This window comes from Trichoderma aggressivum (genome assembly GCF_033847375.1).
Source record: "Trichoderma aggressivum f. europaeum strain CBS 100526 chromosome Unknown scaffold_039, whole genome shotgun sequence".
Classification (NCBI taxonomy): domain Eukaryota; kingdom Fungi; phylum Ascomycota; class Sordariomycetes; order Hypocreales; family Hypocreaceae; genus Trichoderma; species Trichoderma aggressivum.
Window position 1 is genome coordinate 1 of NW_026946405.1, and position 272,031 is coordinate 272,031.

At 49.8% G+C, this 272,031-nt stretch overlaps 82 protein-coding genes across 82 annotated transcripts; 46 read left to right on the plus strand and 36 right to left on the minus strand.

Moving 5' to 3' along the window:
- Positions 1 to 6,009: 6,009 nt before the first annotated feature.
- Positions 6,010 to 7,638, plus strand: Triagg1_8155 (uncharacterized protein; the record flags this gene model as incomplete). Its single annotated transcript, XM_062902970.1, has 1 exon — positions 6,010 to 7,638. The coding sequence occupies one exon, from the start codon at positions 6,010 to 6,012 to the stop codon at positions 7,636 to 7,638; it is 1,629 nt and encodes a 542-aa protein (XP_062752784.1).
- A 192-nt stretch (positions 7,639 to 7,830) lies between these two features.
- On the minus strand, positions 7,831 to 9,406 carry Triagg1_8156 (uncharacterized protein; the record flags this gene model as incomplete). Its single annotated transcript, XM_062902971.1, has 3 exons — positions 7,831 to 8,470; positions 8,537 to 9,000; positions 9,059 to 9,406. 3 exons carry the CDS (start codon positions 9,404 to 9,406, stop codon positions 7,831 to 7,833), a joined length of 1,452 nt encoding a protein of 483 aa, XP_062752785.1.
- Positions 9,407 to 10,194: 788 nt separating this feature from the next.
- Triagg1_8157 (uncharacterized protein) lies at positions 10,195 to 13,826 on the plus strand (the record flags this gene model as incomplete). Its single annotated transcript, XM_062902972.1, has 6 exons — positions 10,195 to 10,377; positions 10,452 to 10,671; positions 10,752 to 10,927; positions 10,982 to 11,413; positions 11,473 to 13,544; positions 13,619 to 13,826. The coding sequence occupies 6 exons, from the start codon at positions 10,195 to 10,197 to the stop codon at positions 13,824 to 13,826; spliced, it is 3,291 nt and encodes a 1,096-aa protein (XP_062752786.1).
- An 838-nt stretch (positions 13,827 to 14,664) lies between these two features.
- Triagg1_8158 (uncharacterized protein) lies at positions 14,665 to 15,482 on the plus strand (the record flags this gene model as incomplete). The annotated part of the gene is made up of 2 exons (XM_062902974.1): positions 14,665 to 14,955; positions 15,006 to 15,482. The coding sequence occupies 2 exons, from the start codon at positions 14,665 to 14,667 to the stop codon at positions 15,480 to 15,482; spliced, it is 768 nt and encodes a 255-aa protein (XP_062752787.1).
- Positions 15,483 to 15,980: 498 nt separating this feature from the next.
- Positions 15,981 to 16,443, plus strand: Triagg1_8159 (uncharacterized protein; the record flags this gene model as incomplete). The annotated part of the gene is made up of 3 exons (XM_062902975.1): positions 15,981 to 16,030; positions 16,081 to 16,260; positions 16,326 to 16,443. The coding sequence occupies 3 exons, from the start codon at positions 15,981 to 15,983 to the stop codon at positions 16,441 to 16,443; spliced, it is 348 nt and encodes a 115-aa protein (XP_062752788.1).
- A 1,477-nt stretch (positions 16,444 to 17,920) lies between these two features.
- On the plus strand, positions 17,921 to 19,674 carry Triagg1_8160 (uncharacterized protein; the record flags this gene model as incomplete). Its single annotated transcript, XM_062902976.1, has 3 exons — positions 17,921 to 18,033; positions 18,091 to 19,489; positions 19,549 to 19,674. The coding sequence occupies 3 exons, from the start codon at positions 17,921 to 17,923 to the stop codon at positions 19,672 to 19,674; spliced, it is 1,638 nt and encodes a 545-aa protein (XP_062752789.1).
- A 198-nt stretch (positions 19,675 to 19,872) lies between these two features.
- Positions 19,873 to 21,342, minus strand: Triagg1_8161 (uncharacterized protein; the record flags this gene model as incomplete). The annotated part of the gene is made up of 4 exons (XM_062902977.1): positions 19,873 to 20,257; positions 20,310 to 20,534; positions 20,595 to 20,763; positions 20,829 to 21,342. 4 exons carry the CDS (start codon positions 21,340 to 21,342, stop codon positions 19,873 to 19,875), a joined length of 1,293 nt encoding a protein of 430 aa, XP_062752790.1.
- A 630-nt stretch (positions 21,343 to 21,972) lies between these two features.
- On the minus strand, positions 21,973 to 23,427 carry Triagg1_8162 (uncharacterized protein; the record flags this gene model as incomplete). The annotated part of the gene is made up of 4 exons (XM_062902978.1): positions 21,973 to 22,269; positions 22,330 to 22,722; positions 22,791 to 23,129; positions 23,197 to 23,427. 4 exons carry the CDS (start codon positions 23,425 to 23,427, stop codon positions 21,973 to 21,975), a joined length of 1,260 nt encoding a protein of 419 aa, XP_062752791.1.
- A 1,049-nt stretch (positions 23,428 to 24,476) lies between these two features.
- On the plus strand, positions 24,477 to 25,784 carry Triagg1_8163 (uncharacterized protein; the record flags this gene model as incomplete). Its single annotated transcript, XM_062902979.1, has 1 exon — positions 24,477 to 25,784. One exon carries the CDS (start codon positions 24,477 to 24,479, stop codon positions 25,782 to 25,784), a length of 1,308 nt encoding a protein of 435 aa, XP_062752792.1.
- Positions 25,785 to 26,411: 627 nt separating this feature from the next.
- Positions 26,412 to 29,560, minus strand: Triagg1_8164 (uncharacterized protein; the record flags this gene model as incomplete). The annotated part of the gene is made up of 2 exons (XM_062902980.1): positions 26,412 to 26,738; positions 26,906 to 29,560. 2 exons carry the CDS (start codon positions 29,558 to 29,560, stop codon positions 26,412 to 26,414), a joined length of 2,982 nt encoding a protein of 993 aa, XP_062752793.1.
- A 2,037-nt stretch (positions 29,561 to 31,597) lies between these two features.
- Triagg1_8165 (CAZyme family GT25) lies at positions 31,598 to 32,859 on the plus strand (the record flags this gene model as incomplete). The annotated part of the gene is made up of 2 exons (XM_062902981.1): positions 31,598 to 32,076; positions 32,136 to 32,859. The coding sequence occupies 2 exons, from the start codon at positions 31,598 to 31,600 to the stop codon at positions 32,857 to 32,859; spliced, it is 1,203 nt and encodes a 400-aa protein (XP_062752794.1).
- A 342-nt stretch (positions 32,860 to 33,201) lies between these two features.
- On the minus strand, positions 33,202 to 36,205 carry Triagg1_8166 (uncharacterized protein; the record flags this gene model as incomplete). The annotated part of the gene is made up of 5 exons (XM_062902982.1): positions 33,202 to 34,104; positions 34,278 to 34,801; positions 34,936 to 35,818; positions 35,877 to 35,979; positions 36,039 to 36,205. The coding sequence occupies 5 exons, from the start codon at positions 36,203 to 36,205 to the stop codon at positions 33,202 to 33,204; spliced, it is 2,580 nt and encodes an 859-aa protein (XP_062752795.1).
- A 2,003-nt stretch (positions 36,206 to 38,208) lies between these two features.
- On the plus strand, positions 38,209 to 44,130 carry Triagg1_8167 (CAZyme family GT48; the record flags this gene model as incomplete). The annotated part of the gene is made up of 3 exons (XM_062902983.1): positions 38,209 to 38,384; positions 38,443 to 43,734; positions 43,794 to 44,130. 3 exons carry the CDS (start codon positions 38,209 to 38,211, stop codon positions 44,128 to 44,130), a joined length of 5,805 nt encoding a protein of 1,934 aa, XP_062752796.1.
- A 363-nt stretch (positions 44,131 to 44,493) lies between these two features.
- Positions 44,494 to 49,109, minus strand: Triagg1_8168 (CAZyme family GT24; the record flags this gene model as incomplete). The annotated part of the gene is made up of 4 exons (XM_062902985.1): positions 44,494 to 47,640; positions 47,691 to 48,516; positions 48,566 to 48,910; positions 48,976 to 49,109. 4 exons carry the CDS (start codon positions 49,107 to 49,109, stop codon positions 44,494 to 44,496), a joined length of 4,452 nt encoding a protein of 1,483 aa, XP_062752797.1.
- A 987-nt stretch (positions 49,110 to 50,096) lies between these two features.
- On the plus strand, positions 50,097 to 54,177 carry Triagg1_8169 (uncharacterized protein; the record flags this gene model as incomplete). Its single annotated transcript, XM_062902986.1, has 7 exons — positions 50,097 to 50,126; positions 50,179 to 50,228; positions 50,288 to 50,607; positions 50,665 to 52,563; positions 52,617 to 53,737; positions 53,815 to 53,991; positions 54,088 to 54,177. 7 exons carry the CDS (start codon positions 50,097 to 50,099, stop codon positions 54,175 to 54,177), a joined length of 3,687 nt encoding a protein of 1,228 aa, XP_062752798.1.
- Positions 54,178 to 54,349: 172 nt separating this feature from the next.
- On the minus strand, positions 54,350 to 55,233 carry Triagg1_8170 (uncharacterized protein; the record flags this gene model as incomplete). The annotated part of the gene is made up of 2 exons (XM_062902987.1): positions 54,350 to 54,628; positions 54,694 to 55,233. The coding sequence occupies 2 exons, from the start codon at positions 55,231 to 55,233 to the stop codon at positions 54,350 to 54,352; spliced, it is 819 nt and encodes a 272-aa protein (XP_062752799.1).
- Positions 55,234 to 55,760: 527 nt separating this feature from the next.
- Positions 55,761 to 57,689, minus strand: Triagg1_8171 (uncharacterized protein; the record flags this gene model as incomplete). Its single annotated transcript, XM_062902988.1, has 4 exons — positions 55,761 to 56,255; positions 56,313 to 56,773; positions 57,359 to 57,535; positions 57,680 to 57,689. 4 exons carry the CDS (start codon positions 57,687 to 57,689, stop codon positions 55,761 to 55,763), a joined length of 1,143 nt encoding a protein of 380 aa, XP_062752800.1.
- A 271-nt stretch (positions 57,690 to 57,960) lies between these two features.
- On the plus strand, positions 57,961 to 61,679 carry Triagg1_8172 (uncharacterized protein; the record flags this gene model as incomplete). Its single annotated transcript, XM_062902989.1, has 5 exons — positions 57,961 to 58,037; positions 58,093 to 60,507; positions 60,592 to 60,705; positions 60,753 to 60,948; positions 61,005 to 61,679. 5 exons carry the CDS (start codon positions 57,961 to 57,963, stop codon positions 61,677 to 61,679), a joined length of 3,477 nt encoding a protein of 1,158 aa, XP_062752801.1.
- An 814-nt stretch (positions 61,680 to 62,493) lies between these two features.
- Positions 62,494 to 64,468, minus strand: Triagg1_8173 (uncharacterized protein; the record flags this gene model as incomplete). The annotated part of the gene is made up of 2 exons (XM_062902990.1): positions 62,494 to 63,489; positions 63,554 to 64,468. 2 exons carry the CDS (start codon positions 64,466 to 64,468, stop codon positions 62,494 to 62,496), a joined length of 1,911 nt encoding a protein of 636 aa, XP_062752802.1.
- Positions 64,469 to 66,032: 1,564 nt separating this feature from the next.
- On the minus strand, positions 66,033 to 68,906 carry Triagg1_8174 (uncharacterized protein; the record flags this gene model as incomplete). Its single annotated transcript, XM_062902991.1, has 3 exons — positions 66,033 to 66,722; positions 66,775 to 68,596; positions 68,821 to 68,906. 3 exons carry the CDS (start codon positions 68,904 to 68,906, stop codon positions 66,033 to 66,035), a joined length of 2,598 nt encoding a protein of 865 aa, XP_062752803.1.
- Positions 68,907 to 70,401: 1,495 nt separating this feature from the next.
- Triagg1_8175 (uncharacterized protein) lies at positions 70,402 to 71,736 on the plus strand (the record flags this gene model as incomplete). Its single annotated transcript, XM_062902992.1, has 1 exon — positions 70,402 to 71,736. One exon carries the CDS (start codon positions 70,402 to 70,404, stop codon positions 71,734 to 71,736), a length of 1,335 nt encoding a protein of 444 aa, XP_062752804.1.
- Positions 71,737 to 72,115: 379 nt separating this feature from the next.
- Positions 72,116 to 72,547, minus strand: Triagg1_8176 (uncharacterized protein; the record flags this gene model as incomplete). The annotated part of the gene is made up of 1 exon (XM_062902993.1): positions 72,116 to 72,547. The coding sequence occupies one exon, from the start codon at positions 72,545 to 72,547 to the stop codon at positions 72,116 to 72,118; it is 432 nt and encodes a 143-aa protein (XP_062752805.1).
- Positions 72,548 to 73,475: 928 nt separating this feature from the next.
- Positions 73,476 to 75,242, plus strand: Triagg1_8177 (uncharacterized protein; the record flags this gene model as incomplete). Its single annotated transcript, XM_062902994.1, has 2 exons — positions 73,476 to 74,159; positions 74,232 to 75,242. 2 exons carry the CDS (start codon positions 73,476 to 73,478, stop codon positions 75,240 to 75,242), a joined length of 1,695 nt encoding a protein of 564 aa, XP_062752806.1.
- Positions 75,243 to 80,111: 4,869 nt separating this feature from the next.
- On the plus strand, positions 80,112 to 80,497 carry Triagg1_8178 (uncharacterized protein; the record flags this gene model as incomplete). Its single annotated transcript, XM_062902996.1, has 2 exons — positions 80,112 to 80,283; positions 80,337 to 80,497. 2 exons carry the CDS (start codon positions 80,112 to 80,114, stop codon positions 80,495 to 80,497), a joined length of 333 nt encoding a protein of 110 aa, XP_062752807.1.
- Positions 80,498 to 81,199: 702 nt separating this feature from the next.
- Triagg1_8179 (transcriptional regulator family: C2H2 zinc finger) lies at positions 81,200 to 83,381 on the plus strand (the record flags this gene model as incomplete). The annotated part of the gene is made up of 2 exons (XM_062902997.1): positions 81,200 to 81,693; positions 81,773 to 83,381. The coding sequence occupies 2 exons, from the start codon at positions 81,200 to 81,202 to the stop codon at positions 83,379 to 83,381; spliced, it is 2,103 nt and encodes a 700-aa protein (XP_062752808.1).
- A 1,354-nt stretch (positions 83,382 to 84,735) lies between these two features.
- Positions 84,736 to 85,692, minus strand: Triagg1_8180 (uncharacterized protein; the record flags this gene model as incomplete). The annotated part of the gene is made up of 1 exon (XM_062902998.1): positions 84,736 to 85,692. One exon carries the CDS (start codon positions 85,690 to 85,692, stop codon positions 84,736 to 84,738), a length of 957 nt encoding a protein of 318 aa, XP_062752809.1.
- Positions 85,693 to 86,386: 694 nt separating this feature from the next.
- Positions 86,387 to 87,869, plus strand: Triagg1_8181 (uncharacterized protein; the record flags this gene model as incomplete). The annotated part of the gene is made up of 3 exons (XM_062902999.1): positions 86,387 to 86,417; positions 86,496 to 86,654; positions 86,716 to 87,869. 3 exons carry the CDS (start codon positions 86,387 to 86,389, stop codon positions 87,867 to 87,869), a joined length of 1,344 nt encoding a protein of 447 aa, XP_062752810.1.
- A 1,265-nt stretch (positions 87,870 to 89,134) lies between these two features.
- Triagg1_8182 (uncharacterized protein) lies at positions 89,135 to 89,876 on the plus strand (the record flags this gene model as incomplete). Its single annotated transcript, XM_062903000.1, has 4 exons — positions 89,135 to 89,196; positions 89,277 to 89,285; positions 89,460 to 89,578; positions 89,647 to 89,876. 4 exons carry the CDS (start codon positions 89,135 to 89,137, stop codon positions 89,874 to 89,876), a joined length of 420 nt encoding a protein of 139 aa, XP_062752811.1.
- A 525-nt stretch (positions 89,877 to 90,401) lies between these two features.
- On the plus strand, positions 90,402 to 90,928 carry Triagg1_8183 (uncharacterized protein; the record flags this gene model as incomplete). The annotated part of the gene is made up of 2 exons (XM_062903001.1): positions 90,402 to 90,481; positions 90,550 to 90,928. 2 exons carry the CDS (start codon positions 90,402 to 90,404, stop codon positions 90,926 to 90,928), a joined length of 459 nt encoding a protein of 152 aa, XP_062752812.1.
- A 1,095-nt stretch (positions 90,929 to 92,023) lies between these two features.
- Positions 92,024 to 92,822, plus strand: Triagg1_8184 (uncharacterized protein; the record flags this gene model as incomplete). Its single annotated transcript, XM_062903002.1, has 3 exons — positions 92,024 to 92,155; positions 92,228 to 92,706; positions 92,774 to 92,822. 3 exons carry the CDS (start codon positions 92,024 to 92,026, stop codon positions 92,820 to 92,822), a joined length of 660 nt encoding a protein of 219 aa, XP_062752813.1.
- Positions 92,823 to 94,130: 1,308 nt separating this feature from the next.
- Triagg1_8185 (transcriptional regulator family: Fungal Specific TF) lies at positions 94,131 to 95,909 on the plus strand (the record flags this gene model as incomplete). Its single annotated transcript, XM_062903003.1, has 1 exon — positions 94,131 to 95,909. One exon carries the CDS (start codon positions 94,131 to 94,133, stop codon positions 95,907 to 95,909), a length of 1,779 nt encoding a protein of 592 aa, XP_062752814.1.
- A 359-nt stretch (positions 95,910 to 96,268) lies between these two features.
- Triagg1_8186 (uncharacterized protein) lies at positions 96,269 to 96,685 on the minus strand (the record flags this gene model as incomplete). Its single annotated transcript, XM_062903004.1, has 1 exon — positions 96,269 to 96,685. The coding sequence occupies one exon, from the start codon at positions 96,683 to 96,685 to the stop codon at positions 96,269 to 96,271; it is 417 nt and encodes a 138-aa protein (XP_062752815.1).
- An 81-nt stretch (positions 96,686 to 96,766) lies between these two features.
- Positions 96,767 to 97,862, minus strand: Triagg1_8187 (uncharacterized protein; the record flags this gene model as incomplete). The annotated part of the gene is made up of 3 exons (XM_062903005.1): positions 96,767 to 97,174; positions 97,233 to 97,559; positions 97,845 to 97,862. 3 exons carry the CDS (start codon positions 97,860 to 97,862, stop codon positions 96,767 to 96,769), a joined length of 753 nt encoding a protein of 250 aa, XP_062752816.1.
- Positions 97,863 to 98,746: 884 nt separating this feature from the next.
- On the minus strand, positions 98,747 to 100,592 carry Triagg1_8188 (uncharacterized protein; the record flags this gene model as incomplete). The annotated part of the gene is made up of 4 exons (XM_062903007.1): positions 98,747 to 100,133; positions 100,228 to 100,307; positions 100,408 to 100,439; positions 100,511 to 100,592. The coding sequence occupies 4 exons, from the start codon at positions 100,590 to 100,592 to the stop codon at positions 98,747 to 98,749; spliced, it is 1,581 nt and encodes a 526-aa protein (XP_062752817.1).
- Positions 100,593 to 102,503: 1,911 nt separating this feature from the next.
- Triagg1_8189 (uncharacterized protein) lies at positions 102,504 to 103,634 on the plus strand (the record flags this gene model as incomplete). Its single annotated transcript, XM_062903008.1, has 5 exons — positions 102,504 to 102,658; positions 102,717 to 102,781; positions 103,045 to 103,214; positions 103,273 to 103,379; positions 103,448 to 103,634. 5 exons carry the CDS (start codon positions 102,504 to 102,506, stop codon positions 103,632 to 103,634), a joined length of 684 nt encoding a protein of 227 aa, XP_062752818.1.
- A 601-nt stretch (positions 103,635 to 104,235) lies between these two features.
- Positions 104,236 to 105,568, minus strand: Triagg1_8190 (uncharacterized protein; the record flags this gene model as incomplete). Its single annotated transcript, XM_062903009.1, has 2 exons — positions 104,236 to 105,220; positions 105,285 to 105,568. The coding sequence occupies 2 exons, from the start codon at positions 105,566 to 105,568 to the stop codon at positions 104,236 to 104,238; spliced, it is 1,269 nt and encodes a 422-aa protein (XP_062752819.1).
- An 833-nt stretch (positions 105,569 to 106,401) lies between these two features.
- Triagg1_8191 (uncharacterized protein) lies at positions 106,402 to 108,669 on the minus strand (the record flags this gene model as incomplete). Its single annotated transcript, XM_062903010.1, has 4 exons — positions 106,402 to 107,415; positions 107,479 to 108,020; positions 108,082 to 108,382; positions 108,475 to 108,669. 4 exons carry the CDS (start codon positions 108,667 to 108,669, stop codon positions 106,402 to 106,404), a joined length of 2,052 nt encoding a protein of 683 aa, XP_062752820.1.
- Positions 108,670 to 109,810: 1,141 nt separating this feature from the next.
- Triagg1_8192 (uncharacterized protein) lies at positions 109,811 to 111,026 on the plus strand (the record flags this gene model as incomplete). The annotated part of the gene is made up of 3 exons (XM_062903011.1): positions 109,811 to 109,876; positions 110,019 to 110,272; positions 110,333 to 111,026. 3 exons carry the CDS (start codon positions 109,811 to 109,813, stop codon positions 111,024 to 111,026), a joined length of 1,014 nt encoding a protein of 337 aa, XP_062752821.1.
- A 4,954-nt stretch (positions 111,027 to 115,980) lies between these two features.
- Triagg1_8193 (uncharacterized protein) lies at positions 115,981 to 117,360 on the plus strand (the record flags this gene model as incomplete). The annotated part of the gene is made up of 1 exon (XM_062903012.1): positions 115,981 to 117,360. The coding sequence occupies one exon, from the start codon at positions 115,981 to 115,983 to the stop codon at positions 117,358 to 117,360; it is 1,380 nt and encodes a 459-aa protein (XP_062752822.1).
- A 1,505-nt stretch (positions 117,361 to 118,865) lies between these two features.
- Positions 118,866 to 121,239, minus strand: Triagg1_8194 (uncharacterized protein; the record flags this gene model as incomplete). Its single annotated transcript, XM_062903013.1, has 4 exons — positions 118,866 to 119,922; positions 120,062 to 120,306; positions 120,639 to 121,096; positions 121,200 to 121,239. The coding sequence occupies 4 exons, from the start codon at positions 121,237 to 121,239 to the stop codon at positions 118,866 to 118,868; spliced, it is 1,800 nt and encodes a 599-aa protein (XP_062752823.1).
- Positions 121,240 to 126,956: 5,717 nt separating this feature from the next.
- Positions 126,957 to 129,157, plus strand: Triagg1_8195 (uncharacterized protein; the record flags this gene model as incomplete). The annotated part of the gene is made up of 4 exons (XM_062903014.1): positions 126,957 to 128,487; positions 128,537 to 128,825; positions 128,898 to 129,040; positions 129,096 to 129,157. The coding sequence occupies 4 exons, from the start codon at positions 126,957 to 126,959 to the stop codon at positions 129,155 to 129,157; spliced, it is 2,025 nt and encodes a 674-aa protein (XP_062752824.1).
- Positions 129,158 to 129,575: 418 nt separating this feature from the next.
- On the minus strand, positions 129,576 to 131,291 carry Triagg1_8196 (uncharacterized protein; the record flags this gene model as incomplete). Its single annotated transcript, XM_062903015.1, has 5 exons — positions 129,576 to 130,048; positions 130,114 to 130,528; positions 130,582 to 130,621; positions 130,681 to 131,147; positions 131,223 to 131,291. The coding sequence occupies 5 exons, from the start codon at positions 131,289 to 131,291 to the stop codon at positions 129,576 to 129,578; spliced, it is 1,464 nt and encodes a 487-aa protein (XP_062752825.1).
- A 2,094-nt stretch (positions 131,292 to 133,385) lies between these two features.
- Positions 133,386 to 134,369, minus strand: Triagg1_8197 (uncharacterized protein; the record flags this gene model as incomplete). The annotated part of the gene is made up of 2 exons (XM_062903016.1): positions 133,386 to 133,978; positions 134,120 to 134,369. The coding sequence occupies 2 exons, from the start codon at positions 134,367 to 134,369 to the stop codon at positions 133,386 to 133,388; spliced, it is 843 nt and encodes a 280-aa protein (XP_062752826.1).
- A 387-nt stretch (positions 134,370 to 134,756) lies between these two features.
- On the plus strand, positions 134,757 to 136,860 carry Triagg1_8198 (uncharacterized protein; the record flags this gene model as incomplete). The annotated part of the gene is made up of 4 exons (XM_062903019.1): positions 134,757 to 135,075; positions 135,340 to 135,719; positions 135,808 to 136,147; positions 136,214 to 136,860. 4 exons carry the CDS (start codon positions 134,757 to 134,759, stop codon positions 136,858 to 136,860), a joined length of 1,686 nt encoding a protein of 561 aa, XP_062752827.1.
- A 6,633-nt stretch (positions 136,861 to 143,493) lies between these two features.
- On the plus strand, positions 143,494 to 145,690 carry Triagg1_8199 (uncharacterized protein; the record flags this gene model as incomplete). Its single annotated transcript, XM_062903020.1, has 3 exons — positions 143,494 to 143,839; positions 143,931 to 144,820; positions 144,884 to 145,690. 3 exons carry the CDS (start codon positions 143,494 to 143,496, stop codon positions 145,688 to 145,690), a joined length of 2,043 nt encoding a protein of 680 aa, XP_062752828.1.
- A 2,543-nt stretch (positions 145,691 to 148,233) lies between these two features.
- On the plus strand, positions 148,234 to 158,935 carry Triagg1_8200 (uncharacterized protein; the record flags this gene model as incomplete). Its single annotated transcript, XM_062903021.1, has 6 exons — positions 148,234 to 148,650; positions 149,126 to 149,478; positions 149,538 to 155,440; positions 155,497 to 157,326; positions 157,442 to 158,199; positions 158,273 to 158,935. The coding sequence occupies 6 exons, from the start codon at positions 148,234 to 148,236 to the stop codon at positions 158,933 to 158,935; spliced, it is 9,924 nt and encodes a 3,307-aa protein (XP_062752829.1).
- A 3,351-nt stretch (positions 158,936 to 162,286) lies between these two features.
- On the plus strand, positions 162,287 to 164,636 carry Triagg1_8201 (uncharacterized protein; the record flags this gene model as incomplete). The annotated part of the gene is made up of 6 exons (XM_062903022.1): positions 162,287 to 162,340; positions 162,402 to 162,709; positions 162,777 to 163,105; positions 163,154 to 163,210; positions 163,393 to 163,673; positions 164,088 to 164,636. The coding sequence occupies 6 exons, from the start codon at positions 162,287 to 162,289 to the stop codon at positions 164,634 to 164,636; spliced, it is 1,578 nt and encodes a 525-aa protein (XP_062752830.1).
- A 966-nt stretch (positions 164,637 to 165,602) lies between these two features.
- On the plus strand, positions 165,603 to 166,848 carry Triagg1_8202 (uncharacterized protein; the record flags this gene model as incomplete). The annotated part of the gene is made up of 3 exons (XM_062903023.1): positions 165,603 to 165,768; positions 165,847 to 166,393; positions 166,443 to 166,848. 3 exons carry the CDS (start codon positions 165,603 to 165,605, stop codon positions 166,846 to 166,848), a joined length of 1,119 nt encoding a protein of 372 aa, XP_062752831.1.
- A 1,415-nt stretch (positions 166,849 to 168,263) lies between these two features.
- On the minus strand, positions 168,264 to 169,664 carry Triagg1_8203 (uncharacterized protein; the record flags this gene model as incomplete). Its single annotated transcript, XM_062903024.1, has 7 exons — positions 168,264 to 168,522; positions 168,587 to 168,682; positions 168,744 to 169,120; positions 169,187 to 169,254; positions 169,313 to 169,349; positions 169,405 to 169,424; positions 169,475 to 169,664. 7 exons carry the CDS (start codon positions 169,662 to 169,664, stop codon positions 168,264 to 168,266), a joined length of 1,047 nt encoding a protein of 348 aa, XP_062752832.1.
- A 782-nt stretch (positions 169,665 to 170,446) lies between these two features.
- On the plus strand, positions 170,447 to 172,137 carry Triagg1_8204 (uncharacterized protein; the record flags this gene model as incomplete). Its single annotated transcript, XM_062903025.1, has 3 exons — positions 170,447 to 170,518; positions 170,569 to 171,678; positions 171,781 to 172,137. 3 exons carry the CDS (start codon positions 170,447 to 170,449, stop codon positions 172,135 to 172,137), a joined length of 1,539 nt encoding a protein of 512 aa, XP_062752833.1.
- A 1,113-nt stretch (positions 172,138 to 173,250) lies between these two features.
- On the minus strand, positions 173,251 to 175,263 carry Triagg1_8205 (uncharacterized protein; the record flags this gene model as incomplete). Its single annotated transcript, XM_062903026.1, has 9 exons — positions 173,251 to 173,416; positions 173,536 to 173,651; positions 173,708 to 173,792; positions 173,849 to 174,189; positions 174,247 to 174,322; positions 174,373 to 174,438; positions 174,495 to 174,783; positions 174,836 to 174,919; positions 175,035 to 175,263. The coding sequence occupies 9 exons, from the start codon at positions 175,261 to 175,263 to the stop codon at positions 173,251 to 173,253; spliced, it is 1,452 nt and encodes a 483-aa protein (XP_062752834.1).
- A 900-nt stretch (positions 175,264 to 176,163) lies between these two features.
- Triagg1_8206 (uncharacterized protein) lies at positions 176,164 to 177,253 on the plus strand (the record flags this gene model as incomplete). The annotated part of the gene is made up of 3 exons (XM_062903027.1): positions 176,164 to 176,440; positions 176,499 to 176,784; positions 176,848 to 177,253. 3 exons carry the CDS (start codon positions 176,164 to 176,166, stop codon positions 177,251 to 177,253), a joined length of 969 nt encoding a protein of 322 aa, XP_062752835.1.
- A 766-nt stretch (positions 177,254 to 178,019) lies between these two features.
- On the plus strand, positions 178,020 to 178,991 carry Triagg1_8207 (uncharacterized protein; the record flags this gene model as incomplete). Its single annotated transcript, XM_062903028.1, has 1 exon — positions 178,020 to 178,991. The coding sequence occupies one exon, from the start codon at positions 178,020 to 178,022 to the stop codon at positions 178,989 to 178,991; it is 972 nt and encodes a 323-aa protein (XP_062752836.1).
- A 234-nt stretch (positions 178,992 to 179,225) lies between these two features.
- Positions 179,226 to 181,313, minus strand: Triagg1_8208 (uncharacterized protein; the record flags this gene model as incomplete). Its single annotated transcript, XM_062903030.1, has 3 exons — positions 179,226 to 180,321; positions 180,387 to 181,144; positions 181,203 to 181,313. The coding sequence occupies 3 exons, from the start codon at positions 181,311 to 181,313 to the stop codon at positions 179,226 to 179,228; spliced, it is 1,965 nt and encodes a 654-aa protein (XP_062752837.1).
- Positions 181,314 to 182,182: 869 nt separating this feature from the next.
- Triagg1_8209 (uncharacterized protein) lies at positions 182,183 to 184,222 on the plus strand (the record flags this gene model as incomplete). The annotated part of the gene is made up of 1 exon (XM_062903031.1): positions 182,183 to 184,222. One exon carries the CDS (start codon positions 182,183 to 182,185, stop codon positions 184,220 to 184,222), a length of 2,040 nt encoding a protein of 679 aa, XP_062752838.1.
- Positions 184,223 to 185,042: 820 nt separating this feature from the next.
- Triagg1_8210 (uncharacterized protein) lies at positions 185,043 to 186,275 on the minus strand (the record flags this gene model as incomplete). The annotated part of the gene is made up of 1 exon (XM_062903032.1): positions 185,043 to 186,275. The coding sequence occupies one exon, from the start codon at positions 186,273 to 186,275 to the stop codon at positions 185,043 to 185,045; it is 1,233 nt and encodes a 410-aa protein (XP_062752839.1).
- Positions 186,276 to 186,391: 116 nt separating this feature from the next.
- Triagg1_8211 (uncharacterized protein) lies at positions 186,392 to 186,661 on the minus strand (the record flags this gene model as incomplete). The annotated part of the gene is made up of 1 exon (XM_062903033.1): positions 186,392 to 186,661. One exon carries the CDS (start codon positions 186,659 to 186,661, stop codon positions 186,392 to 186,394), a length of 270 nt encoding a protein of 89 aa, XP_062752840.1.
- Positions 186,662 to 189,001: 2,340 nt separating this feature from the next.
- On the plus strand, positions 189,002 to 190,888 carry Triagg1_8212 (uncharacterized protein; the record flags this gene model as incomplete). The annotated part of the gene is made up of 1 exon (XM_062903034.1): positions 189,002 to 190,888. One exon carries the CDS (start codon positions 189,002 to 189,004, stop codon positions 190,886 to 190,888), a length of 1,887 nt encoding a protein of 628 aa, XP_062752841.1.
- Positions 190,889 to 191,502: 614 nt separating this feature from the next.
- On the minus strand, positions 191,503 to 192,280 carry Triagg1_8213 (uncharacterized protein; the record flags this gene model as incomplete). The annotated part of the gene is made up of 2 exons (XM_062903035.1): positions 191,503 to 192,035; positions 192,142 to 192,280. The coding sequence occupies 2 exons, from the start codon at positions 192,278 to 192,280 to the stop codon at positions 191,503 to 191,505; spliced, it is 672 nt and encodes a 223-aa protein (XP_062752842.1).
- Positions 192,281 to 193,875: 1,595 nt separating this feature from the next.
- Positions 193,876 to 194,691, plus strand: Triagg1_8214 (uncharacterized protein; the record flags this gene model as incomplete). The annotated part of the gene is made up of 1 exon (XM_062903036.1): positions 193,876 to 194,691. The coding sequence occupies one exon, from the start codon at positions 193,876 to 193,878 to the stop codon at positions 194,689 to 194,691; it is 816 nt and encodes a 271-aa protein (XP_062752843.1).
- A 162-nt stretch (positions 194,692 to 194,853) lies between these two features.
- On the minus strand, positions 194,854 to 196,126 carry Triagg1_8215 (uncharacterized protein; the record flags this gene model as incomplete). Its single annotated transcript, XM_062903037.1, has 2 exons — positions 194,854 to 195,485; positions 195,544 to 196,126. 2 exons carry the CDS (start codon positions 196,124 to 196,126, stop codon positions 194,854 to 194,856), a joined length of 1,215 nt encoding a protein of 404 aa, XP_062752844.1.
- A 421-nt stretch (positions 196,127 to 196,547) lies between these two features.
- Positions 196,548 to 199,127, minus strand: Triagg1_8216 (uncharacterized protein; the record flags this gene model as incomplete). The annotated part of the gene is made up of 1 exon (XM_062903038.1): positions 196,548 to 199,127. The coding sequence occupies one exon, from the start codon at positions 199,125 to 199,127 to the stop codon at positions 196,548 to 196,550; it is 2,580 nt and encodes an 859-aa protein (XP_062752845.1).
- A 455-nt stretch (positions 199,128 to 199,582) lies between these two features.
- On the plus strand, positions 199,583 to 199,909 carry Triagg1_8217 (uncharacterized protein; the record flags this gene model as incomplete). Its single annotated transcript, XM_062903039.1, has 2 exons — positions 199,583 to 199,614; positions 199,678 to 199,909. The coding sequence occupies 2 exons, from the start codon at positions 199,583 to 199,585 to the stop codon at positions 199,907 to 199,909; spliced, it is 264 nt and encodes an 87-aa protein (XP_062752846.1).
- A 528-nt stretch (positions 199,910 to 200,437) lies between these two features.
- On the minus strand, positions 200,438 to 202,271 carry Triagg1_8218 (uncharacterized protein; the record flags this gene model as incomplete). The annotated part of the gene is made up of 2 exons (XM_062903041.1): positions 200,438 to 200,984; positions 201,040 to 202,271. The coding sequence occupies 2 exons, from the start codon at positions 202,269 to 202,271 to the stop codon at positions 200,438 to 200,440; spliced, it is 1,779 nt and encodes a 592-aa protein (XP_062752847.1).
- Positions 202,272 to 203,687: 1,416 nt separating this feature from the next.
- Triagg1_8219 (uncharacterized protein) lies at positions 203,688 to 205,310 on the plus strand (the record flags this gene model as incomplete). Its single annotated transcript, XM_062903042.1, has 1 exon — positions 203,688 to 205,310. The coding sequence occupies one exon, from the start codon at positions 203,688 to 203,690 to the stop codon at positions 205,308 to 205,310; it is 1,623 nt and encodes a 540-aa protein (XP_062752848.1).
- An 8,339-nt stretch (positions 205,311 to 213,649) lies between these two features.
- On the minus strand, positions 213,650 to 215,729 carry Triagg1_8220 (transcriptional regulator family: Forkhead; the record flags this gene model as incomplete). The annotated part of the gene is made up of 2 exons (XM_062903043.1): positions 213,650 to 214,387; positions 214,671 to 215,729. 2 exons carry the CDS (start codon positions 215,727 to 215,729, stop codon positions 213,650 to 213,652), a joined length of 1,797 nt encoding a protein of 598 aa, XP_062752849.1.
- Positions 215,730 to 218,634: 2,905 nt separating this feature from the next.
- Positions 218,635 to 220,092, minus strand: Triagg1_8221 (uncharacterized protein; the record flags this gene model as incomplete). The annotated part of the gene is made up of 1 exon (XM_062903044.1): positions 218,635 to 220,092. One exon carries the CDS (start codon positions 220,090 to 220,092, stop codon positions 218,635 to 218,637), a length of 1,458 nt encoding a protein of 485 aa, XP_062752850.1.
- A 771-nt stretch (positions 220,093 to 220,863) lies between these two features.
- Triagg1_8222 (transcriptional regulator family: Fungal Specific TF) lies at positions 220,864 to 223,809 on the minus strand (the record flags this gene model as incomplete). Its single annotated transcript, XM_062903045.1, has 3 exons — positions 220,864 to 222,573; positions 222,646 to 223,017; positions 223,120 to 223,809. 3 exons carry the CDS (start codon positions 223,807 to 223,809, stop codon positions 220,864 to 220,866), a joined length of 2,772 nt encoding a protein of 923 aa, XP_062752851.1.
- A 2,921-nt stretch (positions 223,810 to 226,730) lies between these two features.
- Positions 226,731 to 227,048, plus strand: Triagg1_8223 (uncharacterized protein; the record flags this gene model as incomplete). Its single annotated transcript, XM_062903046.1, has 2 exons — positions 226,731 to 226,759; positions 226,811 to 227,048. The coding sequence occupies 2 exons, from the start codon at positions 226,731 to 226,733 to the stop codon at positions 227,046 to 227,048; spliced, it is 267 nt and encodes an 88-aa protein (XP_062752852.1).
- Positions 227,049 to 227,712: 664 nt separating this feature from the next.
- On the plus strand, positions 227,713 to 228,744 carry Triagg1_8224 (uncharacterized protein; the record flags this gene model as incomplete). The annotated part of the gene is made up of 4 exons (XM_062903047.1): positions 227,713 to 227,726; positions 228,142 to 228,436; positions 228,568 to 228,645; positions 228,712 to 228,744. 4 exons carry the CDS (start codon positions 227,713 to 227,715, stop codon positions 228,742 to 228,744), a joined length of 420 nt encoding a protein of 139 aa, XP_062752853.1.
- A 1,808-nt stretch (positions 228,745 to 230,552) lies between these two features.
- Positions 230,553 to 234,325, minus strand: Triagg1_8225 (uncharacterized protein; the record flags this gene model as incomplete). The annotated part of the gene is made up of 2 exons (XM_062903048.1): positions 230,553 to 230,788; positions 230,872 to 234,325. 2 exons carry the CDS (start codon positions 234,323 to 234,325, stop codon positions 230,553 to 230,555), a joined length of 3,690 nt encoding a protein of 1,229 aa, XP_062752854.1.
- Positions 234,326 to 236,696: 2,371 nt separating this feature from the next.
- On the plus strand, positions 236,697 to 238,267 carry Triagg1_8226 (uncharacterized protein; the record flags this gene model as incomplete). The annotated part of the gene is made up of 2 exons (XM_062903049.1): positions 236,697 to 237,249; positions 237,321 to 238,267. The coding sequence occupies 2 exons, from the start codon at positions 236,697 to 236,699 to the stop codon at positions 238,265 to 238,267; spliced, it is 1,500 nt and encodes a 499-aa protein (XP_062752855.1).
- A 254-nt stretch (positions 238,268 to 238,521) lies between these two features.
- Positions 238,522 to 240,554, minus strand: Triagg1_8227 (uncharacterized protein; the record flags this gene model as incomplete). Its single annotated transcript, XM_062903050.1, has 4 exons — positions 238,522 to 239,284; positions 239,357 to 239,600; positions 239,654 to 239,918; positions 240,081 to 240,554. 4 exons carry the CDS (start codon positions 240,552 to 240,554, stop codon positions 238,522 to 238,524), a joined length of 1,746 nt encoding a protein of 581 aa, XP_062752856.1.
- Positions 240,555 to 242,146: 1,592 nt separating this feature from the next.
- Triagg1_8228 (uncharacterized protein) lies at positions 242,147 to 243,115 on the plus strand (the record flags this gene model as incomplete). Its single annotated transcript, XM_062903052.1, has 1 exon — positions 242,147 to 243,115. One exon carries the CDS (start codon positions 242,147 to 242,149, stop codon positions 243,113 to 243,115), a length of 969 nt encoding a protein of 322 aa, XP_062752857.1.
- A 5,030-nt stretch (positions 243,116 to 248,145) lies between these two features.
- Triagg1_8229 (uncharacterized protein) lies at positions 248,146 to 249,279 on the plus strand (the record flags this gene model as incomplete). Its single annotated transcript, XM_062903053.1, has 1 exon — positions 248,146 to 249,279. One exon carries the CDS (start codon positions 248,146 to 248,148, stop codon positions 249,277 to 249,279), a length of 1,134 nt encoding a protein of 377 aa, XP_062752858.1.
- A 2,939-nt stretch (positions 249,280 to 252,218) lies between these two features.
- Triagg1_8230 (uncharacterized protein) lies at positions 252,219 to 254,049 on the plus strand (the record flags this gene model as incomplete). Its single annotated transcript, XM_062903054.1, has 3 exons — positions 252,219 to 252,335; positions 252,797 to 252,887; positions 252,938 to 254,049. The coding sequence occupies 3 exons, from the start codon at positions 252,219 to 252,221 to the stop codon at positions 254,047 to 254,049; spliced, it is 1,320 nt and encodes a 439-aa protein (XP_062752859.1).
- A 3,040-nt stretch (positions 254,050 to 257,089) lies between these two features.
- On the plus strand, positions 257,090 to 258,716 carry Triagg1_8231 (uncharacterized protein; the record flags this gene model as incomplete). Its single annotated transcript, XM_062903055.1, has 2 exons — positions 257,090 to 257,204; positions 257,671 to 258,716. 2 exons carry the CDS (start codon positions 257,090 to 257,092, stop codon positions 258,714 to 258,716), a joined length of 1,161 nt encoding a protein of 386 aa, XP_062752860.1.
- Positions 258,717 to 260,866: 2,150 nt separating this feature from the next.
- Positions 260,867 to 262,186, plus strand: Triagg1_8232 (uncharacterized protein; the record flags this gene model as incomplete). Its single annotated transcript, XM_062903056.1, has 1 exon — positions 260,867 to 262,186. The coding sequence occupies one exon, from the start codon at positions 260,867 to 260,869 to the stop codon at positions 262,184 to 262,186; it is 1,320 nt and encodes a 439-aa protein (XP_062752861.1).
- A 1,017-nt stretch (positions 262,187 to 263,203) lies between these two features.
- Triagg1_8233 (transcriptional regulator family: Fungal Specific TF) lies at positions 263,204 to 265,458 on the plus strand (the record flags this gene model as incomplete). Its single annotated transcript, XM_062903057.1, has 4 exons — positions 263,204 to 264,189; positions 264,254 to 264,555; positions 264,622 to 264,830; positions 264,889 to 265,458. 4 exons carry the CDS (start codon positions 263,204 to 263,206, stop codon positions 265,456 to 265,458), a joined length of 2,067 nt encoding a protein of 688 aa, XP_062752862.1.
- A 981-nt stretch (positions 265,459 to 266,439) lies between these two features.
- On the plus strand, positions 266,440 to 267,225 carry Triagg1_8234 (uncharacterized protein; the record flags this gene model as incomplete). Its single annotated transcript, XM_062903058.1, has 2 exons — positions 266,440 to 266,972; positions 267,036 to 267,225. 2 exons carry the CDS (start codon positions 266,440 to 266,442, stop codon positions 267,223 to 267,225), a joined length of 723 nt encoding a protein of 240 aa, XP_062752863.1.
- Positions 267,226 to 267,316: 91 nt separating this feature from the next.
- Positions 267,317 to 268,447, minus strand: Triagg1_8235 (uncharacterized protein; the record flags this gene model as incomplete). The annotated part of the gene is made up of 1 exon (XM_062903059.1): positions 267,317 to 268,447. One exon carries the CDS (start codon positions 268,445 to 268,447, stop codon positions 267,317 to 267,319), a length of 1,131 nt encoding a protein of 376 aa, XP_062752864.1.
- A 585-nt stretch (positions 268,448 to 269,032) lies between these two features.
- Positions 269,033 to 271,594, minus strand: Triagg1_8236 (CAZyme family GH2; the record flags this gene model as incomplete). Its single annotated transcript, XM_062903060.1, has 1 exon — positions 269,033 to 271,594. One exon carries the CDS (start codon positions 271,592 to 271,594, stop codon positions 269,033 to 269,035), a length of 2,562 nt encoding a protein of 853 aa, XP_062752865.1.
- Positions 271,595 to 272,031: the final 437 nt, after the last annotated feature.

Consider the following 272,031-nt stretch of genomic DNA (forward strand, 5'->3'; position numbering starts at 1 on the left):
TATTATATATTTTAAGTTAAAGTTAAGTTATAATTATTACTTAGAAACTTATATAATAATTATTATTTTTAGTTAATAAACTAAGTTTATTAATATTTTAATTTAAGTATAATAAAAAAAAGTAATTAAAGTATATAATTTTATTAAATAGTTTTTTAATTTTAAAAATATTATATATATAATTTATTTTTAAAAATTATTATTACTTTTTATAATTTAATAAAATAATTAACTTATTTAATTTAATTAAATTATTAAACTATAAGTTATAAATTTAAAGTTAATTATATTATACTTAAACTTTATTATTTAAGTTTATATATATATATATATATATATTTAAGTTTAGTTTTAAACTTTAATTAATAATTATATTTTATAACTTAAATTTTTAAAATTTAACTTAATTAATTATAATTAATTAAATTAAGTTATAAATTAATTTTAGATTTTAAATTAAAAACTAAGATATAATTTTCCTTTAACTTAACTATTATAGCTTTACTAAACCTTTTAATAATAAATATAATTTTTTTATATTAATTATAATAACTTTAGTAAAAATATTTAAAAAGAAATTATATTAAACTTAATATTATTAAAATATAAAATAATAATAAAAAGAAATTATATTAATTTTTATAAAATTTTTTTTTAAAAAAAAGTAAAAATATTAAAAAATAATTATAATAAATTAATTTATTTATAAAAGTAAAAACTTAAGTATTTATATTTTAGTAATAATTAAATTATAAAAAAAAATTAATTAAGTATACTTATATATAATATTATAATAATAATAATAATATAAAATAAATTTATAATATTTAAGTTAAACTTAAATTATATAATTATATAAGTATTATTAATATTATAAAGCTTAATAAAAGAAAATTTAATATTATAAATATACTTTTTAAACTTAAGTAAAAAAAAATATAAAATTTTTTATATATAAAAATTTAAAATTATAAAAATATTTTTATTATAATTAATAATATCCAAAGGCTAGGGCATAGCCTTCCTTTGACCTAGCTGTTATAGCTTTACTAAACCTCTTAATAATAAATATAACCTCCATAATTAATAATATACTTAAAATAATATAAAAAATTTATATTATATAGAAATTTATAAAAATTAATTATAATTATTATATAAAAAATATTAAAAAACTAATAAAAGTAAAATATAATTTATAATTAAGTTTATATTAATAATATTTAATAAACTTATTTAGTAAATTTATTAATTATAAAAAATAAAAAAATAATAAAAATATACTTAAAAAATTTATATAAGTAATTAAAAATAATAAATATTTACTTTTTTATTAAGTTTATTAATATATATAATAAAATTATAAATATATTTATAATAAAGTATTTCATAATTATAATAAATTAATAAAAATATAATAATATTTATAATATATACTTTTATTTAAAAAATTATAATTTTTCCTAAAGGGCTAAATATAAAAAATATAATTATTTTAATAATATAATTATAATTATAATTATAATTTTTTATAAAGGAATATTAATTTAATAATAATATATTTAAAATATAAAGATATAATTAAGTAATATTATAAAAAACTTTAAAAATTTATAAATATATAATTAACTTAAGGGTAAAAATATTTATAAAAAAATAGCCTTAAGGCTAAATAAATTATTAATAAAATTAATTTACTTTAAGTTTTTTTTTAATATAATATATTTATTTTATATAAATTAAAATATTATAATAATTTTATAAATATATAATTAAAAAGTAAAATAAAATAAAAGTATATTTAATAAAGGAAATTAAATAAATAGCTTAATTATAAAATATTAAAATAATATTATAAAAAAAATAAAGTTAATTATAAAAGTTATATTTATTATTAAAAAGTTTAGTAAAATTATAATAATTAAGTTAAAGAAAAATTATACTTTAGCCTTTAGTTTAAAATCTAAAATTAATTTATAACTTAACTTAATTAATTATAATTAACTAAGTTAAACTTTAAAAATTTAAGTTATAAAGTATAATTATTATTATATTAAAGTTTAAGACTAAACTTATATATATATATAAAAAAGCCTAAATACTAAAATTTAAGTATAATATAATTAACTTTTAATAAAATAATATATTATAAAAGTAATAAACTTTTATAATAATTAAAAATAAATTAATAATTAACTAAAGTTTATTATAAATAATTATAATAATTAAAAGTAATAAGGAATTAATAATAATTATTACTAAAATAATAATTATTATTATAAAAACTTATAATTTTAATATTATTAATATTATAAAAAAAGTTTATTAAAGCTTAAAAAATAAAAAATAAAAAGTAATTTAAATTAATTATAAAAAAGAAAATATAAATTACTTAAGCTATTACTAGCTAATAATTACTAAATAAAAGTTTAATAATAATTATTTTAATTTTAGTTTTTAAGTAATTTATATTTTTTACTTAAGAGAATTAAAAAATATATTAATAAAAAAATTAATATAAAAAAAGTAAAATACTTATTAATAATAATTATATAAATAAGTAAAGAATTATTAATAATTTACTTATATATATAATTAAAGTATTATTAATAAAAAATATTATTTATAAATTAAATATATTATTATTATAAATTTAAAAAAACTTATTTAATTATTTTAAAAAATATTTATTTTTATTTAAATTTTAAATATATAAATAATTATAATATAAAAAAAATAATAAAGTAATAAATAATAAAAATAAAAATTATTATTTTTAAATTTAAGCTTTAAGTTAATTATTTTTATAAATTTATATTCTTTTTTATTACTTTATTTATTATAACTTTATTATAAAAACTATAAGTGATTTTAATAATAAAAAAAATATTAAAAGTTTTTAATTATATTTAATTATAAAACTAAACTTAATATTTCCTTAAATAAAAAAAAGCTTAAAATAATAATATATTTATAATAAAAATAAAATAAGTTTAAAACTTAAATTATATTATAATTTTATTAACTAAAGGCTAAGGCATAGCCTTTCTTAAACTTAGTTATTATAGCTTTACTAAATTTTTTAATAATAAATATAACTTTTAGAATTTTATTAAAGTAAATATTATTAAAATAAAATTTTTAATATATAATTTAAAAAAATTATTATTAAAATTATTAAAATAATACTTTAGAAAAAAAAGTAATATATTAAAAGTTAATTAATAAACTTAATATTTATATTATATACTTATATTAATTATATATTTAAGTCTTAATATTTATATTATAAATATATATTAATTATATATAAAGTATAAACTAAGGGCTATATAGCCCTTAATATAACTATAGTATTATATAATAACTTAGAATTTTATAAAATTATAAAAAATTAAAAATAATTATAATTACTTTTATATATATTTAATATAAAGTTTTATAAATTTACTTTTATATTTTCTTACTTTTTTTAACTAATTTAACTTTTAATAAACTTAAAATTTATATTATATTTAAATTTTATTATTTAAGCTTTTTTTATATTTTAAATTTAATTTTAAATATTAATTAAGAATTACATTTATAAAGGTTATATTTATTATTAAAAAGTTTAGTAAAGTTATAATAATTAAATTAAAGGAAAACTATATTTTAGCCTTTAGTTTAAAATTTAAAATTAATTTATAACTTAACTTTATTAACTATAGTTAACTAAGTTAAATTTTAAACATTTAGGTTATAAAGTATAACTAATTAAGGTTTAAGACTAAACTTAAATATATATATATATATATATAAAAGCCTAAATAATAAAATTTAAATATAATATAAGCTTTAAGTTTATAATTTATAATTTAATAACTTAACTAAATTAAATAAAATTATTTTATTAAGTTATAAAAAGTAATAATAATTTTACTTAAAAATAAATTATATATATAATATAAAAAACTATTTAATAAAATAATATACTTTATATAAAAGTAATAAACCTTTATAATAACTAAAAATAAGTTAATAATTTACTAAAATTTAATATATAAATAACTATAATAACTAAAGGTAATAAAAAACTAATAGTAATTATTACTAAAATAATAATTACTATTATAAAAACTTATAATTTTAATATTATTAATATTATAAAGAAAGTTTACTAAAGCCTAAAGAATAAATAAAGTAAAAAAAGGTAACTTAAATAAATTATAAAAAAAATATAAATTAGCTAAGCTATTAGCTAATAGTTACTAAATAAAGGTTTAATAATTATTATTTTAATTTTAGCTCTTAGGTAATTTATTTTTTATATTTAAGAGAGAAAAATTATATTTATAACTTAAATTTTTAAATTTTAACTTTATTAATTATAATTAATTAAGTTAAATAATAAATTAATTTTAAATTTTAAATTAAAAACTAAACTATGTTTTTTTTAACTTAATTTTTATAAATTTACTAAATATTATAATAATAAATATAATTTTTATATAATAATTTTATAATTATTTATAATATTATTAAAATTTAAGTTATAAAATAAATTTAATTTAATATTATTTTTATTAATATTTTTATTATAATAAAATTATAAATAATATATAATTTTATTATAAAAATTATATTTATTATTAAAAAATTTAATAAAATTATAATAATTAAATTAAATAAAAACTATACTTTAATTTTTAATAATATTATTATTATAGGAAAATAATAATAAAATATATAAAAAGTTTTTAAATATAAATTAGTAATAAAATTTAATATTAAGTACTTTTTGAATTTTTAATTATTAATTACATAATTTACTTTTTTAAATTATTTATTATAAAAAAATAAATATTAAATATAAAATTCCTATAATTAATTAAAATTTAAAATAATTAAAAATATTTTTTATAAAATATTTTTTATATATAAATACCTTAATAAACTTATAAGTATTAACTAAATAAAATAAAAAGTAAAACTATGAATTTTAATATATTAAATTTAAATAAAACGCAAAAAAAAACCCCCCGCGGGACTCGAACCCGCAATCTCAAGATTCCATTCAGTAGAAGTCTTGCGCCTTAGCCATTAGGCCAGGGGGGCTTCCCAAGCTGTTGCTTTTCTTAATGTGACAGAACGGCCGCTCACTTTACTTATAAGCGCATGCATTTCTCTTTATAAGACTTTTTTTTCAACATTAGTATAAATTTAAGTTCTAAAGTTAATGTAAATTAACTTCCTTAACTTTTGTTTAAATTAATAACTTTTTTTAAATTTTATTTATTATTAATAATATATTTTCTTTATAATTAAAAATTTAATATTATATTATATTTTCTTTATTATATTTTATTATAAATATAATAAAAATAATATTTAATATTAAATATTATTTTTATATATTATTAAAATAATATTATTTAATAGCTTTAAAAATATATATTTATAAATATTATCTTTAACCTTTTATTTATATCATTTTCTCTATTAAATAATTAAAATTGTTTCGAAATTATATAAACTATCCATAGTTCATACATCAATCATGTAGTCGCATCCTGCTTTTCGACTGCTTCAATGGCTTCACCAAATAGTGCCAATCTGCATCATGGCCTATCGTGGGCCTTGTCAAGTACGTCTAGTGGGAAAGGAGCTGATCTTATGGTGCTAAAGGCCGCATCTGTACTTTCCACTTCTTATTCTGATAACGACTTTCGCGATGCCATTCTCTTGGCCGATCAACGATTCGTGGGAAGCAGTGGTAAAACTAGGCGCCTACTTCGTCTGGATCTTCTAGGAGAAGCAATTAACTGCAATGGCGAAATTGTTAAAGAAATGGGCGTTGTTGCAGAGGTACGTTAGACCCTAGCCATCCCTAACAGGATACCCTGGTAGTAACATAAATAGCGATTGAAACTCGTTCGAGGAGTAGTGGATAAATTGAACTCTGGGATCGAGGATATAAAATGTCAAATCGATTTGGCTCATGATCGAACCGCCCCGGCACTGCAAGGAATGTCGTCCCTTTTCGAGCAGCGCATGGAAATTGAGAGGAAGCAAGAGACTCTTAGTGCCGTTGAAAGTTATTTCGTCATGACAGACGACGAGATTGACTCTCTTACTTCAACTATCAAACCAGTTGACGCTGCATTTTTCACCAATCTACAAAAGGCGAAGAATATTACTCTTGGTTGTGACATACTACTTGGATTTGAAAACCAAACCCTCGGCTTGGAGTTGATCGACCGGACGTCTGTGCATGTAAATATGGCTTTTCAAAAGCTTTACAAATGGGTTCAACAAGAATTCAGGACACTGAATTTAGAAAATCCCAATGTGAATCCTTGCATGCGACAAGCGTTAAGAGTCCTGGCAGAAAGGCCTTCTCTGTTCCAGAATTGCCTGGACTTCTTTGCAGCATCCAGAGAACGATTTTTATCAGAAGCTTTTCACTGCGCCCTTACAGGCATTACACCACAAGGGACCGAAGATGCAACTATCAGGCCTATTGATCTAACAGCACATGATCCTCTCCGCTATGTCGGCGATATGTTTGCTTGGGTTCACTCTGCCACGGTGGGCGAGAGAGAAGCCCTTGAGACTCTTTTTGCTGTCGACAAGGATGATGTATTCAAAACGTCCACGACAAGTCTAAATGCAAAACTCTGGGCTCTACCCTCAATTGAGGCTTCGCAAGGTACCGATTTCAAGGTTCTTGAAGCTCTCAGTCACCTAATGGATCGTAATTTCTCGCCTGTTGTTCGAATACTACGCCAACGGGTCGAGCAGGCAGTACAATCCAACGAGGATGTCATTCCTGCCTACAAGATCTCTACGCTTCTCAATTTCTACAGAGCTACCTTCGAAAAGCTTCTGGGGTCAGGATCGGGCTTAGAAGATTGTACAGGAGGTCTTGAGAAAGAAGCCAAGAGACAGTTCCGATCCCTCGTCAGAGATAATATTCTCTCCATCCAAGGAGAATTCCAACAAGTCCCTTCGGACCTGGAACCACCACGATTTCTTCAGGATGCCTTTAAGCAGCTTGGTACCATTCTGCAGACTTACGAATCATCCTTATCTGCATCTGCAGATTCCGGCAGCGAGGCACAGAGTATATTGTCACAGGCTTTTGATCCATTTATGTCTGGGTGCGAAGAGATAGCAAAGCCTATGACGTATCCTGAGGGTGGAATATTCCTTGTCAATTGCAAACTTGCGGCGGCGTTTTGTCTTGACAGCTTTGAAAGTACAATTTCCCGAGCGAGTCAGATTCGAGACGATATTTCAAGGGACGTCCTGAACTTGGTTGATAACCAACATATTACTTTTCGCCAGAAATCGGGATTGGATACCCTGCTGAACCACTTAGATAACGGCAAACTTGCTGAGATAGATCAAGCTTCCGTTATTCAAGCAAGCCAGGAGCTCGACGACTTTCTTCCTTCCGCATTGATGGACGCAATGGACAGGCTGAAGGGACTACAAGATTCAGAAATCGCTCGTGATATTGTAGAACAGGCAGCTGAAAAATTCTGTACTGATTTCGAGAGATTGGAAGAGGCCATTGAAAGCCAGAGTGGTGATAAGGACGTGGGCTTAAGGTTCTCAAGGACATCGGCTGACATCCGCGTGCTCCTCTCCTGATACCGAAAGGATGGTGAACTCAAACCAATATACTTACTACTATCATATATTAATTACTCTCAAAGTTCATGGTTCACTCTTCATGAATTACATCGTATTTAGCATTATCAAGGAGTATGAACATTTGTGTAACGCCTGGGTCAAGAATATCCTCAATAATTTCCACGAATTGAACTTGAATGTCACTATACTTTACCTCCTTGTTTCCACGCTGGACCGCAAAGACTCTACGCTGGGCCGTACGGAGCTACTCGAGCTGCGTCGGCGGCGTACTCTCTGTTCCCATGGCTCAGAGGGATTCAATCCCGTAGATTTGGCAAATATGTTGAGAATATCTGTTAGCGAGACAACCCCGATTAGTTTGCCTGACAAAAGAGCCCCAGTCAACGTAGCTGCCGGAACTGTGACTGCAGGCACAGCAGATGATATCGTTGCTGGAACCGTCCCTGCTGATATAGAAGTCTGTGATGTGGTCATTGGTGTCGTAGGTGTCGACAGAGGTGACGATTGTGGTCCTGCATCCACAATCCACATTCGGTGCGATTTTGTGGCCACCAGCTTGGCTACGGTATGTGCCAATGTTGAGTGAGGGTTTACGTAGAAAACGGGATAGACATCCTGTCCCCTTTCCACCCCCCTTTCGTTTAGAATGACGGAAATGAAGTGCATACAAGAATTACCAAGCAAATATGCACTCGAGGAGCTTGTCAAATGCCGCACATCCTTTGTTGAAATGTTGCCCACCACATTTTGTCCGTTGTCTACAATAGCTACGCTTGAGAGGCCCTCATCGTACATGAGTGATAAGGCCTCCGTAAGAGGAGCGTCGGCACTAAGGGCTTGTTAGTTTGAATTCCTGAGTGCGGAATGCAATACTACCAGCATTGACTGTACTCACTGAACTGAAATTATCGGCCGCACTCCAATTCCTAACTCCTGTAGCGTGACTGGATTGAGTCGGTCGATGGTGGGAAAATTGATCCCTTCGTTCCAGAAGAACTCCACCATCCGAAGTTGGCTTATAATCCCAATAACATTCCCACCTGGCTCAGTAACTAAGATTCTGTGTATTCCGCTCCCAAGCGTTTCTATACCTTGAGCTAGATTCACATCTGAGTTCAATTTGACGATGGCTTCCCTGGAGCACAAGGTCTGGATCTCGCGAAGTGATATACGAGCACCTCCTTGAGCCTTGGTCATGATGTCGTGAAATAGTGTGGCTTGATCGCTCTCAGGCCGAGAAACACCCACAACGGTGAGGAGGTAGGCATTCAGGTCATTATAATCAAAGCAGAATGTCGGTGATGTAGCAGAAGCTTCGTCTCTGACGAGAACCACGCCGGTTGAGCTCTGGAGGAGCATCTGGTAATGGCGTAAGTATGGACAGAACAACTGTGCGAATTCAATGGGTCGCATTTACCAATGTGGCTTCCTCCACGCTACCTCCGATTTCAATCCAGCTTACACCCTCAGCTGAAATCAGCTCTCCTAGGGTGATGTCTTTCCATTCCCGCCCAACAAACTTGGGGTCTTGGTGTTTGTTCGTGGAAGGTTGGTGAATGAGAAGGTCTTGAATTGCAGCTTGGGTCAGAGAGGGGTGTCGATGGCGGGGCGAAGGTGGAGGGTTGCGGAATCCTTCAGTAAAACTTTGTCGATGGGAAGCCTTGCTGGTGCTGGTGCTCGAGCTCGAAGGCGACCCGCGTGGCGACGGCGAGGCCTTTGCCTCAGGTAACTTGGAGGGAGTATCTGAATCGGTATTGAAAGACATATTGAATCCTGCTGTTGTTGCGTCCCTATCCGTTACATATTAACAAGATTGCACGGGAAGAATAGCAAGTGGGTGAAAATTGATTGAAGAGCGTATGGCGTATGCATAAGTGAAGCAACTTTGCAGGTGATGATCCCGAGAGGATGTATGTACCAGTCCGTGCTCCTCTCACCTCACTACGGCCAACCTTAGCAGTACCTGTGGTGGTACTCAGCACGTCGCAATACTGTAAGAGGCTTCCTCGGTTCGATCAGTAGCTCCATTGCTCCATTGTTTTTTTTACGATCTTAGGTAGGTACCTTTTAGGTAGGTTGCTCAATTTCGGGTATCTTCACACGACTCAAAGCACCTTGGAATCTATGCCACGAGATACATGCCAAGGAAATGTTTGGCCTAATGAGAGGTAACGCTGAAGCTATTAGAAATCATGAATTTATAACGCGTTTCAAGGCTGTTGATTGATTTTTCTCGAGAATCTTTATGTGAGCTTGTACTTATCGGCTTGAAGTACCTCCCAGATACTCGGCATACCTTTCTAACTGATTAGATAGGCACTATCGCAGTTTAATTTTTTCAGCACACGCCCAAGACATACCACACACCCTTCCCCTCCCCCACCTTGCTCTGTTACGCCCACCACAGAACTTCGATTTCTGTATTGCCTACTTTTCTTTTTTGTCCAGCCGCTAACTGAGCCGCGATAAAGAGTCTTTACTTCTTGACCTGATTATTCAAACAACTTCGCAGGCATAGCTGCGCGGCGTTTTCGTCCGTTAGCCGTCGCAATCATGTCTCTTCTATCCCCAGACATACACGCAGAGCTCACGCAGCTTTTGCAAGCACTTCAGGCCTCCGACAATGGCATCCGATCTCAAGCTGAGGAGCATCTCCAAAACAGTTGGACAAACTCGCGTCCAGAAGTCCTTTTAATGGGACTTGCAGAGCAGATACAAGCTGGTGGAGATAATGCGGTATGCCTCACTCCCACGAGTTTATGACTTCAGAATGGCTGGTTTCTGGGCTGCTCCCTAACGGATTTATCTAGATTCGATCGTTCGCTGCCGTCATATTCAGACGGATTTCTTCAAAAACTCGGAAAACCGACACTGGGAATAATGTCGATATGTTTTATTCGCTAGTCAAGGATCAAGCCATCGTCATTCGCCAGAAACTACTCGAGACCCTAGGCTCTGAGACCGATCGAGCAGTTCGAAACAAAATTAGCGACGCCGTCGCTGAGGTCGCGCGGCAATATACAGACAATAGTCAGCCTCCACAGCCAGCACTGCATCTCATCCGATCCTTGGCACGCTTCTCACTTGGTACTAACTCATATTCTTCTTAGATGATTCTTGGCCAGAACTTCTGGGAGCGCTCTTTCAGTTAAGCCAGGCAATAGAAGCTGAAAAGCGCGAGACCGCATACAGAGTTTTTGCTACGACTCCTGGAATCATCGAAAAGCAACACGAGGAAGCCGTTCTGCAGGCCTTCCAAAGAGGATTCAAAGATGACGCAGTCCAGGTACAGTGATTCGTTCATATGAGGCAGGCGGCTTCTGACCACTGTTTTACTTAGGTCCGATTGGCCGCTATGGACGCTTTTGCATCCTTCTTCAGGACGATTAGCAAGAAAGGCCAATCCAAGTACTATGCTCTCATTCCCGATGTGCTCAATATCCTCCCTCCTATCAAAGACAGCCAAGACTCGGATGACTTGAGCAAAGCTCTCGTGGCCCTTATTGACCTGGCGGAGACGGCACCGAAAATGTTCAAACCTCTCTTTCACAACTTGGTCCAGTTCAGCATCTCGGTAGTCCAAGATAAAGAACTGGATACTATTTGCCGACAAAACGCATTGGAATTAATGGCTACCTTCGCTGATTATGCTCCATCGATGTGCCGAAAGGATGCGTCTTACACAACCGATATGATCACTCAGTGTCTGAGTTTGATGACTGATCTTGGCGAAGATGATGACGATGCTACTGAATGGCTGACGTCTGATGATGTGAGTAATCTATAGAGACGATTCAACCATAGAGGTAATTTACTAACTGTATTTCATAGCTTGAGGCAGACGAGAGCGATCAGAACCATGTTGCTGGAGAGCAAACTATGGATCGCCTCGCTAATAAGCTGGGGGGCCAGACAATCCTTGCTCCCACCTTCAACTGGCTTCCGCGAATGATGACGTCCATGGCTTGGAGAGATCGACATGCTGCACTCATGGCGATTTCTGCCATTTCGGAGGGCTGCCGGGATCTCATGATCGGAGAGCTTAGCCAAGTTCTTGACTTGGTAATCCCAGCTCTCCAAGATCCACATCCTCGTGTGCGATGGGCTGGCTGCAACGCTTTAGGGCAAATGAGTACTGATTTTGCGCCTAAAATGCAAACCGATTTCTATGACCGGATTTTAAAAGCCATTATTCCTGTTCTTAACTCGCCAGAGGCTCGTGTAAAATCTCATGCAGCTGCAGCCCTGGTAAACTTTTGTGAGGAAGCGGAAAAGAGTATACTGGAACCCTACCTGGATGAGCTCTTATCGCACTTGTTTCAATTGCTCCAAAGCGACAAACGATTTGTTCAGGAGCAGGCATTATCCACAATCGCAACTATAGCCGACGCGGCCGAAGCGGCATTTGCAAAATACTACGATACCCTGATGCCTCTTCTCGTCAATGTTCTTCAGACTCAGAGTGAGAAGGAGTATAGGCTACTACGGGCCAAGGCAATGGAATGTGCAACTCTTATTGCCCTTGCTGTTGGAAAAGAGCGGCTAGGCCAGGATGCCATGACTCTTGTGAATCTCCTAGCTCACATCCAGACAAATATCACGGACGCAGATGATCCTCAGGCTCAATATCTTATGCATTGCTGGGGTCGTATGTGCCGTGTTCTTGGTACTGATTTCATTCCTTTCCTTGAGAATGTTATGCCACCACTTCTTGAGCTTGCCATGGCTAAGCCGGATATCCAGCTGTTGGACGATGATGAGCAAGCAGAGCAAATGCAAGGCGAAGAGGGCTGGGAGTTTGTACCACTCAAGGGGAAAATGATTGGCATTCGCACTAGTACCATGGACGATAAGAACATGGCTATTGAGCTTTTGGTTGTCTATGCCCAGGTACTCGAAGGTGCCTTTGCACCATTTGTTGCAAATATCATGGAGAAGATCGCCCTGCCCGGCCTTTCGTTCTTCTTTCACGACCCTGTCCGTTATATCTCGGCCAAGCTCGTTCCGCAACTGCTCAGCTCATATAAAAAGGCCTACGGTTGCCCTTCAAACGAGCTGACTGGCCTGTGGAATGCGACCGTGGATAAGCTATTGGAGGTACTCACGGCTGAACCAGGAATTGATACGCTTGCGGAAATGTATCAGTGTTTCTACGAGTCTGTGCAAGTCTTAGGCAAAGAGTGCCTTACGACAGACCACATGAACCGATTTATCGACTCCTCGCTCTCTGCACTAGAGGACTATAAAGACCGGGTGGCAGAGCGTGCTGATGCTAAGGAGGGAGCCACTGCTGATGACGTGGAGGACGAAGCAGAGGAGACCCTAATAGCGATCGAAGATGACCAAACGCTTCTCTCTGATATGAACAAGGCGTTTCACTCTATCTTCAAGAACCACGGCGTTTCATTTCTGCCCGCCTGGGAGCGCCTCATGTCTACTTACGAAGGATTCCTGTCGTCACCTGATCCAACGCAGCGACAATGGGGTCTCTGCATCATGGACGATGTTTTGGAGTACTGTGGCCCGCAAAGTATTCGGTATGCGACGTATATTCAGCAGCCCCTTATTGATGGCTGCCAGGATGCCTCTGCAGCGATCCGTCAAGCAGCTGCGTACGGTATTGGAGTTGCAGCGCATAGAGGTGGTGCTGCGTGGTCCCCCTTCCTGGGCGGATCGGTGCCGTTCCTGTTCCAAGTAACCCAAGTTCCCGACGCTCGGAACGAAGACAATGTTTATGCCACAGAAAATGCCTCAGCTGCCATTGCCAAGATTCTCCATTACAACTCCGGCAACGTTGATGATGTCAACACAATAATCACGCGGTGGATCGACACATTACCAGTAACTAACGATGAAGAAGCGGCACCATATGCTTATGCATATCTAGCAGAGCTGATTGATCGGTGAGTCGCATAGTATTTACCCAATGGCTTGAGAATGGTGGAAACAAGAGCGTGTGGCTAATTCAAATTCGCAGTCAATACCCATCCGTAATGAACCAGGCTGGCAAGGTTTTTGTATTCATTGCACAGGCTCTGGAAGCCGAAACACTTCAGGGGCAAACGGCTAGCCGTGTAGCAGCCGCGACAAAAATTCTTCTAACTGCTGCAAATGTAGACCCAATGCCACTGCTTCAGCAATTCTCTCCAGAGTCACAGCGAACTATCATGGGATATTTCAGCTAGGAGTGTTCTGGTCGCTCAAGAGTCAAGGTTCATTGCAGATTCGCGCCAGTTAAAAACTAGCGAGCAAATATAAAAACAATACAGCTATTCCTAAGGTACTGATGGCGCGCTTGGGAAGTTGGAAACACTAAGCAGAAATTTGCCAAGATATATAGTACGGGTAGAGTAAATAATATGAGAGGAGGACTGAAAGTGTCTTAATAAAGAGGAAATTAAAAATTGGTATACCTGATGACGGAAGCACTGGTATTTTATACAAACGAGACCAATCATTTAGACACCGAGAGCGTGAATTGTCAAGCAGGCATTTCAACAGCTACCTAGGAATAATCCTTGATTCAATCGGTCTTAGTAAACTTTTAATAGCAATGTACGCATAATTGGTTTTCAGTAAGATTAGTAAGAATAAACTGAAAGTCAATATTTCGTCTAAGTTGATAAATTAGTACTACCAGGTACTAGTGGATCAATCCCGATAACTTTTAATACGTTATTATAGAGCCTTATTTATTTAACCCTTTTAATCTCACTATTAGGTACTCGGTATTGCTTATCTGATAACTCCCCAACTGATTGTACTTGGACGACTTTGGCACAAATCTACTAGTATCACCAAGTCTTTTCTAGTCAACTTGCTCACAATTTTCCATCGCAGTTCGTTCTAAGTGCCAATTATCCCAGCCTTCTTTTTCCCCTCTTTTTTCCTTCTTTTTTTAGACTGTTTCTGGCCTTCATATATCCTGGCAATGTCGTCCCCCGATCCTCGCGCTGGCATGAAACGGCCTAGTAATTATCATTCCTTCCACTGCTTGTCACCTTCGTGAGCGAGTGGCTAATCATGGAATTTTCTTCTTCTGCAGGAACGCAGTCTCTGCCACCACCATCTCTACCCCAACTGGTCGCTGAGCAGAAGACTCCCATCCCGCTCACTGACAAAGATTCCCAGCGACTGATTGTCGTACTCTCGAATGCCAGCTTGGAGACATACAAGGCAGTTCAGGGAGGCGTGAACCGCGCCGGCCTCCATCGAGAGGAGAAGTATTCGCTTCTCAACAGCGATGAGCATATAGGTGTTATGCGGAAGATGAACCGCGACATAAGCGATGCACGACCAGACATCGCGCATCAGGTTGCGTATTCGGACCCATAGACGTGGAAGCATGATACTAATGATGGTAGTGCCTACTGACTCTCTTGGATTCACCAATCAACAAAGCCGGCCGACTTCAAATTTACATCCATACAGCTAAAGGTGTGCTCATTGAGGTATCCCCCTCTGTCCGTATCCCCCGGACGTTTAAGCGATTTGCAGGCCTCATGGTGCAGCTCTTGCACCGGCTTTCAATTCGCTCCACGACTTCCAACGAGAAGCTTTTACGTGTGATTCAGAATCCGATTACGGATCACTTGCCATCAAATTGTCGGAAAGTAACGCTTAGTTTTGATGCTCCAGTAGTTCGCGTACGTGAGTACATGGAGTCTCTAAATCCCAAGGAGAGCATTTGCGTTTTCGTCGGAGCTATGGCGAAGGGAGCCGATACTTTTGCCGACTCAATAGTCGACGAGAAGATTTCTATCAGCAATTTCTCGCTGTCAGCAAGTGTAGCGTGCAGCAAGTTCTGCCATGCGGCTGAGGATGCATGGGATATCCTATAAATTTGACCAAGGGGAGTAGATTAGCTTGCTGATCGAATACAACTTGGGCTTGACGTTGATACAACATCCCGTTTTGCCTAGCAGCTCAAAGTCAAACATGGGATCCCATTTTGGCGCCATGACTTGTTTTTACAACCAAAACATTATGGCGCTAAGAGGCAACGAAGACACTTGAGGCTTTGGCTATTAGTAATTTACGGTTTACGGTTTAGTTTCATTTTATTTATAACATTCTGTCCATGAGACGACAGAATAAATAAAAATAACATGAATTAACAAAAATAAGAATCCATGGCTGCTATTATCGGTGATATATAACTTTGATCGCCGTCTTAATTATTATTATAATAAATACGAAGTGTACACGGGTTCAGTGAAAAATCCCGAACGCTACATCCTTATCGCATGTACCGATAAGTGACGCTGCTTTGGGAAAAAAAAAATTCTAGTCGCTGCTGGCGCAACTTGAACTTCAGTTTGGCACACAGCTCAATCACAATGGGGGTTGGAAACAAGCGCACGCTCACAAAAACGAGGCGCAAGACGCGGTATGGGGATTCTACGATGATGCTGGTTTTCTGAAGCTGACTTTGAATAGCGACGTGGATCAGATTATATCTGACCTTCGATCTCAGAAGCACCTTGCGCAATACAAAGACACTAAATTAACACAAGATCTGCCGGGACTTGGGAAAAATTACTGCGTGACATGTTCCAGGTGGTTCGACACTGCCTCAACCCTAACTACTCACGAGCGAGGGAAGCCACACAAGCGAAGGTCCGTCTGTTTGCACGTGGATGATTTCTAGTGGCTCTTGTTAAGGTAACTGACGGGTCGGCTAGGCTAAGACAACTGCGAGAAGAATCTACAGTCGAGTCGAAATCTGGACAATCACACACGAATAAGATGGACATGGAGCAGGAGCCTGTAACTGAGGGCGGCGTTGAGATGGTTCTATAACTTGACGTCGAACCTTTGCCACTAAGACGGCTATTGATGCCATGGTATACGGAACAAGACGCTATGAAACAGCACGAAATTTAATCAAAGACCTCCTCTACTTTAGAGTCCGTCCCCGCGGCCGCGCAAGACCACTAGGCCGGCTTGATGAGCGACTATTTAGTCTGCCTCTTGTTGAGCTGCCCCGTGCAGATGGTAGACGCGACTGGTGTTGTCCAGGTGCCTTTTGCTTCGGATTAGGCCTTGTCGATTGTGGGGGGCTTTCCACAAAGGATATATCCGTCGTCCTTCCACCGCCGTTAGCAGACCGATGCAATTTGCTCGAGTGTTAGGCCCTTGAGAACAATGCTTACATATAAGTTGCCTCTGCGTCGTGTGCTGGTCGTAATTCAGTGCTGGGTTGACGGTCTCGACGGAATGATTGGAGTATGGGGGTCTAGATACGAGAGAAAAGGTGAATTAGATAGGTGTGTTACATGGAACGGGATAGACATTCGGGAGCAGTAGTACTTCTGGGAAGTCAACGCAAAAAGCGTTCATATTTAGGCCGTAAAGAAAACTCGCGAACGATTCGCCAAACCTAGCCAAACTCTCGTCTATAAGTTGAAAATGCATCATGTTGGCCTCCAGATCGGCCATGGCATCAGACAGCTCCGCAAACGCTGGCTCTAATCTCTTGAGAGGAAACGCGCCATCTCCATCGCCTGAAGGTTGCAGAGATCCACGGAAAGACGACTGAGAAGGTGGGCGAAGCGGTGTGGTCGGTCGAGATGTCCATGATCGCGAATTTGGAGGTTTGGCGCTGCTCGGATATGCGTCTGGGGCGGCTGGTGGCACCATCTTGATCATCAATTATCTGCGTAAACAGTCGATACAAAAAGTTCTAAATTATTCAGACGCGAGGTTTAGGTGACGTAGGGAGCTAGCAGGTGAAACCCCCACTAAGCCAAACAAAACCTCAGCCAGGTCTTTGGAATTTCTGCGAGGCAGGGCACATTCACGGCGAGATTAAAAAAAAAAAAAAAAAAAGGTACAAGCAGGTACCTCCTGAATCTTGTTATCAACTTAAGATACCAGGTAACCTGCCTGATTCTTCAAGTACCTTCTGCTGTCACAACTGTATTTTTATCCGATATCATTGGGGACTATGAAAATTAAATGCTGGATGGCTGGCCTGCTTAGATTTGCTTAGCTTGGTCGTTAATCTCCCGTAAAAATTGAATTCTTTCATCGATAAATATTACGATTATGTAATTTTTCAACCATATGAGTCAATCCCGAAGTATTATTCCTACCTCCTAAGCCAACTGCCTGATACTTTCACCATATGTAGATATATAATAAATGGGTTCCCGCCCGCCTTAGACGCTCCAAGAAATTTCTATCCTTCCTACTGAGATTGAAGTAAATAATACATTTATTCACACGTACCACGACATTTTCTGTACCATTCACTATCCTGATACTGTGAATCATCATGGGGGCTGAACAGTCCTCAAATTCGGAATCACGCCGAGCCGACATTGGGACCAGCCAAAGAACATGCTACTATGAACTCTTGGAAGTTGAAAGGACTGCGACTGACATTGAGTAAACCATTCTGACTGATCATCTCTCGACTTTCACACACTAATCAAACTTATATAGAATTAAGAAGGCATATCGCAAAAAGGCTTTGGAGTTGCATCCAGATCGCAACTTCAACAATGTTGAAGCGGCCACGGAAAAGTTTGCAGAAGTTCAGGCTGCATATGACATTTTGTCTGACCCCCAGGAAAGAGCCTGGTATGACTCTCACCGCGAGAGCATTCTGAGTGGGCAACATGACTCCAACGATGCATCTGCGCCTCCAACTTTTCATAATGTTCATCTTACTACTGCAGACGATATTATGCGTCTCATATCACGATTCAATTCCACCATTCCATATACTGATGATGTTAACGGCTTTTACTCGATCACAAGAGAAACATTCGAGCATCTCGCTCAAGAGGAGGAGGCTGCTGCTGACTACGAGGGTGTTGAGTGTCCTGAGTATCCGACGTTTGGCTCATCCAACAGTGATTACGATCCTACTGTGAAATCCTTCTATGCCATCTGGGCTGGGTTCGCTACCAAGAAATCATTCATGTGGCAAGACAAGTATCGCCTCTCAGACGCCCCAGATCGCAGGACCAGGCGTTGGATGGAGAAAGAAAACAAAAAGCTACGAGACGATGCTATTCGAGAATTTACCGATGCTGTTCGGTTCCTAGTCTCCTTTGTCAGGAAGCGGGATCCTCGCTATATTCCAAACACTCAAAGTGAAGCAGATCGTCACAAGTCTCTCCGGACCGCTGCTGCTGCGCAAGCTGCTCGGTCTCGTGCAGCAAATAAGGAAACCTACTCCTCATTTGACGTGCCAGACTGGGTTCACTCCAGAGAGGATGAAAATGAGCGCCACCAACCTTCCGAGTCTGAAGAGTCCGAGATTGAAACGGAGATTATGGAATGTGTGGCGTGTAACAAAAGATTCAAGAGCGAAAAGCAGTTTGAATCCCATGAGCGCAGCAAGAAGCATATCAAGGCTGTTCAAGATCTACGTCGACAGATGAAACGAGAAACAGCAAACTTGGATTTGGACGCAACATCGGTCGATGCACCCGAAGCATCTTTGAATGGAGATGAGGAGCTACGAACTGCAAGAGTGAATGAACAGGACTATGAAGCGAATGAGGACGATGTAGTGAATGCTGAGCCTTTGCATGAGAGTCAGCATGACGCAGCCACTGGAAATGGAGCATCACCAGATCAGAATACACCAGAAGCGGACCAGGGCGAAAGCCACGGTGAAGAAGAAGAACTTGATCAGTCATTCCACAGGCTGAATGTCCAGTCGACCAGTGACCAACCGGCTCATGACAATCACGACGAGGGGGTGCATGACAATTCATCCAAACCACCGCAGAAAGTCTCCGCTGATGATACGAAGCCGAAAATCAAAATTGGAAAAGCAAAACTCAAACGCCAGAAAAAAGCCGCTGCTGCTGCGGCAACCGAAAACGAGGTATTTATCATGTCATATTCATTGGCAAATCCCAAGGCGTGCTAACCAACTTGACACAGCATCGATGCAATATCTGCACAGCTGAGTTTGACTCTAAAACGAAGCTATTTAAACATATCCGTGATTTGGGCCATGCTGCCTCCACTGTCAAGCCTGGCGGTGCCGGAAATGGTAAAAAGGTATAAAGACTCGATTGTCTAAAAGGTCGTATTCGCGAGATTAGGGAGAACTTCTGTTTCACGTTGCCGGCCGGTATGCCAGCACACGACGTTTAGGGGTAGAGAGCGTCATGACAGCAGATTCCGGTTGCTGTAGAAAGTCTCAAAGACATGAATCCGTCTTCGATGGAAGCGTCTTGTTAGGAAGGCTCTCGAAGATACCTCTCATGTTGTCGTCACATCGTCATCGTCGTCATCACTCAGTACCTCGACTTCATCCACCGCACCATCCCTACCTTCGCTGCTGTATAGCGTAGGCTCATGGTCTGTCACGTGGATGATGGATTTGCCCTGGACGTTTTCTACACGTTGTCTCCAATCGGACCAGTCACTCTCGGTACGAATAAGGAAGCCTATCAGCATACTCGGGTCCATCTCTTTGACATCGAGTCGGCGGAGTCTGGAGGTATGGCACGAGTCGATATCTTCATCCGTGTACTTGGTCACATCGGCGTGGTAGGGGATCGCTTTTCTGGTGTGATGGGGGTCGAGATAAAACAGGGAGCTACCTTGACTGCCAACGAAGTAATGAGACGAGGAAGGGCGGCCACTGAAGGAATGGATTAGCCGCAGCAGTTTTCTTTATCAATAGTGCAACCTACCCAGCAATGCCAACTGACTGCGGCATCTGGAGCGCAGCGATTAGAGGCTCCCAATATATCGGCGTGATTTTGTCAATACCGAGACGCGTGCGTATGAGGATCAAGGTTGGGTGGAAATCCAGCCCTTCAGGCTTCGCAATCTTCATGAAACCATCTTCGTGAACGTCTTGTCCGTCGTTCGGCGAGTATACCTTCAGAAGAAGCCCTGAAGAGCTTGTGAGGGCCCTGTGTCTCACGTGTCAGCCATGTAATCTATTGAAAGCTTTCCGAGCTAAGTTGGCATACTGAATGCACTGAGCAGTAGCAGATGGGCCAAACCACTCGCCGGGGAATTTCCCACAGGCAGTAGCTCCATGGCGTACGAAGTTGTGGATTGAATACGGCGCCCTTGGGTCGTCGGCAAACATGCTGATGAGCTGTCGCTCCTCTTGTTGACTCTTGCCGCGTCGCCAGTCTTGAGGGGTTCCGGTTAGGCCTCTCAAACATGATGCCAGTCTAGAGGGGAGGGGAGAAACACACCTCTTCCTAACTGCAGAATACCAATAGTTGTAGCAAGAAGGCTCTGGCCAGAACGAATCATACAGCCCCAGCCACTGTCGGAAGAGAAGCCCGTGGGGTCTGAGAGCGTGCTCTTGATCCTTACGGCAAACGAAAGCGCAGAGGTCGACCTGGGGTCAACGGACTTGGCTATAGGATCAAACCCCGATCTGTACGTCATCCAGAACTTTGAGGCCATGTCTTCCAAGAACCCCGGAGGCCATCCGTTTTCCAGCGGCAGCTCCTCGCCCGCCGGTGGTGTTTCTGGCGCATCTGCAGACGGTTTTGATATGGACGGAGGACTTTGAGTCGAAGATGAGACGGGCACGGCTTCTGATGCGCCGGCCTCTGCTGCGTCGTGGCCAACAGACTTGGTCGCCTTATTTACGGTTCTGGAGCTCGCACGCTTGGGGTCGTCTAGCTTGTAAGAGCGGCCCAGACACCAAACAGGTTCGTCGCTGTTCACGTCGTTGGATGGCTCGGGGTCCCAGAACATTTGCACGATTCGCCGATGATATCGCCCAAGGTCAACGCTTATATTAGATTCCATAGCTAATGGTGAGATTGGTTAAATGGGAGGCGACGTTTGATAGGTAATGTTGTCACTGCACGCATGTGCCCGCGGTTGGCCAACTACCTATGTCATAGGACCGCCCTTCTGCCTAAACTACGGGACCGGAAAGTCGAATGGCCAAATTTGGGTATTTTTAGTACAACTGGATGCTCCACATGGAAATGCCAGACTGGATCACTTATAATGAAAAGATACTCCGTACACTAGATTAAAAACGTCGAATTACATTGATAAAAAGTATAATGTTTGATAATATCAATATATATGACAAATTAATTTTCTAATATATTTTCCGTAAGAAAAAGCAACCAATATATAACATAACTCTTGTATATACTTGAACTACAGAGGTTTTTTTTCTTATATAAAAATTAATTTCCTTTAAAAAAAAGTTATTAACAGTATTAAGCTTATACTTTATTTAAAAAGCAAGCTATATAATTGTACATTCTATAGCAACAAAATAACACCGAGGACAATCAACCTTAGATATCAGAGGAAAAGTAAAGTCACCTAACCACATGTGATGTATAACTGTGCCTGTGAAAGCTCCTATAGTAGCATTTTTCTGGGATCCTCGATGTACTCTTTGATCTTGACCAGGAACTGAACAGCTTCCCTTCCGTCAAGAAGACGGTGGTCATACGTCAGGGCCAAGTACATCATCGGCCGAACTTCCACCTTTCCATTAACCACCACGGCGCGATCCTTGATGGCGTGGAGACCCAGTACAGCGCTTTGAGGGAGGTTGATAATCGGGGTGCCCATAAGAGATCCAAACACGCCGCCGTTGCTGATGGTGAAAGTTCCACCGGCCATATCCTCAATCGTGAGCTTGCCATCGCGAGCCTGGACAGTAGTTAGTAATAACACCCAGGTATAATACGATGTGAGGATACTGCTACCAACCTTCTTGCCCATATCGGCAATAGCCTTTTCAATGCTGATCATGTCCAATGACTCAACGTTTCGCACAACAGGGGTAACCAGACCCTTCTCCGTAGCAACGGCAACGCTGATGTCGACGTAGTCGCGGTAGACAATGGTGTCGCCACCATTGGGGCCTTCGATGGACGCATTGACGGCGGGGATGTCTCGCATCGCCAGTACGGCAGCGCGGGAGAAGGCGCTCATGAAGCCCAGCTTGACGCCAGTCTTCTTAAGCATCTCATCCTTGTAGAGTTTTCGGAACTCCATAATGTTGGACATGTCGACTTCGTTGAATGTCGTCAGTGATGCTGCGGTATTCTGAGACTGCTTGAGACGCTCGGCGATACGGAGTCGCATACGGTTCATTTTGACCTGAGTTACATCGAGTTAGACGGGCCAGAGTGTATGGCTAAAATACGATTCAAGGGGGGGAAGCTTACCCGACGCTCCTCACGGTTTCCAGCTGCCGGCTCAGACCTTGACGCCGCAGCAGGTTCGGGCTGGCTCTTCTTCTCGGGCTGCTCCTTGGGTTGAGGCGGGGGAGCTGGCTTCTCGCTCTTGGTGGGCTCAGGCTGTGACTTGGGCTGCTCTGGCTCGGCGGCTGGTTTTGACTCTGAAGGAGAGGGGGCCGATTCCTCCTTGGGCTTCTCTGATTCTGCTGGCTTCTCGCCACCGGTCTCAAGGCGAACCAAGTCCTGGCCAACCGTCACGGTGTCTTCTTCGCTGACGAAGAATTCTTTGATAATGCCGGCTTCTGTCGCATTGACAGCCACATCGATCTATAGAAATACGGAATGAGTAAACGCTCTTACTTCTTTTTTGCCTGAGGAGTAACCAGAAACGTACCTTGTCAGTTTCAATGGTGGCAATCTCCTCGTCTTGCTCGACGTAGTCGCCAATCGATTTGGAGAATTGCTTGAGAGTGCCTTCGGATATGGACTCAGCCATGGGCGGCACCTGAATAACCTTGTCTGCGTAATAGCGTACAAGGCTGGGAAGCCCTTGGCGGAACACAGAAGGGCGCAAATGGCGCATGGGCGCCATGCGAGAGGCAACGGCTATGCTTCGAGACAGCATGGTGGGCGAGTTGGTGCGCAGAACGAGTGATGTTCAGGGCAAGGAGAGGGATTGAGATCGAGATCGAGCTGCGGAATAAAAAACCTTGGACGTATCCTCGGCAGATGTAATTGCGGAATGAGCAGATCGGAAAAACAAGGGCTCTACCTTTTGCTTGGTCGCAGCTTCTGCCAGTTGATACAGACAGGGACGGCTTTATACCAGGTAATAGGCGACTAGAAAAGTGGGACTAATGGCTTCTTCAGTTACCTTAGGTAGAGAGTCTAATGAGTAAGGTATTAGGGGAAGATTATAGCAATAAAACAGGGTTTGATTTAATTTTTCTTTCTTGTTTTTTTTTTCAACGGTCCAGTCTAAAAGCGCGCTGCCAATGACCGTGTGTTTTTGCCTGCATTTGCGGCAATTCCCAATGCGACGCCATGGCCGGGCGCGCGGCAGAGGCAGAGCATCTCAGGTGAATCGAACCCCGCCGCACTAGGGGTGTCAAAGTGTTTACAGGCAAGGTACGAGTAGACTACGGACTTGCCCGTACGAGTGCACAAGCTGAGCCTGACCCATGCAGCTGATCAGCCAGGCCATGCCAAAACGATGACCCGTGCAACGGAAGCTCGGGTGTGTGCCGTATCAAGAAATACGAGTGCATGTACATACATCACGGGAGTGCTGATCAATGTATGTGCATGTTGATTGATTTATTGATTTATTGATTTATTGCATGCTTTGTTTAAAATACATCTACGCCGTGACTAGAAAGTACTGCATTCATAGGTAGTATAACATCTAATAATACCTCCAGGGAATCCTTTGTTTGCTAATGTATCTTTTCCAAGCTGTTGGCGAATCAAATCTAGCCTGAAACCGCTTATGTAATGCTCCTTGGTGCAAGTGGTTGCAGTATGGTCTCTATCGTCATTTCCGCTGCTCCCAGGATTGATGCCTAATACTGCATCCCTACCTCCTCCTTATAATACATTCCAGCGCAACTCCCATGGATTGCTCTTCTTCAATGACACCCGATTTCTCAAGCTCATACACCCCTCTCGCCTTACATGTCCATGATTGATCCTCCAGATATTCACTATATAGATCGAATTGAGACTGTTGACCAGTCAAGCAATGATGATGCTGCCTCTTCTTCTTATACCTCTGCGAACCCGATAAAGCTCGGCGACTTCAGCAAGCTCTTCGCCGAGTTCCTTGATTCTCCTCCTCCTCAGCATAGATATGATCCCGGCCCAGACTTTCTGGCCAGAAGCGACTACGACGATGACTATTCGCCGGCGCAGATAGTCCTGGAGCCCGCCAGTTTGTCATCGACGCCCTCGAGTTATGGCCCTGAGCTGTTGCCCCCTGCAAAGCGATCGCACACGAGCATCGTCCATCATGATCTTCCATGTGATATAAAGGCTCTCCCATCAAGCGAACAACATATCGATTCCGCCTATGGAACAACATCCTCTCCGCCAGATCTGTCGCCATCCGCATGTCGACATCCATCATCTCAGGGCCGGGGACGTCGGCGGGCTGGGCAATCCGACTTCCTGACGTCTTCTTCTCCCGAATGCCCAGAATGCTCGCCTCCAGCCAATACTATGCGTCATTCCCGCTCTTTGATGAACAAACTTCCAAGCGACGTGCGTGAAAAGCTACGCTTAAAGGACGACAGACACAGGGCGCTTATGATGAATCTCGTCCCGTATCGTATGCGAGATGCCTCCATGGCGGGAAAACACCCCACAATCACTTCGCAAGGCATTCACGTCTTCGTCGACATGTCCAATATCGATATTGGGTATCAAAAGACGTTGAAGGGATCCCAACGTATTAACGCAAACACTCGTCTATCACCTGTGCCTCATCTAAACTTGCAATTCTTGACCAAAATACTCGTTCGGGATCGGCCAGTTGTTGCGCTGAATGTCTGCTGCTCTACTCTCCCAGGTCGTTCAGAACCTCGTTTTGTGCAGCAGATGCGCGAGCTAGGTTATCACGTTGATCTAAGAGAGCGCAAGGGCGTTCTTGACGGTGGACTGACCTTCACTGGAGCTCCTGACACTCTTCGTTATGTCGAGGACCTCGTGGACGAAACTCTACAGGTCCGCATTGCCGAGTCTGTAATGGAATACTTTCGCACGCCTGGTACCATCGTACTGGCTACTGGAGATGCTAAACCTTCTCCGCACTCTGATGGATTTTTCTCATATGTCGAGCGAGCACTAAAGATGGGCTGGAATGTTGAAGTTATCTCCTGGAGAGGCAATCTCTCCCAGAGGTGGATTGATAGAGAGTGGACCTCTCAGTGGCATGACAAGTTTCGTGTTATTTTATTGGATGAATTTCTAGAGGCTCTGAAGTGAATATACACCGGCAAGCATTGCAATGCGTTCATATACATTATCGTATATTGTGGTTGGAGGTTGTGTGTCTAAGGTAAGCTATATGGTCCGTAACGTCGAGGATATTGAAGAGAGACACGAGCATTACTACTTGCTCAGCTCGTGGGTCTGAAGCCAACGCACAATCACTATGAATAAAATATGTAGTATACAGGCAGTATATATGTACAGGTGGTATCGTTTGTCTCCGCCGCCAAATTTAAAAAAAAAAAAAAAAAAAAAAAAAGGAAAAGGAAAAGGAAAAAAGACACCCCGACCCCCCCCCAAAGATTTGATGAAGTAATGAAGAAGGTGTCTGCCGTTCAAAAAAGAAAAAAAAAAGAAAAGAAAAAAAAAACTTAGAAAGTAGCTTCAGAGCTATCATGGCTAGCCACCATTCTGTAGAATCTCGCTATCCATATGCTATGGCCGGGTGAGGGTTAGAAGACTAGAAAGTCGTTTGCAGCGTTTCCAGTGATTGTATAGTTGCGAGATCCAGAACCAGCCGGCTCTCATGTGGAGGAGGGGGGGAGATGACGCTCGGTTCCGTGAAAATCCTCTCTTCTTACATCCGGCAATCAGATCAGCGAGATGAACCCAGTAAGCTGCTCATGTTTGGCTATTTTCGCGCTCTTCCCGTATCGATGCCATTCCCGAGCTGATAGCACCAGTAGCTAGAGATGATTGACTGGGAGGCGGCATGGTGGAGGGCGGGTGTTGTCCCGCCCCCGAGCCCACGCCAGCGGTAGCTGCGGCTATCTTATTCGCAAGCTGCGCTGGGTCTGGGTTGTTTTCGTTGTTGTTCTGCGCTTGGTTTGGCGTTTCACTCCTGTTTAGCGGCGAAGAATGAATTGGAGACGCTGATTTCTTGCTCTGGGTGTCAGTATTCCCGCTGTGGCCGCCCCGCGTAGAATTGCGGGGAGAGACTCGCCCGGTCTGGTTGCGCATGTCAATGAAATTACTCTACCACGTTGAAAAGGGCCATTCTTCCTCACCTGTTTAGCCCACCGTAAGCCACAGCTGTTACACAGGTCTCGCTGCCCACTTGGCCCCCTTCTCCATTCTGGAGTGTTGCGAGTATGACAATTAGCGCAATCACGAACTACATTCCCAACCCCCTTTCTTCTCTTGCGTTTTTTCTTGTTCGATAGTAAGCCGCCCAGCTCCTCTGCTAAAATTCGATTGATCTTCTCCATCTGCCGCAGCTCAAACTGCCAGCTTGAGCATTTCGTTGTTCTAAGTTCATCGAAGATGTTGTCGTCGGACGCCAGAGCTGCGTCTTGAGACCCTGGGGCAAGCGCTCCAACTGCTGGCTGAAGAATCTGGCCGCCATGCGCGGTTCCCTGACCGTGCATGTCAGTCCTTAAAGAGTTGGCGCCATACAACGCGTTGCTTGCGGTTAGAGTTGATGGAGCGTGGCGGGATGATGCTTTCAATAGCTTCGTTTGAGCTAGGACGAAGGACGGTTTTTGGCCCTCGGAGGCGTCCCCTGGATATAGGGTGGTTTGAGCCTGAAGTCCTTGCCCGCGCCGGTTGAGCATTTCATGCTTGCAAGTAGATATTTTCCCCTTCCTAGCCTTTTCAACCGTACGCCCAAACTCGGCTCGTGATTCCTTCCGCATCAGCTCCTGTATGCTTGTTCCAACCAGCGACTCAGGCTGTAAGTCTAAAAGGGACCTGATATTTGCCGAGACCGAAAGAAACATTCCAGAAGTGGACAATTTGCTCCAGAGCTCGCTATCCCCAATGCCACCGTTTGCTTCCAGAGTGCGCCTGCCTAGGGCAAACACAGGCCGCTTTCTGCCGACTAGGATGATGCATTTTCGCCCTCTGCCTTGGTCGACAAACAATGACCCATGACTTTCGAACCAAGTATACCCACTCTGCTTCCGCCGTATCCTGAAAACAATATTGACCTGGCTGCCAGTCGTTGCATCTTTCAGCTCCCGCGTCACTGGTACAATATCTGAAGGATGGCAAACCGAAGACAGGGGGTTGCCAACTAGGTCGGCGGCATCGTACTCGAGGACACGTTTGCAGGAAGGTGATAGATAGAGGAAGAGGCCCTTGAGTGATATGACGTGGACCACATCATCAGTATTCTCGAGAAGCATCTTGTCCCAGGACGACTTGTGCCAATCCGATACGAGCCCGTTCGGATTGTACTGCTGTAGGAGCGTGGAGACGTCATCCACACCGAGCGTCTGTCCGTTGTCAGACTCCAACTGGTTCGGCACCGGCGGGGTCCATATATATTGGCCAATATCGCTGTGTTTATAATTGACTGTGACGCCGCCCAGTTCTTGGCCAGAGATGGCGTCGGGGCATTCAACAAGGTCAATTTGGAAGCCAATGAAGTATCTGATCTCATCGGTATCCCATGGTATAGGTATCATGGTCAAGAGGTTGAGGAAAGGCTTTCCTCCCTTTCGATAGTTGATTAAGCTTTGCTGCACCTCACGGCCCTCCTGGATCATCCGTTTGAGATTAAACACTGCTCCGTCATCAACAAATTCTCGTTTTGAGCCGGCCTCGACTTTCCCATCGGGCGCCTGAAGGAAACGACAGTTTTGTCCGATGATCTCATGGCGGCTGTACCCAGTCAGATTCTGGAAATTATCAGATACATAGATTATAGGGCAATCATTCATCGTGACATCACAAACGACAAAGGCACAGGACATATCGACGGCGCCGAGGTGGATTTTAGGATTTTTCCGAGTCGCGACTAGCCAAAGGGCTTTCAACATATCGAAACCACTCTTAGAGTAAATAGTCTTTTCTTTGGACTGATCCCTGGAATTTGAAGCCTGCAACGGAGTTGCAGGGCTAGCGGAGCCTGGCTGACCCATATCCATCGAGACATTGCTTTGCTGCGCTGGACCGATCGCTACCGGCCCAGGGAGAGAAGAAGACATGGCTGCTCCAAATCCCGTCATGTCGGATTCGATACCAAGATGAGAAGGACTAGCGTTGAGGGATGCGAATGGTGGAGGGGGGGCATTTATCATATTTTCGTCATGAACCATCGCCATGCCTTTGTGACCGCTGTTTGAGCGTCTCCCTAGCGATCCGCCGGTAGGGTTACCCGCCAAGACGAAGCCATCGCCACCGGGCGCGAGTTGACTGGCATCCAGCTGGCTAGCGATTGTCGAAGCAGTAAGATCTGATGTTGGGGCACTTGTGCCAGGGAATAGATCTATGGCAGAAGTCTCGGCCGTTAACCCGCCCATATCCATGCTCGCAAATTGAGACGGCATCATGGTGCCCATGATATCCTGGGGGATGCCCGGGAAGCTCCCAGCATCTGTCACGTAGTTGCCCATCTGATCTTGCATGCCAAAGGGGTGTGCCATTTCCGGGCTAAACTGGTAGCTGCCGAACCCAGCTGCTCCGGTATCAAATGTCATCATGTCTCTGGGGGGGCCGATGGTCGACATGCGTCGAGGTGGAGGAACCTGCGAGGTGGAGGCAATGGCGGTGCCGTAGGCCTGGGGCATGCTTCTTCGTCTTTGCATATCATTGTGTCCCTCGCGCATCACGCCATCCATTTGACTGCCCGGGATTACAGTCTGGTTAGGAATCATGTGGTTGGGTAGTGTTGGCGGTTGCTGCTGAAGCTGTTGCTGAAGCTGGGGTGTAAGCGAGGCATCCTGCATGGCTAAGACATTGGGCTGGAGGTGTCCTGGTTGCTGGTCCTCAGATGGATGTGAAAGCTGATTGTCCAGCTCTCGGTTTGTCTGGTAGAAGCCTTCCATGGCGGCAGCATCTGACCAGATACCTGAGTGTCGCTGATGGTCGGCGTCGGGGAATTGGACAGAGGAGGTTGTTTGTGGACGGACGAGTACTTGTCCCAGTCTTGAGTTTTCAGTCTTCACTTTGCCGTCGATTCGTCGACAGTTGGGATTTGGGGTAGGACCGTAAGCATGCGTGGTTGCGCGGGGTGAGGCGCAGAAACGAGACTCGGGCAGTTGGGGAAGTCGCCTAAACGTTGCTTATGACGCTGTGTGCGAGGCCTGCTGGGGGTGCGGTAGATGGTAGATGGTAGATGGCAGATGATGCTGATGTGGTTCTCTGTGGCCGTGACTTTTGTGCGAATCTCTGTGCAGTGCGCGACCGCTGCCCGTTAATCGTAGGAAAATAAAGATGCGACAGCCGCTATGTCGGTTCGGTGGAGGATCAAGCGACCCCTGGCGAGTGCGCTGTGAGAGAGTGAGGGAGGCGCAAAGGGCAAGGGCACGTCAGCTGCTGAGAAGCTGGGGTTTTGGCAAATCCTAACCACCGACATTTATGTAACTCGTCGAATGATTCAGCGATGCGACTTGCAGTGGAAATGCTGGGCCTGGGTGTGGTGCTATTACGGCATATCTCTGCGTATTAAGCAGTCCGTCTATTCTGCGGAGTATTACATCCGCCCTGCTATCCCACCAATCTGGCTTTGGGATCGGCTGTTATGTAAGCGCAGTTCAGCTGCAAAAGCGGGTGGATGGAGGCGGCACCTTCAATTTCCATCAAAGTGAATCAGAATCACACTGTGAATGTCAAGCAGGTAAATGGCAGCTCCTGCTTGGTCTACAAAGAATTCATTCAACATACCTGGTACCTGGTTTAGTATGTGTATGTGGAATTTGTGATGTACTAGTATACTAGCATGAATGAAGAGTCGTCCAAGTCTATCTACTGGATCCTGGTATCCATTGTGTTTGCCGTGACAGATCCTACGAGATTTCAAGGGACCACAGTAAGGCACATGTAACCCATACAAATACAAGCACTAGAATAAGTAATTCGCTCATATTTATATTACACCCCCAGACTGATAAGTGATGAGGCACATTACTTAGCAGTATTATCGCCAGTCCAGGGTAGTATTGTATCTTGTGATATCTCACCTTGCTCCACACCACACATGTCGTGCACCAAACATGGCCTAAGCCATGTGGGGGATTGACTTCTGCAAGTTAAAATTGCCAAGCAATAGACACAACGACCAGGATTGCAAGCAGATGCGAGCCAACATACTGTGGGTTTACAATAGAGCACGTCTTATCTAGAAAGCTAGAGGGTTTCATAAGGGAACCAGAGATGAACTAGTAGATGCACACTGCTCTAGCGGATACAGTAGATGGCAAAGGAAGATGCGTATAAGGGAATATCAAGATAGATCTGGCAGATGGATGTGCTTACCGTGTAGGGAACAGACACCCCACATCATCCGCTCCATACGGCACTGAGTACCTGTTTAAGGATTGTGACATGTATTTTACATCTGACTTGGTATTTTGCCTGTCCCTCGAATGCGTCCTTGAGCCGGATCCGTGCTAAGCGGTTCGCGCTGACCAAGGGCAAACAGAGCACGGAGTACTCCGTACGCGACCTGGAGATGCTTTCGGCTACGAAAAAGGCCATGCCTCGGTCCTCTGAAGCGCGGTTGTAAAGTGACGGATGACCTGTGCTCCGTGGATTCAATTCTTCTCGCCAGCATGGCCGCAAAGGGTGATGCCTTGCCCATCCCTTGAGAATGTCGCGACACTTCGATAAGGATCAACCCACGCCAACACGCAAACGGAGTCCCGGTACGGAGGGAGCTCCAGCCTCCGTAATAAGGGTCTCCCCAGCTCTCCCCTCAAGAGAAGCCTTACCGTGCATATCAGCCCTCTCTCGCCATTCCATCTTCTGTCTGGAACAACATCTCAAACAAGTCTTGGAGGTAGTGCGACATTCTCCAGCATTCCGGCTTCCCACATGAGCCAACACCACATTCGAGCACCCGCAACAGAGAAATACTGTACAGAATGAATGCTTCAGCATGCTTATCCGGCATTCGCCCTCGCCTTCGTTTGCTGGCTCTGGCACCAGTGGTTGTCATTGCTTACATTGTTACCCTCATTGCTGTCGACGAGTTCTTCTTCGCCTCCAATAGGATCGTCATTAAAAGCGTCCCCGTTGAGAAAGCGAGCAGACATACTCAATCGATAGTTGGCACCAAAAATGAAGACCTCGAATCGCCGAAATCCATTCAATTGGACCTTGAACGGGTGATTAATAAGACGCTGGGATTTGAAAAAGTCATTGCTATTGGGTTGCCGGAGCGGTCAGATAAACGAGATGCGATGGAGCTCATGGCATCACTGAGTGGTTTTGATATCGAATGGGTTGACGGCGTAAAGCCATCCAGCATCCCGAGCAAAGCGGTACCGTATGGAATCGATCCCTCTGCAATACAAGACAACTTTCTTGGAAGCTGGAGGGGCCATATGAATGCAATTCGACAGTAAGTACTGTGAAATACACCCACCACCATAGATTTTGTCTTGTCTAAGAGTATTGTAGAGTTGTCGAGCAGGAGACTGGATCAGCCCTCATTATGGAGGATGATATGGATTGGGACATCCATCTCAAGTCTCAGCTCCGCAACGTTGCGCGCGGAGCCCGCCAGATTCTGCACGAGCCCTCAGAGCTGCCTCACTCCCCATATGGAGATGACTGGGATCTCTTATGGCTAGGTCATTGTGGTGAACCTTTCCCAGAGACCCTGGAAGAGAACGCTGGACTACCGTTGGAGAGTATAGAACAAATGTCAGCCAAGTACTTCATCCAAGACGACGAGACCGTCCCTCCATACAGCCAAGTGTCGCAACTTGTGGACTGGTCTCAATACCAGCCGCATACGAGAATCGTTCACATATCCGCGGCGCCGATTTGCACCTTTGCGTACGCCGTCTCTCAAAGAGGAGCGAGGAAAATCCTCTACGGCTTGAGTGTGGATGGCCTGCATATGGCATTCGACAACTCACTTGCACAGCTTTGCAGAGATGCCATCTATGGGCTGGGCAGGAATCAAAGCAGCGCCCTCAACATGAAGTGCATCAGCGTCAATCCCACCATCATGTTCCACCACAAAGCAAAGGGGTTGGTTGCCTCCGGCAGCGACATCCAGAATGTTGGGGGAGATGGCAGTGTTCGTGACAAGGGCGAGACAGAGTCCATCCGGTGGAGTATGAGACTGAATCTGCAGAATATCCTGACTGGCAAAAGGTTGGAGGCGCAGTTTTAATACGATGATATAAATAGCATAGCACGCGACTCTGAAATGGTCTGTGGCAGATTACTGCGCCCAAATGGCGACATGCCTTTAATTAAATCAAAATTGCTTGCCAGGTTATAGTTTTCATCGTCTTGATACAATTCACTGTGTGAGTTCTAGCTCATTGCCCGCCAAATCATTCATCGTTCGAATTTTCGAGTCCATATTCCCGCCTTGTATGGGGGCATACTATCCCAGTATGGCCAAGATACTCCAAAAACACCAGCCGTCCGATATTCGCCTTGTGTAAGATATAGCAGACTAAAGGTACGATTACGCATTGATCCTTTTATGGATAGGTCCAATCTGAAGCTACAGCCCGACATCCTCTTTTAGACGCTCAGTGTCTTGGCCAAGGTGCTGAAAGAATAGTTCCATTGAATGAGCGGCTTGTGAGATGGCTGGGGATTCGTCAGGTTGTAGCCCTGTGCGCCGTAGCTTTTCTCGTAGCCCACTCAACAGCTCGTCTCTATCCTTTCGCTTCTTTTCGCGTTCAGCTAGCCACTTGCTCCGCCCAGCAAGGTATTTGGCACTGTGTCCGAGCCCCGAGCTCAGCGGCGAAAGGCCATTGCATGAACGATCAAGAGGGGCAGCTGAAAAGAACAGTACTCTGCCAGATTCATCGTGCTGAAACTCCCGTCGCACCGCTTCTGGTAAATACTCGTTCATGTTATCTGGCATTGTGTACACCTCGGGGGGACGCGGCGGATTGTACATGTTGGCATGTGGCTGAGCAACACCCGGGGTCCCCATCCCCGGCGGCCTGGGCACTGTCGCAGTGTGACCTTGCATATACCCTGTTGGCCGAGGACTGGGCACTGGTTGATGGTGCATGGGCATTGCTGGCGACGGGGCATAGCCGTTGTAATTTTGCATGTATGCAGGTTGCTGATGAGGTTGATATTGGTACTGCATTGCTCGCATCGGCATATGAGGAGGAGGCGTCTGCTGTGGTTGATGAGGTATGGGAACTGGCGTTTGTGGTATAGCTCCGGCGTTTGGAGGGACTGGCTGGAAATGTGGTGTAACATGTCCGTAATACTGGTTAGGAGGTGGCACTGCACCGACCATGCCGTAAGGGATGGCTCCGTTTCTTGCCGCCTCGCTTGCCGGATCTTTAACTCCAGGATTTATGGGAAGGCGCTGAGTTGGTTCTGCGGGAATCTTGGAAGCGGCAGGCATTGCAGGCATCATGAGATCTGGAGGGGGTGATTCCTGAGGTAGGTACATTCGGGTCAGTTGGATGTCCACAGCATTCAAGGACTACTTATCTCGAACGGAAGATGAATACATGAAAATACAATGAAACAAATCATATTATACCAACAAGCAGTTACGTTGAAGATAACTGTTAAAGTGTAAACAAGAAAAAAAAAACAACGACTTACATTTGGTCCTGGCGGGCGACGATGCACGGCGCCGATGATGGGGGGAGCATTTGGGCTTCCCCAAGTAGGTCGCGGGAGCTCATCTGTTTCTTTGGCATCGTCGCGCAGGAGGTGTTTGATTGGACTGGGTATCTTCTTCATTTGACGAGGGACATCAAACAGGTCCATCTCGTAGTCTTTGTCCCGCACCTCGTCAGGAACACAACTGGCCCACGTCTTGATTTTGTTGAAGTGGAACTTCTCTTCGTTGTACCGAGACTCGCAAACGTAGACGTCCTTATCGGGCGCCAGCCCCCTGGGACGTCCCTTGTTGAATCGAGTGACGAACATTACGTAGCAGCGGTCGATAACGTCTGCAATCGGATGGTCGCGGTATTGACCAGTCTTGACAACCTCGTGTACATAAAAGTGTTTCTCGAAACGATGAACTGTTTGCTCTGGCCTGTAGTACCAACAAGCATTAATCCACTTCTGACCAGCACGATCTTGCCATGTGCGGAATATTTGAGCAACAATGGGCTTTGCTAAGTCGTTGGGGTTACGAATATGCACCCAGTCACCTTTTCGATGCCACAGGTAAGCCAAACGTTAGTCAACTAAAAAAAAGGGGAGAGAAAACAAAAGAAACAGGGGTACATAAGCAGGGCAGTAAACTTACCAACTCTCCAAGTTTCCCCGCTATATTCGATGCTTGCTAGAGGGAGTTTGCCATCCTCGTCACGGAAATCGTCATCTGGTTTGAGCTTTTCTTGTTCTGCCAGTACCCGGGCTTGCTGCTGTAGTTTCACAGCAGCTTCGTACACTGGGCTATCATCCTCATTATACGCCTTGGCATTCTCAAACATGAGCTCAAGGTCTGATAGCGCCTGGTCGACTGACTGGTACTTCTTTCGCTTCGTCTTCTTCTTGATGTTGTCTAATGCGATGGGGTTTGCGATTATTTGGTAGTAGTCTGGAACAATCGTTTTATCCGGAAGCCTCTCGAAAGGCACCGCAAGTGCGTTTCCGTCTGCATCCTTGATTTTCCTGAGCTCCTTGAGGAGCGAGAATATTCTGGCTTCTGTCGGAGTAAGAACCATTGGTGGACGGCCTCTTTTCTGCTGGAACTTTGCATCTTTGTCATTACTGCGGCTTCTTCGATTGGAAGCATAGCGTCTTCCCCGCCGCCCTTTGTAGTCTTCATCGCCGGAGTCTTCATCGGTTTCCTCCTCTTCCTCGTCATCGTCCTCGTCCTCGTCCTCGTCCTCCTCGTTATTTCGCCCTCTGGTTCCTTCCTGTTCGTCTTCGTCCTCGGACTGCTGCGAAGGCGAGTCTTCGACAGGAGGCAGCTCTCCCAAGTCTGGCAGACGCGCATCATCGGCTGTAATGTCGCCACTCTCAACGAGTTTCTTGAGCTCCTCTTGGAGGATCTCTCGAAGTCGTTCAGCAGCACCGAAGATAGGCGCTGAAGGGCGATTGTAGACTTGTGCGTTGTGGCATATCTGTGCGACGTCTTTGACGAACTCGGAGAAGGCAGTGTACTGCTTCTTTTGGATTTTGCTCTGTCATTGCGTTAACAAAGCCGCGGCTGGATAATCGGCAAGGTATAGAAAAACATACTCGGACGGTACTGAAGGCAATAGGCTCGGCAATGATGTCAAAGTAGTCGGGCAAAAGGCGTCTGTTCGGAATGCGCTGAAACCCAGCCGCAAGCTCTTCGCCACTGACATTTGTTAAAATCGGCACGCGTCGCTGGCAATTCCTGCGTATAAGACGACTCACCCTTCTTCGACGCTACATAGATACTTTGAAAGGTCATGAATCAGTTGGAATAAGTCGTGAGGCTCGTCTTGCCCAGGGTTGCCTTCCATGTCTACACTAGATTCGTCGGGGCTTTCCTTCATGTCGACGTCGCCATCGACGACATCCTTGGGGTGCTCTTGCTCCATTCCAATTACAATCGTGATTACACTGAGACGTGGAAGAGTTTTCTTGGGCGAATAGCACGGGATCTGTCGGGGGAAGCGGCTGCCGTCTCCATTGACGCCCCAGAAGGCTCTGATCGTGAAAACCGCGATAATGATGCGAAAGCCTCGCGATGCATCAGTACAGGTACCAAGGTACCGCGAAATGGAACAGTGGCCGCAAAAACATTCCCCCGACCAATTACAGTGCTGACTAAGAGACTAAGAGGGCGGCCAGCAAACTCTCGCGTGTAGAGACGGTACTGTACATCCCATCGAGTGCGAAGTGGTGCACCCTATGTACCTGTATCCACTGTTTTTCTATATCAAGGGAGAATCTTCAAAGTTTGACTCCTTGATTGGCTGCAGCTTCGAAGAGTACGTAGGGTGCACCACTTCGCACTCAATGGGATGGTACTTCGTACCTAACATAGCAACTTCCAACTTCCAAATTGTTCCACCTGTGCCTGAGAGGAAGCGCCAAAAAATGTGAGGTTGCCTCCACAAAGCTCCTTGGGTCTGCCGTTTCAAAACTCCGCAATGGACATTAGCAGATGCTCTGCCAAGGTGCCTGGAATCGTCGGACGTGCAGAATGATATACGAACACTAAGGCATGATGACAAAATAATGATCCGAAGCTGCCTCTTGTGTGAATGGCGATATCCAAGTCTTACCAAGCAGTTAAATTGACGTTTCCAAGGCTGGTTCCCGGCTGGTGCCAGTAATGAGCAAAACACAGCGACCTTGACAGCAAAAGCACAGATTGCCCACTGACGCAGCTCCACCAAGCTCCCAAGGCTGATACGTTAGTGCCAGTCCATGGTGGCAGCAATTGTGCCGCTGCTGGTCAACTAGTACATGTTGTTGACATGTGTATGACGCGTATTGCATCTGCGTTCCGCTTCCGTCACTTTATGCACCCATTGGCTGCTTCAGACGCGACGGTGCGCGTAAGAGTGGCGCGCACGGTCTCTGCCCATATCCACCCAATACCTTGCGTTCCTTGCATCCAGTACGAGTACCTATATTTCCGATGGTGACTCCGGAGCCCCCTGAGCCAATCCGTCCTCTCAACAATGGGCGGCCAAAGAAGGGGCTGTGCTAAGGGGAATGCTGGCGACGAGAAGGGCAGCTGGTCCTTAATACTGGATTCCTGAGCGTATCGTGCCGGGGCCCATTGGCCACTTGGGCAGTTCAGCCGGGCTGGGACTGGCTCCCGCCTTGGGCTCTGTCCGGCTGTCCCGTCGCCCGCCAGGTACCTGCACTACCACCACGGCCCACACTTGCATGCACGCACAGGTAGCGAGTACAGTGACAGGCACGGTTGCAAGTACCCGTGTGCCAGTGCAAGCTTGCAGTGTGCTTGCCTGTTCCCGTCTCCCCCCTTTCCTAGCATCTCCACCTGTCCTCTGCAGAGCTGATACACACAACCTCCGTTCCGCACTCCGTCTGGATGGGAAAGGGGGAGTTGCGCCCCCTTAAGTCGCATGCTCAGGCCTCCTCCACGTGATCTTGCATCCTTTTGAAGTTTCCTGTTTTCCACCAAGTTTGCTTGTTCTTGGCAGTCTTTCGTTCTGACGGCCATCCATCTTTCTTGCTCTCACAATAGTGCCTTACGTCTCTCGTTACTGTTTGGTTGTTGCTGTGACTTTCGTCTTTCCATTCTTGACCCTGTGCTTTTCACGCACGTCGCATCGCCTCTTGTGGTTGAAACAATCCATTGAATTGCAGCCAAGCGCTTTCTCCTCACTTCCAAGGTCACACAGCCGGGACGCTGTTCGTGCGAGCTACCGCCCGCTGTCCCATTTCGCTCATTATATTCTGGGTTTACTTCTCAGTCCATTCATGCACTCCAACTTCTAGGTACGAATTGCCGTCATCAACGTTAGCAGCATGCTGTGAGACTGGCGAGCCTTTCGCCGGATCAAGATCAAGCGCTGGAGCATCAATCAATCCTAACCTTGCTCACAGATAACCCTTTCTCAACATGTCGGGGTATCCTGGCGGCGGTGGCGGCGGCCACCACGACGGGTACGACGGCCACCAGCAAAATAACCAAACCGATTCATACTATCAGGATGATCAGTACTATGACAACAATTACGACGCCCATGGCGGAGGCCAGGGCGGTAACCACGGGGGAGATGGTTACTATGATGAATCGTACGATCTCCAGACGCGATTCCTTTGCATGATGAACAAAGCTGACCGGGAAGCACAGAGGATATTATAATGCGGATCCCAACAATCCGTACCATCACGACGGCGGGTATTATGATGGCGATGATCAATACCATGACGAATACCAAAATCATGGAGGCTACTACGACCAAAACTACAACCAAGGACATCGCCAAGGATCTGAAGAGGATTCTGAGACCTTCAGTGATTTCACAATGAGGTCGGACATGGCCAGGGCAGCTGAGATGGACTACTACGGTCGTGGAGACGAGCGATACGACAGTTATGGCGACCCTCAGTCCAACAACCGAGGGTACAGACCTCCATCCTCCCAAGTTTCTTATGGCGGTAATCGATCATCGGGCGCGTCAACCCCCAACTACGGCATGGACTATGGTAATGTCTTGCCAGCCGGACAACGCTCACGCGAGCCCTACCCAGCCTGGACCTCGGATGCCCAAATCCCTCTGTCCAAAGAGGAGATTGAGGATATTTTTATGGATCTGACTTCCAAATTCGGATTCCAGAGAGACAGCATGCGCAACATGTATGACCACTTCATGACACTGCTGGACTCCAGGGCCTCGCGAATGACACCCAACCAAGCCCTCTTATCGCTGCACAGTGATTACATTGGTGGTGATAATGCCAATTACCGCAGGTGGTACTTCGCCGCTCATCTGGATCTGGACGACTCTGTCGGTTTTGCCAATGCCACTGCCAAGGGGCTGAAGCGCAAAGCGAAGAACAAGAAGAAGGGAAAGCAGGATGATCCTACCAACGAGGCGGAAATGTTGCAAGACCTTGAAGGCGACGACAGCCTTGAGGCTGCCGAGTACCGCTGGAAAACCCGGATGAACCGCATGTCCCAGCATGACCGGGTTCGTCAGATCGCCCTCTATTTGCTTTGCTGGGGAGAGGCCAATCAGGTTCGATTCATGCCAGAATTGCTCTGCTTCATTTTCAAATGTGCGCATGATTATCTTCTCTCTCCAGCATGCCAGGCGCTAGTTGAACCCGTGGACGAGTTCACGTTCCTCAACAACATCATCACACCTCTCTACCAGTATTGCCGAGATCAAGGCTACGAAATCCTCGACGGCGTTTACGTCAGACGTGAGCGGGATCATAAGCACATTATTGGTTATGATGACTGCAACCAGCTTTTCTGGTATCCTGAAGGGATCGAGCGCATTGTTCTCCAAGACAAGAGCAAGCTCGTCGATGTCCCTCCTGCCGAGCGTTACTTGAAGTTGAAGGATGTCAATTGGAAAAAGTGCTTCTTCAAGACCTACAGAGAATCTCGTTCTTGGTTCCATCTTCTGACCAATTTCAACCGTATCTGGATTATCCATCTCACAATGTTCTGGTTCTATACCGCCCACAACGCCCCTTCACTGCTGGTTAAGGATTACGAACAGCAAGTCAACCAGTCACCCTCCGCCGCCAAACAATTTTCTATTGTTGGTTTCGGTGGTGCCATCGCGGCTCTAATTCAAGTTCTTGCAACCTTGGCGGAATGGGCCTATGTTCCTAGAAGATGGGCCGGCGCGGAACATCTTACCAAGCGTCTCTTCTTCCTCCTCTTCATGCTGATTCTCAACATTGCGCCCGGTGTCAAAGTTTTCATGTTTGCCGACAAGAATCCAAACTCGACAGTTGACCATGCTCTCGGAATTGTGCACTTCATCATTGCCATCTTTACTTTCCTGTTCTTTGCCGTTATGCCCCTCGGTGGCTTGTTTGGTAGCTATTTGGTCTCCAACTCTCGCAAATACGTGGCAAGCCAAACATTTACGGCTGCCTGGGCGACGCTGCCATTCAATGACATGGCTGTCTCGTACTTTCTATGGCTGACGGTTTTCGGAGTCAAGTTTGGAGAGTCATATGTCTTCTTGGCACTCTCATTCCGTGATCCCATGAGATATCTTTCAATCATGCACCTGCACTGTCAGGGTGATCATTTGTTTGGCACTGCTGCCGACGTTTTGTGCAAGAACCAACCTAAGATCACTCTGGGTCTCATGATATTCACGGACTTGCTCTTCTTTTTCCTCGATACCTATCTGTTCTATGTCTTGATCGCCGCAATCTTTTCCATCGCAAGATCCTTCTACATTGGTTCGTCGATCTGGACACCTTGGCGAAATGTCTTCTCTCGTCTGCCGAAGCGCATCTATTCTAAAGTCTTGGCAACAACGGACATGGAAATTAAATATAAGCCCAAGGTCCTCATTTCTCAAGTCTGGAATGCTATTGTCATCTCCATGTACCGGGAGCATCTTCTTGCCATTGACCACGTGCAGAAACTGCTGTATCATCAAGTTCCGTCTGAACAAGAAGGAAAGAGAACATTGCGAGCTCCAACCTTTTTTGTTTCCCAAGAAGATCATTCTTTCAAGACAGAGTTCTTCCCTAGCAATAGTGAAGCAGAACGCCGAATTTCTTTCTTCGCTCAATCGTTGTCTACTCCTATTCCGGAGCCGCTGCCAGTCGACAACATGCCGACTTTCACTGTCATGATTCCTCACTATGGTGAAAAGATTCTCCTTTCCTTGCGAGAGATTATTCGTGAAGATGAGCCCTACTCTAGAGTTACGCTTTTGGAGTATCTCAAGCAACTTCACCCTCACGAATGGGACTGCTTCGTCAAAGATACCAAAATCCTGGCTGATGAGACATCTCAAATGAACGGTGATGAGGAAAAGAATGAGAAAGACACGGCCAAGAGCAAAATCGATGATCTTCCATTCTACTGTATCGGATTCAAGTCTTCTGCCCCCGAATATACCCTCCGCACGCGTATTTGGGCTTCGCTACGCTTCCAAACACTGTACCGAACAATCTCCGGTTTTATGAATTATAGCCGTGCTATCAAATTGCTGTACAGAGTCGAAAACCCCGAAGTCGTGCAAATGTTTGGTGGTAACACAGATAAGCTGGAGCGAGAGCTGGAGCGCATGGCCCGCCGCAAGTTCAGAATTTGTGTGGCCATGCAGCGTTATTCCAAGTTCAAGAAGGAAGAAATGGAAAACGCCGAATTCCTACTCCGCGCGTACCCTGATCTCCAAATTGCTTACTTGGATGAGGAGCCTCCCGTTGCTGAAGGCGAAGAGCCTAGACTGTACTCTGCCCTCATTGACGGACACTCTGAAATCATGGAGAACGGTCTGCGACGCCCCAAGTTCCGCGTCCAGCTTTCTGGCAACCCCATTCTTGGAGACGGAAAATCCGACAACCAAAACCACGCAATCATCTTCTACCGTGGCGAATATATTCAGCTTATCGATGCCAATCAAGACAACTATCTGGAAGAATGTCTGAAAATTCGAAGCGTACTGGCCGAGTTCGAAGAGATGAAGACTGAAAACGTATCACCTTATACCCCTGGTGTGAAAAACAACTCACCTGCGCCTGTTGCTATTCTTGGTGCCCGTGAGTACATTTTCTCGGAAAACATCGGTGTTCTTGGTGATATTGCTGCAGGAAAGGAACAGACGTTCGGTACTCTTTTTGCACGTACTATGGCTCAAATCGGAGGCAAGCTCCATTACGGTCACCCTGATTTCCTCAACGGCATTTTCATGACAACCCGTGGTGGTGTTTCAAAGGCTCAGAAGGGTTTGCACTTGAACGAAGATATTTTCGCTGGTATGAACGCCATGTTGCGAGGAGGTCGAATCAAGCACTGCGAATACTATCAGTGTGGTAAGGGTCGTGATTTGGGTTTTGGTTCCGTTCTTAACTTCACAACCAAGATTGGTACTGGTATGGGCGAGCAGCTTCTTTCTCGAGAGTACCACTACCTAGGAACCCAACTTCCCCTGGATCGCTTTTTGTCATTCTACTACGCTCACGCCGGCTTCCACGTCAACAACATGTTGATTATGCTGTCCATTCAAATGTTCATGATTACGCTCATGAACATTGCCGCTCTACGACACGAGACGATTGCATGCGATTACAACCGAGACGTTCCCATCACCGATCCTTTGTTCCCCACTGGTTGTCAAAACACGGACGCATTGATGGATTGGGTCCAACGCTGTGTTTTCTCAATTTTCTTCGTCTTCTTCCTAGCTTTCGTTCCTCTGATTGTGCAGGAATTGACTGAGCGTGGTATCTGGAGGGCCCTCAGTCGATTCCTGAAACAAATCCTGTCGCTTTCACCGTTCTTTGAAATCTTCGTCACTCAGATTTACGCGAACTCTGTGCAACAGAACATTTCGTTTGGCGGTGCTCGATACATCGGAACAGGTCGTGGTTTCGCCACAGCACGCATTCCCTTTGGTGTCTTGTACTCTCGATTCGCTGCCCCGTCAATTTATTTCGGTGCTAGATTGTTGATGATGCTTCTGTTTGCAACTGTCACCGCTTGGCAGCCTGCGCTCGCCTACTTTTGGATCAGTTTGCTTGGATTGACCATCTCTCCTTTCTTGTACAATCCGCATCAATTTGCATGGACTGACTTTTTCATCGATTATCGTGACTATCTTCGTTGGCTGTCGCGTGGTAACTCGCGATCGCACGCTTCTTCATGGATTTCATTTTGCCGACTGTCTCGTATCCGAGTTACTGGTTACAAGCGCAAGCATTTGGGTGATGCATCAGCCAAGATGTCGGGAGATGTTCCCAGAGCAGCCATCGCTAATATTTTCGCCACTGAAATCGTGACACCCCTCATCCTCGCTGTCCTCACACTGATCCCTTACCTCTTCTTGAACGCGCAAACCGGTGTGCTTCGGGACAATCAAAAGGTTGCAAAGGGCCAGACAGCTGCCGCCATTCAGCCCACCGACTCTCTCATTCGAATCTTGATTGTCGCTTTCGGACCAGTCGCCGTCAACGCTGGTGTGCTGATGGTTATGTTTGCCATGGCGTGCTTTATGGGACCTTTGTTAAGCATGTGCTGCAAGAAATTTGGCAGTGTCTTGGCCGCTATTGCACACGCCCTTTCAGTCATCTTCATGTTGGTCTTCTTTGAGGTGCTGTTTTTGCTCGAAGGCTTCAACTTTGCCCGTACGATGGCCGGCATGATTGCAGTCGTATGCATGCAGCGATTCTTGTTCAAGCTCATTATTTCGCTGTTCCTGACGCGAGAATTCAAGGGCGAGGGATCCAACATCGCCTTCTGGACTGGAAAATGGTACTCCATGGGCTGGCACACCGTCACACAGCCTGCCCGTGAGTGGCTTGCCAAGGTTACAGAACTCAGCATGTTTGCAGCTGATTTTATTCTTGGACACTGGTTGCTGTTCTTCATGATCCCCGTCATCCTGATTCCTCGGGTTGATATGCTGCATTCCATGATGCTCTTCTGGCTTTTGCCTAGGTAAGTAGTACTTCTGTGAAGACTGAGTAATCCCGTATTGTGCTAACACGCTTCTGCAGCCGACAAATTCGTCCTCCTATCTACTCCATGAAACAGTCAAAACTTAGGCGGCGCCGCGTCATTCGCTTTGCTATTCTCTATTTCGTTCTCGCCATCGTCTTCATCGCTCTGATTGTCGGACCGATTTTTGCTGCCAAATCCATTCCTGACTCATTGAACAAGTCCTTGTCTAATATTGCAGGCTTCCGACTGTTACAGCCAAACCACCAAAACAATGACAACACAAATGGAACTCAACAAACTGGCACGGGCGCGTCAGACTACACCGGTGCTGGCAGGAAAACGACCACATCAGGCGCGGGTGCTGATTCCACTGGCAAGATCAGACTATTTTGATCATGTAGGTCTAATTTCAATGTAACCTAATGATCTCCATTATGGAGTGATTTTCAAGCTCTCAAATGTCTATCACTACCGTCCGTAGCTGGCTTGGTCTCTTAAGAGATAGGTTACTAGTATATGCTTGCTTTACATTTGTGGAGCATGGTCCTTATGATTTATCATAGTTCTTTCTTTTATTGTTTATTCTATCACGACGTTTGCCTAAATAGACTTTTTTCGTTTTTTTTGAAAACTATCTAGCTGCCTATATATCTCGTGACGTTAGTGTATATGTGAGTGAGCTAGCCTCGTAAAAAAAGACAGATTGTTTGGGGGCGATTTAAATCTAATACATATATACCCATATGTCCTCTCTCTTTACAGTTCGTCCATTGTGTGTGTCCTTTCATTCTCTAGGTTCCGGCTCTTGGTGTTCTTGCCATGCGACTCTGCTGCTCTCGAGTCTCTATCGTCAGAAAGCCTTTCTTTGTCGGTGATTCCTGCTTCTCCCTTGGAGACCTTGCTCAAAGCTGCGATCTCTTCATCATAGGCAACCCACTCGGGGACTTGCCTTCTCGCTCGGTCAAGCTTAGGTTCTTTTGTCAGAGGATTGTTGCACAAGTCAATGGTGCGAGCTTCGCTGAGGCTTTCGTCACTGCACCAAGTCTCACACCAGAGCCACTCCTGAGGTAGGCTGTGGATGGGGATCTGGAACTGCATGTGGTTCGGCAAGTCTTGGTCCAGATTGGCGAGACTGTTGGGGTCAGCGGAAAGAGTGTGGTATTGCTGGCGAAGGCGGTCACCGGCAGCGAGCTCTCGGAAACGCCGCAAGTCGACGACGTAAAGGGCGGAGATGTGGTATGGCCGGCCGCGGAGGTAGTTTGCCCAATATCCGGTTTTCCAGAAACGGAAGCCTTCCATCTCGGTGCGAGAATCGCACATTGGGGTGAATCCGTACGGAGCACCTTCGAGATCGAGGTTCATCAGACTCATCATATCGGTGCGCACAATCTGATCAGCATCCACGAATATGACCTTGTCCAAGGACAGGGGGAACAGGACGTCCAAGAACAGGATCTTGTAGCCCCAGATCTCACGCTGCTTCTCCTTCTGTTGCCGTAGCCAGTGGGGCCACTTGTATGATACCATTTCGTACTTAAATCCGTACTCCTTGGCCATGTGTGGGATGAACTCCTTGAAGGAGGGGGAAAGAAATTGCTCGATGAACCAGAACTTGACAGTGTGCTTTGTGTGGCGCATCACTGACACCATCATGATATTCAGCATCCGTTCATAGAGATGGCCACTGGCTACAGAGAAGATGTTGATCTCTGCGTGTTCCTGTTCAGAAAGCGACTTCTTCTTAGATTTTCCGCCGAAAAGCCCTTCTGCCAGTTTGCGTCCTTTGGCCACTATAATATTTTCTTGGGGGTCCTTTTCTTGGAGAACATCCTCCATTTCCATGCCACTCCGTCTTTGGAGACGGGGATACAAGGTCACGCCTTGGAAGTCAATCAACGCGAGCTCGGTGCCGCTATCACCAGGCACAGGATTCCATCCCTGGGCACCAATGCTTTCGATCTCATATATCTCGGCGCTGCGACCTTCCTTCAGCTGGATGGTGTAAACTCCAGGATTAGCCTTGAACTGGAAGAAGCCAAGATTCGACATGACTATGGTGTCCGTAACGAGGGAGTTTTTCTCCGTAGCTAGAACCAACTGGGCACCTCGTGGCGCTGCTCCTTTGCCTTCCCTAGAATGTCCCTCGATAAGAATATGCTTCAGCACATAAGTCGCGTGGACGTCGGTTTTTACTGCGCTTAATTTGATGTTGTCGAGATCATGAATCGAAATCAGAGGTGCTACCAGCCATGCAGGGGGCACATCAACAGCAGTTGTCAACAGAGCTTCAGAGGGTAGGCTACTGAAAGTAGCCTCCAGCCTCTTAACGCTTCCATTTTCATTGAATGACGGCTCTGACTCCAACACATATCGGAAAAATCGCTTCACTGGGAGTTCCTCGATCTTTGCCGAAGGGTTGATGAAAAGCTTTAGGTGAACACCCTCTAGCTCAGAGAGCACCTTCAAGATATGAGCCCACCTTTGGCCTTGCTCACTGACTGGGTTTACGAGGCCAACTATGTATATGCTCGCAGCTTCTTGATCGCCTACTTCAATGACTGTGTGAGTCGACTCCCAGGTGTTGTAAAGAGTGGTTCGGGCAGATGTCGTTGATTCGAATATTCCTTCAGGCAGGTCGGAGATGGTAGAGAGAGCGGTGATGGATGTTAATTTAGCAGCGTCAATTGGAGTAGACAGTGTATCTCCCAGACCGAGTTCTTCGATTGCGGCGTATACAGGGAGGATGCGCTTTGTCCGTTCAACATCTAGAAATTGTTGAAAGTCATCAACATCGAACTGAGAATCTCCAGAAATGGGCCCAATCACCCGGCCGTTTAGCATAATCATCTGAGTTCCCGAAAGAATCTTAGAAGCACCAAGGAATCGCTCTAGTACTTCAAAGTAATTGGCGTTAAGGTCCTCAGATTGTGTTTCCAACAATTTTGCAAGCTCGCCTGCATCCTGAATATTGCCCAACAATTCTTGGTTGGCTCGGAGGGCAGCATTTACGGATGCAGCGGCAACAGCAGCGACCGGATTGTGAACAAATTCGAGCCTGACTCCCGGGTTATGGCGTTTGAATTCTAGAGCGGCCAAAACCAACTCTTTGCCACTTGTTGTTGTAAGATCGGCGATGACGGTTACTACTGCCCAGTCTTCCTTTTGCGATTCCGCAAGGGCATCGAGGACCGGGATGATCTCAAACAGATCTGCATGTTCATTATAAATTTTGTTAATGTTGAGCACCGTGAGGCCCTTTTTCTCATCGTCAGGGGATATGTAGCTGTTCCTCCTGGTAATTGCAATGCCAAGGAAAATCCCTGGAGCCCAGTCATCATCAGTGAGAATGCCATGAAAGACCCCCTTTTGCACAGTTTGAAGATCTTCTCCGATCAGCATTCCCAGTCCCTGCAACCAGTTGTCATCGCGTGGAATTAACAGGCCATTGAAAAATACCGGTCGGACCGGAGTTCCAGCTTTCAAGCGATCAATCCATTTCTGGACAAGTTTGAGTTGTTGCTCGTAGGTCTCTTTTTCAAGGACTTCAACGAGCTCCATCTTCTCCGAATCCTCAAGGGGTTTTTGATCCCTGGTTACTTCTGCGAAAAGCTCCTCGTTGGTTGATGCTGCAGCAGGATCTTGAAGTCGCTCTAAATAGCTGATAAGGCCGTGGATGCCATAATTCTCGAAAATGTGATAGACTATCTTGGCTTTAGTGGTAGCCTCAGGGGTTGACACCAAAGGAACGAGACCAAATCTGATGGTAAGGCCTCGTGAGATGAATGATAGTAGTTGCGCAACGAATGATACATCTTCTGGGCTTGAAAAATCGACAGGCGCCACGAGGGTGAAGACATTTTTTGCAATAGGGGGGAGTTGTCCGGGATATGCTCCTCGGAGCAACTGGTAACGTCAGTTTTCGGTCTCTCCGCTTGCATTCTCATGTGGCTTACAGATGATAATGTTTTTGGGTAGTCTTGGTATGCCTCATCATTTTCGAGGTCATTCAGCCATATTAAAACTCGCCCATCTTCAAGACGATCTGTCCAGTCATATCGCAGCGGTTCATTGGAGCCCTTTGCCATGGATACAGCTTGATGTCCAAGAATAGCTACCGCCTGTTTCCCACTAAGACCAAGGGTACGGAAACCGTCAATCAGTTTTCGCTCTTGGCGTAGTCTGTCGATGAGAGCAAAAGGCTCAATCTGCCGTTCACTGACTTGAACGCCATTGACAAATAGAACGTTCACTCCATCCGGCACCCCCTTTATGCCATTGTTTTGGAACTCTTCCTCAAATTGTGTAGACACATTGTGAGCAACAACTGATGTCAGAAACTTGGGCAAGTCCTGTGTTAATTTGATTAGGGTACCCAACGGCTCGTCGCTTTGTAATATAAACGAGGCGGCTTTCATTCCAAGTGACGAGAGATCTGATGCCGCTAAAGGCTTGATATCGGCAACATCCTCACTGTCATCAAGGTTGGTGCTTGAACTAGGGCTCTCATGATGAGCTGCATCATCGTGTGATCGGTCATCGATGACAATGTAATCGGTTCTCTTCAGTGCGAGCTCAACACCATACCCGCTTATTGGTAGAGCTGCCGCATGTGTTGCCTCAGTCCGGCGGTATCTAATCCGATAGCTCAAAGAACCTTCCCTTGCGGCCTTGGAAAGAGCCTTGTGAAACTCCCCAAATGTGCTCGAGGTTGGGTCGGCGTAGAGGATGGCTTCTTTACCGGTGCCAAGAGTTCGATCGAATGGCAGGTGCTTGGCTTGCCTGTTTCAAATATCAGAATTCGCTCTACAACCTGATTAGAGATACTTACAGAGTAAGCAGGCCGTCCCTGTTGACTTTATCCAGCTCGGGAGTACAATATTGGTTTCCCTCCAGTAGCACCCAGTTAACACATTCCGAATCGTCAACTGTGGGTGCAACCGCCGTTGTGTAGTGCTGATAATGAGCTTCTATCCGAGGGGCAGCCGATCGCAACGACAAAGCAAGCTTGAATGTAGACAAGGCTTCGGAGCTGGACATGAGGCCCTCTTGTTGCAAGACATCGAGGACCCCAGAATACAAAGCAGCATCGGTAGAGGCGGAAGCAAAGGATCCAGCTGCAATTCGGTCTAGGAGAGGGAAATATGCCGAGGAATTCTCTGCCGCTGCCGTCTCTCTATCATCTGTTTAGTACTTGCTCAAACCTAGGTATAGAAGAAAGACAGGGCAACAGATAAGTACAAGAGTTCAAGGAGATATGGGCCAGCAGGGAAAGCTGCATTGATGCCCACATTTACCGAGGGAGTGCCATGAGCTTGCAGAGCAAGCATCAGGCCGACTGTTAAGTTCCATGGCCAGCAGCGATGCCGTGCCATGATGGATGATCAAGGACGAGCGGAATACCAAAGTACTCCTTCGACGAACATATGTTGGGACATGCAGCACGATTGACCAAAGGGATAAGCAGCCGGACTGCGATTGCAGAGCAATTACGTCCGAGAAGAGAATTTGCCCTCTCGAACGATGCAATAAAGGAAAAGTCGGTAACGTGTGTTCGCTTTAGATAGCTGTCCAAAAGCGTACAGCTATCGGTTCATACCTTATACGAAAACGTGCCCCCCCCAAAGTGTCCCGCATGTATCAAAGCTCCCCCACAGTCTACAGCCAGGGGACGCTATGGTATCAGCGAGTGCAACTAACAGGGCATTAAAAGGACAGCTAGTCTTTGTCATAGGATTCTAGTAAGAAACACACCATTTACTCACATGCTGCTGATTCCCTTATTCATCGAGTTACGTTTGAAGAAACTTCTTAAATACTCTGCTGCTATTATTGTTTTTTAATCCATAGAATATGACAGCCTTAAACATCTTAGCTGTTGACTATTTATTGCACTGAATTATCGTGAAAGAAAACACAGTATTCCAACTATTCATTCAGTAGTTTCTTCTTTTATTCCATCATGGATTGGCCACCAGAATGGCTGAAACGCGTCACATCTTTGTATCTATATTCAATAGATTGTCTAATATGTAGCAAATGAGTCGTGGCTTATGAACCTAGGCCATATAAGAGGGGTGAGGCAGCCAAGGCGGTGAGATGTCACGTCCAATGAGATTGCGGGGCTGCGACTGGCGCAATACCCACAATTGGAGATGGACACGATGCTCAATTGGAAGCTTGTTGACGCACTGTTCCATCTCGCTCCTTTTTATGCTGACCTTCTGGCTAGGCTTGAATAGCTGTCGTGGTCAATCACGACCGATTTTGCCATTCGTCGACATACCCTCAAACCTGTATTCTTCTGTCTAATCGCTCTTTTCCCTTGATGTGCGAGGCTCCGACCTCACCTCCCCGCCAGAATGCAGTCTTCCCCAGGAATGTTGACCAAGGTATGCCATCCAAGAGCTGCCCAGCTCAAGATGCCGGACTAATGCCCCTCAGTTTGAATCGAAATCATCCAGGGCCAAAGGAATCGCGTTTCACCCGAAAAGGTAGCTACGTGCCTCCCATGTTGAGCGATAATTCTCAGGCAACTGATTTGGTGTACTAGACCATGGATCCTTGTGGCCCTTCACTCCTCCACAATCCAGCTCTGGGATTACCGGATGGGAACATTGATAGATCGATTCGAAGAGCACGATGGCCCGGTCCGCGGCGTCGATTTTCATAAAACACAACCCCTCTTCGTATCTGGCGGCGACGATTACAAGATCAAAGTCTGGTCGTATCAGACCCGACGATGCCTCTTTACACTGAACGGCCATCTTGACTATGTTCGAACCGTCTTCTTTCATCACGAACTTCCTTGGATTCTGTCTTCATCTGATGATCAGACAATTCGAATTTGGAACTGGCAGAACCGCAGCTTGAGTACGTTGCATCATCATCGGGTGCGATAAACATAATTGATCGCTAATTCTCTCTCAGTTTGTACCATGACTGGCCACAACCACTATGCTATGTGCGCCCAGTTCCACCCCAAAGAAGATCTTGTGGTGTCGGCCTCTCTTGATCAGTCAGTCCGCGTTTGGGATATTTCGGGTCTGCGAAAGAAGCACTCAGCGCCGACGTCGATGAGCTACGAAGACCAAATTGCGCGTGCAAATCAAAACCAAACCGATATGTTTGGAAACACAGATGCTGTTGTCAAGTTTGTTCTGGAGGGCCATGATCGTGGTGTCAATTGGGTGGCTTTCCACCCCACCATGCCGCTGATTGTTTCGGCCGGCGATGACCGCCTGGTGAAGCTCTGGCGCATGAGTGAAACTAAAGCTTGGGAAGTAGACACCTGTCGTGGCCATTTCCAGAATGCCTCGGGTTGTCTGTTCCACCCTCACCAAGACCTGATTCTGTCGGCAGGAGAAGACAAAACGATTCGAGTCTGGGATCTCAATAAGAGGACTGCTGTGCAATCCTTCAAGAGGGAAAATGACCGCTTTTGGGTTATCGCAGCTCACCCTGAAATTAATTTGTTCGCAGCTGGCCATGACAATGGTGTCATGGTTTTCAAGCTGGAACGCGAGCGTCCTGCTTCAGCTGTTCACCAGAATACACTCTTCTACATCACCAAGGAGAAGCACGTCAGATCGTACGATTTCCAGAAGGATGTGGAAAGCCCAACGCTCCTGTCTCTCAAGAAACTGGGAAGCCCTTGGGTCAGCCCTCGGACGCTGTCTTACAACCCTGCTGAGAGATCTATTCTCGTTGCCACTCCTAATGATGGTGGCTCTTACGAACTCCTGAGTCTGCCTAGAGATGGATCTGGCGTAATTGAGCCTACCGAGTCGAAACGAGGATCAGGAAACTCCGCCATTTTTGTTGCCAGAAATCGCTTTGCTGTACTCAACGTTGCAAACCAGACCATCGATATCAAAGATCTGTCGAACAACACTGCTCGTTCGTTCAAGCCTCCCAATGGCACTACCGATATATACTTTGGAGGCACTGGTAACCTTCTTATTATCACGCCAACGACTGTGTATCTTTACGATATCCAGCAGAAAAAGAGTACCGCAGAGCTTTCCATCAATGGTGTTAAATACATTGTGTGGTCGAACGATGGCCTTTACGCCGCCTTGTTGAGCAAACATAACGTGACCATTGTGACAAAGTCTCTCGAGCAGATCAGCACTTTACATGAGACTATCCGCATAAAGAGCGCCACATGGGATGATGCGGGCATTCTTCTGTACTCGACCCTGAACCATGTCAAGTATGCTTTGCTGAACGGCGACAATGGCATCGTCCGGACACTTGACCAGACGGTATACCTTGTACGTGTCAAGGGCCGAAATGTTTACTGCTTAGATCGAGCAGCGAAGCCTCGTATTCTCCGTATCGACCCAACGGAATATCGCTTCAAAATGGCATTGGTCAAACGAAACTATGAGGAAATGCTTCACATCATCCGCACTTCTAGCCTTGTGGGCCAGTCTATTATTTCATACCTCCAGAAGAAGGGTTATCCCGAAATCGCGCTGCAATTTGTTCAGGACCCAACGACTCGATTTGACCTGGCAATCGAATGCGGCAATCTAGAAGTTGCTGTGGAGATGGCCAAGGAACTGGATAAGCCAAAGTTCTGGACTCGACTGGGGACCGAAGCACTGGCTCATGGCAACCACCAGATTGTGGAGATGTGCTACCAGAAACTGAAGCAGTTTGATAAGCTGTCGTTCCTCTATCTGGCCACAGGTGATCACTCTAAGCTTGCTCGAATGGCCAAGATTGCAGAGCATCGTGGAGATTTCACCTCGCGATTTCAGAATGCCATCTACCTTGGCGATGTGGAAGACCGCATTCAAATGTTGAAGGAGATCGATTTGTGTACGTGCGCCAATTCCTTCTTGCCGTTGCATGGAGTACTAACCGTTTCATAGACCCACTTGCGTATACAACGGCCAAATCCCATGGTCTGCAAGAAGAATGCGAGGCTATTCTTGAGGCTTCTGGTCTCACAGAAGACCAGCTAACCATGCCCACCATAGGCCAACCGTTGGTACCATCAAAACCTGTGGTGTCGACGTTTAAACGCAACTGGCCCACTAAGGCTAGTTCACAGTCTTACTTCGAAAATGCTCTTCTTGGTCAGGTAGAAGGCTTGTCGCTTGAAGATGAACCAAATCTCGCCAACGGGGCCGACACTGAGCATGTTGCGAAGGAGGAACCGGCAGGCGGACTCACTGCTATCCCTGGAGAAGAAGACGATGATGCAGCAGGCTGGGATATGGGTGATGACGAGGTTCCTGAAATCGAAAACGACTTTGTGAATGTCGATAGCGCGGAAGCAGGTGGTGCTGGAAGCTGCGAGGCTGATGTTTGGGCACGAAACTCGCCTTTAGCTGTTGATCACGTTGCTGGAGGCTCATTTGAAACGGCCATGCAGCTCCTGAACCGACAAGTTGGCGCAGTCGAGTTTGCTCCTCTGAAGCCTCGATTCTTGGAAGTGTATCAGTCTTCCAAGACTTTCCTTCCGGCACTGGCCAACTTGCCTCCTCTCGTTAACTATGTTCGCCGTACCGTTGATGAAACGGACCTTCGAAAAGTCCTGCCTATCATCCCACGCGATCTGGAGCACTTGGCCTCTAATGATTTGCAGAGGGGCTACGACTCAATGAAGGCGAATAAGTTGGAGGATGGTGCCCAGATATTCCAGGGTATCCTTCATGCTATTCTTGTCAATGCAGTTTCCAGCGAGAGCGAAGTGGCGGAGGCAAAGAAACTGATTGTTTCAGCGAGAGAGTACAGTATTGCGATGAACATTGAGCTTGCCAGGAGAAACCTTGGTTCACTTGATGAGATCGCTCAAGACCCCGCGAAGCTTAAGAAGAGCCTGGAGCTCTCCGCCTACTTCACCATTCCTAAGATCGAGGTGCCTCATCGACAGATTGCACTGCTTAGCGCCATCAAGGTGGCGATAAAGAGCAAGAACTACAACTCGGCTTTGGGTTTTGCAAACCGTATAATTGCTAATGGAGGTTCCAGCAAAATCGTCGAGAATGTAAGTGATCAACCAAATCTGCCTTGACTCTGAATCTTTTTTTCTTTCAAGTTCTAACGAGATACTTCAATACATAGGCCAAGAAGACGAAAGCACAATGTGAAAGGAATCCAAATGACAGCATTGAAATCGAGTTTGATCAATTTGCAGAATTTGAGATTTGCGCCGCTAGCCACACTCCAATCTATAGCGGAGCGCCATTCGAAGAGTGTGCATTTGATGGGTCAAAGTACCACTCGAGCTTCAAGGGATCAGTTTGTAGAGTGTGCGGAGTTTGCGAGATTGGCAAACACGGCAGCGGTTTGAGATTGTTTTCATAGACACCTAATTTGGACTTGGAACTGTAAAAGGGGGGTGCTCAAAAGGGGCGTAACAATATCATAGTCATGGAATCTAACGAAATGGTATTGGAGGATGTGGCTGGTCGGGAGAGGCTTTAGTGGTGATTGAGAGCAGTGAACGGCTGTATCAAGCTCGATTACATATATAAATGGTGCTATTGTATCATGTCTTAGTGGAACCTGTTTTGATGAATAATTAATTATGCTGTTGAGCATTGTGAGATGTTGCACCTAATGTGACTAAACCAATCCATGCCTTCTTTGACGCTCTCTACACAATGGTTTCCAGCTCGCGAGCATAGCCGAGTGTATTCTCCATGATCATTTGGCTCATATCTTTGACGTAAACTCCATCTTCACTGCCTTCCGCCGCAGTGTTGGGGAAATAGATGTGGCCCTCCTTAACCAGCCATCCGCGGTGCTTGGCAAATTGAATAACATCTCCTTCTGAATTCAGGAATAATAGCGATTTGGTGGAGCTTATCGGAAGGCTAGGGTAGGCTCGCTCGCTGCTGCTGGCGATTTCGGATCGTATTTGGTTCTTGAGGATCTGTCCGCATCCGTTCAGTTAGCCAATGTGTCACAAGGTGCAAAGGCAGACTCATTAGTACGCACCTCAGAGAAGACACTGTACTCGTCGCAGGGGACTTCGCTGCTCTTCATTGCCTTCCATACTCGATCATAGCTTCCCTCCATAAGCCACCTCTCCAGGCGAACAGGGTATCCCAGATATCGGTCGCCTTCCACATCGGCCCCGCCACCATCCCTGTTTGCCAGACTCTCCAGCTCTGAGTGGAACTCAGCGTAGCGGCCCTGAGTGAGGAGCAGCAACAGGCTCAGACCCGTGACCCTGTTACGTTCAGGGAGGTTTGGCGGCAAGGTGGCTGATGGCAGCTCATAAAAGGGCTGCAGCTGCTGAACGTAGCGCGTGAAGGCATCGGCGTTTTTGGCGCGAATAGAGAACAGGGCACCTTGCTCATAGGTCTCTCGGGCAAGGGCAAGAAGGTTCGAGGGTGTTGAGGGAGTCGGAGTCAGAGCGTTGAGGCTGAGGAGACTGAGTTTGGCCTTGGAGAGGAGGGCGCTGGCCTCGGGATAGCTCATCTGGGGAGACTGCTTTAGCTGGGAGAGAATCTGGGAGAGGCCTCGGTCAGCCATGGTTGCTACGGGGTCGCGTTCTCTGAGAGATAGTTCGGTGTAGAAGCTGGAATTGGCAAGGTAACGTGACGGAGAGGATGTCGAGTGTCGATGCTTAGGAGTCTTTGTGGCCGGTTGGGTGGCTGCAGGTTGCTTGTACAGATGGTGGCATAAAGTGCAGGTATTCTAGGCTGAATGATGACGAAGAGGTGTTAGACGGGTGTTAAAGGGTGGATGGTGGGTGTTAATTCTTACTAATAGAGGTCCATTGCCTGGTGCCAATTGACGTCCACTGGTGAATTCCCCACAGAACAGCTACCCAGCACTGCTAAGGTGAGCGAGCAGTGGAGCACAAACAGATATGCAGAGCAGAGGCACTCAGGCGCGGTTGGACATCGCTTAGTACTCTACGAAGAGCGATGGAATGTTACGGCAATGTACAAGACAGGTAAATCTTTGCGAGGGTGTATGGATTGTATTGTATTCGCTTTCGAGCTAGTATAATCTAGGTATCCATTGTCCATGCCGTTAAAGTCGTAATCTAAAGTCTACGCAAAGTCATCTGTATATCGAGATGCTGCCGCTTGTCTAGCGTCAGATTCCGCCTCTCTTCTCCTCGACTTCTCCAAGTCCGCTGCCCACATGGCTGCACCCGTGGCCGTAGTTAGAAGAAAGAAGAAAGAAAGCACCGGTATGAGCTCAAGGATCATGGCCACGGTTCCAAACCAGACGTAGTCCCACTCAAGTGTCTTTATTTCAATTGCTTGGGCTGGCTTTGTCAAGCCTCGCAGTTGGAACCAGCGGTGATGCGATAGTTTCCCGAGTCGAGTGCCCGTTATAACAATAAAGGCAAAGGTTCCGACATAGGGGATGAGGTTGAGAGGAAGGAAGAAGATGAGCTCTACAACTTGAATTGTGCTCCATGGATTGAAGGTAGCCGGGCTCGTCGGCTTTCCCAACATTTTGACTGCATCGGGTGCATCTTCAAACAAGAGGCGATGAGGAGATATCAGATCCTTCAGTGAGAGTTTGATAAGCGTGGCCTAGCAATGGTTTAGCTGCAGTTTGAATAACCGGTTCATCTCGTCTTGTGGGCTTACATCAAAAACATCCACTCGGCACTCATCAACAAAGAAGCCTTCGAATAAGCCCTGAACAATCACCAATCCTTCGCCCAGCACGAGAACAACGGCATTAAACCAGGCGCCCCAGCCATGGAAGATGGCCAGGAATAAGAATTGCGGAAGGAATGCAAACGAGAAGAGGACGAAGTATACGAAAAATGAGATCAGAGACAGAGGGACTAGCCGTCCGAATAGGAGAGGCCAAAATTCTCTGTTTCGTGTGAAGTACCAGATGCCGCGAATGGGATAGGATGCCGCAACAGCTGCGCGCTTGACGTAGAGAAACGGTCGGTTATTCAAGAACCTAGAAAGGCATCGTTCTCTGGGCGGTAGCAGCAGAGTGTTGTTAGGTAGACCGTGAGAAGACATGACTGCATCGTGTATAGGTGGTGGTAGGATGCAAATGAGGCCGAGGCCCGTGAAGCTGGCCGTGATGCCTAAATGAAGTCAGTCAAGGCCATGCGTGGCTACGGTGACACAAGCAACCGTGTTTGGTGCATGCGTCTGCGCATCAAGATTCCCGCCAATAGCCGTGCGGTTTTCTTACAAGGTAGTAGATGACGTCTGGCCCAGACGCTAATTGGTCCATGGTTTCACCCGCGAGTTGCCCAGGACTAGGGAGTTTGGCACATTCAGAAGGCATCCAATAGTCTTACATCGCACTTCAGAGACCAATGAAGACATCTACAGCGGACTGATGCTGCGTCCACACAGCTCAGAAAAGCTCTTGTTGATGATGTATCTTATGCAAAATATATCGGTAGCTTGGAGTATTTCTGCCAGCCTTTACAATACAATATTCCATACAATAGTAACACATGATTCTGCCATGCTTCATTCACCCTTTCACTGCAACGGTTGATCTGAAGCTCCATCACATAGATACAGCTGAATCTCATGGCATCTTGCGCCAGCTCGCCCTAGCTTGTGGGATACAGATGAGTAGGCGCTATTGTATTCCATGTTTACACCACATTCACGCTGACAATTGGCTTCCGCATTGCATTTTCACCCACACCTACCTTGCGCGTTGGGGTGGTCCATCTCTCTCGCGAAAGGATCAATACATCTAAGGTAGGTAGGCACGACCACATCATTCGAAATGCGAATACGACGGGTATCAATGCCGGTCACGTCACTGCGCAGACGGTGAGCGAGATCCCGACGTTCTTTCCTTCGGTGATGTCCCCTCCCTGAGCCTAGAGGAATCCGTTACGTCAACTTCTCGGCTGTCAAGAGCTCTTGCTCTAGTTTTCGAAGCAGGATCGGTCCCTCTGAGGCGTAGATTGGCCAACCACACCGCCAACTTGAGGAAGGAGACCGCGTCTTCCTCAGGCACACACACGCCATCATACGACCGCCGCTGATAAGATGGACGTTCTTTCCTTCCCAGTCTCGGGCACGCAGTACTCTTCTGCTGCCATCAAAACTCCTCCCTCTCCCTCTCCCCTCTCTTCTTCTTTTCTTTCTACCTCACCTCTTTTCTCTCGTTTCAACCTCGCCTTCTTTACTCGTTCATTGTTTCTGTCTCTCATTCACATCCACCTCTGTTGGACTCATCGCACCGACATCATTTACGGATCGTTCGTGATCACGCCAACTCTGCCAATCGTACTCGCCCATTATGCGGGTCTTCACCTCTTTGGCGGCCTTGATAGCCGGCACCGTAGTGCAGCACGCGAATGCTCAGGCAGATTACGGGTACAGACTGCTTCTTCCTTCTCCCTGCTTGGCTCTCATACTAAATTTGCTACAGAACGCATGGCGGCAACCAGGGCAACAATGCCAATGGCAACTCTGCTGGCCTTCCTGCCGGATCTCCAAACGGCGGCTTCAATGATGACCCCAATGGCAATGCCTATGGAAATCCAAGTGGAAATTCCAATGGCTCTCCTGCTGGCCTCCCTGGAAATCTCCCCGGTACAACTCCTGACATGTCTACCTGCGCTCTCCAAGTCGTCACAACAGTTTTTGTCACTGTATACCCTACTAGCCATCTTACGCCTTCTGGTGTTATCCAGCCCAGTGACTTTGACCCCGAGCAAACCATTCATCAAACTGCGTTCCCTACTACACACGTCCCGATTTCTTCAGCTGAATCGGTTGAGGCCGCACACACCAGTGTCAAGCCTTTCACCACACTCACAATCGACGTTTGGGGCAGCGATCCTGATTCCTCCAACGCATTTACATCTGATGTTCCGTCCGCCCCTATCTACACTGATGGCGCTTCTGATCCTGCTGAGACCTCCGCGGACTTTCCTGGTGGTTTCCCTTCACAGACACAAGAGCCTTGGCCCAGCAACGCACCGGTGTCTGAGCCTTGGGAACATCCCACGCCATCAGACGGACAGTCATCTTTCAGCGCTGGACCGGTTATTGGTTCTCCTACCGCTGTCCCCCCTGAAAATTCCGCATACGGCAATGGGGATGACTTCCCTAACATTTCTTCCAACCCCGGTGGCGGACAACCATCCGACTACTCTTCGCCAACTGGAACAGGTGGTGTGAATGGCAACCATCCTGTTCAAGTGACAGTCATTGGCTCAGATGGGAAACCAACAGTCCTCGAATTTCCTGGAACCCAACCCAGCAACGGCAATGGTAATGGTGCTGGCCAACCTTTCCCCACAGTCACCGCTCCGATCTCTGGCTTCAATCCAGGTGGTGCTTCAGAAACTTCAGGCGTCTTAGCAACCGCAGCTGAGACCATGTGCACCAGCTACACCATCATCGGGCCCAACGGAGTTCCCACTATCGTCCACTCTACTTGGGTCGACTTCCCAACAGCCACTGCGAGCCTCCCTTCAGGGTTCCCATCAGATTTTCCATCGGGTCTTCCATCGGGTCTTCCATCGGGTCTTCCATCGGGTTTCCCTTCCAGCCTTCTCTCTGGCCTTCCTTCAGGCTTCCCTTCAGGCTTTCCATCTGGCTTCCCATCTGGCTTCCCATCTAGCCTTCTCTCCGGCCTTCCAACCAACCCCAGTGTCATCACGGGCTTGCCTGGTGGACCAGTCATCGCGACACACACTGCGTTCACTGTCCTTGGCCCTGATGGACTTCCAACTGTCATTGAGTCATCCTGGCTGTTGCCCGCACCGACAAGCACGCAGCTGGGCATATCTGGTCCGAATTCTGTAGGTGGCTTCCCAAATCAGGTCACTGGCATCCCAACTCAAACTGCTGGAACGGTTGCTGGCATGAGCATGGATGGCAGTACGACTTGCACAAGCTATACAGTGCTGGGATCTGATGGCCTTCCAACTGTCGTTGGTACCACTTGGGTCGTTCCAAACCCAACTGCCGGCGCGATTCCTGCCAACGTCGTCACTGGGGTCCCAAGCCAAGCTAGCGGAGTCTCTGGTTACCCTTCACAACTCGGAACGAATGTTGGTGGTGCGAATGCCATCACTACCTGCACGAGTTATACTGTCCTGGGAACTGATGGGATTCCCACGGTTGTTGAGTCCACCTTTGTTGTGCTCGCGAGCAGCGCTCTTCCTGCAGTTACCAACGGACTGCCTCTGCCTTCTGCTCAGGCTTCTGGATTTCCACAAGGCAGCGGGAATCTTCCTGAGGGAGGTAATTTTGCCACAACTTGCATCACAGTCGGCGTTATAGGACCAGATGGATTCACAACGCCTGCTATCCAAACCATTGTCATCCCTACCAGTGGCCTAGGCAGTGCTTTGCCTGTTCAAACCAATCTTGGGTACCCTTCTCTTGTACCTGCCCAAACCGGTCTTCCTCTTCCCCAAGGAGGCCTTTCTGCTACTCCTGCTGGAAGTGAACTTTTCACCACCTGCATTACGGTTACTACAGTAGGACCAGATGGCATGGCAACGCCTGTTGTTCAAACTATTGTCGGTTTTCCGAGTGGTGCAGAGCTTGGGGCTTCTCTTCAGCCTCTCCCATCTGGTGGACTGCCTCTCTCTAACCCTCAATTTTCGAGTGGTAGTTGGATCAACCTCCCTACCCTCACTCAATACGGATCTTTGGGAACCGGTCTGCCAGTTGTTTTGCCGCCATCTGCAGTGGTTTCTGGCCTTGTGGAACCAACCGGGACTGTTACTGGTACCCGCACTTCGACTTTTACTGTCACCAATGGTCCTGATGGACGGCCTGCCACTCTTGTCCCGTACAGCGACGAGTGGAACAATCAAGCTCCAGTGTTGGAATCTTCGCCGCTGTCATAGAATGCCTATGGCTCGCTTCCAACTGGCCCATCGCATCTTGCAACGGCTCTCCAAACTAGCACGTGGACCAACGTCATACCAGAGCAAACTACCACCTACACGATCAACTTCCCTCTTACCACCCTGGCGACTGTCACCCTTCCCAATCGACGTGTCATGCGACGTCAGCAAGAGTAAGTCACTAATTGTCTACCTATATGCAATCTCTAACCTAGCATAGGTCAGTAACGTCAGAGTTTGCATGGGACAACTCTAGTTCTGTGCTCTCCTTCCCGGCCTTTAGTACCCCGAGCCCCTTTACTCCCGTTATTCCTTCTGCAACAGATTCCGTGCCACCGCAAGCTTCTGCTGTGGATGGATCAGATTTTACCCCCATGTGTCCTACTGGTGGAAAGATTGGCAATTTTACACTGGACGTAAGTACACCATATACCTCTCACCCTCTTGTCATACCCATTGCTAATTTGAATAGTTTGATGATACCAAGGCCGGTCCACTCTTCAACCCTTCTCGCGATATCTGGTTCTCTCAAGGGTTCCTCATCGCTCCCCCATCGTCTCAAACCTCTCAATCTTACAGCCCTTCATCCGGCGGCCAGCTTGTGGAATTCATGCCACCATCCCTGCCTTTATCAGCTCATTCTAGTGTGGGAGACACTGCTGAGATTGGTGTTGGTCCAAATGCTCCCAACCACTGCTTCAGATTTGACTTCCAAGGCGCGAGTCTTGGCTGCGCGGCACAAGGTGCCGAAAATTGGTGTGACTTTGAAGTTTCAGCATACCGCTACAACGACGTTTCGCAAAGAGAGGAATCAATAGCCTGGTCTGAGACAAAGCATATTCCAGCATGCCCCAACTTCCCTCATGGGAACTGCCGGTTGACTCCTGTGTCGTTTGATGGCTACACGAATATCACGTCGGTTCTGATCAATTTACGTGTCGGCAATGAAGTACGAGTCTGGTGGGGAGATGACTTCAAATTCGGCTGGAACGACAATGGTTGTGATGCCGCGGCTTGTCGCGCGAATGCTCTTCCTCAGCCCATCAAGCGTGAAGTTATCGAATCAGCCGCCCGCCAAGGAGTCTGGCATTGGACTCCGCGTGGGCTGAAGCGAATGGATGACGGATATATCTGGGAATCAGTATAATAGCCATCATTTGATAATTTCGGAGGGTAGTTAGGTGCGATGAAATGCGGTGGGATTATATTTGCTCTTTGTTTGTTTGTTGATGGGGACAATTTGAACCTAAATTTCTTGGCGAGCAGCATAATGTGGTTGTAGCTGCAGTATCAGATGTAATGGCGAACAGCAGTGGGATGGGGGCTAGGTCATGTAAATCACATTGTTATGACAAAATCAATGGACATTTCTGACGAGATTCACTTCAAATCTGGTTCTAGGGGGTTGATGTGACAATTTGGCGAGTCGTAAACAATGAGAGAAGCCATGAGCATATCACGCCCATGTAGACCTGCTCTTGGTAATCAGGCATAAACGCGAGTAATCATTTCGCTATAAATATTGAATTGTAAAGGCAAGGATCCGCGACTCTTTACAAGGGAACGACGACGTACGAGTAGTGGATAATGAAAGGAGTAGCTATTCAGCACGTCAGCGTGCGTGGAATTTGAGCATTGAATCCGGATATGAAAGAAAGCCGCTTATTACTACTACAAGCATTTACTTGAGTAATAAATGCCCGGTTCTTTAAGCATCTGCTACTATAACTACATATCTCTAGTATCTATCTATTACTATAGCTACGTTTCTGTAGCATGTGTGTTACCGTAGTTGCTACCTATCTATTGTTGATATCAACTACTATGACGGTATTGGAGTCTAGTACTTAGTATTATTTGCGACACGGGATGCTGAATAGCAAGATCGGGGTGCTGAATAGGCATTTCCATAATGTATACAGATGCTATCTAACACTAAAACGAGTGTCTATAGTGAGTGCTTATAGCAAGCCAAGAGGGGATTTCCTGTCCCGCAAGGGCTGGTTTCGGTTGAACCAGGTAGACATGGCATCGGCATCTTTGTTCTTGCGCCCCATTGCGCCCAAAAATGGGCATGACTCGTCCCAGGGGGTGCAGTCAGCCTCACACGGTGGCAGATCCGAGGGGATGGTGCCAGATTCGAAGTAGTCGGCCACGACTTTCCTGGTGCATTGGCTGGGGGAAGACGCCACTGCGGAATGGCCCATGGCCTCCTGGATGAGGACCCGGGCGCCGGGGTGTTGGTCGGCCATGGCCTGGGCGGCTCGCAGTGGCGTGACGGGGTCCAGTCGGTTGGAGAGGAAGAGGATAGGGGCTGCGGGAGTGCCCGGCCGGAGGGCGGGATCCGGATCGGGGGTGGTAAAGGGGCCTTTGAACCGCCAGTTGGGGCGGATACGCCAGCTTGAGCATGGGATGCGGATTGTAGACCATTCGGCGCCAAGGATGTTGGAAGTGTCCATCTGGTTCTTCACGTACTTGTGCCAAAAGGCGACGTCCTTGTGGGAAACGTCGTCGCCATCATTGCAGACGACGGCGTTCTGAGCCTCGGTCCTCTCAATGGGCCAGGCCTCGTCGCCTAGGGGGCATGCGTCTTTCATGCGGGGCACCAAGCCTGTTCCCACGGCCCAGATGGCGATGTCTGTCAGGTCTCCGGATATGAACTTGTCAAATATCGCTGCAAGCCACTTGAACCGCTTCAAAGGTGCATAAAGAATCAGGCCGGCCAGCAGTCGAATGTCCCAGCCAGTGACGATAACGACGTCTCCCGAATCTGCCAGCACAGCTCTGGGTGTGTGATCCAACTCTGATAGGAAAGCGTCAAACCGACGGCGTATGTCGGATGCTCCGTGGGCGTCCGACTCACGAGCCAGGGCGCATACTTCGGGACCGGCAGCGGCACAGCCCTCAAAGAAGTGATCGAATATCTCATCTGCATCAACAGTATTTGTAAGCCAGCCCTGAGAAGGAAAGAAAACGGTTAGCAAAGGTGACAAGAGCATCTGTACTGTACGAGAAACGTACTGGGCCCGTTGTGTAGTCGTCAATATTGCAAACCCCGTCCAGGACCAAGCGGCCAACACGGCCGGGAAACATGGAAGCAAAGTAGTTGCCAAGGACGGTGCCGTATGAAAATCCAATGTACTGAAGACGGGGAACATCGCCAGGTTCGTCGTGGAGCTCGGCCGACTTCCTCTTGGGAGCAGATCGCCTCTTAAGCTCTCCCCCCATGTCGGAGTCGTATGTGTCCGGTGCTCCATACCCTGTACGTTTTTGAGTGGCCTCCTTTTTGCGCAGCTCGTCGATTCTGTCAACCATTTCGACCATGTCGCGTGCGACATTGGGCGTTCCGACAAAGGCCATGGCGTCTTCAGCCTCCTGACAGCGCTGGCCAAAAGCATCCATGATGGCAAGGCTGTACGCAATGGTGCTGTCGCCCTTAATGAGAGCGCCGTTGCCGCGGTTTTCCAGCAGGAAAGCGTCTCGCGCCAGCAAGTTTCCATTGAAGCAGTCGGAAGCCGGAGTCGTTTTGCCAACGCCACGGGGGTCGAAAGAGACAATCTCGTAATGGCGGCGTCCCGGTTTATCGACCGTGTACTGAAGATAATGGCCGAACCTGAGCATAAATTCGACACCAGAGCCACCAGGTCCTCCGGGGTTGGTGAAGATGGCGCCGCCAAAGGCAGGATCGTCGTCTGGCACGACGGCAGGCAGCTTGATCATGGCAATGGTGGCTACTCTTGTATCTGTCTCGTTGACCCAGTCAAGAGGCACCTCCAGGCGAGCGCACTTGTATTCGCCATAGCAGTCGTGATACTCGAGTTCATCGCTGGCCTTGACGTCGTCCCATTTGAAACGGACGTTTGCCGAAGCGTTGACTCCCGTGATGGCCAGCACGGAGCAGCATCCTGCCGCCAGAAGACGCGAGCAGAGCCTCATGGCGATGCCTGCAATTCTGGCAATTTAAATAGCAATGCTGAGTTGGTCAGTCGTCGTCGAATATAACGATATCAATGAGGGGAGAGGGGGGAGAGGAAAGATGAATGAAAGAGAGCAGAGAGGTTAGATGAAGCGACAGGGCAGGGCAAGTGTAGGCCAACTAACCTCGCCCAAGCGGGAAGAAGAAGTAGCACGGTAACGATAGACGACCAGCAGCCGAATGCCATGGGCTGTCAAGATGTTTGTTCTAACCGGTGTAACAGCCCTGAGATCATCGGTAGCAGCACACCCGAACAGCCGGGGATTATGACTGGCTTGCCGCTATCAATCGCCGTGCATCGTAGGATCCGAGCCCACAAGCAGGGCTGCAACAATGTATGTATCGAGCCATGTCCTGATCCAGGCAGATAAAGCGATCGTGGGGATTGGCGGAAACGAGAGAGGGGGGGGGGTTTCTTGGTGCGGATTTGGTACCCGGCTCGGCCAAGCAAAATGGGGAATAATGCAGCGCTTGAGGCCTAAGCCCGAAAGGAAAGCTGATATGGTATGGCCGGGCCAGAGGAGATGTGACAGGGTTGGGGAAAGGTTGGGGGGAAATGGAGGTGGCATGTGAAGTTTGCTTTTTTTTTATCACACATGCGGGTGCTTGTACTAGTTAGGGTAGGGATATATCGTGACCGACGGCTTAGGTTGTTGCTTGTTTCAGACAAAAAAAAAAACGTGGCAAAATAATGGAGTTGTTTGCGACAGTCAGTAGCACAATTAGTATAGCAGCTGTGTATCTACAGAACATCTGCAACACCCTGCACTGCAAGGTATGCTTCCTCAGCTTTCCCTGCATGTCTACCATGTGTAAGTCACATGTAGGAGCAGGAGAGGAGGAGGGAGACATACCAATATCATCGAACTACATGTCTCAGCGGGAAAAGAAGACAAAGGGATCAGTTATACATACATAACTCAGAAGATCCAAAAATACAAAAATAGCCAAATATATATACAAATCACGCTCAAGGATACATTTACAGAGGGCGGCGTTCCAGACACAAATCCCGATCCCGTCTTTCGCCTGCGGTATATCACTATTGCATGTATTGAAAACAAGACAAGGGGGAAAAAAAGAATACATTGTATAAACCCAGCGCCGATGAATAAGTAGGCTTTTTAATAATCGTTTCAACCAGTCACTTTCCCTCCCCTCCTCCCGACCTCTCCCTGTGTTTATTATCTTTGCCGAATTCGAAAGTCGTTTTTGAGATTTTATTTGCTTCACTTGATTGAGAAAACAAAAGAGTTCAAAATCAGCTCACCAGGCAGGTATAGATGCGCTCTGTAGATGAAGTTTGATGTGTTGCGTGCTGGAGGCGTATGCGTTATGCATGTATCGACACTTTGTATGCCAGTGTCTAGCTTCCCTCTGCTCTGCCTTTATCCTCAGTAAACACGCAAATGTATGCTCTACGACATGCAGATGGAACACTCTCTACATGACAACCTGTGGACCTCATGTTAGCTGCTTTCATATGCCTCATATATCTCATATACGGCAGGATTGGGCGTCTACTTACACAATCGCCGTCTTGTTTACCCTGCGGAATTCCCATGTCTTCAAACGTTGCGGGTCCTTGCTTGCCTGATTGCTTGCTTGATTGCTTGGCCTTGGCTGGAGGAGAAGCCGGGCCAGGGCCTGGTGCAGGACTTGAGCTGTGCTGAGGAGCAGGTCCCGGAGGAGCAGTGCCAACTCTGTTGGGACCTGGAGGGGGTCTGCCTCCAGGACCTTGAGGCCCGGGTCCGGGTCCATGTCCGGGAGGGGGGCCTCCGGTCTGGACTCTTCCTGGTGGTGGTCCACCTTGGCCGGGGAGAGATCCCAACCTTTCTGGGAAATGGCCACCCGGGCCTCCTGGGCCACCCGGGCCCCCGGGACCACCGGGACCGCCGGGGTGATACTGTTGATCGGGGTGCCCATCCTGTCGTGATGAGGTTCGAGGAGCGAACTGCCCGGGCTCTGGTCCTCCATGAGGGCCGCCCACCGGGCCTCCGGGACCACCATATCCCTGGGGTGGTCTGTTCTGCATGCGGTTCCCGCTGTGGGCGCTTCCAGGTCGGCTGTCTCCTGGGTATGGGCGTCCTTGGCCAGGTCCGCCAGGTCCGCCTCCTGGCGGTCCGTAGCCTCCGGGTCCGGGTCCGTGACCATCGGGCGGTCCGCCTCTGCCACGGCCGCCGCCCGGCCCACCAGGCGGATACATGTTGCCGGCTGACTGTGAGCCCGGCATCGGCCGTGGTGGACCATTTCCTTGTGGCCTGACACCAAAGGCACTGCCTGGCCGGTCCGCTGAAGGACCCTGGTTCGGGGGATAATTATTGTTGAGGCGAGGCCGGCCATCGTCGTCTGGATAGGGCGCGTTCCTCGGCGGCTGCATCCGATCGTCTACGGGATAAGGCGCGGCGGACTGAGAACGCATGGGTGGGGCGTTTGGATCGACACGGATGTTAAATGCCGGCTGTCGATCAGCCGTATCGACGAAAGAGGCCCTGGATGGCTCAGCGAAGCTGTTGTTCTCCGTCACGATTGTAGGACGCATGCCCGGCGAGGGTAGAGGTGAGACTCGCGAGTTGCCAACTGATGTAACGAGTTTGGGCAGTGGGGCTGGACCATCGCCTTCACTGAGCGTGGGCATTGGATTGTTTTGCTTGGCGAATCGATCGGGGCGCTTGCCTCTCATAGAGCCGTGCTGAGACTTGATTCGTCCCAGGGTGGTTGTTTCGTGATCCTGCTTGGAGAGGCCACCACCCTGGCTAAGCGACTCTAATCTGCCGACGGCGTCCTTGTTGCCGTGGTCAGCCGCCAGCTGGTACCACCGCTGGGCCTCAACAACGTCCTTGTTAACGTGGATGCCGATTTCGTGGTAGTAGCCCATGGCAAACTCGCCAGTGGGTAGCTTCGCGGATGCTGCCTCGTGAGCATACTTGAAAGCCAGCTCTTCGTTCTTCTTGAAGACACCCTCGTAGCCAAAGAGGAACCATCGACTGACGCCAAGGGCAGCTTCTGGGATTCCTTGCTTGGCGGCCAAGCCGTAGTAGTGTAGGGAGTAGGAGGGATTAAAGTCACATCCCAGCTGGCACAGCTCGTACGCCTGGCCCATTTTGAGCTGAGCCTTGGCAAAGCCAAGATAGGCCGCCTTTTCGACATAGACCTTGGACGTTTCAATAGCATAGGGCAAGATGCCTTCGGGTATGCTGATGTCGGGCAGGTCGCGTCCGATGAGCATGCCGTAGACGTACGCACCCTGAGGAGCGTCCTCATCCGCACTGTCGGCGGCGGCTCGGATGCGCTCCAGGCCTCCTTGGTAGTCCTTGGTCTCGCCGTGCTGGCCCAGGAGGCTCATCATGCCCATGCGGTACAGGGCGGCCGAGTCCTTCAGGCTGAGGCCCTTGTAGTAGTATTCCTTGGCCTTGGACATGTCGTTGGACTGCTCAAACAGCATGCCCATGCGGTAGACGGACCGCGTGCTGCCCAAGTCGCTCGCCTTCTTGTACCCCGAGTAGGCCTCGCGCTTGTCGACGCGTTCGCCGAACTTGCCGAACTCGAGCCATTTGGCGCGGATGTACAGGGCATCTGGGTGTTCCTGCTCGGCCAGGTATCTGATGATGTTGACTGCGTCGTTGCGCAGCTCGTGCTCCTTTCGTGGGGTGGGGGGGCGATTACCGCTCTCGGCCGCCTCTCTGGCGGCGGCGTCCAAGGAGATTTCGGCCCAGTTGAGCACATCGCGGGCCCAAGTGATTTGCATGTTGACATTCTGCGAGTGCAGCACATGGTTGCGCGCCTTCCACAGGATGTTCTCCTTCTCGTCGTCGGCCGGCGGCACGTTGTCCCCCACGACCTTGGGGAAGGGCGAGAATGAAGGGGCGTCTTCGTCCATGTCGGGCAGCCGTGTTGTCCGCGTCTGGCTGTAGCTCTGGCTCTGGCTCTGGCTGGGACTGTGACCGTAGCCTCTGGGATCGGGCTTCTGGCCGGTGTAGGTCGACAGCGAGGGCTCGCGGCTTCTATTGTAGTCGTGGACTTCACGGGCTTCCAGTTCCATGCGCTGCAGGTCCTCCTGCATGTTCTGCGGCACCTGAGGGGTCACCCTAATCGAAAGGATCAAGACGAGAACGTCAGCAGCAGCCCCACCTCGAATGGCTTAAGGGCTCCATTCAGCCTCTGACAAGGTCCAGCCTCATCCAGGCGAAATGGGAGAAAGGAGGGACATGGAGAAAAAAAAAGGACAAGGAGGCTTAGAGACAGGGATCTGGGAGTGGGATAAAAGGAAACCATCGGGGTGGATGTGGATATGAATATGAATATGGCTTACCGCTGAGGCGACGGCGCAACAACTTCTGGCATAAAATAGTCATCGTCGCTGCCAGGCACGAAGGTGGCACCGAGTTTGGAGGCCATGGCTTCGGAGGGGGGATATGAGACGATACGATACACAGAGCCTCGCCGTCTATACCTTAGGTAGGTAGTAGTACGTGTATGGACGGACGGGATGCTGCTTCTAGAGGATCGGTGGGCGTCTGCACTTCTGCAGCGGTGCCAGCGGTGCAGCGAGTGCGAATGGCGGGATTCGGGCCTCGAACCCTGGTGCGGATTCGGGTATAATAATCAAATCAAAGCAAAAGCAGTATAAGATCAATGCCAGCCAGGCCAGACCTGTACTCGGTAATGCGCGCGGGAAGCCTGGAATTATGTACGGCGGCACGTCTTGAGGCGGTGCACAGGCTAGAGCGGAAAAGGGCCAAGCGAAAGGCCGGATTTTTCTTCGCTTCGTCTCTTTTCCTCCTGCTTCCCTCTTCTTTGTCGCACAAGGGGTTGCGTGGCCACGAAGCAAAACGGCGGTCGGGATTGGGGGGGGGGATGAAGAGAGAGAGAGAGAGAAGAAGAAAAATAGAAGCTCCCGTCAGGAACCGCGCCGTTGATATCGAGGCTGAGGTGTTTAACACGGACTCTCTTGTTTGGAACAGTGAGCTATAATTAACTCCCAGGCTAATAGAGTGTGGCGATGCGCCTCTGGAGGTCTGATGCATGGCATGCAAATCCTCACGCGCCTGCTGACCTGCAGCGGGCTTAGACGGCGGGTTTCGTAGCTAATAGTGGCTGTTTTGTTTTAGGGGGGGCATGTAAGATATCAAACATCGATAGCTTCTGATTTATATCCTCAGAGCAGGTGTTTGTTGATATGAGGCATCTCGAGTGCTATGAGGTAGTTGTCAAGATGCATGAACCTGGATCCGCCTGTATTGTTGGTTTCCTTACAAGGCCAACAGCTTGCTGGCTTCCTCTCCCTTTCAAAGCCTGGACGGGGTATTCATCAAATTACTGTCATCTCCAACAACTCACACTAATGCCTGGAAATCATGGCATGGACGCAATATCGTTGAACCAGTGCCAAGCCAGATAAGGAGAAGAAACGAAACCAGCGGGAGAATGCGCCACCGTCTGTGCCTTGGCTTGGACTGATGGCATCACGAATACTACCCCATGCCACTCCCTTGTGCCGCTCTGTCTTTCAGTTTATACTGTCTGTACTCCGAAGACTCCGCTGAGCCGAGGTCGGTTTCTAGACATTTGGCTCGATATGGAGCCTGAAGATATGGGTTTGGTCTATTATGGGCATGGCGATACCCTACACTGCAGTATGTGACAAGTCAATCCATGCACATGTCCTGATCTTCCAATCTGGGTTTCTGAGATCAAGGTAAATGCCCCTGTATGTCGCTAGTGTGGCTGCTGTGCCGTGAAATCACATGCGCCCAATCAATGCCACAGCGGTCCCAAAGCGCCACCTTTCCCCTGGAGCTTTGAGCTGGCCCCTCCAATCTGGCGAGACGAGGCACTCCAAACGACATTGCGACAACTTCCTGTCCAGCCTGGCTACTGGCACCAATCAATTATGGCGACGACGCTGCCAGATGCCCAGGCCATTGAAGAGCCCTCGTACATCGACTACGAGACGTTCCTCTCGCCCGACTTCGCACCCGCTTCCTTTGCCAACTCCCTCGTCCTCGCCACCAACAACCCCGACGACTCCCCGCTAGATCTCGCAACACCCTTGTCACGGGTCCTCTTTGACGCTCAAGAGATCGACTCGCACATTGACCTCCTCACAACCCGCTCCGCCGTGCCCTTGCTGCAGTATACCCAATCGCAGACGCAGGCGAGCAAGGCCATTGTTGCCCAGCTCGATGCTCAGATCGCAAGCCTAAACGACAGCTACAAGCAGCTGGAGAAGGAGGTCATTGATAAACATGCAGAGGCGGAGGAGATACGGCAGGTCGCATTGCGCCTGTGGGAGACGCTGAGGCTGGGGAGGGCAATGGGAAGATGTTTGCAGCTTGGGAGACAGCTGCAGGTCCAGTTCTCCGAATTGGGCGGCCCCAGCACGGGGAAAACCGACTATGGAGCGCTTGTTCGATGCTCGTACACGATCCTTTCGCTGCGTGAAGTGCTGGACAGCAGGGCACCAGGAGAGGAGGGCCATGGACTCGACAAGCTAAATGCAATCAAGAATCTGCAGGACACTGTCATTGTACCAATAGAGCGACGCATAACAGAGGTGTCTGAGCGCCTGGTTAGGGAATTCGCCATCCCGAGCAGCATCACTTTTGCGCAAAGCGAGGAGGCACGATCACGGCTGACATCCGCCATGACTACGCTATATCTGCTGTCCCCCTCCATGGGTATTCAGCCCGACAAGTGGTCACCAAAACTGCTTTTGCAAGCCCTCGATACCTATGTTCGTTCTGCGCTACAGGGAAGCACCGCATCGCTCTCGCGATCTCTGGGGCAGCTCCCCACGCTGGACAAATCTCTCGTCGAAGTCGTGGCCCATTGCCAGAACATTGCCTCTCTTGAGCTGATCCTCGAGGCTACCGAGACTCCAGCCCACCCCTTCTTCCCAGCTCCCGCGAAGAAGAAACAGCACAGCCTCATCCAGCTGCTGCTGTCTCGCTTCGAAACGAGCTCTTTGGTTTCCTACTTTTGGCGCACCATGGCGAGTAACATTTCCACTCGCGTTCAAGAGATAGCCAGTCGAGGAGGTATAGTGGCTCGCACCCTGCGGACGAATAAGAACGTTGTTGGGGATGCCATTCGGCAGGCAGTTGTTAAAGGGGGGCAGACGCCAGACGTCTTTTCCAGCAGCAAGAAGAAGCCCAGTGTCGAGACGAGCTGGGATCGAGAAATAGCCGTTATGATGGGAAGCGTGCTGAACAACATAGGACGATGATTTTTTTTTTGAAAGCAATGTGTGGAGGGGGTGTTTGGCAGGTATCTAGAGTAAGGTAGGTTCCATTGCTCACTTGACATGCTTCGAGGGACTTGGCGATTCGGTTCAACCGAGCACAGGATAGGTACCCATGCATATAGATTCGGGCAATGGCCGCCATGTTGTACAACATGAAAAGGAAAAGTAAATGTAAATGACGAATAATACTGTATCAAAGATTCAGCCTCTTAGAATCATGCTTGGAAAACGACGCTTCTGTGTCTTCGAGTCCATCTTCCCCATCTCTCACTGCCCTCCCATTAACCCTCTGTGTCCTTTCAAGATCCAATGCCAACGCCAATGCCAATGCCATGCCAAGTGATATCTATTCCTTTGCCCATCAGTATTCATCTGGCGGCCCGGGCCAGCTCCCCTCCGGCACCGGTATCCTGGCCGATCTTGTGTAGATGTGCCTTGCATCCTTGAGGCTCAGGTTTTCCATACACCCTCCCTTGACCGTCAGCGTCGGCCGTGAAGTCCCGTCTGGCAGCAGGCCTCGGTGGATGACCCGGACACCGCACGTCTTACAGAAATAGCACTCCAGTGTGCATCCCGAGTCGGTCTTGCGCGTCCACATGCCGACCTGAGGCCGAATGCTCTCAGGGAATGGAAGCATGCCCTCAACGGGGAAGACGGCAGAGACGCCAAAGGCCGACGATGACTGTCTCTGGCACTCGAGACAGTGGCATACATCGACTGCGAGCGGCTTGGGGAGCACGGCCCGAAAGGAAATGGCTTCGCATTGGCATCGAATCATGGGGTTGGACTCCATTTGTCAGATAAAGCGGGACGAACTAGCGAGCTACTGTACAGCTTAACCGCTTGTGCGTGAATTGAATTGAATAATACGGTGTGTGTGTCTGTAGGTGGGTGTTGTATCTGGAATGTCGCAGTATATATGGAGTACCTGTTTTTGTAGGTCAGACGGAGGAACTTGAGAAGCTGTGTGTAGTTGGATACGAGTAGTAGATGCTTCTTTTTTGTAATTTGGAGATGGAGTTGTCAAAGTCATCGGAGATCTGGGCTACTGAAGGGCGTATGCTTTTAAACATTGGCGCTAAAACGCACTTTAAATCGATCATGACATTGACAACGGCGATGACGCGTGAAGGGCTGGCATATAAGAGATACAACACTTGATTACAATGAGATGCCTTTTTATCTAGAATTATTCAATTTTCAACTATCATCAGCTTCAATCCCAATACCATTTTCAGTGTGCACATCCATCACCAATGATATCATATTACCTACCTGCTGACCACGGAAAACACCGCGATCGTTTTTTTTTTCTCGCATCCCATCCAATGGCGAATATCGTTATAACGAAACAACTGTAACGGTGTGCGCGGCTTTTCACTTTTCAGCGAGCCCGGCTGCGGCACCGCCGGCAATCGTCCCCCAGCGGCCCTTGTAGCCAAACCCGCCACGCCCCAATTGCTCTACTCTAATTCGCATTAAGCTTCTTGCTTTCTTCCCTTCTCCATTGTTCTAACCCAACCCCCTTTTTTCTGTTATTCTTACGAGTATTCTCTTATGCTCTGCTGTTGATTCTGTCCCAGAGTGCGACGGGCGTCGCTGACCTGAATTCTCCCTCGAGATCATTGTCCGTGATTGGAGGAGGCAACAACAATTCGTCGTCGAGGAAGCAGGTTCTCTAGAAAACTCGGCGGCGCGAGGCCCGCAACCATATATTCAGCATGGTCCGGTACGAGATCTTTGATGCCCGGGACTTGCTGTCCTTCCCCGGAGGTGACAACAGCACAGACACCGTCTTTGGAGGCGTCCACTTCAACCTCACCACCCTCGAGCACTGGAACTACACCTACTACAGCAATGGCACCCTGTCCAACAACTCCCGCTGTTATCTGACGTACGAGCCGTACGAGCCCCAGCTTCTCATCAGCAATGGAACCTTTATCAACGCCACCAAGTGCTACAGTGCCGTGGATCCAATTGGTGCTCGGGGCTACGTGGGAATTGGCTTCGCGGCCGTGTATGCCGTTGGACTCATGCTCACGCTCACTGCCCTGGCCAAGCACGGCAGACTCCATCTACCCAAGGAGAAGCGCTTCTATCCAATTGGTCGCCGCTGGCAGTGGTATTGGGCTTGCTTTGTTTGCGCGTGCGCCTTGATCAGCCTGTTCACCAACATCGATATCGACCGTTACCATGTCGTGGAGCTTCCCATCATTGTCACCTCCTTCTTCTGGTTCCTCATCTGCCAGGGAACCATTGCGCTGGTCTGGGAATCAGTGAGGCACTGGGGAAGCTGGCAAGAGAGGCAGTTCATCGACCCCAATCCCTTTGTCTACCGTACCGACGACCGGCGCTCAAAGATTGAGTTTTATCTGCCCTTGTGGTTCTATTTCTGGACCTGGATGGTGAGCTTCCCTTCCAATACTGTCAAATATCAAACCTACATAAGGCCCGTTTCTTATCATGCCATGCTATAGAACTTCTTCCTCGTCGTGCCTCGTGGCTGGTCGTTTGTGGAAATGCAACGATCCCCAGAGCAAACCATCGCCAAGGCGATTCCCACTGCTACTGGAGCGCGATTCAAGGCGGGTGCCTTTTGCCTTGTTATTGCTTGGGCTACAATCGTCTTTTCGCTTCGCCACTCAATCTACCACTACAAGCCGCGCAACCGTGGAGTGTTGAATCGTACATTGGGTCTTGTTCGCTCGATTCCGCTGCGCTTCGTCTTGACCGTTCCTCTCGCCGGCGCGCTTGTTGCTTACCAGGTGCTGATTTCCTTTAAATGGACCTTTTCTGTCATGCGCTACGGTGGAATCGTGCCAGTCATATTTGCCTGGGGCTACGGCCCGTCCTTGCTAATCATCTTTGTGCAAGTCGCATATGGATTCGCAAGCCCCAATGAAGACAAGGCCCTGCTTGCGCAACGGCGACAGCGGGGTGAGACTATTGACCGGGAGCTTGGCATAGCGAAGAAGCCGGCATGGTGGAAGCGCGTCAGGGGTGATCACCTTATGAGCATGCGAGACAAGATTTCCCAAAATGTCAACGAGGTCGGAGCCAAGCGCGGGCTCAGGGCCAGGTTCGAAGATGAGGCCGAAAGAGAGCAAGACGACGCCGGAAACGATGGCATCGAGATGAACAACATGTCTCAAAGGAACAATCCTCGGGTCGACAGGGCTGGCGTTGCCAACTTGTCATCCGCAGGGCCAGATCGCTACAACGGAAGGTCTGGGCGCCGGCAGAATGAGCGAATGGTCGAGTCCGCTGCCGGCGTGCTCTTCCCCAACAGCCCGAGCGATATACTAGCTGCCGAGAGGCTTCGGAGGATTGCCGAAATCTCGCAGGACGGACCTCCACCCTACCGGGACGAAGATCGGGGTCGCTCGTCCCGACATGGGGCAAACAACGGGCAGAGGAACGGTAGTGCAGATACCACAAACTCGATTGCTGCCCCGCCCCAGCAAGTGAGAAGCATGCTGGACGTTTGAACTCTTTTAACGACTGCTTTACGGAACGGCCAAATTGAATAATTATTAATGAGTAAGTTGAAGGATGACTAGACGCGAGTAATGACCAACTTGATGTGGAAAAGGGAAAACTCCAAACCAGGCCCGACGACAGCTACCTATTACTCGTACATGACTGTTCGCTTCAGGTTGGGGGTGGTCCTTTGATGATTATATACATGTACGACGCCGTAAATTTAGATTTTGAATGAAGCCTGGAACCATGACATGATTCATGCTGCATGAGCGGTGACTTGAGGTGTATTCCTATCATGTATACACCACCATGAAATGATGCCGGCCCTTCTTGATACTAACCCTTGGTACCTAGGTAAGGCTCGATCTTTTGATAGCTCCTCGCACACGTGAACTCTTGAGATGCCGGCTCGCCACCCCCTTCTTTCTGCATCTGCATCCCACTATTATTCAATACACACACATGTCCATTCTTGGCGGCTTCCATTCTTCGGTTTTGCTTTTTTCTTCCTCATCTTTGCTCGTGTTACACTTGTTTTGCCGGGGGCCTGCAAAAGCAAGCACACAGCCCTTTTGGCAAATGTGCAACCCGTATTATCCGCCGTGGTCACATGCACTACAAAAAACGAGCGGCTTTACTAGGTAGGGACAATGATGTCAGCTCCGAAGACTCCCGTCGACGAAGATGGAGAATTCGGGGGGGTGGTGGGTGGGGTGGGTAAGAAAAAGGAACTTTGATGGATTTGGATGGGATGGCAATCTACCGGGAACTGCATGCCAAACAACACTCCTTTGGGTACCTTATATTAGCTCGGAGCCTCGTCGTCAAATCGACGTCTCGGGTTTTCCAAGTAGAGTTTTCGAAGGGACGGTCGGCTGATGAACCATGTCTGCTCGTATCGATTAAGCCGGCTTTTTCGATCATGTATTCATGAGTTGCCGTTTGATCATTGGCCATCTTGTACCTTTTTACCCTTTTGATGTTTTTTGGATGCTGACGATGCGAATTTTTTTTCTCTTGTATTGGATATGTTTTTGTACCACCGTAAGCGGACGCCCAAGTTCTCTGACAGGGCTGGGATTTGAGAGAGGCGAGCGAGTGACACAGAGTTGACCAGAAGGACGGACTTATGACATGGATATGATGGGATGGTTTGTGTTTCCCTTTTGAAAGGGGGACGGTTGGTTCCCATGTGCTAACCGATTGCAAAAGATTACTTGAAACCTTGAAACCTTGAAACCTCTTGGTAGCACAGCTTTTTTGGCAAGTTGGGGTCTATCTATCTACCGAAGGTATGACTATGATGCAAGCAGCGGTTCCGGATATTCGGTCGATACAATGGCGCGACCTGCTTGGACAATGCCACTTCGTGTAACACATACGAGTACTCTGTGCATGTGTGTATTCGTACGATACATTCACCTACCTATTCTATTCTACGCTTGATGCGGAGTCAGAACTGGTGCTCGCTCGTACCTGTAAGACGAGAGATTGTGTGTGGGGGGTATGTAGATGCCCGTCCCGAGGCCTTCTGAGACGAGAGCCTCTGATGATGCACATCAAATCGTTTATGAGTGATAACCAGGCAAGGGTGTTTCTTGGTGTGTGCGTGCGTATTAGAGAAAAAAGCTCGCTTGCTCGGCACGCTCCATGCCTGCTATCCACATGCTCGTATCGTATGGATGGAGATGTATATATTTATATCGCATCGCACTACTCCGTACCATGTCTATAATACTCCATCTTGTCATGGGATTTACATATACCTACCTATACGGAGTACACGCATCGTCAACGTGGGCACGCAATTATCAGCTCAACGCACAAATGGTTATACGACATCAATATTCCTTCCCTTAGTACCTATCCGGGTTAAAACGGGCAGAAAATCCTCCACAAACATTCCTCCACCAATACAAGCCATTCAAAAAAAAAAAAAAAAAAAAAAAAACATTGCTTCTCCCTTGCCCGCGTGCACGCGCATTGGCACTTTGAAACGGGAAACTCGACGCACCGCTCGAATGTCGTCCAAAACCGATACATCACTTGCATGGGGGGGCGCTGCGAGGATTTGTGGGCACCCCCCAAGCCATGGTTAGGCGCCCACGACTAGCTAAAGAGTGAGGTGCTGCTAGTTCCATGTTTAGCGTAGGCATCAGAGCCATGTGGAGAGCATCCTCGAGTTTTTGAAGGTACGATGTTTGTTTAGCTGTTTTCCCAAGGGCAGACAAGGTTTGCACTACCAGCGGCCACCTTTTTTTTTTATGTATTTATTGTATTTGTTTCTTTTTCTTCTTGCAAATGACTTCTCGGGTGCATAAGACAGAGGGGCTCCAGGTACAAGTCATGCTGCTTGCTTGCTGAAGGGGCTGGGAGGGGTTCCGCTTCTTGCTCCGTATCAGTGCGTGCTTGTCGGGCTCTTGGGCGGTAATGGACCACACGGGCAGCCAAATCATATCGCGGTTGGGTTTCAAGGTTTGCACGAGCAAGTTAGTAGGTAGGTACCTGCCTAGTACCTTTTGCTGTTATCACAAGCCTGCACGAGGTAGCATCGAGGTTACTCGTACCTGTAATTCTTTGCAAGCATTGGATTCAATTAATCTGTGCTCTACGAGTACGGCAGCGGACAGGGACATGGTACATATAAAGAACCTATCTACAAAAGGCAGTACCTGTACTTAGTAAGGGAGAGACCTGCCAGATCCAGGAATGCACAATTCCGTGCTGCTGCAACAGGCGAGGCACGGCACAGTACCTACAGTACGGCACATGCATGCACTCCTCTGGCTGGTCGTTCGTTTGTCCATTCATGAGTACCATGACTTCTTCAGCAGATAAGGTACCTGTGAGACGATGGGAGTTCTGCATGTATGTACGAGCATGTACGAGCGCAGTACCGTCAGACAGAACCAAAAAAGAATGGGAAACATTGGCCTCGAGGGCAAAAAAGCGCCCTTTTGAGGGCCCTGGGAAGCGGGCGTCGCTAGCCATGCCGCTGGGGGGCCCCACGCCATCTTTCAGCAGGAGGCTTGCCCACTGGATTGCCGTCAATGTACCTGGGCCGCGCACGCTAAGGTGTGCGCAGATGACCTGTACCTTACGTCGGCCCCTCTCGACTACGTCAGTCGCTGCCGCTAGCTCGCCCAAGTACCCTTGCCCGGCCGCTCTGGTGTCGAGGTACTTAGCTTGACGGTTAACTTTCCAACCAGACATCTTTTTTTAGGCGCCTGCGTGGCCCTTCTCGCCATGGCCCGCGGAACACGCAGCAGCCAAACTTTGTGTGGCATGCCAGCTCCAGCCGTACTATCGACAGTTGACTTTTCTCGCTGCCCTTTCGCCCTTCGCCTTTGGCATCCAGTGCCCATTTTCCCACTTCCCCGCCTGGAGCTTATTGAGACGGCAAAAGTATGCACAAAAGTATCGCGTCCGCCATCTCCGGCGGATCCCCCGGTCGAAAAAGCGAGTGTGAGCTGTGACGCTGCGCTGCCTCTCGTCATCCTACCTGGCCTGGCTGGTGTGTTTCAAGCTTCTCGTACAAGTCAAGTACCTACTCATAGAGTAGCGAGCCATACGCTCGTATCGTACGTATCAGAAATCGCAGGGCGCGGAGCTCGCATTTGCGACTACGACGACGGTACCTTGTCCCCAGAGAGTGGGCGAGTAGCAGGGCGCTGCCACGAGTCACATGAATGCACATTCTCTGCTGTCCGCCGGTAGCGCGCTGCGATCTGTCTGCAGTTTGCGCCTCAGACAAGGATTCCGTCCTTCCCGAAGAGGAGAGACGAAGCCAAGCCCCAACTGCGCAGCAAAAAAGCTGTCTGGGCATGGACATACTTGTACGAGTCTAGGTTCTGATGTGGCAGCTTAGAGCAAAGGTATGGTGCCTTGGCCCATTGCCAGGTATCTCCAAGTACAGGCTACCTGCTGAGCATCAGCCGCTGCGTGGCAGAGGCTGCCAGATTGCCTTTGCCTTTGTTCTCGACTGTCCTCGATGAAATCCATCCCGAGCATCCGCAGGCCAAGCCGTCGTCAGTTGGGTACCTGGCGGGTTTGCAGAGCCTCGTCTTGCGCCAAAATGGCCTTGCGTATTGCCTTCCACGCAGGTACCGTATACCGGGTGCATACGGGCTCGGACGCAAAAAAAGCGAACAAGAACACCAGCCCTTCCGAAGCTTGGTCGATGAATGTGTGCCATCGCTACGAGCTTGGTTGGCGCCCTGCCCTGCCCTGCCCTGCCAATCCGGATCCGGAGTCCACCGAGGGTCGCGCCGTCTGGTCTGGGGGAGAAAAAGGCGAGCAAGCCAGAGACAAGCCATCGCCACACGGTGCCCCTGCTTGTGCTTCGATTTCGCCGTCGGCAAGCAAGCTCAGGGCGTTGTGAGGTGTCTTTACTTTGGACCGTCCAGGAATCCATCCGTGCGGTAACAAGGCGTGCAAGTCGTCGTACGAGTATGTGAGCGAGCTGGAGCACGAGCACAGTATCATACCTATAGCATTACTCGTGGGTATGCAATCATCGGCTCTTGGATATCAAGTTCAAATCGTCCATGCCTATCTAGCGACAGTCAGCCATTTAGTAGTACTCGTAGTTGGCCATCCAGAAACACTAGCCCACCAGGCACGCATCGTTGTGTCACCGATCGCAGGGTCCGGCGGCCCCCCTGCCTGCTGCTGGGCTCGTCGATGCTGTCGCTGGTCTGCTCAGCTGTCGCTGCGTCCTTGGTTTCCGATTCTGATCCTGGCGATCGTCCAATGGCACGGCCGCAACGAGGTCTGGTCAGTGGCCAGGGTGGTCCGAACCTGGCCACCGTTGCTGCTAGCGGAGGTGCAAGGCCAAGCGCTAGATCCTTAGACTGGGACTGCACCATTCATTGATGCTCATGCTCATGCTCTGCTGTACGGAGTACGAGCACCTACTCAACTCAACTCAACTCAACCTGATTGCCATCGGTGCCATCCACATCCACATCCACAGAGCATCCACATCCACCACCATCCCGCGGCCGCAACCAGCGACGCCTCAGGCAACAGACCAAGAGGCACCAGGTTCGTTTCCACTCGTTCGACTCGACTCGACTCGACTCGACGCTGTCGGCTAGCGGCAAAGTACCCAGAGCGTGCGCGCCAGGTCACTGCCGGTGCTAGCAGCCACTACTTCCAGCGCGCCATAGCACCACTTCAGCACCACTCCAGTACCTGGTCTTCGCCGCACTGGTACTCGCCCGCAGCGCCGGCTGTACCTGGAACGCACAACAGCTAGAGCATAAGTTGAGGCGCCATTCTATCGTCTCACGCAGCCACCACCTTGCCTTGCCTCTATTGGTCATCAATCCATTCCCCAAGTTCGCAGCTCTTTGCCTTTTGCTACCCCGAAAAGCCCAAAGTTACAAGCACAAGCTTTCTGGCCGCCCTTGCAACCTTACCTTTAGTTGCCCCCTTGTCCTTCCTGACCTTCCGCCTCCGCCTCCCTTGCTGACCTCAAACATCCCCACCATCTTTTCCCCTCCCCCTCGGCCCTACTTCAGCCTTCTTGCCCATTGCCTTGGCTCAGCAACTGCAACTCCAGCTCCAACCACCAGCTTCGTGGAATCTGCTTTCGATCCGCCGCCCGCCTTTTCCAGACTGCAGTCGCCCGCCAAGCTGCCAATCTCGTCTTGCCTCGTTCGGCTTCATCTTCATTTTCATTTTTGGAGAGCCTGCCCGACTCTAGTCTGTCTGCATCGCAGCCTTGCTTTGGCAAGACCAAGACCAAGACCCGATCCCCCAGTACGAGTACGTACAGGCAGTGACAAGCGCCACCTTGTTTTACCCTGCCTCTCTTGCGTAATCGGTTCTGCGTTGCATCACTCCTCTCGCAAACCTCCTCCCCTTCCGACTTGCACGACGCTGCCGAGTTGACGGCCTGCAAGCCTGCCGATACCACTCGCCATCATCACCGCCTGGTCGCCTCGCTGCGCCCATCATGGCGGCTGCGTTTCGCCCTGTCAACACCCCACTAGCAGCGGAAATTTCCAGGCAGGACATCATGTCACCGAAAAACTCGTCCCCTCGCCCCAGCACGGCGCCGCAGTCTCAGCTACAGCCCGCACACTCGCCCGACGATGGCAAGACGCCGACCCGAGCGTCCTTTAACAGCATCAACATGGCCAGCCAGAGACCCTTGCCGCCGAGTCCGTTTCCCCAGGTGACGCCCGTAGCTGAGTCTCCCGAGGACGCACTCCACCACGATGGCTCACAGCACTCCAACAAGTCGCCCAACCGAAACTCGCTGGACGTAGACATGGACGACTCGGACGGAGACTTGGCCGATGATGGTGCCGGCTCCGATGCCGAGAGCGTGAATGCCGATGGAACAAGATCGAATAAGAAGAAGAAGTCCCAGCGCTTCTACTGCACCGACTATCCACCGTGCAACCTGAGCTTCACGAGGAGCGAGCACTTGGCTAGACATATCCGGTAGGTCAATGAGCGCCCCGACCCTGTCTCTTGTCTTTCTTCCAATCTGCATTTTCAAACATGGCTAACGATGGGCTAGAAAACACACCGGAGAGCGACCTTTCCAGTGCCACTGCTCTAGGCGATTCTCGAGGTTGGATAACCTAAGGCAGCATGCCCAAACCGTCCATGTCAATGAAGATATCCCCATCGACTCTCTTGCGGCTACTGGTTCGAGATTTCAGCGGCAAATCAGGACCGATAGGGTTCGTCAAGCTGGTAACAGGGCGAGGGCGTCTACCGGTGGCAGCGCCGGCGGCCCCGTTCGAGGACATTCAAAGTCTCTCTCGACCTCTAGCATATCCAGCATCTCGTCTGTGGCATCGGCCTACAGCCCCCAGAATGATCCTCGCCGACGGCCTCCTCCTCTCGTCATGGCAGCTGATCCCCGCTCCAGGCTGTCTCTGGAATCCTACCGTAGCAGCACCGACAGCACCTTTTCCTACCGACCCCAGTCTCCCGGAGATTTCAGTACGCCGACATCTGCCACGTTTTCGACGGCTCAAAGCAGTCCCCGATGGGGACCTAGCGTGGCGTCCCCGGCGTCCCACTCACACTCGCGATCTCAAAGCATGTACGTCGTGGGTTCTCGACCTCCCGGTCGTCGGTTGAGCGTTCCCTCAGGAGCCAACCCCTTCCAGTACAGCCAGGTTCAACCTCCAGGCCGCTCAACCGTTGGACCCCCGCTCATGAACAGCTCTCACTCTGCTGCCTTTCAACCTCCGAACGCGAACCTGGTTTCTTCGCCAACCGTTTCGCCTTCTGTATTTTCTGGTAGAAGAGAGTCTATTGCCAGCACTGGCGAGGAAGCATGGCGGCGGCGAACCTGGCATCCTGACAGCCGTAGCTTCGGCAGCACTGCACAGCTAAACGCGGCTCTCAGCCAATCCGTGCGGCCGAATCCCCCGCCGCCTATCGCGAATCCCACAGGCCCGCAGTCCAACCTTCGCCTTCCTGGTATCGAGTCTTTTGATCCTCTTCCTCGTTCAGCCTCACCCCCGAGGCGTAACGCATCTCCCATGAGCGTCGACCACGAACCTGCTCTGCGACCTCCGGTCATGGAAGCCATACAAGCTGATGAGAGGCGAAATCTCAACATGTATGATGTCAGCTTGCAGCGCGGTTTGGGCCGTCTTGACATAGGACACAAGACTCCTCCTCGCGACAGCGCCGGGATGTGGGCATCTGAAGTCCACAAGGCGGTCCAAAGCAAGGTCGATCAGGCACGCCTGAATCAGCCAACGGTCCGATTTGAGGAGCAGCCAAGGCCAAGCCACCAGATCCAGCCTTCAGCCCCCCAGGGTCGATCGTTTCACCAGCACACCATGTCTGCTCCTACCCTTGCTAGAGAAGCAAGGGGCCACGGGTGGCATCAATCTCCTCAAGATATGCGAGACCCCCGTGTAGATCGAATGGTGCATCCCAACTTCACTGGTTTCGCTGGTTTTCCAGCACGAGAGCCTCAGGAGCACCCACAGCAGCAGCATTACCACCAGCAACAGCCGCTTCAACAGCAACAAATGCAGCAGCAACAGCAACAGCAACGCCAACAGCAGGAGCGTTCGAACAACCCTGAATCGTTGAGACGACTTGAAGCTTTGGTGGCCGTTGCTACCAGTGAAGGCTCTAATACCGCCGCCGCCTACTAAACTGGCTGATTGATTGATTTTCCCTCTTTTGATGTGAGCCAGTGCTTCTGCTGGCCCCAGTATCATGATACCAAGTACCAGTACTGCCTTTGACAAATCTCTCTTCCGCCCCGAAACAAGTCATTTCAGCGATGATTCTGGCCTTTGTATGCAACGTTTACGTTAATCTTGCTATTTGATGATATCCTTGCTTTTCTGAGCAGCCTTTGAGAACATGCTTTGATGCCGGCCTTCAATCGCTATTTTCGCATATCGGCTATGTACTTTTTGCGTCTTACTCGAAATATCGAGGTGGGGAGTTTTGTTTTTCTCTCTCATCGCCACTTTTCATAACTGAACGAACCACCCATGATGGAACCTGGGTTGCAGCACACAGTATGCGAACTACTTCTTTTTGCATTCTCGGTCTTTCGCCAACACCGTCGCTCTCTCATGCTTGTCTGATAAAGTTCGCTTTTCTTTCTTTTTAGGTGGGGCGTTTATTTTGCGAAACAGTTGTGTTTGTGACATTGTTTGATATCCTTGTATGTACTCTTTGTTCAGGGGGGCTACCTGTCGATGAGGAGGTGTTTTTTGACGTTTGTACCAAATGGACTGGATATGGCGGGCATCCTTGCGCAGCCGGCGCCAATTGAGTTTCACATACGAAGTGACTGAAGGACGAAAGTCTTTGCGGTGCTGGGCTACGGCCACATTATTACCAGGAGATCTGGTTCTAATGAATTGATACCCTTTGAGCTTTGACCGCGTTCGGAGCGTGTCACATCCTGTTCTTTTGCGTTTACTATCAGGGTTTTCGTTTAGTCTTTTTGTTCTTGATTTGATAACTGCCCGGTGTCTTTGGGGACAGCCATGGACTTTTTATTTAGAGCCAATGCATGCTAGGTGTACTGGAGATTCAATGGGAAATTTGACAAAATCACAAATGGCTTGGAAGGTATTCTGACTGGGTGCAATCTAAGGAGTGAGTGATGAGGATTAACCAATAGCCCCAAGTTGGTTGCCTTGGCTAGCAGAGCCCAGCATCTCATGTACGTTCATTTGAAATCGGGAACTATTGACACAGTCAGGCACCTGCTCTGTTTCTATAGTACCTAGGCTAGGTATATCTACGAGCATACGTAGGTAGATATATATATTTCAAAGCCCTGAGAAGTATATCTTGTAGTAGTGATATATCAGATGCACATTTCCCCTTTAGTTACTGGCATAAGTAGAAATGAAAGTTCCGCCTCCTGATCAAAAGAGTCAACTGGATGTATATTTATACACAAGTGTCACTCCCCTATATCTCGCTACTGCTAATAAGATCTTTTTTTGTTATGAACAAGTTCTCTCTCACTACACCCTTTGCCTATTTCTCAGCAGATGAGCCATAGAGATTCTTGATGGTAACATCAAACTCCTCGGGCCGCCGCCCTAATATCTGCTCCAGGGACGACGACACATGTGCGGTTTCTCCCGCACGAATGGCATCCCACGCAGTTGCCCAGGTCCGAGAGAGAGAGTTGCACCCAAACTTTGTGGCGACCTGCGGCTGGGCGGAATATTCATCCACAGTAACTTGGCGGATGGTCAATTCTCTACCCGCCACGGTGGAGAGCAACTTGACGGTATCGGCGAGAGACCATTCCCGAGGTCCGGTCAAGGCCACGAGCTTGTTCTTCCGTTGAAAGTTGGCTGGGTCTTGGTACTGCTGGGCAATCAGGTTTGCTGAGGCTTCGCCCAGCTCGTCACGCTTGGCCCAGCTTATGCCAGGGCCGGCACCGTCGTGGGGGATGAGAATCTCGGTGGTGGATTCGTCTTTCAAGTCCAAGAAGGCGGTGTAAATGGGGAACGATTCGTGATAGAGGCCCTCCCTGATGGCTGTCCACGAGAAGCCGGGATCCTGGTCGGCGAGTTTACGCAGATGGGCCTCGGTGTCGAGGTGGGCGCCCATGACCTCTGCCAGCGTGGTGCTCTTATCAGGCAGGGCAAAGGCGAGGGACGAGTAAAAGACGTGCTTTACGCCGGCTCTGTGGGCGGCATCGAGGGCTGGAATGTGCAGTCCTGTGCGGTACTCGCGGACGTGGCTGGGGTAGGAGATGAGGAAGAGGGTGGTGATGCCTTGGAAAGCGGCTTCGAGGTCAGAGGGCGATGCTTCGTATGAGGATTGGCGGAGATGGACGCCTTGCTCCTTGTAGATTTGGGGAGTCTTTTCTGGGAAGCGGCTGATGAGGACGACGTTGGAGGCGGGTATGGCTTTGAGGAGGTGGGTGTAAGTGCTGGTGCCGAGACCACCAGAGGCGGGGAAGACGCCAATGGTCGACATGGTGATGATTTGGCAGGTTGTATGTGCTTGGTATAAAACCAATTTCTTTGCGAAGTGATGAAAATAAGTGGTAAATGGTATATAATAAGTAGTGTTGTGGTGTTTAGGTATATTGAGATGCAATTCTATCTGTCTAGGTACTAAATGAATCTCGCAAGGCTACGGGAATGGCTCGGAGATTCTGTCCAGATATTTAGTAATAATGTCGCCGGCATTGGCTACAAAGGTACAATGACGTATGCATCAATCCGGAATAAGAGCAAATGTTGAAGCTGCAAGTAACAAGACGACACTCGATAATGAAGCTCTCAAAAGACCGAGAAAAGTGACCAACATCCCACGTTTACTTTGGCGTTGGTTTAGGCAGTTCTCCCTCTTATTTTTAGAACCTGTTCGGTTTTGTTTCAGTGGCGCAGATGCTGTCCGGAGCTCGCGGGCTTGGGAACGTTCGTGTTGAGCCCCAGCCGAGGATTAGGCGCGGAAGGGGTTGCTTCTTGTCTATCGTCGTACCAACTACCTCGAACCTTTTGCTCCCTGTTCATGATCCGGCTATTTTTGATGCACCAAGTGAATTGCGCAAGGAGGTTTTCTTTAGAGCCCTCCATACACTAGAGGTTGACTCCCGGGGCATTCATCAGCCTTTTTGCCAAATGCCCAGCGGGTCAGACAGCCAAGGCCAAGCGAGACACTCGATATGGATGGCGCCAATGCGGTGATGGCGAGAGGTAAGGGGAAGCTCCTATTCTGGCTGCAGAATTGGGAGAAGCGAAAGAGCTAATGTGACAATGTTTTCTCTCGGTTAGACGCCTGGGCGTCAATTCCATCGAGCCTGCTCCAGGCCGAACTCCAGCGACGACGAGACCAGGGCGAGAGACCGCAGTGCGGCGGGCACAACTCGGGATGGTATGACACGGCTGCGCACATCTTTGCGCTGCTCTTGATTCTCGTCCTGAGCACACTCGGTAAGGAAGATGACAGATTAAGGGGGTTTAAAGAGGCTAATTTCAGGGCTTTGCGCCATAGGTTGCGGCTTTCCGCTGCTATCCCGGAGAGCGACAACGGGGCATCGACAAAAGACAATCATATTCTACTCCCAGCATATCGGCACGGGCGTGCTTCTCGCCACGGCATTTGTGCACCTGCTGCCGACCGCCTTCTCATCCCTGACCGACCCATGCCTGCCATACTTCTTCAGCCAGGGATACACTCCTTTCCCAGGGCTCATTGCCATGGTCTCCGCCATTGTCGTTGTGGGAGTTGAATCGTTTCTGACCGCCCGGGGCGCGGGCCACTCGCATTCGCATGCGCACGACTTCTGGGACGAAAACGATGAGGCTGAAGGCGATGCGCAAGAGTTGCACATGGCAGGCGAGGGCTTGTCTGGCAGGCGCTCGCATGTGACGGGACGACGACCGGCGGACATCTCCCTCGACCACTTGGAGGCGGCAGAGGGGCTCATTGCAGGCGCCTCACCCTTGCCCCAGTCGAGCCCAGCGTTGCAGCGGCGAAGATCTGCAGACGACGACGACGACCGAGAATCGGACCTGGACCTGGACCTGTCGGAACTCGATCCTGCCCCTGCCGGTGGGAGTGCTCAGAGCGGTGCTTATTCTTCGCTTGCCAAGCCCAACACACGACGTGGCGGCGAGACTTCAGACGGGAACCAGATACAATCCCCTGAAGAGCAGAAGCGTCGGATGCTGCAGTGTCTGTTGCTGGAGGCCGGCATCTTGTTCCACAGTGTGTTCATAGGAATGGCCATCTCTGTGGCTACCGGCCCGGCATTTGTCGTCTTCTTAGTCGCCATCAGCTTCCACCAGTCGTTTGAGGGCATGGCCCTGGGGAGCCGCATCGCGGCTATACAGTTCCCCAAGGGATCCATCCGCCCCTGGCTCATGGTCCTCGCCTACGGAACCACGACGCCCATCGGCCAGGCAATCGGCCTCGTCCTGCAGAGGAAATGGGACCCGAGCAGCGCCACGGGCCTTGTGGTCGTGGGCATCACAAACGCCATCTCGTCGGGCCTGTTGCTCTACGCGGGCCTCGTGCAGCTGCTGGCCGAGGACTTCTTGACGGAGAAGAGCTACCGCATTCTAAGGGGCAAGAAGCGTGCCCAGGCCTACTTTTCCGTCGTGGCTGGCGCGGCGCTCATGGCAGCCGTTGGAGCGTTTGCTTAGTCCTAGCTATCTACTAAGCGTCTTTGTGTCATTTATGTGTGTATATGTTTGCCCAAAAAGAGGATTCGCATCTCGCGTTGATATAGTCTGCATTCTTTCCTTCTTTCTTTCTTCCCCCTTGATTGAAGTCATTTAGTTTATGAGCTACCGTTTGGCGTTGGTAGGTTAGGGACCAGCTATATAGAGACATGGAACTTTTGTTTTTAGCATGTAGCATCTACACTTTAGATAGGGGGCTTTGTCGGAGTTTTGCGAGCAAAATATATGGCGTGTGTCTTTGCAGTTGTTCATTCGCCTTGAGTCTGGTCATGTCTGATTAGGTTGCTTCCACGTAGATTTCGTAGTGATTTACAATTATTGATCAAGTCTCTGTTTCAATCTTCGATGAACTGGGTACGTGGTCGATAAGATCAAAAGCCAATATGTTGTTCCTAGTCACAAGGCTGGGGCGTGTGATTCAGCAAACAGGTACCTTAATGGAAACGGCCCGAGAAACAAGGTTCAATAATGACTCCTCGAGATGCTCTATTGTATGGGGAGCAGCAAGTACTAAATACCCAGTTATTCAAGTATCGGCTACTATTACCATTCTTTGCTACAGCTATATTTGTCTAGTATTTGCTACCTGTATAGCTACATCTCTCCAGTATCTGCTACTATAGTTACGTTTTCCCAGTATCTGCGACTATGATTACATTTCTCAAGTATTCGCTGTTATAAATACGTTTCTCTAGTATTTGCTATTGTGTACGGCACGTAGATACTGGATAGCAGAATATTTAGGGGTACTGAATGGGCATTCCCATTGTACAATAGATGTAGATATTTCGTGGAGAATTGAACGGCAAAAACGGAGCCAATCCATATTTTTGCCTTTTATCACGGGAGGTATGATGGCCATGTAGAGATGAAGCTTAACAATTGCCTGTGGCATGAACAAAACACACACAAAGACATTGTAGTATGCCCTTCACCCCCTTCTTTCATCTGTATAGCATCATCGTTCACACACGTTCAAAGCTTCGACACTCGGATGAACAAGCCAATAGATATGGGTATAAATGGGAGAACCCTTCGTGATTTAGAGCATGGCCATTTGGAAACCTTCTCTGATAAACTGCCATCCACAGGTAAACCTTAAGAGAAAGTGGCATATATAGAGCACCAACCTAACCAGTGGCTTTTTCTTTCCTCAGGGAGAGAGAGAGATTTATATTTTAAGATACCAGTTGACCTGCAAAGTCGATTCTTCATTCGGCTCCGAAATGGGTTCATGTTTTTCTGCCCCTGAGCCTTCGCCGCGACGGCGACGGCGACATACACGATCGTACGTATCATCTCAAAGGAATAATAACCGTTAACAGCTACTCTATCTTGAATACGAATACTAATGCTAAGCATTTCTAGTCGTGCCAGGTGTGTCCCGGCTCAGTATGAATTCTACTATTCCACTCGAGGTGACGAAACGGTCTTGGTTCGGGAACCAATCGAGCAACCTCCCAGGTGCAAACCTCGATGCCCCCAACATTGCGATACCACCACAGTCTCTGTTTCGATGAATGTGAGTCCTCCAACTGAACCTCGAGATAGGCATCGCGAGGACGCAGAGCATAAGAGAAGAAGTCACAAGACGAAAAAGAAGAGGTCGAGCCACCACAAAAAGAAGAAGAGAGGACACCATCGAAGCAGCAGACGGAGCAGCCGTCAGTGTAAGCAATCATCTATCCTCCACCGAAGCGAGAGAATGAAAGACAGCTAACGATATCTTGACCCAAAGATACTGAAACTGAGGCCGACAGTGCTTGGACTGCAGACGACGACAACCACTACCAGGTTGCCCTTTGGATCGGCGAGTCCTCGCGAGCACCCGGCGGCACAAACTCTCCGCAAGAAGGCGGTTCCGGTGCCCGCGAGGCTGCGGAGGATGGAGATGTTTCTTCTCCTGGTGAAGAAGACGGCGGCGAGACTCCGACTCCAGAAGGCTCCAAGAAGCCGAAAAAGAATTAGATCCTATTTCGAATCTGTCATCAGCTGGTTCAAGGGCCAGAATGAGATTTAATAAATGGCTTTTGTAGCCAACAATGCATTTCGCCAATAGCGAAAGCTTGGCCCCTTTATTCACTCCAACATCTGGAACAATATCAGCAATACCATTGACATCTGCTGTGCTTTTGTGCGAGTGTACCCTGAATCACATCAGATGAAAAGACCCAGTCGGTGAAAGGAGCAAAAGATGCGGGTTTGGCACAAATAGATGCCGATTTCTGTCAAGGGAGCGTCACCAGGCCATGACAGCTGCCAGCGCTGGAGTGGTACAAGTGGCCGTTGTTTGTCCTGCCTGCTTGCTTGCTCACCTGCCAAACCACCAGTTTTTCTTCTTCCTTTTTTCTTTTCGTTTTCCTTTTCCTTTGCAGAGAGAGATGACAGAAATTTCTCCATCCCAACGTTTTGCAAAGACCTTTCTCCTACTTCAAGAGTCTCGCACTAAGAGATCCGAGAGTCGTTCATCGCCTAGCCCCCCTTATCTCCAAAATGGGCTGCTGCTTTTCCAGCCAGGCATCGAGTGCCGCGTCTCACGGTGAGAACCAACGGCCTGCTACTCCTCCACAACAGTAAGCTTAACTGATGGCATTTGTCTCACTCCCTTTTCGGCATTCTTTGCGAATGCTAACCGTGGCAGAATCTCACATCAAGGAGATGATGGCGTCTTGCCAGAGGCTGTCGTTGCGACAACACCAATCGCTGCCCCCGTCGCGATATCAGGAGTTGAGCAAGGAGCGGCCATTATCGATGCCATCACTCCAAACGAGGCAGGCCCGAGTTCATCAGAGTCTCGGCGTTCAGAGTCGTCGGTTTCACGGCACATCATTCTCGAGCCAACGGTCTACGTCCCTCCATCTCGGACGAATGAGGCTGCAGAGCTTGACGTGACACCCGTTCAATCTGCTGGATCCGGCGATAATCACGTCAAGAATACATCTTCGTCAAGTTCCAGTTCGAGCTCGAGTTCGGGGTCCGGCCGCGGCTCAGGTTCCAAGTCGAGCCACGAAGAGCAGTGAACTATAACTATGGAAGGCAAAAGCGGCACTGAATGCGTGTGGTTTCAGAGTATCTACGAGGTTCAGGGCGGTCATGCGTAGAGGTATAAAAGAGGCAGAATCTGCCTCGCAATCAGCCTTTTCTTTGTGCTCAATGGATGGTTGCACGAGGCGTTGGGGACATGTCGGTGTCAGGGTTAAGCCTCTGTCTATGCACAAGGCAGTGAGGTTTGTTATGCAGTCAACGGCTTGGGGTGCTTTGGTAGCAGTTGGTAACGGATAAATTGATCAATTACATTTCAGCCGTTGGATGTTCCCGTTGCTGTAACCATATTTGCACGCACAAAGGGGCTCATGTCAAAGAAATCTTCGGTTGAACAAGTCTTGGGCAGCACAAAGGAACGAGATGAAAAGAAGCGGTGGAGAGATACTGCTGTAACTGCCGTAAACGGGATGGAATGTAAACAGACGGCATCTAGAAAGCAAATAGAAGCTTCAAGTTACCGCATGCAGCCTCGTTTGTTTTATTTATTTATTTATTTACTTATTTATTTATTTACAGAAACTCGTGATGTGCTCCTTCTCGCCAAGCCAACCACTTCTCTTTCACCTGGCCACTTTTCGGGAAACTTGCTCAAACGCTCTCAGACAAACGGATTCGGCCAACAGAAATTTCAGTCTCGCTCCATCCACCTCTCCATGTGCTGTAGAGGCTCAATTCCCACCCGCTACGATGGGCTTCCAGGTGGCAGCTGCCAGGCAGATTCGGCAGCTGGAGGCACACAGCACCTCTGCCCAGTAGCCATCAGCGCTTCTTTACAGTAACTCCAGTGCCCTCTTCGCCCTGGATCCGCGCATCAGGTGCCCCCTATTCTGCTCATGCTGTGCTCCCACGATAAGCGATTGAGGTGATCAATGCGCTGGCCCTATAAATACCATTGACTTCTCCAACAGCATGCGGTGCCTCGTTGTTCCAGCTTCATCCATCGCCTGTTTTGTTGGTTCTGAGGCCAACTTTCAGGTTTCAACGCCCCCTCTCTCGTCTTCATCTTATTCAAGCTACTCATTCTTCTTCTTCCCTTGGGCGATACGCAGCTCATCGAGTCCGAAGCAGTGATGGATATGGACATGGGCATGTCGTCCACCACCACGGCCGCCAGCGCCAATCCCACCAGTACCATGATGCCTAGCAGCATGGATGACGACATGGGAATGGGAATGGGACCGGCAGGCATGTGCAAGATCTCTGTAAGAAACTTCCCATCAAAATCAAATCGCAAATATGCGGCAACGGGAGCTGACTCTAACTCTCCGTCACAGATGCTTTGGAACTGGAACGTCATGAACACCTGCTTCATTTCCAAGAGCTGGCAAATCACGTCCAAGGGCATGTTTGCGGGTTCCTGCATCGGCGTTGTCCTCCTCGTCATCGCCCTGGAGTTTCTCCGTCGCCTGTCCAAGGAATACGACCGCTTCCTGATCAAGCAGCACGTCGCCAAGTTTCGGGACGCTTCAGCTCCCACCGCGGTTGCTGCCACACCCGCAGACACGGCCGTCAAGACGGGCGGCGAGTCGGTCAAGACTCAGGATGTAACTTGTCCCGCCGGTAACGCCATGCCGCCCTTCCGCCCAAACGTGCTTCAGCAGGCCATCCGTGCGTTGCTGCACATGGTTCAGTTTGCCGTTGCATACTTTGTCATGTTGCTAGCAATGTACTACAACGGGTACTTCATCATCTGCATCTTCATCGGTGCCTACCTTGGTGCTTTTGTCTTCCACTGGGAGACTTTGACTGTCAGGTAAGCCAACTTATGAGGGAACAGCAAACTCACGGCTTGTCTTGTATTTGTACTGACCTGTCGGCAGCTCTGAGAATACAAGTGCTACAAACAACGTTACAGTCTGTTGCGGCTAAGGGGTGGATTGCTGCATTCCCACCCGCGGGCTTGGACATCAAGCAATAAGAGGCACATCTAGTGGGCATGCATGGCATGGTATGTTTGTGGAAAATGGTTATGGCATCCGGACATGAGGGAGGGAAACGCCAGTGTGGCAAAATAATATAGACATCATTCCAGCATACACCGTAGGCGTGTAGCTAACAGGATTAGGAGTAATATAGCAATGGAAGCATCAAGGCATGAAATGGTTGCCTTCATTCACGAGACGAAATGTGGTGATGAGAACCTCGTTGAAGATGGAGCGTATTCGGTATGTAATGAATGGTTCCTCTACGGGCAAACTGCATAGTCGGAGGACTGCCTTGGTACCTGGCTCTCTAAACACTCGCTACCGTTGCTATTATCCATCTTGTTCTAGCAGGCGGTATTATCAGCTACTACCAGGCAGTAGCTTTAGTATCTACTAATCTTGACGTTGATTAAATGACTGTCACTTGTAGTGCTATCAACTTCAATCTTACATCTGCTCCATACAATGGCAACAACCTTTTTGCAGTACCCACCCAGCAGGCTGTCACCATTTGCTATTATTTATTACTCATTCTTCTAGTATCTACCAATAATACCAACTATTGAAACTTGTTGGAATACGAGACACTGGTCAGTTTTCCAATTGTTGATGTCTTCAAGCTGCGTCTACCGGGTATCCTATCCCACCACTTGCCCACACTCATCCCACAACTCACCGTGTTCAAGTTGACACTCACCAACACCTTGCACTGTGCGGACCCCCCTTAACAGAAACAAAAAGACAGACAAAATCACCTCAGCCTTACCTTGGCAACTTGGCTTCAGCCTGTCAGACACGCTTATTAATCGGATGCCGACGCGGGCAAACCATCCATCGCAACTCCGGACTTGTTTCTGCGTGATATCTCCGTAGCGCCACCTGGAGCCAGCCCCTGCAGCAAATTAGCACCAGACTACAGCACTCGCCTCATCTGTCTACCTGCCCTTCGCTAGCACCGGCTACCGCAGCTACTGTACGAGTACATGCACTGTAAGCTGGGGAGAGGCAGTACTCGTAGCCAAGGTACTGGCGCTCCAGCCTGCCTGCTCGTATTAACCTTAGGTACCCCCCGTATGTCTGCATTAGTAAACTCCCGTCTTCATCCAACTACCAACCATTGATTGATTGATCCTATCCTGACCAGCATCGACGATATCGATATCGCAACAACCCAAACCGCGGCAGATTCCAATTCTCAATCCCAGGGCGACTAATCGCACGGCCAGAGGGGGCGCAATTGCTCTGAGCGGCAATGTCCTCCATCAAGCATCTGCTGTCGTCCAAGGTGCGGTCGCAGTCCGGCTGCTACACCTGCAGGCTGCGTCGCAAGAAGTGCGATGAGCGTCGCCCCGAGTGCTCGGGATGCGCCGCCCTGGAAATCACATGCTACTTCGGCGACATCAAGCCGGACTGGATGGATGGCGGGCCCAAGCAGAAGGAGATGGCCGAGTTTGTCAAGGCCCAGGTCAAGAAGCAGGCCAGCCAGCGCCGAGACCGCAAGTACCTCGACATGCTGGAGTCGGGCACCCGCAAGGTGAGCCTCAGCGACGACCCCAAGATCGACGTCGAGCGAGGTTATTCCGCGTCGGCGCCGTCGACAAAGGAGTCGCCCAACAGCCACGGCTCCGGCAGCACGGCCGCAACGTCGCCGCCCGAGATCCCATGGCATAGCCAGACCTTCATGGGCAACACCGACGAACAGGCCGAGTTTGACCGGTCCGCCGACATTCACTACGCCTGCATGTATCTGGACTACGTCTTTCCGCATCTGTTTCCTCACTATCGCCCCCACATCCTGGTGGGTGGCCGTGGCTGGGTGCTGGATACGCTGCAGTCTAACAACAAGTCGCTCTACCACATCACCGTGTCCCTGGCGTCGTACTATTTCGCCCTGATCCTCAACAATGGAGAGCCGGAGCATGAGGAATGCATGAATAAGATGAATCAGAACCTGCAGAGTCAAATGGAGCTGGGCCTGCGCGAGCTGCAGAGGGAGGTCAGCTCGCTGCACAGCCGTAAGATGGATCCGCGCGAGGGGCTCGTCGTCATGGAGAGCATCATCCAGCTGCTCATCTTCGAAGTCGCCATGGGCAACCGAGAAAACTGGAAGCTCCATCTCGATGCTGCCATTGCACTCTTCCGCCAGATACTCCCGAGCGCCGATGGTTGGGAGGAAATGCTACACGGCCTCGTCAACCATCGCTGGCCACCGCTAGAAATGGGCATGAAGCGGCCCTGGAGCACCAGCCAAGCCGCCTGCAGATTCTTCACGGCCAACCTGCTCTACATTGATGTCATGTCGAGCGTCTCGCTTGGGTGCCCCCCTCGGCTGTACAATTATCAAAACACAATCATACCCTCGTGTAAGACGACGGAATGGAGCCCCTGCACCATGGGAGAAGGACCTCTCCGCATGGAAGAGTTTCGTGGGCTGCACAACTGGGTTCTCCAGGTCATTGGCGACATAGCGTCGCTCCACGCGTGGAAGAAGGCACAGAGCTTGGCTGGCTCTTTATCCATCAACGAGCTCTTGAATCGCGGCACAATACTCATAGACGCCATCAAGGGGGGGATCATGGCCATCCAAACAACATGCCCGCCGCCCGACACGGTTGCCACCGTCATCTCGGTACCGGTCCTCGGTGAGCAGCCATCATATGCGATGCACAACACCATCTGGCTCAACGCAGCCTTGATCTACCTCAACACAGTCCTCGCCGGCTGGCAACCCTCATGCCCGGAAGTCAGTACTGCCGTGGCCAACACCACCGAAATGCTGTTTAACCTGCCAAGAGGAACCTGCCTGGGAGCACTGGCCTGGCCTCTTTGCGTGGCCGGCTGTCTAGCACCTCCAGAAGACGAAGCCAAATACAAGAGCATAGTAGCCCGGCTCGGTGGGCTGCAGCTGTTTGGCTCGCTCAGAGAAGCCATGAACATCATGGAGCAGGTCTGGGCGCAGCGCCCTCTGGACGAGAGCTGGGACGTTGCCCAGTGCATGAACATTCTGGGGCATGGAGTTGTGTTGCTATGATACCCTTCCCGACAGTTCGGCGGTGCCTTTGTTTTCGACGGCTGCGAGGCCACCAAGGCTTGCTTGCTTTTTTTTTTTAATCACGTTCAACTGCTTGGTTTTACATGTGCCATGTTGTATATTCCATATGTGAGAGAATCTACCATCGATGAACTTAATTTCCAATTACCGAATACATGTATTAAGAAGACTTTCATATGATTTTCCTTTTTTTTCTTTCCCGCCAAGGGGCAATTGCCCAATGCAAAACATGTGCTGATTTTGATCCACACGCTGGGTGTGTGCTGTATAACCACACCACCCCCTTTCCAGACATGAAGTTTTAATTTATTATATGCAGTTGAAACTAGAGAGAAGATCTATCCGGATTTCCCTCCAAACAACGTCTGTCTCTTCTCCATCAAGCCCAAGTCCCACCAGCCCTCCAGGTGCTGGAGGAGCGTCTTGCGCTTCGGTTTGCTCGTCGCCGACATGGGACTCGCGAGAGGCACGTTCAGATGCGACGACGGGGGAGACGGGGGAGATGGAGGCATTGGAGGAACTGGAGGAATTGGCGACCTTTGAGCAATGTAGGCGGCCGGCAGTGGTGGTAGAGGCGGCATCTCCTCCACCGGATGCCTGACTCTACGCTTCGTCTTTTTCGCTGCCGCGGGAGGCGGGGGGAAGTAAGGATGGCGGTCGTTGAACAGCGGGACGGAGACGTTCATGTCGAGGTCCTCGTCGCCGTCATACAGTGACCCTCGGTCCTGGTGCTGTGCCGTCGTCGACATGGCCATTGTCCCAAGGCTCCGGGCCTTGCGCAGGACGTTTGGCGTCGGAGGCACCCCCGAGAAGCCGTCGGCGCGGCAGCCGTACCCTCATTCGAGGTCCATGGGCTTGCGCGGGCGGCCTGCTGCCCCCTTGACGCGCTTCCACAGGCAAATGGCGGCGACGGCGGACATGAAGAATAGGATGGAGGTTGCAATGGACAGGCCCCAGATGGCTTTGATTTCATAGCATGAGGGCTTGCTGGGGTCGACCCATTCGAATGTGTTGGACGAGGCGTGCTTGACGTTGGCGAAGAGCGAGTAGATGAAGTTGCCTGTGTTGCCTTTCTTGGGGAACGCGCTGCAGTTGAGGTAGCTTACGGGCCTGCCGAGGACACAGGCCACGATGATGGAGGCGATGAAGCAGAGAGTGTCTGCTGCGGTGGCGACGAGGAGGGGGAGCATGTGATCCCAGTAGAGGATATAGCTGATGACGATGTATACCGTAGCCAGACAGGCCTATCACGGTTGTGTTAGCCATGGTCAACAAAAAAGAGATGGGGGTCATGAAACTCACAACAACCAGTGTGCCAACCAGGGCAGACGGGGTAGAGAAGTCACTCGAGACCAGCTCCGCAACAAAGTTGCCCGTGAGGCCAATGATGGAGACGAGCGACACTGCCTGCAGGAGCCTCATCATGGTGAACATTGCGCCCAGCGCGCCAAAGGCTGGCGGGGAGCCCATCTTGGAGGGGAGCGTCTTGAGGGAGAGCTTGGGGCGTGTGGTGTTGACGGTCTTGAGGGGGAGATGTTTTGAGTATTGCGGGATGGGAGATGGAGGTTTGGCGAGGGGCGGAATTTTGACGGGTTTCGACCGATGACGGTCGAGGAGAAGGAACGAGAGCTGTTGGATTTACAAATGAGTTCTTTTGAGGCGAGATTTGAAATGAGATGTTTGAGAGGGTAAAGAAATGTCGTAAACTCTTTGATGCAGGACGCGAGTCTGTTCAGTTCATAAAACGCAATGAATGAGAAACAGTGACAAGGAGAGATGGACAATAAGAAAACAAAGGGAAACGAACAAGGAAAAGGAAACACTAAGAAAAAAAGAAAGTGTTGGATGGCCTAATAAGATGAAAGAAAAGAAATTCAATCGAGGACTCAAGCACCTCTTTTATAAACCACATACTCCTGCACCCACACCCATCGCGATCAGATCGAAGAGGCCACGAACAGGCGCGGCCAAGCGACACAAAATAGCCGCGCCGTGTTTCAGGTCCAACAGTCATCCCAAATTCACGCCAAAAAAAAAAACACAAGCAAAACCAAAACTGCGGCAACCCAAAGATAATGTCGACCGTGGCATGTTGTTTTTTTAAGCGCCGGCATGGATCCCCGGCAGCCGGAGGATCGCGCCCCACATACCCGACGATTGGCCCGGAGTGCTCCGCTGCCCTCCCTCCCCTGGTCCAAGACGATCCAAGATGAAAAAAAAAAAAAAGGTGAGGCTCAGCTGTTTCGGACAGAAAAAAAAGAGAGGCGGCTACATAATGGGCCGCATGGTTTCTTTGGTCGGAGATATTTTGGCCAAAAAAAAAAAGGAAGCGGGAAAATAGCCAGCCAACGCACTCTTCGTCGGCAAGATGGCCCGGATTTCCAACCGTGTAAGAAGGTGTGTCGAGGTGAAAGGTGAAACACGAATGGCGAGACTATGCGCCGAGCAAAAACCTGTTTTCTTCTTCTTCTTCTCTCTCTCTCTCTCTCTCTCTCTCGCGTTGTTGTACTGTGTGTGTTCTTTTGCATTCACGACTGAGATTCTCCCGTTTGGCTGCTGCTTCAACTCGGTGTTTCTTCGTGAATTCATCAACATGCGCGCCCGTAACGCCTATCTAAGATCCCAACATGGCAAAATGCTGCATCCTCATCGCTCGCATTTTATGGCCTTGAACTCTATATGTACTTTTTTTTTGATACAGATGTTCCAGCCACTACAGTTATTATTTTAGACCCCTTGCTATCATCCTTGCCCAACGCAACCACACACACACACACACACTCTCTCTCTCTGCCTCTCCACTTCAACAAATCTCCCTATCCAAGTAAATCTCCAGAGGCAGAGCCCCCCTGTGGAGCTGCAGGCGCAGGTGCAGGCGCTCCCCAGATGCCGGCACTGCTCTTCTCCTTGGCCAATTGGCCCAGTGCTGGGCCGGCCGTGGGAGTGCTGGGCTTCTTGATGCCGACACTGGCCTTGCCCCAGAGAGCACCAAAGGCGTCGCCGCCGCCTCCAGCAGCTGCTGCCTTGCCGTTGGACTTGCTGGCGGGCTGCAGACCGGAACTCGGGGTCATGGACGAGACTGAAGCTCCCGTCGGCTGAGCCTGGACAGTGCCAAAGTAGTTTGGTCCTGTGGGCTGGTAGCTGGTGGACTTGGCGGGCTGCATTGGCGCACTGAACGCCGAGGCAGCCGCAGGCGTCGGGTTGGCGCTGCTGGCCGGTGAGATGGAAGCGATGTTGACCATCTGGCTGATGCCGGCCTGCTGAGGAGCCGACAGCGGCTTGGGGGCAGCGAATTGAGTGCTGGAGTAGTTGGGTGAAGTTGGGGAGAGGGGCTGCGAGAAGCCCGCTGCCGTTGGCGATAGAGGCTGGGCCGCTGGTGCTGAGGGTGCTGCTGCCGGCGCCGCCGATTGGAAGTCGTCAAACTCATCATCGTCGTCGTTGGCGGCCGTGTTGGCGCTGGTAAAGTTACCAAAGCCAGAGCTGCTTGGTGCCGCTACAGGAGCAGCCTGGGCAGGCTCATCAAATGAGAAGAGGTCGACCTCGGGCTCCTTCTGCTTGGGAGGCGGCGCTGTTGCTTTCTTGGCCGGAGAGCGCTCTGAAGCCCGTGGGGGGCGAGAGCTGGCAGCGGGCCGCTCGCCCTCGTCAAACTCATCATACTCTTCGAATCTCTCTGACCGGTTCTGGGTATCACGGAAGTCGCTTGCTTGGCCACCGAAGCCGCCGCCATCGCCGTATACGCCGCCGGAATAGCCTCCGTATTCCGTAGAACCGCCGCCGCCGCCGCCGCCGCCGCCGTAGCTGGACTCGTTGCCGAAGCCGCCAAAGCGTCCGCTGCCGCTGCCGCTCGAGAAGCCGCCGCCAAAAGTCATGCCTCCCTCCACGCCGGTATACTTGTTCTTCGATACTCGGGCCTTTTTGCGCTCTGAGCGGATGCGCTCCACGTCGCCCAAGAGCTCGGCGAGTTCCTTGGCTCGGTTTCGAACGTTGATGCCTTGGTCCTTTCCATTCTGGTCAATGAAGTGAAACTGACGCAGCATCTTTAGGAGGGTAATGTGTCCGCGCGCATCGTCGATGACGCGCTCCGACCCATGCTTGATGAGGAACTCGAGCAGCTGTAGACTCTTGTAGATTTGGCGCCACTCCTCGGCGGCCTTTTCCGTGAATCGCCGGTAGATCATGGGCATAATCTCGTTGAGCTGTTGGCTACATTGGGAGTTAGCCTCGTGTCACCTCGTGCCAGGAACAAAAGAGTCAAAGAACAAAACCCCGCGTATCCGAAGGGCCTGCGCGTGCGTACTAGTTGAATGTGCCATTGGCAATCTCCTGCATCAGGGTGGACGATGCTCCCCAGGGCTCGTTGTTTGTTGCCTCTCGCACCTGACGCGCCACATGTCAGCAAACATCCCGAGGCTCATTTGCCACGGCCACGGCCATTGAGATTGGCATCGGCATTGGCATTGGCATTGACAGAGCGCACCTTTGACTCCATCTCCGTGTAGTTCATGACGGCTAGTGTCCGCTCGCGTTAGCATCCATCCGCCTTCCGACGAATTGCTCCTAGGCAGCGAAAGACGGCGTACCATTTTGCGCCTTGCGGAACCCGGCCTTGAGATCATACAAGGTCAGGTTCGACACGGTGTTCTTGAGGTCGTTGAAATCCATTTTTGGGCGAGAATCGATGCGGCGACGATGGCGGAGGAGAAGTTGCAAGTCGGGATTCAAGAGCCAAAACGGGTGACGAGACTCTGGCAATTTCCACGGTGTCGCCGAGCCTGAACAACTGGACACAAGCGCCTTGGGGGGGAGTCTCCACTGGACTGACAGTGGCTAGGACGCAAAGAGAGGCGCTACAGTCACGTGATGTGCAGCGGACATGATGAGGGACGAGTACAGAGTACAGAGTACCGAGTATTCGACTTGTACATTAGGACTGTGGCAAGCAGTGGAAGAAGCGTTGCGAGGTACAGTATATGGATGTGTAGTTGAAGTTGAAGTTGAAGTTTACAGCGTCAAGGTCCCGTAGTAGATACGAAGTACATGGATTAGTTTTTGCAGTATTCGCTTAACATGTACCCTGTCTATCTCGTTTATCTCTATCTGTGCTCGTGTTTGCTTTTTTTTTGTTTTAACCTTTGATCGGTTCGATGACCAGTTCCCCTTCTGACAAATAACTGCCCGCTTCACCGACATTGGCATCTACTCAAGTGGAGGTCAGAAAAAGCGAGACCGCAAAATAAATAAGTGCATACACACAGCAGTATAAGCACTTACTTAATTACTAAGTTTATGTAGTACCTTTATAAGGAAATATCTATTCAGCTAGTACCTGAAGTTAACTATAACTATAGTAGCAGTTACTATAAAAATATAAATATAGTAGTAATTACTAAAGAAATATAAGTATAGTAGTAATTAATAGAGAATTGTAAATATAGTAGTAGTTGATAGAGAAATGTAGATATAGTTGCAGATAATAAAAGAACGGGCTGGTGTATAATTTATCATGTAGGTGTTCATAATCCTCTTTGTCTCGGGTTTTCTGTCCGCCACTTGCTACGGTCCTCCGTACTGGCCAAGAACCAACATCCATGTACCATTACTAACCAAACGCCAGCTCAACTCTACATTTTGAACCTGAGACTTCAGGCAAAAACACCAGCGCCGGGGTACGGCACTTCGTACCTCACCTACTGACATCACCCAAAACTTTTCATTTTCCTGCGAGCTGTCCCATCAACCCCGGTCTCCAGGCTGCCTTACCTCTTGCTGCATAGATTCACTGCCCATTGTAAACATTGTTTTTGACCTCAAGCTCTTGCAAGGTATGCTGCACCCGTTTCCTTGTCGTCAGTTTTTCCCTTTGCGTTTTGTGTTTTGTGCTTTGAGGCGCACCCAGCCAGCACCGAGGCTCGTCTCAACAAAAAAAAAAAAAAAAAAAAACCTGCCGGCCGCAACAAAGCCTCGACAACCAGCCAATTGCCACCGCCCAGCAAATCGCACCGCTCGCCCCGGCCTTTTGAACCGGTTTTTTCTCTGCCAATCAGTTGAAAATTCCAAACAGCCAGTTTTCCTTTGAGCATGGACCAAATGATAGGCGGAGCAGCTCCGCCCGTGCGAATGGGTTGGAAGGGCTCCTTTCGCCGGCCGTCCAATCAGCGCCACCGTCTGCCCACAGCCCACCTGCAGCTGGGCGCACACCAAGTCACGTCAGCTCGCTGCCATCGGAAGCCAACGGTCCAATTGAGCAGGATTCCGGCGCGAGGGAAAAACGCAAATCCGAGCGCTGCTTGACCTGACCGGCTGCGTCTCCAGCGCGAAGCCCGGCGATGATGCTGCTGTGGCGGATGGCAATGGCGGATGGCAATGGCTGGGCAATTGGCCGTGAGAGAAGCTCTGAAAAAAGCTCTCAGAGCTCGCAAAGCTACATTTGCCGCCAAACGTCAAGCTTGCCGCGTACCCTGGACCGCCTCCACGTGACTGGCTCCTCTCGTCGCACCCCACCCGTCGCCCTTGTCTCATCCCGCTGATTGGCCACATCCCGTTACTAACGTTACCCCTCCAGTCACGTTCAAAATGAGATCAGCTTTCTTCCAACCCCTCCTACCCCGCCATAACTTCTGCTCCCCGGCCTTAAGAACTTTCTCCCTCCCTCAACGCATTGCTGCTACGAACACCTTTGCGACTCCTCGATTCTATTCACAGCCCACCAAAATGCCTAACACCAGAGTGTAAGTCCCGTGCCACCGCTTCTGCCCTCGCCGCTCTCCTCTGACGTCTTGCATCTAGTTTCTTCGACATTGCCTGGAAGGGCCCCGTCTTCAAGGACGGCCGTCCTACCCCCGAGATCAAGGGTGAGTCCAATTCTGCCCCAAAGCGCCAATTCACCGACGGTCTCTATTGGGGATCCCGATGGAAGGAGAATTGAGCTGGACCGACGGTCTGACCTCCTTTTCCCCCTCTGCCCTGGAGCTTGTGCTCTGGCACCCACTCACACCCTGCCGGTCTGATTGGACCAGCGGATACAGGCTGGGCCTCCCCCCCTTCTCCAAATCATCACCTCATCTGCCTGTAGCTATCTTGTGAAGCTTGACATTAATGCGTCTTTGGATAACAGAGCAGACCGGTCGCATCAACTTCACCCTCTATGACGATGTTGTCCCCAAGACCGCTGAGAACTTCCGTGCTCTTTGCACCGGCGAGAAGGGCTTCGGCTACCAGGGCTCTTCTTTCCACCGAATCATCCCCAACTTCATGCTCCAGGGCGGTGACTTCACCCGCGGTAACGTATGGCCGCCTCTGCCAGCACAATTGCAAGCCGTTGGTTGACTGACACCACTTCTAGGGCACTGGCGGCAAGTCCATCTACGGTGAGAAGTTTGCCGATGAGAACTTCCAGCTGAAGCACGACCGCCCCGGTCTGCTGTCCATGGCCAACGCCGGCCCCAACACGTAAGTTTAACCCAGGATACGTCATCAATGGGCCAGCACCAGCATCTAACTCTTCATAAAAAAAACAGCAACGGCTCTCAGTTCTTCATCACCACCGTCGTCACCTCTTGGTTGAACGGCCGCCACGTCGTCTTCGGCGAGGTCGCTGACCAGGAGTCCATGGCCATTGTTGCTGCCCTCGAGGCCACCGGCCGTGATGACGGCAAGGTCAAGTACGAGCCCCGCCCTACCATCACCGCCAGCGGTGTCCTGTAAGCTTGTGTAAAGAAGCAACATGCTCTGCATGTCCATTTGGTGGCAGTTTTTGGAACCATGAAAATTTATGGGGCGGATCTCAAGAGGCTACGAATGGTACCTCGCCATATCCTTTAGCCAGTCATTCAGGGTGCTGCAAAGCATAAAAAAATACAAGTTTTCCATTGCATCAAACAATTGAGACGGTGGATACGAAGCTCCCCATGTGCTACATGCTATTTCGTACCTATGAATGGCCAATTGTACACCGTAAATAATGTAAAGAATCGTTTGTTTTCAAAGACATGTGAAATGACGTCTTTAGTTTTGAGCCTCAATTAGAGTGAGTACTAGATTCCTACGTTCAATCTTGTGCAAATAGCTTGCCTACTACATGCATGATATACCTCCCCCGTTATGCGCCGAGTGCCCAAGTGTACCTGGATGTAGAAACAAAGCAGTATATACATTTCCATTGAATACAAAGGGGGATATCCTTATTCCAAAAAAAAAAAAAAAAAACCATAGAAGAGAAGAAGAAATCAAGAAAGAGAAGAAGAAAAAAACTCCAAGTGATGCAATTTTGATATCAGACACAGGCCCTCGCTGGGCCGCACTCCTTTTAGAAAATCTCCTTCCCGAGCCACTTTTTGAAATACTCGCAGTTGCTGGGTCCCACGGGACCGCCCTCCTCGCAGAGGTCAAAGACGGGGCACCGGCCGCAGGGGGCCTCGGTCAGCGGGCTCATGTACAGCTCGGGGCCTCCGCCGCGGCCAGAGGGGTCTTCGCGGCCGGCCCAGCTCTCGACGGACTGCTTGGCGATGCGCGACACGCGGTAGCCGACCTTGCCGGCGACCTTGATGGGCTCGACCAGGTTGTCCCAGACGAGCACGTCGACGAGCTTCTTGACGTCCCCCTCGGACAGGATAGTGTTATTAGTGATGCCGCTGGAGGAGAGAAGGCGGGCGATGTCGCGGACGGTCGGGTAGGCCATGTAGCCCGCCGGCAGGGGCAGCAGGGCGGGTTCTCTGCGGGATGCTGCTGTGACGGACGGGTTGTTGTTCTTGGCTGCTGCTGCGGCTGCTGCTACTGTTGTTGTTGTTGTTGTTGTTGTTGTTGTTGTTGTGGGAGCGACGGGCCTTGCCTCCATCTCGGTGGCATCGCGCTTCCTGCCCTTTGCCGCATCGCTGTGAAGGCCGCCCTTGATGATGCCCTTCTTGGGCACCTGCGCGTGGTGGGCGGCCTGTTTTGCAGCGCCGGCGTGGGTGCTGTGGTAGCTGCTCTGCCGCTTGATGAAGTCGAAGACGACGCGCTGCAGGTCCTCGATGAAGGCCTCGTCGAGGTCCTGGTCGGTGTACCAGGGCCCGCCGGTGGCGCGGTCGCTGGGCCGGATGGACGCCTTGATGTACATCTTTTTGTTGGGGTGCTCGACGTTCTTGAAGGGCGCGATGAGGCCCTTTGCCTGCAGCTGCTTGATTGCGTTTTTGAGGACCGAGTCGTGCATGTTGAGGCGCTTCTGCAGGGTTTGGGTCCAGATGCCGTCGCCGCCCGAGTCGTCGATGAGTGAGTACACCATGACCTGCTCGTCTGTTGTGCACTGCTTGTATCTGCCCTCACGTTAGCCAGTTTTTCCAGATCGAAAAGTCTTCCCTCTTCTTCTTTCAGACTCACTTGTGCGCTTCCTGCTTGTCGCGCCACTTCCACAGCACCTGTCCCGACGCCTCCCTCATGGTAATAAAGAGCTTATCGTCGCTGAGCGATTGCACGACCCGCGCCAGCAGCAGCAGGTCGCGGTTCGGAATCACCTCCATGCGCAACAAGTCGTCCTGCGAGAACATGTCGCCCTCTTCCCGGCACCGTTCGTACAGCAGCTCTTTAAGCACCGCCAGCTTCGCAGCGTCGGCATCGTTGCCATTGGCCCTCGAGGGCCCGGCGCCGGAAGTCGAGGCCGACATTTTCGGAGACTGGTGGACGGAAAGGAAAGGGAAAAAAAAAGCCTGCGCGAGGCGGAAAAGGCGTTGGGATGAGACGATCCCTCGGCTTTGTTTGCTGTTGTTGTAGCGGAAGATGTGAAGACGCCGTGGATGGTTCAATGTGTGATGGAGATTGAGATTTCTGAGTCACCCGGTGTCCCTCTCGGTGAGGCGGTGGTTGATGACTGTGTTGGCGCTACATTGACATTGGAAGTGATTTGATGGTAGAGCCTCGCTCTCTCTTTGTTTCTTGTCTAGTCGGGGCGATAGGTCAACACAGTGGGAATTGGTATCGTGGTGGGACACGAGCCTGATTTTGTTCTCTTTTTTTTTAAAACTTTTGCCATCACCAAAAAGCCTGGTGGGTACCTTGCAGCCGGCTTGCATTCCGGGAGAATCTCGGTGGCCATTCAACTTGTACATGTACTGGTGGGGGCGGGGCGACCATCGCGAGGCAGAGGGTACAAGGTACCAAGACTTGGAGATGTTCAATTAATAGACATTGATTGAGTAAACTGTGGTACTATTCTACTATACGCTCTTGATATAGACTCCGTGTGTAAATCAGAAAAAGAAAACAGATGAACCAACTGAAAGTTAGAAAGAGACACTGACAGATGGCTCAAGCTATCATGGCCATCCGTCGTTTGGCCTGTCAGTATCCCTCACGCCGGAAACGCCTCCCTCGCCCCGATTCCCATTGTCCTACAACGTGATTTGCATCAATCGAACTGGAGTAGAGATACTCCGTATAAACCAAATCGCTGGTACGCCCCCTTCACCCTATGCATCTTGTCTTTCATGCTGGTACAGACTCAGGCGGGGGGTGTGCTGGCCTTCTTCGGCTCTTCTTCATCCTTTTCTTGGTCGACCTCCATGGCATCGGTGGCCTCCGCCTCCTTCTCCTTGGCATCGGAAGATGGCTCGGGAGATTTCTTCTCTGGCTCGGCCTCGGAGGGCTTTTCCTCTTCCTGGACAGCTGCTTCTTCAGCAGGCTCGGCAGCGTCAGCAGGTTCGGCAGGCTCAGTAGGTGGAGCAGGGGCGGCTGCCGTTTCGGATTCCTCCGTCGTCTTCTCCTCCACCATGGGGCTCTTGCTGGGGACTCGCTCCGGCGCTGGTTCTGGCTCAACGTCCTCCTTCTTGATGGTCATCTCTTCTTTGGGCTCCGAGTCAGCCATGCCGACATCTCCATCCTCATCCACCTTGTCCTCTTGCTTTTCTTTCTCGGCTTCCTTTTCCTCTTCGGCTTCCTTCTCGGTCTCCTTTTCCTTTTCGGGTTCTTTGGGCTTTGCCTTCTTATCTACAGACGCCTTCTCCTGCTCGCCTGCAGCAAAGTCTTCAATGGTGTCATCGTTGATATCCTGAGAATCCTCTGCAGCTGGGCCTTCGGTAGCACCGCCATTTGTGGAAGCGTCAGCAGCAACGGCAGGGGAAGCGCGCGCGCTATTGTCCTCATTTTCTCCCTTGCGGAAGTCTGTATAGCTTCTCTTGTTGTTGCCATTCCGGGGAGTCACTCCATTTGCAGCAGCCAGGTCTTCATCGTCACTGGGCTCGAATTCGTTCTCGTGTTGGACACGCTTGTCCCAGCGATGCTCAGTCATTCGGACGTCTTTGTTCTCGTCCTCGTCTAGGTCGTCCAGCTCGGCTTCCTCTTCATCAGTCATGCCACCAAACTTACGGGGGACATCCTGCATCTGGACTGATGGGGCGGGGCCGGTCTGGCGGAGATTATCAATGACGGCAGCGGTAATCTTCTCCAGGTACTCCCTGCTGTTGGAGTTTTCCATGTTGGAGGCTCGAACATTGAGTTCAAAGTCGGGAGCATAATACTGGCCACTATGTCAGCTCACAAATCACGAGAAGGGTGGTAAACAGTGCTCATTGGAACATACCTCGTAATACTCATTGTATGGTAGGGCCCGGTCCATCTCTTGGCCGACCAGGACACCAGTCTCAAATGCCCAGGTTCGGGCCACATTGCGCATGGTGTAGCCACCACCGCCGAGGACCAATGTGGGCAGGTTGAAGCTCTTGACGAAGTTGACGCAGTTAGCGTGTCCGTCCATGCTCAGGTTGAAGGCGCCCAAACGATCGCCGGAAAGACTGTCACCGCCACACTGCAGAACAACAGCCTCTGGCTGGAAGTATTTCATGACGTTCTCAATGACAGGTTCGAAGATGGACTTGTACGATTCGTCGGTGATGCCGTCGCGGAGAGGGAAATTGACGGCGTAGTTCTTGCCCTGGCCGATTCCAATGTCACGCAGCTCGCCGGTACCCGGGAAATATTCGCCATATTTGTGAAATGACACAGTCATGACACGGTCGGTAGTGTAGAAAGCTTCTTCGACGCCATCACCGTGGTGAACGTCAATGTCAATGTAGAGAACGCGCTTCATGAATCGAAGAAGTTCGAGGATTCCGAGAACAATGTCTGTGATCAGGCAGTTAGCTTGGGTATGCTGATGGTGGCGACTGTAGTAGACAAAACGCACCATTGACGTAGCAGAAGCCACTGGCTTCGCACTTCTTGGCGTGATGCAGGCCGCCAGCCCAGTTGATGGCAATGTCGCATTTTTGTCGGTTGAGACGCGCTGCGCCCTCCATGCTGCCGCCGGCACTGATGCCACAGAATTCGAAAAGGCCGTCAAACACGGGGCAATCATCGCCGACATTGTATTTGCCTTGCTCCCTCATATAGCTATCCATGTTGTCAGGGGTGACCTTTTGGAGGAAGTCGATGTAATCGTCGGTATGGAACTGGGTCATTTCGCCGCGGGTGGCCGGTTTGGCGCGCTGTTTGCCATGTTAGCCAACATCTCACGACAATTCTGACGGGCCAAAAACTGCAAATGAAAGGAAAAGAACAAGAGTTTTGTTTCACATACGTAAATCTCCATCTTCTGGTACAGGCCGTACTGCATAATCAAACTATGAGCCAATCGAATACGATGAGGCTTCATGGGGTGACCGGTGACATAGGCGTAGTTTCCAATATCCGAATCGTAAAAGTAGGCGACTTTCTTCGGTGATGACCCGTTGAGGGCCACCGAGCCGAGTCCCGCCATGTTGCTGTCACCCATCTGGAAAAGCTGCAATGATGCAAGGAGCTGTTGTCTGTAAGAGATCGAGAGGCGTCGGTCGGTAGAATTGTGATTGATGCCGGTTTGATGGGATAAGAAAAATTAGAAACTAGACGAAGCGGCAGTGCGATTGATTTTTTGTCAAAGGCACCTCCGCATGATTTGTGTTGGCGATGTAAAAAGAAAAGTGAGAGAAAGCTGAGCTGAGTTGACCGTAAATGGTAGCCGGCGAAAGTTGTAAGGGAAGCGCGGCAGCCAAAAGCAAGGCCGCTGCAGAGTGCAGAGACGCGGATAAACTTTGCGGCGACGAGGCTGTAAGTTTTTATCAATGTTTGTCATCTGGCGGCGGCTTCGGATTGGCCCAACAGAAAGATACTAGGCTGCATCATACAGTTTGTACGTGCTCCGCATGTACTCCACACCACGCCATGGCAGTTGCTGGGCAAGTGGAGATCAGAAAAAGTAAGACCGCAAAACGAATAAGTGCATACATTTAGCAATATAGGCACATACTTCTTTAGTATCTACTACTATATCTTTATCCTTTTAGTATCTACTACTATATCTTTATTCTTCTAATATTTACTACTATATTTTTATTCTTATAGTAACTATTACTATATATATATATATTTATATACTAAGTATTCCCTCATAAAGGGACTATACTAATTACTATAAAAATAGAGATATAGTAGTAAATATTAGAAGAATAAAGATATAGTAGTAGATACTAAAGGGATAAAGATATAGTAGTAGATACTAAAAAGAATAGAGATATAGTAGTAGATATAAGAAGAGTAGGTGTATAATTTAACGCGTGGGCGTTTATAATCTTCTTAGTCTCGGTTTTTCTGTCCCCCGCTTGCTGGGATTTGCGGATTGGCAGCGGCAATTCACGTGACCTCATTATTCAGCAATCGACCCTGGTAGCAGGCTGCCGAACAACTGCGTCAACTTGGATATCAGCGGCTAGCTGCCTAGTACTAAGTCAAGGCCTGGGCTCCCTACCTAGCAGGCTCCAAACATCAAGCTTTGAACAACACACAACACGCCTGCTGCTGCATCACCGCGACATCTTTGATTTCAATTTCTCTCCATTCCCCTCTATACGCATCTTCAATCCCCATCACCTTAGACAATGGAGCGCTTCAGGAACTTGTTGGGCGGAGGTGGCATGGGCTTGGGAGGAGTTACGCCTGGCACAGTAAGCGTTCCTTTATCCGTCATTACAACTGCTCGAAGCTCTCGCATCTCCGGTGGCTTTGGCAAACTGAGCAACTGAGGTGGATCTGAAAGAACAGAGAGGGAAGAGGAAGAACACAGGTGGCTAATGGGGAATGTTACAGGACAACACCAGCCTAATCGATAACTCGGAAACCGTCTACATCTCATCCTTGGCCCTGCTGAAGATGCTCCGGCACGGCCGCGCCGGTGTGCCGATGGAGGTCATGGGCCTGATGCTGGGCGAGTTCGTCGACGATTTCACAGTCAAGGTCATGGACGTGTTTGCCATGCCACAGAGCGGTACAGGCGTTAGTGTTGAAGCTGTCGACCCTGTGTTCCAGACCAAGATGATGGATATGTTGAGGCAAACTGGAAGGTAGGCTGACATCCCGCAAGCGGAGGTGTTGCAACAGCTGTGGCTAACAAAGGCGGACAGACCGGAATCAGTCGTTGGGTGGTACCATTCGCACCCTGGCTTTGGCTGCTGGCTGTCGTCGGTTGATATCAACACCCAGCAATCGTTTGAGCAGCTGAACCCGCGTGCGGTGGCAGTAGTCGTCGACCCCATTCAGTCGGTCAAGGGCAAGGTTGTGATTGATGCTTTCCGACTCATCAACCCCCAGCTTCTGATGATGGGCCAGGAGCCCCGTCAGAGCACGAGCAACCTCGGCCACCTCAACAAGCCGTCCATCCAGGCGCTGATCCACGGACTCAACCGACACTACTACTCGATTGCGATCAACTACCGCAAGACGGCGCTGGAAGAGAACATGCTGATGAACCTCCACAAGCACGTGTGGACAGAAGCTCTGGAGATGGACGACTTCCGGACGGAGGGACAGAAGAACAAGGAGCGGCTGCAGAGGCTGGTCAGCCTGGCAGACGGCTACGAGAAGAGAGTCAAGGAGGAGACGGAGCTGACTAAGGACCAGCTCAAGACCCGCTACGTTGGCAAGCTGGATCCCAAGAAGCACTTGGAGGACGTTGGTCAGGAGCTGATCGAAGACAACATTGTGTCGGTATCAAGGCAGATGATTGACAAGGAGGCGACAATGCCCAAGAAGAATGGAGCTCTGGGGGTGGCTGCCCAATCCAACGGCGATCAGATGGAGACGGAGGAAGAGTTATAGACGAGTAGCAAAGCAAGGAGGGCAGCCATTATCATCACCCGCTCGCACTATATCTTGGGTGCCACCGCTGCTGCACACACACGTGCACTCACATGGGAGCTGGCTGGGGCACGCCTTATGCTTGAGGAAGAGGGGACTTGTAAAAAAAATTCGCACACCGCCGTTGCAGTCGTGGTCGGAAGAACGCGGGGCGATGAGAAGCGTAGCCGCGAGCGATGGGCGACTCTGACCACTTGGGGGTCTCTGGGCCGGTCAGATGGTGGTTTTGCGTGACCATGAGCTTATAGCCTCTGTCGTCGTTTGTCGCTTCTCTGGGAGGAATGCTTGGGCTCCCTTGCACCAGGACGTGAAGCCGTCGTCGGGCAGCACGATTCATGACATGTCACTATTTAATGAAGTTTATTTTTTTTATTCCATTTAGGGTTTAATATTTTTGTGCTTGACAAGTTGTAGTTGTAGTTGTGGTTGCGGTTGGGCTGAAGTGTCAAGTAGAATTGGTGGTTGCATATTAACGGCAACGGTACTCCGTATTAGTGTGGTGTGTTTGCCAGCTCTGGCGATGATATCATTTGCAAGGGACGACCACGAAGGAAAATTCAAAAATGATGTCCACGGTGACTGGATTTCGCAGGATTTGGAATTGAGGGCTTCGTGTGTGTATCGTGATGATGTGCGTTATTGAGTAACACTGCAGGTACACCGGCATATGCGAACTCCCAACAAAAAAAAAAAAGACGAAATGAAATAACGCATCCCTTTGAGTGCCAGGTGGTCCAACCTAAGTACCCGACAAGGGTTATAGCCAATTAAATTACCGTAAATTAAAGGTATATTAATTACCCGCTAAAATTAGCCTGTGATATAAGTCCCAGCAATTAGACCTAATACAAATAGCTATATCACACTTATCACAACCTATTAAAGTCCTTGGGGCGTTATAATTAAGGTTATTTCTACCTATTTCTGCAAGGGGTTTTTGCTTTTTTAACCTTACTAGACTGACTTAGTAGCCTTAGTAGGCTATACAGCAGTCTTATTTTCTTTAGTAGATGTGATTATACTGTAAAATTAGTGTAAATTAGTCTCCAGCCTGTAAATGCCGTTGCTTTAAGGCCTTACTATATATCTCATAGATATTATTAACTAAGCGTTATTGCTACTTAACTTAAGTAGTATAATATTTCTAACTTAGCTAGCTATATAGCTAAAGAAAATAGTTATTAACAAGGGCCACGTCTAGTAAGAAAAACTATGTAATTAACTACTAACTACCTTATTAAAAGTGGTAGTTGTAGCTTTAATAGCTTTAAAGCTAATTACTTATATTTACAGCACCTATATAGTTATTATAGTTAATTATAATAAATAGCTAGGTTATTATTTTTTTATTTTCTTAGCTAAAGGCTTACTTTATTAGTTAGGCCTGCAGCTGTGTTATATTAAGTCTTCGTTATATATATTATTAAAATTTATTTCTAAAATAAATAGTTAATAAAAGTAAAACTAGTGTATTATCTTTTTAAGCTATTTAATTAACCTAGGATAGATTAATAAAGGGTTTTTTAGTAAAGGTGTTAAATATAAACTATTTTATTTAGTATTAAAATAGCCTTAAGTTTATTATATAGCCAGTAGTTGCCTTTTATATCTTTTCTCTTTATAGTAATAAAGGGCTAATATAAACTATAATTTATATAGTAAGTGCCTGTAGCCCTAATCCCTTGCTAATAAAGGACCTAGAAAAGTAAAGGTAATAAAAATAAGTTATTTAAAAAGACATAGTAGCTAGCCTTAAGCAGCAGATTAACTAGGGCAATAACCACTAACTATATCAGATTAAAACTATCTATAGTATTTTTCTTCTTAGGCTACTACCACTACTACTACTACTTCTGCTTCTGCTTTAAAAAGCTAATAGCTTATAGCATATACTAAATCTACCTTAAAAAAAAACCATATTACGCTATAACCTAGTTTTTATAACCTATAGGCGTTAGTTTAGTCAGAATCGTCACCTTCTTGCGGGCCCGGCCTTAAAAAGCTAAAATATACTTATTAACAGCTATTTTAGTACTTAGGCAATAGATTTTATATAATATAACTTATAAATAAGTAAACCACGCGTAGATTCGCTTATAAGTTATTAAGCAGTCTTCTTTAGCTGCGTTAAATAGCCTTATGTATTAGAACAGCAGTTAAAATTAATTTTATATAAAAAACTAGGTAATAAGGTAGCTTAGAAGTTAGCTACCTAACTATAAGGTCTTTTAGTAATTAGCTATTTTAATTTCTTTATAAATACTTATATAAATTACAAGGGCTAGCTAAAGGTAGATTTCCTTAGCTATTATAGCCACTTAGTTAAGCTTCTGTAACGCCTTTGTTAATGGGCCTTTTAAACCTAAAATACTAGTATTTATAAAGGTAGCCTACTTAGTTGTAATTAATAAAAGTAGGAATAGCTGGAATAGTAATAGTGGCGTTATTAGTAAAGTGTTAATAATAGGGTTATATTATTAAATTTACAAAGGTTTAAAATAACGCCCTTATAAGGGCTCTGGGTTAAAGTTTAGCCGGACTATATTACTATTAGCCGGTTATTTAATTTAGCAATTATTTAATCATACGTCAAGTTCATTATTAAATTTATTTTAAATTATAATATCTTTAATATCTATTTAAAAGTATTATCAATAACAGTTACTAGTAATTTTAGTATGGCTTTTCTTACTAGTACATAAAGTCCTATAATATAGCTATCTAGCGTTGAATAAAAGTGGATACAATACATAGGTTGGACCACCTGGCACTCAAAGGGATAGCATTACGTTTTCCCTGTCTTGCCTTGTGTGTTGGTTCGCCACTCATCCAAGACAGAAAAAGCAAAAAAAAAAAAAAAAAAAAAAAAAAAAAGGCTGCAAGTTGTGTCTCGCTTGGGCATTTGGGATGCATCTTGGCAGTAGTCACACGGTGGTTTTGGCATCAGGCGGCGCTGGTTCGATTGGCGGCGACTCAGCCCTCAGACCCCTCGACCCCTCCCTCTCCCCTTGCGAGAAATGCATGGATTGTCGTCTCCGGAGCGCCTGAGAAGGGCACTGGGATCCCCCCCCCCCCTGGAAGCTAAAAGCACGCAGAGCCCGGGGGCCAATCAGTGCATTGGCGGCAACAGGCCACGGTCTCAGATGACGGCTGATTCATCGGGGGGGTTTTCTGGCGGTGGGTACAAGCAACCACTGTGCGGCTACTGCGGGCTTGCATATCGCGAGTTGGATGGGGAATGGTTGAGTATGTAGTTGGACGAAAGAAGATGGAAGCGGCTGCGAATGAAAATGTTGGAACGCGTGTGAAAGGAATATGCAGTAGTAGAAAGAATTGGTGAACGCGATGGGTGAATGGGAGGTGGTAGTGAGTGTATCAGGCTGTGATTACCTAGGCACACTCGTACTCGTATCACTCACAGCAGCTAGGTAGAACAAAGCGCCTTCAACTCCGTACTTTTGATGACATCAACTCGTGAATGAACATGATCAATCATCAAACTCATACCCGGTCAAAGAGTGAACAGTCAAAAGCAGCCCCAGTGTGCGTGCTGCTAAACGAGGCACCGGGACGAAAACAAAAACAAGGGGGGCCCTTCCCTGTGCTGTGCTGTGGGACAAAGAACTGGAGCAGGATTCGAAGCTGCTGCACCTCACACGGTCCCCCGTCCACTCAGGCCCGTCAGAAGCCCATTTTAGCTGTGCCGTGCAGCAGAGGCCGTGCCGCGCACTGTGCCGCACCGCTGGATTCCCGCCATTCACGACGGCCTCGGCGCCCAAGTCAAATTGATCAATATCATCAGCTGCGGCAGAGGCGCGCAGCCTCCCGGCAGTGACCACACGGAATGAAGAACCTGCTTACCTTACTAGTACACCACCGTACGGAGTACTCCATGCCCAGGTACTGCCAAGGTAACACCTCCACGTATGCTGTATGCACGAGTTACACTGCCAAGCACCACAGAGCAGGTAGCACTCTACCTGACCTTATGGACCATGGACCACTCAATGCTAACCTGCTCCAGTGCTGCTGCAACAGCGGCGCGCAAGACCGCTAACACACGGACCGGGGCACCAACTGAGGCCCGCTAAACTCGCCAGGCCGCTGCGGCTACGCATCCACGCCAGCTCCGTACAGTGTCAACACTTTGCAGGGGGCGGCGCAGCGAACGCACGCTTGCACTCAACCAGAACCAGAAATTCATTTTCTTCAAAGACATGCATGCGTCGAACAACTTCATTTGTTCAGTTCGGCCCAGCTCAGCTCAATCGGCTCAGCAGCATGGTTGAGGCTGCCGCTGCTGTTGCTGCCTTTCACTGCGACACGACAATCAGCGTGGCGAACGGGCTTCTTCTTGTCTACTGACTCGACCTTCAATCGTCACCACGAGTTGCATAGTGTCTGGTCTGTCCTAACCCTGCTCGCCCCAGCCCCTGTCCTGTCCTGCGCTGTGGCCGCTGTCATCGCCGTCGCCATCAATCACCTGCAGGAGCCACAACAAAGACAAAAAGCATCGCATCTTCGCATCCTCCCCTGCGCCGGCATTTCGTGCGTCGGGGCTACGGGGGGTCTTTGAGCGAACTAGCAGAAGCAAGCACCTGTCCCGCTACAACTTACATCCACCCAGCATTTCCACGTCTGTCCGCAGCATTACCTCTGCATTTTAACGCCTACAACTACGAACTATTGACGACTATTTCCCCGAGGCCCTGCGATCGCCACCACCGCTTCACCAACAGAGCCCGTCGTGTTGTGGTGGCCGTGGTGGTGCCGGCGAGTTGTCCAAAACACCAAGAGCGTTGCCAGCCGAGCATCGTCACCAGCCTCAGCAAACATTGGAGCGGCAGCACGTTCGCTTCCCTTGCTCAAGGCCGCCATCCGAAACCCGAAATAAACAAATCAAGCGCCGTAAACCATGATGGACGTGGCCACCGTCAACGAGGTCATCGACTGCGTCGGCCGCCTCTTCGACCACATTCCCTACGCCGTCTGCGGAACCGCCGCCCTCATCTACTATGGCTACCGCGCATACTCGCCCGACCACGTCAGCATCACCTGTCCCGAGGAGTCCAAGGAGGCCATCCGCTGCTGGGCGCTGGCCAAGGGAATGACGCCCTTGCCCGACAACCCCGACGGCTTCAGCGTGCGCGTCGCCAGCGGCCGCTCGTGCCCCGTGTGTATCAAGTTCATGAAGAACGGCTTCGAGGCGCTCGAGGTGGTGCGCATCGGACCCGGCCAGGCCAGCATGGTGACGCTGCCCAGCATCGCAAACACCATTGCTCGCAGCTACGTCTTCCGCCTGCACTCGTCGTCCACCGACCGCCAGGCCCTCTATGCGCGGTACCTGGCCTGGACCCTCAAGCGCATGGCTGAGATCCCTCCCACAGACCCGGTTCAGCGCCTGACGCCGGAGCGCGCGCGCGACATCATCAACCGCTCCTTTTGGATCCCCTTTACGCTGTCCTACCCCGAGACTGTGCCGCTCTTCCAAGCTGCCGGGCTCGAGATTCAGGGCGACGGCAACCTCATGGCCTGGCAGCAGCCCGACGACCAGAGCATGCCTCCTCCACGGCCGCGGGCCCGGACCTCGGCAAGCCGCTACAGCCTCAACAACGCCAGCAGCAATAGTCATCTCCGCAATCACAGCTACGGTTACGGCCAAAACTATAACCAGCACTATGGCGGCCAAGGTTATGGTCAGAACTATTCCCAGGGTTACGGCCAGAATTATGGGCAAGGATACGGCCAAGGGTACGGCCAGGGAGGGTACGGCCAACCATACGGTCAAGGTTTCAACCAGGGCTATGGCCAAGGCTACAACCAAGACTACAATCAAGGCTATGGTCAAGGCTATGGTCAAGGCTTTGGCCAAGGCTACGGCCAGAACTACGGCCAGAGCTTTGCCAACAACTATAACCCTGCCTTCAGCCAGAGCCAGACCCGGCACAGCTACCACGGTTCAGATCTCTCAGATTCCGAAAATGGCACGACCCCATCTCTTCGCAGAGTCACCAAGCGGTTACCGAGCGTCCGACCTATGATGTCGACGTTCTCGTCTCCTTCCACGTCTGACTCGGAGTTCTCCCACTCAACCGGCGCCTTCTCGCCACAGTATATTCTCGCGTCGCCTCTGATATCGCCTACCGGGCAGATGCCGCCGCCGCCTTTTTCATCGTATCACCATTATCCGCCTCTCTCTCCTGCAAACTCTATACCTCATATACAGCCACTGGGACCTCCGCCGCTACCAAGGAGGGCATTATCAAATCGCCACGAGTCAAGGTCGTGGACATGAATATCATATCCGCCATGAATTTCGCCATGAGCTTATTTCCATATCACTATCACTATCTCCATCGCCATCTTTGAACTAAGAGAAAAACAACTTATACTCAACTATCTACACACACGATCGATTTGACAGCGCGCCAATTCTATTTCGTCCTATTTCGAACTTCTATTTCACTGCCCAACGCCGGGTACGTCATGGGCTGGAGAGCCAAATCTACGGATTTTTTGGTTCAAATTCCTTTATTATCATCTTTCATCTGTCTTTTGGATCTCGTTTCTTATTTTCCTTTTGTGTACCTGCCGTCCAGAATGACCGGTAATCAACTTGGCCACGATATCCTTTTCCTTGTTTTCTCTTCTCTCAGCCACTTTTTTTGGTGTTTCAACTTTTATTTTCCTTAACTGTCTCTTTTTTTTTTTTTTTTTAAACACGGCGGAGTTCTTTTGTACCAAGAATGAAACGATTTGATGGAAATCCGGATATGGCTTTAGGGGGGGGGGGGGGGCAGGGGAAAGGGGTTTGTTCTACGCATAACATGAAACACAGAGAGCTCTTTCTAATATTTTTTGATGAATAAGGAGATTGACGCTGCAAAGAAGAGACGGGATGACAATGTCATGCTAAGAAAAAAAAGACACAGACACACAGTTTTCAAGAATCAAGAATTAAGACTTAAAGAATCAAGCAAGGGGAGGGAAAGACGCGGCAAAATGTGAAAGCAGCCAAAAAAAATAAAGCGGGCTGTTTTGAACACATCCATAACCATAGATTGATAGTTCATCTGTACAATAGAAAGGGGGGGCGTCACCGAGAACTGCGAGTTGTCAGTCTCCTACTAGGTACTACCATATCCATTGACTGGACTATTTTGTTTCACCATCTTTCTTGTCTACTTTTGTCCTACACTCGTGTATCTCCATGGTATTGTTAAGTAACATCGGTATATCAACACAGACAACGAAATAGCAAATCAGGAATCAAGAAACGTATGCAAGGTTATAGTATAGTCAAATCTCTCCGTACCATGTATCTGTACGGGCATTCAAATTTTAATTAGAAAAAAAAAGAAACCAACAAAATACACACTCACGGCGCAAATGCCTAAACTCCCTGCCCAGTCTTAAAATTTGCCTTGCAAAAAAACATCAATCCCCGGTCTTCCATGTCCTTGTTCTACAAGATGGAGCAAGTTGGATACAAAAGATAACAAAATCACGCTCAGAACATTTCCGTCCCAGTTGCCACGTTGCGCCAATACGCCTCCTAGAACGGCGTCAAGCCGTATGCGTCCCATTTGATGCGACGGGCACATTCTCTTTCTTGTCCACTGCGCTCGCAATGCCTGATTGTAAAATGTCGCGTATAAAGGACTCCTGCTTGCGAGTCGACGAGGCGCCCTGCCCCACGGACTCGCTTGCAGTAGGTGACACGTCAATGTCAAAAATTCCATCGACGGCAGGTATTCCTGGTGGTGTAGCAGGCCCCGATGGCCCCGCCACGTCGAGATTCTATGCTCCCATGACGGGAACCTTCTTGCCTCGCTTCCCCAGAAGCGTTGCGTTGTCGAGGTTGAGCTCAAACGCGCCCTTCTGGCGTTGTCTCTCCCGCACTTGTTGTCGCGCGGCAGCGGCCACGGCTGCCGAATGTTGTCCATAGCCTTTCTCGCCAGCTCGTTCCCGCTCGCGGCCACGGGTATGGGTGGTGTCATCCTGGATGTTGGCTCTTTGCATTCTCTGCTCCAGGGCCTGAGTCTTGTTGTTGGCATCATCCTTGTCGACATCCATGTGATCATCGCTATCCTCTTCTTCTTCCTCTTCCTCTTCTTCATTGAGGCCTCCAAGGGGGCGTCCAGCACCTCCAGCCCGTGCACCGACCTGCGCTCTTCTCTTGGCCTCCTCCTCCTGGCGATGGACGGCATAGCTGACATCAAACACCTCGCGAAGGTTGACGGCTGCGGGAGATCGGAAGTCGTATCGCTTGCCGGACTCTTCGAAGTGAGCAGCGTTGAATTGCTTAAGCGGCACCATTCCGGGAGCCTTTTCGTCTCGGGGAGTCGGTCCAACCTCCTGGATCCATGGGTGGGCAAGGAACTCTCTGATGGTGTAGCGCTTGTCGGGGTCTACCGTCAAAAGATGGCTGATGAGGTCCTTGGCAGACGAGGAGATATCGTCCCACCACGGCGACAGGAAGGTGTACTGGCCCTTGGCAACCTTTTCGGTGAGCACTTCTATGCTCTCATCGTAGAAGGGCGGGAATCCGCAGAGCAGAGTGTAGAGAACGCAGCCCAGCGCCCACATGTCAACCGACTTTGAGTATCTCTCATCCTTGACGATCTCGGGAGCAGTATAGCCAACAGTACCACAGGGAGTCATGGTCTGTGCTTCCCAAACAATCTTGGAGAGACCGAAGTCGGCAATCTTGATCTCGCCGATGCCTCCGGCTCCCAGGCCGGGGATGAACTCGCCCTCGTCGACCTTGTCCTCATCTCCTGGCTGCTTGGGCTTCGGGTGCTTGGATGGAATGAATGGGATCGGGTTGAAGAGGATATTCTCGGGCTTGATGTCACTGCAAGGATGTGTCAGCACAGGTTTGCCTTTGTCTGGGCAAAAAGGTGAAGCCATGACGTCAGAGCGGGACCATCCCCTGTCCCACTACTTTTGTCTGGGTTGCTTAGAAATGAGACAAAGTGGCTGCCAAGACTCACCGGTGGACGACGCCCTTCTCCTCGTGAAGGTACTCGAGCGCTCTGGCGACGCGGACGATGACATGGCGAGACAGCTCTTCGCTGAAGTAGGTCAGTCGTACGATTTGGTGGAACAGCTCGCCACCAGGGGCCAGCTCCAGGACGATGTAGTAGTATTGCTTGGACTCGGAAAATTCGATGAGTTTGACAATGTTGGGGTGATCGAGCTGGCGCATGATCTGAACCTCTTTGAGGATATTCGAACGCTAGACTGACAGTTAGCATCAGTAGTTCCGCACCATCATGTCCATGCATTCGAGGCCACAACTTCTGGCTCTGTGTGCAGTATATAGTAAGTACCCTCCGAGCGAGGGACGAAGGACGTCAACATAGGAAATAAAAATGTCGCACCTCTGCAGCCTTTGGAATCTTTTTGAAATCTGGATGTAAATGTTTATTTCCCTATTTCAGGGGAAACCCCCCTCCGTTGTCGGTAAGAGCGGGATGGAGCAAGAGATGAGGCAGCTAAGGAAATTGGATATCATGGCAAAAGCAACAACAAGGAAAAGAAGAAGACAAACAAATTGATACAACTTACTTGCATACGGTTCATCTCGTACTTGCGTACGACTTTGATGGCTACCTCGCCATGTTCTCCATGCAAATCGCGTGCACGGTAGACGTTGCTAAAGGCACCATCGCCCATCTTTTCGAGAAGCTCCCAGCGTTCCAGGTCAGGATACTTGGGGAATTTGCTCTTGCTTGCATTCTCCTCGGCGATGATTTGGGCCAGGTTTGCCTCGTCAACTCTTATGCCCTTGGTACCATTGACTTGAGCAGGCTCGGCATGGTGAGCTGCGGCATGGCCAGCCTGCGCCGCGCGGTTCTGCTGATCGCCGGGTGCTTCCGAGTATGCTGCGAGGGGCTCCTGGTGTCCGGCAGGGTTGCCATACACAGGACCTGTTGGAACAGATTTCTCTGGGGGCGGCTGTGGTATAGATTGAGGGGCCTCATTCTTGCGCGTTTCTTCGGGGAAAGTAGTGCGTGCTTGTTTGCCTGGCATCAAGTTCAGTTAGTCGACTACATTAGAAACTTTTTCAAGATTACAAGCTGCAGCTGCACAGCATGCCAAATAAAAAAGAAGAGACTTTGGTCATACCATGGCGAATGAAGTTCTTGAGCTGTTGAATCGTAGACATGGTGAAAAAGAGGCGCCGCTGACGAGCGACGGCGCGGTGAAAGGTACAAGTTGGAGCAGGCGGACGATTGATTCTATGCTGCGCAATTGAAAAGTTGCTTCCTCAGTGCTCTTGTAATTTGGCGTATAGAGAAGAAAAAATGATGAGAAATGGACAAGCTCAGCGTGTTTGCCGAGGGTCAGATTATGAGATGAATTGGGGGGGAACTGTAGCAGTGTCTGATAGCGAGAAATGGCCCAACGTGGGTTCTGCGCGGATGGTGTGCGATGATGCGGGGTTTTAAAATGAGTTTGCAAGCAAGCAAAACGTGGTGGTACTTTTTTGCCTGGTTTTTTTCCCCTTTCTAGGCTGACGAGAGACTCTATGGCGGAGAGGCGAGTGGTCGAAGCAGACGGGCAAAGCGAACTGAAATGGTGAAGAGGAGAGAATTTGCTCGCTGGCCAAAGGGGGAAGAAATGATGAGAGAGAGAAAGATGAGAAGAGAGAAGAAGAGGAAGAGAATTGCTGCAGCGGGATGGGAAGAAGGTGGTGTAGGGACTTATTAGTGACTGAATGGATGGTTCCGGCGCGGTAAATCCAAGTGTGTGGAAGTGACGTGCGGCTGCTGCGCCTACAAGAGGCTAGCAGACAGCAGCTAAACAGGACCTGGTTGGTAGTGGGTTCAGTGCTATGTAATGCGTGCTGTGCTAGCTGGAGGGTTTTTTTTTTCTTTTTCTTTTTTTCCTTTTAGTGCTGGTCCTTGTTTCTCGGCAGCTGTTTGTTGCAGAAGACTTGGCAGCTACTAGAGCAGAGCGGGCGATCGAGAGGAGAGTTGTAGTGAGAAGAGGAGAAGAAAGGGGAGGGCGAAGAAGGAGAAGAGGAGGGCATCATTGGAGACGAGGCTGGGCATGGCATCTTTAAATTGAATGATTACTTTATTTATTTTATTTTTATTCTTCACTCTTACGCGACTTGAGCTTCGCCTTGCTGCCTACTTTTGCTCTACCTACCGTCATGCGCATCCATGTACTAGGCAAGTACTGCAAAAAAATTGGGTGTTGATGACGCACCCAACCAAACAGCAACGGCTGTTTCATCACCCAACTTTCCTTTTCCTCGACCATGGAATGTACTCGTACTCGTACATGTACAAGTCCCAAGACCTGCAAATGCACGACGACGCGCAGATGGAAGAGGCCAGAAGCCCCAAGTCCAGCCCGGGTCACATTCCACGTCCCATCTGCAGGTGAAAAACAAGATCAGTACGACACGAAGCAAATGCAGTTGGTACCTGTGCCGGGCGGTAATCTTGCTTACAGGCAGACTAGACACTCGCTACGTTAGTCTAGCCTGCTACCGTCCATGATGCTACTCCCCGGGCTACCTGGTAGGTAGATGTAAGTGCCTGGACCTGCCTGGACCTGGGCAGCCCCGGTAATCCAGCAGGATATTCTGGCCGTCAGGCATTGGGCAACGCTGCGGACACGGGTCGAGACCGCAGAGGCTTGCAGAGTGCAGGAGGACGTGCAGATTCAACCGCGCGGGGCGGATTCGAGGCTACGGAGTACTCCGTCCGTGTACGTGTTAGGAGTCTCCAAGTACGGCAGTCCGGTACGGTACGGTACGGTGCGGTACTCGTACGGGACAGCAGGAGGATTCAATCCCAATGTTTATGGGCGTCCATCAATGGTTGATGTGATTTGCAATGCCGGTGGCGAGGTGCAGTCAGCCGCCAAAGGAGCACCACCGCGGCGTGTCATGCATCGACTCCAAGTGAATTCTCGGTCGACACGGGCGGATGCTTTTCTCGACACCTGACCCGACGAGTGCCCATTTTGCTCCGTTCTGTCCCGTGAGGACAAGTATCTACTATACCTAGACTACCTCTAATGTGCTGATGTTTTGCCTTGCCAGCCTCCTCCCTCATCTGCCCGTCTGCAAGCTGAGCCAAAGCAAGGAACCCGCCGCGTCAATTCAACTAACCAGGGAACCAACTCTTCATCTCTCCGGCACGGTACACGCGCATACACGCACATCTACATTTATGTACACATGTATATGACCCATGCCAAGGCACTGGGCACAAAGCAAATCTGCCAGCACGGAGCACAGATACCACCGTAACCAAGTATCGCTCCATCACGATCTCAGCCGGCCACAGGCCGTCTTCTGCTAGCGGGTACTTGGGAGGGGAGGCACATGCAGCAGGTGCCAGGGCAGTTTTGGCGGGGCCGCGGTTTTGATCCGCGATTATGACGCCGCAATCGACGTCATCTCTATTTCTCTATTTCTCTCTGCGGCGCCACGCGACCAATAGCGTCGGCGCCGTGCCCGAGAGACAAAGTACATTTGCCTTGCTTCTGTATCGCCTCTGCAGGGCTGCAACATGTCTCGGCTACTCCTTTTTTTTTTTATGTGTTTGTGTTTGTGTGTGTGTGTGTGTGCCTGAGATGATTCACGTTGAAGCAGCATCGATGCAAGACTCGGCCGGAATGGAGGGACACTGCACGTGTATGAGATGGGATGGGATAAAGATCATGGGAGAGGCGAGTGTGAATCGCTTCATGGCGGATCTGCCCATTTGGGATTGATGCCATCTCCGGGCTCACTTGGCTTGGGAATCGTGCACCCACTTGATCAAGCTTCCTTGGCCCGGGTACGAGTATGCACACCTGTCGATCCTCTCGCTTACGTTACGTATGCATCATGGCAGAGCTTGTTGAGCAAACGAGCAGAATAGGAAACCAAACCAAACAAAACAAAACTATATTCCCAACCTGGGGAATACGGTGCCTATCTAGACTACAACTCCCCAAGATTGCCTTTATCATCCACTCAAGCATTGAGCTTCCTACGTCACGGTGGAGCTCGAATCGCAGCCGCGTACCTGATTGATGATTGATAATTGCATGAACGCGTGAAGGCATCACGGATGTATCATGGGCGACAAAGATTCAGCTTTATACACTTGATCTCTAAAATTGGATGATTGCGTTAGTACGCACCAACTAGGTCTGTTCTGTCTGTTGCCGTAGTCACCACATTCACCGGTATGGTCACATCGGGCTGACTCTATTCACGTCGTTTCTGGATACATGATCATGCATGACATTGCCATGATCCTCTAGCCTGGCCCAAATCAACATCTTTTCTAAAGCCACAAGAGAACCATTGCTTCAACGCCATGGCACCCTAGTACTGCATCTTTGTTCTAGAATTTCGCAACCTAATCTGAACATTTTAGGCTGTTGGCGAAAGTTGTACATGACATCAGTATGCGAATGCACACCCCTTACGTACTCCATGAGTAGGAAACTCTCCAACGTCATGGCTCCCCAGATGGACCCGACAGCTACTATCTCCGGTAACCTTGACCTAACAGAAGCGAGGCTGTGATGCGCAAACCACGACGCCTCATTGCGGGCGCAAAGTCGATCGCACACCTGGCCGATATAGTGTGATTTGTCTGAGCGAGGTGAAAGGTGAGACATGCTGTTTGACGCTGAACATTACGCCTTTACGTTGGCCAGAATCTCTCCGGGGACAAGTCTATGCTATCATTTGCCACAGGAGATCTACAAAAAGCATCATTCCGAGGGGTCGAGGCGGGTAAGCGGGACATGTTCCCGGCTCCAAGTCTCGATGCCAGTAACTGAACTTGACCGTCAATGGTTGGTGTGCTGCGACATGCATCTGGCACCGGAGCATCTGGGCCGGTGGCGGGCCATTTAAGTAATCACTGAAGCTAGAATCGATCAATGGCATCCGAGATGCTGCTGTTGAGTATACCCTATTAGTAGTATTCGATGGACTCGTCAAGATATACAGGCGGACGAGTAGAGATATTCTGCCGCCTTCTTCAAGTATCATATCCATGGATATTTACAGTCAAGTGTATTACAGCAATGATGGCTCGGATACAGCAGCTGTGAGATTTAAAGCATATACGTATCAAAGAGTAACACGCATGGGTGCTCTAATTGGCTGGACACGATGCAATTCGCCCTTCATCCCATGTCCTAAATTTTATGGTGCGTTATGGAAGCAACCCATTAAAACAAGAAGCCATTCATGCACTTACATACCTCTTGCCTACTAAGCAGAAGTCAGAAAAAGGGAGACCGCAAGATGAATAAGTGAATACATTCAGCAACATAAGCACTCAATCAGCTCATTAAGTAGAGGGAACACCTGTGCAGCAAGCACTCGATTTTAATTACATACCTAGGTAACTATAGTATCGGTTACTATCAAGGTATATCAAAGGATCACAGAAGTATATCCCAGAAAAGACTTCTCTGGCGACAAACACAGTCCTTTTTCATGGAATAATGAAAACAATTGGGGTAGATGGGAAATATGCTTTTCCAGGGATGACGAGAACACCACAATGTCATCAATATATGCCCGCGCAAATTGACAAAATGGGAACAGCTTGCCATCAATCCAACGTTGAACATATGGCGGTGAATTCTTGAAACTCATAAGGGAAACTCTCGGTGTCTCCAAATCGCGATGAGTAACAAGTGTCAATTTATCCCTATATATGGTAGCAACGACTAGGGAAGTATAAATATAGTGTCAGGTACTAGAGAAATATAGATATAGTGGCAGACATAAGAGAAATATAGATACAGTAGCAGATACTACCTAGGTACCTAGGTAAAGGGCAGGCGTATAATTTAATGCGTGGGTGCTCGTAATCTTCATGTTCTAGGTCTCGGCTTTTCTGGTTTCCGCTTGCCATATGAACAGTATTCGATGGACTCGTAAAATAAAGATATACACAAGTCAGCCCAAGCAGAGAGATTCCACCATCTCGTTCAAGGATTTCATATATCTATGTAAAGTCCCGTGTATGACAGCAATCATGGCTCGAACACAGTAGTAAGTATGGGAATGTATCTATCAAAAAGTAACGCGCATGGGTGCTCTAATCAGCCAGACACGATGCAGTACACGCTGTATCCCATGTCTAAATAATACGTTATGGAAACAGCCCATTAAACCCCTTACTTAACGAATTGATGCTCTATGGACTTGCCGTTGCGCTTTAAAATAGACATCAAGAAACCATTCATGAACGTACTTGCGTCGTCCGTAGCATTTACACGTAGCGAGAGTTCTGATAGCGAGGATTCATCTCAGGATGATGATGATTCTGAGGAGGATATGAATGTCGACGAAACGCTCTAATGTGTCTACAACTTCAATCACGCCTTTGCTAGGGGAGGAAAAGCGGGAAACTAGCAGAGATCAAGTAATACCGTGATCAACCTCAAGCTCATTCATCATCTCGTTAAGCCGGACGCGAGCTGCGACTTGTCGGCGGTTCGCAGTGGAGGTACCTGATGCCATCGTGGAACTTGGGTACGTTTTGAAGTCGCGAATGTTGAGATGTAGATTTAGTGTTTGATGCGAAATAGGAAGAATAGAGGTAATAAAAAGTGGCAGAGGTAGTAGAAGCCCGACTCCGGCTTTAAAAACAGTCGGAATCATCATCATCTTCAGATGACTCCTCGCTAGAGGAACCTGTACTACATGTACACATGTACCTGAGAGGCACCTGATACGCCGCGTTCGAGCGGCCATAGATACATCCAGTTGATTCGTCGCATTGCATGATACATGATAGGTGCATTCGGAACAATTGACGGTGCGAGATTCCAGAGCTGTATGCACGCAGATACCTGCTCGCTATTCTGAAAATTTGGAGATCTTGACAATGCAACTTCACGATGATGCCCAACATGCCCAACACGTCAACACAAGACAGCGCGTCAACTCAACAAGATTTGAGCACAAGTATGCTTGAGAACGCACCGTCGCAATATCATCACTTTGTTCCACAATTCCTTTTAAAGAATTTTGTCGATGCATGTGTCCCTTCTCAACATGGCTCGACTACCTCCAAGAACCGTAGAGCTCGGAGGGGAAAACGCAAAACCGACCCTACCGTCAACCGCGTGGATTTGTCTTCTGAAACGCCAGAAGTCATAGAGATACCAGTAAAGAGGATACTTGGCAAGACGGACATGTATCGGGATACGAACAAACCATCTGCAGAGCAGCAGCATGTGGAGATGATGTTCGGCGATGTCGAATCGAGGACCAGCAGAATCATTCGAAATATTACGAAAGCTTTCAACGAAGGCGATCGCGGCATCTGGCTTACACGAGGCGAAAGGAATCTTCTCAGAAAGTTTCTTTTCCTTATGAAATACCGAGGACCAACTTTCTACGGGCGTTATAACCACGAGACGGCATCGGGGTACGACGCCAATGATAGAGAGAGGATGCTTGAATACATGCGGAAGAAAGGGTTCGAAAGACCTATAGACGTATGGTTCGATAACATCAAAACCATCATCGAGCTGGATATGGATGATGAGTTGGATTGGATATCAGAACTCCCAGAACGCATGTATCCGGACGATGCGAGGTGGGCCATTTCGCATTGCGAGTCCATGTTCATGGCCATATGCACCCCTTCCAAGGCTCAAGATGAATTCATTCTTACCGACAACTGCTACCATGTTTTCGAAGGCCCCAATCAATGCATGGTCAACCCGGAGACTGGAGAGTTACAAGATGGGGCATGGACGAACTTCCACGAATTTGCCCCAGTATCTCCGAAACTAATGATTGTGCTCCGGAGCTTCCTACTTCCATCCCCAGAGGAAGACTCTCTCCCCGGAGTCAAGGCTGAGAAAGATATGTTATGGTCCCTGGTAGTAGAGAGGTTCCACGGAAGCGATGTCGATTCCACCTTAGCAGATCTTCCAATCGCGAAACCCGATAACAATTACACCTATAGAGAAAACGATGTTTTACAGTTCCGAGATGAAGTCTTTTCTCGACAGCCTCATCACAAGTTCTTCTTCAACTTTTTCCCCATCGACACACACCATGTCAACAAGATTCACTGTGTGTTCTTGGATAATGCGAGCTCCTGCACCAGCGTGATATTCCAATCCAAGGAGTCTTTCCGCCAGACTCTTGAGTGGTATCTCGCAGGGCCTGGTTGGGTCGGAAAGCGTATAATTTCTCTTCCTGGTGACGGGCGACGCCTCTTTTTGCAGAAGTTGGCGGCAGTGTTGAAGCAAATGGGTTCCAACAAGGAACCTGTTTGGGAAGACATTGATCTTTCAAAGATGAGAAATGACATCCAGGATCAATTATCAGAGAAAGGATTGTTTGAATTGTTTCCTGAGCTACTAGACCACATTCCAGACGGGACTGAATTCATGCAGCTATACAATAGCCTAGGTGATTCAATCTCCAAGCCCATTTCTACCTTTACTAATAAGGATTTCAGGTGGATCGAAGCAAACCCTTGCAAAAGATACGAAGCAGGTTTTTTTGATGATGAAATTGCGCATCAAGATTGATGTGTGGTCGCGTGGGCTGGACGAAGCCTTACGGGAGAGAAATCGTAATCTCCTCATGGACGCATATACTCGGCTTCCCTCTCATCGCTTCTGGTTGTACACAAAACACTGGAGAGACACGATTTTACGAGGTCCAGGCCGCAGCCGCATGAATGAGAATACCCAATCACAGAACGCCAATGACAAAGGACCCGAAGACGCAATCGCCAGAGGCAAGTGGGCTTTGCTTTCGTTCAATACGAATACCTTCTAATAGGCTTTAATAGCGCAACATATCATTGAACCTAGCAAGCTGAATATCCTAATGAAAGTTGCCGTTGACAATGACATCAAGCTGAAGAAGAAGCCAGGTCATGAGCTATCATGGAAATTCACCAGGGATAAGAGTGGCGCCGAGAATTTTATGGCGATTCGGGCCCTTGCCTTTAAAAGTATGTTCTCTTTGATTCGAAGCAAGTTACGTTCCAGAAGCTGAGCTCTCCATAGGTCGTATCGAAGAATGTGGTAAGATTTTGATCACGGTTTTCCAGAGCCCACTAGCATCCTAATAAAACATAGGAATCGAAGATATCGAAAAACTCGCAAAATTCTTCCGAGAGGCAGTAGTGAATCAACTCGTTTCAGTAATTAGAGAATATGGCAACTTTAATCTCAATTATTTCACAGAAGACGAGTCAATCGAGCTGCTCACAAGATCGATGATGCAGGATGATTTCGAGAATATGTTACAAGACAAACTGGAAACAAACGTGTTGAATGATTTGACAAAGATTTTTTTTAAGCTGATATACCCTCACCCAGCTATAGATTTAGAGGGATTCATCGCAGGTGCTATAGGTCTATAGGTTGACAGGAAGCAAATTTCATCATTTCCTCTTACAGCTCGCAACTACACATTCCAACCGAGTAACCAACGTCGATCATTATCTCAAAAATCCATGCAAGAACTAAGATGAACTTGTCATCTCAGAGCTTGTAGAGTCTAACAGACACGCCTTCTCTCTCTCCATGAGCGATCAAAGCCTTGTTCTTACGCCCATAAAACACCCTCAGTGCAAGACACACAATCACAACGAGCAGCAGAAAGCCTGCATTTGTCCAGTGGCCTGTAGGATAGCCCTTCTTCGCCTCATCCGCCTTGTAAATCCACACGCCCGGGATCTGCCCAAGCCCTCCACCGATGCTCACGTTAATGGCAATTGCCAGGCCCGTAGAAGCAGTGCTGACGACATTCGACGTCAACCAGCCCAGCATGGGTGGGATGCTGGCAAATGAGCCCGCGGTGGCGAGGATGAGGCCTCCGTAGCGAGACTTGTACGAGGTTGCCGGTAGAGCGGCAGAGATTATGAAGCCGATGGCGCCAACCATGGCGGCACCCGCGGCGTGCAGTCCACGGGCGTTGAAGTGGTCTGCTGAGATTGCGACGAGGACTTGACAAACTGTCGAGCCATTAGCACATGAATTCCGATTCCATCGTCACAGAACCCTGTCTGGAAAGACTTACCGTAGGCAACAGCCCAAGGAGGCACGGTCATGAGCTGCGCCTTCAGGTCGACATACCCAAGACCACTCGTGATGGACGGCGAAAAGAGACTGAGGCTGGCAAACGGCGGGCTGACGGCAAAGTAAATAAGGTAGTGAGCATACAGACGCCAGTCAGTGAGCGTGGCTTTGGCATCCTGCCAAGTCATGCTAGGATGATGCCCTTTGCTGCCCTCGTAAAAGAGACGTTGAACGGCGAGATCCTTTTCCGGTTCGGATAGCCAGGTGGCACTCTCGGGGTAGTCGGGCAAGAAGAAGAAGACGAGAAATGCGGATAAACAGGAGGGAATGCCCTCGATGATGAAGAGCCAGCGCCAGCCGGCGAGGCCTTGCGCTTGGTTCATATGTCCGATGCCATAGGCGATGGCTCCTCCAAACTGCAAACAATGTCAGTGTACGGTACGGGTGGAATGACTGCTATCAGACTCACAGCTCCAGCTAATGTCGCGGAGGCGAGAATAAAAGCCACTCTATCAAAAGTGTACATCAGCAAGGCATTCTCAAAGGATATAAACAACGGTTGACTTACCGCACGCTCCGCTCGTCGTGTTTATACCAAAACGTCAAGTAATACACCAATCCCGGAAACAAACCCGCTTCAAACACTCCCAGCAAGAATCTCACAGCCGTTACACTGGCAAAGCTATTCGTAGCACCCATGCACATAGTAATGACACCCCAGCAAAACATCAAAAAGGCCAGCCACCGGCTCGGACGCAGTTTCTTGAGCAGGATGTTGCTAGGAACCTCAAAGACGGCATACGCAACGAGAAAGACCATGAGGGCGATGTTGAACTGCTTGTTACTCATGTTGGCGGTGTGCTGCAGGTCGTCGTTGGTCGACACATTGAGGACCTTTGCGTTGCCGATGTTGGAGCGGTCGAGGAAGCAGAGGAAGTAGATGCCGGCGGAGATGGGGATGATGCGAGTGTCTTGCTTCCAGAGAAGCTTCTTTTCTGCCTCTGTGACGGTGCCTTGTTGGGTTGGTGGGAGTTCCTTGGAGAGGGATTGTTAGTTGAGTTGTGTCTTCTTGTAGCATGGTAGGGAGATGAAGGGATGAGGTTTTCTTACATCTTTGAGGACGGCGACATCAACATCTATTTGCTGCGAAGCTGTCGCTTCTTCTAGTTTTGCATCCATCTTGGATACGTGTTGTCACCGATCTTTCCAGAATATAGCAAGTCGTTTTGTCCAATGTTGTCAATGGTTCCAAGAACGAAGGCAGCGACACAGGTACCGAATCAGAGCCAATTGACTATACCCACGCGCCGCAATCTTTCTCCCACGAACCCAAGATTTATTCGTAAAAGGATGACTCTTGAAGCACAAAAGAAGTTGCAGTGACGAGATTTGGAAAATGCTCAACGTCGCTCCACCACCCACGGTCGGACTGCGGGGAGGACCAAGCGGCTCCAACACTTCTGTCTAAGACAAGTTTGTCTTGCGCCAAGCGAACCCCATGGTTCAACTGCCGAAACAGGGACGTGGTGATAGCCGGGCGAATGAAGATTGGCCGCTTGGGAAGCTATGGTGGGGATTCTTGAGCATCTCCAGGTTTTCTCAGCTCTCATGAATCCCTGCTCTTGCGTCTCGTGGACGCGCTGGCGGCGTAGCGTCACATCGCGGGATTTGGAGATGGACGTGGAGTTTGGCTGGCCAATGACGATGAGAAGAAGATGTTTAGCTAGACTTGAGGTGATTGAAGGCGGTGATTAAGTCTCGAGAGAAGAGAGCAGAATGGGAAAGCGTTGGATGGGGTTGTTGGACGTTTATGTAGTTGTGGTGGTGTTGGTGAGGGCTGCGTATAAGGTATGGAATGGATCAGTTAATTATGTAGGTGTGTAAGTGCAATGGAGACGGGAGCGGGTAAAACAAAGGTAAATAATATCGGCAATCGGACTGAGCTCGCCAAATGCAACTCTGACCCCGGATCAGCATCAGATAAGCTCATTAATTTTGTTCATCTCGGCTTGCCAAGCACATCTCGTATAATCTGACAACTTGCTGCAGAAGGGAAAAGATAACCTATAGGCGACTCATGGGAGCAATGTAATCATCTACTTACAACGACTGTAACAGAAGAGCTACTTGATCTATGGAGATGACTACATGAATACACCTGTAAGCCTGTGTCTTGACGAGTGATGCTCATTGCGCCTGATTCTTCTGTTGTTGGTTATAATTTCATGGCAGTTATAAATCGGAATAAACTATTAGAAATGAGGCTTCATGATATGCCAGTCCTCTAATCCATCACATTCTGTGGTATACCACCTAACTCAATTCTAGATACATTCTTCCCAAGATGTTAAACCAACATTGTTTCATTGTTTTCAGTTTGGCGGCTTTCAAAGTACAGGTTCAGGGTAAGAGTCTTGGCATTGGTACATCCATATCAGATCATTATCAACCGTGAGGTCAACAGGCCTTTCTGCGAATAAATCCAATAGGCAAGTTGATAATGGCAAAAATCACATAAAGAAACACTAAAATGATACGAAAATGTATGTCTAAATTGAGGGTGTGCACACTTCTATTCATCTTCTTGCAGGTGTGTCATCCTCTCATCTCCTCATTCACCAACACACATGCAATCACTCACTGCCAAGCATCTTCACACTCATCCTGCAAAATAACAGACGAACTCCATCCCCGACATCCGCCGGCCGTCCTCTGTACGGCTCTAGTCAGCCACTCTGCGTCACAGATTGTCTCGGGAGATGCCTTTTCCCTTTGGTGGCATCGTCTTGGCGGCGAATTATGTGGGCCAGTTTAGAGTAGCTCGGCGCCTTGAAATACAGCCCGAGCGGGTGAAGCCGCGATGGCCGTGACGCGGATGCTGGTAAAAGTTGCAGAGGGGATCAATGACTGGACTTCATTTCCGATCATGTATGTGCGTGCTAGTGAAGCGTCGCTTATTGCGGGAAAAAAATCTTCAAGGGCGGGAAGGGTTAGGCTCAATGGCCACCCGAGACGAGACATCGGGAGTCTGAGATGTCTCACAGTGAAACATGTGCGCCAAGGCTTCCTTCATGTTATCAATGTTGCTGCTGCTGTGACTGCGACTGCGACTGCGACTGCGACTGTGAATGTGAATGTGAATGTAAATGTGAATGTAAATGTGAATGTGAATGCGAATGCGAATGCGAATATGATTGTAAATGTGCAATGCTTCATAACGGATGCTTTATTCTTTCAACGCTCTATCTTGTCCACAAATAATGACGGCGCTGTCTACTCCTCATCGCCTGAAGGCTCCGCCGGCCAGAAAAACCAAGTAACAACCATGATGGCCTTGAGAACGGCGGCAGTCCACAACGCGCCAGCAATGCCAAGGGAGCTGTGCGAGAAGATTCCGCCCAGAACCGCGCCGACGAGCAGAAGCGTGGGCGCAGCCGCGCGACGGTTCCTCTCGGCGTTCTGGAAGGCAAAGAGATCCTGGTCCGAGAAGAGATCGCAGTAGATGCTGGTCAGGACGACGCTGGTCAAGGCGTTGTACTTGAGAGCCCGGCTGGTCACGGCCTGGCCGCAGCTCTGGAAGGCGACGAGCGCAAGAGGCGCCAGGACCGTCCAGCCGACGTGGTCCTTGTCCTCAGAGGGAGTCGTGAGGGTGACGATGAGGGCGGCGGCAACGATGAAGAGCGTCTGGGCGGCAAAGGACACGCAGAGCACCCATCTCCTCTTGGGCGAAAAGTAACGGTGGAAGCGGGCGAAGAGGAATGATCCGATGCAGAAGCAGGCGAGTGAGATGCCGGATTTGTAGAGACGGGCACTGGTAGGGGGGTAGATGAGCGAGGCCAGGCCCAGCCCGACGTAGACGGTGTTTCCTATGCGTTTGACATGAGATGGTTAGCGATTTTCGGGGTTCTCAGTCTTTGGACTCTAGTGTTTGAGTCTTGATCATCTCATCCCTCCATGGAACGAGGCACGCGATGAGATTCCTTATTCATCCAAGAGGCTGGACCAACCTGTTTGCATCGACACAAACGCGCCCCAGACCTGCGTCGACGCGCTGTCCAGCAGCCCCGTGACGACGTAGCACAAAAGAAGCACCACATCAGCCCACGATCGCGACACCTCGGCCGTCATTTGCCTGCGCAGGCGGGAGACGACGGACCGCGGCTTGGAGTGGCCGTTGCGCAGGAGCGGCTGTTCCTCATCGCCAGAGGCGCCGTTGGGCACGGCTGCAGAGCCGTTGGTGGTGCCGTAGGTGGTCATTGTTGGGGAGAAGCAGTGCAGTATCAGTCAATGAATGAATGAGTGAGTGTCAATGACAGGAATAAAGAAAGTTCAAGTCCCGTTGTGTTTGTCTGAAGCCTTCGCCGGTTCGAGGGGCCGCCGCGCCTATCAATGATATTCGGCAGGGGGCGATTAGATATCAAGTCGTCGGGCTATCGTGTTGCCGCAAACACTCTACAGTAATGTTAGCCCTTTAGCACATGCACAGACAGACTCAGTTTCTACCGCAGTTGAATTGCGCAATAGAGCTAAAAGGAGCTAAAACCGAAGCTTGGCCACCGCAAAACGGAACCCCCCTGCAGTCTCAGCTAGTCTCCATCAATTCTCCTGCTGCAGAACCCCCGGAGTCTATTTTTCTGCCGCCGAATGCCCAGGAACAGCAACTTTTTCATCGCCCAAATCCGAGCTTCCCATTGGCGGATACCAGATCTGACACCGACTTTCGCCTTGATCGCAGCTGCAATTACACTGCTGAGGGCGGACTTGGTTCGGAATCGGTCAAGGATCTCGGCCCCCTGCGGCTCCTGGCGGTATCGGGGGGCGGTCGAGGTACTTGTGGCCGCGCTGGCAGCAGGCGGCAGATCCGGGTACCCAGCTATCAAGGAGTACCAATCAGGTCCCGCTCCGCACAATCATCACCAGTGGGTTGGTGAGGCGATACCGCGACCTGGAGAATCCAGTACGGGTATGATACAAAGCTTATACCAAGGTTCTGCGCCGGCGACCCCCCATGCGACGCGAGGATAAGGAGGGCCAGCCTTGTACACCGAATGTATACGGACGTGACGTGCCGCAGACGCAGCGGAGGCATGAATTGTCGTACGAGAGAAGCTTGTGGCCTGCTTTATAAATCGCCGTGCCCGCCCGGTGTCCGACAAGCTTCACATTCCCCTTTGCAACCGCATTGAAGCTGCACCGACCGAAGCTCCCTGTAACGTAATTCTGCCAGCAACAGCAACAGCAACAGCAAACATGAAGCTCTCCGCAGCCCAATTGCTCCTTGCCGGAGCCAGCCTGACAGCTGCTCTGCCTCATCTCGACAGCCCGCGCCAGCGTCTGCTCAATGGCATGGATCTGCCCGCCAAGTTTGGCGAAAACAGCAAGCCCTACACTCCCGGCCACCGCGATGCCGAGGACAACTACATCGATGCCGTTGGCAAGAAGCTGGACCCCAAGCCGTGGCGAAACGGATTCGGAGCCTCGGTTCTGGGACCTTACAACCGCGACCGATCGCGTCAGAGCCCCGACATGATCCGCCCGCCCAGCACTGATCACGGCAACATTGCCAACATGCGATGGAGTTTTACTGATTCCCACGTGCGAATTGAGGTAAGAAAATGGGGGAAAAACCCGCTGCAAATCGCCTGAAACCCGGGCGGCCGCTAATTGACCCCCCCTGCTGACACCGGAACTGTAGGAAGGAGGCTGGACCCGACAGACAACCATCCGTGAGCTCCCCACCAGTGTCGAGCTCGCCGGAGTCAACATGAGACTCGACAAGGGCGTCATCCGTGAGCTTCACTGGCACAAGGAGGCCGAATGGGCCTACGTGCTTGATGGTGAGGTGCGCGTCACTGCTCTCGACTACGAGGGCGGCAACTTCATCGATGACCTGAAGAAGGGTGACCTGTGGTACTTCCCCAGCGGCGTGCCTCACTCTCTGCAGGGCCTCGGTGAGAACGGAACCGAGTTCCTCATCATTTTCGATGACGGCAACTTTTCCGAGGAGTCGACCTTTATCCTGTCTGACTGGCTTGGTATGTCTCATTGTTACTCCTAAGCTACATGTATGATGTATATACTAACGACGGGTTTTTACACAGCTCACACCCCCAAGTCCGTCATCGCCGAAAACTTCCACCTCGCCCCTGAGCTCTTCGACCACCTCCCCGCCGGCGAGAAGTACATCTTCCAGGGCTCTGTGCCCGGCTCCATCGAGGACGAGGCGCCCAAGGGCAAGAACGTCAAGAAGTCCAACTACCAGTTCACCCACAAGATGCTGGACCAGGAGCCCAAGAAGACGTCCGGCGGCGAGGTGCGCATCACTGACTCCAAGAACTTCCCCATCTCCAAGACGGTGGCCGCCGCCCACGCCGTCATCGAGCCCGGCGCGATCCGCGAGATGCACTGGCACCCCAACGCCGACGAGTGGTCCTTCTTCATCAGCGGCCGCGCCCGTGTCACCATCTTCGCCTCCGAGGGCACCGCCCGTACCTTTGACTACGTCGCCGGCGACGTCGGCATCGTGCCCCGCAACATGGGCCACTTTGTCCAGAACATTGGCGACGAGCCCGTCGAGATGCTCGAGATCTTCCGCGCCGACGAGTTCCGCGACTTCTCCCTCTTCCAGTGGATGGGCGAGACTCCCCAGCGACTTGTCCTGGACCACCTCTTTGCCGACGACAAGGAGGCTGGTGAGAAGTTCTGGGAGCAGGTCAAGGACGCCAAGAAGGACGAGATTACGAAATAAAGCTTTTGACGATGCCAAAAGGAAAAAAGAAAACGAAGGAGAGGAGGAAAACGTAATGAGGAAACTTATTGACTTACTGTACATGTATTCACTGTGGGACGACGATTCAAGGGTCATGTCATCTGGAGAGGGCGTTTCTTTTTTTCAGCTTCTAATTCACTTACCGCCTCGAGATGCGAGGCCACTGTAGTTTTTTTTTTGGATTATCAAATTGCAAAATTTACAAAGTTTTAAGCATAAGAATAATCTTGTTCATTTCCCACCCTCATCTTTCGTTTCTCTTGAGCGAAAAGGAGCACTCGAAGCTACCAACATACATGTAGGCTGTCCTTTCGTCCCAAGGCTACGCTGGGGGGTTACATTAAAAGCCCGATATTTCGTACGTAACAAAAGGACCTAGACTAGAGCTTCGCAAACAGCTGCCTATTAACTCCGTACATGTACCTACCTACTCGTACACAAAACAAAAACAGCGTATTGCCAGCCAATCTCGCCGATTCCTGTGTTCTGGAACGCAAAGCAAGCAATCCCTTTTTGGGATAAAACCCGCGGATGTTCGCAACGAAATAGTAATCTGGCTTACGTCTTTATTAAAAAAAGGTCCATGTGTACCTATGGTGCGAAAACACTAGATGGGGGTCACTCCGGGAACTTTTCCGAGCCTGGGCGCGAAGAATTCCTACAAGGGGGTCGATTTTCCCTACATGCTTTTCTTCTTCTTCTCTCTGGTTGTAACCGTTCGATCAATATTGAAGTCAATGTCATTACGTGCGTTGCTCACGCACTGTCCTCTATCTTTCATCATATATGGTATAATCGGTCATATGACCTATACGAAAAGTACGCGCTCCCTCGTGTGTATGCCCATAGCCAATAAGGCTCATGCTGTTTATCAGAGCGTGGATTTCACTGTAGTACAACGTCAAATCTCTGTAATTGAAATCCATTTTGTTTACATGAAAAGTGTGGGTAGGCCCAGATTGTAAGCAAAACGCACCCTCATCCTATGATGCCACACGTGGGTTCATTTGCAGGATCATTTTCACGATAGGCTCTGAAATAGGGTTCCATAGATGTTATTCCTGAAAAAAAGGGGGTGGGCTGTACTACTACTGTTAGCGGCAAAGCAGCTCTCATAGCTCGGACGTAGAATTTAGCCCAGATGTCAATGGTCAGAAAACAAAACAGCCTTACATACAGCCTGCTGGGCGTAGAATAGCCGGGGAAAAGAATTGCATATTCAAAAATTTCCTGGTGTAACTCCTGACATCCAGACTATTTTCTGTTGCCCTTACATTGAAGTTACAGGTTGTCACTTTGTTTGCGGTCTCGGGGAGAGGCGGCCCTCTCACTTGCGCCAGCCCATCCCACATGCAGCTCGGCCACTATAATAACGTCCCGGAATCGATATCGAAAGCACCTGAAAAACAAAAGAACCACATCCATCATCTATCAAAGGGCGGCGTCTTTGCATCTACGAGAAATCATGCTTCATAGATAGAGTTATGTGTTGTCCAATGCAAAAATTCCCGAGGCCACGGCCGCTATTTTGCTCGAAGATAAGGCACGTTGGGCGAGCGGGCGTCGACCCGTTTGGGCAGTTGGCTAACATGTATCAGATCAATGCGATTATGTTATCTGCACACCACCTACCTCTTCTTGTTACAAAGCAGCAGCTACTACGAGTAGTATTTTCCGAGGTGCGCATGGGGGTGTCGTCCTTGTAGTGGCAATTTTATTAATAGGTGTCTGGTTGTCAGCCGGGGTAGACGCGGCGTAAAGGAAGGCATCACGACCAGATAGGTAGCAGCTTGAACGTTGTTGGATCGTCTATTCGTATATCAAGGAGTGCCCAATGGGTCCGAGGCCGGCAGTTTGGACGGAAAATCGCGCGATAGACCCATAACAGCACTCAGAGAGGCTCGAGTCAGTCTCTTTTGATGTGACCTTGACGAGCAGAAAAGGGCAAAGCCGGAGCAAAGCAAACGGCGTTGGTTTGATTAATGTGCAGCCCAAAGGCATCCACGGCTGTCTGCATGTCGATCACTGGACTAAGAACGGGCATAACAGCAGCTTCAAACCCAACTAGATTAGTTAAAACGTGAGGGAATCTCGGTGTAAACCTGTGTGATGCTGCAAGATGGGGGGAACTTTTGGACATGCCATGCGCTCGGAACAAAGATTTACGTGCCGAGCAGCTGCTCGATTGCCTCGGGTGTTTGATTGTATTAGGAAATGGAAGATTCCAAGTGGACGGGGAGTGTCGAGATGAAAGGGTGGGAGGGTAGGAAGAGGCAAATCCGATATGAAGACACGAATGAATGTAGAGGGCTTCGATGGAACATGGCGACATGTATTCTTGACGCCGCGAGCAATGCAACATCTATTCGTATGCGAAGCTGATGCCGGAGGAATATCGGCTTCAAACAGTTACCGACATGGCCGAGACAGGAGGTTCTCAACGCTTTACGAGTACATGGTGTAATGGTTGTTCATCCCACTGGACGAACCGGCGAGATTGGTGATCCTCCTCAGATGGCTGGGGCCAGGGAAGCTCTGAGGGCTGCAAAAGAACAGAGACGGGACAGGGGTAAGATGCAGTGCCAGGCCTCCGAGTCGTGAATTTTCGAGAAGGCACACGCCTCCCTATCCTCTCATCGGAGCGGCATCAAGAGCCGGAAGGCAAAACTCATACGAGGCTGGACAGTATGATGAACCATCCTTGCTGGCTGTAGATGAACATGGAAGAGTATGTATACGGTGACATGAGGGATACTACCCCGTTCTCGATGTTTTGCAGGCGTAATCTGTCAACCTGTCAATCTGTACTGTACCCCGTACACGCAGGCTGGGCATCTGGAGGGCACGTAGATTTGAAAGGCTTGGCGATGGGCTGTTTTATGTAATCTCTTGGCTGCACATCGGGTTCCTAGCCAGCAGGCTCAGTACCTATTACGGAGTTGTCCGGTGTACTCCGTACGGGAACAGGCCCTCTGTAGGTAAGGTGTGTGTGTATTGTGCTGTGCTGTGCTGTGCTGTGCTGTGAGAGAGCCTGGCCACCGGATCTGGAGCAAAATACGCGGTACTGCATCTGGACGACGACAGCCGGCGAGACAAGGGGAGGAAAATGCCCTGCTTGGGGCCCATGATTTGCCGTCCATGTCCCTCGAGAGCTAGCCTCTCCGGAGTACCACCAGGGACCAGGGAGTGGCCTTGCTGGTCGAGGTGAAGCTGACCCACGCTTGCTCGCTGCTCGGGGCTCTCACGCGCCGTGCCGGTGGTGCATACGCACACCTATTTTCTTGTTTCGTTCTGACAGTTGGGGTCTCGGCCTCGGTGCGGATGAGGTAGCAGTTAGTAAGTAATGATAAGTGAGACAGAACGGGCTCCAGTGGCAATTCCGGGCATGATGGGGACAGACGGGTGACAGCTGCCAAGGCGTGCGTAAGTGTCGTGTCGTGTACAGTAGTGCAGTGTAGTGTAGTAGGATGAAAGATTGGAAGCAAAAGGAGACGAGATTTGAAAGGCTACCTGTTACTAAGGTACTAAGATAATGGGATACTTCGATTGACCGTTTTCGATGCTCTGTCGCGAGTACCTGTACATGCTCCCACGCGCTAGACAGGCGCTACTCCCCCAGTATCTCTTGCTCTCAAGGCTCTCAAGACCCAGATAGTGGATGTCTTCACTGGTCTTTCCGCCTTCTAGCTCCATCGCTGCCTTTCCGCGACAATCTCTCCACTTCATCTCCATTTGCCTAATGTACCCCGCAAAGAGGCGCCGAGCTATCAAAGTGGCCTCTGACTCTGTGGTCAGACAAAGACAGACAACAAGATGATTCGAAACCAAAAAAGCCAGAAGTTGAGCGCGTCCTTCACCGGCCTGTTCTCTCGCCTGTTCACGTCAGCGGCACGCAAAACCGGGTACGTGTACGAGCACATGTAACGTCCGCAGTCGAATCGCAAACGGTGCATATTCGACCAGGGCTCGCCGTTCGACTGATGCAACTCTAACCAGGAATCGCTGCCCGAGTTATCCGTCGCTTGTTTCTAAAACGGGACCATCCCATGCAGCCTCAGCGTTGCATTTGCCCGCTGAAAACAGACCCGGTGTTCCCAAGGTGGACAATTTGCCCAGGAGGGGGTTCTGCAGGGTCGCCCAGCCCAATCACAGCACATGGGCGTGGTATACAGATAGGGCAAGTCGACACTAAACAGGGCTGGAACGAGCAGCTAAATCGTCGAGGACAAAGGCTTTGCGTTGAGAAGTTGGAGATGCAGACGCAGACGCAGCTGGAGCATCACGGCCCGGGATCAAGAAGTGACCTCCGCACTAGCCGCCTAGACTAAAACCATCTGCCGGACAGTCTGTGCCAACCACTCATGGAATCCCATCGCCATCAGATGCTGCTTCGTCGTCTTCATTTGAGGTCCGGAGAGGCGCGCTCTGCGATTCCCCTTGCCAGGAACAGGGGGCCGGTCGGAAGAAGCCACTCCCCCCAAGGCCCGGCTCCAACCAACTTTGTTGTCTGTTTTGCTTTGCTCCAACGTTCTCGAGTTTGTCGCAATTCGGGGTACGAGCACCTTGGTCTTGGTGAGACGACATGTACTCGTGTGTACATAGCCTGAAGGGACAGATCGCCATGCTGCATGCTCTGTTTCGCCATGCTGCTACTGTAAATGACAGGCGTCAATCAAGCGCTTCCCTTCTTCTGGGTACATGCTGTGTCACAGTCTTGGCTCGCATTCACTGCAACGCGATACCACCACTTCCGGAAAACCGGCACGGCTGGAAGCGAATTTGATAATCTGCCATTCCCATGTTACGCCCCTGGAAGCTCAGAGAGAGACCCTGAAGCCTCGCTCGTGATACCTGCATGGGCCTGGCTGGGCGCAGCAACAGGGACCAAGTACAGCGTTACCTGTACGAGTGATTGCATCTCTCCAACCACATGCTTGATGCCATCTCTCGACAGAGCCTGCAGGGCCATCCATGGCATGGGTTCTCCCGACCCCGCCCGCTTCGTGCAATGTGGAGAACCAACGACAGATCAGTCTCGGACGCCGTCTTCATGGCCAGTGGAGGCGTTTCCTCCAGACTCGTGGACAAGAACCGCCGGATGGCTCATCCAGGTGGACACAAGGTGGAACAGAGAGCCAAAAGGTAAATTGAACGCGTACAGGGGCAGAACAAGGCCGCCTCCCCGTCGACGATGCCTGCAACTGCAAGAATGCAATAAGGAATCTCCACCGCTGGCAGCGTCCATGCTAGCCGGCCGCTAAATTCGTTTAGCCTTGCACAGGGGGTGTTAGAATTGGAGCTATCGTCGAGGAAACGCCACTGAGGGGGCTCGCCATTGTGGACTGGAAATGTGACTTTTCACAGCTCGCCTCGTCGTGGGGGATGTGAAGGCCTGCTTGGCCTCCTTCATTGGCTCCGGGGCTGGCATTTTCAACCTAGGCCTAGGGCCCTGACTCCTCACGCAAGTCTGGAGAAGCTAGTTAGCGAATATTACCCCGTCAATTTGGGGGCGTTTGCTAGACTAATTGTCCTTTGTTCTGGGGATGAGAATTAAGCGTCACGCCTCCTCGCATGCTCCATGTTCATACAGTACTTGCAGACAGGTACTCGCATCTCCAGCGTTCGAGGCAGAGGGGAGTGTGTGAGTACGAGTAGGGGAGGAGTGAGGGGACTTGACCAACCTCCTCGTGCTCGCAGGCATGGCCGTATAGGTATACGGAACAACGTGCCCTGGCCTGGCTCTTGTCGGCGATCTATCACGCCGGCCATAAGCCCAGCTCAACCTGCGGCCGATTGTACGAGTATATGTCGAATGGAGCACTAGCACGAAGCTCAGATTACTTCGTACATGGGGGATAGAATGATGGACTGAATGCTTGTCGAATGCTGCATGCACGGAGCAATTGCTCGTTTATCCTGCATACAACGAACGTAACGGGAATCCAGGCCATGCAACATGACGTTCCCGTCTTGCAGAGGACCTTGAAATACTGCCGAGCCAGGCACTCGTGTGTCTCGAGATCCGCGTTCGCTGCCGTCGACGCACTTGTTAGCTCCCAGTGCTACCCCTCTCGGTGAACCATCGACGACTCTGATTAAGGTTGGTGTGCCTCGTCTTCGCCTTTGTTTTGCCCAGGGAGGGTGGTTATTCGGATAAAGTTGGTGTGCTGCATGCGACAGATTCGGATTTTCCTTTTCAAATCTAAGGACCGGTACCTTTTGGAGGGTACCATTCGTTCGCGTTTGATTTCTTGAGCCCGAGTGTTGCACCGCCATTCAGCTTGAAGCAGACCTGCTTGTCAACTGCCTAGGCTTAGGCGTTGATAGTCATCGCCAAGGAGACGTCTTGGGGGTTTTGGAGTTGCCATACTCGCACCTATATAGAGTCGAGTAGCTCCCCCCTTTTCTCCTTTTCCCACACAGCTTTGACCACCGGCGTCTGGCTCCATCGATAACATCAAGGTTGGCCCTAGTTGTTGTTTATATATACATTTGCTTTTGCATACACTGGTGTTTTGAGGCTTGTCGAGTTGCCGCAACTCCGAGACCTTTCCGAACCTCCAGACCTCTAGCTTGACGGACACTTTCCGAGTCTCTCCGAACATCACAGCCATGGAGAGAGTATCCAAGGGCCTTTCAAAGGCTAAGGAAGATGCCATCACAAGTTATCGTACCGATGCCAACTACAACAGGGTCAAGCGCTGGGCTGGCCCTATTGCTCGCCGCATCCCATCTGCCACGGCTGAGTATCTCATCGAAAAGGTTCCCATTATCCAATGGCTGCCCAGGTACGACCCCAAATGGCTGCTGAACGACTTCATTGCCGGCATCACTGTCGGTGTCATGTTTGTGCCCCAGGGCATCTCCTACGCCAAGATTGCCACTATTCCAGTCGTTCATGGCCTGTACTCCGCCTGGATTCCATCTTTGCTATACCTCTTTATGGGTACTTCAAAAGGTTAGTCGAGTTCATTATTGCCCGCTCTTTTGACAATTGGAATCTTTTCTGCTTCTTCAGTGTTGCTGACACGGGTTATTCCATTTTGCAGAGGTGTCTACTGGCCCAACATCGGTTCTTGGTCTCCTCACCGCTGAGGCGGTAGCTTCCATGCCGGATGAGGACCCAGCCACAGTTGCTTCGGCCGTGGCCTTCATGGTTGGCGTCTACGCTCTCATTGTTGGTGCTCTCAAGCTAGGTTTCCTCCTCGATTTCGTCAGTGGCCCGGTTTTGACTGGCTGGATTTCCGCCGTTGCCTTGGTCATCTTGCTTGGACAAGTCGGCTCGCTCGTCGGTCTAACGGTCGGCTCTACAACTGTCGAGATCATTCGCGGTGTACTCGGTCATCTTGACAAGATCCAGGGAATGACGGCCTGCATTGGTTTGACCGGCATTGCGATGCTCCTTATCTTTGAACACGTTGGCAAGACTCTTGGCAAGAAGAACAAGTGGATCAAGTTTGTCTGCACCAGTCGAGCAGCAGTTGTTCTTGTCATCTACACTCTGATCTCCTGGGGTGTTAACAAGAATCGAGCTGAGACTGATTACATGTGGGCTGTGACTGAGATCAAGTCTAACGGTCTTGCCAAGGCTAAAACTCATGACACTGCCCTTCTCGCCAAGGTGGCTGGTCGAGCTGTTGCCCCGTTCATCGCCATGTCCATCGAGCATCTAGGTGTTGGAAAAGCCTTTGGACTTCGAAATGGATATGACATTGACCGCTCTCAAGAGCTGTTGTTCCTTGGAACTGCCAACATGGTTGCCAGTATTCAAGGCTCGATGGCTTCTGGAGGCGCCATGAGCCGCACAGCTGTCTCCAGCGAGGCCGGTTCCAGGTCTCCGCTCAACTTCATCTTTACTTCCGGATTTGTCCTCTTGACTCTCTACGAGCTGGCTCCGGCCCTGTACTGGATCCCCAAGGCTACTCTTGCTGCTATCATCGTAAGTTGTTCGGTCTTATCTAGTGGTGCTCCAAATATACTAACGTCTTACCTTTCTTTCTAGATCATGGCTGTCGCCCATCTCGTTTCCCCTCCCAAGCTCTTTTACCGATACTGGAGAATCAGCTTCATCGACTTTGTTGGCTCCATGCTAGGATTCTGGGTGACACTCTTCACTTCCACTGAGATTGGACTGGCCGTGTCTGTTGGTTTCAGCTTGGTATACACCCTTCTCAGGCTTGCTTTCCCACGACTGGTCAAAGTTACCCATGCGCAGACTGAGAACAATCACTGGACGCTCTCAAAAAGCCGCCCTAATGACCCGGAGATTGATGTTCCCCCTGAGGCATACCTTGTCAAATTTACCAGTGACCTCTTGTTCCCCAACGCCGAACGTCTCAAGAACTCAATTGTCGAAGACATCAAGGTTCGCTACGCGCCCACCACGACAATGGTACAGGCTGCCGAGAAGAACCGAATGTGGAACGACTCAACGAAGCGCCGAATTACCAAGATCCGCCACCGCGAACAAATCTCGCCCATTGAAACCGACCATTCTCCTCTGCGCTACATTGTACTTGATTTTGGAATGATTTCATTTATTGATACAACCGGCGTTCTACTCCTTATTGAATTGAAGATGACTCTACGCAAGTACTTGGGCAAGGAGTTGCAGTTCCGCTTTGTCAACATGGCTCCTCAGGTGCTTGAAAGATTCACTCGATCAGAGTGGGAGTTTGCTCGCGAAGGCGAAGAGAGAACCGGAAATGAAGACGTCATCTACTCCTCTTTCGAGGTTGCTCTTTTGCACCGCGATGGAGATGAGAAAGATGAGAAGGTTGAGTTTGTGGAAAAGACTTTGGACGTGTAAGGGGTTGAGTCTGTGGTGGTGAGAGTAAGGGCTTGGGATTTGGGACTTGCGTGTTGGAATACCAGGGACAGGGGCTTGGAAACTCCTGGAGGAGTTTTGGGAACTAGGGATTTTCTAGCGATGGAATATGGGCAACGTTACGATTATGATCTCGATATCACACTGCTGAGTTCTCTCAGCGACAATTTTTAGCTTCACAATTTACAATTTTACCGAGACTCTTCTTTTACTTTTTTCATTCTCGAGGATTTGGGGCATCACCTCGGATCGTAGCCTTTTTATCAATGAGATCATAATCGACAAAACTGACTGGACTCTTCCAACTGCGAGTCCGAGACGTCCCGATCAGCCATCACCAGACTTGACTGACTATACCGAAACAGCTCATCAAAGCAAAGGCTGCCTAGGCCAGAAAGTGTAAAACTGAGACTATAATGCATGTAAGATGGAATGGCGCCAGTCTGCCCCCCTCACGGATATTCGTAACCGGACGAATCTCGGTATCGGGGGAGGAGGGAAGTCCTCCAAGCTGCCTTAGCGTGTGTACGCCTTCGTGGTTATGATTCGAAGGGAGTACTTGTTAGAGTCAAGCTATTTGATGTTTGCCCCTCATGGTAGATGCGGGATAGAGTTGGGGTAAAATTCAATAGCTCCAACCTGAAATAGAATTGGGAGAATAGTGATTTGGAACTTTTGGATACGTGAGAGGAGAGGAGAAGGGGGGGTCAGAAGAATAGGGGGCAAAAGTGAGAAAAAGAGGAGGAGGGGAGGGGGGGGGGGATATGCGAGGAACCTTGGTTTGGAGGCAAAAAAACGAGCTGGATACTTGGAATCTTGCTTGGGGGTGTTTTGGAGACGTGTTGGACAAAGAAGAAAAGGGGGTGTATGTAGGGTAAAATGGTATGAGGAGGGCGTGGAAGGGGGGCGTATGTAACTCGCGTGTTAGACCGTACTTGGACACTAAACGGGGGGGAAGACTTTGCTACTATGACCTGACGAGAGTAATTACGGGGGTTGTCCGTGGCTGGGTTGGTTGGAGGAGGCGTATATGGCGTATAGTTGCTGGGTTCTTGCTTGCTTTGTAGTGTAACTTGGGGTACAAGGCAGGGAATGGGGAGAGTGGAGGAGGAGGAGGAGGAGGAGGAGACTGGGGTCCATGTGTGTATGGGAAGTTCCGAGCAGGACAAGGCAGTAAGCCCGAGGTGGCGATGAGGGAGATTCGAGTAGCGGTAAGGATGGAGTGGGTGGAATGTCTCAGAGGGGGCTCTCCGGGCCGCTGTAGTCTATACCGGTGGCGATTTGTCAGTGACATGCCTAGTATAGTTAGGTATAATGATGTTTTCTTTTCTTTATTTGTTTGTTCTATTGTTGGAGGGCGTTTCTTGGAGTTTTGTGGAATCGTATATTCCTTGTCGTGGCGAGATGGGGGATACCACATGACTGAGAGATTGGTTTCAGGGTCTACCCTGTCATGTACGACTTTTCTTGGAGGAGGAGCAAGTTGAGATAAGGGCTTTTGCATTGCATTGCATGTGCATTGCATGACTGGTCCTCCGTTAGCAGTCCAACAGCTATCTGTGTACTCCGTTTACTACACCACCTTGGCTGATTTCTTGTTGACATATCCATACTAAGCCTCACCTCTGGCTGAAAAAGGTTGTATTATATTACTCACCTTCCTACGGCTGTTTCATCTTGTCTTATTCTCCTTATGTGAGCATTTTTGTCTCCATGTATTGACATGCTCTGTCTCCCCCCTACTACTGTCTCGCAGTAGAGATGGTAGTTCCAGGATGTTCGACTATCGATATACTTCTCTGGCACCTATAACACATTTGCACGTCTGTTGAATATACCTTTTGATCTGAACCCAACATGTATTGTGATTTGATAGCTTATATCTTACTCTAACTTTAGGATGCTAGGTAAGGTAGCTAAATAGTGAATTGTATCTACTATGATAGCGTGTAGAGATACTCCGTTTATATTTCTCACGTAGTGACTACTAGGTAGCCAGAACCATCAGTTAGCTCATTGGTATCCCAACGGTTGCTATGTGTCCGTGTAATTGCCTGGCTCTTCAAATATATGCAACTATCACTCCCTTTGTTTGGTAGCTGCCACCATTGCTTCTTTGTTCTACATCACTACATTATGATAGCATCAATACTCTCTTCCTGTATCATTGCCTCCTATTATTACTACTAGTCTCATCTAGCGTCAATACTCTCGTCTAGTATGAATACTCTCATCTAGTATCTTCTAGTATTAATACTCCCATCTAGTATCTTCTAGTATTGATATTCTCTTCTAGTATTAATACCCGCTTCTACTATCAACGTTCTCGTATGGTATCAATAATATTTTGAGATATTTGTGTAAAAATGTGCTATGGGGCTTGTAACCCCAGTTCGGGGTGATGGCTATGAAATGTCACATCTCCAGAATGGGACTCGACGAGAGAGGAGCTACGGCAGGGACCCCGACCAACCATCCGACCCAACCCGGTCGTGGCAAGCGCTTACGTCGGTTGGTCAACCTACATGCTTGGGGCTGCCTTCGCGAATCCCGCCAGATATACTGACCACGAGACTCTGCTCAATGTCGCAAGTGCCTCCTTCGAGGGCAATGAGTTTAAAACAGATCCTGGAGGGAACGTCACGGGTCGACAGACCATCCTACACTACAGCCTTCTGGTCAAAGCCAACTTGATTCCCTTGAAGCAGTTCGTCAACAAATCATTAGAGCTCAATGAGAGTATAACATCTGCTCATGTCGCTACTTCTCTCTATGTTATCCCCAACCAAGAGTCAAAGAGACAACATTCCAACTCTTTTAAAAAACTGAAACTCCCTATGATAGCCCAACTCAAGTTCAATCCTGCTTTGGAAAATGCCCCTAATGAGTGTTCCCATCTTCTTGCAGGCCTCCCGCATAACCAGCACTTCAAGTGCCTTAACGTGAGTCACGTGTTAAAGGAGAAGATGAAAGCAGCATTGTGCAGCTATTCAAAGACATTATTTGTCCCTTCTTTGCATGACCAGTTCTATTGCATCTGCTAAATCTTCTTGGACACAACCAACACTAACTTCTAAGCAACAAGAGCGAGAGAAGACATATATTTGACTCTCCTCTTCAGTTCTTTCGTTTCCATCATTTTGCTCACCACATTGAAATCTACCTACACTCTGAAGTCATGCAGGTTTCCGATATGTGCAAATCCTGTAGCCGGTTTGCTGCGTCAAGCTTCTGCCGGCTGCCAGTTGCCAGCTGGCACATTGGCCGCCAACTCCAGGCAGCTGGCAATGCAAACGCGAGAAATATCTACAATCAGCTATTCTCTCCGCTTTAAACTTCTCTTTTGCAAACTTTTCATGCACTTTCCAACTCCCAATCTTTTCCTCCTCTATCTGTTCTGTAATTTCGCTCTCCAAGCCGCCCAACCGCAAGCTCCCCGTCATGACTTTGATCAAGTCAATAATCGACCATGTGGTCCTTCCTCCGAAGTTACCCGGAGAAAGAGAAAAGAATTATCAAGAAATATCCGATGAAATCCTCAAAAGACTTGTTCGTGCCTGCGAGGCGGCAAAAAGTCTGGCATATCCACCGTTCGCCGATGCTTTTATCTCTCTGAGCGAATCTCTCCAAGCAGCCATGGATCTGAATCGGGGACAGCTTGAACGAGAGACACTGATAAAGCACTTCGGTAAACTTCAACCAAGCACTGTTCTTATTTGCTACGTCGTCGAACAAAATGCTGCAGTTTTAATTCGACGTGAGAATGACCAGTAAGCATCACAACCACTCTGCAAACATAGATTTCGGTGTACTAACGAGGCTACCGAAGAAATAACCAACAGTCCGTCGTGATAGAATGCTTCGAAGCCTCGCCCACGACTGAGCATGTGTTGGCCGCCGATAATGCCATGGAATGGGATTTCCCGGGGCGTGCTGTGCGCTTGAGTCTCAGCGACTTTAAGGACGAGAAACTCCAAAAGAATCTTTCTGCCTTTCTGGAGCGGGCCAGCATGGAAGCTATTCACGGTCTTCAAGCAAAGGCCAACAAAGCAAATGTGTCAGTCGCCGAATCTCGAGACACCTCCGGTCCTGCTCTTATTTCCGAGATGCTCATGGTTCTCCTGGAGGCTATTGGCGAATTTGCTCATGTTACAAAACTCAAAAAGAGAGTAAGAGATGATGTGAACTTTGAGACGGGTTTGTTGCCGTGGAGAAGATTGCCCTTTTGGCTTATATTGCGAGTGGCGGCTCAGAGACACCTTCATCTGTCGCTCGGCGGATCGGGAAGAGCAAGCTACAAGCTGTTAATGGGCATATTCTTTGCCCAATTGCTTCAAGATTCTACAAATGAGCTCGTTTCCCTCAACAAGACAGATGAACACAACAAAAAATTGAGGCTTGATCCCAACATGATCATCACTCTTCGGACGAAGTTATGCCGCCGTATGGTCAAGCTAGAGCAGGAAAAAGCCAATCTTGAGATGCACAGTGAACATTTCGAAAGAATTTTCGGTCGTGTTGCTCCGAAGATCAGAATCACCATAGAGCTTTCAAATGATCGTGTTGAAAAACTGTGGGGTGGCTTCAAGCGAAAGACAATACGAAAGGTCGAAAGTCTCCATCAGAGAGCCACTGAAAAATCTCTCCAGCTCTCACTTAAGAAAAGCGGCAGCTATCTCCAAGAGCGCTTAAAAAGTTACAAATCACCAACTATATCTTCCAAAGATGGCTCACTGGATCTTCCCAATCCATTGGAAAAGCCTGTCCAAGAAATTCAAAACTTTACAAAAAAGATATTCCAATTGGCATATATGGAGAAAAGTCTTAAGCTAGGCATTCCATCAAAGGGATCTACTATTGAAGACACTCAAGCCTGTTGGTCCCAAATCGTGAAGAGCATCCGGAAAGTGTCTCTGGCTGTTGGAAATACCTATGATGGCGATCCTATCCTTCAAAGTATCAAGATCCTCACAATTTTCGAGCTTTGGATGGGAATGGATGAGTGTTCACTCACGATTTGGCCCCTACTAGGCGATTACAAGCCCGTCTTTGTGCCTGAACTCCTCGACGCGCTTCAGTTGCCTGCACTGCCCGATATGAAGCGGCTGCTAGTAGTCCAAAGGTATCTGGCTAACCGTCATGCGCAAGCTCGACACGATCATATTTTTAGTACGCTTGGAAGTTCCTCCTTCGCCCTCCGGTATGTAAAGCAGACCAAGAAGATGAGGGAGTTGTTGGAGTCAATTATCACCTCGTCGAACGACAACCGCGTTGCTAAGACACAAGAGTGGGAAACCAAAACGGCCGAATATGAAGAACACTCTGTCCAAATGGAATTATTGAGCTGCTTGTGTACTCATTATGAAAATGGTAGATCAGACTCCCATGGCTGCGAGAAACACTGGCACCAAAGGAGCAGAAGGCGCATTACAATTCAGCATCATGAGGATTTTCTCCCAAAGGACGAGGTAAGAAGCCACATGATCGTATTTGAGCTGGGAATACCTTTGAATCTATCCATATATCGCGATGAAACATGGAAAATCTTTAGAGACCTGGCACATCCCACTCTCCCGCCACCCCAATCGCCTTCTACGACCTTGGGTGAATGCCCTCACCTACAGGGTTTCATGGCACCACACGAGAGACGCATATCGCTTGCGTCTGAAAAGAAATGCTTCATTCAGACCCATTACAAATTTAGTCATGGATTAGTGCCTCTTGAAAAGATCATGTTGCCATTTGCAGCAGATTTCCAGCCATTTGACCACGAGGCCAAGATTTGGGTTCCGGATCTCTTTAAGACTTCTCCCACGCTGTATCACCTTTGCGAAATCCACGTTCCAGTTGGACTTTCAACAACAGTCCTTAAGCCACAAGTGTACCCGGCTATGGATTTTGACGGACCATCTTCCTACGAGATTCAAGCCAACCTCACCAAATGCCCTCCCGGCAAGTCAGTGGCAGAATTCTCAGCATACCAGAAACTTCTCGCCGGCAAATCACGCCGTTGGCTCAATATCCTTGTGGAACTAGGCTCTTCCAACCTGAATTTCAGCAGTGAGGACACGACTTTATTCCTTTCTCAATTGGCTGTTCAGGCCGGACCACGTGTTCATGAAGGCTTTGACGATCTACGAGATGTACATTTGGTGCTGAAGGAGAGGGAATTTGTCCAGCAATTAAAAACCCAGATTCAAATTCGATTGGAGTCCATCTATACTAACTGGAGGGAAACGAACTGCATGGAACTTCTTATCAACTTGAGTTTGCGTGCCTTCTCTTTATCGTCCGACGACGAAATGCGCAGTCAGTTCAGGGAGCTTCTCATATCTGCGAGAGAGGCTACTCTCATGTGGATCACATCGTCTCAAGAAGAATCAAGGAGGATCACGCATAACAAAGACTCTGACCGAATCGCTGCCTATGGGCTTAAAGCATCACTGCTATGCCGTCGTACTTTCGAGATCAATCTTGGCTCTCAAACAGGTTTATCAGCAATGGACCTTTCAACTTGGATCCGGGCTTCGATAGCACTTCAGGAAAATCCGGTAATGCGAGTCCCCAATATTTCAGATCAAATTAGAAGCAACATGATTCACGATGCAAGGATGGCTTTTCGCATCAGTTCTATGGTTCAAGCTGCCGTCAACAATCATCCACAGGTGATAGAGGAGGTGATTAGCGTTGTTTGGAAGGGACTTAATACCAATGCGGTGCAATCTATACCATCTTGGTCATATCTTCCGCCTCCACGCTCATATTGGATTCAGTACATTGTGCCCGAGGATCACGAGCACTTTCGAAGCAAGCAAGTGCTTCACTTACATATTCTTGAAGGCCACTTCCTTGTGAACGGAAAGCGGCGAGGGAGTCTGCCCCCTAATTTTCGGATTGATCCGTCCGTCAAGCTTCTGTTTGGGAACTGTAATCTGCGTGTTTATGCTTCGGCCATGATTGGCATGGAGTATACTATTGCTGATCAATTCGAACGTCAGCGTGTTCACCTTGGAATGCGCAATTCTCGCGCAGTGATTTGGACAGAAGGAAAGAACGGGCTCTTTGAGTTTGTACCACGCGAGATTTTTGAGTCTTCTGGCACATGGGATTTTGATCTGCCAATGAGTCTACTGAGCGCTTGCACCCATTGGCTGAATCTGAATACGGGAATCTTGGAAGTTCGACGACACCCGTCGACTTGGAACCGGCGACTACGAGACTGGACAATTGACCTTGACAAAAGACGGGCAACTCGTGGTGAAAAAGTGAGTCTGGTTGATCCGCATTCTTCGGAATTCAGACAAATAGCCAGAACATTTGAGCACTTTGAGGCGCCGCGGAAGTTGACAGTCTTCCAGTCATGCTCACAAAGGGGTAAATTATCCGTCGAGCTTCGTCACTTGGATCTTCAGTTCCATGTCAATAGTAGTGGCTTGCTCTTCTGTAAGCAACTTAGGGCTAATATTGACATTGACCAAGATGCCGGAACTTGGTACGGACTTGCTAGCAAAATTGTGCTACGAGACGCCGCGGATAAAAGCAAGAGAAGTATCATTATACCTAACGGAAAATTATCACAGAGAGTACAGCTGGACTACACTGGTATTCACGTGTCTGCCTCCTTTCAGGCATCCGACGGGTACTTTAGGTTTGACATCGACCAAACACTTGGCCGCTTATCATCACAGCCAGAGCCGCTTTTGTTGTACAGAATGGCCCTGTGCCACGCTGTGACATCCTTTTGCTTACCAGATCCTCTCACGGGAGTTACCGGCACAGAAGAAGCGGTACGAATTCTCCAATCAGGCGCAGCACAACCTTGGTCTCCTTCGTCTTTCTCAGATCTTGAAGAGTTTGCGTTTCTTCTCCCTCAGCGAGAGTACTACCCTCGTGATTTAAAACGTCTGCAAAGAGTAGCGTGGAATAGCAATCTTACGACGACAATCCAAAGTGATCAGTTTGGGGGTCTCATCCGCGAAATTGAGAGACAAGCAGGCAACTTGGCAGAATTTTTACCTATAGCCAACGAGAAAGAGAAGTATATCGCAAAAGAAACGTCGCAGCTACGCCTCCGTGCGCAGCGTCGTCGCTTGCTCTATGAACGTACAACGGAGGATACTGCAAACCTAAGCCAGTCATATCTACTTTACGTACCTCGTGATAGACAGTCAACTCTAAGAGCCTACCGCGTACACAAAGTTGCCGAAATGATACATTCCCGTTCTCTGCACATAAACATGAGCCACAGTGTCAAAGAGATCCTTGATAACTGGCATAATATCGGTGGTTTTAACGAAGACCACTCCCAACTTGAGACGGCAAGCCTCAAATGTCAAATTGAATCTGAGATCAGGCAGATTTGGGGCTCCCTGATAAAGTTGTGCTGTAGCGAGAATGACCAGCTATCACTAACTTTTAGACTATGTCTGCTGGTGTTCGACGCCAGATGCAATGTGGACATTGTTCTATCTTTAGGAGCATTCTGCTATATCAAAGAGCTTCAAGATTTAGAGCAACCTAATCATGGCACATATGTAAAATTCAGAGACCGTGAACCCATCTCAGTCGAGGTCATCCAGAAGCTCATCTCCAAGTCATTCCTGCCTTCCCCTACTACGACATATGAGGCGAATCAAAGACAAAAAGAGCAAGCAGAGTATAAGAAAACGTGCGAAAGCCAGGGAAAAAAATTCGCTCAGCGTGTACTGAGACAATGGCCCGAACTTCCGGTGGCTATGACCTCTGGTGATATATCGGCCATAAATGTTTCCTCTGCCTTGAAAGCGATTCAACCAGAGTGGGATCGCAGGAAACAAAATATCCAGTTGGCAGCTTATGTTGATCAGGTTGATGCCATTCTTAGCCGATATCGTACCAAGCCTCGTGGTGCGAAATTACTACGCTGGCCGGCAACTTGGAAGAATAACCTGTTCTTTTCTCTTTCCGGCTTCAAACACCAAGACATCATTCCCTCTATTTCCCAAGATTTGGTGACCAGAGTTGGTCCAGACCTCGCCTACGTTAAGAGCGATTTTTCAACCAGGATGATCGATTTTCAAGCGCAAAGCAACAAATCTCGAGAAACACCGGTTGTACTTTCAAACAGTTTCACCGAACTGGATCAGATTTTGCACTCCTTCTCTCAGTCGCCCAACGCCCTACGCCAGGATTTTGGCATCGATCTTTTGCGCAGCTTAGCAAGTTTGCAATCTCTTAACCAAGGAACGAGCACTATTCCTACACAGTGCCTTCCAGAAGCAGAAGAGGTTACTAATGCTATCCAAGCACTCCAAGTGACTGTGGTTGCGTACCGGGAGTCCATTCGAGATGCATTTTGGTCCGACGATGCTCGCCTTACATGGCTCACCTTGGGTGATATGCTGCCCTGTCGGACACAAATCGAAATCTTGAGACTGTTGCAAACTCGAGCCAATCATCAATTTGGCAGTGGAATGAAGGAGGCACTCGTACACTACGGTTGCGCGATTGCTGAGATACAGCGGTTGCGACGCCTCAGAACTGCTATTCTGCTAAGAGATCACCGCGCCGTAACTGAGGAGCTTCATAACGTCGGCCATGAGAATTGGGATCCTGTAAAAGAAAGCCCAGACTGGCTACTGCTTGAGATTGACAGCAACATTTTGATTCGCACGGACCAAATTGATGTTGCGCGGGATATCATCAAACCTGTCTCTGGTAGGAATAGTGTGTTGCAGATGAATATGGGAAGAGGTAAGATTATGACCAGATACTCATACGCAGAACCTACACTAACTTCTACGCTCAAGGCAAGACATCTTGTATTATGCCTATGGCTGCAGCTGTATTAGCAGATGGTCACAACGTCTCTCGTCTCATCGTGCCAAAATCTCTCATAATGCAGACGGCCAACATGATACACTCGCGACTGGGAGGCCTTGTTGGGAGAAAACTGCATCATATTCCATTCTCTCGCCAGACGCCAACGACGGAAAATTCCCTTCAGCTGTATAAGCAACTGCATGTGGATATACAAAAATCGAGAGGATTGATCTTAACGAGCCATGAACATGTGTTGTCGTTTAGGCTATCAGGACTACAGCGCCTGGCGGACAATAAAGCTAAAGAAGCAAAAACGATGATAAACTTCCAGAGCTGGCTTGATACTCACTGCCGAGATATTTTGGATGAGTGTGACTTCACGCTATCGCCCAAGACTCAGCTCAATTATCCCAGTGGATCGGAAAAGGCGTTCGATGGACACCCCTTCCGATGGCAAGTCGCAGAAGACATTTTGTCCATGGTATCAGATTACATACCACGATTGCAGGCATCTTTTCCTGGGAGTATAGAGAGGTTGGCAAGTTTTGGGGGATTTCCAGCCGTCCAGTTCTTGAGAAGTGACGTCGTGGATGAACTTCACCGGCTTATAGTGGATGATGTTGCCGGCGGTAAATTACCAATCCTTCATATTGAGCACAATTTGCACGAAGACACACGAATGGCCATCAGGCGAGTCTTATCTGACAAGAACTTTGACGCGAAGGCCTTTGAGAAAGCCACCAGCTGTTTCCCTAATCCTGACAGCACTGCAAAAGTACTACTTGTCGTTAGAGGATTAATTACTCGGAAGATATTAGTGCTTTGTCTGTCGAAGAGATGGAATGTTCAATATGGTCTTCATCCAAACCGACCTCCCCTCGCTGTCCCTTTTGCAGCAAAGGGTGTGCCTTCAGAGCTGTCCGAGTACGGTCATCCGGATGTCGCCATCTTGCTCACCTGTTTAAGCTTTTATTCAGCCGGATTGTCATACGAGCAGTTTCTACATGGCCTAAAGAATGTGTTGGCATCTGAGGATGCAGAATCAGAGTATGGAAAATGGGCTTCAGAGTCAACTCTGCCCCCATATCTGCAACATTGTACTCTCATCAACTCAGATGATGAGTCTCAGATGAGACTACTCTGGAATCTCCTTTGTCGCACTCGAGCAGCGACCAACTACTACATGAACAAATTTGTCTTTCCGTCACATGCGCGACAATTTACTATCAAGCTCCAAGCCTCAGCGTGGGATATTCCTCGAGATTCTGGAGAGGAGACTGCCTGTGCTGCAAGAACGACAGGTTTCAGCGGCACCAACGACAACAAATATTTACTACCCATGAATATTAAGCAAGAAGACCTCCCTGGCTTGATGCAGACTAATGCCGAAGTTCTGTCGTATCTATTGCAGCCTCGCAATCGGAGATACTCAGTCTTGGTTGACCGCAATCTTCGACGTCTCAGTGAACACGATGTTTTGAAGAAGATGCATGATCAAAATATCCGGATTCTCATCGACGCAGGTGCATATATCATTGAGATGGGCAACAGAGAACTGGCACAATTGTGGCTCCGGGTTGATGGACAGGCACAAGCCGCCGTTTACTTTCGTTCAGACAACAGGGCTTGGGTGTCCTTTAGAGATACTGCTAAGCAAGACATGCCGCTACTGGCAACAAGGCTCGCAAATAACCTGGAGAACTGTCTCGTGTATTTCGATGAGGCGCATACGAGAGGAGTGGATCTAAAACTACCTGAGGATGCACATGCCGCACTGACTTTGGCACTGAAACAAACGAAAGACAATACTATGCAAGGTAAGCAACTCTTTCCACCAATCATATCCCTTACTACAGTCATAAATCCTTGAAGATTGGTTCCGTTTCCGCATATATGGAAGAAATGGATGCTAACAGTTAGACGATATCGCAGCGGCCATGCGTCTTCGACAACTACGAACAACGCAATCTGTGACATTTTTCGCACCTCCAGAAGTTGATATGAGCATTAAAGATGTCTGCCGCGGCCGATTGCCAAATACTACCAATATTGAATCTTCCCATGTCATCTTTTGGCTTCTGGAGCAAACCTGCAGAGTAAACGAAGATTTGCAACCGCTTTTCCAGGCACAAGGCTTTGACTTCTGTCGGCGTTCAAATGCAGTGTTGCAATACCCAAAATTCTTAACTTCGGAGTTTTGCAAGTATGGTTTTCTGGAATTGCAGCACAGACAAGAACATATGACTCTGATGGAATTATACGGCGGCACATCCAACTCTCTATCATCGCAGCATCTGGGAAGTGTGCGTTCTTCTCGCCTTCAAGAATTCACCGATAAGCTATCAAAATATGATAATACTGTTATCTGGCAGGCAGACGCATTTAGCGAGATAGAGCAAGAGCGCGAGCTTGAGACACAAATCGAAACTGAGCGCGAAATGCAAAAGCCTGTTCATTACAAAGCACTCGAATATCCCGGACTGAGTGCGGTAATCCTGTACTTCTTCAGGACTGGAAAGCTGGATACCACTGGCAAAGAAATCCATCACGCTTTTGACTATATCGGGGCTACTGAAGTTGGTAAAAGGCATGGTATTCGCGATACCGGATCGAAACTCTTTGTCTCGAAGGAATTTAGCCGAACTATTGGGCTCAATGAGAAAGATTACTACGTGGGTGATTGCTTTTTGGTAAGTCAAACCCTAATATCCATTATCTGTACCTTTCCACTTTACAATTCTAACATTTTGATGATAATTATAGCGCCCCGTGGAATGGATCCTCTGGAGCCCGTCTACCCGGACTGCTCTGGTGATTATGCCAGAAGAAGCTGAACTTCTGATTCCGAAACTTCGACTTGCCCGTGGCAAACCAAAAGTTCATCTAATCGCCTACGCGGCTCCTATCACTCGAGCCATGGTGCCATTCAACAACCTCCGTTATTATTCGCTCCCACCAATCTCTCTTAACGCCACGTTTCCTACATGGCTCAAGATCGAACTCGGAATTCTTTCAGGTCGGCTTTACACCAACTATGAAGAGTGGAAGCTTACGGATGATTACATTAGAGGCCCAGGGCGTAGTTTATCTATCACTCCTATGTTTCTTCATAAATGGCTTGCTGTTCGCTGTAGAGCTCATGATGTACTCCAAACGCCGATGGGTTACATCTGCCAGGGCCGAACGGCGACGGAGGCTCATCCTTTCTTTGTCCAACAAGCGACCGTAGTCACTCCTACGCTTCCGGTTGCCCAGGTTGAGGATCCCGTTGAGGAGATAAAGGATGAACAGTGGGAAGAAGACGGCAGCCTTGATGAAGACGGCAGCACCTATGTCGATGGAACCGAAGATAACAATGTCGAAATATACGATAGCGACGAGGGAAATGATAGTGAAGAAGAAGATGATGGTGATGGGGGATATTAGTCCGAAGATGAACAAATGCACAGCAAAAAATGGAATAAGGAAGTATAATGAGCATGGTTGGAGTGGCTTAAGAGTTGATCAGAGAGTTTAGGATGACAGGCGAAAAGTTTTGGCAATTGCAAGCATTGAGAAAATGGTGTGTACGCGAACTTGGAAAGGGGTATCAGGACGGCTGAGGGATGGATAGGTCAAGGAAGGGTTACCAGATTGTCGGCAAAGGCGACATATGGAAAGATTGGTGGTGCGATAGTTTCTCAGTTAGATGGACTAATGATGATTGTTTACTTAAGGATAGAGATGTGAAGAGTTTAATTCCGCCCCAAGTGAATTCGTTTTATTCCTTCGACGGCTCATTGCCCGGCGACAAGGCCAATAGAAGAGAGTATGTGATAGTTTACACTATTGGTACAATCTTCTACTATTCAAGGATTACCTGACACATACAGAATATTGAAAGGAAAATGTGATTCGAGTCACACTATATGATAGAGAAGAGCCGTTGAATCTGCTGCCATATGTTAAATCTTTGAGTGGCTATGAAATGTTGAGAAGAGGGTGAATCTACAAAAGCTGAGGTGAAGTCGGATGTAGTGCACGATTTTCCATGCGATTGCCAAGACGATTTAATTACTTCACATAACGAAATGACATGAAATGTGTAATGATGGTTGCCTTACCTCATAGACTGTTGAGCATACGACAGTTAAATTTTGAACTTGTCGTGGAGCATCTGCCGTTGAGTCATCAGATTAACCGGATATCTCACAGCAGTGTATATAAAGAAGAGGTAAAAGATAGAATTTGATCTAATCATGTTAAAAATCGACCCAGTAGAAGTAAAAGATCTGGTAAGAGTAAATAGATCTAGTAGATGTAAATAAATCTAGCAGTAGATGCAGATAGATCTAGTAGAAACAGATAAACCTAATAAAAACAGATAAATATAGTAGAAAGCAGGTGAATCTAGTAGAGACAGATAGATCTAGTAGAAAGTAGATGGATCTGGTAGAGATGATCGGTTTATACATTGTCTACCCGAGTACATGTAGCGAGAGTTTCACCGCAACATGACTTCAGTACCGTTCGTCATTGTGAATCTGTGTTTACCGGTGCGATTACTGAGGCCTTGAAGTCCACTGCAAGCCCGCTCCTGGATCGTGGGGGTGATGGCGGAGCGGCAACCGGCGACGCGCCGAGCAGAGACGCAGCATCGGAAGTTTCATGTCTTCAACCAATCAACCATAATCTAGAGTAGGTCCGATCATATAATGCATTTTGCCAGGCAATAGTCGATACCTGCAGAGAACAGACTTTCACCTGTAGCACTTGGGAATCTGGCAGGCTAAGGACGCCACTGGTGCATTTAGAGAAACGACAGAATGCTCGGCCGCAGCCTTCATTCAGCGGCTCAATCGGTCCTAGTGAGGATATAAGTCATCTATGCCTGGAGAAGATGCGAAAGAAAAAAAAAGGAGCTCATCGATGGGCTGGCAGAGAATATACGCCAAAATGGGGTTGCGGTTATGGCCCAGCTATTTCTCCAGACGCGCTATGACAATCCAATTATTTGAAGGTGCCGCCAGGGGATTTCTGGACGACGAAAAAGAATGGGATGCTGGTGGCACCATACACTTCCAGTGGGAAATGTCATTGCTATGCGATCACATAATTTCTTCCTTTGGGCTTCAGGTCCTCAATGGACAAGTATGTCTTCTCTGGGATGGCTGGGTATGGTGTCGCCAGAAGGAAACCGTCACTGAATTCAGACATTACATGTACGAATGCACATGGGAACACTTGTTTCGCCGACGATTCCCACATCGTGGTAGTATCTCTCAAGGGCCTCCCTTCCCTCGGGCGGTGGACTACCTGGCAACAGCCATAGCCGGGACGTATCCGGTGTTGGATGAGAGTATAGCAAAAGCGGATTAGATCGTTGTATTTGTAAAAACCCTGGAAGCACCTTAGTATTGGGAGCATACTATGAGCAACGCAAGTATTATCGAATGTGGGCGGAATTGGCTCAAGACTGCTGGGAAACAGATTGGTTAGTCGCCACTGCGTTGCAAGGACCAGGACCACGAACATTCGCTGTCGACCATGTCACAAGGGACCCGATGGGCATACTTCGATTCTCCATTGGACCCCAATGCCGCTGCAGCGATCGAAGCGCGAGTCAGCGAACCTCATGACCATCTGTAAAAAGGTGTTGAATAACACGACATGGTGGGGGAGGGGAGGAGGCTACAGTAGCCAAGGCAATAGCTCGCGACGGTTGAAGAAAGCTGGAGCCTGATGAGTGAATGATCGTAATCAACTTCTTTGGCATATCTCAGATTACCTATAATAATTCAATATAAAAATACAATTTGACTCTTGTATACTGTTTCCCGTGACTCTATTGTGATCGTAGGTGGAATGGATCAGCTCGAGATGGTGGGGCATTACACAATCAAGGTCACGTGCTTAGTACTTTACCTGTTTATCGCAACATTCAGTTTCAACATCTCGCCTCTCCAATTCACCTCATCTTCCACATTCCCTCCCACGACGCATTTCGGCCTGCATTTCTACAACTTCATTCCACTTTTACAGTCCCGCTCATGACTATAAACTGTTCGGTAGGAATTACGGCCTGCATTTCTAATTCTACAACACTTCCAGAGTCCGGGGCATGACTTGATGATTAAAAACTACTCGGCTAGGCATTACGGCCTGCATTTCTAATTCTACAACACTTCCAGAGTCCGGGGCATGACTTGATGATTAAAAACTACTCGGCTAGGCATTACGGCCTGCATTTTTAATTCTACAACACTTCCAGAGTCCGGGGCATGACTTAAAACTGTTCAGCTAGATATTCAACTCGCACATAAGGTACAGTATCCACCCTACTTCCCCTGGCAATGCAACACCAAAATCTGGAGACATGATGCTCCTCTGGCTGCAATATCTAACCTCTTTCTCTCTAGATAAACAAACAAATCGTACTACGATTTCAGAAAAAAGCCCGCGATTTGCACAATTGCTTTTAGTGCAGGCGCTAAGCGAGCTCGTGACCCACTAAGCCCTTGGCGATTTTTAGCCCTCTGCACTCCACAGATTCAGCCATACGGAGTACATGGCAGTACACGAAAACCCCCGTCTCGCCCCATCCCACTTTTACAAGTACTACGAGTACCAACAGCCACACCAGCGGTACAGTACGAGACGCGCTGCTACGGGTACAAGTACTATGATACCTATTCCCCAAAATTACCCTAGCGTAGCCGCTTGATCGGTTTGTTAGCTACCTTTTCCCGCTATATTTTGCAAGTCTTGCTAATTTTACGCCAGATCGAGAAAAGCAACATGGCTACCGAGTTCCCAGCCGTGACTGACAATGATGGCGATGGTTTCGTTAACGTACGTTTTGTCCTTTCTTTTCAATGCGATACTGTGGAAATTCGTGCTAATTCTGCTTCAGGCTGAGGAGACAATGAAGCACCTTGACAGACGGCAAATGCTTTTGGACAAAACCGGTGGCGCTGCCGATGACTGGACTGGATCCTTTCATGTGTACATGAACATCAACGATGTTCCTATCAGTACTCCTGGCCCCAATAACGTTCAAAAATTCTCTTCCACATCATCTGAATCACTTGATGCTACATTTGCAATGCACAACAACGAGAATGATTTTGCTTTCCTCGGGATGGATACGCTGGCGATCGTGGTTAAGATTGTCCATAGAGATGACTTTGCCAGAAGATTTCTGGGCTTCTGGGCAGAAGCGTCTCAATGCGTTCAGAGCGTTCTCATCATGCTTTTTTTGCCGTCACCTCGATGGTGTTCTTTGAAGAGATACGAATCTGGCCGGCATAGGCATCATCAAAGCCAAGGTCGTGAGTGGCGTCAAAACCAAACTTGACCGGTCAAAGGAAGGCAAGCATCTATTGTCTCAAATCGGGGAGATCTCCGCACAAACAAGTCAAACTCAAGACAAACGCCCTGTCACATTCGAAATCCTTTTCAATGCCTTGAACTCTTACCAAATAGAAGGGAATCATCACCAACTTATTTTGAATGACGTTGGCGATTTGTTCATTCGTGATTTGACGGAGGAAGAGACCGAGGAGCTGCGCCAAACAGACCATTCCCCCAGAAGCCCCGAGAAACACCAAGATCTACGTTACACACAGTCAGGCGCGTGATTCACGCGTATCGCTCTCTCTTTAGCGCGCGATTTCCGTCAACCAAAACAGCCGCTCGTCCTAGTGACGGGGGTCGTTGAGCGTATGCTCACCCCGGTGCCTAACTGACTACAGCATCGGTTCGTTACTCTTTTTTTTTTTTTTTTTTTTAACTAGATCTCCTTTGAAGTTATGCCTTGCCTTTCGACAATCAGTCGCACGCACTCCTTCTTCTCCCCCCCCCCCCCCCTGGCGCATCTTCCCGACTAGTACCCGATTACGCAGCTCCTTCACCTCAGAAGACGTTTGACGGAAGCGTCCTTCCTGAACCAAGCGAAGCGCAGCTCGCGCAATCTATTTCTCGCTTAGCCTTGTTGGACAACGACCGGCTTGAGCCCAAGAGTCCGTTCTTCAGACACAATAGCGCGCTGCATATCCAGCCCTTGGAACGCAGACAACCTCTATTCAAGAGGAAGCCATACAGCACCCCGACTATCAACGAAAACACCCCTTGCCCATACTGTTCTGAACAGACGGACTGTGTTAACCCGTTGACACTTACGGGGGTAACCTGCGTCAATATCCCGCCTTCTGCTCTCTCTCCGATTAGGAAAAATACCCCTTGGAAAACCTACATCCCACCAACCTTATCATAGCTACCGCCAACATGGAGCACGATCACACCCCAACTCGATTTATACCCGTACCCATCCAATCACAGCTATATCGTTCCTTCAACGCGCTAGCTCCCAGAACCCGCCGAGAAACAGGCCAAGGCGCGGAAGCGGAACCGGCAGTGGCTGCAGGCAATACTTCAGCCGTTTCTGAAAGGGATCCCCCTGCAGACATATTGAACGACCCTCATCGCGCAGACCCTCTGGCTCAGTATACGGAGTACTCGGGCCCAATATATGAGGGATGCGGCCCTGATCAACTTCGCGGCTCGAGAAGTTAAGATCAGCCACTACACTTCTCTGTAGAGGGTGTTCACCGCCGGATCCAAGGCCTCCGCCGATGCCGTCTTGAAAAGCCAATCGGAACAAGCCTGCTCGCTCCTGGACGCCGATATTATTAGACAGATACACAAGAAACAATCCCCGCTGTCGAGTGACATAGAGTTTGGGGAGACTGTTGACCGCTTCCACAAGGCTCGAGTGTTCGACGATCCTAAACAGTCTCCCCGAAGTGTGTCCAGCTCCAAACGCGCTTCAGGCGGCTCCTCTCACGTTTCTGAACACCCGTCTGAACGACCTCCACCGCGTGGAACCCGACCTGCGTGCCACCAACTTCGTCACGTTAATTGGACGTTGATCTACATCAGCCGGACGCTTAGCAAGACCCCGTTGACGTCGCTCCCCGCCTCAGCTTCTTTCGGACGAACACGAGGCAGGAGTCGAGTTACGCAAGAGATCATCAACGGCGTGGAGAGCGATCACCTACCCCGAGTCGTCCTCCCCGGCAGAGAGCTCCGTCGGCGACACACTTCTCCCACTCTGGGCATCGACGGTCATTTAAAGCAGAAATTCTAGCACTGGACACTTCCAAAACCCCTATCTCCGCATACATCAGTCAGTTGGAGTAGCTTGCTACCACCCACGGAGAGGATGTGGTGCTGAAAAACATCGTGCCGGGTTTGCTGCCCTAACTAACCTCAGACGGTTGCCGTTGGTTCCAATCACTCAACATAGAGACCCGTCATCGCCTAGCTGTGAGCCTTGACGCTTAGAAGGACCTCCTCCACCAGCAATTCAGAAAGGACCGTGGAGCACTCATGGTTGAAGTAGACAATTTGAAACATTCGTTTGCCAACGAACACGAACTCTCATTGCAGGAGTACATCGACCGCAAGCTTGCGCTATAATGAAGCCGGCGATATGGATGAGGACGCCAAAGCCCGAAGACTCATAATGGGAACCGATCCAGCTCTGTCTAAGCTCATTGACGTAGACCTCGACTATGTTATCGTGGATCGCGTCAAACAGCAACTCACCCTGCGGGAGTGGACCGCCCGCCGTGATTGGATGGCTCAGCACTAAACACGAAACGACCCAACTCCCGAACGAAGGACCCACGTTGCCCAATACCCCGGAAGCGCGCATGCACCAGACATACGCTCGCCGTCGAACACTCCAGAAATTCCATCACCCGAAACGAACGCGCCACCTGACGAACCAGAAAGACCAACTCCAGAATACTTTCTCGATGAAGCGTTCTGTGAAGAAGGCATGGATGACACCTAAGTGTCGTCGAATCGTGTGTGTTAGTGGGTGGCTAATTATTATGACCTTCTTCGCGCTCCGGAGGTTAATAAAAGCAAACGAGATAACTCTCGTTGGTGGTCTGCAATGTGCATGCCGTATTGATTTCCCGTTGTCCAATCTGAACACTCAGTACCAGACATATTTAATTGGAAGCCAACAGATCATGACGCAAAACCGATTCAAAGCGAACTCAAACCTGTGTTACCGATCAATTCGCCAGGTTTCGAAACCCCTATGCAATCTGAGCGCTCTATGGAATTCTTCGCTGGGTTGATGAATCCGGCAAACACTCATAGTGTTCAAATCAAACGGATGTGCTCTGATAAGACCATTCGTGCGGAAGTCAATGCGATTAGTTCTCTCAAACACCCAACTTCAACCGGTCCCCGGCCTTCAGAAGGTAGCCTTGCGGCATACAAATACTTGATGCAGTTTGATCCAACCACTGCCAAGACGAATCTCCTGGATTAAATACCAGCTTTGGGCAATGTGATCAAATCGGACAATGCTCCTCGTTTCCTACGAGATATCTTGAAGCAGATCAATCCCTCTATGCGAGAAGCTTTCGGCAACCTGAGCAGCCTTCCAGTAGGGATTTCTTTTCTTCCTGAGGTTGCTGGTTCTGGTAAATCATATATGGAGATAGCCATCATCTTTTCTCAATTTGGATCTTGCAAAGAAAGTGTACAGCCTGCCGATGCCAAGCCAGATGAAGTCAAGATTCTATATTTTCTCAACAACAATGCTGGGGTTGAGACATTCACCAATCGCTTGGTAGAGACCTACAACCAGCTCGGGATCGAAAACTCACCGCCAGTCATTCGACTTGACCCAATGGGAAGCGAGGTAAAATCAGGCATGAAGGGCACCACTAGGCGTACATACGAAGAGGCATTTGGCCAATCTGAGGCGGAGAAGGATAACGAAAATGCGTCGATTAAGAATCAATTTCTAGCAACCCACGCCTTGAATGAAATTTTACTGGGCATTCACAACGCATATGACAATACTCGGAAGGCTACGCGGTAGAACCTAGGCCGTTCTCTACACCGTGCGGCACTTGATTTTTTGAAGCTTCATAGTGATGAGCTACGCTTCAAAAGAGCTTGTTGGACACTTGGGCAAAGTCGAAAGCGGTGAGGGACTAGATGACGACTCCAAGTCGATGTTCAAGGCTGAGTTTAAATCACTCTACGAGGATTTCTTGATAGATTTCCACGAAACGGTTGTAACAACACCAGTCGGAGCCTCGAATTTTGCTTTTCGACAATCATTTAGGCCTGACATTGTTATTCTTGACGAAGCAGGAACCATGCGAGAGCTCACAACCCTCATACCTATCGCATTCTTAAGCCCCAAAGCCTGGATTGTGACGGGTGATATTGCACAAAAACCTCCATACATATCTATGAAACACGACCTTGGAGCCGGCAAGATCTCCTCCACGTTTCCTTCCAATGTGAAACAAAGGACATTTTGAGTCACCCTTGGTGGATATATCAAGTGGAGTCATTTGGTCAAAGATTGCGCCCCTCTACCCATACTAGATTTAAAAGAAAAAAGTTAGGTACGTTTAGATGTTAGTCAACGATGTAGTTAGTTCTAGTTCTATCATCAATCAAGTTTCTGTCTTTCCCTATTAGATCTATCTACTTCTACTAGATCTATCTACTTCTATTGGATCTATCTATTTCTACTAGATCTATCTGTCGCTACTAGATCTATCTATCTCTACTAGATCTATCTGTCTCTACTAGATCTATCTGTCTCTACTAGATCTATCTGTCTCTACTAGAGCTATCTGTCTCTACTAGATCTATCTATCTCTACTAGATCTACTAAGTTCCCAAGTTAAACGCCTTCATAAGCCGTGATGGAGAGAGACGATGGCATCGGGCCTGATGAGCGATTCCCTGCTTGGTAGGCATGCAAACGTGTTTCGGAGATGTCACTAGAGATTAATTTATAGCCTTGCTGACTTTTCTGAGTACCTGTTTGAGAAGCAGTGGTGCGATTTATGATATACCAAACCCAAGCCATGTTAAACGAATAAAAGGTAGCGGTCAAAGAAAAAAACGAAAAGAGCTGAGAAATGGATAAATGGGAATCTAACTAGATATGGGAATTGAAATGAATGTGAGCATCTCACATAAATACTTCTTGGGCTGGTGCGTTGCCCGCTGTCTCGACTTGATGACTACAACACGGAATCCTGACGCAGTGAGAGGGTTGCCATATTCACGAAAGCGGAAGAATATATTGTCTAAAGTTGAGCATTTCAATACAAAGAGATAGCATCTTGGAACAGACAACGTGGATAATGAGTATAACGTAGCTACAAACATTGTCTCTGGTTGTTTGTGGCTAGTGAGGGCAAGGTCTGGCGGAAGCCGGAGTAAATCTTCCCTCATCTGTTTAACAGGGAGCTAGTATCTCTAATGCAATTGACAACTAAGCTTTGATGCTAAATACATACACGGTTCGTCAACTCTTATACAAAACAGAATAGACCTTGATACTGTTCAATCAGGCATGTGGTATCTCTCGTATTGCATCAAATGCAAACTGCTGCACACTTGGATGGCAAATGGTCAATGCAAAGTGCGCAAAAATAGAACTGATGATTGACTCAGGCACTGGCCAGAAAACGTCTACATGTTATCATCAACACCTTTAGCGCATTCGAAGGAAGAGATAGAAAACTGATCAATTGTGTGCGAGCGAGCAACGCCGGTCCTGTCAAGAGAACCGGCACACGCCGCAATCGATCATAAACGGTCACCAACACCACTTGATCAAGCAGTCATGTCCCGAAAGACATGAGGAGAAAGGTAAATCCGAAATGACTATTCATCTCTTCCAAACTTTGATAGTACACAGCAAGGGGAGGGGGCCTTATTTTTGGGCGACTTCGTGGTGGTGGAGGCCCTTGAGCTGAGAGTCGGAATCTCGCTGCTCAACATACGCCGCCCAAGTGTCGCGATTCCCAATGGGGGACTTGCTCTCTTGAGACCTCCTCCCAGATAGCCGACCAAACGCTCCAGAGAACAAGCGAGACATGGAATCCAGGACGGGACCTTGGAGGACGTGGTTGAGGAAGGCGGGCAGAAGCATAAGACATGCGCAAATGAGGCCCACGTTGACTTCGACAGTTCTGTAGTAGATTATTAGCATTGAGAAGTATTCAACAATGATATAGCTGTATAGGGATTACTCACGCCCATACAGACATCTTGGAGAGATTCCAGGAAGCATCGGGGTTGCTGTGGAGAATCGGCGTCATTCCAAGGCGAATAAGGCTGGCGGCGCAGGCACTACAAATCCTTTCGTTAGCCACTCGAATCCAATATCCCCCGAACAAGAGCTTTGACGCACAACAAACCAATGCTAAAGACGGCAATGACCTTCACCTTCCGCTTAAGATCCATGTTCAGGCCCACAAGGACGGGGACAGGCAAAACGAGCGTGTACAGATCCAACGCCGAGCTCGAGATGCCAGAAACATAAGGCAGATACACAGGGTTCAAACAGTGGCCGGGGACGATTGGGTTCCATGCTTTTTCCACCGGGATGCAGCTAAAGACGTTTCCGAAGAACAGGCTGAGGCTGAAGCCGACGACCAAGACGATGCCGAGGATGACGAGGTAGCGCATCTTGTTTGTTTCCGAGAAGATTCGGTAGTAGAAGAAGAGGAAGGTGAGTTTGACGCAGCCTCCGAGGAGCAGATAAATGAAGGACCCGATGGAAAACCACTGGAAAGACGAGTGATGTTAATGGAAGACGTCGTTGGAAACGGCGATGAAGTTTTTGAGATTTACCTTTAGCATTTCTGTGACATCTTGGATGGGGACATTCCACATGTGGCGACCGATTCCCTTTGTATAACCTGTTTCCATTGTTATTTTACATAAATCCAATACATTGTAGAAAGAGTATCTCCTTACATTTCAACATGAATGCCGAAAAGGCGATGGTCATAAACTGCTCATGTTAGCAAATACTGACCAAGGACAGCGTGACTCTTTCTAATTCTCACATATGATACAATACAGAAATCTGTTACCCGTTAGTCTTCCGATGAGGTATAGTATAGTAGCCAAACTCACAGTCGTCCACCCCGAGTTTGGCCTTTGTGATCCAGCAGCGCGTGTACAGTCTCATACCCACGGCCAGCGTGGTCAGCGTCAACAACACCGTATGCAGCGCGATATTCTCCGTCATATGATCATAAGGATCAATGAAATTCGGCTCGACTCCCGGAGGAGGAGGAATCGATCCAAGCCATTGCGAAGCCATGAGTTCCCGAACCCTCGCGGTAAGTCTCACGTTGCTTGCTCGATGAAATGGCAGTAGTATCAAATGAGTGGAAGCAGCAGAAATCTGCAGAGGCCGGGCAGCAGCAGATGGTCAGTATGTGTCAAAAACGCATGGTCCGGGGAAACCCAGAAAAAGCCATGCGAAATAATCTGTACATATTATAACGCCATTCGATGCGAAAAATGTGCCGAGCATCGCCGGGGCTGAAAAAGAAAAACACCATGCTAGACTCAATGGAGGACGGGAAGATGAATCCTGCGACATGGAATGTGAGCGCCTGCCTGATTGGAAATCATCACATCGATATCTTGCTGTATGCACACACTGCCATACACAAAGCAAAGGACGGAGTACACAGACGCACATTCTCCGTCCACACCCGCCACTTGTGTTGCAGAAGAAACCGATGAGGAGTGGCACACTGGCGAATCCTTTGGCTGGGCGTAACCCCCACGAGGCTGCCAATTGGAGAAGCAGGATCTCCCGTAAATTGGGTCTTCCCCCAACTTCTGTTGGTTGGCATGGTAAGACACGGGATGGGCATGGCCGAGTTGCAGTTGCATTGCGCAAGCAAGGAATGTTTGCGTCGGGGTGGCTTATCAAGGCCAACGTATGCGAGAAAGGGCCTGTGAAATCTGATCTTGAAGAAGCCGAGCGGCATCATTCAAAAAGCCCGTCTTCATTCAGTTCTAAATAAATCATCGTTCCTTTCATAAACGGCCTTCTTTCACAGTATAGGCCCGAAACATTCATCTCGTGTCATGGTGGCCTCCTGGGGATGGCCCGTCACGGCCTCGGAGTGGCTTAGCACCACCGCTCTCACGCTCACAACTGTATGAGAGCGAATAAACAGAATCCAGATCACAGGCTGACGATATCCCAGTATAACGTGCTTCGAGTTGTTTATAACCTGTATTTTCATCCCTTGTCTAAAATCCCGGGTCCCGTTGCATGGAGGGCATCTCGGTTGCCGTTTATCTGGTCCCTCCTCAGGGGAACAATTGTCCATGATTTCGAGCGCCTGCATCATCAATATGGCCCCATCATCCGTATTGCGCCAGACGAAGTCACTTTTGCCCATGAAGACGCCTACAAGGACATATTCCAGCTTCGTAAAGATCACCCTCAGTTTCTAAAGGACCTCGTCTGGTGGAAAACGCAGCCCGGCATGGCAGACTCTCTACTCAGCGCCATCGACCCAAAGCATCATGCACGCATCCGCAGTCTTCTGGCTCCTGGATTCACGCCTCGCGCCTTGAAAGAGCAAGAGCACATTTTGCACTTTTATGTCAATCTCTTGGCGGAAAGGATACGTGAGCGCGTGAATGAGACACCAGAAAGCGGTGCAGTCATTGACATGGTGCCCTGGTTCAACTTCACTGCCTTTGACATCTTCGGCGACCTTGGATTTGGCGAGTCCTTCAACTGTCTCCAGGATTCCAAGTACCACCCTTGGATCGCTCTGCTGTTCAATAGTGTCAAGGCGGCGTCCTATGTCGCAGCCGCACGATTCTATCCAATCGTCGAGCGTCTTCTTATGATGTGTATTCCTCCGTCTCTGAGGAAGATGCAGCGGGACCACTACCAGCAGATCGTGGACAAGGTTGACAGGCGTCTCAACTTCGAGCTTGAGCGACCTGACATCATGTCTCATGTGATACGAGGCACAGAGCGCCGCGAGCTGCCAGAGGGCACCGTCCACACTACCTTCATGGTGCTGACGACCGCAGGAAGCGAGACGACGGCGACAGCCCTGAGCGGCACCCTCAACTACCTGGTCAACAACCCCGACAAGCTGGAGACTCTAGTGAGAGAAATCCGCGGCACCTTTCAGCAGGAGAGTGACATCGACCTCGACGCACTGCGCAAGCTACCATACCTCAACGCGGTCCTAAACGAGGGCCTCAGGCTCTGCCCGCCCGTCCCGTGGATTCTCCCGCGGCGGGTTCCAGAGGGAGGCGATACAGTATGCGGAACATGGCTTCCGGGAGGGGTATGTGCAAAAGCGCGCCTATCTTTCTTCTTCTTTTCGAATCCCTCACCCTTGCGTCCCCGTTGTATCCTTGGCTAACTGCAACGTTGGGGGCTGGCCCAGACTCCCGTCTCGATACAAGCATACACGATGAACCGTGACCCGGCATACTTCCACTCGGCCACATCATTCGTTCCGGAGCGCTGGCTCTCTGACAGCCGCACAGACCAGGAGTCGCCCTTCTTCCATGATCGCCTCCAGGTTGTCCAGCCGTTTAGCGACGGGCCAAGGGCCTGCCTGGGGCAGCACCTGGCGTGGGCGGAGCTGCGGCTGATCCTTTCCAAGCTGATCTGGGCGTTTGATTTCGAGGTGGTAGAGGATCGCAAGATGCGGTGGGAGGATCTGAGGACATTTCTGCTTGTGGAAAAGAAGCCGATGGAGGTGCGAGCAAGGCTCCGGGACACGGCCTCAGTCGCATAAGATTTGCTGTATATTGTCCCACGTTGGCAAGGGGACACAGTCAGTGTCAGTCACAGTGTTTGGACAAAGAGACAAATGAAGCTGCCTTGTGCCACCCACGTGAATCGACGACATGTGTTGTTAGTGGTTGCACGCCGAAACTCTGCATGTGTTCAGTAAACGGTTGGACGAGACCTTGTGAATGCGGACAAACGCCATGCTCGAGCAGTCCAACGTACAGTAGTGAGTAGCAGCGGCTATGGAGTAATAATCCCCGTGGAATACATGCATAAAGTCAACTTTCTACAGCATGGCCATGGGCGATTTCCCTTCTCGGCGTCCGTAAGCATGCCACCCTGGCGTCGCATCGCGTGGACCATTTGCATTCTGCCTGGGCCATTGCGGGATCATTCCATCGCCTGTTCTCTTGCGTGCCGTGTTCCAGTGCTCCCACAGAGACGGCATCTAAGCGCCAGAATACTGCGGCAAGTCGTTTCGCCTCTCAGCACAGCGTTGCACTGCAATCTGCCCTTTGGGGGCCTTTTGCCTTTGAGACGACTCCTCCACATGCCGCTGCTTCCTGGAGTATGGCGATGCGCCCCTCGCTTGCAGACTTGCATAGGCTATGTTCAACTCCTCGGGATGTCATGCGGCATGTCGACAGATATGATCCCTGGAGCGCGTAATCCCATGGATATCACTGTCCGTGCGTAAGACGTTGTTGTAACCTTAGAAGTTGCTTTCCGCCCCCAAAATCCAACACACACCCGGTCCTTGAAACCAAAATGGGCAACACTTGGTCAAAACACATCGCCGTCTCGACGTGATCTCTTATCTCGGCATCTGAAAACGATGGAATGTCTTAAAAGTCTTGTCCGTCGGTAGTTTTTCCGTCCACTCGTCTGCCTTGCTGAATATGTATCTTGTCTTATCCGAACTTCACATCCCCGACCCCAACTTGGGATAGCAAGACGAACGGTTAAATCTGCTCGTTTAAGATCATCCTGCCCTTTGGTATAGTGAAATTGCATCATTGCTCATCAGGGTTTCATCTATGATACCCCGTCGATACCCATATCTGTCCCGAAAATAACTTCATTCTCCAGAATACTACAGTACAGAGTCTCCTGTGCACTAACGAATCAAGGCACGCACGCCTTTGGTGCTAAGCTTTGGAAGGGGAATCAAGAAGTCATGCGCTTGCTTGACATCACTCTCGTCCGTCTCGTATAGCTCTAATTTCGGCCCATTAGAGCGATAGAGAACTGCCAAAACAAGACTCATCTCCGCCATAGCTAGACTTGAGCGATAATAACACGGATTAGTTTCTTTCTGCCACGATCTATCGGAATCCGGGAAGTGGGAGATACTTACTTCATTCCCAGACAATTTCTTGACCCACGGCAAAATGGCACATACGACCGATGCATGGCAGGTTTCACATCATGAACCCACCGTTCGGGTATAAACTCGCCCGGATTGGGATATACCTCAGGGTCTGAGTGCATCAAATATGCAGACATACCCACGGGGATCTGCAGCACACCGTTAGATACAGAAACAGGCGGATAAAATGCTCGGGTTGTCTTACCCCTGGAGGTATCACAAAGTCTTTGTACTGAATGGCCTGGTCGGGAAACACTCTTGGCAAGCGATGCATGACGCCATAGCTGAGTCTATATACGCACATGTGGTTAGAATCGTCTCCTCGTTGGCTTGCTCATGATCATACCTCAGGGATTCCTTGATGATTCCTTGCAAGAGCGGCAGCTGCTCTAGCTCTGCCCAGGTTGGAACCTGCTCGGGCCAGTTGGCCATCGGCTCCTTCAGCTCAGCTTCAAGCTTGCTTCTCAACTCAGGCCTAGAGAGAATGTAGTAGGAGGCAAAGCCGATAGTGCGTGCTGTGCTTGCTGTGCCGCCACCAAGAAGGACCTGGGCTTCCTTTGCCAGTCGTTCCTCGGTTCTCTCCTCTACTGGCATGTCGCTGTTTGCAATGTGCCGGAAAATAGAGACTCCACTGTCCTCGCCTTTGGATTGATCACTGTTGGCAAGTCGTATTTGATTCAATGCTCGCTAAAGTCTTATGTCAGAACATAAGTGTTTCTGTCAATGAGACGTCTGCAGACTGACCTGTCGAAATATGTTGAACATTTGGCCTTTTGGATAGACCCAGAGCAATAAACTCTCCGGAAGGAGACTCAAAACTCTTATGATCATGTTAGCTTTGACTAATAAAACGCTGGAAATCGCACTTACTGAATGATCTGAGGAAATCCTGTAAACAGCGGGATAGATCTTACAATAGCGTGAATAACATTATACCTGAGATGTGACAACATAATTAGCATAGATTTCACCCAAAAGTGGTAGGAGCATACCAGTCAGAAGCAAAGTCGGGGGCATCTAGAAACCGGTCGCCGTGAGAGCCTCTATCGCCAGTACCAAGGCATATTCTTCCAATAATATCCCCGGAGAAGGCAGAAAAAGCATGGTCCAGTCGAATAACTGCATTTTTACCTTCCAGCTCTCTGAAACGAGACTCAAGGTGCAGAGCAACTTCTGCAAGCATTGGCTGTAGCTGGGTGATTCCTTTCCGCGAAAAGAAACCTTCCATTGGCTTTCTCCTCTTTCTGTGCAGATCGTGGTCCGCTGTGAGCAAATGAGAGCCTACAGCGCAAGTATCAGCAGAAATCCTCTGAGATCGAGGTATCAATCTCACCATCAAAATCGATGCCTTTGCAAAACACATCATAGCTGTTAGTTCGCCGTTTGCTCTCCGTAACATATATCTCATTGTAAAACTCTGGATCGTGAATAGATAGCTCATCCGGATTCACTCGAACAATGGGACCTTTGGTCCAAGAAAGAAGAGGGATGAATTAGCCAAGTATAAATGAGATGGGAACCATTGCACTTACCATATTTTTTATGCATCTTCTCCACTTCGAACAGGTATTTGCCATCCAGCCAGTAGTCATAATAAAATTCATACCAGAAGGAGGCCGCAGCAAATTTGGGACCAGGGAATTTGGCCAGAGGCGAAAACCAGAGGCGATATATCACGAGATATACATTATAGATGAAAGAAAACGAAACTGTAGCCACGAGGGCAATCGTCGTAACGGGCTGCGATAACAGCGCCTCCATGATTGACGGATTGTTTACAAAGCAATACTCTTGAGAGAAGTGTATGAGAGGAAGAGGAAGAGGAAGAGGAAGAGAGACTGTGAATGAGTTTAAAGAGATGCCAGTATTCTCAATAGAGAAAATAACGCGTGCATATTGTTACATTCCAGCAGCACGTAGTATAAAAGGCAAATGTATAATTGCCTTGATATTGTGGCGTCGTCTTAGCTACGTGTCACATCGGGGTCCTCAATTAGCCCGCTCAAAGTAATCTTACTCGTATGGCTGATACTCAGATGAATCTTCACGTACCGGCATAAGAGCTCCTTCAGCCTTCCCCCGAAGGATTCATCCTCCGTCCAATCTTTTGTGGGTAACGTGCATGCCTAGGACCTGCAAAATCGGGGTCAGAGGCAGCGGTTTGTTGGTTAGTACGGGACAGACGGGGGTGGAGTGTTGCATTGGATGCAATAATAGCCTGCATACTGTGATGCGTGTGGATTAGTATCAGTGCGCATCCCATGAAGTCGGTGGCTAATCTGGTACAGCTAAATGCAGGCTGTGCCGGCCCAGGATGATGGCAGTAGATGTAAGTGCCGGAATACCGTGACTTTCTAAAATTGGTAGTTTTGCGCCGTTGTCTATTTGTGGGCAAAATATCAAGGAATCTCGGAGTCACGTACAGTGTAACATCAAGGAAGTCATCAATCAACATGGCAAGGCCGTTAATGCGCAATGGAATTATCCCGTGGTCCGGCGGCTAGGAGTTTCCAACAAGGCCCTGGGCTACTTGCTTGCTGAGGATAAAATGTCGCTGGTTATCATCCGACGCTCGAGCCCAGCACGTAGAGTACCATCAGATCACATCACTTCGAACTGCTGGTACACAATTCTGCAGATCACAGTGTACGAAACGGAACCATGGAGTATCGCTACTCAGAGATCATCGACCCAAGTGTCTACGAGACACACGGGTTAGCCAACGGCATCGCTCTTCGTGGGCACAAAGAGCCTATGAAGGAGATCCGTGGAGCACGTCGAGCCCAAGTCGATTGGTCGACTCACGTAAAACCTCTCGCCGACTACAAAGGCGGGCTGGGCCAGAGGTTCAGCTTCATGCAGGTAACCGTTCCAGAATGTCTGCCAGAGAGGCTTGAGATCATCTCGTATGCAAACGAATATGCGTTCATCTATGATGGTGAGTCCCCATCCAGATACGGTTCTGTACACCCTTGATGATCTAATTCCTTGTTCAGACGAGATGGAAACTCTAGATCTTGAGAATGTCTCGGTCAAGTCGCCGGAGATGCTCGAGGCATTCGGAAAGGGCGTTTTAGACAGCAAGACGGACAGCAAATCACGTCCCGAAAAGCGACTGCAGGCACAGATATTGAAAGAGATGATTGCGATTGACCCTCAACGGGCCATCACATCTATGAAAGCCTGGGCCAAGTTTGTCCAGTTGGCGTCTCAGACAAGAGAATCGCCATTCCGGACCTTGGCAGAGTACGTCCCCGCAAGGGTGATTGACGCTGGCGAGCTGTGAGTATTCATCAGTCTTGAAGGCATCTTTGACCGTTACACCAGTGCTAACGTAGTGTTTAGGATCTGGTTCGGTACGTTGACGTTTGGCATGGCCCTCACTATTCCGGACGAAGAATACGACCTCTGCATGGAACTGGCCCGCCCCGGATACGCTGTCTTGGGACTCACCAATGATCTATACTCGTGGGAGAAAGAGAGGCAAGCGGCCGAGAAAGCAGGCCAGGACTATGTCTTCAACGCCATCTGGGTCATTATGAACGAGCAGCAGGTGAGCGAGGACGAGGCCAAGGCCATCTGCGCAGAAGAGATCCAGCGATATGCCACCGTCTTCCGTCGCAACGTCGACGAGACAAAGAGGAACATGGCGCTGTCCAGGGATCTTCGGGCGTACATCGAGGCTGTCATGTACAGTTGCAGTGGCAATCTCGTTTGGAGCATTTACTGCCCGCGATACCACGAATTCTAGGCCGGGCGAGTCATATGCAGCGTGGTTGTATGGCGGGTAAGACGAGGGTGGTAGTGCAGCATTGCGGTTGGATTCACACCTGGAGGTTGAGGTAGAGATAAACGGAAAGGCGCAATGATACACCGATGTTGAGATTGATTGGTAACCGTAACCGAACGATTAGTACCACTGTCAAGTAGCTGCGAGGTAGCATGCAGAGAGGATTTCGTATGGAGTACATGTAACACTCAAGGGTGGCGGCAGTCTGGGCGTCCCAAGTCCCAAATCCCAGGTACCAGATACAGCCTTGGCGCAACGTGGGTACACGGGCAGAGTAGCACCACCGCCTTCCATCACATGAAATGCTCCCTGCATGTACCTCTCTCTGGTTGGGGATCCTGAGGTACCAATTCTCTCTCGTTCCGTTTGCACAGCATCAATCACATCATGTCACCAGGCTCTGAAACACGGCTTCTCTCTTCGTCTCCAGTGGAATGCACAGGTGTCGACCTTATGCACTTAAACGGACTCGTGCTGCGTTCCCCTCATTCGCTGTCCAACACACGAGCATCCTTGCTGTGTCGGCTATAAGAAGTGTTGTTGGTCGCTGATTTAGGGGGGCAGCAAGAAAATCTCCAAGGCTCGCTGCCTACACATACGTTACAACTGGGTGATTACGAGGCAATTCTCTGCCAAATCCATTGCTCATAGCAGATCGAGAACGATTCTCACGGACCTCCATTCTACCTGATATTTACCTCTGTTTCAAGCCCATCGCAGCGTCGCCATGGGAAACCAGTGGTCGCAGTTTTTCCCACCAAAGCCGACATTCACAGAGGCCAATGTAGGCTCTCTGGACGGCAAGGTGGTCATTGTCACCGGTGGCTCCTCTGGTATCGGGTTTGAGCTTGCCAAGATATTGTATCAAAAGAACGCAAAGGTTTACATTGCCGCCCGCAATGAAGAGAAGACGCGCAAAGCCATCGAGGAGATCCAAGCTTCCGGCACCTCCAACGGCAGCCTTGAATTCCTTTCCCTGAAGCTCGACGACCTGAGCAGCATCAAAGCTTCAGCAGACGAGTTCAAGTCAAAAGAATCCAAGTTGCATGTTCTCTGGAACAATGCTGGCGTCTCTCAACCGCCCGCTGGCAGCGTCTCGGCTCAGGGTATCGAGCTGCAGTTCGCTACGAATTGTCTGGGGCCATTCGCCTTCACACAGTTTCTCTTACCACTCCTTGAAGCAACAGCCGCAGACGAGGCAACTCCCAAAGGCTCAGTCCGCGTGGTGTGGACCAGCAGCCAAGTCATGGAGCTTTCAGCCCCAACTGATGGCATCATCATTGATGAATTCATCACCCCTCCCAAGGATCGAAACCGCAGCTATACCAATTCCAAGACTGGAAACTACTTTCTCGCTACAGAGCTTGCGCGGAGGGCAGCATCGTCGTCTATCGTGAGCGTCTCCCTAAACCCAGGCGCTCTCAACACGAATCTTTTGCGGAATGCACTTCATCTCAAATACATGGCCTATCCGCTGCTTCATAAGCCCCGATTCGGAGCCCTGACCGAGCTGTACGCTGGGCTCTCTACGGATATCAGTCTGGAGAATAATGGATCTTACATTATCCCCTGGGGCAGGATTTCGACCGGCGTAAGGGCTGACTTGGTCAATGCATCAAAGACCACTGAGGAAGGAGGGTCGGGAAAAGCACAGGAATTTTGGGAGCTGTGTGTTGAGAAAACAAAGGACTACATGTGAATGGTAGTGAATTCGATACGATTTTGAGGCCAGCGATGAGGTTGCGTGCTCAATCCTGGTGGAGTGAGTGAGTCATTAGCAGATCCAGCAACTAATATCATTTGTCGACCTATTCATACGGACAAGCTTTTCTTCAATCATCTATTTCTACTCAAATACCATTCATTTTCTTTACTAGATGCCAACAGGCGTGCCGTAATATTTACCCATCATCAAGTCGCTGCCTCATACTCTTCATAGTAGTGTCTTCCTCCACCACTTCTCTTCCTCCACCAGGTATCCTTTTGCACTCTCTGGACGCCCAAGCATGTGTCCATCACCCGGAAATTCCACAAGCTTAACAACTTCCCCTTTCTTTTCAAGCGACGCCGCAATCAACCGCGCATGTTCAATGGGCACAACTATATCTTCTTGGCCATGGACCAGTAGCAGAGGAGCCTTGATCTTATCAGCGTGGAATAGCGCACTGCGCTCCTTGTAGATCTCGTCTCTCTCCTCGTCGCTCATGAGCTCTGTCAGCCCGAGGAGCTTCGCAGAGTAATGTGACTCGAGCTTGTGGGTTTTCTCATCAAACTTCTTCACGTCCGAGATGCCAGCCGCACAAACAGCTCCAGCAAAAGTGTCGGGGAAGCGGGTTACGCACTGCAGAGTGTTGTAGCCGCCAGCGCTGGGGCCTGTGATGCCAATCTTTCCGACGGAGCCAATCTGGCCAAAATACTTGGCGGCAGCATCAGCATCCGCAGCATCGACATGGCCCCAATTACCCCATAGAGAACTCCTGTATTCTCGCCCATATGATGTAGATCCAGCGTAATTCAGGGCGAAGAAGCCGTATCCCCGCGATGTAAAGTATTGAATTCGGTATGAGAGCCCGGGGCCCTTGTGACCGGTCGGACCACCGTGGGCATATATGATGAGAGGGAATGGGACGCTCGCGTCCAGCTTATACTTGTCACTCGTCGGTTCCCAAAAGAACCCATGGATGGTATGATTTGGGAATCCTTTGGAGGGCAAGCAGACGGCATGGGGCTTTGCGATGAGCCCTTTTGGAAACTGTTCATCAATAGAGAGGCGGAGGATTCCGTTATGCTCGGGTTGGTGGATATTTATCTTGTGTAGCGCCTGAGGAACATCGGTTCCGCTGCCCACTACAAGAACATGAGTGTCGTCTAATCGAGTGACAGCGTCCCAGATGATATCGCAGAGCCGGTCTCCGTCAGCTGCCTCCCTCCACGAATTGTCTTGTAGATCTATGGTTACGAGGCGTTGCGTGCCGTTTGACGACACGGCCGCAACCAGAAACCTTTCCGTGACGGGCACAAAAGTACGGCTACATCCACGTTAGACTATACCGTCTTCTCAAAACAATCAGGGTCGTTGATTTCAAGATCTCACCTTCCCTCTAATAACAGGACTTCTCCTAGCTCAGACGTTTCCAAGCCCTTGAGCTTAATCTTCTCTGGCTTAATCCCTGTTTTTTCGTAGATAGACGGCTTTAATTTGTATAGCTGACGATAGCCACTGGTTTCCTGGGCAAAGAACAGAGTATTGCCATCAACACACCATCGTGGCTCGGTGACGCTCTCGTCCTTTCCACCGGCAACAAGTCGTCTGCCCCGGATAGTGCCGGCCAAGTAAAAATCAGCAGTATATAGTTTACAGGAGTCGAAAAGGAGATTCGGGTGGTCCCACTCCAGCCATGCAATCCTGTCGCCCTCTGCATTGAATTGCGGCATCCAATAAAAGTCTGCGCCCGAGGCAATTCTCTCGACTTGGGCAGTCAGTATGTTGATTGCAACGAGATAGTTTCTGATTTTGGTTGGGGTATTCTCAGTGTGGTCTTCCTCAATTGCCAGTACCCATTGGTTTTTGGAGTTTGCACTGAAGCTGGAGTACCGCAGCACGGGAGATTTGAGCAGCACCGAGGAATATTTGGCGCCTGGTTCCAAGATCCTCACCGCGTTGTCTTGGTCCGAGAAGATGAGCCGCCCATCTGGGAGGACATCGTACAAACTGGCGCCGTATTCATAGACGGCATTCTGGCAGCTCACATCTGGAGGAAGAACTTGATTCAGGCTGCCATCCTTGTCAACTTGCACAATGGCTCTTCGCGCTCCATTGGTTTCTGTAAAATAAGCCCGTCCAGTGCGTGGCTATTGAAGCGTGCGATTAGTTTTTGATAGATGGTATTCGTATCCAGAGTCTACTCACACAAACACGAGGAGCTGCCAGAGACCTGACGTTGGAAACCACAAAATCAGCCGAGATGGGCGATTCCCAGTCGCCGTAGTTGGACGAGACGGCCTTTATGTTCACCAACATGGCTGGGCGGGGTAAAGACGTGAGGATGGAGGCGCCTCTCAGGTTTGCCGTTCACCGCTGGGACAAACAGGAAGATATTTCGATAATCCCAGCAATGGCGTGAAAAAGACTGGGAGAGACCCGATATTATTGAAAGGTGTAGATGCGCGTTTGGTTGCTAACTTTGTCGATCTTATATCCCAATGAGAGACACAAGCCCCCCTTTCCGGGGACGGAGTCTTACACGATGCAAATATACTGTGCAGGTTAGATGCACTGTACTAGAAACAACAATTCCATCTGCACGAATGGTTCGGGGTACTGTTTCCGAAGCTTAAAATCACAGCTGTTAAGACGATACCGACCAGAGACAAATTATGGAAGTACCTCTTCTCAACAGATTAGAAGCCAAGGTTTCGATGGCACCACGATGCCGCTGGTGGTGACAAGGCCAATGCGTAAAGGAGCCACCAGCATAATCTGCCATATACAGGCACCGTATCTGTACAGTGCGGATCTTGCGTGTTAAACAAAGGATACAAGCGTACTCGTACCGCTAAGCTCACGCTCTTGTAAACTATAGTAGTATTTCTCATCAAGACACCAGGTTGAGACACGGCAATTAGGCTGTTTGTGCTCTCCAGCAGGATCTCTGAGTAAATCTCGCGTGTACGAGTACATGTACCGTCTTAATCCGCCCCTCACTCATCCCGTCCTCAGCATGCCGTATCGGCCACTAACAAAAGCCCCCGGTCACTTGCGTGCGCGTCTCCGGGTACCTTTGTTAGCATAAAATGGCGTGAACTCTCCGAACAAGACAAGCTCATAGCTGATCCCAAGCTTCCTCTCTCTCACCTTTGTCAAACTCCAATCAAGGAGGATAGATAAAGATGGAAAAGGTGGAAAACACAGCGTTACCGGCGGGTGCTTCTGCACCACAAGCCAGAAGACGCAGGTCCTGGCATCTCAGGGCGGCCTGTGTTGCTGGTCTTGTCTTGTTCGCGGGACTCTACCGCCTTCATTCAAAGCCTCATCTCCCTCATCACCCTGATCATGACCACGACCATCGCCATCGCCAACACGGCCATGGCCACAAGAGAGCTTCTCCCTATGGAAAATTCCCCAAGTCAGATGATCCTTTCCACTTCCTTCCATGCACAAGTGAGACGCTTCCTCCAGCTCTTGACGACAGCCGTCCAGTGCGGAGCTGGTCGAAGCTCTTTGATCCAAACCCCAACCACTGGAGCTGGGGCAACAAGACGGACGAAGACGCGAATGCTATTTCAAAGCACGACCCTTACGCTGGACGCGGCATCTACTTGTGCGGATGGCTTGATGTTCCGCTCGATTACACCAACGCTTCCGATCACCGCATCACTCGACTTGCCGTGACAAAGTATCAGGTCTCTGGACTCGCCCCTGTTCATGGCCGCTCCAAGCCCGCCGCTGGCCATAAGAGCGAGCGAACCATTGTTGTCGAACCTGGTGGTCCCGGCGGCAGCGGAACGTCTCTGGTCTGGCGATCCGCTGAAATCTTCACTGAGCGTCTCAGTGGTGGCGCATTCGACGTGTTAGGATGGGATCCTCGAGGTGTCAACACGACTCTTCCCGCCCTCTCTTGCTTCCCATTTGACGCCGATAGAGATCACTGGTCTCTGCTTGCTGGACAGTATCGCGAGGTTGTCGGCTCGCCAAGAGCTCAGCTCGAGGTCGCCGATGCCATGAACCAGGCAATCTTCGGTGCCTGCTACAAGACGCACGGTGATCTGCCTCGGTTCGTCAGCACGGCCTTTGTTGCGCGCGATTTGGAAGAGATTCGCAAGGCTCTTGGAGAGGATGAGCTCACGGCACACATGATCTCATATGGCACCGGCATTGGGCAGACATACGCAAATATGTTTCCGTCGAGCGTTGGCAGGATGATTTTGGACGGCACCGAGTATGTCAAAGACCACAGGCTTCTGGGTGGGTTTGGCTTCACTGCTCTGGACAATGCCACTGATGCATGGCACGATGGCTTCCTTGGGGAGTGCATCAACGCGGGACCCGAGCATTGTGACCTGGCGAAGCCAGTTGATGGCAAAGTTGTCACTCTGGGGAGCCTGGAATCTCGTATGGAGACCCTCGTCACTTCCCTCATTACACGGCCTGTGGTCGGATATACATCCTTCAGCGGCCCATCCATCATCACATACTCTGCCTTGGTGGGTGCCATTTATAGCTCGCTCTATAATGCATTCTCATGGCCCGCTCTGGCATCCCTCCTATACGAGTTGGAAGCTGGAAATGCCACCCTTGCTTCCGCCATGCTCGAACATTCAGCATGGGAATACGATCCTACCCTACCAGCCATTCCCAACAAGAGACCTTCAACTGACGAGCTGACCTTTTTGGTGATTTGCTCGGATGGATATGACGCCGCACTGCCCGAGGACGGTCTCGACTGGTGGGAATCTCTATGGGCCAACATGACTGCCAAATCCTGGATCTCGGGCAACTCTCGCTTTTTCTCTGTTTTCCCATGCCAGCGCTTCACAGAGTATTGGCCCACGCCAGCCGAAGTATACCGCGGCGACTTGAACGTAACGCTCAAGAACCCCGTCCTTCTCATCGCGGAAACATATGACCCTGCCACGCCGCTGCGAAACGGCCGACGACTGCTCAATGAAATGGGTACCAACGCTCGCCTGATTGCGCACCACGGCTATGGCCACTCATCGCGAGACAAGTCCGACTGCACGGATGCCATCGCGAAGAACTTCATCCTGCACGGAGAACTACCTGACGAGCAGGAAACAGCGTGTTACGCGAACGAGAAGCCGTATCTGTATGGCGTGGACAAGGGCAAGGCGGGCGAGAAGAAGGATCCGCTCGCGATTTGGAGCGAGCACATCAAGGAGCTGCCATATCTCAACCCTCATCTAGTCTAGAGAGAAGAAAGTGTAGCGATCACATGCCATTTTTACTGTTATTTTCCCTGGAAGGACAGTTGAACAGATGATTTGTAAAGCATGATGTCTTGTGTATTACTATATAGTCCTAAGGGTATCATCCGTTTATGTAAAACATTTAATCAAACACAACTTACCTAAAAGAAACGCACCTCTGTTAAGAAGAAGGAAAAATCAAAGGTAACCATCTATAGTCAAACTCCAGAGGCATCCCATCCCATCTAAGGCGCCGTAGGGCTGACATGGATGGGCACCAAGTCAAGGGGGGGCCACGTTGTCGTACATACGCAGTTAGCACAATTTTCAGCCTCACTTCCAAAAACACACAACACCGATAAAACAAACGCCCATTAACCAAATAAAGCGGCCGATGGAATCGCAGGATAAAGAAGAACTTAGACAATTAAAGCCCAGCTGCAAGGGGTCGTGACGTCATGTACCTGCGAAAAAAGAGCCTGGTTCCTGGATTTCCATGTGACCCCCTTGCGCAAGTGATGTCTGTGATCACAGGTTCCGAGAGCCGTGATGAGCTGCGCTCATTCGACACCAGAACAAGCAAAGAAATTTGAAACAAAAGAATATCAAGGCCATCATAGAAACTTACCGGACGATGCTAATGCTGATATTAATAGCAGTAGCGCACCCCAGGGGTCATAGTTGATGACATCACCGCATACAGGCGAGAGGCTGTGACTTTTTTGGTTTTGAAATCATTAGTGTCATACGACAGATATGTACAATCAGCATCATGGTATATATACAAGTACAGCGCGCTGCGCCGATCGCCTGCCTCCTCGAGTCAAGCACCCCATCTCCTCCCGCTCTTGGGTCTCCTCCGAATAGATTCTCCCAGCGGTTGCTTCTGTATTCTGCTAAGCGCCTCCTCCGGACTCCTCCGCACGTCGTGGGAAGGGCTCCCCTCTCGTCGCCGACCAAGTAATGACTTTGGTGATGGGGAGCGACGGTAAGATGGACGTTGTTGAGATGGGGATAATTTTCGTGGCGTAGGGATTTTATAGTCGAGATAACTTGATGATTCAGGAACTTGCCTGGGGGTCGGGGTGTCGGATTCAAGGGTATCATAGGAGGTATTGTTGAAAGAGGTTGGGGTATCGAATGAGTCTAAAGTGCAGAAATCGTCTTCGGGAAGCTGAGCGGTAGGAAACTCATCGTCGTCCTCATCACCGTCTGTTACAATGCGCACAGGCAGTTCTTCCTTGTCGTCAGCGACATCCGCGGGGTCGAAAGAAGATCGAGTCTCTGCAGAATCACAGACAGATGTGACTGTGGTATCGCAGTCGTCGGATTGAGATGTGTCGTCATCGTCGCGAATCAAAGACCGTCTGATAAAGCGAGCGCTTAATCGGCCAGAGTCCGAGCCGGAAAAGGACATGGATCGCGAGGGTGGGTTGGTTGATGTGAATGTTGGTGAATCAGCGGATTCCGCTGGAGAACCCTCGGATTCGGGTGAAAGAGGCATATCTGGCGCATTCATTGCGCAAGGCTCCGCCATAAGGGAGCCATGGGGAAAGAAATCGTCGTCGTCGACAAAGTAGGGTGCATCGGCGGCGCTGCTGGCCTTGGTGCTGGTGGTGTGAATAGAATCGGTCTCGGAGAAGGACGATGACGTAGACGCCACGGAACCGGGTCCATGGCGCTCAATGTAATCGTCGGGGAGGTAGCTTGCAAAATATCTAACAATGGAATCGTAGGACTTGGTACGAAAGAGCTGGACGGCGTGCTGCCACTGGTCAGAACCTATCAACTTCGGGTTGGCAATGATCTCTACAGCGAGCGATTCAAGAGACTCCTCGAGTTCGGTGATCCGCTGCCGCTGCCGAGCCGCCATGAAGCGATGGAATTCTTCGGCCGTGTCCGCATGCTGGGAGATTTCGTAGACGTCGTGGTGGAAGGCTTCGGGGTCTTGGAGGGTGTAGGTGATGGTGTTGTACTGGTCGTGTAATGTCGTAAATAAATCGTCCCTCTTGAGGCCAAACTTCCAGGCCGGCCACGACAGGTCGGGATCGTCCATGTTGTAAGTCGGGTCGTCGAGGGGGACGGAGAAGTGGAAGTGCGAGTTGGGTGGATTGTGTGCAAAAAACAAGTGTGTCAAACAAGGAGCCCAGGTGTCATGGAGAGACGGCTCGATTAGAGCGAGATACTCGAGATCATGGCCATGGCGAGGGAGTCACTGACGAGTACCACTAGCAATAACTGACTGATAGTGCTGTGCTCGTGTCTTCGTGATGATTGCGTGGAGAACTGTATATGTTGCAGAGTGATGTCGCCAGGGCCCTTGAGGTTCATCTCATACGAGTGCAGCAGCTGGGGGGAGGCGCGCGTATACCCATTGCCCCAAGCACCCGATGGTGAGACCGTTGCGGCCTGAGGCAGCGAATTTGCCATCCACTTGCCCATCTGTGGTTGGTTGGCGTTTTCGGCTGCAGACGGCGCTAGATCTGATCGAGATTAGATTGTTCCTAGCGCCATGCCGGCTCCACCGAGAGAGTCCAATCAGGGGGCGGTGGCTGAATCCTGAAAAGCTTGGGCTGTGCGCGCTAATGCATGGCCGCTTTTCAGGTTGGATCATAGCGCAACCAACGCTGGAGGGCTGGAGGGTTGGGAGGTTTCGCACCCTCTCATCTCGCTGTTGTTATTGTTGCTACCGTACTCGATATGCTGGCCAATGAGTGTAATCGATTAACCCGCCATGTTCTAGTATCGCTATGCAGAGCCTCTTCAGCAATATTTGTTTACAGAACCATCTCAATTCTTACTTCTTCCATCTCCGCGTTTAGCGCTGCTGCGTCTTGTGTGCGTGTGTGCGCATAAACACTTCACTCACGCACATTTTGGTTGGAATCCGGCCCACTCCTATGCAGACAACACATGGATCACCCCCTTGCTGATATCATGGACCGACATGGACCGACATCCCTGTTCTCTGCCAATAGCCTCAACTACAGTGGCGTTCTCGCACACCACACTGTTCAGCTGGTGCGGCCGTTAACGGCGGCGACAAACTCTGGCACCCCGGTCGGGAGAAGAAAAATCTGCCCAAAGGATGACGCTCGTACCAATCGCCTGCCCATCGCTTCCGAGAGGGCTGTGGCTGATGCACCATTTGCCAGTCCTTTTCGCCTTTCGACGCCACCGTTGCTAGAAGCTCTCAGAATTCGAGCGGCAAGTGACCTCATGGCCAGGTACTGGTGGCCTCTGCTCAGCAACACGAGACGCCCATCGTGACGGCTTCACGCTGACGATTACGGAGGCAGAGGGCGAGAGTCGCATTCCTCCAGGCAGCTGAGACAACCCTCCTCTTTTTGATCAGCAGGATGCCGTGAGCGCCAAACTCAGTTCAATACAGTTTTCACCGGATCCCGAATGATTATTTACGGTCATTCGCACGACCTACACTGACGGTTGAGGCTCTTCTCCTCTTTCTCTCATCTCATCATCAACGCTCTGAGGTGTATCACGTGCGGATGAGTCAGCGCCGAAGCAGCTCTCATTCTCTCTTTCTCTCGTGCGATGGCTTCATAGTACAGCACCAACCAGCGTGGAAGAGATCCGGTGAGTTGCGCACATGCGATCTGTTCTCATCACTTGCTTGCTTGCTACCGACCTTGCCTGATCTATTGATGCCATTTATTTTACTTTCCCACCATCGCGGTGAGAAATGTGATGAATATCAAAGTTTGTTTCGTCAGCAAGCGCCTTTCCAGTTAGCCAAAAGGTCACTGCGCAGCAAGTGCTGGTGCAAATGATACTTTCACTCCTATCGCTGGTCAGATGAGCCTCATGGGAGAGTGGGAGAGTGGGAGAGTGGGAGAGGCCTTGCGGAATATGCTCCAAGAGGCGCAGTCGAATCAACGCCGCTCCGCCTCATTCCATCGTCTGGCCATCGTCTCTAGGCCTGTTCTGCCCCAGGCCCAACTTACCAATCCCGCCTTGTCAGGGCTCTGTGTGGCCCTCCCGAGCACTCGCATACAAGCATCTCCCGCTCTTCTTCTGGGGGCTAGACCAACCAGCTGCTGGCTTGTTAATCTAGTTCCCGCCCCGTCGCTGCTCATCGCGTGCAGTCCAGCGTCTTGTCCGCGGTCCGCAAGGCACCCGGTGCCCACTGGCTTGGTGGTTGGCTGCCTTTTTTCCAGTTTCAAGCGTTCCTATTTGTACCTGTCCATGACTGCTTGTAGCGGCTGAGACTCCCATCACCAGGCCCGCAACCTCGTCTTGCACTCAGGCCATCTGACACTGGCTACTACCATGACCATGACCATGATATAGCGTTTTGGCTGCTCGTTCCTTGCATTTATTGTGCGCCTGGACGAAAGCCGGTCTCTTCTCTCTCCTTTTTCAACCAAATCCTACCGCCGTTGTGTTGTTTTATTTCTGCTGCCGCTGTGACACATCTTTGCACAAGCACCCTTCCCTTGACCCCGCTGCAGCTCTTCTGCCTTATTTTTCCCACGTCCTGATCCCTCTTGACCGGCTTCTGCCTGGACGAGTGCCTGTTGGAGCTCCCCCAGGCTTCTGAGTACTACTACCAGTACATCCAACGTACCCTCAGCCCTTCCCGCACGCTTATTTCCACCTCCGCCCAACCAGCCTGCCTGCTTGCCTGCCTGCTTGCCTGCTCCCCTCCACTCTTACTGAGGCACTCACTGTTGCTCATCACCACTTCGGTGCTGTCTTGTAGACACATTTGCATCGCCAAACGGTACATGGGCCTTTGGCAAGGCACCATCTGCCATCCTCATGTTCGAATCCAGGGCCGAGCCCTCGGAGGGGGTCTCGGAAGAGAAGACAGAGCCCTTTTCCCAGTCAGAAATCGAGGCCCGATTCCACGGCGTCGGAGTCGACGAGCCAAGTATCCCCACGGACCCAGAGGCCGTCCCGCTTGACGTCTTGCAAGTCGAGGATCACCACCACAAGCAAGGCATCCGCATCCTCGTGCGGCCTCTCACCAAGCTTCCCGGCACGCGCTCAGTGAGCCCCGGCAGCGACAATTGCCAGTGGCTAGCTCTGCGCGCCGAAGTGGCTTCCTCGGACAAGCCTGAACACAAAGTCCTGGCGGTGACTCAGACCTCCAAGGACATCAAATTCTCAGTCAGAATACCGGGATCCGCCGAAGACGACTTGTCACGGCCGCCATTGTGGTGCGAACTCTATTACGATCCTGCCAGCGACAAAGTCATCTTCCTGAACAGATCGGATGTGCCCATCTTGCTGGGCCGAATATCTCATTCCGCCGCCGGCAGCCCTCCACCAAACGAACGCCATGTCATCAACCCGGGTCTCGCCAAAGGCCTCAGGCCAGGCACCTTTAGGATCAAAGTGAGAGATGTTGCAGTACTGGACTTTCGCATTCTGGAAAAGCGGCCAATTACAATTTACCAAGAGCCAATTTCGTTAACAGTACCCGAGGACTCGTTTTCACCGTCACTATCATTCGTCACTTCCGACCAGGTCAACGCAAGCATGAAGAGAGCCCTCACTCCGGATGAAGACATCAAAAGAGCCAAACGTCGCATCTCGGACGCCGGCAACGGACCAGATGACGGCGTCATCATGTTTTTAGGTCCGGCAGAGCCCCTCGTCTTCCCCCTTCCTAACGCGAGGGAAGGCAAGGAACTGTCTGCGTCTACTGCCCATGCTCTCTTGGATGCAGAGCAAGGCGAGACGATTGCCGTACCCAGTGTATGTGAACTAGACGAATATCAGTTGACCAAGCGCGAGCCCATTGCGTCGACGGCTCTGTCAGCAGTCTACACTGCAACACACTCGCAAGTGCCGAATAACATAGTCACCGTCAAGGTACTCAAGACCAGGGTTGCAAACCCTGACAACAAACCACTGGTACATGAGCGGAACGTGATCCGCCAAGCAGACATGTGGCTGCGAGAGTGCCAAAGCCAACAAGACCTGCAACACGAATCTATTGTACGCTACTACGGGGGTGATGCCAGATTTCTAAGTCTCTACATGGAGCACATTGACGCAAAGGACCTTACTGCCGCTGCCAGGTGGAGAAACAAGGGCGATGATGAGTTTGTAGGAACACGAGAAGACTCCATTCGAATTCTACGTGATATTTCCAGCGCCCTCAGCTACCTCCACGGTCGCAAACTGGTACACAATGACATCAAGCCCGCGAATATCTTGTATTCACCTGAGCGTGGTGCCGTGCTATGCGACTTTGGGCTGACCACGTTGGCGGCAAGCTCACCTTCTGGGGGTGGCACTCCATACTACATCCCGCCCGAGTTCATCACTCGCAAAAGCCGAGGTCCAGCATCAGACGTTTGGGCTTTGGGCGTCACGATGCTGTACACGATGCGCTTCATTAAATTCCCAGATTCGCGCGCGCGCAGACAACACCCCAAGCCCCTATACTGGCAAATTGCTCAGATCCACGGCCAAGCGGCGCCTGTTACCTATAAGCAATACGGCAATGGCCAGCCTGCTGTAAACCAGATGCGGGACTGGCTGACGGAGATTTACGAAGCAAGAGAGAAGTTAAACTCAAAGGACCGCTTAGAACGATTGGTAAAGGATATGCTGGCGCCGAACCCAGCCCAGCGCATCACGATGGAGAGGATCGTCAGAGAACTTGCTCTAGAGCAGACGACTACAGCTCGCTAAAGAAGATGAAGCATACAAGAATTAGATGTCTTCAAGACGCCTTTCCTCTTTTCCTCTTACAGTTTCATATTTGTTTTTACCCTTTGCATTTTCATCGTTTCGGGTCATCTTCTTTTCAAACATTTTGACAGTCAACATTGGGATCTGGAGTTCATTTCGGAAGTATATATATACGACATTTACAAGAGCAGATGGCAAGCGTATTTGAAGCGGCACAGGATGGGACATGAAACGGAGTAAGCAGCATGCAGATATGCGTTTCGGCAATGACTGACTGAAGCAGGGAAGAAGAAATCGACGACCATCTTCCTTTTCTTTTTCCTGCTTATTTTCCTTTCCTTATTTCCTTTTTTCTTTTTATCTTTGCTCTCTCCTCTCGAGACTTTTTTTACTCATGATACCTGAACATTGGAGAAACCACATGTACATAGTTTTACATTTCCTGTACTATTATTATTTGACCTTTGCATGGCAATATCGACAGAAAGCATACGCATCAGGAGTTGACAGATACCGCTACTGCATTAATATCATTATCTTTCAATTCGTGGTATCTAACGTGTCCTTTTGTTCATCTATATCGTATATCTTCTTATCCATCCCGTATAACTACCTTAGATGCCCAATCCCAGAGAGAATGCAACCGCCAGTCCAACAACTGTTGTCAGAACAGTCTTGTCAGTGCCTAGAAGGCCAGCAGCATTCTTCTTGTCCTCCGTGTCGGCGCTGTCAGCGCCTTCGGCGCCATCCTGGGAAGTGCTATTGTCCGACTGATCCTTGATTGTGTGCACAACCATGCCATCCGAGGTTGAGCACTTTCTCGGCGTAGTGTTATTGGTGAGTCGGACATCGGCGCAGTTATACAAGGCGCTGCCAGAATCGCCACTCGTGACAACCTGGATAGACGCCAGAGTTCCTTCAGCGATGTCCTCGAGGGCCACGGGGAGCTTGTCGATGCAGAGAGTGCCCTTGCCGGTGACGTTGAGGAGTTCGGGGGTGAGGGAGATGTTGAAGTTTGTGGTGTTTGCTCCCAGGCCGAGGTTGATGAAGAGGTATGTCCAGGGGTGGTGAAGCTCGAGCTCAACGGCACCTCCGTTGATGGGCCAGTTGGTGATGTTGCCGCTGGCGTTGTAGGGAACACCGCCGCCTATTTATGTGATGGTCAGTGAAAAGAATTTCTTGGTGTAGGTAATAAGGAGGTGATGGATGGGAGATGGAACGAGGTGAGCTGTGGTGTTTTGGGAGAGACGTACAAGGATATTCCCATTGGCTGTACTTGTCCATGTTTTTCTCAGCCAGGGTATCGGCTCGCCACTCGGGATACACAACACTGAAGTGTGCAGTGACGGCTTGTGCGGCGGCCAAGCCAAACAGGAGAGTCTTGAAGGCCATGATTGATGGAGGAAGAGGAGGATGATTAAGAGAGGCGGGAGTCTAGACGGAGAGAAAAAGAAGAGGGTAAAGGACCAAGTGCAGATGAGTAAAAGACAGTGCTAGCTAAAGATTGGGATGCACAGCATCTTTATATATCCGCAAACGGGGGAATGAAAACAAAGTCCAGGAACCCAAGCCATGTGGCACCCAAGACATGGAAGACATCAAGGGAGAAGAGGAGCTAAGCAGCTAGCAAGCGATTAAGCTTGTTTTGAGCATAACCGACTGGAGCAAATGGGAAGCCAAGCGTCCCATTAGTTGGCCCATTTTTTCGATAATTCGGTTCTTTTGAGCAAATAATTGTGTTGACCGCTGTCTGCTGGGGGGGTTTATTCGCACCGGGTTGGCTCTAGGAAGAGGAGGAGGAGATAGAGGAGAGAGAGAGAGATTAGGTGCGTCTCTTCTAAGAGGAGTGATTCATGCTTAGTTAATACACTTGATGAATAACATGGATGTCCAACCTTTGTTATTTTTAGCCATACATTGTTGTTTATAAATGTTTCATGCATCTCAATCTGAAAGCAACCTCCGTCTTTAAGAATTGCCTTGTCCAGAATTCACACCACCTAGACTCTATACTAACACGTACTTTATGGCCGCTTTCGGGACATCCTGATCCAACTTGTGCGACGATTCAAAACTTGCTCAAATGCACGCAGGACGCAGAGACCCGGCGCCGAGCCTTTTTCTCTCTTCGCTCTCATTCGCCCTAATCGATATTTTACTTCCCTTTTTTGGCCCTCCGCATTCCATCTACAGAATCCCGCTGCTGCATGTGCATCTTTTCTTTGGTACCTTGATAGATCTGGTACCACGTGAGGAAGATTCTCAGTTGCTTCTCAATTCTCAGAGTAATAGCGTCCAATCTCTCTTGATATACTATGTAATTTATCTCAATGGAGCCTTGCTGCATAAATCTAGCGACCTTAGTACCTTATGCTTACAAGTTACATGTCTGCATGTCACTCTCACACTCCAAATAGCATCAATGTCCAGTGTCTCATAATAGAAACACCTGGCCTACCCTATATAAAATATCCTTGGCCCAGGGGAACTGTATGATTTGACTCGTGGTATTGGATATTGTTCATTAATTGTATATTCTCATTTCATCTAGTCGTGATATACGTCGAAATAGGTATCTAGACTCGAGATAGTAGCGATATCTAGCGCTACTAGATCGACTAGATCTACGAGAGAAATGTGCCTTCAATCTGACTCCATGATCTATCTCTGTCCCCTACATAACAGCCCTTCTCAAACAAATCACTTAACATCAACCTTTAATTCCTCGAATAGCTGGAAGTGATCACCCCTCTCACTGAAGAAAAACTCCAGTTGGAAAATTCCTGCCTCTTATATCAGGCCGCGATGCTCTCTACCACGGGTGATGGCATTGATAAAGCACGTGTGCCTCGACCGCCTTGGGCAATATTCTGAGAGCCTTAAATACCTTCTCTCACTCACTCACACTCACTCTCTCTCTTCTTCCATCTTGCCTTTTCATCCTGCATGAATGATACTAAACTTTAGTATCTTCTACATCTCCAACCATGCCTCGGCCAACGGAAACAGCCAGGCCAGAGGCACAAGAAGAAGAACCCTCATACCCACCATGCATGTTTGCATCTCCAGAGGAAAAGACACTCTTCAAACGACTGAAGGAGGCATACATGGCCAATTACAAGACCTGGGACGATGAGGCTGTTGAAACTTGGCCACACCTCGTCGAGCATGCTTCACTGGCACCATCGACAATTGGCAAAATCACAAACCATTGGATCACCAGAAACATGACCAGCACCCAAGTAACGTGGGCACATTACGTTGCACTCCGCATCATCTACAAGGGGCTTCTCTTCAAGAGCAAGAAGACCATGAGGCTCATTCGATCGAAATACCCGAGAGCCAACTTTAGCTCATATGCCTACAATGAGGACTATACCAGGCCATTCAAGGCTGAAGAAAAGAAGATCAACCCACAAAATACTTCACAGGAGAAGGACCCAAGCACAGCTTCTGCCTCTCAAGATGAACAGAGTGATCCCACATTGGGCAAACGGAAGCGAACACTGCCTGAGAATACGAGTGGGAAAGGCAAGAAAAAGGACAAGCCATGCGCTGCTCCCAATCCACCAGACACCCCAAATAACGAAGTGCCGGATATATTGGAAGTACCAGCGGATACCTCCAATGGAAGAATCGACCACCAAGATATGAATCGGGACAGGCTTATTGAGGCTATGGAGAGAAATACAAGGGCTGTGGAAAGAAACTCGGAGCTATTTGCGAGATTGACGGAGCAGTTACGGACTCCCGTCCCAAGAGATGAAGATGAGTGGGCGTTTATTCGGAATTCAAAGAAGTAGCAATTTTAGCTTATTATTTTGGGGGGCACAAGATGAGTGCATTTTATTGCTACTAGCTACACGATACATCGCTTGCTATAATGGAAAAGATATAATTCGCTTCTATTCACAGATTACCATGCCCGTTACCTTCACTAACTTATCCTCACCAATTCAATACTTTCATAGCTTCGACCCTTCTGGAGAAGCCTCTTTCTCTTCTCTCAGCACATCCTCTCTCAACCGAACCTCCACCTGAGAAGGCCCAGCCTTGCCAAAGCTCACCAACACCACCCTCTCCCAATCCCCTCCCCTATCCGAACCCTTGAGCTCAAGGCCCGGCTTCTCCAGGCCCAGGACAACCCTCTTGTCGCTCTTCCTGACAAACAAGTGGTACGGGCTCATCACCTTGTCGGCCCACGAGATGCCGGACGTGACGTGCGCTTTCCCCTTGTCCGTGTCCGCCGTGGGAGTCGCTCTCAGAAACTTGAGTAGCGCTCTGCGCTGCTTCGTATAGTACACGGGCCCCTCTTCTACTGATGCCGTAGGACCCTTGAGGAACTTTGTGAGAAGCGAGAGAATGTAGTATTGGGGCGGGAATAAGATCATCTTGTTAGCGGCGACGCGAGAAAGGAACGTCTGCGGAGGAGCGAATAGAGCCTCGGTGTGTTCGACTCCACCATCGGGCGTTGGGACCAGCATCTCGGATGGCACGCCGGTGCGTGAGATGGGGATCAAATACAAGTACATCTGAGTGGTGAAGCGTTTTGGGACTCCTACGGGAGTAATCCATCTGGTAAAAGGTACGAGCCCATCTAATGCACATTGTTAATGAACAGCCGATGAGCATAGGGAAATTCTCTGATATCGTACTTAGGTCAGGTTCTGCGTCAATCGACTTCAAATAGTCCGCAAACTTAATCTGACTCCCATGAATCTTCTTCCTCGCCTCATCCCTCTCCTGCTGCGGTAAATCAACCAACCGGCCATCCTTATTAGCGAGTAAAATACCCGTCTCCTCAAAGCACTCTCGAATAGCACCTAGCCTATACGCCGGGCCATCAACATGCCGATCGTGCGCTCCAGGCGCCGGAATGTCGCCATCATGAAACGCATCCAGATTTCCTCCAGGAAACACATGCGCCGAAGCAAACGACGTCGACGTCTTGACCCGATGTAGCAGCAGGACCTCGTTGGTGGGAGACAGCAGCACAATGGAAGAACTCGGCCGCGGCTCCGGAATCGGCTTCTTCTCTGCTTTTGGGTCCTTTTCCTTCTGGGGCGATGCGGGCGACGAGTAGAGACGCGTCCAGGTGGGCGGTTTTGAGGCCATGATGGTGGTGAGCTGGATTGCGCGGAGATGCTCAACGGCCGGTCTGTGTGCTGATGAAGATGAAGCCAAGCTGCTGACACGACGAGGCAACGATCTGGTGACGGCACACGAGACCAGATTCATTGAATCGGAGAGAGCGAGAGGAGAGAAGCCGGCGAATTGGGGGTGAGATTTGTAAGGGGGTGTTTTTGATCTCGCTGATGATTTGCACCGAGTCGCGACGAGCCGAGGTCCGGTTCGAACGGTTCAATTTTGCGGGGAAAGGCCACCATCTTTGGCTCTACTTTAATCTGCAATACTCCGTGCTCCGAGAAATGGGGCCCCGATCTCATCTCACGCGGAGATAAAACGGGCCACGGGCAGCGCTATTGATATGCTATAAAAGTCATGAGTAACATGTGAATAACGTTGCGTTGTGAGAAACATCACGGCATATACTATACAAAAACTTCTATACAACACTATAAAACGGCCATAGAAAAAGAGCAAGAGAAATTATAACCCGCCAAAACTCCTATACGTCCGTATCCATGCTCTTGCTATATTAATATCGTTTCCTTTCTTTGCCACGCAAATTCACTTTCCACAGGCAGCATATACTCTTTGACTCGCACCACTGCTTCACTTCCATGGTGCTGACTTCGCCATCAAACCCCACGCGCGTTAATTGCCCGCAATTCAGCCACGTAGTCAAATCTTCTAGCACGATTGGATCATAGAGCAACATCTTCTCGTGCCATGAAGGATTTGCAGGGTCGGTTGTCCTCGGCGCCGATTGTACAGCTTTAGTGATGTACTCGTAGCTAAGAGACTGATCCTGGGTCGAGGCGAGCGCCAGTGCCGGATCTGTATCGTCCATTAGTGACAGGGAGAGGTCGACTGCTGGCGGCGGTGAGAAGTTAGACTCGGGAGATGAGCTCGGATCCGGCGACATGCCGCGATCGTTATCGGATTCGGAATCCGGAATTTCCACAACAACTTTGGTAGTCGCTGCTTTGGGCTTTCGTGCCTCGGATGCTTCCGCTGCAGACTTTGTCGACATCTTTTTGCCTTTGGAGGTGCTCGCCGTGGTGCGTTTGGTAGTAGAAGAGGCCTTCCTAGGTCTCCCTCGCGGTTTGGATGGTGAAACAGGCGCCTGTGCGGATGGTGGCGGTTCGTGCACCTCAGGTGAGCTGGCACTATTCTTCCTTGGCCGTCCTCGAGGGGTTTTGACCTCAGTAGTTGCAGCATTTCCTCCTGTAACGGCAGAGGTAGTGAGTGTTCTCTTGGAACCAGGGTGCTCTAGCTGATTTTTGCCTTGCCAGCACTGCTCCAACAGCGATATTTTGGCTTGCCGCGACTTGACCGCCTTGAAGCCATAGGAGGCAATTTCTTTGGAGAGTTGAGTATCTGTGAACAATTCGAAGGAGGGTTTTGAAGCAAGGTGCTCGGATTGCTGCGGATTGCCGTCTCCGCAAGGGTTTGGCTCTATGGGTTGGCTTTTGGCAGCAGCTTTGACGCGCCGTTGTATCGGTGATCCAGTAGAGATATCACTACCTATTAGCATCGAATCATCGTCCACTAATTCGATAGGCTCAGCCTTTCTGTGCTGCGGAACAACGGCAGAGTCGACGAGGGGTTCGTTTTGTAAAGTAGTATCGACACCATTGACACTCATAGCAGCAACAGTCATCTTCCTGTCGACGCCGGTGTAACCGAACGGATCGTCGTCAGATGCTGCAGGCAGCAGCTGAGATGACCTTTCTATGATTCTGCTCATCTCAAGGTCGAATAAATCTCCGTCAACATCGCGAGCAGCAGCGGCCCATAGCCTCTTTCCTTCCGGAGGCTCGATGCCATCGCTATTAAGGGGAGTATCGAGATCTATGTACTCGGTTTGATTCGAGCGTCTCATTGCAGCGTGAAGTTCTCGTAGAAAAGTAGGCGAATTTTCAATTGCTAGTTGGCTTGATGTTCCAAACACGAAATCTTGCCTTGCAACTTCTTGGAGCGCCTCTGTTGGAGGTAACAGAATTGGTGGCGGGGGTGGAGTTGCTTTCTTCTTTTTCTTAGCTGCACCCTTGGATATCCTCTTCCTCGGCTTCGCTTCGCTTTCTCCTTTGGTGGTTGGCACATCTGACTCCTTGGTTGTGCTTGTAGCGCTGTCATCCAAAGCTGGCGGCGCTGGTTCTGAAGGATCTGGCGCTCTATACGCTGACGTTGCAATTTCCGTTAGTGTGCGTGGCTTCTTCTTGGGTGCTTTCTGCTTCACAGGAGCCTTGGCTTTCACCCCAGGAGACGGCTCTGCAGGTGCTGCAGATGTCGTAACAAGCTCGACAAGCTTTCGCTTTCTCAGTATGCTGGTATCTTCATCCGAGGGCGTGCTGATGTCTTGCTGCAGATTATCCATGGTGCACTTGTAGGCTTCGAGAATCTGCTCAAAACTCTTGGACGCTTCCCGGGCCTCTCCTGATGAATGTAGGCCGTCAATAGTGGGGGAATCTAGCGGAAGAATAGTTGCGGCCTTGTTTGATGGAGGGGTCCAGTCAAGGCGTCGAATTGTAGCCGGCTCTAGCATGAGTGGCTCGTTGATATCGTTTTCGGCCCGTGTAGATTTGGGTCTGATTGCAGGAGAAGATGAGTTGAATGTTGGTTGTTGAGCAGATGGCGGCTCAACAGGGTCGATTTCCATAGACATTGCCTCATCAATACCACTATTTGGAGTTTCTGTTTTGGATTTGAACATTTTCCAGCGCTCATCTTTCACGGGAGAGCTTGATTTTGCTCTAAATTTAGGAGGTGTTGCGTGGTGTCTCCGAGCCTTTGGCGTATGCGTGGTAGGGGGTTCAATTATAAGCAGTGAACTATCATCGGGTTCCATGGTGCGAGATCTGGTTGAAACTGAGGGAGTCGGGCCAAAAGGTAGAGGTTGGGTTTGTTCTTTGTTGCCCGCCTTGTTGATTTCCGTCTCCTCGTCGGATGAAATGACCAACGCTTGTTTGCCATGCTTTAGAGACCAACTTTTGGCATTGGGCGACAATATGTCTCCCACTGCTGGTAGATCCGGCGACGACGAGCGAAAGAAGTGAGATTTCTGGTTGCTGCTTCGTGATGGCGACAGGAGAAAGGCATTAGGAGACGCCATCACGCCGACAGCAAATCTCCGAGAGCGCAAAGCGCATCTCAGATGGTTGACGCGCAGCACGATGATGGACACGTGAGGCCACAATCATAAAGATCCGAGAAGCCTTCCGGCGCAAAGATGCGGTTCCGTCTCTTGTATCCCCGCCTTGTCCTGTCCACACAAACAGAGCGGTGTTGTCAACAATCCTTCACATCATTTAGCATCCATTAGTCGCTGACGCCTCCCGAAGAGCGCTGGCGAAAAGCGGGGCGATCCGCAAGTCGCGAGAACGCCACGCTGTCACATGACGGGTCAGCTGACGCACAGAAAGCCCTCCCCGCCCCACGAAATTCATGGGCCATTGTCAAATTTCCTGGGCGAATTTTCGCTGTATCCCACCAAACGGCTCTCGACAACACTTTTCCCGCCAAACCACACCTCTAACATCACCACTACCCCCCTCCCACACAGCCGAAATGGAGAACGACCGTGGCGACATCGTGGACCTGTAAGGAGATTTTACGTTACGCAGCATATTGGAGGAATGTCGAAATGCTGATTGTTGATCCAGCTACGTCCCGCGCAAGTGCAGTGCTACCAACCGCATCATCAAGGCCAAGGACCACGGCTCTGTCCAGATCTCCATTGCCAAGGTCGACGAGAACGGCCGCGCTGTCCCCGGCGAGAACCACGTCTACGCCCTCTGCGGCTTCATCCGCGCCATGGGCGAGTCCGACGACTCCCTGAACCGATTGGCCCAGCGCGACGGTCTCGTCAAGAGCGTCTGGAGCGCTCAGCGATAAATTTTGCAGAACAAAAATTTGGAAGAGGTACAAAAAAACAAACAACAACAATGCCGAACAAAAGGAGAAGCCATGGGATATGGAAGAAGCAGGTTTAACTAACCTGATTTGCAGGGAATAGCTCGGGTATGAAGGCAGGCGTGGAAACTAGAGTTGGCTGCATGTAGCAATTCCAATTCAAGGCGTTTTGGCTCCGTTTCGAGACAATCTTTTACGAACATATGAGATTCGGACGTGATGTTGATTGAGCATTTCTTTATCATCCTATTGAATACCTACCGGCTAGCAAAGTCTCCTCGGACGAGCACCCACTTGTTCTCTATGATCGGGGATTCTGGGGCTACCTCGATAGTCCCCGAGCCGAAGATGAAACTATTTGGCCTTCAAAAAGCTGTGGCGGTTAAGTTGCTCGTCATAGTACAGATACGGGTCAAACATATTTAGTATTTCAGTATGAGCTTTTCCGTATTAATTTGGACTTATAGAATTACTCCCTATATAATCACTCCCGGGCCTAATTTTCCTTGTCTACATTCCACTCTCGAGCCCTTCCTTGTAGGCACTCAAGGCACGGTCCCTTGCGCCTTTATGATCGACAATCTGCTTGGGGTAGCCCTGCTTCTTCGCTTTGGTTCCAGCACCTCGATTATACGGATCGTGGATTTCCTTGTCGGTCAATTCGCTCAACTCGGGAACCCATTTCCGGATGTAGGTGCCGTTGGGGTCGAACTTTTCGCTCTGGAGCAGCGGGTTGAAGATACGAAAGTAGGGCTGCGGATCGACTCCGACACTGGCGCTGAACCCCCAGCCGCCGTTGTTACTCGCGAAATCGCCGTCAACCAAATGCTCCATAAAGTATCGCTCACCCATACGCCAGTCGATGAGCAGGTCCTTGGACAGGAACGAAGCAACAATCATCCGACAGCGGTTGTGCATGTATCCAACGTGGTTGAGCTGGCGCATCGCAGCGTCGACAATGGGAAACCCGGTGCGTCCCTCGCACCATGCCGCGAAATGGTCTTTATCATAGGACCACCTGATGTTTGAATACTCGGGTTTGAACGGCTTGTTCATGCTGAATACGCTTTTAGAATTTACTCATTCATAGGAATCTCCCCATTCACACTTACCACACATACGGCCAATTGACAAGAACGTGCTTGTAAAAGTCTCGCCAAGCGACCTCGCTGATCCAGACTTGGATGCCCTGATGCCCGCCGTCTAATTTCTTGGTTTTATTCCTGTCCCTGGCCGTTCGAACACACGTCCTCGAACTGATTGTCCCGCTTGCAAGGTGGACAGACAGGCAAGATGTGCCCTCATCCCCAGGAATGTTTCGCTCGTCGTGATAGTTGCCAATGGCCTCCTCGCAGAAACTTTCCAGTCTGGACATGGCTTCGTGCTCACCACAAGGCCACAGACCGCGAAATCTCCTTCTCTCTTCGTCACTGAGCTGTTTATTGTCCGGTGCATCGGGAATGCGACAGTCAAACAGCTTCTGAAGCCTTTGTCGGACTCCATCTGGGTTTTTCTTAGGCCGATCGTAAAGCTCCAGGAGATCGAGATTCTCGTGTATATGCGCCATCCAGGCTCGGTACCAAGGGGTGTATACGGCGTATTGCTTGCCAGAGCCGCTGTGCAGCTCTCCTGGGGGCACGATGCACGTATCGTGGACGACCTCGAATGATTTTCCATTTTCTGCAAAGTGGCGGATCATCTGAGCTTCTCGTCGCAGCTCATCGACTTCGTATTCCATATTGGCAAAGAGATGGTTACTGCCCCATTCTTCCATGAGCTCTAAAATGCGATGTGGAACATGCTTCCTCTTGTCCACTGTTTCCACATACAGGGGAATATCCAGGGCTGCCAGGTCATCTTTCAGGACGCTCAACGTCCTAAGCATAAAGTCGACCCTGACGGGCGAAGTGAGATGAGCCTCAAAGTCTTGAGGGCTCACAATATACATGCAAATAAGAGGAACATTTGCCTCTTTCGCTTTGGCACTGGCCAGTGCAAGTGATCGATTGTCGGTATGTCGGAGATCCATCTTGAACCAATGAACCACCGCGTCCTTGGGCTTCACTTGTTTACGAGCCCCAGCCGTTTCTTCCAAAGCCGCAACGAGCGCTTCGATTGGCCGAGTGATTTCATCAGAATTATAAGCACGAGCTCGGGAGTTGCTCATCTCATGTGGATAAAACTGTCGTAGCACGATGCCATATTCTTCAGCCTCTCCAGCGAATGGATGAGGCTGTCGAAGAACATCTCCGTTGGTGGTCTCGTGCTTAATCTTTTTGGCACTAGATCCGTTGGTTTTGTCTACAGGAGAAGCTGTCTTGCGTTTTGCACCCTTTGGAGCCATGGTGGAGAGTTTCAGTGTTGATGATGTAATTTGAGTTGGTGAGAAACGTGTTTGCAAATAGCTTCTGGTGGTGACTCGAGATCGGCTTACAGCGTGAAAGCTCTTGAAGAACATGTGCAGTTAATCAGGTCTGTAGATGAACAAAGTCGAGGGCGGGAAAAGAAATGGGTAGGGAAGAATTGTAGAGCTACGCGTACATTCGGCCATTTTGCCTTTTATATATTCCAGTTGCTTTACACTTTGCACGGCTATGAAGCCCGGTCTCGATTCGGTCTGCGTCATTGGCGTCCGGAGATCGATCATTTGGCTGTTGGGATGCCATTGCGATTCTAGTGGCTTGTTATCCCTGCGCCAAACGGCGAGACAAGGCGGAGACTGCTGGAGGTGACGGGCGAATTGGATTGAAGCAATCTTAAATTTTAAAAATACAGTCGAATCCTTGTGAATTGCTAGTTGAATCCTTATTGAATCTGCTGTGAGCTGAAGGTGGGCAAATCGCAGAGTCGGAGACATCATCTCATCATACATGTTTCATGGTACTCGATACTTGATCTTTTTAACAAGGTGCTGTGTTTAGTCTGTACCTACTACTTTATCCACCACTAAGCTGCAGCTACCGATCGCAGTTTGCGATTCAGAGGAAGGAACCAGCCCAACCGCCCTAACGTTAATTCTTGGGCGCTGTTAGCTGCACCATTAAACAGTAAAGGGAAAATTCAAAATTCAAAATTTCCATCCATCATCAATACCTTCACTCGCAAAGCTGCAGCAATAAATTCACCGACCCAAAGCAACTCCAGTCCGTGTGAATGATGCCGCATCTCGACGGCAACGCAACCTCGGCAGCTGCCACCACCTGTCCAGGCCAATTGCCGGCTGAGCCCAAAGCGCTACTGATCTGATCCATCCAATTATTACCGGTCCAAGATCCAGGCAGAGCAAGGATTAATGCTTTGGTGCCTTATCGCCAGACCAGACCGCGACGCCACTGGCCGGGTCTCGACGCGTTCTGCCTCGCTTCCAGAACAATCCCCATTTCAACCATAGGGCGAGCTCTGGAGAGACTTCCCGTGCCGCCCTTGTACACGTTTTGGATGCGAAGCCGAGGGCGACACAACGGGGTCGGTCCTATATTGCTCGGCGGCACAAGGCCGGCATCCCAGAGATTGAGGGGTCCCGTCCGTCTCACGAGCTTTTCCTGCTGCCAGCCCATAGGCCACAGGGCTGCTGCGGCAGAGACAGATCCGTTGCGCACGTCCTGCTCGGCCTTGAGGACCCCAGCTTGTTTTGTATTCACCGAGAACGCCCCTTAGGGACACACGGGTGCTGCCTCACAAGCACGCGGTGCGGTGCTTTCGACCTTACAACGCCGCTCTTTCACCAAAGTCTCTTTGAGATTCTTCTCCCGGTGGCACCATGTCTGGCGACCTGACCTGGCGGCCGTTGCCGCAGGCCACATCATCTGACATACCGATGCTGCTGGTGTCGGTTAACATTGGCACCGCCGCGTACACCGTTCGCATCACGGACACGGCCAACATCTGGGTTGAAAGCCTGGATCGAAAGGCCATCTGTATGAGGGGGTGGAGTGAGAACACAAGCATAGACCCCAGTGACACACCCGAGAATATGGCCAAGTTCCTTGGTAGCCTGAGATCGGCCCTAGATCCCACGCAACCGGGCCATGAGCAGACTTCTCTCACCCTGTCACCAGGCTCCTCCACAGAGGCTGGAGAGAACGGCCTGACCCTCGTGGCTACTTGTCCGCTGCCGGGATTCCAACCCCTCAGGTGGCCTATTCATCTTAGAAAGTCTCCGCCGTCGGCTATTGCTACTGATCTCGTCTTGCCTCTACTCGAGGCCCAGTTCGCGAGACACCAAGAGGTGGAATCGCTGGTGCAGGCACTGAACCAGAAAGACGCCGTCATTGCAAAGTTGGCCGACAAATTGGAGGCTACCGGAACTGGACTTGAGCATGTCTTTACCTCTCTTTCGGGAAAGAAAAAAGTATCAAGAGCTACCGCGGAAGACAAGGTCAAGGGGTTGGCACCGTTTCGCCAGAGTACTTGGAAGTCAACTCTCAATGCGGTTGATGATTTCCCAACCAATGTTGGTGATCTTGCGCGGAATGTCTTCACTGGGGAAGGACTGAATAGACGTTCCCTGATACAAGTGGACGCATCACCAGCGCTGGATAAATGGTGGCATGATTTCAAGGGCACGTCAAAGCTGGTGCACCGGACCAAACAACAAACAACCGCCACAGCAAAATCACAATCGCCAGCTGCTAAGTCTACAAGTGCAGAAGATGACGATTTCCAAGTTCAGCCAACTCCCCCACACCTTCAGTCCAGGAATAAAAGCTCGCCTATAGCCATCATGGATGATGCTTCAACAGAGGACGAGGAGGAGTTGCCGACGGGGCCTCCTCCAGCAGCACCGTCTGACATGGAACCGCAACCCAACACAGGAAAGCCTGCGTCACGTATGGCGAATATCGGCTCGGGTGAATCGAAGCCTGGAATTTCATTACGGGACGCCAAATCCACTGGATCGCGGGCTGCAACGGCACCAGTCCCGAAAGATGACGATGAAACAGCGTCTGAAGCTAGTGATGATGAAATGACCTCGATTCATCCTACAACTTCCTCTGCGCCAACACCCGTACCCGCGCCAGCTACACCCAAACCACCTTCTAAGGTAGGGGGTTTAGGCCGCATCGGGGGCACTGCAAAGATACGTGCAACAGAGACGCCAAAAGGTGCCGAGGCGAAGGAGGACACGGAGGCCCGGCCGACCGCAAAGCCTCCCACTCCGAAGAAGCTGGGAGTTATTGGGAAGAAGGCTGATACGGGAGGCTCAAAAGCGCCAACAGCGGATAATAATTCCAAACGCGGTCGCACGGCAGAGCGTGAAGAGATTGAAGATGAACCCAGAGAAACCTCACAGGAACGCGCTGATCGGAGGCGGGAAGAATTGAAGAAGGAAATTGAGAAAAAGGCAGCGGCGGGGCCGGCGAAGAAGAAGAGGCGGTTCTAATCTGCACATCCATTCTCCAAACATGCATGTTTGGCATCATCTGTCTGAGATGGCTTCACCAGGGATCAGTGTGTCGTTGGATAGCTGATAAACGAGCTTCTCACTAGCTACACTCGCTCATTGCAACAGAGACATGAGCTTCACAGCCGTTTTGAGCCGTTTCTGCGCCTCTTGAGACACGATGCAAGAAGAGTATTCTCTTGTTACCTTTAGTCGTCCAGTCTGTTCAAGCTAGACTTTGTCGGGAGGTTACCATCGGCCAAACACGCCGTCCTCCCTTGAGCCATTCATGTTACGCCGTTAAGCTCCCATGTGGCACGTCAGAAAGGTTCTTCTCTCGCATTCACGGCGTGTTCAAATGTCTATCCTGGGTGGTGGACGCGCCAGCGGTACATTTTGCAAGTATTCAATGCCTGGAACGGCCCATGGGTGCAGCACTTGACGCGAAGCGCCGGCTCATGTCACAATGAATCAATGATGGCACACAAATCGTTGCGCTAGCAATCGAATATCCACGGATTTTGTGCTCTAACTTGATACGATTATCTTTAAAGGGATGTTACTGAATCAATATAGTATAAGGCGAAATGGGTGTCACGATATTGGATATAACTATAGCTGGTGTTTGGTATTGGACAAGCACGACAAATACCCAGAGCGGCAACCAACACAGCCAGATCAGGATGGTGCCGCTCTCTATACAAGTCTACTTCTAGACGACCATCTAGATGGTTTGAATAGCCAGCCGTTGGCATGGTATCAAAATTGAAGACAAGCGCAATACTTGATGCATTCGACTTACGCACTACGTGACCACAACTGAGCAGAGCTGCCCCTAATCACTCCTACCAACCCAGACGTAATAGTCTATGTATTTTATTACCTTGGGGACTTGGCTGCTCGGACTATCGACCGGAGCGTCGCTTGATTCAAGGGTGACCATCTGGCTTGGACCTCGGCGAGCCGTTATAGCCAACCAGGTCGTGCCAAACACTGAAACCAGAACAAAGAGGTGATTGGTGTATCAGACTTTGGATGGTACGCGCCATCATGTCTCATCATGTTGATAATGCACGGATCGTAAAGGTTAGAAGCATCATCTTGGAATCTATAACATACGGCACTTGCTGGGGTTGACTGAATACCAGGAATCAAGCACATGGGCGTTGTTAGGCGGTGGAATCAAATTTCAACGGTCAAGGAGGTGCACTGGTTGGATTGGAGAGATGTAGGCTTCTCGAATTGTCTCGCGAAGAAATCGGGACTGGCCTTGCACGGACATGGGAGCAATTGTACAACGGAGACGATGGTATCGTCGGTGTGCGGATGTTAACCGTGCAGCACCCTATATTCCAAGAAAAGAGATGAGCATATTCTTATACTAATGTGTAATCTAATGTAGCTACCTAGTGAGACTCGTTGATACGACAGATACCTCAATGTTAGTTGATATATCCCGCAACCGAGGTATGGGGAAATTGTACCCATCAGTAAATAACGTGGCACGGTTGTTTCGAACAATAATACGAAGTCTCCAGATATCTCAAGCTCTGACTCCTTGCCAGTCCAAGTTCTGAGATGCATACGAGCGCATTGTTGAACATGTACCCTTCGTCCAATGTAATCTGGCGGCTCTATCCGAAGCAAAGAATAGAAGCTACAATTGAAGTCGGGACGTTAACTATCAATATGGGCCATTGGTATGGTGTCTAGGATTAGAAGAAGCTTTTCGCGTCTTATTGCCCAGTTCTTTTATTACATACAAGTCAGGGTAATAAAGAAAGGGGTATTAAAATAGCCACAAGGCCCGACGGACTCTTGTATTCCCTGAGAAGGGCTACGAAGAGGGAATATCTTGCGCTGAAGCAGGAGATGTCTACATATACGAACATGATGCCCAATTTGACCTCACAAAACTAAACGGGACGGCCGACTTGCTTAAACATTCTGCCGCTTGGCCAAAGCAACGGGTAAGAGGAAGAAGAAGAAATGACTCGTCGGAATCTGAGGCATATCTTTTGCCGTGAGCGTGAAACTGCTGCAGAAGTGTGAAGAATTCAGCGCAACAAGAGCCTCAGAGTGGTCAGTGTCATTCAAAAACCCTCTTGAATACGATTGTCGGGTTTTCGCTGGCTCAGACCGTCGGGCTGCCATGTGGGAACCGTGTGGGCTCACGATAATTGATTGATTGATCCCAACCAGAGCAAAGGCGTGCACATTGCGCTTGACTGCACCTGAGACGGAGTCAGAGCACGAGATGTAAGTAAGTGGATTGCGCATGTTACAACGAGAACCCGGATGGAGACACGAAAACTGCTGTAGCAAAGACAAAGAAGAAAGAAGAAGAAAAAAGAAAAGAAAAGAAAAGAAACAACCTGGACCCCCCGACCCGACGCCGCCAATCTCGCTCTCTCGACGAGGCGCGTACGAGTACGAAAAAAGCACCTCCTCACATATGCACGCCAACGAAACCGGGCAAAGGGCGAATTCGGTTGAATATCAATCAATCAATATATTACCGCGGAGAAGCCCGTCTCGTCTACCTACATGCATGTCCATGCGAGGGGCTGTCAGAAGCTCAGCTGAAAGGGGGCCTAGCCGTCCGGTAAGCCGCTGCAACAGTGGTCAAGTGTCAATGCGCGTGGCCTAGGACAAGGGTCTCTTGGGTGGCTGCTTTTTTTGTTTTTCTGAAGGCAGTGCTACGATATGCCTGCATGGCTTGAGGACGGAGGACGAGGATGATGGATTCTCTTGGGGTTGTACGGCTACGTCAAGATGCGAGGCGACCCCAAAGGTGCGACGGTCGGGCTGAACAGGGTGAGACGAGATTGGCCCTTTGGGTCACAACGCCGGGGAACAAGGAAGAAGAAGAAGAAGAAGAAGAAGCGTCGATAGTAAGAGCGTCTGTCTGCATGCTTTGTCCTGCGCCGGGATGTCCAGGCCTGGAGTAATAGTTTGGAGGGCTTCGCATTGTACAACATGGTCTCGGCCGTTGGCATCAACACTACTCGCTATTATTACGTTGATACACCTGTGAGAAATCAATGACAGCTGCGTATTATCATCATGATCATCTCCAGCGTACTGCTTTTGCAATTGCTCATGGTAGCTTGCGGGAAACAGCCTACACGCGCAACAGTGAGACATCTTGTCAGCCTCAACTGAGCAACTGATTCACACAGAGCACAGCACACCGTAATCTCGGTAAAGCAAGGATAGCAGAAAGGAGCAGGGTCTTTGAGAGAGGCTGCCTTGCGTCCATCGAATCGAAGCCCAGCGACGCTGATTTGCTCGATCTCCCCAACCGACCAGGATCACGGCCATCGAGGAGGATTCACTGCCTGGCCTTCGGGCATTTTCCTCACGTTTCTTTTTTTAAAAAAAACGTACGAGGATCAAGAGCAGGGGTAGGTTGGTAGACTGCCTGCTCCGTATACTTGGCACGCATTCCTGTTTCTCGATGCCTCCGTTCTGCAGTGTAACGATGGGCACTACTACTCGTGTGTACATGTAGTCAGTTGTAGGGCCCGGATCTTCAGCCCTCTCTCTACATCTTGGTAAGAGCCAGCGTTGGATCTAGAAGAAGCAACACACCAGAATTTACGCCCACGACTAAGAATGGTCGCGTCATTACTCAGCCCAACCCTCTCTTCGCATCGCCAACTGCACGGGGCCGGCCGCAGCGTTGCCACACCAAGAAGTTTCATTCCTTGTCAATCAGCAATATCCCCACCCCTTTGGAGAGGGACAGGACCTGGCTAGCTCAAGCCACACCGGCATTGAGAGTGCTCGTACTCGTAGCTATGATGAGTTGAGTCGAGTAAAGGTACAGAAGAGGGAGTCAAGTCAGGGGGCCTCTTACTCTTACACAAGATGGCCTCTCAACAACTGACTCTCTCCCGCCATGGCTCGTGTGGGCCTTTGCCGGCTTTCTTTCGCTTGGAATTCCCAGATTTGACGACGGTGACTCCAAACGGACCCCAAGCCCACTTATCTGCCACCAGAAACATCTTCCCAGTCCCACGATGCTCTCCATCTCCCTCCCTCTCTGCGTGTGTATCTGTGTTGTTCAATGGCAGCCGATAAGCCTAACCAGTACATACTCCTGTCTACATGTACTTCTTCTTCTTCAACCCTGTTCGGAGCTGTCATCTAGCGCGGTTTATACAAACAATTTCCTCTTCTTGGCGTCCAGGAATGAGAAGAAGAAAAAAACCTCCTAGTTGAAGATGAACCGCCAGGGCCAGGCCGCGGAATGCTGCTGTTGTTCTCCGCACAATTTTCATGGGTACTACTCGTACAACTACCTACTACAACTACAGCAAGCCATGGGCGATACACGAACACGGACCCGACATGCCCCGGTTATTGTGCTCCCACATGATCGCCGGGGGCATCGGAGTAGAATCCAAGGCATGGGCCCAGCCCAGTCTGTGTACTGGCTAGAAGAGAGCAAAGTCCATGGGACGAACGAACATACTGGCTCAACTCTGGGGTTTTCTATGGCCCACGCTCGAGACAGCCCATGATCAGTGCCAAAGAGGCCTGCGCTTCAGGCACGAGGAGAAGAGAGAGAAGGGGGGAGAAACTAACACAACATAACATTCATTATATGCACTCGTACGCAAGGGACCATCAAGCAGCAGAGCTTTTGTTTTTTTCTAGAGCGTTGCCCCATGCACGTCCCGTTCGAGCGCATCTCCCGCCACCTACATACTCGTCCCTGATGCCCGTTAGTGTGCGTGAAACGAGGTGGCATCACTCTTCTCTTGACAACTTGCATAGCGGTGAAGCCAGTGGGAATTGGGATCTACAATGCAGAGTTTGCACTGTTGGTGCCAATGGCAAAAAAAGTTGTTTCGAGGTTGGTTCCAAAGAATTTCAACGTCTAACTTGCATTATTTATGCCACGTTTTTCTTGATCTATGCACAATACTAACGGCCCCCCCTCCCCCTCCAGAGCAAACTCTCCGGATGATGCCAGCAAGGTGTACGATACAAGTATCTCGTAGTAGTAGTAAAAAGAGTTGCTCGTTACAGACCAGGATATATAGACGCGGCCCAGGCTCCGTACTAATGCAGTTCCTCTGCAAGTTTTGAGTCTTTGCTTCATGTCAACACTCTCCGCCTTTCTGTGTCTGTGTCCCGTACAGTAGGGCCTTTCTTGGCTTGGGCACTAAAAGCAACGGCAAGAGTTCTGGAGCCTCAAGAGGCCATTGGCTCAGCCTTGCCTCGAGCTAATGTCGTGGCGGCGTTAGTTTTGCAAGCAAGGCCCGGCCATGGATACGAGCCACCGGGGCCAGATGCTGCCAGATCACTGTACCTGCGTCCATCTGATAACCTTGAGAGGTCTGGAGAACGTGTACGGAGTATGCGAGAGGTTGTCACGGGAAGCTCTTCTTGTAACAGACATCTTTACCAACATCTTGTCAGTCAGTTCCCCAAACCTGTCTCAAGTCCATCCATTGCCATTCTATCCCGCCATCTTCTGCTCTTCTGTCTATAATATCATGTATCCATGTGCTCCCTTCACCTTGCTTTTTATCATGCTACGTGCCGTGCATCAGTTTTATAAGGGTGGCTGGGTGTTTCTCGTCTCTCCCCGTCACCGTCTCTTCTATCCCATCCATCACCCCATCATTCGCCATACCCTTGCTGCAGGAAGAAAATCCTCCCCCCCAAAAAACAGACCAGGGGCCATCCTTGGCTCTGAGGCGCACCCCAGCCTCACTCGACAAAAGTCCATTACATGCATCCTCCTCCGTACTGTTTTTTTTTTTTCAAAATATACTTGCAACTCCCTGTCCATCGCCTTCTGCCTATCCCCACCCCCTCGAATCTCATCGACCCCCAGACAAGATGGCACTACTGCACCGCTTCCAGGGCTTCTGGTTGGTGAGAGATGGCGAAGAGCACATCAATGGATCCCCTACATACAGCACACTCAGGCGGGCAGGACGATGATGCCACATGAGCAGTCCATCCATGCACGTACATATGTATGTACTCCATGTACCTCTTTCACCGACTCTTCTTACAAGTATACCGCTCCCCTTGTTGGGAGTCTCCTCCTAGTCTTAACCCATCGGCGCTATTTGCTCCTCGTACTTGCAATGCGTGCTGATCCAATGCTCAATGCCGACACTAGACTCTGTGTTTTCCAGCTAAGAAGAAACTTGCATGTCACCAAACAGATCCGAGTCACTAAAAGACTGGGGGAACACGAAAAGAGAGAGAGAGAGAGAGAGAAAACTTGTTGTTGCCCGTTCCGTGGGGGATCTTTGCTTACCCGCAAAAAAAAAGAACACCATTGTGTGTGTTCTTATCTTTTGTGTTGTTGGTTCACGAACGCAGCGCCAACGCTAGGAAAGTTTTCCAGTCGGAACTTGCCGGCTTAGGGAGAGAAGGTTTTTTTTTTTCGGCGGGAAGATCAATCACACGTCGTATCGTATCTGGTTTCACCAGGGCATGGATGGTACAGTACTGTAAATGATCACTCAATAAGACAAATGTGGCTGTCAAGCAAAGTTGGACAGTTGATGGTTGAAGCACAAAGTTGAAACCCCGTGATAATTAAGCTGATTTGAAAAGAACCATCTATATAGAAACCCAATAAAGAAAGAAAGGAAGCACAAACTACCCAAGACCGAGCCGAAACTAAGATAGAAAAGAAAACAAAAAACCACACAAAATCCCGCTCGCAAAAGAACTAGCAGTGCCAAAACACTACGGGTATGGAGACGCTCAACAAAAAAGTAGACAGAGAGCAGCCGTCACCAGAAGAGAAAAGAGAAGAAGAAAAAAACAAACCAAGATCAATCCAAAGCAAACACGCAAGAGTAGCAGCAGACTCTTCTTTTTTCCCACACACAAACAAACTCGCTAGGCTTTCGTCCCAAATGATCCAAATCCAATCCAAAAGTACAATGTTCCATTAATCCATTTCGTGTCATGTTTCCCGTTTCCATCGCCGAGTTTCATACCTTTCCAATCATTTCCGTCGCTGTTTCGTACCTTTCCAATCGTTTCCATCGCGTGAGCCGCACTCAATGTATTTCAAACACAAAAACAAAACAAAAAGATGACAAAAAAAGTCCGTCTCTAATCTCGACAAGGCACCCTTGCTAGAGAGCAAAAGGAAGAAGAAGAAAATAAAATAGTCGAGTGAGAAGAGAGAAAAGAGGCGCTCAGCAAAGGAGCACATCAGGGCAACCAGAGCCATAGAGACAACCGACACCAAAGCCCGACCTGCCTCAAAAACAGAGGCCATTCATGTGTTCATGGATCCCCCATGTTGCGGCACGTTGACTAGCCTCGTGCGAAGTGAGTGTGCCTTTGTTCGCCTGTTTAGGCAGCCCCCCTTGTCCTGTTTAAGAAAATGGGAGGGTGGCATAGCCTCCGGAGCATCAGATCCTTGCAAAGGGAAAAAAAAAAAAAGGACGCGGCTGTTGGTTCGCCTGAGATAGCCGTGTACATGGTCGGGGGATAGAGGGGGGGAGGGGGTACCCCTGCTGGCTGGGCGTCTCTGGCTTCTGGCTGTGGCGATGGGGGGGAAGAGGTGTGTGCATACTCTGTGGCTCGGAGAGCTGCTTGATTCTTCTTGGTGTCACCCAGCAGAAAGCCACGTTGAGAGGACGCATGGGCCGGCCTTCATCCCCACGCCCCGTCGTACCAGTTCCGTCTGCTGCTCTCGCAGCAACAGCGGGCAGCAGTCTAGAACTTTACGGCATCGAGCCAATGGCTGATACCAAAGTCGTCGCCGTGATGCTGGTTTGCGCTGTTTTCTCCTCCTCCACTTGTTGCTGAATTGCGTGCTTTTTGTTGCCCTGATGGTTTGCAGTTGCTCATTTTGATGCTGTAGCTGCATATGTGTGTGTGAATATGCCTTGCCTTGCTCTGCCGTGTCCTGTTCAGGCCTCCCGCATTGCATGTGTGCGTACGAACTTTGTATAAGCAAGTTTGAAATGGGGCCGGCGGAACGCGGCGAGAAGAAGCAGAAAACGTGTGTATGTGTGATGTGTGTGTGTGTGCGTGTGAGTACGTGCATGCGTGCGTGGTGTGTGCGTGTGTCTGTTGTGTGCATAGCCAGTCATATTGCATCGCCAATCGGAACGGGAGCCTGTGTGTGTAGCACAACCAACCGTCCAGCGTGACGCTGTGTATGCCAAACTCCCCTCCCCGAGACCAGCTCGTTCGTTTCCACAAGAGCAAAGAGTTTGGTTTGACGGGCTCCAGCGGCAGCAGCAAAGAGTCACGGCCACGAGCACGGCGCAAGCAAAGTCTCCAGTCTGTCTGTCGCTATTTCGCTCGGGGCCCGTGTTGATTCCTGTCTTGTTGCTTCACATGCCGTGGGGAGTGGCCCAGCTCATCCGGGGGGTGCCCGTCATGGAGTCATACCGCCGGATCTGGTCAGCGACATCGCCAGAGTAGTCTAGATGGACATCTGCAAGTTCATATGGGAAGGCCGTGTACATGTGCTCCTGTTGGCCCATGTATGAAACACCGTCATCGCCAGCCACCTGTTGGTCCATCCGCGGTCCTGTCATCTGCAGCCCAAAGAGGTCCGTTGCTGTATCTGCGGAACCGAAATCCGCCCCGTGCGCCCCTGGGGTCTGGATGGCCGTCGGGTCGATCCGTGGGATGGCAATGGGCATGGAGTAGAAGTCGTCCGGCATGCTCGAGGCCGGTGGCGAGCCCAGTCCGCTCTCGATCAGTCGGTACTGGCGCCCATCAGCCAGTGACAGCTCCTGGCTGTACATCTGGCTCCTCACCCGGGCGTTTCTGGCCGCACAGCCGCCCTTTTGGCCAGATAGGGCCTTGATGGCGCTGCGTTGGCTGCTCCGCCGCATGTTGATGCCACCGCCCACGTTTGTCTGGCTGGAGCTTCGTCTGTTCGAGCGGCGCCCAGAGTTCCCCTTTCGGTATCTGGTCGTGCTCTGCACACCGTCACGAACTGCCCAGTCTTCTAGGACCCATTCGTTTGCCCGCTTCGCGTCGCCTGCCAATGGCGATCCGTCCTCTACACACGTTGAGGCCGCACCTCCATCGGCGCGCTTGCGATCGCGTCTTTTGAATGCCTAGGGTTAAGAGAAAAAAACAGTTAGCATATCAGTTGTTCCAGCCCCCAAATTGTATGTATCAAACTATGAACCAGGGAGGTGGTACTGCTGTCGGAGCAACAGCGGACGCGGAGAAAAGAAAAAAGCAAAAAAAAAAAAAAAAAAAAAAAAAAAAGGTGGGCGGCATGTTGAGATTCATCCATGACATGGGATCCCTGAACCTTGGGAACAGAAAAAGAAAAGAAACCAAAAGAGCTGCATATAGAGAAGCGAGGTGCTAGTTTTTGGGGGTCAAACTCACGGCATTCATGCTCAGGTTGTGGCGGATGCTGTTCTGCCATCCGCCCTTTTCATTCTTAGCCTTGTTGGTGTTGTCCCGGAACCATTGGTAGAGCTCCTGCAGAGTCATGGTATAGTCTGGTCGGCTCATTAAAGCTCTGTAGATGAGCTTCGCATATGGCTCGTCGTTCTTCTCGTCGTGTCCAACGCCGCTTGCCGGAACGGGATCGGCAGCGTTGGGCACGGCAAGGATCGAATCCATAAACTCTGCGTCTTGGTTCTCCATGGGCTCGATCTTGGGCATAACCAGAGAAGCAGGGGTCTCTGCTCGCAGGCCCTCTGGAGAGCCAACGCTCGAAGAAGGCGGGACCGCAGACAAGCTCGGCATCACGTCAGAAGACGACACCGACACGTTCATGCCAGTTGGCATCTCAGAGTCTGACTCTGCGTGGTAGCTCTCTGTGTAGGGAGTGGGCATGTCTGAATAGTGATGGGGAAGGTCCTGTGCCGACATGGGAGTGCAGACCTGAGCAAATGACTGATCACCGGGATGCTGCTGAGGAAAGAAGGTCGTGGTCGGTGGGTAGCCAGACACCGTCGACCATCCACTGGGAGAGGTGGGCGAGTTGTCGTTGCTGCTATTGTAGATGGGTAGACACGCGCTCCCACAAACGGGTGAGTCTTGGAAGGAAATACAATTCTGGATATCTCCCGGGCCTAGAGGAGGCGAAGGCCAGATGTTTTGTATCGTCGACTGATACGACATGTACGGGCTCATATACAAGCTAGCGTCGCTGCAGCAAGTCGGCGGCGAGAGAAGCTGTCCACCTTGCGGGTCTTGCAAATCGTATTGCCCTTGTTGTTGTTGCTGCTGCTGCTGGGGGAGAGCGCAAACCGCCGGAGGAAACGAACATGTATCAGGTTGGTGATGCTGTTGTCCCTGCTCAAAGCCAGATGGCAAAGACAAAAGGGTCGCAGGTGAGCAGCAAGCCATCAAGCCCGATTGCTCTACAGGCTGGGGGTGGCGGAAATCCGTGTAGCTATCCACCGGAAGCTCCCTTTCTAAAATTGGCGACGCCATAGAATGACAGCGGGAGGCTTTGGAGACAAAGGGGGAAGGGAAAGTGTGTCGAAAGAGAGCAAAGAATGGTAGCAAAGGGAGGTAGTTTTTTTGCTTGGCCCGGAGACTTCTTTGCTCAAAGTAGGAGAAAGAGAGGTCTGGATGTCGTAACAACGCCGTCAGGGGACGGGGAAAATGGGAAGAAGTGATGACCCAAGGAGATATGTAAGTGGAGGCGGCCGAGTGTCACAAGAATGGCAGTATGGAACACCCGAGCTATGGGAGTTATGAGGGGGGGGAAACAAAGACAGCCGACGGGATGACAGTGATGAGAAGACGAAAAAAAAAGAGTGAGAGAGAGGGAAGACAAAGTTTGTGAGGTTCTTTGGAGCACAGTAGAAGTATCCAGCTCTTGCTTCTCGTCGAGTTAGTTCTGACAGCACAGATCTTGTGGGGAGAGTGAAGCTATTTATCAAAAACTCGTGGAGAGGACTCTGATAGATAGTAGGCTGCCCGTGCCATGGGGTAGGAGAGCCTGCTCGCCGCTCTCTGTCCACCACCACCACTACCAGGGTGTCGAAGCTCCCGGAACAGAATCAATCATCCCAGAGATCGGCCCCTCCGGGGCGTGTGAGCAAAGTTGTTGCATCGGCACACCGTGGACACTAGTGAGGTGCCTGCTCATACCTTGCCCCCTCCCAATAGGTGGACCGGGTACGCTTGAGTACACGAGCCATCTTCTTTGTGCGCCACTCTCTGATAGTGCGTGTGTATGTGCGCTCGTGCATGTGCAGGAGGAGAGGAGCGCGGGAGAGGGAGTGGACGAGAGAGATGGAGAGAGCAAAGGCGTGTGCGAGAGTTCCATGGGTGACATGTATGGCCATGTACACACGTTCCCTTGTGGACTGGTCAAGCGTATCTCCTCGCCCCAAGACCAGGCAGATGGAGCAGCCTCTTGGCCGTTCTGTCGAGACCTTGTCAACAAGCAGGCAGCTCAGGGTTCGCCGTGTAACCCCCATGAACCAGCACACACACAAAGCAAAGTCTGGCAGGTTCTCAATCGGGCCATCCTGCATCCTTTCTCCTGTCTCTTTAGAAGTAGCCACCAGTTACACTGTGAGTAACGCGGGCAGGGCTCGTTGAAACAGTGCCGGGTGGGTGTCGATGTGTATGAGATGGCCGGCCGGCATAACCTTAGGCGACAGTTTTGTGTGACAGAGCCAGGGTCAGGAGAGAGTAGGAGAAGGAGAAGGAGAGCCATGTGGTAGCCACAGATTTCGACAGCAGTGGATAGAGAATCCTGGCCAATGCCGCCATCTCTGCCACCGTCCTCGCCGCTGCCATCGCTTCTCTGCCATCCCATCCCATCATCCCAAGCCTCAAGAGACCACAAGTCAGAAGTGTCCACCTCTTCTACACGGACCACGGATATCGCTGGTCGTTATTGGTCTATTTACGAACCGGTTCTTTGCCATCGGCAAATGTACGTAGCCAGTCTCCAGTCTCATTGGCAGCAACGCGGGATCCAAGGCTTGGGCCGACGGCTCGCTGCATTCAACACACCGGTAAGGAGAGATGTAGTAATGGAATCCCGCTGAACCGTCTATTTGTGGCCCATGCTGACAGGGGGGGACCAGAGCGAAGCTTCCAAAGGAATCCTTCCATGTAATGTACACATCAATGTAGGTCCGCGGCATCGGCTAAAGGCCTTAGGGGAGAGAATGGGTGCTTCCGCGTATGTCAGGAGACGATTCCGGAAACAAGATGCATTAGGCGATGCCAGCTGAGTTACCAAAGTTTGATTGCCCTTCGTTTCGCATTGATTCATGCCAATAGTCATGCAGCCACGGGCTGGAGAACGCCTTGCGTCAAGCCACTTCATTCTATCCAGTAGCCTTCTTCGGTCCTCTCTCCAGACCCTCCCCGCGGATCTCATCTCTGGTCCAAAGTGTCAGCCGGCGCTTCTAGAACACCGGCAAGAAGAGTCAAGCGTCAAGCACAAAGATCCTGATCAGATCGTCCGATAGATATCGAGCGTTTCCCCTGCAGAGGATCACCAAAGTCTCCAGAGAAGGATGGCCTGACCAACCTTCGCGAAGCTTTCTAGCCCCGGGAGTGGGACACGACCATCTTCTCCCGTAGATGTGCGACGGAGAACAAAACGTGTGCCAATGTTCCTGATTCAGCGACCAGGAGATGATTTAGCATCGGCGCCTTGAAGACTGAGATGGCGGCGGATTGTGCACAGTTTTTTGTGAATACCACGCGCAAAGAATCTGCCAAAGCCGTCGATGGCCGCAAATTGGCTGTCTTTCCTTGCTTTTGTTTATTAGCTGAAATAGTTATCCTGCCGCTCTAGCTCTCTGAACGCTTCTTCTAGCTTTGTTTTCTCCCGTTAAGTGGATCGAAGAGCTGGTACTATTATTACGGTGTACCTGTATCATCAATTCGGTCACTCTCTTCGCTTCTTTTTGCCGCTTTTCTCTTTTTCCTTTCTTCTTTCTTAAAATTTTCATAGCCTTGGCAGGGAACGCCAGGAAGCCGCTTTGCCGAAATCACAGGATCTCTCTTACTCCATGAACCAAAGTCTGTATGCAAAAGCATGGAGAGTACGCCGACCAGCCCTTGGTTATTTTCTGTAAAAGATCTGCAAACCCTCAGTTAGTGACTGTTTCTTCTACTCGTTTGGCTTCTTCTCTCATTCATCCCCCCAGCAGGTTCTTCTGTCCTCCTTACCTTTTTGAACTGAAAGTGCAATTGTAAGATTCCCTGCAAGGTCACAGCGTTAGCTCGGCGGACAAGGTCAAGGATGGCTAATGCAAGGGAAGAGAACGACGAGGGGACAGGCCCAGCTAAGGAACCGCGCTTGTGGCGGCTGTCTCAGAACCGGTGGGCACACTTTTGGTGGCGCTGTAGGATTGCATTCTCAATCAAGCCAGACCAGGCTGGGCCATGACCAAGACAGAGAAGCAAACCGGGTAATGGGGAAATGGCGGCCTCGTACCTTGTCGAATGAGCTTCTGAAGCCACGCTCCTTCTTGGCGCTGTAGTCCCATTCACGGTCGACAATGCGGAACGCAATGTCTTCGTACGGAGGTCCCGCGATGAAGCGGATCAGACAAGTGTCTACTTCGCCCGCGGCAGCAAACGACTCTCCGCGTCGCCGGCCGTGCTCGCGGATGATTTTGAACGTCGGAGCCTTGGTCTTGTCCACCAAGTCTGGGTAGAAGATGTTGAACTTGTATCCCTGCACCACCTTGGGAGGGGGGTTGTCGTGGTCGTAGTGCGTCTGGTTGTACTTGTTCCATTCGTAGCCCATCTGCACGCGGTTGAAGTACCTGGGCTTGCGAGCCTGATACTTGTCCGTCCACTGCGGGGGTTTCGAGCCGTCCGGCAGGGCTTCTTCAGCCGCAAAAACCTCTTCGTTTTCAGATACTCCACGTGCCGCTTCTCTGTCGTATAGCGCCATCGTAGCTTGAGAATCATCCTCGTTCCTGGTTTCAAATGCATCCGCTTTGCTCGTTGGGGCCTTGGCGCCACCTGAAATATGGCTGCTCATGCCCATGCCGCCTGCGGACATGCCGCCGCTGCTCTTGGATGTCTCTGTCGAGCGCGGCGCCTGGCCTGCAAGCCGCTCCCTCTTCTTCGCTTCAATGTCATCCGCTATGCGAGCCAGCGTGGCTTTGGCCTTCCATACCCTGAGGCTGCGGAGCAATTGCTCCCAGTAGTCCGTATCGATGTCCTCATTGGACCGCAGCTTGGCCTTGATCTGCTGCTCCAGGGTCTCGAGCTGATCAAACGTCTTGGGCGCCAGAATCTTGTCAATGTCGTCCGCAACGCTGTTGACCACTCTTCCCTCGTGCCCCTGCGGGTCCAATTTGGCCCTCCGATCCGCGCACAGCGTCCGCAGGGCCTCCCAGTACCGGCGGTTTCGCGAGTCCGTCTCCAGCACATGGTATGACACGATGTTGGAATCGAGCTCGGAGATTTGCGCGGCAGAAGACAGATCCTGTATGACCTTTGCGGGCGCATCCACCTCGATGTCGTCGTCGATTTCGTCGTCGTCGAAGGCGTCGCGGTCCGCGTCGATGTAGCGCAGGTTGAAGGCCAGGACGTCGATCGGCTTCGCCCGGCCCTCGCGCACCCGGATGTCGGCCTTCTTCTTGGCCTGCTTCAGCACGAACTTGTCCTCGTCGGCCACAAACTGCCGTGACTGCTCGTCCTGGCTCAGGTACTTGGCGGCATTGCGGGCGGTCGTCGACGGACCTGGTCGGCTGGGTTTGGACACGCGGCTGCCTGAGTCGGACCGCGGCGCCATGGGTTCTCGACGACCAGACGATGAGCCTCTCGAGTCGGCGATCATGGCTCGCCTTCCGGGATCCATTGCTTCGAGGGCGGGAGTTTAGGCGCGCGCAGACGATGGGCGAGAGGCAGTTGAGGTGTTGGCTGGCAATCTCACTTGTCGTTAGCCGCTCGGTATTTACTCTCCGATAAGCTTTTTTAGTCTGGTCCGCTAAAGTCGGATCATGGCAAGGTCTTGTTGTTGCTCCATCCCTAAAGCTTCCCGTCAAGGTAGCGTCACATGACAGCCCGCCGCACTCACTTACCCTAGATGAGAAGGCGAGTTGAAGGGCGTTATAGTCAGAGTGGCAATAGTAGTAGTATCTAGTACTAGAAATTTTAAAGTATTCGACAAGAGACAGTAATTTATACAATGGGGATTTGTAAATAATGGGTATGAATATATATTTGCGTGGTGTGAGACCAATGGTGAAGAAGTACTTTACACAAGGTGTACAAGGGAGCGGGAAATTATCACAGGTAACAAGAGCCTGGCGAAATTGCAATGCCCATTACCTCGAGTATAAACACTTGCCAATAATCAATTGCGAAAGTAACATATATATAAATACGTAGGGATATATAAGACACATATAAATCATCAAATATACTCATTCGCACATGTCTAAATCCCATGACGAAACGCCTCATTCGCCCAAGGGTATCGTAAAGCATTCCCCGGCTTACCCCCCCCCCCCCCCCCCCACATAACGTGTATATAGTAGTTGAGTGCTTCTCCCTCCAATTCAACGGTTCGGTATACATACAGTGTAGCGGCGTCAAAAAGTATTTACCCAAGTCAGGTGTCTTGCTTTCACCAGGGCTGCTTTGGCTGTGCGCCACCCATTCCCAGGCCGCGAATGCTCTGGCTCCAATCCTGCCAATTGAAATCGGCCCCCAGCATGTCCGCATCTTCCAGGTCGAACTTCTGATTCGACGGCGCAAAGGACTCGGGCCAGAGATATGGCGGAACGTGACTTTGCTCTTTGGGCTGCTGGTTTTGGTTCTGCAGTAGCAGTGCCTGCTGCTGCCTCTCGTCCATGCCCATCGCCGGGCCGTTCCCATTATCCATGCCAACCGAGCCTACGTTCCAAAGTTCGGCCATGGTGACACTATTCTGTGCCATGACATCATTCATATACTCCATGGTGACGTTGGAGAGGTCCATGGACATTTGGGGTTCAGCATCGGCCTGTGGCTGCACCTGTGAGTGCTGGAACTGTGGTCCGGCCAATGCTTGCTGTGACGAGGAATGGGTCTCTTTAGATATGGCAAAGGTGGTTGGCGCCTGTTGTGAAGAGCTGGGGAGAGACACTGGTATGGGCGATTCCAGATGGACCATGGCTCTCCATCTATCTCTGACCTGCTGCATCCTGGCTTCGGCACCAGGGATGGGATCAAATCGCCGCTGAGATGCCTTTATCCTCTCTGCGAGATCCAATCGCTTGGCCTCTTCGGGGTTGGCCCTTAGACGCACCACCTCCAACTCTTGGTATCTCTTCGCTCTGATGCATAGTTTGCGTAGGGGAAGGAACACGGAAGCGTGATCTGCCCTCTTGATGTTTTCCGATAGGTCTTTGTCGTATCTATTGACAGCCTCCCAGCCGCGCTCCACGAGCGCCGTCCAAGGACGACGGCACGTCTCGACCAGTACGTAAGCAATCGCGTGCCAGTTGGTATATGTTCTAAACAGCCATCGGTATTGCTTGCCTCTGGGATCCATGTTTAATTTGTGATTATATTCGATGATTTCGATGGAAGCAATGTAAATCCGCTCGCGGATGTCGGTCGTAAGCTCGCTATCCGTACCTGGGAAAAGCATCGACTGGTAGGTGATGAGGCACATCTTGGCCATGATGATGCGGGATATCATAGCCGCTACCCAATACAGAGGATCGACGTCTTCCTCCAGGTGCTGAAGGAATTTTTCTTCAATCCTCTTGTAGAATTCAACGAGGAGCTGCTCCTTTTCCGAAACTGTATTGATTCCGACCTTTGTACACGAGTTCTTACCATTTGATGCCTCGTGTAAGCGTCTCGACATGGCGCAAACCTCGAACCTCACTAGAGAAATGGTAGTGTCCGACTTTCCCTCCCTTGCTACTGGAGTTTGGGTGCCCGTGGGCGTGATGTCGGAATCGTTGATGGCGGAAGGGAACTGAGTGTCAAAGTCTCCCTCTGCAACAATCAAGTCGGTGCCCATTTCTTCCGATGAACGAAAGTCCAAAGTGAGAATGGCCCACCAAAGACGCCGTCTCTGTTCTGTGTCATATGGAGAGAGCCCAAAGTTAGTTCCATCACGGTGAATACCCAGACCTTGTGCGATCCGAATCAACAGGCCAGTGAGGGACCAGGCAAAGCGCGTTTCGTCGTGCCGCCTGACCACAAGAAGGAATAGCGTGAGCGCCTGGACGACTGCAAAATCGGATGTGTTTAAGAAGTTGGCCTTGGCAAGCGACTGCTCCACAGCAAAGCGAAACTGTGCAAGCAACTCTTCTTTGCCTGTACCAAAATTGGTTTGAACCTAGAGCCATGTTAGAGGTAAAACGGTTTACGCTTCCAATGGAGGATCATCAGAAGGGTTGGAATGACTTACATCAGCCTCCTCGAGTGTTACAACGGCGGCAAAATATACCGCAAAGACTAACGTTTCATTGCCAGGGGTGAGCTTTTCCGGGCTCCTCCGGGCCTCCCGCAGTATAGCCTCCATGGTTGGGACATGGAGTATTTTGAGTAACGGATCTACGTTTTCCAGATAGACGGACCAGAGAAACGTGCCGTGGGAGGGTAGAGGATGGCATTTTTGTAGATTGACATCGATGGACCTATATCCCAGGATGAATGCATGGTGATCATAAACGGAGCTCGCAGCAGTGGTGGGTGAATCGATGGGCGGCGACTCTTCAAACTCGGAATCGTCGGCGTCTTCGTCGGTCAGCTTTTGTGTTTCCTCGCGAATGGCATCCAGCTGTACATATTGTACATCTCGTTAGCAAATGCACTTGTCTTGGCACCACCCGTGCAACAAAGGGCTGTAGATTATGAAAAAAGGGAAGAGGGGAGACGGTACCTCGTCGTTCAACCTCGACCAGAATCCACTACTAACATAACGAGAAGTGCCCTTGTTATCATTCAAGACCAGTCGACCCAGCTGCTTCCGGCTCTCTCTCATCAGCCGTGATTCACCGCCATCTCCGGCAGAGTGGCTGCTATCGCCATCGCCCGCAAGCCCCGACGTGAGCGCGCCCAAGCTGACAGACTTTGGCCGCTGAGCTACGGGGGATCCTTCGTTGGAGGGCGAGTCGCCGGTGGACGACACTCTGGCGCCCGTCTCGATTTCGATCTGGCCGCTCAGCTCCTCGACGATGCCCTCGAGCTTCTTGAGCCGCTTGACCAGCTCAACCTCGCGCTGACTCGTCGCCTTGGGAGGGGCGTTTGGGTCCTTGGGCCGGTGCTGGCGCGGCGCACGGCCAGGAGCGGGAAAGACGCATGGGATGAGGGCGCGGCGGCAGTTGGAGCACGGCATCTGCTTGTCGCAACGCACCTTGCGCCTCCGGCAGGTGACGCAAGATCGCGGATTCAGTAGCGGTGTTCCCGAGTCACCCGGGGCCATGACGGGGCCATAGTGGGCGTCAGGCCCGGTGGTCTGATAGATGGTGACGTTGTTCGGATGGTGCGGCGACGATGCGCTCTGCTCGGCCATGTTCTGCTGCGGCGACGTCGCAGAGGCGGAGGCGCTGAAGTCGAAATTCGCCGCCATTGCGTCTCTCTCTCCCGCCTTTTTCCCCCCTGTGTTGGTCGTGCTCGTACAATGTGCCGTGTCGCTGGAAAGGCGTGCCGAGAAATCGATGACCTCACAAAACGGCAAAGGCAACTTCAAAACTCGGACTGTCAACTAATGACGCAGGGCTCGAGTGAGATACAAGACAGCCAGCGGTCTGCTCGTCCGCGGAAGGCCCTTGAGGGGGGGCCTGAATCGCATCAATGCTGTGGCAGCTCCGGCGGTGCGACGGATTCAAGCGCCTGGCAATACAAGTACAAACAGCCCGGGACGTGAATCGTTGGTTGATAAAAGGAAAAGATGGCGATTTGCAGACGGGAACAAGCTCTGGGCTCAAGTGGGGAGGGAGTCGAGCCAAAGGGAAAACCTTCAAGCCACAGTGGGCATATGTACATTGAGCTGCAGGTGGTGGAGCCGCTGTGACCGGCCTGGGGACTGTGGCATTGCCCAAATCGGGCGGCTACTTGATCGTTATTTGCCATGCCCAGAGACAGTCGGCGTCTGAGCCGTATCCGTGAGCCTTTGACCTCGACTCCATGGACATTGGCATGCATATGGCACACAGGCGTATCGAAGCCACTGTGCGCCTGGTGTTCCGCCGGAGAAACGCCTGTGAACGGCACCAAGTAGCCTGCACCGCCACAGCCTGGGCACATGTACAGGTACAGGTACTTTGGCATGTGCCTGTCAGCGGCGGCCGTGTGACAAAGCACGAGCATGTAAGCCTGGAAATAGGGACTAACAATTACCAGGGTAGGCAGGTGTCTTGCTGCTCTGTTCCCGGGCACCGAGATCCATTTCATCGGACTAGGTACTATTCTCGTCTGGCTTGGCGACTCTTCCTGGCCATTGATTCTGAATGGATGCCAAAGGCAGACATGGTTAAAAGACAAGAGAACGCGCATCGGTGGAAATCCTGCACCTTTGGGAGGGGATGCCGGTAGTACCTATACCTGTCTATGCAACGTTTTTTCAGGGAGCAGTTCCGCAAATCAGCCCCCACCAGGATCCGTTCTAGAACTGTGGACACACGAAGGAACTGTTTTAAAATAGCTGTTGACAGGCGTCTTTTTGTTTTTGCCAATTTGTAATCGCCCACCTCGGCGCCGAGTATTCACGGTAGTATTGCGCTGAAGCAGGTCCTTGGAATAGTATCCGTCGTAGCATCCTCATGGCAGCCAAAACGGCTGGCGCTGCTGCCAAGAGATAGAAAACTCGATCCTTCGGACTTGAGATGATCTCTTTTTGGTCGCACACGCTGACTGTGCAGCATGACAACGCAACCCTGACGTCGACTGCTAATATTGCTGTGAATCGAAACTATCCCGGCCTTCTCTTCGCTCTGCCAGGTACCCAGATAGCCGGCAGATACGGGTCGATTTCGAATAAAATAATATGGAGCTTCAGGTATATCCGTAGTATATTCCCGTGTGGCTGCAACGTTTCGATACTCGTTGGTACCACTGACGCTCATGATCTCAGCAGAAGCCCTTGCACCTTTTTGCGGTAACTCGTAGGCTGTTGGCGGCGCCCGCTCCACTTCAATGTTAGTTCGGCTCATGTCTTCATCCGACCAAGATAGTGAGTGAGTGCCCAACGTCGTACAGAAATGCTCGTTGCGCAAATCAATTGATGCGACAACTTTTCTCCCTGCAGCAGCACAGAAATGCCAGCACTTCGGCTCGGTTCTGAGCCCAGCGCACCGGGTCCGGTGTCTGCAATAACTCTATAACAAGACGCCCCACCTACGACGCCCAGCACTCACCCCCGCACGTGGTGTGGGGGATGGCGAATCAAGCAGCATCAACATATACGTGGATGGAGCCAGAGCCTCAGGCTTGCAGCGAGCTGTTTGACCGGTTCCAGCGTGTATTGCGAGCATCACCGCCTCTTGCCCGGGGGAATGGATCAAATGGATTGGCCTCGTTGCATCCAGCAATGGCCCCCCAATTGGGGTCCAACCAGTGGCCACTTGGCCGGTTGACGTTGGGCTGCGTCCCACCAGCTCCCACATGGGAGGAAACATTGCAAACGCAGACAAACTACAGTAGTCGCTAGGCGGGAACTTGTTTCCACTGTTGCCGCCAATTTCTCTTCCATCATATTTCCAGATTTATTCAGGTACAAGAGCGATTCAAGTCCGGATTGCATCGACGCTCGACGGATATAGGCGAGGTCAGGCATATGTGCAGTTGCTGCAACGCAACGCAGTGGGTATTGGGCGCTTACCGCGCACCCATATGCAGAGTATGGGTTGCATACGTCTGACCGTCAGTTCGAGTGTGTAGCCGTGGCTGGAAGCGCCGACAGTGATAAACCTTGTGAACCAATAGAGAGACTGGGGGTCGTGAGTGAGCCGTGCTGGACGAATGTCCGTACTGGTCGAGATGACCTCATTTTGTTGCACACCACCATGCAGAAGCAGAGTATCGACAGCAGACTCGCAGGCCAAGACGTCTCACCCATTGGCCATGCAGATAATCAATTTACTGTACAGATTACAAAGGTTGTACCTCTTCTCAGTTGGATTGAGACACGACCACGTGCCCCTGTGAAGCCGGGAGGTCACTGAGCCTGTTTGTGGTGTCCTCGCAGAGCCGCAGACGGAGATGTGTTGCGGTATCATTGGCGATTCTCTCAGACACTAGGTTTTTATGGCCCGAGCCTGATGAAGAATGATGGTTGGGACAGCAATGGGGATGCCAGACCGCATATCTTCTAGCCGACGGACGGCCATGAGCTGATGGATGTAAGGGGAACAGAGGGGGTTTAAGAAGATGCGGCTGCCCCGACGTGAATGTCGCGGCTTTGTGGTCTTCAACAATTCAAGCTTCTCGGTGTTTTCACCTGCAAAGTACTCGTTCAATTCAACACCTAGCCCAGCAAAGGCCTTATTCAACATGGCTGATGAGCAAGCAGGAGAGTTGCCGTAAGTAGGTGGTCGCAGTTCGAAGAGGACCTCATGTTGATGTGTCAGCAGCTATGCGGTGACATCATACGTCAAAGACGGAGAGATCGACCTCTCATACAGACTTGTCAAGATATGCCAGGAAGACGGCAGCAACGGCAGCAACATGGATAAGATCAAGACTGATGTGGCCAAGCCGCCAACCACAGCCGCTGCAGCAGACAGTTCGCCAGTCTCGGAGACTGGGACGGCCCAGTCGTGGGAGATGATCAACCCTGAGGATGCAAACAATGTGGCCACGGCTGAGTAGGACAAGTTGGAAATGATGATTTGACGTGGTGTTGGGCTGGTTTGGTTTGGCTGAATCTCTTCTCTTCATTTTTAGTTTTGCCTTTATGCGAGTTGCGATGAAGAAAGAATGTCCACGTTGCTCCCCTGATTTTTACGGCCTTTGGTCCCGGACGTCCGTGCTACTCACTCACATGGTGTTAGTGTATGTACCTTCTTAGTACCTAGCCATAGCCACTCATGTATATTGAATTCCTCTTTCAAGGCTCGTGGCTCCAATTTCTGCAGTTGGCATTTCAAGGCGAGATTGACCAGATACCATGAAAAAATTCCAAGCATTCGTCAGTGTTTCCGTCAATCGACATACCCATCGTTACATGTGAATACCGACAAAATGCCCGTGATGCCCAAATTCGAAATTCCAGAGAAGCCCGCACAAAAATAAGCGGGGCCGTGTTCTTTAGCCCCAAGATCCGCCCCAAGCTCCAATCACTGGCCACCATTTTCGCCGCCAGTCCGATAAGCGCTATCTTCACGTGCACCACACACACTCGCTTCTCGTAGGGTTTCTCACCCCCACAGATCGCATAAGGAAAATTTGCCCTGAAAAGCTTCAGCTTCACGACGGCAATCCGCGACTTCGGCACGTTTCTCACGACTCTAACGCCCCCAACCCTTCAGACACAATGGCCAAGCAATCGTAAGTCGCTCTAATTTTCTAGCACCAAGTTTTTTCGTCTCTGTCCTCTCTTCGTTTTTCTCGACGGGATGAATGAAACACTGGAAGAAAAAGCCGGGCAAGAGGAGGACGATGGTTAGCATCTTCCCACCGAGGGACACACATTGGAAAACGACAATTTGGGGCTCTGCAACACCGACAAACCGATCTGCTCGAATTCCTTCATGAAGTCGAATTTTACATCAGAAGATTCGAAACGCAACCCGCAGACCAGCTCGAGATTTTTTTTTCTAGCAAGGAAGGGAATTTGGGACTATGCTCGCCGGCACCAGGTTTCATGATTCTCCGTCGAGGAATTGCAGACGACGACAGAGGAGGATTCAACACAGCAAACGTATCAAGAGAACTTGTGGACTGACCAAGCGTGTGCGTGCAGTCGTGGTGCCCCTGGTGGCAAGCTCAAGATGACCCTCGGTCTCCCCGTCGGTGCCGTCATGAACTGCGCCGACAACTCTGGTGCCCGTAACCTGTACATCATCTCCGTCAAGGGTATCGGAGCTCGTCTGAACCGCCTGCCCGCCGGCGGTGTCGGTGACATGGTCATGGCCACCGTCAAGAAGGGAAAGCCTGAGCTGCGAAAGAAGGTCCACCCCGCCGTCATTGTCCGACAGTCCAAGCCCTGGAAGCGATTCGACGGTGTTTTCCTGTACTTCGAGGACAACGCTGGTGTTGTACGTTCTGATCTCCCTCTGGTCGAAGAATGATTGCGTTCCCCCCCGATTCCGAGGCATAGGCCGCGCCATTCGAGACCAGAACAACCCCCCGTGGCTACGACATCAAGCTAACATGATGCCTACTACAGATCGTCAACCCCAAGGGTGAGATGAAGGGCTCTGCCATCACTGGCCCCGTCGGCAAGGAGGCTGCTGAGCTGTGGCCCGTAAGTTTTCCCTCCCGCTTCAAGCAACCGTTGAAGGATTTCCACTTGCTGACATTTCCATTCTAGCGTATTGCCAGCAACTCCGGTGTCGTCATGTAAAGAGGTTGTCAAACGAAGGAAGGGCTTTTTTTTATTTACTACCAAAGAGAAGAGAGGAATGAAAAAAAAAAGACAAATGACCAAGTCCCTCGATGCGATCTTATAGAAGCGTGGAAAATCTTTTTCTTCCCGCCTCCTGTCCCTTTTTTTCTGATTTTTTTGTTCTTTGGGGCATGGGAGGGGGAAAAAAAGAAACGGGAAAGTAAAGTCGCTGGATTGGCAGGCTCTTGCATTTCGGTTGCGGCGTGTAAGGATGATTCAATATCAGGTATCGCATCAAACGGACAAAGACAAAAAAAAATATCCAAGTCCGAGTCTTCTCTTTAATAATGCTGAGTGAATGCTGCATGCCACGATGATGCCATTGCTGTACCTCTAAGGGAGTGTAAGATACCGATTCATGATTATCCTAAGTGGGAGATGAAGTTTTGACGGTCAATATGTATTGCTATTTTTCGTCTACGACGAATCTGTCCCCTTTGAATTTTATTGCGCCTCTCACCAAATCTCAATGGTTACCCTGCACGAAAATCCAGAATACAAGTCGCCTTTACCGGTTGTACTTACAATACAAGCACTGGTCAATCGAGCTGCAAATTGGAAAACAACTCCTTCGGGTCTAGTTTCTCGATTCTTCTTTTACCTCATTAGCCTTTCATGATGCAAGTTGTAAGTTGTATATTTTCTTACGCACTTTTCTTCAACACAACAGATCCACTACTCCGTACTTCACCCCAGTCAACTGACTTGAACCAAGCCCAGCCAAAATCAAACTGCAGATTGGCAAATACCCTCTTCAAGCCCATTTCCTCAAATTTGACTATGCACCATCAGTCTCTCATGGTGTGTGTTGCTGGTGATATGTTTTTAACATGCATTTCTCTTCAACACATCAGTCCCACTCCTTCGCCCCAATCAACTCACTCTAACCAAGCACAGCCAAAATGGACTATTTCACACAGCACTCATCCAAGTTATATCAAACCAACAACTTTTATTTATTCAACAGCACGAAAGAAAAGCGTTTATTACGTACGAGCAAAAAAAAGCAGCCACAACCATCGGATGCTCAAAAAAATAGATACAGGCAAAACCCGAAAAAAGGCCTTCCGCCCTATCCCCCCCTCACACAATATGCCCCCCTTCCCCCCCCATTCGCATACATTTGAATGTGTTTGTACAAAACAAAGATGAAGGGAAAAAAGACTAAGAACACACAGAAAATGAAAAAGGCGCAATCGAAGGAAGAAAAAGTAGGTTGCATGCAAATCGAAAAAAGGCAAAAAAAAAAAAAAAAAAAAAAAGCATCAAAACATTCCCCCCCTGTATAGCCTAGCCGCCACTATGAGGGAGGCCACCAACGCCGGACGGACCAACTGGGTTCAATGCCCGTGATAAGCTGGTCCGAATGCCAATCCAGGAAAAAGAGAAAACAACAAGAAGAAAAAGAGACCGATGTCCAAGTGCATCGTAATCGTATTTGAAAACATCCCACCGCCGTATATGTGGCCCTCTTTTCTCTGAAATGATCAAACTGTGTCCAGCCCCCCTTTTTTTGTGATTAGAGTATTGAGAGCCCGTTTCATTCGTGCAAGTCGTCTTTGCCAATATTCTTCATCGGCAATACACAAAACACTCCTGTCGTCCAAGTATGATACATGAATCGGCATCGCGGGAAATAAAAAGCCCTTCTGCTATCGGAAAGGCGATAATAAGATGGTGCAGTCGAGCTGCTGTATATTTGATCGGGCCTCGTCGATTCATAAGGCAACCACATGTTTGGCTCTCTGCCAGATTAGATGGAATTTTTAAGATGGGGGGTATGGGTATCCCATTCCGTGCATATGTTGTTGCGGCTGCTGAGGATTAAACGGCGGAGGCATTGGAGTCTGCTCAACCGGTTCCTTCTTGGCCGACTTCACCTTGGGCTTCGGAGCGATAAGCCCAACCCTCTGCTCGGCCGCTGCCTGCGCAGCCTTTTTAGCAGCGAGGGTTGCCTTTCGCTTCTCGACAGCGCCAGCCATGTTGCCGTTTGCCCAGCGACCTGGAATACATTGTTAGAGAGTTGAACAAGAACAAGAAAAAGGAAAAGAGGTCTCGTCCTCTTTGATGAAGTTAAATACTTACTCTTCATGGATGCCGACATCTTCTCGGATTTGGTCATAGACTTGTAATCCTTTGGCGGCTCCTCTGCTTCCTCGCCATTGGGAAGCGACGACGGCGTTCCCTTGCGGCTCGCGCTCGCGGGTGTATTTCGAACCACCTTGATCTTCTGAATCTTGCGATTGTTGACGCCTGCGAGCGTGTCTGGGTCGAGCATCTCCGTAGGAGCAAAGTCCTCTTCGACTCCAAGCGGGGCGACGCCGCTGGTACGCTTGTTCCTCTTCTTCATAGGAGCCTGGGTGGCCTCCTCGCTCTCTTCAACGTCATCACGGAATCGCTTCTGACGCTTGGGACGGAACGAATACGACGACTCCGCCGTGTGTGAGGTCGAGTCCGAGTCGGCAGTCGAGGGTCGCGAATCGCCATTATCTGTAATCTCCGAGGACGGTTCGCTAATGTTCCTGCCCTTGGGGATCTTGAGAGTCAAGAGATGACGACGCCTTGGAGGCTTCTCTTCCACCTGGGGCTCCTCCTCGACGAATTGGTAGCCCAGAGACTCTTCATCGTATTTGATGGGCTGCTTAACACGCGCCTTACGGCCTGACCTTGGTGTTTCGCGGACAGAGGGCTCTTCGCTTATGGGGGTTGCGACGAGCTCCTCAACAATGCTGGGGACAGCCATCTTGGGTCGTGTTGTACGATTGCGTCTTCTCTTCGTCTCGCCAGCCTCTTCGTCGGAGAGAATGGGTTCGCTATTGAAGCTGGCGCCGAAACCATACTGACCATCATCGTTATCGCCATTGGCCGTCTTGCGACGTCGAGGCCTGCCGCTGGGGGCAGGCGTCGAGCTGCGACTGATGTCTTGGGTTGCCGGGTCAAATAATTGCACGGGCTTGCGTTGTCTCTTGCCAGTGACTTCGTCAGCCTCGGTGGCCTTGGCTGTGGGTTTTGGCTGGTTGCGCAGCGAGCGACCGCGGGTCATGATTCCTGCTTGCTGTGTCTCCGGATTCTGGCGGCCAATCTTGGATGGATGAGGGTCATACTCAAATCCATAAGCGGCTGCCATGATTCTATCTTGGTTCTGGAGGTAGCGAGTCTCGGTCATGCCTTCTCTGTCCTTGGATCTGTATCCCTTGACGACAAATTCGGGCTCCTCGTAGTTGACGCCATGCTGATGGAAGTTGCGTGTTCTAGACTCATATTTGATGTCCGCCACGCGTCTGCGAAGAGAATTCTCATAATCGTCGACAACCTTGCCGAGGCTGGTCCATTCGGTTTGCCATTGAAAAAGGGAAACGTTGATGGATTCCAAAACCTCGAATAGCTCGGCTGTGGACATGTCCTCAAAGTTTTCGATGGCGGAGAGGTATTCATCGGGATTCCTTAGCTTGCGGTAGCGGAATGATCGGCTTCGCTCAGTGGGCTCTTCGGAAACATCCACATCGTCGCCGTCATCCGCACCAGCAGCTGGTGAATTGGAAGCAGTTGGATCAATGGAATCAGGAGCAGGAGAACCTCGCAAAGGTGTGTTGAGAGCGGGGGTAGGGGCCTCAATCCCAGTTGCGTCGTCATTGTCGTCAACCATTGGTTCCATGTCATTTGTCTCGCGGTCATCCGCATTTTGCTCTTCGCTGGTGGCCACCTCATCTTCCGGCTGTGCCTTCCTCTCAGGATATGCGATGTACTCTCCATCGATGTATGGAGTTAGGTGAGCCCAGCGACCAACCGGCCTGGGCTGTGGCTTAAACGGACCTCGCTCGGAAGGTTGTTGGGTTGTTGAAGGCTGGGCTGCAGGCCTCACTTGCACCTCTTGAACATGGATTTCTGGCAATGCTGGGGTGGCAGCAGCATCGTTTTCTAATGGCGCCGGCAGCTCGACAGATTTCACGTCCACACTTGTAACCTGAGAATCTTCCAGGATTGTGGAGTCGAAGGCAGATGTTGACGGAGACGCCGGTGTGCTGGCGACTGTAACTGAAATTGCGACAGGGGGAGGAGGACTGGATGGCTTGGACTCTGGCTCTGGGGACTGCTGCTTAGGTGTTTCTTGGGCTTGGGGCTCAGGCTGTTGTTGTACCAATGGGGCAGAGACCGTAAACAAGTGTGCGGCAGCCGAAGGATAATATGGCAGCTCCTGCGGTGGAGGTTGTGGTTTAGACTCAGACTGGGAATCCATATTGCTGTCCCGTGTCTCCTCAGGGCTGTCTTGAAGAATTTCCTTTTCGGGAAGTTGGAGAGGCGGCTTAACCGATACCGAATCTTCAGCGGGTGTCACCTCGGCAGTGCGTGATGCAGGCGGTGGAGGCGAGGGCTGAGACGGCGATTGACGAGGCTGCGAGTCTTGCTCATGTTTCTCAGCAGATTGATCGGAGCTGTTGTTGTCGGCATTCTCGTTGTTGTTGTTGTTGTTGTTGTTGTTGTTGTTGTGTGGAGACGGTTGAGCGCCATCTTGTGTAGCTGCGTCCGAAGTGGCGTCGTGAGCTTGTTGAATTTTGAGTTGTGGCTCAGGCGCAGTCTCAGGAGCGTTTGAGGCTGGTGCCGTGGTGTCGTGTGGCGAGTGCAGCCGCGCACGGCCAGCCTCAGACCGAGATTGAGACTGAGACTCGCCTTCGGGCTTGATATCAGTGATTTCGGCGGGGGAAGCAACCGAAGCAATGGTATCATTAGCAGCAGGTTCTGCGTGGTTCAGGCGCTGCTCAGCTTCCAGCGGCGGTTCGGCGAGGCCGGCAAGACTGAAGCTGCTGTCCTGGCCTGAATGGATGGGTGTAGATTTTTGTGGGCCGACGGAAAGGTCCGTGGATGAAGCATTTGAGTGATCCATGTGAGCGCTGTCGGACTTCTCAGAGTCTGAATAGAGAACGCCGACCTCAATGGTGTCCTGGACGTCGTTTTCGTCGTCTTCGACGTCGTCCTTGTAGGCTCTGGCCTCGGACATCTTCCTGGAGGGATTGCGGCGGCGGCTGGAGGGCGTGTCAGCGTCGACAGAGGCGCCTCTCCTTTTGAGCCCTGAGCCGTAGAGATCCTCGGAGTCGTAGCTGCTGCTGTCCGGCCTTCGCTTCTTATTGCGGGCTGAGGCGGATGTAGATGCAGAAACGGGGTTGGAAAAGTCGGCGTCGTCGTCAACCTGCTCAAAGGTGTAGTCGACACGCGCGCGTTTGCGAAGACTGTGACCGCCCTTTTTGGGGCTTTCATTTTCATAGTCGTCATCGGCCACGGCGTAGTCATCCATGGTTTTTGACCTCTTCCTCAGATTGGAGGGCCGGGTTGGTCCTGGCGTTGAGAAAGTGAAGGCAGGCTGAAGAGATTTGTTGGCGCGCCGGCCCTGCGGTGCGCCTTGGGGAGTGTTAGTGGCATGCGCCATGATGGGACTGGCAGACGACTGATGGCGCTCAAAAGAAGCGTCCGAAGTAGACGGAGGAGAGGCTGATGCTCCAGGGGGCTTGCGACGGTTGTTTGTTGCGCGGCGAGCGCGGTCCATGATGCCAGGCCGTTGCAGCCTGTGAGGGAAACAAGTGAGGTTAAAGGGGTGTAAGAGAACAGGCAATGCAGGGAAGAGGTCATCCGCGAAAAGTCGAAGGCAGCGATGCCGGGCAAGACGAGCGGCAGAATTGGCTGACGGGCAGCAAGACGAGCAGCAAAGAGATGAAAAAGGTCAAGGGGAGGTGGGATGAGGGCTCGTGGACTGACGGCGATGAGTTGCTTTGTTATAAAATGAGAGGCGGATCAACGTGACGTGCCGGCACAAGCGAGCAGGTTTTTCGTCGCCGCCAGCAAAACAACAATAGCAATCAACAATCAGCTGCGGCAATGGACGCCCGTCCGGCACAATGACAAGAAGCAATAGAAGCCCGCCGCCAGCTGCTGCGATGATGCCGAACTGAGGTCGATATCAGAGATTTCTGAGGGCAGCCTTTTTCCACGCTGTCAGTGCAGCTCTCCTTTGGTTTTCGGCTTCGTGGATCGAATAAGCCACCGGCTGTTCTCTGCGCTGTGACTGGCTGGCGCCCTCGCCGGTACGTACTCGTACTGCCTAGGTATAGATTCTACCGCCGCGGTACCAAGGGGCCTCAGCGCGGCGTGCAGCCTCACCAAGTACCCACATGTACCAGTACGGCATCACTTGAGCGCGCACCGCTGGGGCCGTGTACTTTTACGGAGTCATACCTCCTCTGGCAACCTTATTCCATCTTGTTCCATAATTGCCCCCCTTCCAGACCCAGATTACGCTTCCAATGTTATAAGAGTGAAGTAAGGTAATCGACACGTTACGTGTTAATCTTGAGCCTCCTCACTTGGTACCTCCAGTGTTTCTCTATTTCATCAGCCAGAAACCATCGAATCCATCTCATCGCGGGTAAACAGGTATTTTGTTTGGGATGGATGTTCTTCTAGGCTTGTTCCGGCCTGGCGCGCGCCTCACAAACGAGCATCAGGCCCTGCTCTCGCCTGTAGCCGTAGGGCATGCTTGAGGGTTTTAGTGCTTCGTCGACTTATACAAGATGGGCACCCAAGGTAAGGTAGCAACGCTGGGCTGCTTCATCACCAAAGAGCAACAAGGCCCGCTGTGGCTTGTGTCCTGATACGCAGCGTAAGCTGAGCACCTTGGTGGTACTGCCTACTGCTAACCCTTCTATTAATGGATCGGTAGGATTGATCCTGCGGCTGTGTGCATTACATAACTACCTCTCCGTAGACTATTATCTAGATCAGATTGATACCTCTATGACGCTTCAATACTACCTGTAGCAGATGCGTTGTCAACATTTGTAGGCAGGGCGGGCAACCTGTTTTCCACCTTGCAACTCTCATCAAGGTACCAAATGCCTCGTGTTGCTGCAAGTACCGCTACATCACCGCTACCAAAAGCGGCACCTCGCCCTCAGTCACAACACCCACCGCGTGACAATGACACATGTACTTTGACCACCTGCAGATGTCAACACCGGACAACACAACGCATCCATCCAGATGCCCGCCCGTACTCGTCCAGGTACCCACCGCCAAAGATTCATACTTTTGGCTGCAACGGGGCCACAAGTGGAGGTCAGAAAAAGCGAGATCACAAAATAAATAAGTGCATACATTCATCAATATCCGCACCTAATCAGTTCATCGATTGGTGCTTTTGTACTTCGTACATTCGAAGGGGAATACCTTGGTAATATTCCGCTGGCACCCGAATATCAAGGCAACCACAATAGCATGTACTAATGGACATATACATATAATAGCAGTTACTAGAGAAGTGTAGCTATAATAGCAGTTACTATAAAAATATAGATATGATTGATAGTAGGTACTTGAAACAGGCGTATAATTCGACGCGTGGGTGTTTGTAATCTTGTTGGTCTTGGTGGCCAGCCTGCGCTAAACCAACTGCAGGCCCGCTGAATCTGCTGCTGCCTCTCACATGTGCCCAGATGGCCGCTTTTAATCACCAGCTGCCTTGTCACTTGTCTCTCACTCTCCGCTCACTTTTCAACAACACCATCCCACTGCTGTTTGAATCATCGTAAACATTTCTCTTCTGTGCCTCATCAAGTTGTGCAGACTCTGTTGCTTGATATTCAGCGGTATTTCGTACAATACGAGCACCTGTATGTACCTGTAAGCTGCTGGAATGCACCTCCATTTGCTGACCACCCCCCCAAGCTTCTTTTTATACCTTTTCGACCTGCAATCGCTACCCCACCACTGCATACCGCGCTACTCCGTATTCCACCCAGAAACACAGCACAGCTGAGGTACCAAACAATCAATCAATTACAAACACCTGCATCGCCAGCGTCAGCAGCATCTCCCGTCATAGCATCCGATTCATCGCCAGCCATCAGCTCTTATATCCCGCCATGGCCTCCAAAAAGTCCAAGGCGGCGCCCGCCGACGACAATCTCGACGAGCTCTTCTCGGGCATTGGCGACGAATCCAAGGCCAAGAAGCCATCCAAGAAGCCGACGTCTGCTGCCGCCAAGGCCATTGGCAACGACGATATCCTCGCCGACCTCGAATCCGAGCTTGCTCCCTCGCCTGCGTCCCGCCCGCACACGCCTCGTCTCAAGGAGACCATCGCCCGACGCTCAACGGCTACTCCTCCTGCCGGCGACGAAAAGGCAGCCGCTGCGCGCAAGTCCACCGACAGCTCCAGGAGCCTTCGAGCCAGCTTCACTCCCAGCGCCACCAGCTCCGAGCTCCATGAATCGGAGAGGAGGGCCGCCGAACAGGCGCAGCCTCAGCAGTCTGGAGGCGGCTGGTGGGGTGGCATCCTGTCGACTGCGACCGGCGTCATGAAGCAGGCCGAGGCTGCCTATAACCAGATCCAGCAGAACGAAGAAGCTCAGAAGTGGGCAGAACAGGTCAAGGGCCTCCGAAGCGGCATTGATGTCAACACACTGAGGAGCTATGGTAGGTCTCGAGCTTCATCCGTTATCCTCGACGCAAGCTTCAATGTATCTAGCTAACACTCTGGCTTCAAGGCGACGAGATTCGCAACCGGGCTCTACCAACTCTATCCAACATCATCAACACCATCGCACCTCCCATCGGCTCCCACGAACGCCTTCTCATTCACATTACCCACGACATGGTCGGATACCCCTCTCTTGACCCTCTGATCTACGAAGTCTTCTCCGACGTCATGCAGCAGGTGGAAGGCGGTGAGCTCAAGGTTGTCCAGAGGGGTCACGAAAGTGGCGCCCCGCGACCTCACGACAACGCCGCTGGCTGGGACGATGGCCCTTGGTGGAGACAAGTTGACCAGGCTCGCGAGCTGGGCGTGGTCAAGGGTCTTGTTGAAGGCACAAAGCTTTGCCGCGTCAATGCAGAGTCTTATGCGACCGAGTACTTTGCCACAAAGGGAGGCGTCGAAGCCGTCAAGACAGAGGCGAGGTCGGGTATCAGCGAGCCTGGTTCCATCCGGACATCGGACTTGTTCTTGTCTGTCCAAGCCATTGTCACTGACCACGACAAGGCTCTTTTCGGTCGAACTGCGGCGGCCGAAAAGGGGAAGGAGGCTGAGGATGCCGAGGAGGAAAATGAAGAAGAGTTCCGCTTCGCCATTTTCATTATTGACCCGGTTCACGAAATTGAATACGGCACCACCAGCCAGCCTATCCCCGCCAAGTGGGCTCGCTGGCTCGAGGCTCCCCTTCCTATGACTCCTCAGTCCGGAGACGACGTTCCGGGATCTCTTCATAACCGCGTCCATGAGGATATCCGAAGCATCGTCGAAACGGGCGAGCTTGACCCCAGGGAGTGGGTGTCCGCTTGGATAAAGGAGTCTCTTGTGCTCTCTGCTGGCATTGTGGCCCAGTGGTATGTTGCTAGACGCATGCAAGTTGGTGTCAACCACGCCAGAGCGAGTGCTGAAGAGGAGGACGATGACGAGGAAGAGGAGGAGGAATCCGATGATGATACCGAGTAAATGATACACCGCCGTAGGCTTTTTGATAATTCTGGACAATATCTGTGAAACATTTTTATTATATCTGTGTTGTGGGTCGATGCGGTTGTATCCGGTGAAACTCATCACGTTCCTGCGATCAAGTATCTTATTCTTTTTAAGTTTACTCTATTCAATAGGCAGTCTATAACGAATTTCTAGTATTCAATCGACGTCCATGTCTACTCGCTGCCAAGTTCTACACCCCGTGTTTTCCTTCTCCTCACCATCCTGTGCTACAGTCCAGGCATGGCCTTTCCAAGCTCTCCCTTGGCCGCCCTCGTCGCGTCCTCCATCTTGACGAGCCTCAGCGGGCGATATTCTGGATTCCACATCTGCTCCTTAATCCACTCTTCAAGATCGCCGTCGTCGGACGGGATGCCCTTTTCCATCGCCACACCTTCTTCCACGGCCGCCTTGATCACGCTCTTTGCAACTTGGACGCTGACGGATCTCACTTCCTCCACATCTGGTAGGAGAGTTGCTGTCGGATCTTTGAGCGTTGGGCTAAGTGCCGCGACGCCTTGAACTGCCGCAACGAGCATGCGGTCGGTGAGCAATTTTGCACGACTGAGAATGCAACCAAGGCCAATGCCAGGGAAAACCACCGAGTTGTTGCACTCGGCAATCTCAATCGTGATATCGCCCCCGTCCTTCCCCCAGGGGCCCGTGACGGGATCAAAGGGAGATCCTGTCGCGACAAGCGCCTGGCCATTGGTCCACTTAAGCAGATCGGCCGGTTTTGCCTCATGAAGCCTCGTTGGGTTGGAGAGCGGGAAGATGATTGGGCGTGGGCAGTTTTCGTGCATGGCCTTGACGATCTCTTCCGTAAATGCTCCGGGCACGGTAGATGTTCCAATGAGAATGTTGGGATTCACTTGCTTGACGACTGAAAGGAGGGTGGTGTTATCGCTCCATTTAGATGCATCTTTGACGTACATCTTTTGAGCGTCTGAGACATCGACTTTTGACGTTAGGAGGCCAGGCTTGTCGATCAACCTGCATTGTGCAGCATTAGCAAAACTCTTCTTCTTTTCACTACTGATCACTGATATGGACGACTAGACTTACCAGATCTGCTGCGAAGCCTTCTCGTGATCAATGTTCATTTCCGCAGCAATAGCGTCTCTGACTTGATCTGCAATGCCAACTCCAGCACTTCCCGCACCAAAAATGACCATGCGGGAGTCGCTGAGTTTCTGTTTACTAGCATGGAGAGCAGCCATGATGGCAGCAAGGGTCACACAGCCTGTTCCTTGGACATCGTCATTGAAGCAGGCGATCTTGGGACGATACAGTTCTAGCAGACGCCGAGCTGTAGTCTAACTTAGCATCTTAAAGCTAAACCCCGGAAATTAGGGAATATACCGTTCTTAAGACCAAAGTCCTCAAAGTGGATGTAAGCTCGCGGGAACAGCTTCCGAGCCGCTTCGACAAATGTCTGGATGAAATCATCATATTGTTTGCCTCTTACTCGACGTTGATGGAGGCCGAGATAAAGATCATCATTGAGCAGGTCTTCATTGTCTGTGCCGCAGTCTATGACTACCGGGAGAGTTCGGTTGGGATGAACACCAGCGCAAAGGGACGCAAGGGTCAGCTTTGCTCCCGATATGAGAATGCCTCCAACGCCCTAACGCGAGAAAGAAGGTTAGTTAGATGAAGGTGAAATCATTTCGGTATTCATGGTAGAGCCGCGACATGCCTGATCGCCGATTCCAAGGATTTCCTCGCCGTCTGAGAAACAGTTAGTGAAAAACAAGACGGAAGATCAGAAGACAAGTATACCTGTCACGCAAATATAGTCGACATCATCCGCAGTTCCCCAAAGGGCAAGATCTTGCTCCACGTTCTCGGGATGGTTGATATCCAAGAAGCAACCTTCTGGGCGACGAAAAAGCCTAGAGTAGTTCTGAATGGCATCACCCTCGGTTGGAGTATAGACTACGCTGAACATTTCCTTGAGGTGAGTGAGCAGCAGCTTGAAGTACAGCACTTCATTCTGGTCCTTCAATGAGGTCAGAAATGTGTTTTTGGCTAGGTCATCGCTTCTGGACAGGTATTGCTGATAGGCGCGCTCAACCTGATGCTCGAGGGACTGCTCATTTGCTGGAAGCAGTCCCGTCAGGTTGAACTCTTGACGCTCTGATGGCGGAAAGGCAGATCCCTTGTTGAAAATGGGGCTATTCAGAAGTGCCGTTCCAGTGAGAGCGCAATCCAGAGGGCCAATAGTGCTAAGCGGGAGGTCTCCAAACTTGACGGAGCCCATGGTGAGATGGTGAGGAGTGGGTTTACAGGGAAACAAGATGGCTGATCCGAGCTATTCAAAAAGCAACAGAAGAGACGATAGGAAGGAATGGGATAGGCTAAAATGAAATAGTTGTTGCCAAGGACACTTGTAAGAAGGCTCTCTAGGATACTAGGTATGTAGCAAATGAGGAGAATGACGATGTAAACAGTGGTGTTGAGGTACTTGTACCTCATGACTTAACCACTGTAAGAGATTGGACGATAAGGCAATACAATGGCGGAGGATACAGCGGGGGTGACGTAAGTGATTACTCCTAGAGGGTACCTTTCGATATTCATGCACGCGCTCCCACATTTGGACGTTGGAAGGCGGCATTTCAGGTTTTTGGGGCTCCAAGCCGTGGGCGACGAAAATAGTACACCATTTCTTCGGCTTTAAAGGGCGTTATAGTTATAGCCAGCGAATGCAACACCATATCTGGATAACACGGCAACAGTGTTCCGGACATACAGCACCTCGGACAGTACCTATGCTTAGGGCAATTTTACAAACGCGTTCAGTCACAAAAGGCAAGCAAATGTAGGATCGCTAGGAGCCACACCGAGGTGAGCAGCATCCCCAGAGGGAAGTCGAATCGGCATGGACTATGAAGGTCCATTTGTCTTGCAGCAGAACAGAAGACGAGATTATCGAGATAGTCTCGTCTGCAACCGATACGCCAGCCCTTCCAGGCGCAAACGCAAGACGCGCCGCGCAAGGAAGAGAGACTCGTGGAGAGATTGAGTGGCTGGCATGGATGCGCTGCGAATTCACGCACGAGAAACAAGAGAAACACGGAGTCCTACCGTTGATGCCGACTCGAGCGTTTTCCAGACTCGATGTAGTCTTGAGCTTTGAATCGGTGTTGAGAGCATTGGACTCAAGGGAGCTTCGTGCACTGCAGCGTGAAGGTGATGTAGTGTGGGAGATGAGAAGAAATCTTCAATGTTGAGAGAAGGGAAAAACTCTGTGGCTTGTGTTGTTTTGTTGGCGAGTCTTATCGATTGTGAAGTAACCCCGTTTTTGTAGGTGGGTTCAGAGCTACTGTAAAATACCTACCTCTGGCATTCTCTGATTGGCTCTGAAGCCACTACTGCTTTCCTCTCCTCTGGTTGCAGCGACCTGTTTATACAAACCCGGGCCTCTTCCCATTGATGGAGGCAACAAATATTACACTAGTATATATATATTATTGCAAATATAATAAGAGATGCCCACCCCAAGTTGAATTATTCGACGACTTCTCTTTCTTGATACCTCTTTAAACATCCATTCTCCTAACCTTGCTGACTGAGCACCTTGTCTTCACCTTGAACCGCCGAAGCAGAACCAATCAGCCAGAGTGAACCTGCTTCTAACTCAAATCTTTTCATACTCGATCCAAATTTCACAAGCGGGCAACACAGTGGTAGCCTTAGAGGTGAGCCATTCTTGGAGCCGAAAAGAGTGTGTGGATGATGAAGACGCCCCTGCCTGCATCGAATGACAAGGCTCCCCATACCACGGCTCCCTGGCCGTCTGTCAAATGCTATAACACTAGCTTTTGCATCCATAGTGTACCGCTCAGTGAAATGGGCTACATGTCTGCAGAGTGCGAAATGAGCATTCCTTCTTCTGTCGCTAATGATGCTGCTTCAATTACCGAGACGACCATTTTGAGCCCTAATCCTGGGCACAGCAATATGAGAGAACACAACTACAAGCGTATAGAGCCTCCTTTCTGCACATCCGGCCTTTCCATTTCTTCTTTACCGGTTCATGATAGACCAAAGACGGATAGTGATGGAAACCAAGCTGGAGATATCTTGCTAGCTGCGAAGGTTATTAACAACATTACAGCTGGGTGCCGTGGCCAAGAGGTTTGTCTTGTTCCTACAGCAGCTACTAAATATAGATGCGTCACACAAACGCATGGATGTGCCGAAGTACGCATTGGATGGGACGGCGAAATACCACGCTGGCGGAGAGGCTCTGAACTCAGCTATGTCGTCTGCGTCGAAAGCTTCCCTGCCCCTCTCTCGTCCTTGGTGGAAGACTCCATGAAAGCAGCAATCGGCATGTGGAATAACGTTGGTGTGAGCTTTAAACAAGTCGCCCGTAATGATCCAGCAACATTTGCAGTCATATATGAAAACCGCCATAGACAGGCTTATGCTTGCTCTTTCTTCCCTAATGAACCGTCGCGCGAATTGCTCGTGTACCCGTCCAGTCTCCGAGAGCCAGATTACCTGGCCAACATCTTGGCCCACGAAGTTGGTCATATCCTAGGCCTTCGACACGAGTTTGCTCATAAGAGAGAGAAAGGATGTCCTTCTGTTCTGTTTGGGAGCGAGAATCCCGATTCGATTATGAACTATTTTGACCACCCAGAACAACCCCAAGTAAGGGAACAAGATCTTGAAGAGTTAGAACGTTTCTATGCATATGACAAGGTAAAATATGGGAAACTATCTATCCTTGACGTCAATCCAAAGGTATGGTTTTTCGGCAAGATAATGATGATGAGTCGTGATACCGATTCGCTTTCTGAATTACTCTAATAAGACGGCAGGCATCACCTTCTTCTTCTTGGCCTTCAAGTAACACTCCAGTATCTTATATTGCTGCAACCGCCGTTCACGAACGATATGGACCACCCGTCCATATTTGAATTGGTTCGGCGTCGGCACCACGATGCAGCATAGAGCCGACACTCTTGTCGTCCCGTTCCTTATACTCTTCACAGTATCGGTGATGATGGGTGCTATTTTATTTCTTCTTTTGCACTTGCCTGGCTCTTTTTTTCTTTTCTTTTCTTTTCTGTTAGGGCGATGTAGCGCTTGGGTACCTTAGTAGTACTTAGACGGATCATGGCGAGGATTGGACTATGGGTTAACGAATTCCCCCCTGCCCCTTCTTCTTCTTTTTCTTTTCGTCTTTCTCTTCTGTCTGTCCTTTTCTTTCCGCCTGAGTGATAAATTAATAGAAACGCGAATTATGCAAGAACCGTGGATTATAGCTTGGATAGAAAAAAGATTGTGAAAATCTCGCCGCTTTTCTAGGGCAACACGGGCGATTTATAGACTGTGAACCTTGATCCTGTAACTGCGCGTGCTTGCATGATTGACTCCAAATCTGCCGGGCCAAGGTGAGTACTATTAAGGTCAGTGAAGTGACTGTCTATGTACATTCAAGGACATACGTGGACCTTCACTGTTCCTAGCATCCTCGTAAGAGGTAAATAGGGGGAAGTTTCATTATCGACACCATCGACACAGACGTTGATCTAGTGAAGCACTATTGCGACAATAAATTGCCTATCATCAGCTCTACGCGCGCAGGAAAAAGAGGAAATGCCACCAAAATTGCAATCATCGACCGTGGAGCGCGTCAAGATGGCAGAGTATTACGAACTGCAAGACAACGACCTAAGCTCCCCGGAATCGCCCGCGGCATATCAATTGCTCCGTCAACATTCAGGCAGTTTCCCTACACCTACTCTGGAGCGTTATAAGCGACTTCACGTGGTCCGTAGACGATACTGCGGCCTAGAACTGTACGCTTAGTCTGCTATCAAGGAGGTTTCTCAGACACATATGCACTTGCATTACCTTGCCCCTACATGGCGGAATTTGTAGCTGGCTGGAAACATCAATGTGTAAACAGCCCTAGTATTACATGCTCGTATTAGTGAGGCTGTGTAGCTAGCTACCTTGAATGGGTGGCTTATTTATCCGCGATTCGTGGCTTGGGATTGGGGGTCGGTGATTGGGGGTTGGTGATTTGCGGTCGGTGGCGAACGCGGTGGTAGTTGATGAGTTCGTTGGTGTGGGAGTTCGGATCTTTCTGCCGGCAAGAGCATCGACTCTTCATGCTCCGTAACCGTATCGTGTTTTTATTGTTTGTTTGTTTGTTTGTTTATCTGTGTGTTCTCTATGAACGATACTGGTAATAAAGTAGCATAATCCAGCCCCTTGAGGATAAAGAGATCTACCCTAGCTACTATACCTACTAGTTAATAGTGTTTAGAACGGACAACCAAAACACATACGCATCCATACAATAAAGAGCTATTCCAGGCACAATGACTAATAAAGGAGGATAGATAAAAGGAAAACTCGGGGGGGACCCATTGGGGAGGAAAAAGCCAGGATAGCACACAACCAAACAGAATATACTGCTCGAATTTCGTACACGCGCCTGGAACTGCGAATGCGACGACACGATGCTTGCAGTTCTGATTGTACGAGTACGAGTAACTCGGCACACACGAGGTATTACCAGTCGGTTCCAGACCCTTGAATGGGAATCCCTCTTTGATATCCCACTAACAGTGTTACCTCCATGAATTTACCCGACTCAAGATACCCGAACAGCCGCTGAAACAACCTCTAGTTGATACGGTTTCCCAATCACAGATTTCCCCGACGTAAACTCTCCAATCAGAGATTTCTCCGGCGAAAATTCCCCTGCCGGAGATACCCGTTCGGTTGATCTTGATGGCTACCTAGCGTCAAGATAGAGTAACGAAGTATAAATACAAAGAGTGTCCCGCAAGAAAATTTGGTCTGGTGTACTTTGCATTTTGGGCCTCAAGAACAAGCCGGTATGAACTAGCAAAGACTAGAAACAATGAGAGGCTCAACCTGCTGATGCACCGACAGCAGCCGCAAGATTACGATGGCTACTGGAAAGTCGATTAAACGCTTCTCAGGATGTGATGAGACGTTTGGTCCATGGCGTGGCTCTATCATCAACTCGATCCTCCGTCCCGATCGACCCGGAAGAGTGCGAAAGAAAGAGAGGAGGAATATCACAGAGAAAAAAAAAAGGGGGGGACAAAGGACGCTTAGTGCCATTGGTAGGCTCAGCCGTTTGCAACTCATCGTCATTCGGTGTGTCAAGAAGCTTCGGTATCAGTGGGTGGCCTGTTTGGTGTTTTCGGAACTCGATATCGCTACGGGGCAGCAAAAGCCTTGCCAGGTACAGCCGAACGACGCGAAATTGCGCAGGGCACAAGAACATTTCGAACACGGGTGATTCCCAAACCGGTGTTGACAGGTGGTAACACAAACCATCTGGATGGCTTATTTACCCTTTTGGATATGCAGCGTCGCTTTGACCACGGCAGATTGGAGATGGTGCGACGCTGCTATTAAACTACCACGTGCTCACGGGGTGGTAGCAAAAGACCAACCAACCAAGGCTGACGGGATTGGCCTGTAATCAACAAGAGCCAACGGCAGGGTCAACAATTCAGCTGATATTCTCACTCTTGGCGCAGACACCACCTCTCTGCGAAATGACGGCGATGAGGGCACCAGTCTGTTTGGCGACGCGTCGATAGAGGCCATTCGCATCATCGGCATCTGGACGGATAATATCACGCGCCTTGATACCGGTACTCAGGATCTCATACGCAGCTTGGCTCCTGATAAAACAACGTGCGAGCTGGACCAGCCGGCTAATTTGATTGTCAGCAGTGTGCGGCTTTGTTGGCGAAATAGCAAAAGATGCCAGACATGTTGTCAATATCTGTGCTTCACCTGGCCCCCGCCGGTCGCCGGTCTGCGCTTGGGAGGGCGAATCCACTCAGTAGGTACTCGTTTTCGTACAGCATCAGGGCGGAGCTGGGCAAAATACAAGGTTCTTGATCTAATCCCGCAGGGGTGCTGCGAGGCCAATCGCTTCAGCCTGGATTCGTGATTGGGGGTAAAAACGGGAGTTTAGGTTCGTTCAGCACTTGGACGCCTGGAAGTGGTTCCCCTTAGGGTTGGTACGCTGGTACCCAGGAAGTACCTACTAGGTAGTAATCCAGTACCTACCTATTGTAAAGAAAGCGACGAGGTGCGAGAGAGAGTGAACGACTACCTACACGGGCATTGCCTGGAAGTTGAATTACATATTGCGGCTCGACATTTAAAAACAAATGGTAACGAGGAGAGCGGTTACCGTGCCGTGAAGAGTGTGGAGCAACACTCTAATGCGCAGATCCTTCTGGAGCAGGCTAATCTCCCGGTACCCACTAGGGACTAAAAGGTACCTAGCTCGCACTACGACAAGATAGCCGAGCATGGAGTACCGTGCCCGATATTTTTAGTACAGGTACGGGGACCTGTGGTACTTTTGACCCTGGGCAAAGTTCGATCAGTGAAACGATCCATTGAGATACCCATTGGACATGATGCTTCTGTGGCTGCACGGTCATGGGAAATATCCGGGAACCCCCAGCTTAGCCACTCCGTACAGTCTCAAGTCGTGATAAGAGGTATCATCATCCATGGCATGGCCGCATGCGTAGCGCCTCAAAGGAGATTATCAAACGTGGCATTTCACCGAAAAAAAGGGGGAGCAAGTAGACTAAGAAAAACAACAACTGCGAAGCATGCGGAGTCGGGCCAGGATCATTTTCTTTCAATGCTTGCATTCGCATGTGAGGCTGATGGGCATGTACGAGTATTTGCCACTGCTGCCCCGTGCAGACGCAAGAACAAAAAGAGCTGCAACACCTACAAGTACAACAGCGACCAAAAGTACTTTGGCAGTACAGGTACCTAGAGGCATCAGGCAGTCATCAAGACATCGCCGTTAACCATGCATATCGCCAAACCGTGATGGCATCGCTGATACGCCGTCTAAGGTAGTATGACTACCAGGTACCTAGATCAGGAACCCAACACTCTGAATTACAAGTCGAAGAGTGCGGCATGGGTGAGCATGAAAATTTTCGAGACAGGCATCGGCTTCCTCGATAAATTGCGATGGGGCGATGAACAAAGCTGAGTGCTGGGCAAAACATGACTGGTCATTTATTGTCCGGCTGCGAGTTGTATCGCGAGGTGGCGGCTGGAAAAGAAAAGACAAGGTATGGGGAGAACACGTGGGCCAGGCACCCTGAAACTCGCAGAGGGATCCCAGTACACTTTGTTGGAGCAAACGCGACAGGCAATGAAGCATTGAACTTTGCTCCGACGACGCGCATACGAGTAGCACATCATCACCAGACGACCAAGGTTGCGAGCCGCGCTATCCCAACGGCCGGCGTGCAACGTGATGAGACCGCCGTGCTCTCCTACACCCCAATACACAGGTTCCAATGGCATTTTATAGCGCGAATCGTATTCCAGCACCCCCGGACAAGATGCAACGGGTGGAGATCGATGACGGCACTCGACAGGTCGAGATCCGGCTGGTTCCTGGACCATCTCCAACGTCTTCCGCTCTCTGCGATAGTTGCGTGCGCCCCTCGTAATTTTCCATCGGAGTATCCTCCATTAGGAAATAAACCCCGTCAAGTCACTGGCGGTGGTGGGTGAGTGGACAAAGCTTTAGCTCATCTGACCTTGGCATGAAGGTTGGAACGAATCAGTTCATGGGATGGGACGCATGCCCAAATGTCACCGTTTTTTTTTTCCCTTCCAGGTCCCTTTTATAAGCTACTACCTTATTATGAGCAGCTTCTCCCTCTTGGCTCTTCCATCCTTGGCTCTCCCACAGCTCCAAGACCAACAGCTGCTCCATTCATCCCAACCAAACTCAATTCGCTTCGCCATAACCAAGTTGTACGAGAGCCTCCGCGCCATCTCGAACCATGGAGCCAATGTCTGCTGGCATCTTGCGAGATACTTCTCAGCCATGGGCATTGGGTTATCGCCATGAGAATAACAGTGGCAATCATGTTGGAAAAGACTACAGTATCGGGACCTCGGAGGACCTCGACGAAGCCAGTCGTTCATCCTCAGCAGAGGGCAAGAGTGTCTCGACTCGTACTACTGATCGCAGCGATGCATCGGCTGTTGCAACGAGCATCACCACAGACCTCGACACCGACGACAGAAACACCGACAGCTCCAACAACAGCGCAAATAAAGCCGATGTTGCGCACATACTCCCAATGCCTTCATGTTTGCTTGATGGGCCGACGGACGGCGAAGCTGCGCTGTGCTACGTTAGAGAACTCACGATCGACGATGAAGAAAGAGACGAGGCTGAAAATGCTTCGCCTGGTGCTACTCCGTCCAGTGCCGCTTCGTCTTGTGCCACCAACACTGCGGCCGCACACGCCAAGCGTACATGTCTCACCCAACCACACGGGTGTGCGGATGTACGCGTTGGCTTTGGCGGCGAAATACCACGTTGGCCCAAGGGCTCCGTACTCACCTATGTCATCTGCGGAGAGAATTTCCCACACCATCTCCCGATAGAAGAAGCCATGAGAGCAGCGGTCAGTAAGTGGCAGAATATTGGGGTGACCTTTAAGCAAGTTGGCCGCAATGATCCAGCCACGTTCGCCGTCACCTACGAGAAGGGAGACCCAGCAGTCTATGCTCGCTCCTTTTTCCCAAATGAAGCGCGACGCAAGCTGACCGTCTATGAATACACCACTCTTCAAGCGGCCGAATGCCTAGCTGGTATTCTGTCCCACGAACTCGGCCATATTCTAGGCCTTCGACACGAGTTTGCCCATGCCCGTGAGAATGGAATAGGAATGCAATCTTTTCTTGTTGGGAGCGAGAATCCCCAGTCAGTTATGAATTACTTCGACGATCCTAACGATTTCCGAGTTCAAGAACAAGACCTTGAAGAACTCAAGCGCTTCTATGAAGACGATAGGGTAGAGTATGGGGGGCTGCTCATACGTGACATCGATCCAGCGGTAAGGCCTTTTGACAAAGACGATGAGCCAAGGAATCTGATCGCCAGCTTGGTCACTGAATTGCGCTGATAATGTTGACAGAATCGCGTCTTTATCGCACCTTTTAGTAGCGACCTAGAATCTTCCGTCACTTCAGCTGCCATTGAGATGACAAACTCACCGGCTCGCCCGTTTCTGCATGGGTCCAACGTTGAAATCATGATCTTTTACACGATACTGATGACATTCATCCTCAGCCTACTTCTTCTTTTGTACATGGCTGGCTTTCTCTCTTAGAGCGTTGCGGCCGCTACCGGCGGATTGCTCGTGCACCCACTGAGTTTTTCTGAGGGCAATAAAACGACCTGGTCAACATCTTGGCCCACGAAGTTGGTCGTCTTCCAGGCCCTCGACACGAGTTTACCCATACCCACAAGAAAAAGACTGCCCTTCTGTTCGAGAATCGTCGTCTTCTCTTCATACTCCCCATTCTCTTAATGGCATTAGCGATAATTGGTGTTATTTTATATCTTCTTTAATGCTTGGTCCGCTCTTCTTTTCTTTTCTTACAATACGAGGTGGCGCTTGGCGCCAAATCAGGACCGTTACATATACTTGGATAACAAAACACTGGATGGCGAGGATTAGACTTTAAATTGGCAGGTATATAATTTTTTGGAAAATTTCTTTTAGGTAGCGAATAAATTAATGGGAGTATAGATGACGGCTTAGCTGGAGAAAGAAAGTTTGTGGAAAATCTCATTAGGTGCACATATGAGCGGTTAAGCTGGCCCTGGTTCTGCTATGCCTGGTAACACACATGGACGGCTATCACTGTTTGTGGCACCCTAGAAAGATGGTAATGAACTAGATTTTAATATATATATATATATTTCTTTTGAAGCGTTCCTACGATAGTATGTTACCCGTCATCCGACTTTTGGGAGCAGGATATAAGGGCGATCCCACCAAGATTGTAATCGGCGACATTGGAACGGATAATGGTGACGGACTGTCACGAGCTATAAGACGACAACTTGGGCTTTTTTGGAATGACCAGCGGCATGCCAAGGGAGGTCTCAAAATTGACCTGGTCCTCGCGATGGTTCAAGTATCAGGAGGGAGGGGGCACGCTGACTGGGAAAATATCGTGACTTGGGAAAAACAGGAATACACTACCTAATACTCAAGAAATACGCGCTCTCCCCTTCAAGTAAAGAGTACGCGAGCGAAGTGCTGTGTTGGTTAGATTAGTCAACCATGGACACATTGTCCATGGTTGACTAAGAGCCCGCGTTATGTGAGCCTCGACACGAACTCTCCATACTAGGTACAAAGGTCATAGATTACTGCTTATTTTCATGGGCACATCATGCGGGGAATGTTGATAACCCGTCGGCACAAGCATCAGTATCAGATGTATATAATACATTTGGTATCTCTCTCTCTTTTTTTTTTCATCTGTCATCGAACATTTCCGTGACCTCTTTAGTATATGGAGCAGGTTCTAAGGGAATTTGCTGATTTTGAAGCCTAGTATCGATGATTCTCGTTGACATCAAGGTTGTCCTTCTGCTCCAGCTGTGGTAGACGATGCAGCGTTTAAGAAATGCATCGCCAAATCTTTCATCAAGGTGTTTTCTCGCCAGCCCATACTTGGGTACGCTCTCATTTTTATCAAGGCTATCTACATGCACCTGCTCAGTCTGCCTCAGACTCTTGCGCCTTATCGATTGATACCGTCAGCCTCGCCGAAGACTCATTTACTGATACGGTTATTGTGATGCTTAACACATACCTATTAACTATACACTGAACTACTGCAAGGTTACTCCAAGTCTGGCGGCCTGCCGATATTATCGTTTCGGTGCAGAGACCATTTCTCCTCGGAATGACGTTGACAACGAGGCTACTAAATCCTTTAGTGACGTGGCCATAGAGCCTACATGTGCATTTACACATCTCGGCCTAGCGCCGCTGTCATCTGCAGTGGGTGGTATCACGGGTTCTGAGGTTGTTACTCAGAATCTGAGATGCAGCGTAACCTCTGACAAAAGGGGCGAAACCAGTGGTGATAATTACATGTACATATAGCGTTGGGGGAGACACGGCTGTATGGAGACTCTGAGTACAGCAGAGATGCCTAGATGGTCAAAAACGTCCATTGGATACGAGTAGTACAGAGAGAGTGGTCCCTCCCGTTGCCTCCCGTCCCGTCCCGCTCACCAACAAGTACTATACTAGTAGTATTTATCCGCCTATCGTGAGGAGAGCATATTGATGTGCATGTACACGTAGGAGGCTCAAGAAGATGCGTCTGCATACTATTAACTGCAATACCTAAGATTGTATGTAGTTCGGCTGGTGGATCAAAATAGAGACAATCCCGATGTTAGCCATTTTTAACCTCGGCTGCATGGATACCGAGATTTAGCATCTGGGGCAGCGTGCTGTCTAAGACAGCGATCACTTTAGTAGTCTCCCGCTAGGAAACTTCCCCGGTGTCAGTGTCAAGATACCCGAATACGATCTTCCCTAGGGCTGATCATTTCACAAAAGGCATTATCATCAGTCAGTTGGAAACATGATAGACAAAGAGGCCGGGATAGAAAGCTGGTCTGGTAGACTCGGCACTTTGGCTCGCAAGGACTCCGTCCCATTCTAAAGAGCGCAAAAGAGATAGACATGGTAGGTAGATTACCCGAGAAAACGCGAGCGCGAGCGCGAGAACAAACACATGCAAAGCACAATGGATTCAGCTTCTGCATGCATTTGCGTCATAGGATGACATGTCATAAAACTGATTGGCGTGATATGGCCCGAGGTCGCTACGGTGCCTGTTACCCCGTGCAGATGTAAGTGATGGGTGGCCCTTGTAGGAATGGCTGGCGACGGACCGGTGAAGGTAAATATGACGGTAGTTCATAAAGTGACTGGCGTATTGTAAGGGTGTGGCCGGGGATCCAAAGACAAAGATTGGTTCGTCCACGTAGGAATAACGTGCCCGCGAACCATCAATCGCGGCTCGAATGGCATGGCAAAGCGAAGAGGCCCGCATCGTCGCCCAATGGCAGGCGGACACTTCACAATCAATCCTCGCGCGGATGCTCGCCGGTGCATCGTCGTCAAGCGAAGCCACTGACTGGGTGCGTGTCCCTGCATGTCTTCCATGTATCGACCATTATCTACATATACTTGCGAGAATGCGTGTTTCTTAGCAGACAGAAGAGTATCTTCGTTAAGTAGTCGACGTGTCCAACGCCCGAACTACCTGTCGGGCTAGGGGAACAGGATCGGGACTTCCATCATCTTACACACATCACTTAACAGTGAGGTACAGAAAATATCGACGAGTCATAATGCATTCGCGGTCAAACACATCTGACCTCCACGTACCGAGTCACGAATAAATAAGGCGAAATGCGTTCCCCAGCCTCAATCATGTCTTGGTCATTCTTTATCACGCCATAATCCGCATTCTCTTCTGTCTGGCTCCATGGCCTCAAGCTCCCCGATAGATCAAGGGCCGACTGACAAAGGAGCACAGGATCTCACTCCAGTACATCTACTCCAACCCAGTTCAATTCAGTTGACCACAACTGAGCAGTGCGAGATCCTCCAAGTCGCCTCCAATAATGAGTCTAATGATGGTGGGAACGGCTGGTATGACGAGTGTATCCCTCTCTTCACCCGCGATGGTGTTTGATAGCGTGTGCCAGTTCAACCTCTGCTAATCAGACATTTACAGAGACTATGCGAGATACGTCTGAACCATGGGCCTTGGTGAATTACCAAGCTAATGTCAGTCACAATGACATTGGAAAAGGCTACAATGGCGCGATATCTTGTGAAGCCAGTTGCTCATCCTCCGACGAGGAGATGAGCGTTTCGGCCAGTGCCATTGATCATGGCGATGCCTTGACTGATGCAACCAACGTCACAGACCTCAGCACTGACGATGGAAACATTGAACATGGCGATAACAACGCATGTAACGCCGTCATTGGGCACACCATGCTACTGCCGTGGCTTGATGTGCCGACTCGTGGTGAAGGCCCCCTACGTTACGACCCGGTACTGAAGATTGATGGAGAAAAAGACAAGGCTGGAGACGAAGCTGGGGATGAGGCTGAAAAAGCTTCGTCTAGAACTAGGGCTAGTGCCACCAACACGGCCGCACCTCGTGCCAAGCGCAAATGTGCTACACAACCACACGGATGTGCTGCCGTGCGTGTTGGGTGGGACAGTCAGATTCTACGCTGGTTCAAGGGTTCGGAACTTACTTACCTCATTTGTGAAGAGAGCTTCCCTTCAAAGGATTCGGCGATGGCAGCGAAAGATGGTATGAAGGCAGCGATTACCAAGTGGAAGGGCGAGGGCGCGTCCTTCAAGGAGGTCAAGCGCTACGAACCCGCCGCATTTGCTGTTGTTTACGATCATCGTCAAAGAAGCGATTACCTCGCCTACGCCTTTTTCCCCAGGGCAGAACCGGCGGAATTGCTCTTGTACCCAAAGATTTTCGCTGGGGGCAATGGAAACCACCTAGCCAACATCTTGAGCCACGAAATCGGCCACGTTCTGGGTCTCCGACATGAATTTGCCCATAAAAAAGAAGCGCATGTCCCTTCTGTTCGTTTCGGAAGCGAAGATCCTCAGTCGGTGATGGAATACCACGAGGACCTGAGCAAACTTCAAGTCACCAAGAAGGATCTCGAAGGACTGAAGGAGCTTTATGCGTACGACCAACCGGTGTACAAAGGGATGCCGGTGATTGATGTCTCTCCAAAGTCACACCATTTCAGCGAACGCAGCAGTGCCGATTATGAGGCGAAGAAGCTAAACCGCCGGCTCTCTTGCTAAATTTGACTGAGAAGACCATTGATGGATTTCTTGCTCATCTCGCCGCAGCTCTTGCATCTTGCGTGGATTGGGCGGCCGCTGCATAGCATGCGTGCTAACTTGTCCAAAAGCAAATTTCAATGATGGCTAAAACAGCGGCGCTATATTCACTTTATGCTATTTAGATTGTTTCATCTCCCTTTTTTAAATCTAGCCACAGTTTCATGTCTTTGATTTAGCCGTTCAACATAGGGTTTTGGGCCGACATACTGGGATGGATTCACAAGGATACACTATGTTAGTGCCTTGATGGTCTAAGAATTTAAGCTGCTTTGCTTTTTCTCTCTTTCTCTTTCTCTTTTCACTTCTTAGTTTATTTTACATTGAGCCATCTATCCATCAGTTTGTCACTAATGGCTTTAGATCAATTGGAATCACTGTAACACCAGCTTACCGTTTATATTTCTCTTTCCTATTTGTTTAACAAAAAACAAACGCTATCTCCTATCAAGTCCATGGCAGAAAGTTGGGCTATAAAAGAATCCTAAGACAGGCAGTATCACGGTTCTTGGAGAAGATAAAGACGAACATAAATGCCAGCTGGTACAGGTCTGAGACTAGCGTGTATGACGAAGGAAGAACCGCGAGACACGAAAAGGAAATCTTCGAGAAATTGTATAAAGAAGAGACCATCAAGCGAGTCGAGGGAGGAATGGCAGAGGCAGAAGAGTACATGTATGAATGGTGCCGTAGATAGAATCGGAACAGTGTCGACACATGGATAGAGCACCCCGAGGGGAAAGCGGAAACTTGAGGGCATGCGTATCTCCAGGCGCCAACCACAAAAAAACACAACAACGGATGCCTCCTAGGACTATATTATCCGCCGTACATGACGTGGGCGTTGTGAAGATGCGCGACGGTGAATACTCAATCTCATCCATGGATGTGAGTAAGGCTGGCTCGCAGCGGTTGAGCACAAGCTAATGGCGATTCAGGTCCACAGGTCAAACACAAACTGTCTCTCTCCGTCAACTGACGAGGTATAAAAGGAAGGGTTGGCCTCAACATGGAGAATACACCGGCTCCTCTCAAAGAACATCGTCACACAGCCCTTCACTCTTGCTTTCTCTGCCTAAGCACATGCACTCTTTCTGAATCTGGAACTGTTGTCTCTGCACTGCATGCAGTAGAGTCAGCTACCAAGAACTCCAACCCCGTTTGCCTTCCAAGCTGTTGCTCTGCCAGAGTCACGTAGCTGTAGCCTCGCTAGCTGAAGATGGCAAAACCAGATTCTGCCCACCCTATCCGCTCTACAGGTAAGTCAATGTCTATCCTTTCTAGGAGTATCCGGGCTGACTGTCCGTGTGCCTGTTATAGAGGATACCCCAAATCAGCCGCCTTCTGCCAAATTATGTAGCACGCATAACAACCATGGCGTACCGCCCCATGAAACCAGCTGCAATTCTTCAAAGGAGGGTACCGCTCTCTGTATTAATCATGGAGGTACATTGAGGGATGTCACAACCACAAAGAAACTCAGCCAAAAACCTCCACGTTGCTGAGAGCCACTTTGGCGAAGAAGGTTGCAAAGCAAATAATGGGGGCCCTGGACGTATCTGAGATGTTTCTCGTTCTTCATCGCTAGTTCATGACTGCACGCTGCTCTTTTTTTTGGTTTTGAACCGGAGATGATTAATAGCAGGAACCGAGTTGGGGATGTTTTAGTCGAAACGAAAACTAGCGACAACTCCGCAGCCAGATGCGTTCGCCAGACATTCCGCTTCTTATACATCTATAGGAAAAGCTAGATAAAAATGTACCATCCAGATATGGATATGTTATAGCAAAATGAGCAGTAGATGCGGCACGTACATACTAGTATACCGGCGCAGGGACTCTATAGTTAGATAAATATAGCTGTAGATATTAAAAGAATATGCTAGTGTATAATCCATCGTGGAGGTGTTTATAATCTTCTTTATCTCGGGTTTTCTGTCCCCCACGTGCCAGGCCTACTACGAGAATTCTCCATAGCTTCCATGGTTCCAATTTTTGAGCCTCAAATCGTTTCCCCACCCACTAGAACGCCGCTAATGTTAGGGATTTTATGCTATCCAATCGTTCCTGGATCTTATCTACATGTGCGGAGCAACCCAAAGCTGAGGTCGGTGATCGCCACGTGGAGTCTCATCCATAAAGGATGGCAGGTATGGGGTAGGGGGGAGAAGAGGGGCACGCCCTTTGTTGTGGGATCCTGACAAAGCTGGTATTCACCAGATGGAAGAAGCCTAAGACATGGAGTGTGATGGATGTATCGTGGTCGCAGCATTCTTAGCGGTATACAGACAAAACTGGTTCTCATCAGATGGGAGAAGCCTGAGATATGTAGTATGTCGGCCCGTCAGAGAAGCCAAGGACGAACAGAAATACTCCACGATTAGGCTGAGAGGCTTGGCATGTATGACGAAGGAAGAAGCCACGAGACACGAGAAGGAAATCTTTGAAGCAGACAAATCCCTCGAGAAGCTGCAAGATGAAGAGACTATCAAGCGGATTGGGGAACGAATAGCAGAGGCAGAAGGGTATAAATAGTTGGAGTGTCCGAGGAGGTGGAAATTGGAGAGCACACCCCCATACATTTTTGCAAGTAGAACCAGAGCATATGGGAGCCTGATTCGTGGCCGTATTATCCGCGGTACCTTGGTGATGCTTGCTGTGGACGGAACTTACATAGTACACGCATGTATCTAGTGCGTGTATACGCGCAGCAATGGATATTATTCCGCAGTGGGATCACGGGGCACGGAGCCAGTCGTGTAGGTGCATGCACATAAGGTAGAATCATAATCCAGGGCGGCATATTACATGTAATATACGCCGGTATTAGTAGTACTTAGCTTTAAAGGTATCTCCAGGGCACAGATACTGTATTACCTCGCAAAATTCAATAGTGCATCTCCCCAGAATTAAACCCTGTTTTCGCCCAGAGAAGAAAGACGCTAGCTTCCTTACGTTAGCAATTACTATCATTAGGAACGGTCCACTACTCCGTATCCGGATGCAAATCATCTGGGAGAGCCCCTCGACGCTGGGGTACGTACCTAAGGATCGGGAGAATGCATGGGTGGTGCTATGGGAGGGGGGGGGGGGGGGCGCCATGGAACCGAAGCGAGGTGCGCTGATTGGCGAGAGTTGGCGCTACACGTCGCCACGCCGGTGAAGGCTTCATTATTGCAGTGTCCACGTACATGATGTGAGCAGATATAAGAGAGACGATTGTCCCCCCAAGATGAGCAATTATCTAGCTCTTTCTCAACCCACCTCAACATTGCCATCCATCGTCTTGTCCCTTGATTCTAATGCTTTGGAGACCCTTGTTCAATCTGGACTCCAAGTACACGATACATACATGTACCCAAGGCAATCGATCAGCAGCAGCAAGATCACTTTTCCCCACGGCTCTGTTTGCCTTGTTGTCGGCCAAACACAAAGATAGTTGTTACCTACATGTATATGCCTGAGCCTCCAAGCCATTTTGCGTTCTGGGAATAATGTCCGCTTGCATTGTCTGCCTTACAGGTAGGTCCCTGCCTGTCTTATTCTTAGGAGTGTCCTGACTGACTGTCTGTGTACATGTAGTACCTTTAATAGATGATACCCCAACTCAACCGCCTTCTGCCAAATTCTGCAGCACGCACATCAATGGCCATGGCACACCACTCGATAAAGCCTACTACTCATCCCCGGAGGACGGTATGAATGGCTCGGTCCCTAGCCTTGCTCATGGTGGTGCTTCCATTGCCGTGTCGAGCATCAAGACTCTTGATGCCGAAGATGGCAACATTGACAAAGCTAGTGGTAAAGCGAAGAAGGGGACTTCCGACGACAGATGCCCTCTTCTTGGGCTCTTCGGGTCTGTGGACGACAAAGAGCTTTTCCGCCATGACAGTAGCTTGAAACTGGATGATGATGGAGACCAAGGCGAGGGTGCCTCTGGGGATATCAAGCCCAATGACACCACTACAACCACCCAGACTTTCAAGCTCCTTCACAAATCGTGTGCCACTCAGGCAAGCGCATGTGCTCAAGTGCGCATTGGCTTCGGGGGCCAAATATCTCGCTGGCGCAGAGGCTCTGAGCTCAGCTACGTCATCTGCGACGAGAGCTTCCCGACAGAGGACTCGGCGATACTAGTAAAAGCTGCGATGAGAACAGCCACTTCTATGTGGAAAGATATTGGTGCACGGTTTAGACAAGTTGAGCGCCATGATAAAGCCACATTCGCCGTCGTCTACGAAGACCTAAGCGAAGGTGTCTATGCTGTCTCTTTCTTCCCACGGGCTTCAGGAGGCAAGTTGGTCTTATTCGCGCCAGGCCTGACCAACACTGATTATCTAGCCAATATATTGGCCCATGAAGTTGGCCATATTTTGGGCCTCAGGCATGAGTTTGCCCACGAAAGAGAACCTGGGCCTTCTATTCTTATCGGATGCGAGAACGCCAACTCCGTGATGAACTACTTTGATCAGTTGAGCGAATATCGAGTTACCCAACAAGATCTCCAAGAGCTGGAGCGATTTTATGCATATGATGAAGGAGAGCTGTCCATATCTGACATCGATCCAAAAGTAAGGCCTCCTACACAGGCAGTGTGGCGAGGAAATGACATTACTAGCCCTTACTGAACTTTGCTAACAAGATTGACAGACAAGGACTTTTTCTCTACCTTCCAATAGCCATCATGTGCCTGCATTCAATTCAGCCGCTATTAGTGCAACACACACACCAGCTTGGCCGTTTCTGAATCGCCTGATCGTCAACCCTTCCATCTCATACAAAGGCTGTATCCTTATCTTCGTTTTCTCCATGCTATTTATGCTCTTTGTATTGCTTGTCACATTGATCCTTATTTTGTTTGTTCACCTACATTGAACGTCCTCCTCTTCCTCTTCTTCTTCTTCTTCTTCTTCTTCTTCTTCTTCTTCTTCTTCTTCTTCTTTTTCGCGCTTTTTCTTTAGGGTGATTGAGCGCTGGTGCCTTTTATAGGAAGTTTTGGACAAGGTAAACAATAGATGGGGGTATTTTTGGACTACGAGTTTTTAAGCAGCCGATTCTCCAGAGAATCCTGCTCTTTATATGTCAATGAATATACAAGATTACGACTCAAACTAAAAATTGTCCGTGGAAAATGTTGATAGCTGGTTCGTGCATAGGTAAGAGATGGCAGGCTATTGCAATATAATATCATGGGGGCTGCTGCAGTCCACAGGCTTTGCATCAAAGCAATTGAGTGCTCAGTAACGTACATGTACCTCGGCGTTCGTTGTGTGACTCGCTTTGTACCTACCTAGTAGGCTTACTTAGCTCCCCGATGCTCTTTAGATGGTGCCTTCAACTAATCGCTGCCGGACGCAAATTTCCGTTTGAGCTGAAAGAATGATTTTTACCTGTCTGTTCGTCCCGCTCGTGGGGCGGCGGGCGAATCGACCAGAACTACCACTAAAGCCACGAGTGTTGGCCCGGTGGAAAATACATGTGTGTAGCATTACACACCACTCGCAGCATTAATACAGCCGTACGACCACACTGAGAAATTGAGGATTCGTAAGCCTGAGGTTTGTGGGTTATTTGTCCCTGGATTGTGCCAAAAAAAAAAAGAAGAAGAAGAAAAAAGACACGTTATCGGGCGCCAGACACCGGTATTTAGTCGAAGTCTAAAACAACGGTCACTAGCAGTCGATCTCCCGCTTTATTTATCCGGTGCCAAGAAAACATACCCAAATCCGATCCTCCCTATAGCGTCAGCAATCCGATTGTCCCGTCAAACATACTCCCCGGTGCCGACCATTTTCACAGTACAAGTGTGAAAGCATGTGAATAAAATGGCTTGGCTAGGTTGAAAGCTGATTTGGTAGACATGGCAGTTGGGGCTGTCACAATGAACGGGGGAGAGTCGGGCGACCGGGAATGAAGACGATGATGTGTCAGCAAGGGTTGGCAGGTTAGCACTCGTAGCCTGTAGTGAAAAACACGCACTCATAAGGTACTATTGAATCCATATTATTCAAGGCATCTAAGCCTTCGGCACCCGTGCTGGCAAGTACGCCTATCCCGAAGGACAAGATGTGGCGCCTGCAATAGGTAAATCTCAGGAACAAACGGTGGCTCCAAACGGCCGCTCCAGGGGTGACCAGTGTAAAACGGTGGTTCCAAATAGCCGCTCCAGGTGGTAATCAGTGTAAAACGGTGGTTCTAAATATGTACTCCAGTCTAAGGTTGGCCGGTGTAAAACGGTGACTCGAGATTACCACTCACGCTACTGATGCGCGGCCACGCTGGTCGATCCTTCAGAGCAGGATTGTGGCCAATTAAATAGCCGCAAATTGTGAGTACCTACCTGTACTCAGCTGCTACCAAAAGTACCCTTAAAGGCAAGTCTCGAGATCTAGATCAGTACTTCGAGATACTTAACGTTCATGATCAACGCAGCGATCACGCGGCCTTTTTGCTGGGAAGCAGAGTCCTTTATTGTATTCAGTCCGTATATAAACAAAGTGGATACAGGTACGTTTAGAGGTACCTAGTACTTCGCACTCAGGAATGGCTTCCAGTCTTACAGGAAACCGTACATTAGCGTTATGGGGCTATGTTCACTTGTGGCAGCGATTGGACCGTTTGAAAAGGGCGGTTCTTGGCTAGGTAACGGAAACCAATTCGGCCGCCCAAGATGTAGGCCCCAATACATAAAAGAAGTGGACGTCTTTAGCCGACTTCTTGTGTCCTAATATCATTGTTCATCATGGTTCGACGCGCGACAAGCAGGCCAAACATTATAATGATCTCCAAGCCGTTTTTGAAGGAGAAAACAATAGCAACACCACTCGGTATGGAGATTATATTTCTTTGCATGCTTAGGGTGAAGTTTGCTGTATCGGTTGCATCATGTGCTAATGAAATGCTTGTAATATCAGGACATGCCACATCTATATACGCTTCTGCCCAAAGCTTCGCTACTGGCATCGGCGATGATGTCTTGCACCCTAGGATCAGTCTCTCATCTTCCGAGAGAGGCAGGGACATCTTGACCTCCTTTGATGATCATGATGTTGCCTCAATTAATATGATGAGCTTCACAGCCCCCGATAATGAGAATGGCAATGTCGGCGAAATCAAGTACAGACGTTACACGGAGACTCTTGGGCCAATATCCAATTCTGACCGCCTCACTTCATCGGTTCGTTCAGATATGACGAGCCGTCATGACCCTGAGTCGCAGATAAAGAAAGGTCGAGACCAAGAGAGAGACCTCTCAACGAGTACCGAGACTGGCGTTGCCGCCCCAGCTACATTTCTTCGCCGGACTGTCGTCCCTCTGCACACAGCGGTATCTAAATATAGATGTGTCACCGAGACATACGGATATACCGAAGTACGTGTTGGGCAAGGAGACCATATATCACGCTGGCTCCGAGATTCCAAACTCACTTACACGGTTGATGTTGAGAGCTTCCCGACACTTGCCGAAGGCATGCAGGTAAAGGCAGCGATGCGAGAAGCAATTAGCATGTGGAGGGGCATTGGTGCGAGCTTTGAGGACCTGGGAGTTGATAACATTGGTTCAGCCACCTTCGTCGTAAGGTATGATAGCCGCAGATGCAGCAAAACCTACGCCAGCTCTTTCTTCCCGGATCAAGTGCCGGGCGAATTGTGCGTGTTCAATCTGGCACTATCCAATGCCCCCCATCTCGCCAATATCTTGGCCCACGAAAATGGCCATATTCTAGGACTTCGTCATGAGTTTGCCGATGAACACCACAAAGAGGGAAGAAATCTCCCCTGTGTCCTCATTGGAAAGAAGAACTCCCGATCAATCATGAACTACTATGAAGACCCGGGACAACTCCAAGTCACCGAGCAAGATCTCAGAGGATTGAAAGAGCTTTATGAATGCAATGATGAAACCTACAAGGGGCTACCAATACACGACTATGATCCAATTTCACGTCAACGCGTTTCTCGCGAAGAGACTCGTTGTAGTCACGCAATGAGAAAGCCGAGTCGCAAGTTCCTTGGCCGCAGCGCGCTGAGAAAATTGGACTCATTTATCTATGCGACTTTCCACGACGCCAAAAGGGCTACCATTCAACGCACTTGACGATATATATATGCCCACATACCACCTCTTTTCTTCTCACGATTAGCCCGCCAACGTGATGATAATACCATGCAGAGCGACTCCTTGTCATTTATACACCATGTATTTGGTCATTTATTTGGGCTTTCATTTTCTACATATCCTTTTTATCATCACTGTTTTCGTTTATTTTCTGCTTCACCTTCTATTTAGGATATTTTAGGTTACCTTTCTATCTGTCTCAGAGAACCTGAGACAATCACTCGTTTAATTTGGAGTTGCGCTGTAGAAGGTGTTAGATAAAAAATAAATTACATGAGCCTTTCTTACAAAGCCATAGCTTGAACTTGCCTACTGCAACCTGGTTTTCACAGTTGTGGCAGATTGACATGCATAAATACTAGACATGGGCAACTGTCTTCGAACCGATTGGTTCTCGGGCCAATTTAAGTGCTCTGTCATGCTATTTAAGCTTTTATTCAACCTTTCAAACCCCTTTCGATGGATGCGGACAGGCGTCGGATTTACAAGGGCGGAATTGTAAGCAGAACTGCACACAAGCGCTCTATTTCCGACGCCCTTTTACACCATGTGGCAAATGAGACTATCGATAGCGCTTTGGAGCCGCGACGACTCATGGTATATCAACCAGCTAATTCCGCGTTCCGTCCCTTGATATCATTTGCAGATGCAATTGTCGATCCTACACCGTTTCATTGGTGATTCTACGTCTGCGGCCGGGCCTGTGGGTTCATTAGCAACTGCTCAAAGCTCGATGCTCAATCGATAACCTCTGGCTGACAAATGCAGCTGTCTCCCTCTCGATTGTATCCCCCCAGACATACAAAGATCCATTGAATAGTATACGGCCTGTTGTTTTGTTATTCCGTTGCTCAAAACCCAGCCAAAGGAGAAGCATCTCACGCCTTGCGAGCTGCATTTCCGGAAATCCCGCTTATCTCCAGTTTCCCCCGTTCGACTCGGCGTTTACTCCCACATTTCTGTTTAGTCGTCGTATCGTGAAACTCCGGCGCTCAGATGACCAACATCGGCAAGGCCTGCGAGGCCTGCCGGGTCCGGAAAACGAGATGTGACGGCAAAGAACCTTGTGCCCGATGTCTCAACCGGAGCGTGTCGTGCGTCTATCGGGTCCGGACCAGGAACCGGCCTCGCAAGTCTCAGACGCCGGCAGCCGGTGCAGTCTCGTCGTCCGGGGCTAGTAATGCGGACGAGACTCCGGCTCCGATCAATGTGACCCCGGAGAGTCGGGACAAGCCAAAGGACGACAACAGCTGGGGCTTCCACGTCCACAGCGTGGCGGCCATCACCACTTCGCCGTCGTCCATCATTCAGCTGCACTATGGGCCCTCGTCCAACTTCTCCATGCTTCACTCCATCTACAGACTCATCACGGGCATCCAGACTCCGCTGACACGGCGAGAAGAGGTGGCCCAGGTCGGCCCTGGACTCGACCTGTTCCAGAACCGACAGCTCTTCTTTGGTGATCTAGCTGATGGCAAGTCAACGACGGTGGCTAACGACTACTCCGCCATGTTCCTGGATAGGGAGCTGTGCAACCGTGTGCTGGAGCGGTACTTGGCGACGTTCTGGCATCTGTTACCTATCCTGACCAAGGAGGATTTCCGTCGCCGTGCGGAGCTTCTGTACTCTTCGCCGGGTCTGTTCTCCTTCGACTCTCCCGATGTTGTCGTCGTGATGCTGGCAATGGCCATTGGCGCATCCATCCTCGAAGAAGAAACTTTGGCCCAGTTCCTGTTTCAACGGGCATCACAAGGAGCCGACAAGTTGGACGAGCTGGTCAACATCCAGGCGATTCACATTCCATTGTTGCAGGCCCAGTTCCAACTCGAGAGGTCGAGGCCACACTCTGCGTTTCTATACGTCGGCGTGGCGTCAAGGAAAGCCGTTGCAGCTGGTCTGCATAGGGGGATCAGCATTCGAGGGCAGATGCGAGATTGCTTGCAGCGCCGGTTGACCTTTTGGAGTCTCTTTATTATGGAAACGTATGTTATACTACCCCTGTTTGCCTTTGATGATCGATTGCATTCACTAACGTCCATCCCACAGTTGGGTTTGCTTCTGCCTCGGACGCCCGACCTCCATATCAGACCCGGGCTGCGGAGTCCCCGTGCCGGCGGAGGAAAAGTTCATCTTGGCGCTTGTTCGGCTGGCGAGACTCGTCTCAAAGTGTGCGGCGCGCATCTATAACCAGCATCACGAGTCGTTACTACACATGTGGAACGCGGCAACGGAGCTTCGCCACGAGCTGCAGGCCTATGCGGAGGAGCAGCTGTTTGATGTCCACCTCGACATCCAGGGAGAGCCGGGGACAGGAGAATGCGGATTCTGCAAGACCATCATCGCCTCAAGTACGTTGAGAAACCCCAATTCGTCTTGACAAGTGTCGCCAAAAACTAACATGGGTTTGTTTTTAGTGTATCACCACGTTCAGCTGTTAATGTTCCGCCCATTCCTCGTCCTCAGGGGCAAACTCAGGACTCCCGCGCCGCAGGTAGGAGCCGAGTCATGCGACAAGCTCAGGGAGCTTACATGGCTTGACACCGCATGCGAGTATTGCGTTGAGCCAGCCCGCCAGATCATCAAGTACATCAACAAGTCGTGCGAGATCAACCACCTCTGCAAGGTACGTCTAAAAGCGTTCCACATCCCAAGACAAGAATGAACTAACTCCATTCTTCCAGGAGGTCAAATACTTCTCATTCTTCCTCGAGGGCGCCTGTTACGTCCTGGGCTTCGACATGCTCCAGGACAAGAGCAAAGTGGAAACTCACTTGCCGTGGCTTCACGTTGCCCTCGACTGTCTGTCCAGCATGACTCCCACCAACGAGGCATCCCCATCACAAACCCAGATCCTCATCAAGGCCATCAACCGCATCATCTGCACCGTCGTCCCGTGTTCCAACCCCTGCCGCGGAGTTGAGAGCCTCTGCGGAACCCCCCAATGCGCAGCCGCCGAGGCCGGTCTACCGATGCACCCCAACAATCTGATGACGCCCTCCGACACCTCCGGCTCCGGATACCCGCCGTCTGTGCCGTCCATGTCTCTGACTTATTACGCTCCGAACAGCGGACGCTCGTCTGCCGTGCCGTTTCAGCAGGCCGAGGGCCAGACAGCCGCGATGAGCATCCCGGGGGCTGAGGATCCGGATTTCGACTGGAGAATGTTTGACGTGGAGACGCTCATGTCGATTGATCCGTTTGAGTTTATCTTGAATGCAAAGATGAATGAAGATGGGCAGACAGTGTCGTAAAAGCTCCCCTCTTCACTTCTCTTCTCTTCTTCACTTTACTTTTTGCTACATGTACTTTTATCAGATTGGACGCTTATGCACGTGTACGCTATTCACATGGGATATCAAGGGGAAAAGAAACTTGGCGTTTTAATATAATGGGAAATTGGCAATATTTATTCGGCATTTAACAATCATCTTAGCTATATACACGATGAAAAATCATCAATCATTCAAAGACGAGAGTTTATAACCCCCTTGAGCGTTCAACTCATCTTGTCAACATCTCATTGGCCATGCTTACTCTGCCAACTCGTCTCTAACAAGCATCTTATTTATAATAGTTCTGATATCGATAAAGCCCATTTCTTCAACAACAAGATCCCCAGTAAATATTGCAATCGAAACCACTCAAATGCCTGCAAACTCATCACGCCACCTCGCGCTTAAGCCAGAAAACGCGAGCCAAGGCGGAAATACGGAAATATGCACATTACCTAAACCTCATTATATCAGCCCCGCTCCCGATTCAAACGTCTTCAATTCGCCCAATCCATCGCGCGCGCTTCTTACAGACCAAGATTGCGGAAAGCTGACCCCAAGTTGATGAATTGTCAGCCTCACAGTGGCATGTCTTACTGGTTTAAAGAGGAGTAGCCTGGCTTTGAAATCACAAGGCTACGAAATCAGCCTCGTCTATGGCGTAACTTGGTGGCCCAAAGGAGGTGATTATATGGATCTGGAGGACTTGATAGTTGCCCTTGCTTAGGTGGAAGCGATCCTTTGATGCAAGGCGTTTGGAATCGTTGAAGATGGGGGCTTACAAATTGTATTGAGTGGGATGCCTTGATGAAACTGTAGAGTAGAATGTGGGTGTTATCAACTTGTATAAGACAACGGTGATGCTCAGAGGATAACAACAATCATCAACATACAACAACACTATAACATCATCAAACACGACCCATCTTTCACAACAACTCCATCACAACTTCACAAACAATGGCTTCCAAAGGCATCGCCCTCATCCTCGGCGCCGGCTCCAACGTCGGCCAAGCCCTCTCCTCCACCTTCTCCCAAGCCGGCTACAAAGTCGCCCTCGTCTCCCGCTCCGCCAAAGAATCCTCCTCCGCCACCCAAGTCTCCATCGCCGCCGACCTCACAAACCCAGACTCCATCCCGCCCATCTTCGACTCCGTCCGCAAGGCCCTCGGCGCGGACCCAAACGTCGTCATCTACAATGCCGCGGGTCTCACTCCCCCCAGCGACAAGACGAACCCTTTTACTATTGACATTGCCAAGTTTGAGAGTGATCTGAGGCTTATGAACACTTCGGCGTATGTTGCTGCTAGGGAGGCTGTTGCTGGCTTTGAGAAGCTTGACAAGTCGCTGTCAAAGGCGTTTATCTACACTGGTAACTGGCTGAATGCCGTTACTATGCCCAACCCGATCTACGTGACCCTGGGGAGCGGCAAGAGTGCTGCGGCTTCATGGATTGGTGCCGCGAGTGTACATTACAAGGAGAAGGGATACGGGTGAGTCTTGATTTCCAACCTCTCTACTTCTCGAATATAGACAACTAACAAGTTATCGTATAGCTTCTACTTCGCCGATGAGCGTACCCCTGAAGGAAAGGCCGTTGGCGGTGCCATCTCCGGTCCCGCACACGCAGAGGTCTATCTTCAACTGGCCGACGGCAAGGTTGACGCCCCGTGGCACACGACTTTCGTCGCCGGCAAGGGCATCGTCGACTTCCCCGAGACTCGCAAGGCCTACATTGACGCTTAAACTGTCCTTGTTATGAGTTGTTTTATAAAAACTTACAACTATTGTAAATAGAAATCAAAGCGAAATACCATCTATCCTTCAAAGATACATCTCACGGAGCAATAATAACAAATTGCCCCGGTCCAGCATTCTCCTTCGCAGCCGTAAACGCCTCATCCCACTGCTCAAGCCCAAACTTTCCCTCAACGCGAGCCCCAACCTTCTTGCCCAGCCCCATGATGCCCTTCTCCACCATCTTGATCAGCATCCTGACGTCCTTCCGCTCGTACATGAACTTGCCCTGCAGCTTCAGGTCGTTGAACATGATGGCGCCGTACGGGATGGAAATGTTGCCCGCGATGCCGCCCATCAGACTTACACGGCCCGAGTGTGCCAGGGACAGGATCCCGCTCATGATGTGCGTCGACTCTGCGGCTACGGGAGGCGAAATGTCGAAGAAGACGTCGATTGGGCCGTGCTTTTTGATGGCTTCCGTGTCTGCCCCTACTGATCCTGTGATTTGAACTGTCTTGACTTTATCGCTCATCGCCGCGAGCTTCTCCAGTACTTGAGCATTTCTTCCCATAGCGACCACTTTGGCTCCCAGAGCGAGAGCAAGGCTCACGGCCGCAGTGCCATAAGGTCCCGTGGCAGGACCGATGAGAATAGTCTCTCCAACCTTGAGATCAACATCCCTGAATCCTCCAAAGGGCACCAGAAGCCGGTGTATATACGCCAAATCATCAACAGTATATCCCAAACCACCGCTCGCAGGTTCTCCCAGCAGCCGAGCCTCATCCAAAGGATAGCAGCTCTCGAGAGGAATCTTTGCATACTCGGCATAAGTCGAATCCCTCCACTCATCAGTGGCAAGCTTGACCGTCGTGCTAGAGAACCCATTGTGAATACCCAACAAGTAACTCGCCGACGTATCGTCTCGAGCACGCATCATGATGTCCACAAGGACCAGCTGCCCAGGGGTAAAGGTGCTGCAGTCCGATCCCACGGCAGCTATTCTTCCCACTGCGCTGCCGCCGGGGATGTACGGCTTGGGATAAGGATACGGACGAGTGCCGTCGAGGATGTCGCGGCCGTAGGAGAGGACATTGGCGGCGAGCACTCGGATAACAACGTTGCCTGGTGATACTTGTGGCGTAGGCCGCTGCTCGACTTTCAAGGGGGTGTCGAGAGAATGCAGAACAAGAGCTCGATGCGTGGAAGGAAGAGAAGTCTTGGAAGCCATTGTTGCAAGTATAAAAGGATAGTCTGTGTAAACTGGTTCTATGGATTGCTTGTATCCGTGTAAGTGGAAGGCTCGTAGTCTAAGTGTTTGACGATGATGATCTCTTGACGAAAACACTTTACAAGTCATCTCCAGAGCCTTTTATATTCTTCCCATCTTCACCTCCATATCTCATCAAACTCATACCATTTCATAACCATCTCGTCCAAGTTCACATGAGACGGCCGGACTTTGCTAAACCCAGCCTATATCCGGCATTGTGCAGAGGCGTCCGTAGTCTCATTCTAGCCCCGCGGGATTCTGGATCTCGCTTCTACAGATTTTAATCCCCGGCCAGCCTCATAGTCGGTAGATCCATGTCCAGCTTTCCCATTTACGGAAAAGTGTTCAGTTATTTTGCCCTTCCACCAAAACAGTCATCACTGCGCGAGCCACTTATAACCACTCACGGCGGCGTGGGGACAGCAGAAGGTCCGACAAAGTGCGGTTCACCCATTAAATCGCGGCGATAGTCATATACACCACAATGCTCGACGATACACGTACATTCATTAGGCTATAGTACGAACAACTAGGAGCAATAGTCTAGTTGTGCATTCCTAGATACCTTGTAGAAATCACCGTGCTCTTGGAAGCGCCCGTCACACGCACCGTAACCTCCTCCCCTGGAACGAGGTCAATCAGGTTATCGTCAAACTTGACCGCTTCATCATCGCTCTCCAGAGCAACACCCTTGACTGGCTTGTCTGAGCTCAGTGTGACTAAACTGCCGTCTTCGGAGAGCTTCGCCTGCAAGTTCTCAGGCTGTTGTAAGCGCACATGCTTCAGTGGCTGCGGCCAGTCGACATATCGAGCGAGCAATTTGCCATCCTGGTACACATATGCCGCAACAACAGTGCGACCCTCAAGGCCGGCATTGGGAGTCTTGACTGGAACTTCTATGATCGTCAACTCAGTTGCTTGGTTTCCGGGCAGCTGTTTTGACGATGCAATCGTCTCGCTGTAGACTTGCTCGGCCGTCTCCGCATCCCATGCCTTGACAACGCAGTCAATCTTGATCTCATCGAGCGTAAAGTTGGAAGCCCAAATCTCAAGCTTAGTATTGACGTCAATTTCGACTCTTGTGTACTTGTTCTTGGGATGGCGGTGCTCAACTCGCTTAATTCCCACCGTGAAAGGATTTAGCTCTCTCTTCACGGTGTAGTAGGCGAGCTTCGGTCGCAGATAGTAATCAACGATGGCCCAAGAAGTTACGGGCCAGCAGTCGTTGAGCTGCCACAAGAGAGCTCCGCTGGTGTACTCGCGCCCTAGGCCTTTCCACTCACGACGCCAGAGCCGGAATGCTGATGACAAGCACTCTGCTTGAACCAACTGGGTAGAGTAGACATACTGCTCCAGTGGGCTTGTCGTAAACGTAATGTTCTCTGCGAGGTAAAGGGCAATACGGCGCTCATGGCCATCTGCCTTGTTGTGGAAATCCACAATGTCCGACTGTGGGTGTCGATCGGGGTCGTCTTTACCCTTGGGCAAGAGGGCATCAATGGTTCGGATAGATGGGAAAGCCTCCATGCCAAACTCAGAGACAAACCTTCCCCCCAGCTTGTCGAAATCTTGATATCTTGCTTGGGTGCCATGCCACACGTTCCATTGATGAATGTCTCCTACAGTAGGATCCGAAGATGTCTTGCCGCCCCAAGGGCTTCCATAGTGATAGAACGTCTCTGGTACCAAGTCCTTGCACACCTCCGAGAGAACATGCTCGTAGATGTAGCGGGCCGGGAAATCTGACTTGAGCCAGCTTTGAGGATCCTTGTCTTCGAACTTGTAAGTGAGTCCCTCACTCTCCTGAAACTGGTAATCTTCGTTATTGCCAGCGTAAATGACAATACTAGGGTGGTGTCGCATGATCTTGACATTCTCTCTAGCTTCCCTTTCGATAGATTGCAACATCTCTGGGTTGCAGGGATAGTTTCCGCAGGCAAACAGAAAGTCGACCCAGACCAGGATACCTTGTTCGTCACAAGCATCAAGCAGATCCTCATCTTCGTAAATGCCACCGCCCCAGATACGGATCATGGATTGGTTGCCCTCGACCATGAGCTTGATCCAGTTCTGGTATTTTTCTTTGGTGATTCGTGGAGTGAAGTTGTCAGCCGGAATCCAGCAGCTGCCTCCGCAGAATATCGGAGTGTTGTTCACTTTGAAAAAGAAGGATGTTCCCGGCTGATCTTTGAGTGGCTTCTGGACCAGTTCCACCTTTCGAAGGCCTATTCTCTTCGATGCAACGTCCACCTCACCATCACCATCCAGCAGCGTCGCCGTGGCCTTGTACAGCGGCTGCTTTCCATATCTGACGGGATACCACAGCTCTGGGTTGCTAATGTTGAAGGTAGCCTCAGCAGCCCCTTCTTTTGTGACATTCACAGTCTCGCTCAGAACGGTGTCGTTGTGTGAAAAGTCAAACCGCACCTTGGATGCCTTTCCCTCAGTTGCTGCGTGGAGGACAACCTTGGCGCTGACGAGAGAATCATCCACAGTGACGGTTGCATATAAATCAGCAACACGGGATTCGTATATCTCGAGGTTGATGGGCTTCCATGGGCCGCACGTCAACAGCGTTGGACCCCAATCCCAGCCCCAGTGATACTGCGCTTTCCGAACTCCCAGCCTGGAGTAATCTCCATTCCAGGTACCCCATTTGTGACTAGGAATCTTTTCAACTCTCTCCCATCCTCTCAAATACGCACTATCAAAGGTGATGACGAGCTGGTTGTCCGTCTCGTTGAGAAGCGCAGTGACATCCACCCGCTCAGGGATAAACATGTTGTCAGTTTCGAGAATCTTCTTGTCGTTGAGGAGCACCTCAGCAAAGGTATCCAATCCATCAAAGGCGAGGATGGCTTTTTCACTGCTGCCTATCTTGGGAGTCTTGAACGAGGTGCGATACTGCCAGGCCCTCACCTCTCCCACCCATTGCACATCCAGTTCATTTTTTCCAATGAACGGATCGGGAATGAATTTGTGATGCAAGAGGTCGAGATGGACATTTGTAGGAAATTGGGAAACGGGCAGAAACGAAGCTTCCTCTACATCTGTTCGTCCAAACTGCCAACCCTCGTTGATGGGGATGGTGGTTCGAGGCGCCATTGCGGGGGAGTTGGGCAGCAAAGTCAGGTGATGGCAGTAACTCGACTCGGTTCTTGCAACGACAAGAAATGCCGTCAAATTTGAGAAGAGAAGATGCTTTGAACAAGGATGGAATAGAAAGGAAAAGGGAAGAAAGAAAAGGGAAATCCGTTGTTAGTAACAAGAGTCAATCGATACTTTATACTTGAACTTCGAGACTTATAGACGCTGCATCGCGGAACGTCGCTCTCCGCACCTTGAAGGGGCAAGGTGGGGGTTTATTGGGGGATGCAAGGAGTGAGTGGACTGGACGATTATTCGGAACATGCAATGCGAACTGCTGCAGGCAATTAAAATCACAGATTAAGACACTCCAAGGCTAACAACTGCGCTGTACCCCATCCGGCATAAGATGGCTGCAGAGTGACTCCGATTATGTGTCCAGTGATGCCCGACGA